The following is a 283816-nucleotide window of genomic DNA, read 5'->3' on the forward strand; positions in this document are numbered from 1 at the left end:
CGACCAATCAGCGTGCGGATCCAAACCCCACCAATCCTGGACCTGAGAGGGGTTATAAAATGAGGGTTTTGACTGGGTTGGGGTTCTTCTCCTTCTGGGGGAGGTACTATATGGGGGAGAAACCAGCGTGTTTGGGACACATCATTATCTTTGGGTTGATGCGTGGGAGTTTGGGTTTATCTCAAACTGCCTGTGCTCTGTAGTCTGTTTTGATAAACAAGAGCCTGTTTCCTTTTCAAAATCTGGCCTCGTTCAAATTCATAACAGCATGGTTTTTCACCAGCATTGAGTGGGTTCTTCCTTGTCATGGTTGGGCCTTGCCAGGGTTTCCACAGCCCTCTTTTAACACCAGTGGCTTCTTTTCCAAGCCTAAGTCTGTACACAAGTCCCAGGTGCTGGCAAGAGGGCAGTGGTCACCCCGTGTGCCACTGATGCAGCCCCCGCAGGCCCAGGGATGCTGGGGCCAGGCTCTGGGAGCAGCAGCATCCCCCTGCTGAACTCCGTCTGTATTCCATAGGAACACCATCCTACAGCCCCCCGGAATGGAACGACTTTGGCTGGTACCATGGCGAGGCAGCAACGATCTGGTCCCTGGGCATCCTGCTGCACCAGATGGTCTGCGGGGAGCACCCTTTCAGGAGGGGCCGGAACCTCAGCTGGGGCCAGCTCCCGCTGCCACAAGGGCTCTCTCAAGGTGGATCCTCTTCTCTGGGCACGGGGGGAATCCCAGTGCTGGGAGCCAGCAGCGGGCTCGTGAGCATCCCGCTCTGGCAGCTGCTGAGGAGGTGGCACATGTCCTGCTCTCCTCCAAAACAGGGAATTGATGGGAAAGTTTAGGCCCAGCCCTGAGCGCATCCAGCAAGGCCTGGGCATGGCAATAGTGGGGCAAAGCAGACAGGAGCCTTCTCTGGCTGACCGGCACTTTCTGCTTTCTCTGCCCAGAGTGCAAAGATCTGATCAGGTGGTGTTTATCCGTGAACTCCTTGGAAAGACCCACATTAGAAGACCTGTTCTGTGATCCTTGGATGCAGGATATTCCTCGGCCCTAGAAGAAGGGAGAGAGCCACAGGCACACTTTGATCCAGGGCCCTGGTAAGTTGCAGCTCCACACATGCCTTGGCAATGAGTAGCAAAGGAACCCAGACTTTTTTGTCCTGCCTATGTCACTGCCCAGGGCTCATCAGATGGGCACACGCAGCCCTTGTGCTGCAGCTGAGCTGCTCTGCCCAGCACTGGTGGCCGCCATCCAAGCTGGTTTTGCTTGTGCTGGTTCCCTGACAGCTGGGGCCCTGGGCAGAGCCCTGAGAGCCTGGTGTCCCCCCAGGGAAGGAGCAGGAGCCCCTGGAGAAGCTGTACCGGGTGGGGATGCTGCTGCTGCTGCTGCTGCTGCTGCTGCTGCTGCTGCTGCTGCTGCTGCTGCTGCTGGAGACAGCCAGGATGACATCAAGGATGATAACCTCTTCCTGGACCTGGCTACTGGCCAGCTGAAGATGCTGGACTTGGATTGGCGCACCTTCTTCAAAGCCGGGCTCCACAGGGAATTTGCAGTTGAGTCCACACACAGGGGGGATGCTCCCAGATTTGGGCATTGCACAGCCTTGCCAGGAACCAAAGGTTCCCCCTTTGCTGGGGCGGGTGCAGCTGATCCTTCAGTCGCTGCCCAGCTGCTTTTGGCAGGGCTGGGGGCATGGGCTGGGCTGGGTACAAATGGGAGTGGGCTCCCGGCCCTGCCAACAGCCCCCAGCAGCCACCGTGGCCTGGGCTGGGGCTGGGGCTGGGGCAGCCAGCCCGACACAAGCAAAGCCCCATGGTGGGAGCAGAGGTGGGACTCCAGAAGCTGTGCAGGGGCTGCTTTGCTCTGCAGGCAAGGAAGGGCTGGGCTGCTGCACTGCCCTTGTTTGCTTTGGGATCACCATGATTTTGGGGGGCAGTGCAGGGGGAAGGGAGAAAGCCTGGGCCTCCCTCACCCGTGGGTGGGATTTTCCGTACCATGTAGGAGTTGGGCCTTCCTCAAGACCCTGACAGAGATAAGAGTTTTGACCTTGTTTCCCCCTTTTGTCTGAAATCTATTTTCAATACTTTTTTGTTTGTTTTTCCAGAGGAAGCATTCTAGGTGCACTCTCGTCTGTATTGGGAAGTGCTTGGGAGCAGCTGTGGCATGGATGGGTGGTGGCCTTGGAGAAGGCTGAGGACGTGGTTTGGGAGCAGCTTTTCTTGCAGCCGTGGCTGCTGCTTGAGGTGGGTCCCTGTGTGCTTGGCAGGGTGGGATCAGAGCTTTTGGGAGATGGCAGCGAGCACAGGAGCATCCTGCTCTGGGCAGCTGCTGAGGGCTGGATGTGCCGTGGCTGGCTGCAGGCTGGGCACATGTCCTGCCCTCCTGCTCGGCTGCCAAAGGCAGCAGGGATGGGCAGCTCTGGGCACAGCTCTGGGCACAGCCAGCATGGCCTGGGCACCGCAGGCCTTGGCACAAGGGCACAGGAGCCCTCAGCTGAGGGGCACTTTCTGCTTTCTCTCCTTGCAGCCAGGCTCTGTGGCTGCTGAGGCTGCTCTGGGCTCTGCCAGGGCTCTGCTGGAGCTCAGAACCGGGCTGGAATCAGCCAAAGAAGAAATGGTGTGACCTGCAGCACAGACTTGCTTGAGCATTATGGCAGCACAGCCCAAGTTTGCAGAGTGTACACTTCCAAGGGAAAACATGACTCCCCCCAAAAAATAAACTTGTTCAGTAAGTTCTGAAATGAAATCAATCTGGGATGACCCCAAAGGACATTTTTCAGCTTGCTCAAACTGTAGCTCAGCTCTTCTCTGAACAGTTCTCTCCCCCACCTGCCTTTTACTTCCCAACTGCTCCCTCTTTTCCCCCAGTGAGTTCCCAGCCCATTGCAGTCTCCATCACCCTGTTGCCTTCCTTGGTGCCCCTCACCATGAGGAAGGCAGAGCCCCAGGCTTAGGGACTCATCTTGTGACTGGCCGAGGTGCAGCAATGTCTCAGAGGTCCAGTGGGATTTTAGTGTCATTCAGAGCCACTCTCCAGCCCTCAGCTCTCCTCACTGCTGAAGCTCCCTCTCCCTTTTCCTCGTCCTTGCAGCAGGATGAGCTCTGTGAATCCCCTTGAGCCTCCCCACTCTTCCCAGCCCACACACCCACCTCAGTTAGGCTGAAGCTGAAGCTTCTCTGTCTCCTGTGGCACACCAGCCCAGTGCCCTGGGCGGGGAGCCCCAGCCCCAGAGCACAGCACACAACAGTGCAGTCCGGGCTGCAGCAGCTGCCCTGCAGCCCTGGCTTGGCTGTTTGTGGCAAGGGAATGCTCCCTGTGTCCAGCTGTCCCTGCAGGATGGCCCCAGGGCAGAGCCCAGCCGGGCTCGCACTGCAGCCCCTGGAGCTTGGGGCAGACAGCGCTCCCAGAGCTGAGGTTCCTGGGGAGCACCCGGAGCTGTGCCTTGCACTCTGTTGCTGTGTGTCACAGTGCAGGCTGGCTCGTGCTGTGTGAATGGACCAGCCCTGCTTTGACTGCCAGGGGCCTCGCCCAGTCACATCTCTCCCAGGGCTGCAGCATTTCACGGGCCAGATTCTGACAGGGCATAGAGATCAGAGCAATGAAATTATCCAGACAGGGTTTGTCAAAGGCCCTTTAGAAGGAAGGGCGTGAGAATAAACGCTCTCTGTTTGCCACATGAACATCGGGGTGAGTGCTCTCTCTGTCTCCAACCCATTCCCCCTCCAGCCAACGTTACAGCCACCCACTCCCTCACACATCCCCCTCGTGCCTTCCCACTGCCGTGTCCTATCAGGGCTTCCCAGACCCTCATCCTTTCATGGCCCCATCCCCTCAGGGGCTGCCCCAGCCCGGCCAAGCTGCCCGGCAGCAGCGCCGCAGCCCCACAGCAGCTCCAGAGGAGCCCCATCCAGAGGCAGCCGGGAGCCCTCAGCAAGGCAGGCAGCAGCAGACGGGCAGGAGGACACAGAGGGCACTTCCTGCCTGGCCCAGGGCTTGTGGCCATCTCCAGGCACCGCTCTCACAGGGATCCCCGCAGCTCCGGGCCCTGCCCAGCCGCTCTGTCACCAGCACAAAGGCTTCAGCAGAACCACCAAAGGCCAAGGGGCTTCTGGCCATTTTCCCTGCAACACTGCACACCGGGACAGCTGGCTGAGCCCAGGCACCCTTCTCCCCCTCTTCCCCTATGCCCTGCAGAGCCTGGGTAGCAAAAGAAAGCTCCTGGGAGTCTGGGTATTAAAACACACTATATATTAATATAAGAAAGAAAAAAACAAAAGAAGAAGAGAATAATCTTAGGGAAATGGAAAGTTCCTGCTGGCTCAGGTGGCCCCAGCAGACAGAGCCTCTGCGATCAGCTCTCTGCAGAGCTGCAGCAGCGCAGCCAGCCGAGCCTGGACAGATGAGGCCGAGTCCTCCATGCCCTGCGGAGCTGATCTTGCAGCCTCTGGAAGATGGAATATGGCTCACTCTGCAGTGCCTGGAGGACATCCAATGTTGGAAGTGCCACGTCTGACACGGCACTGCTGGTGTCCTCTGTCAGGTGTTGAAGGGCTGAAAGAGAGAGGGTCAGAGCCATGGTCAGATCCCGGATCTGCGGGGAGTCGAGGAGAGCCTCCTGGCAGGGCCATGGCAGCCGGCTCTAGCCATGGGCAGGAGGGAGCGGGGAGCAAGGGGACCAGCCCGACGCTGCTGGCCACAAATGCCCCGGGTGGCCCTGAAATCTCGGTGTGCTCTGGCCACGCCGCCCCTGGTGCGCACAGGGAGCAGAGCCCTCGGCAGCCGGGGCAGGGCTTGCAGCTCCCCCGGCAGCCCCCGCTGGCCTCACTCACCGCTGCAGATGAGCCGGAGCTCTTCCTTCTTCCCCCTCAGGTGCCGCGCAGCCGTGCCTGTGAACACAGAGCCTGTCACGGCGCCAGCGGCAGAGCTCCCTGCCAGCGGCGCTGCCGGCGCTGCGGCCACACGGGCTGCTGGCCCGGCAGGGCTCAGCCCGGCCCTTGGCGCACGCTGCCGCCCCAGGGCACGGCTGCCAGAGGGCGGCAGCAGCAATGCCCAGGCCAGGCGGGGCTCCACGGCGCCGGGCCTGGCCGGCGCTGCCAGGGCAGCAGGTGGGGCTGGGGCCGGGCTGCGGCGGGGAGGGAGCCGGGGCTCGTGGCTCACCCATGAAGCTGATGGCCGCCGCTCGCAGGGACTCCTGTGGGCTCTGCAGGTAGGGCAGGGCCCGGCGCAGGTGCTCGGCCGCTCTGCTGCTGTTCTCTGCCAGCTGGAGAGAGCGGCAGGAGGGAAGGCTTGGCGCCGGCTCAGCCCCTGGGCCGGGCGCTGCCTGCGCCCAGCCCCGGCCTCCCCTGGCCCCACAGCCCTGAGGCGCGGCCAGCAGCAGCCGGCGCCGGGCTCCCGAGGGGAGAGGGCAGAGCGCCGGCTGCTGCCCGGGGAGACGCGGGGCCGGCCCGCCCCGCAGCAACGCCGGGCCCACGGGAGCCTGGAGAAGAGCCCGCACGGCCTCTGGCTGCAGCAGCGGGCAGGGGCACAGCTGCCAGCCCCACACTCGGAGCACCACCCTCAGGGGGCTTCTCCGGACTGAGGCTGGGGCTTGCAGGCCGTCCTTACCAGGCACTTGCTGAACTTCCACAGATTCTGGCTCTTCAGCAGTCTTTCAAGATCCCTCCTCTTCAGGAACTTGGCCACACAAAGCAGCGTTTCCTGAGAAGCCTGGAGAGCAGCAGAGCCGCGCAGATGGCCCCGCAGCCCAGGGCGCAGGACCCGCGTCCCTGTGCCAAGGCCTGCAGGAGGCTGCAGCCCGGCAGGCGCCAGGGCAGAAGGCAGCCGAGCCCCCTGCCAGGGGGACAGCAGCAGCCCACGAGTCCTCACCTGTGCCACAAGCCGATTGTCATCATGGCAGTGGAAGAAGAGGGGCAGCAGCAGGCTCTGGCGCAGGGGTGTCTTCAGGGTCTTTTTTTCCCTTTCCTGTGGAAGAGTCACCAATGTTCGGAAGAGCAGGATGGAGATCAGCTGAACCTGCCAATTGTTCTGGATGGAAGCAAGAAGACAAGAGCTCAGCATTGCGGCTGCACGGGGCTCAGCTTGGCGCAGGCCTGCAAATGCACAGGGCACAAAGTGTCCGGGCAACAGCCAGTGGCCGTGGCTGGGGGCAGTGAGCCTTACGTGGTCAAAGAGTGGCAGGAGCGCCTCAAGCAGCTGCAGTGTGATGGGGCCGGGCATCAGCGTGGCATTGTCCAAGATGATGAAGCTGAGTAGCATGACTGTCATGAAAACTATCTCTCCATCTGCATCCCACAGGAAGTGCACAAGACTTTCAGTCAGGCTCCACATTTTTTTGGTCTGTGCGGAAGACAAGTTGGTGAAATGCCATCCTGCTGCCGCAGGGCCCAGAGGCCAAAGGCCTGTCGCCAAGCACTGGGGCAGCTGAAGTGGGAGGCAGGAGAGCTGGGAGCAGCTGCCCCAGCGCCCAAAGCCCTGCCAAGCCCAAGCGGCTGCATTGCCCAGCTCAGCCTCAGCCCCTGCCTCCTTCTCACCATGAAGGGCTCCTCAATGAGCTCAAGAAGGGCCCTGAGCGCCAGGCGACGCCTCTCTCTGCACTCGCTCTGCAGCTGCCTTGACAAGATTTGCAGGACTCTTTTAGCACCACGTTGACTCAAGTCCAGGAACTGGAGGACCTGAAAGGCACAGGCCAGTGACAGGGGAGCCGGCCGGCAGCAGCCCGGAGCCGCACAGGGCTGGGCCCAGGCAGCAGCACAGGGCGCGGGCACCGTCCCAGGCAGCGGCGGCTGCGAGAGGGCAGAGAGCTGGCAGGCAGCTCAGCCAGGCGGCGCTGGCCATCAGGCTCACCTCCACAAGGAAGGCCAGGGCGGGCAGCTGCCAGCGTGGCTCCTGTGTGCTGAGCAGCCGCAGCAGGTAGCGAGCGATGCGGGAGCACAAGGGGATGGAGACACAGCACATCTCCCTGGCAGGAGGAAAAGGAGCCAAGGCTGTGGGCCAGGGGGACAAACCTCTGCCAGGAGTGACTCACAGAGCTCTGCTCTTTGCCCAGCATCCTGCAAGAGGCCCTGGGCTATTTGGGAGGCAGCTCTTCTGGGCACCCTCCTGTGCCAGCCTTTTCCAGTCTGCTTGGCCATCCCTCGGCGACAAGGCCCTCTGGCCCACGACTCGGGGACTCTGTGGAGCTCCCTGGGCACACATGTCAGAGGCTGTGGGGAGAAGGGGCTCTCACCTGGCCAGCAGAGCCACGGCATAGTGGTGGCTGTCAGCACATAGCAGCGTGTCCCAGCCACAATTGCTTTCCATTGCCACCACCACATCCTCGTGCTGCATTCGGCAGAGCAGGGACTTCAGGGTCTGCACTGCAAACCTGCGTGCACAGCAAAGGCCAGGTCATGCTGGGAGCACTGGCTCCTGGCCAGGGACATGGCAGGGACAGGAGGAGTGGGATGGAGCACCTGTTGGGGCTGGTGGCAAGGCCGTATTCCTCCTGGCATATCCCCTTCCAGAAGGCATGGACCTCCTCTGGCATATCCAGAGTGCTGAGGAACACTTGGGAGAGCAGATGCACAAGGACGCAGGGGAAATACACCGTCACCGTATGTGGGACGCAGGGCACCTGGAGGATCTTCCACATCACCACGGTTGCCTGCAAAGGACAAAGCCCCCCGAGAGAGCGCTCAGTGCCCAGGTGTCCGTGTGGCAGGGCCCGAGCTTGGCAGGGAGAGGCCCGGAGAGAGGCAGCAGGAGCACGGGGCCTGCTGGGCCTGGAGCTGCCCCTGGGCCAGGTTTCAGGCCAGCGCCTGCGGCAGGGAGATGCAGTGGGGGAAGGGGGATGGAGAGCTGCTGGAGAGGCGGCCTTGGGGCCAGCAAAGGCCAGTTAGAGAAACTCACAGCCAGGCCAAAGACACCCGTTTTGTCCCCATCGGTGGTGCACATGCTGTGCTTGGGCCAGCTCCCCAGCACGTGCAGCAGTATCAGCAGCGCCGGCTCTGCAGTCCTGGGCGAGCACATGATGCTCTTCCACATGGTGAAAGCAGCTCTGTGGGGTTGGGGGGTCTCAGACACAGCAGCAGGGCCTGGGCAGCAGCGGGGAGCTGAGCTGGCTGCCAGCTCTGCCTCTGCCCAATGCCACTGGCCAGCAGCAGCCAGGCAGCCCAGCCCTGTGGGGACAGGCCCCTGAGGGGCAGCGAGGGAGCATGGCAGCAGGCTCGGGGGCTGACGTGCCAGGGCTGGCAAAGGGAGCAGCCAGAGGGCCCTGGAACTCTCTGTTGCTCAGGCCAGGCTACAACCTGTCCAACCTGGGCCAGGCTGTACAGGCTGATGGGCTGGGGAGCCCTGAGCCCCTCTGGGCAGGTGGGCCCCATACCTGTCACAGGACGGGGCCACGCGCAGGAGCGTCACGACTACGTCAGCGGGCTGTGCTTCCGTCAGATCCAGCAGGCTCCTGTTCAGCCTGTGCTCAGCAAACTGATTGGCCAGGAGCCACTGGTGGATGTACCTGACCATGGCGGGCACCTGGAGAAGGCACGGGGAGACTTGGAAAGCTGCCAGAGGGAGGAATGTCCCCAGCTTCTCCAGACAAGTGCTTCCCTTGCCACCACGCTGCCATGGCCTCCAAGAGTTCCCGTGAGCAGCAGGCATGGTTTGGGAGAGCAAGCAATTCCTGGCAGGATCAAAGCCTGGCCACAGGCTGCTTACTTGCTTTGGCTTGGAAAAGCCCTCCTCTACGAGCATATCCAGCAGAGCAGCACTGGTCTTGGTTTTGAAGATGTGCGAATAGGCTCTGAGCCCAGTGCCCATGGTGCTGGTCTCTTCCGCCCGAATTTTCTTGATGAATTTGCAAACCAGCTGTAGGAGAAGGGCAAGAAGCCAGGCATGTTGCAGGCAATGCTGCAAGCGCGGTGCCAGCAGGCCCAGCCCAGGTGGGGATGGCTGCAGCTACCTGCGCTGTTCTGCGGAAGAGGCCACGGGCGGGCTCCTGCTCTTGTGTGCGCTCCAGGGCTGCACCTGGCAAAGAGCAAGCGCAGCCAGAGCTGAGGGGCTGCAGGAGAGGCCGGAGAACACGGCCCAGCCCTGCGCTGCCCAGGCAGGGAGAGCCCCGGGATGCCCCAGGGGATGGAGCACAGCCTCTGCGGGGTGTCTGCCCGGCCCCTTTTCTGTCCTGTCCATGGGCATGGCCCAGCGGATGGGATGGCATGGCATGGGATGGGATGGGATGGGATGGGATGCAAAGGCGCCAAGCTGGCTGCAGGCACCAAGCCTGTGGCCCAGCTCTGCCACTCACCCTCCTGCAGCTGCTCAAATGGCAGCACCTCTTTGGTCTCCTGTGCTGGGGCAGCTGCAGGGCCTTCTTCCTCCTCTTCCCCCCAGGGCACCTTGGGCTCTCTCAGGGCTCTCTGCTCCATCTTAGTGCCTGGATTTGTGGCTACTTGCAGGAGAGATGCCTCGGAAAAGCTCCGAGTCAGCAAGTCCTGCAGTTGTGCCTGGAAGGCACCTTCAAGACAGAAGCCTGGGCAAGGCTACAGGACAGCAAGTCCTGCACTCTGCTCTCGTGGTCTCCTGCCACAAGGACAGGAGACTCCTGTCAACGATTGTGCTCGGGCCTCGAGGGCACTGGTGGCAGGGATGGGAGATGCCTCTGGGGCACCAAGTCCCACACCCTGCCCTCGAGAGCACCTGCAGAAGAGAAGTCTCGGCAAGGCCACGCGTCACCAAGTCCTGTGGCCTGGCCTGGAGCTCAGCTGCAGGAATAAGGCCTCGCAAAGGCTGCGGGTCAGACAGGAACGAGTGCACTCTGCAGGGGCTCCTCACGGCACCGCTCTGTCCTGTTCTGCCCCGTTGCGTGCTCCCAGCAGCCGGGCAAGCTTCTATTTCCCACGTGTCACAAAGGGGCCTTGGTCACCGGGTTCCGTTCCGTGGCACGGTGACCGTGCTGCAGCGTGCCAGCCAGGGCCCTTGCACACACTGCCTTCTGCCCTGGGGCTGCCCCCAGCCCAGCCCAAGTGGCCCAGCTTGGAAGGAATCCCTGGCCCCAGGTGTCTAAGACAGCCCGCACAGGATCTTTAGCAAGGGCTCAGAGCATCAGCAAACGCTGCCCGGCTCTGCGGGCTCATTCCTATCCCCATATCTTTCACTGAGAGCATTTGAATTTCTAAATTAGAATCATTGGAAGGGAGGGGATTTCCATTTTCCATTTCAGAGAAGCCTTCTGCCTTCATTAGCAGACGCCTCTCTCTTCAAAGCAAGACAGTTGTTTATCATCTTGCCGATCTGCAGTTGCTGGGGAGCCCCGTTTTACACCAGGCACCTGGAGAACCATTCCCAGCAAGTGGGAAAATCCTAGCTGGTCCATCCACCCATAGATGAGGTCTCCAAATTTGCCCCGAATTTTGCTCCAGCTCTTAGAGGCCAAAAAGAGCAAGTCCAAGTGACTTGATGATATTTTGAGCCCAGAAAGCCCTGCAGCTGATGGCACACTTCAAAAGCAGCAGCAGGGGACACAGCTAGGCCAAAGGCCAGACCTCTGCTGGGAGCCTTTCTCCTCAAACTCCCTCCAAACAAACCTCCATGCAAGTCAGTTGGGAAAGTTTCTTCAAATGACACACTTCTGGCACACAACTCCACAGGCTTATGGGAAAGATGTTAGAGCAGCTGCTCTGCAGTCCAAGAGCCAGTACTAAGAGTCTTTGTCATCTATTTGGAGCTAAATCCCACTTTGGGGGATTTGAAGGAGTTTGGAAGGAGCTAGAGGGCGGACCTCGGAGTTTTTTAGATGATGCCATTGCTTTTTCTTCTCTTCTACATAGCCAGGAAGGGTGAGTTTGGCTCACATCTCCACTGCATGGCTCACAAGGCCGCAAGAGGTAGTTGCAAGAGCTTTGAAGGATTTCTTGGCCAAGAAGACACTGCCAACAAGGTTATTTATGTTTTGGAGCCAATGCTTCAATATTTCCTCTGATGGACTCATGCTACAGTGGAAGCTTCCTTAGCCAACCATGTTAGGACACACAAACCTACAGCACTGCATCCCAAGCTTCTTGTTTACCATTGGAACTCCTTTGATTTTTTCTAGATCTTCAGCCCTAAAACTCGAAACTTTCCCCCACTTCAACTTTCCTCCCCGTGTCTCTGCTCTAATAAACTAGAAATCGGCATGCTCGCTTCTAGCACCTAAGTTTGGAAGCCCTCTCCAAGGTCTCCAGTCAAATGCTGTGTTTAATTCTAAGCTTTGCTGACAAGACCAAAGGTCTGAGATTTCCCTGCTTTGGCTTTCCAACAACACTGATGCTGTTAGCTCCACAGTGCCCAGAATCCCTCTTGCAAGTCAACTCTGGCAGGAAGAAGGCGGCTGCCAGGGGGCTGCTTGTGGCCTCTGACAGCCCCATTCCTCAGGGCTTGCCAGCGGCCCAGCCCCTCAGGGGCTGCCCCAGCCCGGCCAAGCTGCCCGGCAGCAGCGCCGCAGCCCCACAGCAGCTCCAGAGGAGCCCCATCCAGAGGCAGCCGGGAGCCCTCAGCAATGCAGCCAGCAGCAGACGGGCAGGAGGACACAGAGGGCGCTTCCTGCCTGGCCCAGGGCTTGTGGCCATCTCCAGGCACCGCTCTCACAGGGATCCCCGCAGCTCCGGGCCCTGCCCAGCCACTCTGTCACCAGCACAAAGGCTTCAGCAGAACCACCAAAGGCCAAGGGGCTTCTGGCCATTTTCCCTGCAACACTGCACGCCGGGACAGCTGGCTGAGCCCAGGCACCCTTCTCCCCCTCTTCCCCTATGCCCTGCAGAGCCTGGGTAGCAAAAGAAAGCTGCTGGGAGTCTGGGTATTATAACACACTCTATATTCATATAAGAAAGGAAAACCAAAAAGAAGAAAAGAACAATCTTAGAGAAATGGAAAATTCCCACTGGCTCAGGTGGCCCCAGCAGACAGAGCCTCTGCGATCAGCTCTCTGCAGAGCTGCAGCAGCGCAGCCAGCCGAGCCTGGACAGATGAGGCCGAGTCCTCCATGCCCTGCGGAGCTGATCTTGCAGCCTCTGGAAGATGGAATATGGCTCACTCTGCAGTGCCTGGAGGACATCCAATGTTGGAAGTGCCACGTCTGACACGGCACTGCTGGTGTCCTCTGTCAGGTGTTGAAGGGCTGAAAGAGAGAGGGTCAGAGCCATGGTCAGATCCCGGATCTGCGGGGAGTCTAGGAGAGCCCCCTGGCAGGGCCATCCCAGCCAGCTCTAGCCATGGGCAGGAGGGAGCGGGGAGCAAGGGGACCAGCCCGACGCTGCTGGCCACAAATGCCCCGGGTGGCCCTGAAATCTCGGTGTGCTCTGGCCACGCCGCCCCTGGTGCGCACAGGGAGCAGAGCCCTCGGCAGCCGGGGCAGGGCTTGCAGCTCCCCCGGCAGCCCCCGCTGGCCTCACTCACCGCTGCAGATGAGCCGGAGCTCTTCCTTCTTCCCCCTCAGGTGCCGCGCAGCCGTGCCTGTGAACACAGAGCCTGTCACGGCGCCAGCGGCAGAGCTCCCTGCCAGCGGCGCTGCCGGCGCTGCGGCCACACGGGCTGCTGGCCCGGCAGGGCTCAGCCCGGCCCTTGGCGCACGCTGCCGCCCCAGGGCACGGCTGCCAGAGGGCGGCAGCAGCAATGCCCAGGCCAGGCGGGGCTCCACGGCGCCGGGCCTGGCCGGCGCTGCCAGGGCAGCAGGCGGGGCTGGGGCCGGGCTGCGGCGGGCCGGGCCGGGGAGGGAGCCGGGGCTCGTGGCTCACCCATGAAGCTGATGGCCGCCGCTCGCAGGGACTCCTGTGGGCTCTGCAGGTAGGGCAGGGCCCGGCGCAGGTGCTCGGCCGCTCTGCTGCTGTTCTCTGCCAGCTGGAGAGAGCGGCAGGAGGGAAGGCTTGGCGCTGGCTCAGCCCCTGGGCTGGGCGCTGCCTGCGCCCAGCCCCGGCCTCCCCTGGCCCCACAGCCCTGAGGCGCGGCCAGCAGCCGCCGGCGCCGGGCTCCCGAGGGGAGAGGGCAGAGCGCCGGCTGCTGCCCGGGGAGACGCGGGGCCGGCCCGCCCCGCAGCAACGCCGGGCCCACGGGAGCCTGGAGAAGAGCCCGCGCGGCCTCTGGCTGCAGCAGCGGGCAGGGGCACAGCTGTCAGCCCCACACTCTGAGCACCACCCTCAGGGGGCTTCTCCGGACTGAGGCTGGGGCTTGCAGGCCGTCCTTACCAGGCACTTGCTGAACTTCCACAGATTCTGGCTCTTCAGCAGTCTTTCAAGATCCCTCCTCTTCAGGAACTTGGCCACACAAAGCAGCGTTTCCTGAGAAGCCTGGAGAGCAGCAGAGCCGCGCAGATGGCCCCGCAGCCCAGGGCGCAGGACCCGCGTCCCTGTGCCAAGGCCTGCAGGAGGCTGCAGCCCGGCAGGCGCCAGGGCAGAAGGCAGCCGAGCCCCCTGCCAGGGGGACAGCAGCAGCCCACGAGTCCTCACCTGTGCCACAAGCCGATTGTCATCATGGCAGTGGAAGAAGAGGGGCAGCAGCAGGCTCTGGCGCAGGGGTGTCTTCAGGGTCTTTTTTTCCCTTTCCTGTGGAAGAGTCACCAATGTTCGGAAGAGCAGGATGGAGATCAGCTGAACCTGCCAATTGTTCTGGATGGAAGCAAGAAGACAAGACCTCAGCATTGCGGCTGCACGGGGCTCAGCTTGGCGCAGGCCTGCAAATGCACAGGGCACAAAGTGTCCGGGCAACAGCCAGTGGCCGTGGCTGGGGGCAGTGAGCCTTACGTGGTCAAAGAGTGGCAGGAGCGCCTCAAGCAGCTGCAGTGTGATGGGGCCGGGCATCAGCGTGGCATTGTCCAAGATGATGAAGCTGAGTAGCATGACTGTCATGAAAACTATCTCTCCATCTGCATCCCACAGGAAGTGCACAAGACTTTCAGTCAGGCTCCACATTTTTTTGGTCTGTGCGGAAGACAAGTTGGTGAAATGCCATCCTGCTGCTGCAGGGCCCAGAGGCCCAAGGCCTGTCGCCAAGCACTGGGGCAGCTGAAGTGGGAGGCAGGAGAGCTGGGAGCAGCTGCCCCAGCGCCCAAAGCCCTGCCAAGCCCAAGCGACTGCATTGCCCAGCTCAGCCTCAGCCCCTGCCTCCTTCTCACCATGAAGGGCTCCTCAATGAGCTCAAGAAGGGCCCTGAGCGCCAGGCGACGCCTCTCTCTGCACTGGCTCTGCAGCTGCCTTGACAAGATTTGCAGGACTCTTTTAGCACCACGTTGACTCAAGTCCAGGAACTGGAGGACCTGAAAGGCACAGGCCAGTGACAGGGGAGCCGGCCGGCAGCAGCCCGGAGCCGCACAGGGCTGGGCCCAGGCAGCAGCACAGGGCGCGGGCACCGTCCCAGGCAGCGGCGGCTGCGAGAGGGCAGAGAGCTGGCAGGCAGCTCAGGCAGGTGGCGCTGGCCATCAGGCTCACCTCCACAAGGAAGGCCAGGGCGGGCAGCTGCCAGCGTGGCTCCTGTGTGCTGAGCAGCCGCAGCAGGTAGCGAGCGATGCGGGAGCACAAGGGGATGGAGACACAGCACATCTCCCTGGCAGGAGAAAAAGGAGCCAAGGCTGTGGGCCAGGGGGACAAACCTCTGCCAGGAGTGACTCACAGAGCTCTGCTCTTTGCCCAGCATCCTGCAAGAGGCCCTGGGCTATTTGGGAGGCAGCTCTTCTGGGCACCCTCCTGTGCCAGCCTTTTCCAGTCTGCTTGGCCATCCCTCGGCGACAAGGCCCTCTGGCCCACGACTCGGGGACTCTGTGGAGCTCCCTGGGCACACATGTCAGAGGCTGTGGGGAAAAGGGGCTCTCACCTGGCCAGCAGAGCCACGGCATAGTGGTGGCTGTCAGCACATAGCAGCGTGTCCCAGCCACAATTGCTTTCCATTGCCACCACCACATCCTCGTGCTGCATTCGGCAGAGCAGGGACTTCAGGGTCTGCACTGCAAACCTGCGTGCACAGCAAAGGCCAGGTCATGCTGGGAGCACTGGCTCCTGGCCAGGGACATGGCAGGGACAGGAGGAGTGGGATGGAGCACCTGTTGGGGCTGGTGGCAAGGCCGTATTCCTCCTGGCATATCCCCTTCCAGAAGGCATGGACCTCCTCTGGCATATCCAGAGTGCTGAGGAACACTTGGGAGAGCAGATGCACAAGGAGGCGGGGGAAATACACCGTCACCGTATGTGGGACACAGGGCACCTGGAGGATCTTCCACATCACCACGGTTGCCTGCAAAGGACAAAGCCCCCCGAGAGAGCGCTCAGTGCCCAGGTGTCCGTGTGGCAGGGCCCGAGCTTGGCAGGGAGAGGCCCGGAGAGAGGCAGCAGGAGCACGGGGCCTGCTGGGCCTGGAGCTGCCCCTGGGCCAGGTTTCAGGCCAGCGCCTGCGGCAGGGAGATGCACTCGGGGAAGGGGGATGGAGAGGCGGCCTTGGGGCAAGCAAAGGCCAGTTAGAGAAACTCACAGCCAGGCCAAAGACACCTGTTTTGTCCCCATCGGTGGTGCACATGCTGTGCTTGGGCCAGCTCCCCAGCACGTGCAGCAGTATCAGCAGCGCCGGCTCTGCAGTCCTGGGCGAGCACATGATGCTCTTCCACATGGTGAAAGCAGCTCTGTGGGGTTAGAGCTCTGTCTCAGGGGGGTCTCAGACACAGCAGCAGGGCCTGGGCAGCAGCGGGGAGCTGAGCTGGCTGCCAGCTCTGCCTCTGCCCAATGCCACTGGCCAGCAGCAGCCAGGCAGCCCAGCCCTGTGGGGACAGGCCCCTGAGGGGCAGCGAGGGAGCATGGCAGCAGGCTCGGGGGCTGACGTGCCAGGGCTGGCAAAGGGAGCAGCCAGAGGGCCCTGGAACTCTCTGTTGCTCAGGCCAGGCTACAACCTGTCCAACCTGGGCCAGGCTGTACAGGCTGATGGGCTGGGGAGCCCTGAGCCCCTCTGGGCAGGTGGGCCCCATACCTGTCACAGGACGGGGCCACGCGCAGGAGCGTCACGACTACGTCAGCGGGCTGTGCTTCCGTCAGATCCAGCAGGCTCCTGTTCAGCCTGTGCTCAGCAAACTGATTGGCCAGGAGCCACTGGTGGATGTACCTGACCATGGCGGGCACCTGGAGAAGGCACGGGGAGACTTGGAAAGCTGCCAGAGGGAGGAATGGCCCCAGCTTCTCCAGACAAGTGCTCCCCTTGCCACCACGCTGCCATGGCCTCCAAGAGTTGCAGTGAGCAGCAGGCATGGCTTGGGAGAGCAAGCAATTCCTGGCAGGATCAAAGCCTGGCCACAGGCTGCTTACTTGCTTTGGCTTGGAAAAGCCCTCCTCTACGAGCATATCCAGCAGAGCAGCACTGGTCTTGGTTTTGAAGATGTGCAAATAGGCTCTGAGCCCAGTGCCCATGGTGCTGGTCTCTTCCGCCCGAATTTTCTTGATGAATTTGCAAACCAGCTGTAGGAGAAGGGCAAGAAGCCAGGCATGTTGCAGGCAATGCTGCAAGCGCGGTGCCAGCAGGCCCAGCCCAGGTGGGGATGGCTGCAGCTACCTGCGCTGTTCTGCGGAAGAGGCCACGGGCGGGCTCCTGCTCTTGTGTGCGCTCCAGGGCTGCACCTGGCAAAGAGCGAGCGCGGGCAGAGCTGAGGGGCTGTGGGAGAGGCCGGAGAACACGGCCCAGCCCTGCGCTGCCCAGGCAGGGAGAGCCCCGGGATGCCCCAGGGGATGGAGCACAGCCTCTGCGGGGTGTCTGCCCGGCCCCTTTTCTGTCCTGTCCATGGGCATGGCCCAGCGGATGGGATGGCATGGCATGGGATGGGATGGGATGGGATGGGATGGGATGGGATGGGATGGGATGGGATGCAAAGGCGCCAAGCTGGCTGCAGGCACCAAGCCTGTGGCCCAGCTCTGCCACTCACCCTCCTGCGGCAGCTCAAATGGCAGCACCTCTTTGGTCTCCTGTGCTGGGGCAGCTGCAGGGCCTTCTTCCTCCTCTTCCCCCCAGGCCACCTTGGGCACTCTCAGGGGTCTCTGCTCCATGTTAGTGCCTGGATTTGTGGCTACTTGCAGGAGAGATGCCTCGGAAAAGCTCCGAGTCAGCAAGTCCTGCAGTTGTGCCTGGAAGGCACCTTCAAGACAGAAGCCTGGGCAAGGCTACAGGACAGCAAGTCCTGCACTCTGCTCTCGAGGGCTCCTGCCACATGGACAACGATTGTGGTGGGGCCTCGAGGGCACTGGTGGCAGGGATGGGAGATGCCTCTGGGGCACCAAGTCCCACACCCTGCCCTCGAGAGCACCTGCAGAACAGAAGTCTCGGCAAGGCCACGCGTCACCAAGTCCTGTGGCCTGGCCTGGAGCTCAGCTGCAGGAATAAGGCCTCGCAAAGGCTGCGGGTCAGACAGGAACGAGTGCGCTCTGCGGGGGCTCCTCACGGCACGGCTCTGTCCTGTTCTGCCCCGTTGCGTGCTCCCAGCAGCCGGGCAAGCTTCTATTTCCCACGTGTCACAAAGGGGCCTTGGTCACCGGGTTCCGTTCCGTGGCACGGTGACCGTGCTGCAGCGTGCCAGCCAGGGCCCTTGCACACACTGCCTTCTGCCCTGGGGCTGTCCCCAGCCCAGCCCAAGTGGCCCAGCTTGGAAGGAATCCCTGGCCCCAGGTGTCTAAGACAGCCCAACAGGGTCTTTAGGACCGGCTCAGACCATCAGCAAATTCTGCCCGGCTCTGGGGGCTCAGGGCAGCAGAAGGAGCCCCAGGGCTGCCGATGCAGCTGCGCTGGGAAGGTCACAGGACCTTCCAGAGAAGCTGGCACAGCCTCCTTGGGACACGTCCCAGCTGGTGGCCATCCTAAACCTGGGTGTATGACATGGACAGGGAACGTGTGGGCCAGGGCATGAATGCTGCTCTGACCCCTGGGGCCCAGGGAGTGCTGACATCAGCAGGTGTGGCAGAGTCCCTGCCCAAGCAGAGCTGCCACCCCCTGAGCCCTGGCAGCGCTGGTGCCCATCTCCTGCCCCAGAGACCTGTGCCCCTGGGGGGCTTCTGTGCCACAGGGAGCCAAAGCCCACGTGCATTGGGGGCTGTGCTCCTTCCTGCAGGGGCTGTTGGCAGCAGCACCTGGAGCAACTGCTGGCAACACTTGGTCTCTGCCAGAAGGTCTCACTCCCTGCTGAAATTATTTTCTCATTGAAGTCATTTCCTTCAGCACAAAAACACCTTACTTAAGGCACAGAAGAATCGGGGGTTTAAGACTTCTCAATTCAGAAAAGCTTTACTTTCCATTGCTCAACTCAAGGAGTTCCAAAATGTTGCAAACTTCCCAAATTCATTGGGGTGGCCTGAGAAGGTGAAGAGTTGGAATTTTGCTTTCCATTGTTATAAATGATCAAATTGTGAGCCAAAATTATCAAAAATTTAGCAAAGATTTATTAATTTGTCTGCGAGACCGAATTCTGATGTTCGAAACCACCACAGCCAAAGAGACAGCGTCGAGCCCGAGTTTGGCGCTGGGTGAACCTGGACCTGACCCCTCGAGATTCAGAGTCTCCCCCATTCACGCACGCTGCTTCTGGCAGTGAGGTTTTATACAGTTCATTGTGCCCGAGGCAAAGATGACCAAATTTCCTTTGTAACTCTTCACACGCATCGCTGTTTCTTTCCATGTGCAGAGCTGGACAAAAGCCGGGTCCAGGTGTGCCATTGGTGTCAAGTGGCTCCGGGGAAGCCGTGTATGCAGATGTATCAGTTTGGCGCCGCTGACTGTCTTGATAGATGCAATTGGCAAGGCGATAATCGCTCTTGGGTGGCTCCTGAGGACTCGGGAAACCGGTGATCATCACCCTGGACGCTTCTATTCTTACATTAAGGCATCGATCGTTATCTTAACGTGTGTCTGGGAACTAGTTGAATCTAAATAGACAGCTGCTCCCAGCTGGGATGGTCAAACACATGCTTTTGGATTTCATAATATTTTTTACCATACATTAATAGCATGAATTATCCCTACCATATATTACAATCCCTCCCCTTTTATATCACTAATTTAATTCATGCTTCTTTTATAGCCCAAATTGCTAAATTCTTTTTATACCTACTTCTATTTGCCACCATTAAGGGTCTTTCACAAAGAGAGTAACCTCTATTCAACTATTCTGTACTGTGGAATACCCTGATACTCAGTATTGTTTACACTTGTTTTCGCTCGTTTCTTAAATTTTGCCAATACTTGGGCAGCATTGCTGGCATACTTCTTTTCTCCCAGGCTGATGATCTTAGGTGTGTTGCTTCCGGAAGCCAACTCCAGGTCCACGGGCACTATTGCTATCTGCATCCCCTGTACGACACAGTGGATCAGTCTAATAAAACAAGGAATTACACATGGCAGGAATAGGATTCCGGCTACTGAACACAGCACGAAGAACATAATTGTATTCCACCAGGCCCCATCAAACAATTTGTCCCACCATGAAGATTGCAAAATTAAATTCCATATTTGAACAGGGACATGGGCCACTTTCTTGATTTTGGCTGCCAATCCTCTAATGGTCTCCCCATAACTGTCAATCTCAATACAGCATTCTGATTCATTGAACTTTCCACACACTCCCCCTTCTTCGGCCAGCAAACAGTCTAAAGCTATTCGATTTTGGTACACAAATGCCCATACCTGGGTGTGCTGCTGACTAAGTAAATCCAGGGCCTCGGAGGTGTGATTTGATACCATTTCCACCACTGCCTGCAGCCGAATCAGCCGGCTCAGTAGGTAAATCAGAGTCCTATACCCGTAGCTTCCATCTTGAGCCCATGTGCTCGGTCCATAATAATCAATCATTCTTGCAGCCGGCCACTCTTCCTCCCCCCAGGTTTGTTTACCACTTGTTACAGGTATCATCTTTTTCAAGCTTCTCCTGTCCCTCCTCAGGGTCTCATACAGAGGAGCCCCTAGTAGGTTACTTTTCATTCGAGGGAGAGTAAAGAAGACTGGCCCGATCATGCCCAGAGTGCATGATCCCTTCCACCTCGGGGGTAACTCACTGTATGCCTTTTTCCTGCAAATTCAATGAATTCCATCTGGGGCTTTCCATCTGATATTCGTCCTCCCTGGGTCTCCCCAGTATTCTCTCAGGCCCTCCAAGGATTGGAAAGGGTTGGCTCCAGGATTTTTGACTCAGCACAGTCCTATCCTTTTGTTCCATTCGCAATTGGTCTCATTCTTCCGGCTCCAGTACCCCGTAGGGGTTCTGGTTGCCAGACCTTGCCCTTGTTGTTTGAATTTACCGTCAGGGTAGTTACACACGGAGTGTATCCCACCATCTCAGTATATTCCTTTCCTTCCCGACTGATGCAAATAGTTCCAATTACCCTCTGGTCCAAAATCTACCCCTCAGGCCTCTGTGCCAACTTTGAGACTTTTGGATTGTCCCATTTCAGAAGCTGTTCCGGAGCCAAACCTTCCCCTTTTCATGGCCATTTCTCTGCTGACTTCAGCCCCTCACAAATCCAGCAATTTGACAATCCCACTTCAGTTGCAATTTCTTGCATCAAATCAATCGATTTCTGTCCAGGGAAGGCAATTCCCCATCAGCATATTTTTTCTCAAGTAATTCATACTGTTCTTCCAGAGTTTTTAATCTCTCTTGTTCAATTCGTTTCTTCCTCAGTTCTGACTCCTTTCTCTTAAATTCCTGAGTGATCTCTCTCATTCTTCCCTCAGGATCCTCACCATCTTGATTTTTCATGAAACAGACAACCTGGTCATATTGCAGGCACACCCTATCATCATTCACCTGTGCCAAATCCAATATGATTGGTTCTCTGCTTAAGGTAAACTTGCTATCAAATTTAACAATTCTTCCCATCCAATACATTTTCCCGCTCATCGTGCATATCCCCAGCCTCGCATTGTCATAACACAATGGGTTCACATGGTGATACGCGACAAAGATCGATTCAGTTTTTCCCCCAACCCACATGGTTCGATTGCATTGGTTACAAATGGGGATTGACATTATTTCTGCACTCCGTTTCCGTATCTGATGCTTGTGCTCATCTGACTGCCCGTTCCTTGACCCTGCCTCAGAATTGATACACCAAATCTCCTTGTCCAATTTACATAATTTGACCCTTGTGCCGTTCACCCAACAGTACCTGCCAGGCTCCTTGATGCATTCTTCCGGGGCTTGGTATGCTGAGGGTTTCCCATCCCCTTGCACAAACTGGGACCACCTGAGTGCAACTTCCGCACTCATCTGCAGAGCTCTCGTTTCCGCCTCTCATCGGGACCTCAATGTGCAGCCTGCGTCCTGCACATGGCCAGGCTCAGGCCAATCAGGATTCCCACCAGGCGTACTCCTCTGCCTTTGCCTCCTCCCCCTGGGGTGCCACCAGCGGTGGGGCAGACCATCTTCACAGCAGCAGGAGTATTCTTCAGGGAACACATTTTCTGACCTAGCCGCATGCCTCCTTTTAAAGGCGCCTCACCGTGAAACCTTGACGGCATCTGAGCTGCACGGTACCTTGATTGATTTCCGGCACTCCACATCCAGAATCTCTGCCTTTGATCTAAGCTTTCCACGCACACCGTTCTGAAAAATCTGAAACCACTCCTGTGAATCTAATTCAATGATTCCTAGATTTGTGGCTAGGGTTAGGATTTGGTCAGTCAGCTCAAGCTCCTCCTCCAGACACTGAGTGCACAACCCCTTTGGCCTCTGTCCCCTTCTACAGTGTACAACAAACACCCCCTGACAGTATTCACATTTGAAATGTACAAACAGATAGCATACACAGTCAGACAGTCTACAACCTGTCCAATCACTGTTGGTCATTTACAAGGATGTTGGAGTCTGAGTTTCAAGTCGCCTGGGGAAGAAGTGACCTTCCACTCGGGCGCTTCCTCCTGATGTTTGACTTTCTTCACCCTAGATGCGTGCGTCCAGCCTTTCTCCGCCATCCGAATGGCTGTGTCTGTTGTCAGGAGCACAAGAAAGGGGCCTTCCCAGTGAGGGGAGAGGGGTACATCTTTCCACACTTTCACAAGCACTCTGTCACCCGGTTGGATTTTGTGGATAGTGAATCCCAGAGAAGCACTCTGAGATATTATCCCTTGTTTCCTGAGTTCTTGCAAATTTTTGTTGATTGTAACCAAATATGGTTGAATCTGACAGTCCTCAAGCCTGGGGTGTCCCACCGGCATCCCATGTCTATATGGCACCCCATACAGCATTTCAAACTGTGAGAGTCCCGTCTCTGAATGAGGCATCATCCTGATATTAAGCAATGCTAGAGGCAGGCATTTCAACCAAGACATCCGAGTTTCTAAAATTAATTTAGACAACTGCATTTTCCAGGTTAGATTCATCCTTTCCACTTGTCCTGAGCTCTGGGGATGCCACAGAGTGTGGTATTCCCACCGAATGCCTAGCACATCAGCCATCTACTTAATAATCTTTGATGTAAAATGTGTTCCTTGGTCTGAATCAATGCAATTCACCACCCCATATTGGGGTACAATTTCCTCTAATAATTTTCTGAACATTGTCTGAGCCATTGCCCATGGGCTAGGAAAAGCCTCCACCCAATGGGTCAATTTGTCCACGATCACAAGCACAAATTTGAATCTCCCCACTTTTGGCAATTCTGTGAAACCAACTTGAATTCTTTCAAATGGTCGGTACGCTACGGGGCGATTCTCCAGGATGGCCTGTTTTGCCCTTGTCGTTGACTTTCTGGCAGATCAGGCATCCTTGTACCTCTTGTTTGGCCAATTCGTAAATTCCCTTGCACCCGAAAAATTTCAAAAATTGCTCTGCCAGGGCCTGTGCCCCCCAGTGTGTTCGCTGGTGCAGTTTCCACAAAATCCTCCTGGTAAAACCTTTAGAAACTGGTTCTCTCCCATCAGGTAATCTCCGCTTACCTTCTTTCAATTTTCCTTCAATCTTTTCATAACATTCAATCTCCTCTTGAGAGGGCTGTGGAGGATCATCTGAGACCTCAGTCCCTTTGATCTCCGGCATATTCACCGTCATCAGTGCCACGGTCTTGGCTTCCTGGTCCACCAAATTGTTTCTTCCAGTTCGGAACTGAATTCCTGCCTGGTGTCCCTTTACATGGAGCACCGCAGTTTCCTCCGGCCCCCTTAGAGCTTCTAAGATTTGCCGGATCAATTCTCCGTGCATCAGTCCCTTCCCCCTTGTGTTGATCAGCCCCCTTTCCTCCCAGATTTTCCCAAAAGTGTGAACCACTCCAAAGGCAGACCTAGAATCTGTAAAAATTGTTCCCTTTCTCCCTTTCAGTCCCTTCAAGGCTCTCAGAACTGCATACAGTTCGCATGCCTGTGCTGACCAACTCGCACTCAGGGCACCTGCTTTAATCACTTTTCCCGTCTGTCCATCCACGACTGCGTATCCTGATTTCCTTTTCCCATCAACTACCCTGCTTGATCCATCCACAAACCACTTCTATCCTTCATGCAACTCTTCCTCTTCTAAATCCTCTCTGATCTTTGTTTGTAATTCAACCACCTCCATGCAATCGTGAACAAGCTCCTCTGAAGCTTCCCCAAACAAAAACTGTGCAGGGTTCTGTGCGGTCATTGTTCTCCATTCCAAATCCTGCGAGTGAATCAAAATGGCCTCATCCTTCAGCAATCTAGCATCAGTGAGCCATTTGTCTGCCTTCTGCTGTAGTATGTCCCGCACGTTGTGCGGTGCAAATACTGCCAACGGTGCGCCGGAGGTTGCCTTCTTGGCTTCCTCCACCAGCAATGCTGCAGCGACAATCGCCTGCACGCAGGTGGGCCAGCCCTGCTGACCGGATCCAAAAGCCTCGACAAGTAACCCACCGGTGTCCTGACCCCTGCCCAGTCCTGTGTCAGCACCCCATGTGCTGTGTGACTGCTCACGTCCACAAACAACTGAAAGGGTTTCTTCACATCAGGGAGGCTCAGCACTGGTGCTGCTGTGAGTGCTTCCTTGACTCCCCTGAATTCTTCTTCGTCTTTCTCCATCCATTTGATTCGGTCTGTGGTGAGTTTCTCGTATAGAAACTTCACCTTTTCGCTGTACCCTTCAATCCACTGCTGGCAATATCCAAACAACCCCAAAAGCTGTCTGACCTCCCTTTTTGTTTGCAGGGGTGGTAAGGCAATAATCCCTGCCACCCTCTCTGGATCCAATTTCTTTTTTCCCCTGGTTAACCAGTGTCCCAAGTACCTGACCTCGGGCTCTGTGAACTGCAACTTCAACACCTTCAACCCCTTTTCCCCTAAAAAGTTCCAAAGCTCAATGGTGCTCACCATTACAACCTCCTCCCTTGGGCCTGCAACCAACAAATCATCTACATATTGTAGCAATTTTGTCCCCTCTGTTGGTACAAAATGACTCAACACCTGCTCAAGTGCATGCCTGAATAAATTCAGGGAATCCACGAAGCCCTGAGGCAACGATGTCCACCTGAGCTGCTGCTTTCTGTTTGTCTCCAGGTCTTCCCACTGAAATGCAAAATAATCTCTGCTGCCCTCTGCTAAAGGACAGGTCCAAAAAGCATCCTTCAAGTCAATCATGCTGTACCACGTGTCCTCAGGAGAAATGTTATTCAACAAAGTGTAAGGATTTGAGACCACGGGGAACAAAGTCTTGGTGCTCTGATTCGCAGCCCTTAATTTTTGCACCAGCCTAATGCTCCCATCTGTCTTTTTCACAGCCAAAATTGGGGTGTTGTGCTGAGACATGCATGGCTCCAAGGTTCCTTTCTTTATCAATTCGTCAATCACTGGTTTCAATCCCTTTCTCCCCTCCATGGCGGTGGGATATTGTTTGACCCGTATATTGTTTGACCCGTATAGGGTCTTCTGGTCTCCCAATTTCAACACAAATCCGCTCTAGTCCAACCTCCCAGCTTCCCCTTTGACATACCACACCTTCGGGTCTATTTTCTCCTCTTCCTGAACGGTGAGTTTATACATTCTCACCCTGAGCCGGGAATTCTCCACTGCCAAGCCGATTTCTAGGGCTACCATCATGTCCCGCCCCAGTAAATTAAAATCCGCATCCCGTATAATTAATATACGTCCTGTACATCTTTTGTTTTCCGTTTCTATTTCTACATCTTTTATGATCGGAAGCTCAAAGGGTTCCCCTTTTGCCCCGATTACCATCAGTGAGTCGTCACTCAGAGAGCACCCTTGTGGCAGCTGCTGCACCGCTGTCCGTTCCGCCCCCGAGTCTACCATAAACCACATCTCCTGCCTGTGGGGTCCTACTTTTAATTTTATCAAGGGCTCCCTCGGTGTTCCGGACCCCAAACTGAGAAGCCCCTGACACCCCTGAACTTCTTGAAACATTGCCTGGTCCTTGGCTTTGCTGGGACAATTCCTTCGGATGTGTCCCTTTTGCTTGCAGTAATAGCACTCGAAATCTCTCCTCTGATCATTCAATCCTTTTCCTTGGGAAGAGTTCTGTTTCTTTGCCAGTGCCTTCTTCGCCGTGTCTCTGCCCTGCTCCTGTTTTTGTGCTTCCCTTACCACAGCTACCAATACCTTAGCTTGGATCTTCTGTTTCTCTTCGTCTCGTCTCATGTCGACTTTCTGGGCTTCCTGAAGCAGCTCCTGCAACCCCTTTTCCTGCCACCCATGTATCTTTTCTAACTTTTTCCAAATGTCCTCCCAGGATTTTCCTACAAACTGAGTTTTTAGCAAAACCGCCCGGATCGGAGAATCGAGATCCATGCCCAAATACATTCTCAAGCCCTTGCGGAGCCTCTCCAACCATTCCGTGGGAGTTTGATCTTTTCCCTGGCACTCTCTGAGTACCTTCCTCATGTTCTGTCCCTTGGGTACCGCTTCCCTGATACCCTGAATTATCATATTTCTTAAAATTATCATTTTCTGCCTCCCCTGCTCCGTCTGGGCATTCCAGGACAATTTTTGGTTTGGCCATCTCTCATCCCCGCTTTCCCTGTTGGGGTTTCTCTTTTCCCAGTCTTTGATCACGGCTAGTCTGATCATGTCCCTCTCCTCATTGTTGAACAGCGATCTCATGATCGCTTGGAGATCCTCCTAGGTGTAGGTGCTGGTCCCTAGAAATTCATCTAGCCTTTCTGCCACCCCCAAAGGATCATCCATTAATTTTCCCATCTCCTTCTTGAACGCTTGTACATCACTGGTGTCTATCGGGGCGTGTACAAAGCCAATAACTCCAGGAGCTGTCGGCACCTCCCGTAAAGGGAAGAAACGGGGCTTCTCTTCCTCATCGTCACTGTCTCCTGTGGTTGCCCTCCTCATTCGCTGCCTCGTTCAATAGGCCAAGGGAGATCTGACTTTGGGGATGGTTACCTGTTTTTCTTCAGTTTTGAGAAGGGTCAGCAGCAGCGGTTGCTCACATGGGAGCGGAGTCGCCGCCGCTTGTTAATGTGGAGGGGAAGGCGCCACAGCCTGCTCCGGTGGGAGCCTGGAGGAGTGGGGGGATCGGCCCAGGCTCTGTGCTTGTTCAGGATCCCCGAGTGCAGCAAACGGGAGAGTTCCCGGCTGGGAGAGGCCCCGCTCAGAGGGAGTCGCTGGCCCAGGAGAGCTCCAAGGGCTCCTTTTGGAGCGCTGTTTGCAGGGCCCCAAGAGAGGGGCTTCAGTCCCAGCAATGGCTCATCCTGGCCGCACTGGGCACCAACAGCTTTCTTTGGCAGGGTGAGAACAGGGATCTTGTGCCACTGAGGGAACAAAATTAGGACACTTTACAGCCTTATGGAACCAAGGAGCCATTGTGACACTGAGAGGCACCATGGAATAACAGAGACCATTGTGACACTGAGGGGCACCATGGAATCATGGAGATCATTGTGACCCTGGGGGTCCCTAGAGAACCAAGGGCCCATTGTGATTTTGTGGGGCCTCGTGAAACCAAGAGGCCTTTGTGACGCTGCAGGGCTGCATGGAACCAAAGGTCCATTGTGACACTGCAGGGCCTCATTTCATCAGTGGTCCATTGTAACACTGGGCAACCAAAGGAAACCATTGTGACACTGCAGGGCTGCATGGAACCAAAACTCCAGGGCGACACAGAGTGGCCTCCTGTCATCAATGGTCCATTGTGACACTGTGGAGCCAGAGGAGACCATTGTGACACAGCAGAGCCCCAGGGTCCAAAGGTCCATTGTGACATTGCAGGGCTCATGGAACAGAGGAGTCACGCGACATTGTGGGGCCTGGGGAACCACGGAGACCATTGTGACACTGCAAGGCCTCATGGAATCCTTGGGACCATTGTGACACTGCAGGGCCTTATGACACCTGGGGGCCACTGTGACATTGTGGGACCCCATTGAACCTGGGGGCCAGTGTGACACTGCAGGTCTTCTTGTAATCAAGGGGCCACTGTGACACTGATGGAACCCATGGAATCAAGTCACCATTATGACACTGCGGGGCCCCATGGATCCAAGGCACCGTTGTGACACTCCGGAGCCCCATAAAACCAAGGGAACACAGAACAGCTCTGGCTGGTTTGGCCTCCCATGGGCTGCCTGACTGCTCCAAGGGACCTTTGCATGTTGAGGGTCACTTCTCATCTGCTGCTGAAACACTGGGGCTCTGTGCTTTCCTTCCCAATGGAAAGAACTGTCCTTCTGCTTCAGGCAGCCATGGCCAGAATTGGGATTTCACCTCCAAATTTCCTTCAGCCCAGGGATTGTTCCCATAGGAATATTGCCAGGACAAGTCTGTCTAGCAGTGGTTTCACCTCTCATCTGTCCCCAAAACACTGGGGAGGCTCCATGCTCTCCTTCCCATGGGAAAGAACTGTCCTGCTTCTCCAGGTGCCCATGGCCGAGATTGGGCTTCCACCTCCGAAATTCCCTAAATCCAAAATCTGCTATTACAGACAAGTCTGTCTGGCCTTGGCCTACTAAGGCTCTCACCTGCCTTCCAAAACTTTGGAGCTCTGTGCTTTCCTTCCTATGGAAAAGAACTGTCCTTCTCGGGCAGGTGCCCATGGCCACAATTGGGATTGCACCTCCAACATTGCCTGTTGTGACAGACTGGAGGAGATTGTTGGCTCCAAACATTTTGTGTGTGGGGGAGGAAGGGGCAGGTCTGGCCTTGCCCTGCCCTGTAAGCCCAGCCCTGCCCTGCCCTGTGACCCCAATGCCCCCAGGGGCCTCCAGTGGGTTTACGGTTTCTACCTGAACCGCGGCACACTGAACCCCCAGCACCGCCGTCCGAGCCTGGGCACTGGGGCCCTCTTGGCTCTACTCAGTGCTGCTGCTGTACTCGGGGCACCCTAAACCCCGGTAGGGACCCGTGTCCCCCCACTCCAGGGATTGTGCGCACACCACCGCTCCTCCCCAGACGGCGTGGAGGAGGAGGAGGTCAGCTCCATTGTCCTGAAGAGCTGGGTCTTCTTTCCTCACAAGAGTCTCTGAGTAGACACCTGTTGGTTTCAGGTTCATAATCTTTATACTGCTCTTGGCCCACTCTGGTTAGGTTGATGAAGGCAAAAAGTTCTGACCAGGATTTTTGATTTTATCTTAGGTTCTCTTTGTTTAGAGGTGTTATTTTGATTCTTTATTTGCATGGTGGTTCGTTGTTCTAGGAGTTTTTGTTATGTAATCCTTTTCTGCTAAGTCTTATGGGAGTATCCTATTTGCTTATTAGGTGATATAATCATCCTCTTTATGGTCTCGAGTGGTTTGCCATTTTAGATGAGAGTGGAAGCAGCGGGGGGAATACCCAACAGTAAGGGGATTTACATAATTATAAAACCTTTAAAAAGCAATTAAAACTAACACCGGCACTTTACATAACTATAAAACATTAAACAAACAATCTATACCTATCATTGGAACTTTCTATTAACTCCTTTAACAATGTATTCTCTACAACACTCTGGGAAGTTGTGGAACCAAGGGGATCATTGTGGCACTGTTGGGGCCCATGGAACCAAGGGGCCAGTGTGCAAACAAGAGGCCATTGTGAGCCTGTGGGGTGTAACAGCCCAGAACACTGAAATGCTGCAGGTAACCAAAGGCTCCTTTACTTGAGTTTGGTGCACAGCAGGAACACCAGCCAGATATTCTCAAGAGGTCAAAAGGACACAGAATTTTACTGGCAAAGTACAAAAACACAAGAAACTTTGGAAGAGGATTTAATGCAACATCCAATTACACAGAAAACACTTATCATAGCAGTAACTTCATTAACTTAGCTCATTTAACCTAGAAATCATTGAACACGTAAACTGCTGAGGTGCCCAAAAAATGTTGCATATAAAGAGCATTAGAAGGAGAAGAAAGAGAGAGAGACAGAAAGACAGAAGCTCTATAGAAAGACACACATATGACTATCAGTTCCTAGGGTTCCAGTGTGGGTGAGACACAAACCCCAGGAGAAGGCAGAGTCCATACCAGGGGCTGACCTTGTGCTCCGTGTTTTTAAGCCCCCGGGCCTTTGTGGGCCTGCCCCCAGGTGGGATTTCTGATCGCTCAGGCAATCAGGGCTGGGTTAGCGCTGTCCCCACTGTGTGACTGATTGACAGCTCATCCCACGGTGTCTCAGGACATTGATCTCATCCAGCCTCTGACAGTGACCATGGTGACACCACGGAACCTCATGGAACCATGGGTCGGTTGTGACCAGGTGGGTCCAAGGACACCACGGTGACACTGGGGAACCTCATGGGAACAAGTGGCCATTGTGACGCTGTGGATCCCCATGGAACCAAGGGACCATGGAACAGGCTGATGCCTTCAGTTTTAGCTGTCATATCTCCAGATTCTGTACTGCATTAGTCTGTAACTCTGGACTTCAGACAGAGTGTTAGCAAGTTCTCTTCACAGTGTAGTCAGACAAAACAATCCTTTTCCAGCCCCAGAACCAGATGCTGTTGCAGCTTCAGGCCCCAAAAGTGCAAACAACAGCAAATTGAGGAGAGCAAACTGGGAGGATGGGACTGCATCACCTGAGGCTGTAATTGGACATTTAACCCCAATATTTAAATGGACCAAACCTTATAAAAGTGGGAAAACTCCTGACCAGTCATCCATTTTGAGTGTAGCCTTGGCTGGGCTCTTGTCCTGCTCAAGGTGAATCCTTTGAAGGCCTTTTAATAAATCCCTACTTTATTCCTTTAACTCTGCCCAGCCTCTGTTCCAGGGAGCCTCTCCAGGCATCAAGCTGATCAGTGCCTGGAGAGCAAAGGATTGCTCAGGAAGTCTCCCTCACCCTCGCACAGTCCCATCTGACCAGGGCAAAAATCCAGTGGAGAGGAGAACATTATCTTGGGCCTTGGAAGGTGTGTTCTGCCTTTGCTTTGCACTTCCTTTCCTTGGACATTTGTGACATCTCCTTTGAGGAACTGAGGCTCATGGAGTTGGCACCAAATCTCCCATGGGGCTCCTCAGAGTGCACAAAGCCCAAAGGAGCTGCACCTCGACCAGAATTAGCTTCAAGAATTAGTTTTGTCAGGAGTGGAATTAATGAAAAAGATTTCAATGAGCAATTACATTAAATTTTTTTCCCCCATTTTCAGGATTTTCTCTCCTTAGTTTTCTTTCCATAAGAAGCAAGATAACATTATTTTCTAATTGATATTGAAGCAGGGTGTTCCCTAAGGAAGTCTTGATTGGTAGGAAAGGTCTTCCTTGAGGTCAGGCACTGCCTCTATGAATAAAACTTTGCTTCTCACATTTCCAATACTGCTATTTCTCTGCTGGGCCTCCGGGCACCTGCATCCCTTTTCACCTTCTAGAAGGCAGTAATTTGCGTCTCAGCTGCTTTTATTTTTTGGGACAGGAATGATGTTTTCTGTGGTGGTGAAACAGCAACCAAAGGCCGACAAACTGAATCCTGACCTGAGCCGACAGAAGCCATGAGAAAGCTGACAACTCTTTGTGAGAACAGAGCTGTGCAGCAGTGAAAAACAACTTGTTTTTCCTGAGAAAGAGCTCTAGGACTGTGGAAAACAACCGACTTTCCCTGAAAAAGAGCTCTAGGACTGTGATAAACACTAGCCACCTGCATCAACTGTTTTTTCACTCTTAGATAGAAAAATGAAAACTATCTCTCACAAACAACTTTTCCTGCACTTACACACCAGGGGATTGAGTGACCAATCAATCACCTGTGGGTAAACCATCTCCAAACACATTCTCCACATGAGCCCAACACAGGAGAAGCAAATGAGATAAGCATTGTTTTCCTTTTCCTCTGAGGCTTCTCAGCTTCCCAGGAGAAAAATCGTGGGCGGAGGGATTTTTTCAGAGAATGTGAATGCCCCAGTGTTAGAGATGAGTAATGAGATGGTTGGCTCTCCCAATTAAAGGGTGAAGATGATAAGTATGTTAAGAGAAGTTGTACAGATGTAGTGTTCTGTTACTGCAATGTGTCCCCCCTGCCCAGCATTGTTATCCCGGGATGATCTTGGTAGTGCGGGCATTTGGGGAGGGGCAGATTGTTCCTAAGAGGCACGGCTTAGCAACAGCTGAGCTCCAATCCAGTTCCAAGAAAGCAGTCTGCACCAATGGACAGCGACCAAGAGTCAAGAGACAGCCTTTGGGAGGAGCTAGGGCTGCCTGTTGCAACAGCAAGGATATAAAAGGGAGAGCAGCCATTGTGTGGATGAGCCAGCCACGTGGCTACCAGCCACAAAGTGGGGGAGGCTCCCAGCACTGTCACTTTTTCCTTATTTAGTCCCTTTGTTGTAAGTTTTGTTAAGTTTTTAAAAGACATTTCAAAATTTTGAGACGTGAACAGTCATTTCTCACAGGGAGAAAAGGTTTTAAAAGAAAGGGGTTTTTTTAAATTATTTTTTTTCTTTTAAACCCAGGCCATGCCGACTTCTCTCACAGTGAACCACAGCCTTTCTCACCACCTGCACAGCCACCCCTCCACTCAACCCATTCCCCCTGGACTCTGCACAACTCCCAACACACCATTTGTCTGGGGGAAAGCACAGACTGTGTCAAGGCAGCAGAGCCCAGACCTGGCCTGACTTCCCCAGACCACTGGAAAGGAGGAAATCCAGACCCATGGACACACACACAGACACAGAGCAAAGCTTTGCTCAAAGGGTTTATTGACTATTGATTGATTATTCTTCAGGGGAAATGGCCCAGGGCTCAAAGGGTTCAGGGGGTTCCTGCAGGGATGATCATCTCCTCATGCCACTGGAGAGGAAAAAGGACACTGGTCCTTGCCAGCCTAAAAGACAAAGCCCAGAAGGTGACCCCTGGAGCCCACTGGGCCATGGCTGGGCTTTGTCCCCAGCCCTGTCCCTGCAGGCATGGCTCACCTAGGCATCCAGAGAGGCAGCCAGGCGCTTCTGCCGCAGGAGAGCCCGCAGCTCTTCAGCCACAGGGGGCTGGGGACAAAGGCAGCGTTAGAGACACACTGGGGGCACTGGGCTGCACTGGGAGGCAGGGGAGAGCAGGGGCGCCTGGGGAAGGGGCTGTGGGAGCAATGGGGTGCAGGAGCTGCTGTGCTGCTGCCCAGAAGCACTGGGCTCCTGGCCAAGAGGCACAGCTGGGGCAGGGGCTGCGTCCTGGCTCATCCAGGGGCTCCTGGGCTGACAGGGATGGGAATGCAGCAGGGCCCTGGGCAAAGGCTTCCCTGGGGAGCAGCCCTGGGGCAGGGCATTGTCTGGGCTGTCAGGAGGGGTGCACTGGGCTCTGCTGGGACAGACTGGGATGGCCTGGGCTGTGCTGGCCAGGCAAGGGGAGGCTCTGACAGCGGCAGAACTCGTGGTACCCACCAGAGGCGTCTCCAGGACCGCGATATTGTCTAAATCCAACTGCAGAGAGACCAGGAGACCTCGCTGGTCACTGGGATGTCCCCGGTGCCAGCAAGGGATGGGGGGACACCACTGCCCCCCAATGCCCTGAGGGGATGCCCTCCCATGCCAGCAGCCCACTCACCTCCCGCAGATCATCTTGGGTTCCCTCCAGGAGCGCCTGGAAAGGAGAACAAAGGCTGGGTCTGGACTGGACCTTGTGGGGCTGGGGGGGACACGGGTGCAGGGAGCAGGGCGCAGGCAGAGATATGGGAATTCAGGGCCTCCAAGGAGATCTGTTTGAGGTGGGGGGAGACCCAAAGACATTGATCTGGGGTCACTTGAGGGCCCAGGGGACAGGGCTGGGGGTGTGGAAGGAGCAGGTGTGAGGTACAGGGGAGGAGAAAGAAACTGAGGTGTAGGGACATGGGTGGGCAAGGGAGGGACTTGGTGGTGACAGGAGAATGAAGACAGGTGGGGACAAAACCAACGGGACTGGGAGATGGTGTGGGAGTGGGGGTGAGTCAGGGAATTGTACAGGGGGACCCCTCTGCAGTGGCCAGGAAGAAAAGCAAAGGATTGAGGGGGGACATGGAAGGAAAGGCCTCAGGAATGGTCAGTGGGAGGGCGTTTGGGGACCCTGAATGGGACACAGAGGAGGGACCAAAAGGGTGGGCTGGGAGGCCAGAAAGGGCAGGATGTGGGGACAGCGTTTGGCTGGTGCCTCACCTTGGCCTGTGCCGGGGGGCACAGCAGGATGGAGAAGAGCAGGGCCACGCTGAGCACAGCCACCTTCATCTTCCTCTGGCTCTGGGCAGCGCTGCCTGAGGCTGCAGCAGGTGAGGAGCACCTTTATCCCTGCCGGGACTCCTCCCTGCACCCTCCCTGCCAGCCCCCAGGCCAAAGCCCGGCTTGGCACAGCCCCCAGCCCTGGCCACAAGCCCAGCCCTGGCACGGGTCCACCCCACCCCACCTGTGGCACGGATCCAGCCCCCTTGCTCGGCATCCCTCCAGCTTCCTGCACGGGGCAGCTGCCCCTGGAAGGGCCCAGGCACCTGGGGGGCCAAGGGGGGCAGGCAGGGAGCCAAAGGCACCTGGGGACCCTGTGGGGACAGCCCCCAGTCCAACACAATCCATCCTCCAACAGCCCCCAGTGCCAGATCCCCCATCTCCTGCTGCCCCTCCCCTCCCAGAGCTTTCCCTGGGGGACACCCCAGAGCTGAGCCCGGCCCCAAACCCAACATGTGGGAGAACAAGGGGAACAAGGCACATGGGATTAGGTGGCTGATTGGCATCTCAGTCACTGCAGACACTGGGGAGCACTGGGCAATGCTGAGCACCTGCAGACAAGGCTGAGGCCTGGGGAATGCCTCAGGAGTGACAATTCCCACATCCACACAACCCAATAGCCCTTTCCCTGCAGATGCCAAACCCCACCAAGCTCCATGCCCACAGCACTGTCCCGAGGGGAATATGCCCTGCCCTGCCCCTCATCCTGTCACACCTGCAGCCACCGAGCCCTCCCAGAGCACCTGGGTCATGGCCCCGGCTCTGGGCCCAGGCCAGCACTGGCCTGAGCAGGATGTGCCCATCCCAGGCACAGGGGGAAGTGGGCACCTGTCCCCAGGCAGCCACTCGGAGCTAATTGGGGTAACAGAGGTGCCCTGTGAGGAGGAGGGGTGTTGGTGCCCTGCCAGCCTCTCTGACAAGCCCTGTTTACCCAGGCCCTGAGGCACCAGGAGCACATTCAGACATCTTGGGCTTCCAGGAAGGAAAATCCACAGTGAAGAGGTTCCTGAGAGCTGTCCATGGCTGTGATTCCTGTTTGACATTCCAGGGCATTAGTGAAGGGTTCTGCACATCTCTTTCCCCAGGGACAATGTGCATCCATCAGAGAAGTGTTATGGCCCAGCTGGGAAAACATTTCACGCCACTGCCTTGATTGTTTGCTCTGGAACTCACCCAAGGAGGCGCAGGGCCCATGGGGAAAAATTTTCCTCAGGGATTTTGCTGCTTTGTGCCCTTGGAGGAGAGACCAGAGTGTCCTCATGGGGGATTCTTGACCAGATGGACAAGAGCTGTGATGTCATTGGTTTTCTGAGGTCACCTTGGAGAGAAATTGAGGAAGTGTCTGCAGGACCCTCAACAGTGAATGAATGGATGAAGGAGATTCTCACTGTCCTGACCCACTATCCAGCAAAACCACAGCCAAGGGAAGAGGCCTGGTGGAATCAGGGGGGAAGGAGACCTTGTTGAGCCTGGTGCACACTGGGCAGTGTGGGGTGATCCCCTGCTGGTGTCCCAGCTGTCAGTGCAATACCACTGCTCTGATAAGACTGGGTCCTTAAGAAACAAAAGAAGTGTTCAAGCTCAGAGGAGGAGGGGATCTGATCGCACTTCTCTTCTCTGGCAGTTTCTCTCCCAGGGGGGACATTACATGAGAATTGGGATGCGGTAAAGGACAGGGCTGAGGGCAGCTGCTCCCTCTCTCTCTGGGCTTCGCAGGAGGACGCTGGGAGCTGCTGCCTGGGAAAAGGAATTGGTTGCTGCGGGTGGCCAGAGCAGCTTCCCCAGGCAGGCGCTGTCAGGCGCCTGCAGCACCGAAAGCGTCTCCACTTGGGGCTGCCTTGACAACTGCCCCAGCCCAGCAGACGCCTGAGCCCGGATGGTGCAATCAAAGCCTCACCAGAGGGACGAGAGGACTCCTCGCAGAGCAGATCCAGCCGGGTTTATCAAGGGAAAATCCAAGGGCCCAGCTGAAGTGAGGGTGAAGAGGGAAACAGGAGCAAGCAGGAACACAACCTCTGCTGAAGGGAACCAGAGGCAAAGAGCCAGGAGCAGGGCTGGGGCCAGGGTATATAACTGGAGGAAGGCAGGAGGGCTCGGGGTACAAATTATCCAATGGGGAAGGGAGTCAGGGCTGGAGTTAAGGTGGGGTGACACGGGACGCACCAATGGGGGAGCAGAGTGGGAGGGGTCTCTCAGGGAAAGCCAATGGAGGAACGGGGAGTACAGAACTTTCTGGAACTGGGGGATGAGCAGCAGTCAATTGACAACAGCACATTCACATTAACAAGCAAAGAACCATGGGGAATTGCACCAATCTCTCACCTTAACTTAAACAGTGGTGTTCTCCAATGACATCCCAGGTTTGTCTTCTCCATGCCTATGTCTCACATCTCCCCCTTTTTTTATTTATTAAATAAACATTTCCCAGTCTTTTGTGAATTCTTTTCTTAAAACACATCAGTGCTGCTCAAACGATAACAACTATGAGAAGGACGCACACTAAACTTTTAAGAATGGGGGCACACACACAGGGAGGCTCCAATGCATGAGAATTTTGTCCATCTTGTCCACAACTTTATTTTCAGTAAGGGTCTTCATTTGCTCTTGCATTTGTTTGATGGTGGCCTGGATCGATGTGCTTTTCCATGACAGGTTAAAACAACAAAGTCCTTTGAAATCTTCACAACCATGGCCACGGGAGAGCAGCAGGAAGTCGATGGCCGCTCTGTTCTGAAGGGTGGCATGTCTGGTGGTTTCCTCGTCCGCTAGAAGGTCTGATAAGGCAGCGGATGTAGCCTTGGTCTGCTTACTAAGCCAGCACTCCAGGTGAGAAAGCTCACCGAGGGCCTTCGAGCTGCAACCCATGGTAGAAAGATGGAAACAGTGACCCTCTTCGTCTTCCCCAATTATAAAGTTGGCCATCACAATTTTGATTGAATTGGGAGTACGATCTTTTCTGGGGCGCCAATTGAGTTTCTTGTTTCCAATTGTTAATTTGGGTCGTGTTTGGGGTGAGGGTAGTAAGCTGGCCAAGACTGCAGGGGCCCCCTTTGATCTTCGAGGGGATCCCTGCCCACACCCTGTCACCACAGATGAGAAACACTCCCTTGGGAAGCACTCTGGGAAACGGAGAGGACTTAGATAATGTTTTGGCAGTATAATTGCACCAGTCAACATCATTGTATCTCTTATCATTTGGTGATATATCTTTTCTCACTATCATCTGTGGTTCAGATTTCTCATGCCAATTTTGTTGGGGTGGCTTGTCGAAAAAGTTGACACAAGAAGTCGCTTTGAGGAGCCCGGTAGGTCTAGTTCTTGGAGCTCCTGTGGTGCATGGGGTAAGATCTTCATCCACTCGTCCCAGGTGTCGACCAGGGTGGGCTTCTTACCTGCACAGGCACATTCATTTGGTGACAGGGGGATTCCCACCAGACATGTAGACAGCAGGTCTTTTGCACCTGCCATGGCCATGCAAAAGTTATCCTGCTTGAGAGATTTCCCCAGTGTGACCCATAGGTTTTCTGTTGGTTGTGGCACGACCCATCCAACCGCTGTTTGGATGCACAGGAGCACAGTGACGGTGTCAGCAGCTGTTAAGGTATTTCGGGGTGTCCTGGGAGTGGCCATCTGGTCCTCCAGTGAGTCAGGTATCGACTGTTCGAGCACTGATAGAAACATGAATGGTCAAGTTAGTTGTCACTGTAACTTTCTTCATTTTGTCCCTATGGAAGGGAGGGCAAGGGATTGGCAATTGGGGCAGGTGGAGACAATTGCCTTGGCTTGGTCTCTGGAAATCTTAAATTGACCTACTAAAGCTGGAGCATTCTGAGGGAAGAATGCATTGCTTAGACAAGCCTGTTGAAAGACATGTGGTGCAGCGGGGGAAATGTGGGTGGCACTTGCTGCCATTGCTAACAAGTCTGCTCTCCGCTTGCCCTCAGTGATGTATCTTGGCAGCTCTGTGTGCAACCGGACGTGCAGGATGTGATAAGGTTGCTCTCTGTGGGAGATGAACCAAATTAATTCAGAGAGCAAGCTGTAGAATTTTTTATTTTGGACTTCCTTGATCAGGGCACGCTCTGCCCGCTCTGCTATCCCGGTGACATATGCAGAACCTGTGACTGAATTGAAGGGTTGTTGGAATGTTCGAAACGCCCTCACAGCTGCAGCAAGTTCTGCAGTCTGGGGGGAACCTTCAACAACCTGGATATCAGACTCCCACTTCTGAGTGTCCGGGTCCCTCCAGGTGAACACTGACTGGTGAGATTTGCCTGGACCGTCAGTGAACTCCGTGATAGCGTTTTTGAGTGGAGTTTTACTTTTATCTGATTTTGGGGCCAAATGCAGTGAATCTTTAAAAAGTCTGTGTTTAGGATAATGAATTGAAGTTTTTCCAGGATAGCTGTCTAATGGAATTTGCAGATGTTCATCTGTTTGTAATAGAGAATCCAATTGTTCCAAAGTATAAGGGAGGTAAATGCACGCCGGATCACAAGCTGCGAGGGTCTGGAGGTGATGTCGGCCTTTAATAATAAGTTTGGCTACAAGTTCTGGTGGGGTGGTAACTGTTTGATGTGGTTGGTGCAGCAGAAAAAGCCACTCAATGATGATGAGTGGGGTTTTTGAAGTGTCATCCCACTGAAAGAGCAGCACATGGAAGTTTGGGCACTTACCAAAAATACCGAGGCTGAGGGGAAGGGACCAGTCTGTCCGATGTGCCTGGCGGTGTTTGATGGCGCTGGCGACTCTCTGCAAAGCCTCCCAGGCTTCTGGCGTTAGCGAGCGTGGGGAAGCCAGGTCGCCGTCTCCTCGTAGAAGGTCGAAGAGCGGTGCCAGTTCTTCTGTGGTGAGGCCCAGGAGAGGTCGGATCCACGTGATGACGCCGCACAGCTGTTGCGTGTCTCTTAATGTCTGGGGGTGCTCGTTGATGGACAGAGGTTGAGGCACGACGGTCCTTCCTGTGATTAAAAACCCGAGGTACTTCCATGGGCTCCATAGCTGGATTTTTTCCTGAGTTATCTGAAACCCCGCGCTTTCGACAGCTGTGACAGTCTTGGAAAGTGCTGCGTCTGAGTAAGACTTGGTGGAAGCACAGATTAGTACATCGTCCATGTAATGTAGGTGTGAGACTCTGTCCAAAGTTTCTCTCATCTGCCTCACCACCGTCATTGGGGACCACTGAAGAAAAGCCCCTTGTCTGAAGTTTCTGGCCCTGTTGGAGAAAGTTACATGCCAAGGGCTCCGAGACCTGAGCACAGCTGCTGGCATTGCTAAGCTATTGTTCACAGGTGTGTTTGCTGTATGCTACACTGAACCCAATGAAAGGAAGAAGGGGGCCCCTTGCCTTTTTGCAACAATAGCCTTGGAAGTTGTCCCACCTCTCGGCCTGGCTGGACTTCTCCTGAGTTTTGGGTGGTCCCCCACAGAAGACCCCTCACTTGTCTTACAACCGCCGTGACAGACAGACTGAGATGTACAAGGCCTCTCCATCAAAGACCGAGACATGAAATCCCTATGTGAAAAGGCCCCCCCACACTCTTTCCAAGGACTGGCACTGAGACCCCTAACCTGGGGGAGGTGTGTGGGGGAGGCAAGCTAACCAAAGCAAGATGGATGTTGCAGGTGCGAGCAGGGGACCAAGAAGACAATGGCTCTCACCCACTGCAGAGAACATGGACTGTGTGTACCCTTCTCTAAATACCATTTTTTCTCCCAAAAATACAATAGACTACCTTTGATTCGGTTTCAAGTTGTACCCCTTCCCCCATCAACAAAAAGAGTATAATAAGAGTTCGGATGAACTGCAACCCTGAGATCTCCCCAGATGTGACCTGGTGAACGCCATTGGCTGGACATAAAGGACTTCGCCGTTCTACGTTTGGTAGCTCTATACCTTCCTTTCTCTTCCTCCCTCTTTTTCCCTTTTCCCCAATTCCTCCCCAATGCATTCTCTTGTGGTTATTCAATAAAGGTACATTTGTTTTGATTATCACTGCAACCCCCTGTACCGTGTCGGTGTTTTTTGCACTCTGAGATCAACCCACGAACCATCACGAAACCCGTTCGTAAGGATGGATTGTGACACTTGCATACATACTATAGAAACCTTCTATCAAACCTTAAAAATTCTCTACAAATTCATTTCCAACATTACTGGGTCTGGCACCGCCCAGATCTGGTGTTTGCTGCCACCTCCAGTGCCCAGATCTGGAAATTCCCTTGTTCCGGCAGAGCCAAGTCCAGCAATTTTCTGGTAAAAAAGCCAAAATCTGGCAATTTCCCACTGCCGACACCGGCAATGCCAAGATCTGGTGTTCGCTCCCATCGCCCGTACCCCAGTCTGGACATTTATCGGTTCTAACACAGCCCAAGTGCAGCAGTTTTTTGGAAAAAGAAGACAAAACGCAGCAATTTCCTGGTGCCACGACTGTCACCACCCAGACCTGGTGTTTGATGGCACCGCCCATGCCCAGATCTGAACATTTCCCTGTGCCACCACAGCCCAAGTCCAGCAATTTGCTGGCAAAGAAAGCCAAAACCAGGCAAATACCTGGTGCCTACACTACTCCGATCTCGTGTGTGCTGACACCGCCTGTTCCCAGATCTGGAATTTTTCAGATGCCTGCACAGCACAATTCCAGCAGTTTGCTGGCACAGAAAGGTCACATTTGGCAATTTCCTGGTGGTGGCAAATACCCCACCAAGATCTGGTGGGCGCTGGCACTGCCAGTGCCCACATCTGGATATTTCCTGGTGCCAGCACAGCCCAAATGCAGCAATTGTCTGGCAAAGAAAGCCAAAGCCCGGCACCACCCAGATCTGGTGTGTTGGGCTTGGTTTAAAAGAAGAAGGAGACCTTGGATTTAGGCCGTGGGAAAACCCTCTTTAGTTGGGGTCAGCAGGAGCTCCCGCCCATAATCCTCTTGTTCAGTTATGCAGATTGTTACTAGAAAGTTCTGAGTTCTCTTTGCTACCATTGGTTACATTTTACTGCAAAAATTGTAATATTCATAATCCTTCCTTCCTCTTGGATCCTTCCCTCAGATCCCACCTTAACCCCTCCCCATATATAAATGGATAAATATCCCTGCAGGACCCTGGACCCAGGCTTTTTTCTGCTTTGCTCTCTGTACTGTGCACGCCGTCCTGTTTGTTGTGTTTGCCTTCATTAAAGTTCTGTTTCCAGACAAGCAGATGAAAGCAGTCTCTGTCTGTAAAGTGGCCAGAGCTGGTTCTCAGGGAAACCACTGGCCAATGGTCCGGACGAGGACCAGAAGGTTTCACTGGTGTTTGCTGGCACCGCCAGTGCCCAGAGCTGGAAATTTCCCTATTCTGACACAGCCCAAGTGCAGCAATTTGCTGGCACAGAAATCCAAAACCCGGCAACTTTCTGCTACTGGCTCTGGCACCGCCCACATCTTGTGTTTGCTGCGCCAGTACCCAGATTTGGAAATTTCCCGGTGCCAGCAGAGCCCAAATCCGGCAGATTTCTGTCGCTGCCAATGACACCACCCAGATCTGGTGTTTACTGGCAGCGCCAGCGCCCAGATCTGAAAACTTCCTGGTGCCAGCACAGCCCAAGTGCAGTGATTTGCTGGCACAGAAAGCCAAAAGTTGGAAATTTCCAGGTTCTGGCTCCAGCACCATCCAGATCTGGTGTTTGCTGGCAGCGCCAGTGCCCAGATTTGGAAATTTCCCGATGCCTTCACAGCCCAGGTCCAGCAATTTGGTTTTAGCTAGCTTAGTCAGAGAAGTTCCTGGGACTGGGACTTTCCTTTTTCTTGGAACTGTTGAAACCTGCTCTGGACTGAAAACCCAGAAAAACACCTGCAGCTCACACCTGTGGCCCACTGAGGTCTGGGACGCTGCATTCCAGCACCAGAGGGACTTAGAAGAGACTGAGTGAGCCAACTACACCCCACAAAAAGGACTTTCTGAATTTGCCATCTCTTCAGCATTGTCAGAGGTTTTATTTAATATTATTCATTTTTCATTCTTGGGAATACTTTACTTGATAAATAAACTGGGGTTTTATTACTTTTCCCAAGGGAAGTCTTTTTCTGAACTAGTAGGGGGAGAGGCCACTGGAACTTGATTTCTAGACGGACCCCTTTTGGAGGTTTCCTCCCAAAATTTGCCCTAAAGCAGCACAAACAGTCACAATGGAAACTTCACCAGTGGCACAACACCCCAGCCCACCAGGAAAAGAAAGGACATGTAAAGTGCTCCAAACACTTGTCCTGCTTTGCTGCAAAAGTCCTGCTGCAGACACTGTGCAGTGTGGAAAGCCAAGAGAAGCTGCAGCTGGTGGCAAATCTTGGGACAGAAGCTTGACCTTGTTCTCCAGGAGAGATTCTTGGCAAGAGCAGAGAGGAGAAGATTCCTGGAAAACTGAAACAGCTTTCCAGAAGGGAAATGTAAATGAAAGAAACAATCCAAGATGATGTTTTCCTTTATTTATTTCTATACTCCCCTTTTCCATGTTGCACTACTTCTCCATCCCAGTAATTCCAGATGCACTGCACCTCTAAGATCAGTGGCTTAGTGATTTTTAGACACTCTAAAATACCATGAGCCACACTGAGTTTTCCTTCCCCTGTCTTTACTGGAAGGCAACACTGGAGATGTAAGTGCAGTGCTGGGCTCAGGTAGGAATCCTAGCCCAAGGGAAGGTGTCCCGCCAATGTTTGCCCCTCAGCCAGGCCAATGCAGAGCAGCAAGCGAGGGGATTGCTGTGCCAGTGTGCAGGAGTCAGGGCTCTGCACCTGGGCTCAAGGCTGCAAAGTTCCCGTGTTTGGACGGACTCAGGGGCTGTGCCCGGGGCGCGCGGGGCTCGAACGTGGGGCTCGTGGGGCGAGCGGGGAACGGACACGGGGACGAACGGCCCCGGTGCTTCAGTTGCAGCGGCGGCAGCGGCGGCAGCAGCAGCGGCGGCAGCAGCAGCGGCGGCAACAGCGACAGAAGAAGCAAAAGCAGATAATCTATAACGATCTTTCTCCTTCTCTCTTTCTTTCTCTGTCTCTCTTTCTTGGTCTTTCTCTCTTTCTTTCTCTGAGTCTCCCTTTCCCGCCGTCGGGCACCCTTCTCCCGTGGTCCCTTGCCCGGCGTCCCTCTCCTCTCCCCGCCTCCCTCTCGTGTCCCCGCCTCCCTCTCCCCCTGCCGGGCCGGGCCATGCCCCCGGCCCGCCCCCGGCCCCGGGCGGGGCTGCCCCGTGCCCGGCCCCGCCCGTCCCGCCGCGGTCTCGCCTCCGCCCGGCTCTGGCCCTACTGGCGGTGGCGCTGCTGGGCGGGCATCAGTGCCGTGTGCGGGGGCGGCATCGCCGCCCTTTGCCTCCGCCTGGCCCGAGCCCGGCCCCGGCCCCGGCCCCGGCCCCGAGGCAGGCTCCAGCCCCGAGCCCGGCCCCGGCCCCGGCCCCGGCCCCGGCCCCGGCTCCTGCCGGGGCCCGCGGAGGACACAGGCGGCGCGGCCGCTGCCGCCGCCTCCGCTGCGGCTTCCCCGGCCCGAGCTCCGCCGCTCGGCAGCGCGGCCGCCGGCCCCGAGCCTCCCGTGCCGCGTTCCAAAGAGCGAACGCCTGGGCATGGCCGGCCCGGGGCGGCTGAGGGGCGCTCGGGGGCCGTTGCTGGCCCCGGGCCGAGCGCTGACAGCCGCGTCCCGCCCGCAGGGACGGCGCCCGAGGCCCTGCAGGAGCGCTACCGCCTGGGTTCGTTGCTGGGGCGCGGAGGATTCGGCAGCGTCTTCGCGGCCACGCGGCTCTCGGACGGCGCCCCGGTGAGCGGCGGGGCCGGCGGCGGGCGCAGGAGGAGGGGACGGAGGAGGAGGAGGAGGAGGAGGATGGGGCTGGGCAGGGCGGGCGGCGAGCTAAGCCCGCTGCTGTCCTTGGCTTGCAGGTGGCCATCAAGAGGGTGCCACGGAACCGCGTCCGGCACTGGGGCGAGCTGGTGAGTGAGCGGGACCAGCGGCAGCAGCCGGGGCTGCCGGGCGGGGATGAGCCGAGGCCCGGCACGGTGGAAGCCGCCAGGACGCCTCGAGGGGGAGCGGGCGTGGGCGCAGCGCAGGGCGCAGAGCATCCCGGGCTGGCTCAGGGCTTCCCCAGGCCTGGCACGGCATCGGCCCCACTGAGGGCATCGTGCTCCTCCCGCAGCCCGACGGCAGCAGGGCCCCGCTGGAGATCGTGCTGCAGGCCAGGGTGTCCACTGGCTTCCCCGGCGTGGTGCAGCTCCTGGAGTGGTTCGAGCTCCCCAACCACATCGTCATGGTTCTGGAGCGGCCAGAGCGGTGTCAGGACCTGCATCGTGTCATTCGGGCACGGCGGTTCGTGCCCGAGGAGGTGGCGCGGGAGCTGTTCCGCCAGGTGCTGGAGGCCGTGTGGCACTGCACCAGCTGCGGGGTCCTGCACCGCGACATCAAGCCAGAGAACATCGTGCTTGACCTGGCCACTGGGCAGGCCAAACTGATTGACTTTGGCTGTGGCACCTCCCTGCAAGAGACAGCCTACACCCACTTTGCAGGTGAGCCCACGTAAGGGTGTACTCCTGGTGCCGGGATCTCATGGCTCAACATCTCCCAGCCCAAGCTGGCTGTGGCAGCGGGGATTCTCCCTTTTGCTGCCAGTCAGAGGACTGAGTCTTCAGCTGAGTTGCTTTAGAGCGGGGCTGGGTGGGGAGCCATCTTCCAGCCCTGCTGGCAGCCTTTGCCAGCCACTCTGCCCAGGACTGGGGCTGGGCTGGGGCAGCCAACCCGCCCAAAACCCCCGTGGGTGGGGGTAGCAGAGAGGGGGATGGAATCTGTGCCCCAGCCAGTTTGGTGTGCAGGCGAGAGGAAGGGCTTGCACTGCTCCACTCGCCCTGTTTGCCTTTGCTTCCTAATATTTTTGGGGCAATGCAGGCAGGGAGGATAAGGGCATGTTTTCCCCAGCACAGAGAGGGTTTTTCTTTGCTTGTCATGGTCAGGCTTAGCCAGGGCTTCCTCTGCCCTCTTCTGACACCAGTGGCTTCTTTTCCAAGCCTAAGTTTGTGCACAAGTCCCAGGTGCTGGCGAGAGGGCAGTGGTCACCCTGTGTGCCACTGATGCAGCCCCCGCAGGCCCAGGGATGCTGGGGCCAGGCTCTGGGAGCAGCAGCATCCCCCTGCTGAACTCCATCTGTATTCCATAGGAACACCATCCTACAGCCCCCCGGAATGGACCCACTTTGGCTGGTACCATGGCGAGGCAGCAACTATCTGGTCCCTGGGCATCCTGCTGCACCAGATGGTCTGCGGGGAGCACCCTTTCAGGAGGGGCCGGAACCTCAGCTGGGGCCAGCTCCCGCTGCCACAAGGGCTCTCTCAAGGTGGATCCTCTTCTCTGGGCACGGGGGGAATCCCAGTGCTGGGAGCCAGCAGCGGGCTCGTGAGCATCCCGCTCTGGCAGCTGCTGAGGAGGTGGCACATGTCCTGCTCTCCTCCAAAACAGGGAATGGATGGGAAAGTTTAGGCCCAGCCCTGAGCACATCCAGAATGGCCTGGGCATGGCAATAGTGGGGCAAAGCAGACAGGAGCCTTCTCTGGCTGACTGGCAGTTTCTGCTTTCTCTGCCCAGAGTGCAAAGATCTGATCAGGTGGTGTTTATCCGTGAACTCCTTGGAAAGACCCACATTAGAAGACCTGTTCTGTGATCCTTGGGTGCAGGATATTCCTCGGCCCTAGAAGAAGGGAGAGAGCCACAGGCACACTTTGATCCAGGGCCCTGGTAAGTTGCAGCTCCACACATGCCTTGGCAATGAGTAGCAAAGGAACCCAGACTTTTTTGTCCTGCCTATGTCACTGCCCAGGGCTCATCAGATGGGCACACGCAGCCCTTGTGCTGCAGCTGAGCTGCTCTGCCCAGCACTGGTGGCCGCCATCCAAGCTGGTTTTGCTTGTGCTGGTTCCCTGACAGCTGGGGCCCTGGGCAGAGCCCTGAGAGCCTGGTGTCCCCCCAGGGAAGGAGCAGGAGCCCCTGGAGAAGCTGTACCGGGTGGGGATGCTGCTGCTGCTGCTGCTGCTGCTGCTGCTGCTGCTGCTGCTGCTGCTGCTGCTGCTGGAGACAGCCAGGATGACATCAAGGATGATAACCTCTTCCTGGACCTGGCTACTGGCCAGCTGAAGATGCTGGACTTGGATTGGCGCACCTTCTTCAAAGCCGGGCTCCACAGGGAATTTGCAGTTGAGTCCACACACAGGGGGGATGCTCCCAGATTTGGGCATTGCACAGCCTTGCCAGGAACCAAAGGTTCCCCCTTTGCTGGGGCGGGTGCAGCTGATCCTTCAGTCGCTGCCCAGCTGCTTTTGGCAGGGCTGGGGGCATGGGCTGGGCTGGGTACAAATGGGAGTGGGCTCCCGGCCCTGCCAACAGCCCCCAGCAGCCACCGTGGCCTGGGCTGGGGCTGGGGCTGGGGCAGCCAGCCCGACACAAGCAAAGCCCCATGGTGGGAGCAGAGGTGGGACTCCAGAAGCTGTGCAGGGGCTGCTTTGCTCTGCAGGCAAGGAAGGGCTGGGCTGCTGCACTGCCCTTGTTTGCTTTGGGATCACCATGATTTTGGGGGGCAGTGCAGGGGGAAGGGAGAAAGCCTGGGCCTCCCTCACCCGTGGGTGGGATTTTCCGTACCATGTAGGAGTTGGGCCTTCCTCAAGACCCTGACAGAGATAAGAGTTTTGACCTTGTTTCCCCCTTTTGTCTGAAATCTATTTTCAATACTTTTTTGTTTGTTTTTCCAGAGGAAGCATTCTAGGTGCACTCTCGTCTGTATTGGGAAGTGCTTGGGAGCAGCTGTGGCATGGATGGGCGGTGGCCTTGGAGAAGGCTGAGGACGTGGTTTGGGAGCAGCTTTTCTTGCAGCCGTGGCTGGCGTGAGGTGGGTCCCTGTGTGCTTGGCAGGGTGGGATCAGAGCTTTTGGGAGATGGCAGCGAGCACAGGAGCATCCTGCTCTGGGCAGCTGCTGAGGGCTGGATGTGCCGTGGCTGGCTGCAGGCTGGGCACATGTCCTGCCCTCCTGCTCTGCTGCCAAAGGCAGCAGGGATGGGCAGCTCTGGGCACAGCTCTGGGCACAGCCGGCATGGCCTGGGCACCGCAGGCCTTGGCACAAGGGCACAGGAGCCCTCAGCTGACGGGCACTTTCTGCTTTCTCTCCTTGCAGCCGGGCTCTGCGGCTGCTGAGGCTGCTCTGGGCTCTGCCAGGGCTCTGCTGGGCTCAGCCCTGGGCCCAGCTGGGCTGGCTCTGCCCTCCCATTGCTCTGACAGCTTTGCATCAGACGAGCCCCTTGCGAGCACAGCGCCTGAGCTTTCTGCTTTGGCAGCTGAGTGAGACTCTGCTGCAGGCCCAGAGATTGCAGCTGGGGACACACATCCAATTGGCAAGAACCCAAACCCTCCACAGTCCCAGCTGAATGCCTGGATCTGCACAGGGTGTTTGTCTGTCCCATTCTTCCTTCTTGATTGGCTGGAATTGTGCAATTGCACTTTCTTCCTCCTCTAGAAGTGCCTGAGTGGGCCAAAGCTGGCGAGTGGGCTGTGTTCCTGAGGCAGTGAAGTCTGGAGCTGATGGATGGAGAATTGTCTTTCTGCACTGCCAAACCAGAGCAAAAAGCCCTAAGTGGCACTTTGTGTCTCTAAGAAATCCCTGACAGTTTCAAAGGGAATGTGCAGCTCCTTCCCAGGCTGAGAAGGAAGGGCATCTTCTCAAGGATTTGGGCTTTGACAGAGTTTCCATTCCCAGTCCTGCTTGGAGCGGGAAGGGCACAAAGCAATTTCCTCTTGCTTTGAGCACAATTTCAAATGGCAATGTTGGAAACAAAGCCCAAAATCTTTTAAAAGGCTGCTGGGGTCAGTAAGATGGATCCATGGCATCAGCACATTTACAATGAAAATAATTGACTTCTCTTTTTGGAAAGATCATTTACCTCTTAATGCAAAGTTTCAGAACTTTTTCACTAACACTTGGGTTTTGTTTTCATCTTTCACATTTTATATAGTTTTTTTTCTTTTGCCTTTTTTTCCTTTAAATAGAAAACATGTCCTACAAAAGGAGTGTCCTTTGCTCCTGGTTCCTGTGTGGAGCAGCTCCCTTGCTGCTGGCTGAGCTGCTCAGGCAGAGCCCGGCAGCTCCTGGCCCTGCAGGGCTGAGGCTTTTCCCCGTTGCTGGGCACAGACTGATGGAGCAGCACTGCTGAACACGGGCACACACAGAGGGCCCAGCAGCAGCTGCCTTTGGCCACCTGAGGCTCCAAGGCCCAACCTCTGAGCAGCCAGGGCTGGAAGAGACTGGCAGCATCTGATCCCTGACTCTGGGCCAGGGCTGCACAAATGACCCCACAGCAGCAGCAGCAGCAGCAGCAGCAGCAGCAGATGGAGCTGACTTTCAGCACAGCCCCTGCCCCTGTTCCCTCCCGTGTGCAGCGGTGTCACAGCAGCCTGAGGCACCTGGGAGCCCCCAGTGCCAGCAGGGACTTGAGATGGCAGCCCTGGGCTCCTGGAGGCTGTGCAAGGAACGGAGCTGGGCACTCCCTGTCCATGGGGAGCTTGCAGATGGAAAAGGCTGCTGTGCCCAGGCAGCTCCAAGGGCACAGAAAGGAGGCTCTGGAGCACTGGATCTGTGCCAGTGCCACAGTCCTGGGCAGCAGCCAGCCAGCCCTGGGGGAACAGAGGGCACAGCAAGAGGGACAGAAGCAGGCAAGGCCAGAGACTGGGAAGAGCCTGGCCCACGAGCAGGAACAGCTGCTCCATTGCACTCTTGGAGAAAGCTCTTGGCTGCTTCAAAGCGCTGAAAGGCGTGAAGGGCAGAGAGGAGGCCACAGCAAACAATGCTCCTGTTTGCACAGCCTCCCCTCTGCGTGTCCCAGAAGGAATTGGATGGACTGGATTCGTCTCTCCGAGTGCTCTCGTTCAGCATGAGCAGCTCAGCACCAGGAGCTGAAGGAGCTGAAGCCTCAGGCCACAGGAGCTGGGCAAGAGGGAACTTCTGGAGCAAAGTAATGCTGCTGAAATAGCCCCAGCTGAATGCAGCGGATATCATCATGGAATCACAGAATCCTTTCTGTTGGAAAAGCCCTCTGAGCTCACCCAGTGCAGCCCTCAGCCAGCAGTGCCAAGCCCAGCACTAAAGCACGTCCCTGAAGTGCCAAGGCCTGGACAGCAGCCCTGAGTGAGGCCTGGACAGCAGGCCCTGAGCCAATGGTGGCCTCTGGAGGAACCTTCCAAGCAAAGGTTACCTTTGTATCTGCTCCCTGCTGAGATATGCATGGTCATTAGCACTGTGATAGATGTAGCCACTCCTTAGTGAAACATGGATGGACCTTTGTGTATTTAGAAGCCAGAGAAGGCCATGAAATCTGACATCTGGCCTTGTGTGGGGCTGAAGGATCAAAGTCAGCTGCCTTGGCTCCTCCTTGAGGCCTGGCCAGGCTTTGGGAGGGAGCCAAGAGGAGGATGAAAGCAGATGTTGGCACACTAGCAGTGCTGTCAGTTTGTTCATGCAGCACTGTCAGAGCTGGGCCCTCTCCCAGCGGGCTTGGAGCCTCAGCTGGGGCTGGAGGCACCTGCAGGAATTGCCAGTGCCCAGGAGTGGCTCTGCAGCCCTTGGCTGTGACAGCTTCCCCAGCTGCTGTGTGCATCTGGGGGATGGGAAAAGCTGAGGGGAAATGCTGCTGCATCTTTCTTAATCACTGCAGGCAATCTTTGGTGGGGATGATTGGGTGCATTGCTGAGCTGCTCCTTTTGTGATTCTTTGCTGCTCTGAACTGCAGGAAATGACACTGATTCCTTCCGTTGGAGTCTGTGTCTTTGGTGCTGACTTTGGCCACTGGTCAAACCAAACTGGCCCAGTCTGGCCAGATCCCAACCAAATGTCACTTGTTCAATGTCAATGTGAGGCATCAGTGCCATCAGAAATTCCCAGATGGGAAGCCCTTCCCTGGAGTTCCCTGGCTCTGGAGGGGGCTGAGGTGGGAGCCCCGTGGGAGCAGTGGGGCAGTCGGGTAAAAGAAGCTGCAGCCCTGGATGTCTTCAAATGCATCCAAAAATTGCACCTGGAAAAGGAAAAGGACTTGTGGGTTTGGGCAGACAAAGATGAATTTGTTAAGAGTCCATTGGAAACAGCAGCTTCAGAAGGAACAATTATTGTTGGACTGCTCCCACATGGAGCAAGAGCAGAAGGTTTTAATCTTGAGCTCAGCTGCATTTGTACCAGTGAAATATCAATATAATAACTAACTATATGTATTTTTTGTAAATTAAGACCTTAATATATATATATCTGTATATTTATATATATATTATATATATATGTCTTTATCTATCTGTCTATATGTATATCAATATGTATATCTACATATGAAATAATAGTAATGTGAAATAGTGCTGACAATACTAATTTGGTAGCTTTGGCTGCTCAGGGATGTAACTCTAAATACCCTACAGAACAGGATTGGCCAGGGCCCTACTGTCAGTGGTCAACTTTGTGAGATTGTATACAATGTAAAAAGGAGGAAGGGAGGAAATTGGCTATTTCCCCAGGGTTTGGTGATACTGTGATGCAGAGGGCTTTGTCTGTTGCTGTGAAAAATACAGGGATGAAGCCTGCAGGGTTTTTCATGTCCCAGACTATGCACAAGCTGCAGGATTGGTTGAACGGGTGAAGGGGTTGTTAAAAGAGCAGTTGAAAAAATGAGGAGATGGGAACCTTTGCCCATGGAGAACCCATCTCCCAGATGTGCTCCATGCCCTGAACAATGGCCCACGGGGGAAATGGAAACCCCCTGGCTGTGCACGGCTGCCCCCAATTTGCAAATCCAACCATGGGCAGTGAGACTTGGACTGCCTGGGAAATTGTTCTGGCTGTGATGGCCCCTGGCAGGGCCAGCCCAGAGGCTGCAGGGCTGGGCCTTCATGCATTGGAATTAATGAGGATGAATTCAAAGCAAATGAGAGCTCTCAATACTGAAACAGGAATTCAGATTCCTCCAGGACACTTTGCTTTGGTGACTGCTTCCTTGGAGCTTGGCCTTGCAAAGTGTTCATGTCATGGCAGGAGGAATTGATGCAGAATATCCAGGAGAACTTACAGTAATTCTGTGAAACAATAGTGACCAGGATTGGATTATTCAACCCCATGACAGGGTAGCACAATTATTGATATTGCAATTTTAGTATTGTGAAAAAAGGAGCTCCAGCTGCAATCACCACCGTTTGTGGAGATAAAGGGTTTGGATGCAGCAGTCCTAATAATGGAGCCAGAGTGTGGGTCCGGAGGCCAAATGGCCCTCCCGAGGCAGCTGAAGGAGCAGCTCCTGGGAAAGACAACTCTGAGTCCTGAAAGCTGGGCAGGAACAATGGGAATGTGTCCCTGCAGCCAAGGATTGTGTGTGAGAACAAGTAGATCTGACAGGATATTGTTTTACACATGCTGCCAGACCAAATCTCCCTGTTTGCCCCAAGGGCCCCTTTGGCAAATGCTCTGATCCACGGGGCTCCATGGGAAGGCTGCTGTGACACTGAGGGACTTGCACAGGAATTGCATCCAGGAGCCTGGGAGCCCCTCAGGGACTGGGACCCGGCCCCTTCCAGCCAGAGGGGAAAGGGCCCCCCAAGCCCCCCCTACCCAGACAACATGGTAAAGCTGAACAGCAAAGGGCCTGGGGGCATTATTCTGGAATTAAAAAGGTGCCAGCTCCATGGACAACAGAATTCTTGTTCCTAACTCCAAGGAGATTGAGAAAAAAGAATGAAGAACGGTGTCACTGAAGTACTACTGATGTCTGTTAAGGTGTACCTTGATAGTCAGCCAGAATCTTTGTCTGCCACAAACACCTCTAGTGTTTGACCAAGGGGTTAGTCATCATAATGTAATGATGAGTTCTGATGGATTGCTGAGCTTCTTTTGTAATTCTTTGCTAATGATGATGTGCTTTGCTGAGCTTATCCTTTTGTAATGCTTTGCAGCTGTGCATGATATAAATGCCACAATTCCTTCAGTTGGTGTCTGTGTCTTTGGTAGTGACCCTGCCCACTGGTGAAACAGGGCCCCCTCTTGCCTAAGTGTTAGCTGGGAAGGCAAAAAGCCTCCCTCCAAAATTGCCCCCTTCCTCCTTGTTCCCCCCTTCATAGCCTGAGCATGATGTGCTCTGGTCTGGGCTGTGCCCGGGGTCAGCTGGGGTCACCTGTCCTGGCTGTGTCCCCTGCCAAGCTCCCCCGCAGCCCCAGCCCCTCCCCAGCGTGGCTGGACGAGGGGCAGGACAGGCCTTGGCTGTGCTGCAGCTCAGCAAGAACAAAACCATCTCTGCGTGCTCAGCGCTGTGCTCAGCACCCAGCCCAGCAGTGTCTCAGTGCCAGGGGCTGTGCCCTCAGTGCCTGCCAGGGCTTTCCATGGCAACTGCCAGGCCAGGTGCCCCAGGTGTCCCCCCCAGTGCCGGTTGCCATGGAAACAGTGCCCAGCCCTGCCCCTTTCTGTCTGGCTGACCTGGCCTTTGGCCCTGGCAGTGCCCTTGGCTGCTGGTTCCTGGTGCCTGAGCGGCCAGCGCGGCACGGGGCAGGTGGCCATGGCACAGCCCCCAGCAAGGGATCCCCTCTGGCTCTGGGCACTGACACCAGCCCTGAGCAAGGGGCCCAGGGCAGCTTTCCATGCCCACCAACCATCACAATGCTTTTGCCCAGAAAAAGGTACTTGGACATCCGTAACTCTTTGTTCTTATTGTCTCGGATTCTCCTAAATCCTAATTGTCCAAATTTTTATTACTTTAATTATATTACTGTTTTTATAACAATTTAATTGTTTTATAGCAATTTTTAAAAAGTTTAAAAACAAGTGATTGGTGTTTTTCACACAGTGCCCAACACACAACATCCCATGTACTGATAATTCTGGGGGAGCCATTTACAACACCGCGGGGTCACAGGATGTGAAATCGCCAATCACTTGTTTTTTAAATTTTTAAAAGTTTCATAGTAATAAAACGGTTAGAAAAAGAGCAATATAATTAGAGTAATAACAACTTGGATAATTTGGATTAGGACAATATGAGACAATAAAAACAAAGAGTTATGGACATCTGGGTACCTTTTCTGGGCAAACGAAGCCTGAAAAAAGACACACTTTAAGAGAGGATTAACCCTTAAAAACAATAACCTGTTGCATATTCATACACCTCATACATGATGCATAAATTCCATTCAAACCAAGGAGTCTGTTCAGTGTCAACTTCTTCCTCTGAATCCTGACGGCGTCTTCAGGGCTGAGCAGGCAGGAAGAAGTTCGTTTCCTCTGCTAGGAAAGCAATAAATTCTCTTTCTCTGAAAGATTTAGGTGTCCTGTGGCTGCTATCTTGCTGCAAGTCCTTTCTTTAAAAAAAAAAGTATCTCACATAGCATAGTTTTTATTTTAACATTATGTTATACCCTAAAACTAGATTTAACACACTACTTAAGAAAATTAATACAGCATAACTTTCTGACATAAACACATATAATAATCATTTGAATATTTGCGAAAAGCCAATCATAAAATACGCATTTTTCACACAGGAGGACTGAGCTCCCCCAGTTATTCCCTGTACAGGCGGGACCCCCCCTTCCCCTCAGACCTCTCCCGCCTTCCCCACGACGGCCAAAGTCCCGCTGTGCTGCCCCCGGCCTTCGACCACGGCGACATCGCCAACCCGCCCGGGCCCCGGGCTGCCCCGAGACCTCTCTGGCGTCCACGGGCGACGAGCAAGCCCCGCCGATGGCCCCGATGGTGCCGATGGCCCCGCCGCTGGCTCCGCCGATGGCCCCGCCGATGGTGCCGATGGCCCCGCCGATGGCCCCGCCGATGGCCCCGCCGATGGCCCCGCCGATGGCCCCGCCGATGGCCCCGCGGCCGCCGCTCTGTCCGGCCGGGCCGTGCCCGGGCCGTGCCCCGCGAGCTCCGCTAGGCGGCGCCCCCGCCCCCGCGCTGAGGGGCCGCTGCCGCTTCCCGCCCTTCGCGCCCGCCCTCAGCGGCCGCCGGCAGCTGGGGCCGCTCCGCCCGCCCTTTTATCGGAGCCATGGAGAAGGAAAACCGCTTTAAATTGTTCATGCCGCCGCACCTGAGCGCTGGGCAGGTGTCTGCGGGCAGATCCCAGGTGAGCGCTCGGCCACGGGGCCGCTGAGGACGGCCCCAAAGCCCCCCTCCCCGGCCGCCCCCTCGGGCTGTGCTGCTCTGGAGGCCGCGGCTGAGGAGGGGACGGGGGGAAAGCGCAGGGGCCCTTCCCCGGGGACACGGGGACAGTGCTGGGCCCGGGGAGTGCCCGGCAGAGCCCCGGGCTGGAGCACACACACACCTGCCCCTTGCCCCGGCACAGCCCCGGCCTGGAGCACACACACACCTGCCCCTTGCCCCGGCACAGCCCCGGCCTGGAGCACACACACACCTGCCCCTGCATGGGCCGGGACGGCTCCTGCACTGGACTCGTTTCTGTGTGTATGCCTGGAGTGGCATATGCACAGACATCTTCGGTTTGAATTTCAAAGACTTTTGTTGTTGTTTTCCATCAAAACTGAAGGGAATCATCTTCTCGAGCATCCGCTCTGTGCTGTAAGTCCGCGTTTGATGTGGGTAATTGAGCCCAGAGAGCGAGCAGGGCTCTATCGCCGGCCGGGCTCTGTGTACAAATCACAAACGGGACGGGACTGCTGAGGAACTGCCTTGAGCTGTTTTCTTTTCCAGCATCAGTCTCATTACATGGTGATGACAATGGGAAGATGTCAGCAGCTCACATCCCAGGCAGCAGACCAAGAACTTAATGTTACAACTTACTTTCAAAGTTTTTTGACCAATCACACAAAGCAAAAGCATATTGACAGTAGTTCTATCCAACCACTGTAAGCACAGGTACCTTTGGTTCAAACAATGCTTGCCTTTTTTGAATACAATACCTGCTGCTTGTTAGCCTTAAAACACAATGCACAGAGCTCCATTATTAAGCTTAGAACTTCCTAATATCTCCCTAGATAAACTTTTCTGTAACTTAGGGAGTTATTCTAGACAAGCGTTAATACACAGACCATTGTTCTATTTGCCCTTACTTTTCTACTTTTTAAATAATTTTTCTGCTGACCTATCTCATGGCTCCTGCTTGGCTCTAATCACAGTTCTGCTGCCTCTGAGGCTGCCTTTTGCAGCTTTCCCAAACCCCTCTGATTTGATGGATTCCCACAGGCCCCACTCAGATGCTCGCACTGGTGTTGGTGTCTTGGTCTCACCAGATCAGGTGTGCAGGGAAAATGTTCTGTCCCCACACTGAGTTATGGGAATTCAACAAGTTATTTTTTCATGTCGAAGATCCTTATGAAATATGTTGAGATTCAACAGGATATTCTGACAGCAGATGAGTTAGCTGTTTACAGGATGAACCTCTGTGACTTAAAAACCTTGTGAAAGGGTATTTTCATGCTGAAACTTAATCAAATATGGTCTAGAAGTGCCCTTGGAAGCAAAGCAAAAAAGAAATATCAACTACTGGTTTTCAAAAAAGTAATTTGTCTCCTTGAGTCCTTTGCCATGCACCAGGGCCCAGACAGGCAGGAGCTGCTGAGTTCCCTGCATTGAAAGCTCCCCTTTGGCCACAGTCTATAAATCAAACTGCAGGACACCAACAGTTTGATCAACCACTGGGCAGGAAGAAGTGAGTTCCAAAGCCATTACCAATACCTTGGGCTTTGAAATTTGTAGGCAGCTGTTTTATTAATGACCAATTCTATTTTCACATCATCTGTAGGGATTTTTTATAATTCTTTCTTTACAAATCTATCCATAAGGAACTAATGTTTAAATTTGTGCAGGGTTTGAACAGATGCTCAGATGATGACTTTAAGCTGCCATTTGATGTGTCGAACCGTGGCGAAATCACTGATTCAGGTACGATTGGAACATTTGCCATGCACCTTCTTCAGATTTTTATATATTGTCAAGGTTTAATTTTCATGAGTAGTCTCACAGTTTCATATCTGTAACTGTTAAATACAGTTTCACTGTTACTTTTTTTAGAAAGACATTGATCAAAATCTCTTCATGTTTCAGATACAATTTCACAGCAAGTGAAACTTTGCTCTGAAGTAGATGAAGAGGTCAGCTAAGTATCAACTCTGCACATCTAATTCCTTGGGGTCTTTTGAATTTGTTCCCAAACAGTGCCTAAAGCATTATTCAGTAGATATTTCAGGGCTAAAGGAAGTAGTTAAAAGGGAATAATGTTTTCTGTCTCCTGTTTAAAGCTGAATCACTTAGAGGAGATATTTGTGATTTAGTGAACATGCCTGGAAACAAATCTTTAAAAATTAAGGTGATTGCAATATTGCTGTTGTTCTTTCTTTGTTTCTTTGTCCATGAGCTTTAATTAGAGTAAGATTTAAACACTTAAGTATCCTTGTGGAACTGGTTCTGAATATTCTGTTGAGGGGCAGAAGGGTTGAAGTCAGAGTATTCTTTGGAAAACTGAAGTAGATTATCCCCATTGCCTTGTCTGGCTTTGTTTTATCTGTAAAACAATGAATTCAGTGGTTTCCAGCCTTGTCTGGCTTTGTTTTATCTGTAAAACAATGAATTCAGTGGTTTCCTCAAGCACTGGATTCTTTTGACAGTGTCTTTACCAGCAGATCTCTGCTTTAGCACAACTCAGTCCAGCTCATTTTTTTTGCAATAGCTTCTGTACTTTGCAGCTACAAAACACTCTTTGCTACCACAAAATAAAACCCATTTCTTGCACTCTCCCTGCTGATTTTCATATCCCTGACAACTTTTTAGACTTTTTTAATCCTAAGCTATTAAAGCACCATCAGGACTGTAACAAAACTGTGATGCAGCCAAAACAAGGATGGTGTTTGGGGGTGTTGTAAGTGAACCAAAGGGCCCTTTGGGCTCGTGTGTTGCTCTCCCTGCCTCGACCACTGGCCCAGCACTGCTTGTAGGACACTTTCAAGGTGTTCTAAGGGCACAAGGGTGGTGGTTTTCCTTCCTGCTGCGTGTGTGAGCAGAGAACTGCTGGGACACTTGGGTATTTGTAAATCCCTGGGTCCAGATGGGATCCATGCCAGGGTGAGGAGGGAGCTGGCAGATGAGCTTGCCAAGCCTCTCTCCATCATTTATCAAGAGTTGTGGCTCACTGCTGAGGTTCCAGATGATTGGACACTGGCCAGTGTGACACCCATTTACAAAAAAGGTAGGAAGGAGGATGCTGGTAATCACAGGCCAGTTAGCCTGGCCTCAGTGCCAGGTGAGCTAATGGAGCAGTTCATACTGAGTGCTATCCCACAGCACTCAGAGGATGGCCAGGCTACCAGACCCAGCCAGCGTGGCTCTACGAAGGGTAGGGCATGTCTGACCAACCTGGTCTCCTTCTGTGACCAGGTGACCGCCTGGTGCATGCAGGAAAGGCTGTGGATGTTGTGTATCTGGACTCCAGCAGGGCCTTTGGCACTGTCTCCCCCAGCACACTCCTGGAGAAGCTGCAGCCCATGGCTTGGACAGGAGCACTCTGTGCTGGGCTCAGAACTGGCTGCATGGCCGGGCCAGAGAGTGATGGTGAATGGTGCTGCATGCAGCTGGCAGCCAGGCACCAGTGCTGTCCCTCAGGGCTCTGTACTGGGACCAGTTCTGTTCAATGTTTTTATAGACGACGGGGATGAGGGCATCGAGTCCTTCATTAGTAAATTTGCAGAGGACACTAAGCTGGGAGCTTGTGATGATCTGTTGGAAGGAAGGAAGGAAGGAAGGAAGGAAGGAAGGAAGGAAGGAAGGAAGGAAGGAAGGAAGGAAGGAAGGAAGGAAGGAAGGAAGGAAGGAAGGAAGGAAGGAAGGAAGGAAGGAAGGAAGGAAGGAAGGAAGGAAGGAAGGAAGGAAGGAAGGAAGGAAGGAAGGAAGGAAGGAAGGAAGGAAGGAAGGAAGGAAGGAAGGAAGGAAGGAAGGAAGGAAGGAAGGAAGGAAGGAAGGAAGGAAGGAAGGAAGGAAGGAAGGAAGGAAGGAAGGAAGGAAGGAAGGAAGGAAGGAAGGAAGGAAGGAAGGAAGGAAGGAAGGAAGGAAGGAAGGAAGGAAGGAAGGAAGGAAGGAAGGAAGGAAGGAAGGAAGGAAGGAAGGAAGGAAGGAAGGAAGGAAGGAAGGAAGGAAGGAAGGCTCTGCAGAGAGACTTAGATCAGTTGGATGGATGGGCAGAGTGCAGCAGCATGAAGTTCAATAAGTCCAAGTGCTGAGTTCCACATTTTGGCCACAGAAATCCCCCACAACGTTCCAAGCTGGGGACAGTGTGGCTGGACAGTGTTGAGGCAGAAAGGGCCCTGGGGGTGCTGCTGACAGCCGGTTGAATATGAGCCAGCAATGTGCCCTGGTGGCCAAGAAGGCCAATGGCTCCTGGCCTGCATCAGGAATGGTGTGGGCAGCAGGAGCAGGGAGGTCATTCTGCCCCTGTGCTGGGCACTGGTGAGGCTGCACCTTGAGTGCTGGGTCCAGTTCTGGGCCCTCAGTTTAGGAAGGATGTTGAGGTGCTTGAGCACATCCAGAGGAGGGCAACAAGGCTGCTGAGGGGTTTGGAGCACAAGCCCTGTGAGGAACGTTGGAAGGAGCTGGGCTTGTTTAGCCTGGAGAAGAGGAGGCTTAGGGGTGACCTTATTGCTCTCTCCAACTGCCTGAAGGGAGGTTGTAGCCAGGTGGGGTCGGTCTCTTCCACCGGGCAGCACTGACAGAACCAGAGGACACAGTCTCAGGCTACAGCAGGGGAGGGATAGGTTGGATATTTGGAGGAAATTTTTCACCAAAAGAAGAATGAAGCACTGGAATGCTCTTCCCAGGGAGGTGGTAGAATCACCATCTCTGCATGTGTTTATAAAAAGACTGGACATGGCACTCGGTGCTATAGCTGAGGTGTTGGGGCAGAGGTTGGACTCGATGATCTGAGAGGTCTCTTCCAACCTCATTATTCTGTGACTCTGTCATTCTGTGTGTGTTCATGGCAAGATCACAGGTACTCTTGGGCAAAGTCTCTGAAGCTGCTTTTACTTAACTCAGCAGTGTCTGTCAGAAGGAGAGGACAGAAATGGTGTGAAGAACCTGCTAGAAGGAATTTTGGCTTCACTGATAATTCTAGCAAAGCTTTATTGATTTTGGTGGACTGCAGTTATCCATGTCTTTAAGCCCATCTATTTGGTGATGTCTGAAGGGGGTTTGGGATATTTCATTGTATTTGTTTCTCCTGTGTGCTCTGTAAAGCCTTTTGATACATACATAGAGGATGCACAAAGATTTGTGCATCCTGTGCATAAACTTGGGCTCCTGATCATATATCAACTTCTATCACCATCTGTAGAAAAATATTACTCTTGTGATATTTCTAAGAGATAAATACATTATCTCCAACAGTATGAATTAGATATTATGTACTATTAATTAGATAGTATTTGAGATTAAATTGTGGAACCTGTTTCAATAGAATACAGAAACAATGAATGAATTGTTCTCAAAACTCTACAAAGAGGCTGAGAAGATCAAGCAGTGGAAACTGACTGTGGAAACTGAATTAAACCAGAAAGAAAGAAAGCTCCAGGAAAATAAAAAGACTATTGAAGCACAGAATAAAGCCATTCAAGAACTGCAGGCCAGTATTGTATAGTGTACATTAAATAAACAAAGTTAAGTGCTTCCTGATTCAGTATGACACTATTATTGATACAATTAAATCTTAAAGACTGTTGCAGTTTGGTTTGTGCCTTGAGAAAATGATTATTTTGAGAAGTTGCAGGCACCTGTCCCGTGTGAGTGTTTGTCTGAAGAATATACCTGTAAGTGTCTCATTTGCTGCTAAATTATTGTCCATTAATTATTGCATCTTTCATGCAAAAGATGACTCAGCATGTAATACCAGCTAAAACAGACTTCTGTCTACTGATGCCCCAAATTACATTTTCATGAGGGATTTGAGAAGTCAAAGTGCATTTCTAATCTATTTTTCAATAACAGTGTCTTTTTGCATTTGTTCCCTATGAAATTAGTTTGAAAATGAAAAACTCCATTTGAAACTGGAAGATGAGATATGTGAAAATAAAGATCTCTTGAAAGAGTAAGTAATAGAACCAAGTATATATTCTTGTGGTGGAAAGAATCAGTTTCCATGTGGGCAGTTTTATGTAGCTGTTAAATTTTGAAGGTCATTTCCATTGTTACTCCTTAGGCACACAAAGTACTGTGCACTCCTGTGCAAACAGGATATTTTTTCCCTCCTTTAGAGCTGCTGCTTCGAGGCATCTGTGTAATGTGCTCAAGGAAACCTGCACTCGCTTCACAGAGAAGACCAGCAAACGTAAATGCTTTTTTAGCTTTTATTGATCAGAGTACATGTACTTCTAGCTTGCTCTAAATTCACAAACAGAAGAAAGAAGAAGAAATTTCTCGTGCTGTTCAGAGAAGTTCTCCAGTTGGGATCGACTGGATGTGGCTCTCAGAGTGAAAAGTGAATTTTAAGTGGCTCACAAAATTGGAAGTGAAGCCCCAGGTCTAACAGACTTTTGGTGTGTAATGCTGAATGCAGAGGGCTTTTGAAGCCAGTGAAATTGTTTGCTGAAAGGTGCCAGCCTGGGAGCTCTTTGGGTGCCCAAACAGTGACCCAGGGTTGAGGCCGTGCCCACAGCCCTGACTGGCCCTGGCAGCCGCTCCAGAGCAGGGCAGGGCTCCTCAAGGCTGCTCAGCCCATTGAAGGTTTGCAGGGCCACCCACACACTGGGAATATATTAAGACAGAAGAAGTGACCCTTCATGCCTGTTTTTAGGCAGTAGAATCCACTCTAAATTCCCAGCACTCTCTAACAAATTTCCAGAGCTGACATTTCCTGTTTTCAGCCATCACACATTTATGGGGAGAAAAGGTCTTAACCCCAAGGTACAATGAGTAACTGGAATTCTTCTCATGAAACTGAACAAGCCAGAACAGTTGGATAACTTAATGCAGTTTAAATTCTTGAGGTTTTAAAATATGTTCTTGATTGGAAGTTCTACTTTATATGCAATTTAGAATTGTTATTCTAACCATTAGAATTTTACTAACTTGATCCTGGATACTTAAGAAGTGTCGATTTCTTTTTAGCCTTAATTCTAGAAACACTTGTATATAGATGGACTGTTCTTTTTTGATAGCTGTTTCTTTTACTGTTCTCTTTTTAATTGTTTTCTTAGGAAAAAATAGTATCAATTACAAAAGTGGAAGAAGGAAAATATGGACATGGAGTGTTGCAATTTTCTAATGACAGCTCTGTGGTTATAGGTATCTGCTGATAGGAAGAAATTCAGTGCTAAACCCTAGATTACAGTTTAGAAATACTAACAGTGTTGATACATTATTATTCAACAGCATTAATGCTATATTAATTAATATGGTCACATCAACTGATCCAGAATTAAACTTTTCACAGAAAAAAGTATCTTAGGAAGGAAATTTAAAAGCTGAGCTTGCTTAATGTTTCAATGAAATGCACATTTTCCCTAAATTCTGTAACTTTTGGCACCATGTTTCATAAGGACTTATTTAATAAGAATGGAGCTGGTAATTCCTTTTTTAATTCATTATGCTGATTAAGTATAATGACTTGGACAGCTGGCATTCTTGTTCAAAAGAAAAACTTTCTCATATGTTCTTGCTTTGATAGATGAACAGGAAAAGGCAGAAACAATACAATTGTATGAGGAACTTCATAGCAACATAGAAGTAAGTGACCAGGCTTGATGAAAGGAATGTGAGTTATGTGAGCTGAGCTGAGTTCCCTGTTTATGTTGGGATACTGTTTGTATCCATCATGTGTGGGTATCATGTCATGTGTGATGCAGGAAGTTGGGTTTTCAATCCCTTTTCAAGAATGATTTTTGTGTTCCATAAAACACATTCAATGGAGAAAGTGCAGCAGTGTGTGGGATGTGGATCCCTGTGATCTGTGGGATGGGTGCTTAGTGCTGGGTCACTGCCACAACTTCTGGCTTCTTTCTGGGCTCTGTTTCACCCACCTGCTGGTTCCTCAGAATGGCTGAGGTGGGCAGCAGCCCCTGGAGAAGTTCCAGGGTTTCCAGGATTGAACTTCAGATATTAAATTTTGTTTTTAGAGAATGACAGCGGCATTTGAAGAGCTTCGTGTGCAAGCAGAGAACGACAGATTGGAAATGAGTTTCAAATGTGAGAATTCAGTTTATTGTGTTTATGCAGCTGGCTCAATTTTGTACTTCATAGCTTGTGTTCCACATGCAGGGCCAGGGCAGACAGATGTGAAGGGCTGGAATGGTGAGCAGGTCACCCTGAGACACTGGGACCCTTCTTTTATCCATGCAGCCTTTGTTCACTGCCTGGCCCCTTCTGTTGCTGTTCCACTGGGCCAAATTTGGAACTTTATTTTTCAAACTGTCACTCAACATTGAAGTTTTGTCTGTGAAGTACAGTCTAGAGATCAGTGCTTATTTCACATAGTTGGTTTATTTAAATGATAATGCACTAGTGTATAGCTACAGAAACTTTAGCTAAATGCTCTCTCTCTCTGTATGTATAGCCTGGTGTGTTCCTGTTTCATTTTCACATGCTCTTTTCTGTTTGTATTTTGATTATAAAATCAAACATTGCCTCAACAATTACTCTTGGGAAACAAAAGGTACAGCTGTACAATTCCAAGCAATCTTAAAGTGGAAGTTGTATTGAACTTGGAGTATATTTCAGCTAGAATGTTAACTGTGGATGTTACTGTATCTCAAAAGTAAAAGAAGAAGCAGAAAAAGTGGACAAGTTTGAAAAAGAATGCAAACTGGAAGTCAGTCAAAAGGAAAAGCAGGTTTGCTCATTTTACCATCTCATATGTAGAGCTTTATTTGTGACTAAAGGGGCAATGCAAGAGCCAAGAAGTGTTTCTGGGTATTAGTAAAAAAGACAAAATAACACCTGAAGCTGCATTTAAGTCAAATTCTGCTAAGTTTAGTGATCTTTCAGTACCTTTAGTCTACTGGAATTTATGGTTTGATTTTGAATTGGAGAACTTTTTTCTTTAGAGTAATGTGACTTGATCAATATTTGGCTAAGATTATATCTAGCCAAATATTTTCTATCTGTCTGTCTGTCTATCTATCTATCTCTCTATCTCTCTATCTATCTATCTAATCTAACTTGAATGACAGCAAAATGTCTGCTTATCATACCTGGGGTACAAATGAAAATTAACATCTGTCCCTTTTCCAGACTTCATGATGATATTTCTTGCATTTTTCTAGATTTCAGCTCTCACCATAGAGAGAGATGAAAAAGATGTTGTCATAAAAGACATGAAGGCTCAGCTGCAGATGTCACAAAATAAGATTGCTGACTTAATGGAAGCAAAATGTAAGAGTTCTGCCTGCTGTGTTTAAATGTAATTGTTTATAGAATTTAAATGTAATTGTTTATGATTGTTTATTTATGAGATGTAATTGTTTATAGAAGCATAGGAAACAGGGTCATGATGGTTTTATTCTGTTGCTGGTTGGCAGCAGAATTTTGGGGCCTTGAAGGCCTTATTTTTGTTTGGAACAGGAGCTGCTCATGTGGGAGCAGGACTGGCAGGGTCGTTTTTAGGGTGAGTCAAGCACTGAGAGCTTTGGAAGATTGCAAGGGGAAAATATGTTGCTTCAGTATTGCAAATTTACAGTCAGGCAGATGTCACTGAGGAAACTTACTTTTCAGAACTTGATTTTCAATATTTTTAAGCCATCTATATTCAAATTTTATCTATTATTTTATACTATATGATGTCAGTACCATTGGTCTTTGTTAAATTCTTTAAATGTATGTAATTTTCCATTTTTGGCAGTACTTTTATATACATATATATAAATATATTTATATATATTTTTAATATATTTATTTATATGTATATTTATATTTGTATTTTATATATTTATTTATATTTTTATATAATATATTTATATTTATATTTATATATACTTTTATAAATATCCTATTTTTAAAAATATTAACATCTTTTTTTGTTTAGTACATAATGAAGAAATGTTAAAGGAATTCCAGGTCAGTAAAGAACATTTGAGGGCAGAGCTGGAAGAGGCTAAAATGTCATTGCAAATGGCAGAGGTACCCCTTGCTTATAGTTTTACAGTAGAAATAGACTAGAGGAGTATTTGCATAAATAATTATGGATACTTTAGACATGAAACAGCTGTAGCTGTTTGTTGCAAAACATGTTTAGAAATGATATCATGTCTTGAAGGTTACTCAAAAGAACTTGGAAACTGAGCTCCAGACTAGAGTGAAAACATTAATTCAGGTTACTGGAGAAAAGGAAGAGCAGGAGGAAGAATGTAAAACAATGAAGGCTTTGCTTGCAGCCCTGACAGAGGAGTTGGAGACTTCTGTTGCCAATTTGAAAAGCTTGCTGCAAGAAGAGCAAAATAGGTAAATTAATGAGTTTCAATTCCAAGAGTGATCTTACAGGTTGCAGTCTATGACAAAATCAAGAACCATTGGAAATGAAGCTGAAATTTGGAGGTTTTTTCCACACAGTGGTCTAAATGCAGAGAATTGAATGTAAATTTTTTTGTTGGTGATAGTTGATACTGGTCTATAAAAAGTAAATTTTTGCCCCCTCCAACTTTCATAACTCTGTCTTTAAGAAATAGAGATTTCTGTAGGTATAGATTTGTTTACTTTTATGTCTACTGTTCTGAGGTTGTAAAAGTGTAATTTGATATGTGCTGCAGGCAGATAGATCATCTGCCTGTTGAAAGGTAAATGTTCTTAAAGTGCTTGTGCTAAGACTTTGTCTTATTGTCCTTGAAGTTTCAAATGCAGTGAGTGCTTTGTACCCTACATTTGGGGTTTTTAATTTACCATTTTCTTAGATTAAAGAAATATGAAGATGATTCAAAGCTGCTTACCTTGGAGCTCCAAAAGAAATCTGCTGAACTGGGTAAGGCTTGTAGAAAGGCAGAAAATGAGCCAGGCAGTAATAAAAATGCTTTCTGCTGTTGTCTGGAAATGGACTGTCTCTAGTAGGTGGAGAAATGATTTTACAGTACCTGTACCTATCAGGAATGCCTGAATTTATTTTGACTCAGCTGATCCCTTTTCTTTGGGGGTCATTGGTGCTGGCAGCAGCCAAAGGGCAGTGCTGTGCAGAGCTCCAATAGTGAGACCATTCCTGCATGAATTCTTCTGGAGGTAATTTTGGTTTCCAGCTAAGAGCAGCAGCACTGCAGGTGCCAGGAGTGACTTCTGCAGCAGAGATAAAACCCTCCCATTGAGGTTTCTGGGACCCTCCCCGTGCTGGAAGTGGAATGATGCTGGCAGGGGTTGTCTTTAAATATCATCAATTTGATATCCTGTGTTTTCTAGGGATGTGCTCCTTAGTCCCCAGAGTAAGAGCTCTGCCTTGCTGCTGAGAACTTGCAAAAAATACCAGCACTGTCAATGTGCACATAGAAACCATTTGGAAGTCAGTAACAACTGGTTTCCTTTCTCAGCATATCCATGTGGTACCTTCAGCAGTTCAGATTTTTTTCTGGAACAATGCAGGTGCATCAATACTTGCAGAATACTCTAGTCTTACAGTCCATGGTTATTTGAAGTTATAGTTGTGGGAAATAATAGGCTCTAAACTTTATTCAAGAAAAATATTTAGTTTCTCTTCAGATAGAGATTTGCTAATGTCTGACTCATTTTTCAAGTCTACATTTAGATTAAGTCATAAATTAGCTTTTCAGCTTCTTAACTTAATCCAACAAGTTTTGAGAACTGGGTATTGCAAAGGGGTAAATGTTTTATACTGCCTGCTAAATCTGAAAAATCATTTTTGTTCCATTAATTTTACATTCCATGTGCTGTAGAAGAGATGACTAAAGTAAAATGTGATAAAGAAGTGCACCTTGAAGAGCTGTCAGAAACTCTGGTAAATATTCATTTTATTAATCTCATGGCATTTGCTCTTCATATGAAATTCCTCTTGCTTTGTAAGTATCTTAAATGTCATAAATAAACACCATCTAGTCTACCTTAACATTTCTACTAAACTTTCTCACACACAATTTCAGTGTTCTCTTTGAAGAACTTTTTTATTGCCACTGTTTTTCTTGTCTCCTGTGCTTTTGGTTTTTCTTGTCTCCCATGGTTTTGGTTTTCCTTCTCAAGGTTTTTGTTATTTCCTTCTTTGTTCATGCCCATTCAAATGCCACTCCCTGTGGATATAAAGTTTTCCCGTTTGTTCTTCCTTACAGGCAGGTAATTAGCTCTGGCCTCTGTGAACCCTGCTGTACTGTGACACAGGCCCATTTTCTGTCACAGAAGTCTCAGCTATATGAAATACACTCTGAACAGAGGTTTCTTTTCATTATGATTTTAGATTTACAAGCCTAACAAGAATCCATATCAACTCAAGTTAAGATAGTGGGAAATCAGGTGTGCATTTCACTGTGTTTGCTTGTTGTTCTAATCTGTGCATTGAGTGTTCTGAACTGAGTTTCACTCATTTTCTAAAATGGGCAAATTGGAGGACCTTGACTGAAGAAGAGTCTTGAGGCTACTGTAGAAAATATGCAGAGAGAGAAAAATGTGGAGAGAGCAATGAAAATGCTCTCCAGATGAGAGAGGTCTGAAGTAGGGCAATAGTAACATGTTTTTAGAAATAGTGAAGTTACACATCATGACTTGGACACAAGTTTATGCATAAGAAACAGCACCCAGAGCAGTGTCCCACCCTAATTTTGCAGCCCAGGTAATTGAACTCACAGCAGGGGACAGACATGAACAGCACTGGTGTCACAGTTCACTATCTCACAGCACTTCCAGATCCCAGCAGAGACTGGAAAGATCCAACCTGGATAATCCATGCCATGGATGTTGTTGGGTTCTTCTGAAAGCCTTGTGCTCTTAGTTCATGTCTGATAACCTCCAGCAGCTGGAGTTTGCACATGGATACTCAAAACTCTTCCTTTTCATTTTGCAGAAAGAATTCCAGGATTTGAAAGCACAGCTGACAAGTACAGCTGAGAAGGAACAAGATTATTTAAAGCAGCTTGTGACTCTGAAAACAGATCTTGAACAAGAGGCGTATGACCATTTTGAAAATATAATATTTAATTAGTTTTGGTGGAGCTGCTTTAATCCACAGGGAAATGAACTAGGATTGTTTTCTAATCAAACTTTTGAACCACATATATGCCATTAATTCTAGACTTACATTTCTAAATTCCACTTTCTCTATTTGTATGTATTCTATGGCATATGTAGTTGTTCCATATCTCTTTGACTTATTTAACAAGAAGAGAAAGTTTCTGAATTCATGGTTAATCTTGCTTTGAACTACATCATCTTCACTAACCATGAGATTTATATAAAAGTTGACTCTGATTTTCTTTCCTTCTTCTGTCACCTTTTTACATCTCTCTGACTCTGCTGCAAAGCTCATATTTGTAGATAAAGGCCTGGACTTCTTTCAGCATGGAATAAGACTTGATAATGGGTATGTTTAATTTAAAAGGAGATTTCAAAATGCATCTTTTTATTCCTCTTGGCCATTTGTTTGAAATTAGGTTAAGGAATGAACAACTAACAGTGTATCTCAGTAAGCTTTCACTAGAGAAAGAACAAAGAGCACAAGAGAAAAATGCTGTGGCTGCAGAAGTCAAGAAACTGCAAGAACAACAAGAGGCAAGTTGTAAACTTCCAGGTTTCATGAAAGGACAATACTCAATTTGACAAATTACTCAGTTTTACAAATTAGATGATGAGCTACAACATGACTTGGGTCTGTAGAGTACCTGAGCTGTTTTTTGTGTTTGAGTTGGAAAGGAAGTGTATTTACACTTGTGAGCAAGGCAGCTCAGTGTGCTTTGGATGTCTTTGAATTTTTTAAGAAGTCACTTTGAATTTTATTTCTTTGCTGACACATGGGTCTTTATTTAGGATAGTAAGAAAAAAGAAGAAAATACAAAGCAGTTAGTTGAAAATCTAGAAGAGGCAAATAGCCAGCTAAGGCAAGTAAAAACAAATATTAATAACTGATATTGTGAAAGGAAGTAGACTCAAATAGTTGTGTTCAAATGCTGCTTTCTGGGATTTTTTTGATTAATGTTTTTTTCTAGATTATATAGCTAAACAGAAACTATTCAGAATTGCTGTTGGCCAAGTAGAAATTTTCTCAGATCAGAAATACCAATTGCTGCAGGAACAGTGTTTGCCATCATTTTGTATTACATAGTAGGAGCTGTCTTGTTGTGCATTAGACACCTCAGGTGAGAAGGCAATGAAAATGGAAGGTGAAGGTTATGGATTAAATGTGACAAGGCAAAACTGGGTAAGAGTTACTCTCTGTATCACCAGTTCAATAGACAGGCAGCTCCCATGTTTCACAGCTGCATTGCAATAGTCCAGGTGAGGATGTATTTTCCTTGGCTTAGCTGGAACATCTTTTCCTACTTCAAAAAAGTATGGACAGTTCACACATTGACTTACTGGGCATGTTGCTGCATTTTAAGAACATTTTCATTGAGCAGCTTATGAAGTTCCCATCAACATTAGCAGCTCTTTTTAGAAAATAAAAGAAGGGTTTCTTAGAAGTACTGAAAATAAGTTAAAGGCAAGAAGGAAATATTTACTAATGCTTGTTAATTTGGCACTTAGAAATGAACTGGAGTCTTGGAAGGAGAAAATGGCAAAGACATGTGAAGAGATGAGAAGTACCCTGGATGAAAGAGAAGAAAATGTATGTCATGTGTCATGAAAGTATCTTACAGAACCTGTAGGACAGCATTAAATGTAAAATCTGTGTTGGGATTTTTCTGCAAAGCTCTGCCTGGGGGATGTGATCTCTGCCAGAGGTTTCTTCTCTCTCAGCTGCTGCCAGCTGTGCCATTGTGTGTGCCCATGCTGAGCCCTGGTATTTCAAAAGACAAGCACAGTCACGGGGATCTTCACTCTTTGCTGCAAGTTTCATATTAAAGATTTGGTTCTTTTCAGGCAAACAGAGAACCTGCTTTTCTGATTTTTCATATACCCACACAGTGATGGATGGGCTCTGGATTAGCTTTTTATATGTAGTGTGAGTTTTAGCTTAAATAGATTCAAACATTTTTACTTTTCTTTCTGTTGGTTCAAAGCAACCTGGGGTTTTTAGCAAATTTCAGAATTTCATTGTAACAGTCAAAGATTTACAATTGTCATTTCAGGTGAAGAGTACTGAAAATGAAATTTCAAGAAAGGAAAACCATTGAAGATTCTAGAAAATAATTGGGACAATTCATTTTTTCATGGATGTAGGGAACTTCATACAAGTGTATTTTTAAATTGTGAAGATATTGGGGATTTTTCTTCTTCTTTCTTAAGTCTCTAACAACTAAGGAACTGGTTCACTGCTATTATTTAACATCTTGTGGTACTTTATGGCTAAAACTCTGATTATTCTAACATGTCAGCTGGTGTTGCAGTCCCATTGGAACAAACCAGACTGGTGCAAGTGCAGGTTTGAGAACATTTACAGGAATTGCTCACACAGGGAGTCATTTGTAGAACTTACTAATGAATGTCTAAAATATCTCTTTCAGATGAACAATTTAAAGAAGCAGGTGGAAAATAAAACCAAATGCATTGAAGAGTTGCAGCAGGAGGTGGGTAGAGATTTTCATTTCACAAATACATAAACACATTATATTTTGGGTTGCCTTTTCAGCAGGTTTGTGTCTGCTGTGATATCTTTAGATACACCTATGTAATTTAAAAATTCTCCTTTCTTATCCTAACCCTGAGCAAATTAGGGAGTCATCTCAGGAATCACTTGATTTGTTAAATGTGCCTTAATTTGAAAAGAGCAATTACAAAAATAATATCTTTAATAAACTTCATTTTTCATAACACTGCATAGTGTTATTTTTGTACTTGTAATAAGTATCTCAGTTACCACTTGTAGAAAATAATTCTGCACTAGCACAAACTGTAGTAACTTCACTGTAAAAATAAAGAACTTGTATTTTTTGTCATGACATCTTCACACCTTCTGTCAGCAGCATCTTAGTTGTAATTCCCATTCTGCACCTCATTTGTTATTCCCTGCTCTTGCTCAGGAGGAGCCTTTCTTAAGGTCATGAAGAAACAGTAATTATCACAGAAATTAGTTGAACATTCATTTGTTTGAAGAATTGTTCTGGAACCTGAGCTGCACAACAGAGAGTTATTTGCCTGATGAAAGCTGGAATTTCTTGATGCAGTTAAACCATTACATAATTCTATTTACTTATTAAGGTACAGTGCTTGTTTTGTTTTATTTCAACAGAATAAGGTGCTGAAAAAGAAACTTACTGCAGAAAGCAAGAAAAGCAATACTTATGAAGGGAAGGTAGGTTTAAATAACATCCTGTAGAAGATGAGGTGAGTGTTTTTAAGTGCCACTGTAAGTAATGATAATACTTGTTCAATACGTTCTGAGCTGCTTTGGGATCTGGGATACAGACTTTGCAGGAATGAGCTCACAGTTTCTAGAAGATGCTTCCATTTTTAATCATTGGGCACTGACTGTTGGACATTTAAGAGATGGATTCACGTTGCAATTAATGATGTGTCTAATCTGTTCCTTTTTTTTTTCCTTTTATTGATAGTGGACTGAACAGGGTTCAGCAACCTCATTGTAACAGAAAAGCATTTAAAAGACATATACATATATGTATATATATATATTACTTTTTTAAGGCTGTTCTTTAAATGTGTTCTGCAGTGGCAATCCCTCTGATGGGAATATTGTGTCCAGCTTTGGGTACTGCACTTGAAGAAAAGTGGACTTTTTTGAGGATATTCATATGATAACCTTAAAAGGAAAAACTGTAATCAAGATGCACAGCTGGGAGAAAAATGTACCATAAAAGCTGTGAAAATCTGATACAGATTTACAAGAGAGGGAATCAAATCTCCATCTGTATTTGTTTTTTTCTGAGGCATTCACAGCATTTAGGGTGACTGCTTAGGGCAGTCTTCCCCACTGGGCTGTTGCCATTCTTTCTTTGAGTATTTTCCAACTCACTTCAGGCCAAAGTTCAACTCTTTATTAAAAAAAAAAGCTGAACTTTTAAATAGGAAACACTTTATTCATATACCTGAACAGTAACAGTGTGTTTGTGCTCAAAAACAAGAGGTAAGAAAAAATCATTAACACAGTAATTCCTAAACAAATAACAGCAGCAATTCTGCATTCTCAAAAGGTGAATAAATTGCAGTTAGAGATGGAAAATATGAACAAGCAACATAAGGAAGCAGTTGACACCTATCAAAAAGACATAGAAACAAGAAAAGGAAATGAAAATAAACTTCATGAAGAGGTGAGAGGTGTTAATTTTTACTGCAATTTAATTTTTTTAATTAAAAATGTTTTTATGAAGCTTTTTTGGCCAGAGTCCTTGCTCTTCCATTTCAGACATGAATGGAATTTGTGTATGCCTGTGAGCAAAGCTTTAGTACATGAGGTGCTTAGGCTGACGTATTTGAATATGTCTTTGAAAATAAGAACTCCATTAAAACTTCTTGCTTTCAAGATATAGTTCAAAGAAATTCCACCCTTGGTATAAAGTCAGCATAGTTAAATTAGATTATAACTTCTCCCATGTTAGTATTTTTCTGCCCACACTTTTTTTTTGATGGCAATGCTAAGAAATGTTAGGGCAGAGTGCTTGAAATGGCCTTTTGGTTTGAAGTGAACTTGCCTGCCATGGCTGTACCTTTGATCTTGCCCATTTTAACAATCTGCAGAAAAGATGAGGGATTTGAAAGGGATCTGAAAAGCAAATAAAGCCCAAGTGGGACTGCAAACTTTGCACCCACAGGGGAAAGAAGAAATTAGGATTTAAAAGAAATATATGGTTATGTTGATGAATGAAATGCAATTTATTACTGACAGGTAGAAAAGATGAGGTTGCTTTGTGATGAAACAGCAATGATACAGAGAGAAACTGATGCCAGATGTCAGCACAAGATAACTGAGATGATGGCACTGATGGAAAAGCACAAGGGAAGAGATTTTCCTGCTTGCTGTGGTTTGCAGTGTGTGATACCATGTTAACAGCATGTTTATAACTTGTGATACCACGTTCATGACCTTTCCAAAGCAGAAACAGGCCTGAATCTGGGAAAAGGAAGCTGAACACATGCTGGACTTTGCATCATCTAAAATCAAATTCATTTGAAGATTTTCAAAAGATTCCTATGGGCAGATAAATTCCATTCATCTAAACTTCTGGGATTTTTAGATTTTTTTCAGTTCAGGCTTCCTTTGATACCATCTGAGTGCAATATTTTTCAGTATCAGTTTAGGCTCTTTCTCTGAGATGCCTTAGTGACTGTCAGCAGTTTAGCCTGACACATTTTAGTTTTCCTTTCTGTTCCTCTATTTTGCAATATCTTTAGCAGATACATTAATAAAGATGGCACAGCTGGCTCTTAGTGCTGAGCACATATTGCTGCACAGAAATCAAGCACTCTCTGCCAGTCCACAAAATAATACTTGAATTGAACATTTTCTGGTTTACAGTTTCTGCAGAAGCATCAATGAATCTTTTCTTTCTGAATCTTAAGAGCCTGGTTTGAAAAAAATGATGTTTTAAGACTGGATAACTCTATAATTGTAACATTTAGTCACATGTTTTGAGTTTGTTGTTGGTTTGGTTTTTTTAACCCAGAATGAATATGATAAAATGGTTGAAGAAAAAGATGCAGAGTTAAAAGTCTATAAAATGAAACAGCAAAAGCAGTTCTCATCAGCAAGAGCACTGGTAAGGAGTACTTTCCAATGTGCAGTAATTCAGTGAAGGGGCTGATGTCCTTGTGGAGTGGTTTTATGCTGGCTAAGGGCCAGGCACACACAACAAAAACATTCACTCATTTTTCTCTGCTGTAGTTGAGCAGAGGAGGGGAAAGAAAAATTCAAGTTGAGATAAGGATTAGGAGAAAAACACTTTGAGGGTAAAGCAGATTCAAACCTAAATAGCATCAAAAGTTTTATTATTAATAGGATTAAAAATGGGTAATGAGAATTAAAATAAACCTTTAAAACACCATTTTTCCCAATCCCTGCCTCTTGCCCACCAACAGCACAGAGAGACAAAAGATGTGATCTTCAGTCAGTTTGTGACTTCTAAAAATCTTTTTTCAGGTTGCTTAGAGAGTTTCTTTTTCCTGCTGTGCTCTGGGGTCTTTCCCACCAGAGACACTTCTCTGGGAACTTTTCCAGTGTGGTTTTAATTTTTACCAGTAGCAGTCCCACCCAAGCTGCTGCAGCAGATCTTATTCTGGGCACTAAAAACTCCAAATGTTTCTAAAAATGAATTGGAGTAGCAGTGTGTTTGTGTCTGCTCTTGCAGATAGTGTGTCATGCTCTGACTTCCCACTTGGAATAGGAAACTTTTGTTTTAAATATTTCGATTGTGCCCTCTCAGCCCTGTTCTCCCAAGTGTTTTAAGGTCTTACCTTGAACATTTCTGATCAAGTTCCTGTTTCTTATAGTGCTTCAGTCTTTTTAAACAAGCTAAAGCAAAGCTTCAAGTATAGTGCTGAAAAGCAAATAGAATTCTCTTGTGTACCTAATGAGTGTCCCTGTTAATTACTGTCTCACTTGGGACTGTTTTCTTTTTTCTGGGCTGTGCATAGTTAACCCTGTCCTTTATTTAATGGTTTGTAGGAAAATGAGCTGTCATGTTTGAAAAGTGAACTGGCCTCCCTTAAGGAACAACTGAAAGCAGAAATTGAAGAGAAGGTGGAGTTTTTTATTCACTGAGCAGTGGGGGTGAGAGGTGTGGCCTGGGCTTGTGCTGTGGGAGGAGTTGGATAAGAAATGAAACTGAACAGAAAAACAGGGACTTTTGAATGCTGGGGTTGTGCTAAACCTGGTCATATATTTGTGTGAACTTTGTAACACTCTGTGATTATAGATTATATATAAATTAACAAACAACAAAACAAAACTCTCCTTTATTTTAGTTAACTTTAACTAGCTAAAGCAAAAAAGTTCCCTAAACTGTAGGGGTTTTTTTCAGTGACTTTTGAATGCTGAGGTTGTGCTAAACCTGGTCCTATTTTTGTGTGAGCTTTGTAACAGTCTGTGATTATAGACTGTGCTCTGTAATTACACCAAGAAGATTTAACAACTGAATTCAAAGAAATATTTCCTTGCTGTCACATAACTCTTTTGTAGGAGAATCTTGTAAAAGAGCACTCTCACAGTATGATTCCTGAAAGTGAAAAGAAACACAAGGTAACTTCAACTTTTTAATTGCTTTTAGAATTTGGTAGTGTTCATATGTGTAGAATCAATTGAAGTGCCATGATAATTTATTTGCATTCAACAAAAGACATTGGAATGCTTTGGACTTCAAACTTTTTTAAGATAATAAAAATTTATGTTCCTGGGACTCCTAAACCTTGTTTAAATCTATACAGTGAATCTACTCATGTAAAAATAGAAAGTCTCCAAATTATATTCCTAAAATAAAAAAGATAAAAATAAAAAATATCTCCTTCAGTGCAGGAAGCCCCTTGGGCAGTGCAACACTGAAGTTTTGTAACTCCTAACAGTGAATTTTTCTTGTTGCGTTTTTCTGCCTGTATTTCTTACTTCTCTGTAGATGACTTTTTTTCCCTGGGATAAGAAGGGATTTTAAAGGGTCCTACCATTCCATGGAGATATTAGACAGCAGTTTCTGGAAGGGCTCCCACTGTGTAATTTTTCTTGCTCAGTTGTTGATTTTTTTATGTCTCTGGAATTGTTTTACTCAGTCTTAAAAGTGTCCATTTGTAAAGGCACTTTTCCTCTATGGAAGAGAACAAAGCTGATCTAGCTGTAAAAATGGTCAAAGTGTCAAAGTAGTCCTGACTGCAGAACTTACCCTCCTTCCCTGTCAGGAGTTCACTTGTGGTTTTCATATTGGAGCAATGGAATCCAGCACCACTTTGATGTTATCTGTCTGAAAAAGGACTGCACGGACCATTCAAGGCTTCTTAGTTTAACTTCTAGTGAAAAGACTATTTTAAGTAACACCAATCTTGATATAGCTATCAATCTTTCTCTGAAAGCCTTTTCCTGCAGTTTTGTTTGTTCCCATTTTCTTTGATGTTTGATATGGTCCACATGTAGTGGCTACAGTTCAGAATAACCTGAATTTCTGCAGATAAGCATGAAGAACTGAAATACAATGTGCCATGAAACTCAGCTCTTCCATAGCTTCCCCTTCATTCTCCTCATTTGGCAACAAAAATAATACAAAAAATGCTATTTCCACCCCACCCCACTTTGTTTGGGTCATTGCTTCGTGTTTGGATGGAAAGAGAAGAGTTCCACCATTTCTCTCAGGTGAATTCTTGGACACTCAGACTGTAAACTGGCTCCTGAGTTGGGCTTTAGATTCCATTCTTGCCCCATAAAATAAAATCTAAAAATAGAAACGTTTTCTTTCCCAGACATATGCTATCAAGACTCCTCCAATGGATAAAATGCACAGTGGAAGAAGCACAAACCTGCCTTCAGAGCAGAGCAGCAGGAAAAAGCAGAAAGTGCTTGTGCAGCTGGACACTCAGTCAGACAGCTCTGAGCACACTGACCTCCTGGTAAGAGTCAGAGAGCAAATCCTGTGCTGAGCACTTCTTTGTGCTCACTGCTGGCTCTGAGAATGAAAATAAACAGTTTGGGCTTCCACATTCAAGCCAATATTTATGGGTATATTTTTAATTGATTGGTTCTTTCTGGAATTGTATGTACATAATTAACATTCTTTTTATTGAACTGTTTTGCCTCATAATGACATCTTAATTTTTTTTATTTTTCATAGTTTAATATCCTTAGGGGGAAAGAAAAAGTAGTTTTTAATATAGTGTGAGTAAGTAACTTTTTCATTTATTAGAGCATAGTCTCGGAAGAAGAAATGTTTAAAAATTTGTACAAAGATTATCCACAAGCTTCACAATTACATTCCACAGCACCAAAAAAGGTATGTTAGCCTTTCCTAAGATTAAAGCAAGCAGTTAATCAGATTGTTTACTGAAACTAAAGGATGGCTTTATTTTCCTTCCTAGACCCCAGCTCCATCCAGTGTGAAATCTCCAGGCTCTGCTCTGAAACTCAAAACCATGAGGAGAATGCGCGAGGCGGGCTGGGCTGCGCTCTCCAAAATGGACAGGAAAAGGAAAATTAAAGATGTTGTAAAGTTCTTTGCTTAAAATGCAGAAATACCCAGTGCCCTGGCATTGCTTGCAGGGTTGTTTTTCTCTCAGAGTTAGTGTTTTGTTGCATTTTTCTGTCATACTCAGTGTGTTCAATACTGTGTTCATTCCTTTACACATATGAACTTTATAGATCTATAACTGCAACCTCTGCAGAGCCTTTTCCACCTTTCCTCCCTTGTGCTTCAAAATGTTGGGACAAAAATTGGCCAATTTTAAATTTTGAAATAAATAGAACTGCATAGAAAGTTGTTTCAAAGCTGTTTCTGGCATTAGAAAGTCTGGTTTTAAAGAACTTCTGTTCTTTTAAATTTACTCCATTTTTTTTAACACATAAATACATAGTGGAAGAAATGTTGCTGTTCAATGTATGTTCTTTTACCTGAAGTCCTCTTGCTTTTTCCTGCATTTTAATGGCTGTTAGATCTGTCTTTTTAGACTGTTTTGTTTTCAGTATGTTAAAATGGTTTTGAAACTTCTAAAATTGCAGTAGAATTGCTTGTATTTAAAAAGATTTCAGCTTCACAAGGAGTAAAAGATGCACGGTATAAGATCGTGAAAACAATGTTCAGAGGCCATTAAATTGTTTATCTGAAATATCAAGTATGGGACTATTTGTTATTGCTTTAAATATTTGAACACAGACAGAAATCACCCACCAGCCTTCCTAGGGACCAGCAGAAGTCCAAGGATAGATTAGAACATCTATTTCTGTATTAATCCTTGATTAATCTTGGTTTCACAACAGTGACAAACCCTACTTCAGAGCCTAGACATAACAAGAAAACTACAAGTACATGTTAAAATATAATGCAAAATCAAAAATCCCAAATGCAGGTGAAGTGGGAAGCAAAATAGATTTGTTTTCTTCTTTTTGTGTAGTCTTAGGGATAGGCCAGTAGTTTGGGTTCCTTATGTTGAGCTGTTGAGCAGCGATGTAAATGAGATTTGTTATTGTATGTAGCTAACAAATATTGTGCAGAGATCTGGAAGAATCTGCTGTGCTTTCCCCATGAGCACTTGAAAGTGAAAAATGGAAGTTTGTACTGCCCACTTCTGGACTCAAACAGTAACTAATCAACTAGAGCCTTGGTATTTCCTAGGGACATGAATCCATGGGATATCACAGAATTCTCCTGATCCTGTGAGTGTGTCCTGTGAGGTGCTGTGTAAATCACCTGAAAAAGTACAAAAATATTGCCAGCAGCACTGCAGAAAGCTTGCAGGAAATGCAAACAGCAGGGAAGGGTGAAAAATCCCATCTGCCCATTTCTGTGCCTGATTTTATTTATGGGCTGAGGGTGCCCTGCTTGTTGCCATGGCCACAGTGCACAGCTCCATCTCTCCTGTCTCCTTCTCTGGCCTCAGGCCCAGTTCCTGGGAGCACCCCATGGGGGAGAATCCAGGCAGTGAAAGAGACAAAGAGCCCCAACTCCTGGGCTCAGACTCAGACAGGTCCATGGGGGAAGGAAAAGCTGTGCAAGGAAGCAAAACCAGGAATTCATTCCCTGCTTCCCACGGGCAGGTGGGTGTTCATCCGTGCCCAGGTGAGCAGGGCTCCAGCCCAGGCAATGGTGACCTGGGGACACAAATGCCATCACTGCCAGCATCCCCCCCTTTCTGCTTCTTCCCCCTCTTTCCAGACTGATTCTTCTTCCACATGGTCTGGGAATGCCCTGGGGTCAAGTCAGGTCACTGTCCCAGCTGTGTCTCTGCCCCTTTCTGGTGCTCCCCAAGCCCTCGCTGCCAGGGCAGGATGAGGAACAGGAAAGGCCTCGGCTCTGGGCAGGAACAAAACCCTCCTGGAACCTTCCCTCTGTTTCCAGGCCAAATCCAAGCCCTGCCCCAGAGAAGCCCCTGGAAGGAAGTTCAGTCTCCCCAGCCCAAAGCAGTCCCCAGTGCCCATCCCCAGCACCAGGCACTGCCTTCCCCAGGGCGTCTCCTCTAGGAAAGGGATGGCTCAGCGAGCACCAGGCCGATGGCGATTGCAGCTCGGGAGAAAACAGGCGGGAGGGGATCCCTGCTTGGAGTTCCAGGGGTGCTTTATGGGCCAACACACCCGAGGGGTCCAGGCACCAAGAACCAAGAACAAAGCAGGGTCCAGGCTTTTATATGGGACAAGGGAGGGGGAGCTTTGGTGTTGCCATGATATTTTCTGAAACTGAGAAGCTCAGAAGCCTCACAGGAAAAGAAAAACAAGAATTATCTGCTGCTGTGGAATGCAACAGGTGCATCTTTGATTGGTCCATGTTGGTTGTTTCTAATTAATGGCCAATCACAGTCAGCTGGCTCGGACTCTCGGAGAGTCATGAGCTTTATCATTCTTTTCTATTCCCTGCTTGCCTTCTGATGAAATCCTCTCTTCAATTCTTTTAGTATAGTTTTAATATATCATTTTCTTTTAAGATAATATATATCATCAATAATAAATCAGCCTTCTGAAACATGGAGTCAAGATTCCCGTCTCTTCCCTCGTCCTGGGACCCCTGCAAACACCAGCGCACTTTGGGCCTGAGGGCCAATGGGCAGAGGGAACAAGGGTGGTGCAAAGGCGGGACAAAAGGGCAGCAACCAACTGGGATTCAGGGGAGGAGCTGCAGGCAACGGGAACCAATAGGAAGGCAGGAGTGGGGAACATTCTAGAACTGGGGAGGAGAACAAGGATGATGGAACTTGGGTCATCAACATGTAAGGGACACGATGCCACCAGGACACACACCAGGGGACAATGTCACCACACCTGTGGGGATGCTGCCACCAGGACGCCTCCAGTGACACCCAGCATGGGCCCACATGGCCCCTGTGGGTGACACTGACCCTTGCCCTGTCCCCAGGGGCGGTTGGGGTCCCCTGAGCACGGTGGCCCTGGGACACCCTGGTGGCTGTCACTCACTCCTGGGCCACTTGTCACCAGCTGAACAAGTTCCCATCCTGCCCTGGTGGGTGGTGACATTCGGCTGGGACACCACAATGGTGGCAGGGGGGACGTGGTGACAGGAACTGCATCAGGCAGCGCCATGGCTGAGATGAAGGTGCTGGTGGCACTGTGGTGGCACAGGTGGTGGCCTTGATGCTGTTCATGTCCCCATCCATGATCATGTCCTCCTATGTCACCATCCATGGCTGTGTTCCCCCATGTCCCTGTCCATGGCCACTTCCAACTCAGGTCCCCACCCAGGGCTGTGTCCCCACGTGTGCCCATCCAAGCCTTAGTTCAATGTCTTGATTTTTACCCCAATTTCAGGGCTTTCAAAGGTATGAACAGAAACCTTTGTGTTTGAAGGCAAAACCAAAAGGATTTATGTGTCCCTGCCAGAAGAGCATCCACGTGCTTGGGTGGGTGGGAAGAACCTTTTTTGGAGGGGTTTCCAACCCCACTGTCTCCATAATCATGGGTTTTGCCCCAGTCTGACCCGATTTGGTTGTAGAAGATGCCTGTGGGGCAGAGAGAATTAAAATGATGGATTTGTATTGGAGAAGACCTCCAAGGCCACCCAGTGTTACTTGATGCCACCAGGAAGACGCAAGAAGTGAGATTTTTCTGGGGTCAGAAGTCGACAAATCTGCTCGATGTCCCTATAGGACATGAAACAACACGAGCACACACACCACTGTTCTCAAGGTGAAAAAAGGGAAGTTTATTTCCTGACTCCAACATTTATAGTTTTCCAAAAGTGACAGTGGATTGGAGGGTGACAGTGCCACCTCTCCAATGACACTGGACAAACCAACAGTCCATCAAATTTCTTCTCCTCCATAAAAGAATGCAAAACAATACCTTATTTACAGGAAGTATGTGAGAAAGTTTGCTACAAGAATGTAAACATCAGAAGGCTTAGAAAAATCTTCAAAGGTCAGGGCGACAGCTCTCCACAATGGATTTCTGATGTTGGTCTGTGGATGTGTCCAGGTGCTCACGGGGAGCCAGGAGCCAGCCAGGTGTCTTCCTAACACAAATCAGCAGCACCACGGATCACCAGGGCTCTGCCCAACGGGGTCACCGGGGATCATCCAGTGCTGATCCTCCAATGAGGGATGGAGCTGTGGAGCTGGAGCAGCACACAAAGCTCTTCCCGCCCTGGGAGCACTCCCACAGCTTCCCTCAGCGCTGGATGAAGCGGTCCAGCTGGAGGAAGATTGATTGATTGTCCTTCTCGGACGTCCCGGCCGGCTGTCCAGCACCACTAGCAGTAGGGGGGCACTATCCCGATCTCCGTGGTTCGGGACAGCACCTAAGGCAAACGCTCTGTGCCGTGACAGCAGTGTTACCTTGTGGCAGGACGTGGCTTGGCTTATGGCTACAGTCAGCAGAAATGAGAGAGCGCTCTCCAGCTGTGATGAATCCAGGTTTATTGGGTCCCAGGGGAAACCGACAACCAAAGAGAGCAAGGGGGAAGTTGCAAGAGCTTATAAGGAGGGAGGGACACAGGGGAGGAGTCAGTCCTTGGACGAATAGGGTTTCAGAGGGGAGTGGGATACAAAAGATTGACTTAGGGAAAACCCCAATGGGGATAACTTGAGGGTGGGGCCCCAGCCCCTGAGCCAATCACTCGACGCTCCAGCTGAAAGTTTCTAGAGAGTTCTAGAGAGAAGGGTGGGAGCGCCGAGTGACGGACAGGGCACCGGGGAGGGATTTGAGAAAGGGTACATTAATCTCCAAGGCAACTGGGGAGGAGTTGGGATAACTGGCAGCATAAAGGAGGAAAGGGAGAACCAGGGCAGAACCATTGCATGATAGGGGGAACAGAACAGTCCAACTTATACAGACAACACAACAGCTGGATGCGTTGGTGTTGGGTCAAGGCTGACCTCTGGGAGAAGCTCTTCCCACACCAGGCACACTCATAGGGCCTCTCCCTGCTGTGGATGCGCTGGTGGGCACTCAGGTGGGCGCTCATCCTGAAGCTCTTCCCACACTCCCCACACTCGTAGGGCCGTTCCCCCGTGTGGCTCCTCTGGTGGGCAGTCACTTCATAGCTGGTCTTGAAGCTCTTCCCACACCTGGGACACTCGTAGGGCCTCTCCCTGGAGTGGATGAGCTGGTGCCTGAGGAGGCTGCACTTGTCCCTGAAACCCTTCCTGCAGTCGGGGCAGCGGAAGGGCCTCTCCTCTGTGTGAGTGCACTGGTGATGGAGGAGATTGGAGCTGATCTGAAACCTCTTGCTGCATTCATCACACTTGTAGGGCCGTTCCCCGTGTGGCTCCTCTGGTGGAAAATCAGGCTGGATCTGGCTCTGAAGCTCTTCCCACACTCAGGACATCCGTAGGGTCTCTCCCGGTGTGGACGTGCTGGTGGTGGATCAGGTTGGAGTTGTGGCTGAAGCTCTTCCCACACTGCCCACACTCATAGGGCCTCTCCCTGGTGTGGATTCCCATGTGGGAGTTCAGGCAGGAGCTCCACCTGAAGCTCTTCCCACACTGCCCACACTCATAGGGCCTCTCCCTGGTGTGGATTCCCATGTGGGAGTTCAGGCGGGAGCTCCACCTGAAGCTCTCCCCACATTCCGAGCACTTGTGGGACTTCTCCCCATCCTGAAGCTGCTCAGGGACCCCCAACTCTGACCTATGGTCACCTTCCCGGCCCAAGGTGGGTCTTTCCTCCTCGGATCCCTGTGATCTGCGTTTGCAGCCCCTCCTTGTGTGGGATCTCGGGGACTTTTCCTCCCCGTTGGATTCCTGTGCCCTGGAGCCACTCCAAACGGGCCTCAGCCACCAGGTTCTGCTGTGGGGATTTGTCCTCCCTGCTCTCCATCCTCAGCTCCTTCCCTGGGGGAGGAAGGACAAGGAGAGGATGGGATTTGCCTCCGTGCCACAGGGAAGGGGAAGGAGATCCCCCCAGTGCATCCCTGGCTGGACAGCATCAGCAGTGGGGCTGTCCTGCAGCCGGGGGCCGTGCTGGGCTGGGAGATGGAGCAGGAGAGAGGGGGAAAGGGGCACTGACTTCCTCCTCACCTGCCTGGGTGTCCTGGGGCATCTTCTTCCTCCTCGCAGCCTCCTCCTCCACCTGGCCAAGGATTGGGAATGGGAAATCCTGGTTTGGGGGGCAAAACAAGGGCTGAGCGTGTCGGGTTTGATGGTCCCGGTGCCCAAGTGCAGCTGGAGAAGTCAGCGCCCCTTTCAGCCTCGGGGGGCCCGGACCCCGCTCATCCCCAGCCTCCCCCACCCCTCCAGGCTGCCGGGGGTCCCTCTGCACCGGGATCGCCCCTCTCCGCCATGGATTTGGGGCGACTCCCCCTCCCCGCCCACCTGCGGCTTCCGGAGGGGGCGGAACCGGGGCAGCCGCGGCCCGAGCGGGGGAACCGCGTGGGGTTGGTGCTGCCGCTCCTCCTCCCGCTGCTCCTCTTCCTCCTCCTCTGGCCCTCCTCTTCCTCTTCTTCCCGCTCCTCTCTCTCTCTTTCCCTTTCCTTTTCCTCCTCCTCTGTCCCTCCTCTCCCTCCCGCTCCTCCTCCGCTCCCAGCCCGGCCCGGGCAGTGCCGGCACCCAAAAGCAGCCGCGTTCTGGCCTGGGTGGGTTCCAAAGCGGCCCCGCCACGCCCGGCACTGGGAGCGATACTGGGAGCACTGGGAACGATGGTGAGAGCAGCGGGCGGGAACTGGGAGCGCTCTCCCTGCCGGTCCCGCTCTTACTGGGAGCACTGGGAGGGAACTGGGAGCAAACAGCGCCCGGACGCGGCTGCAGCCGGCGGGGGCGGGGCCTAATCTGAGGGCGTGGTTATGCAAATCAGGGAGCATTTGTGCGCTGGGATTGGTGGGCGGGAGCAGGGCGGAATTTGCACGGTCACGTGAGGGGCGAGGGGGGCCGGAGCGATGGCGGCGGCGTCCGGGGAGAGGGGACCGGGAATGGGGACAGGGAATGGGGAGTGGGGACAGGGAATGGGAATGGGGACAGGGAATGGGAATGGGAGATGGGCAATGGGGATGCGAGATGGGCAATGGGGAATGGGAATGAGAATGGGGACCGGGATTGGGAATGGGGACCAGGAATGGGAATGGGAAATGGGGACAGGGAATGGGAATGAGGAATGGGGAATGGGGACAGGGGACAGGGAATGGGACCTGTACTGGGAATGGAGCAGGACGGGACTGAGAGTGGGGTGACACGGGAAGGGGCGGAGGAAAGGGGAGTGACAGCAGGGAGGGGGGTATCCGCTACAGGGGACACCAGGAAGCGGGACAAGGGGACACAGGGACAGTTCCAGGCCGGGAAGTCCTTGATCAGCAGCCCCAGAATCTCCAGCATCTTCCAAAGCACCCGGAGCCGCTCGGCCTCGTGTCCCCAAAGCCCTGAGCAAGCCCCAAGTCCTTCCCAGGAACTCTCAGCTCCCTCGGACCCAGCATCCCCCACACCTCTGGAACAGCCCCCCACTTCTCTAGCCCCATCTTAGTTCAACATCTTTATTTTTACCCAGGTTTTGGGTAAAAGCTTGGAAAGAATGAAGAAATGTGAAAAGAAGACCCAGGCCATGAGGAGCCAGGAGGATGTGGAGCCCCCAGCCAGGTGTCTTCCCACCAGGGATCACTGGCACCACGGATCACCGGGGCTCTGCCCACCGGGGTCACTGGGGATCATCCAGCGCGGATCCTCCCGTGGGGATGGAGCTGGAGCAGCGCACGGAGCTCTTCCCACACTGGGGGCACTGGCAGGGCTTCCCTCAGTGCTGGCTGCATTGGTGTTGGGTCAAGGCTGACCTCTGGGAGAAGCTCTTCCCACACCCGGTACACTTGTAGGGGCTGTGACATCCCAGGAGCAGGGCTGGGATGGGCTCTGGTGCCTGGGACATGCCCAGCAGCAGCGGGGCTGGGATGGGCTCTGGTGCCTGGGACATCCCCAGCAGCAGCTGGGCTGGGATGGGCTCTGGTGCCTGGGACATCCCCAGCAGCAGCTGGGCTGGGATGGGCTCTGGTGCCTGGGACATCCCCAGCAGCAGCAGGGCTGGGATGGGCTCTGGTGCCTGGGACATGCCCAGCAGCAGCGGGGCTGGGATGGGCTCTGGTGCCTGGGACATCCCCAGCAGCAGCAGGGCTGGCTGTGATGCTCTCCAGTGCCTGGGCCGTGCCCAGGGGTGCTGCTGGCTGGGGTTGGGTTGGTGCCTGTGCAGTGCCCAGGGCAGGGTCACAGCGGGGCAGCTCTCAGTGTCCCCAGCAGGCCACGCTGTCCAGGGCAGCCGTGCCAGCGCTCACTGCGCACTCGGGGCAGGCTGGGCTGGACGGGGCTCGGGGCAAAAACGCCGCCCCCGGGGCTGGGCTCTGCCCCTGCCTCTGGGGCCCAGCCCCTGCTGGCAGCGCCTTGGGCAGGGCACGGGGCTGCTGCTGGCCCAGGGGGACAGGCCTTGCCCCCTGCCAGCTGCCTGGGCCCCTCGGGTGCCTGTGCCACAGCCCTGTGCCTCCTGTCCCCGCTACTCCCCGCCACCTCCACTCCCTCCATCACAGCCCCACTCAACCTCTGCACTGTGACCTCTGGAAAGAACAAAAGAACAGGAAAGAAAGAATGAGAGAGGGAAAGGAAAGGAAAGGAAAGGAAAGGAAAGGAAAGGAAAGGAAAGGAAAGGAAAGGAAAGGAAAGGAAAGGAAAGGAAAGGAAAGGAAAGGAAAGGAAAGGAAAGGAAAGGGGAAAGGAAAAAAAGTAAAAAGAAAAGAGAAACTTGTAGCCATTTGGCCCTGCCTGGATGCCAGGCACCCACCAAAGCTGCTCTCTCACTCCCCTCCAGAGATGGACAGGAGAAAAAACAGAATGAAGGCTTCATGGCTTGAGTTAAGGACTGGGACAGATCATTCAGCAAATGCCATCATAGGCAAAACATTTTTGAAATTACAGGTATTAATTGAATTTCTTTCTATCCAGATCAGGGCAGGATAGTGAGAAGTAAAATAAAGCTTCACAAACACCTTCTGCCTGTTCCTCCCTCCTTCCCAGCTCTGCTCCTCCCCCAGTGGTGCAGGCAGACAGGCACTGGGGGCTCTGCTCCGTTCATCACCCGTTGTTTCTCTGCTGCTCGGGGAGAGGAGTCGTTCCCCTGCTGTGCCAGGGGTCCCTCCTGAGACACTTCTCCATGAACTTCTGCAGGGTGAGTTCATCTCACGGACAGCAGCTCTTCACAAACTGCTGCAGCTGCCTCACTCTCCCAGGGGCTCACAAGTCCTGCCAGGACCCTGCTCCAGCGTGGGCTCCTCTCTCCACAGCTTTGCAGGTCCCTGCTGGGTCCCTGCTCCAGCACAGGTTTCTCATGGGGTCCCAGCCCCTGTTCAGGCACCCCCTGCTCCAGCACGGGCTCCTCCAGGCGCTACAGGTGCATCTCTGCTCTCCGGGCCCTCCATGGGCTGCAGGGGCCCAGCTGCCTCCCCAGGGGCTGCCCAGGGAATCTCAGGGCAATCAGCTCCAGCCCCTGGAGCAGCTCCTGCCCCTCCTCCTGCCCTGCCCTGGGGTGTGCAGAGTTGTTCCTCTCACGTGTTCTCACCCTGCTCTTCCCTGCTCACAGTTACACCTACACCATCACCCATTTTCCTAAATCTCTTGCCCCAAAGGTGTTACCACCATTTCCAACTGGCCCAGCCTTGCCCAGCGGCCGGTGCATCCTGGAGCTGGCTGGAATTGACTCTGTGGGACACAGAGGAGCAGCTGCTTCCAGCAGCCTCTCACAGAAGGTGCTCCTCGAGCTCCCCTTACCAAAACCTGGCCATGCAAACCAAGTATAAGCATGGCAGGGTTTTTATTACCATTATTAATTCTTCTTTTTGCTATTGTCACTATTATTGCCCCTGTGATGTCATACTGCCCCTGTGATGTCACAGAGCCAACTCTATGTCACCTTGTGACGTCATACAGCAGTGCTGTGAAATCACAGAAGACTGATATCCCAAAGTCACCCTGTCATGTCACAATCTGTTTTGTGACGTCACAGCCTGCTCTATGATGTCACACAGCCACTAGGTGATGTCACAACCCACTCTCTGATGCCACAGAGCCACCCTCTGTGATGGCAGACTCTTCTCTATGGCCTCATAATATGCTCTGTGATGTCACAGCCAGTTCTGTGATGTCACCATCCCCTCAGTGATGTCACAACCCTCAAGAACTCAGTTCTAATAAAACACTGAATTTTCTTGTACTTTGAAGAGATCCCTGTCAGGGACACAACTGAGAAAGTGTCCCCAGGTTCCAGCTAGAGCAGAACACTGCAGGCAGTGATGCCAAATGGCACAAACAAGGCAAAGGTGTCTCTGGTGCTGAGCACACCTGGATGTGTTTCAGGAATGCAAAGGGCCAAGGCCTGGCCAGGCAGATCCTGTCCCTCCCTCCTTGCTCAGGGCTCTTCCCGGGATGGGCACTGGCATGTGGGGATGTGCAATGCCAGGGGCAGGAGCGTGGGGCGGCCCCTGCCAGGCTGCTGAGCAGGGACAAGGAGGCAATGAGGCCCCAGGCCTGCAAGGGTCACTTGTCCCCTCCTGGCCCCAGGCCCAGCAGCCATGGCCAAAGTGCTGCCCAAGCTGGCTCTGGCAGGGCTGTCTTGCAGCTGCTGCCCATCCCTGTGCCCTGTGCAGCCCAGGCTGTCCCACGGTGTCCCTGCCCTGCGCCTCTGTCCCTGCAGGCTGTGGGCATCCCCCGGCTGCCCCACCTGGCTGGGCCCTTCCTTTGCTGACAGCTCTGCCTGGCCACTGCATGGTGTTTGCAGGGATTGAGCAATTAGGGCAAAGCTGTATCGCACTGTCTGTAAGGGGAGGAGTTCCTTAATAAGTACAGTAGGCTATGATATAATATAGTAGAATAAAGCCATGGATCAGCCTTCTGCAATCATGGAGACAATGCTAATTATTACCTGGCTGGGAGCCTGCAACAACAGGCAAACACTGCAGTACTGATAAACAGAGGTACAGCCAGGGGAGGGAGGCAGGTGGAAAAGGCTTTGTGCTGTCCCTGCTCTGAGGGGATGCTCAGCACGGCCTGAAGGTCTGCACATAGGAGAAAACAACAATGAACACAGAACAGCCAAATGATAAACAGGCACCAACAGCAAGAAGCCCAAGTTCCCTGGGTTTCGAAGTTTGAGGATCTGGGGGATTTCACAGAAGAGCTGGCCCAGGGCATTGCCATGGCACAGGGGCAGGCAAAATGTATTGGCCATGTGCAGCAGAGCAGTGAGAAAGCCCCAGGCCCAGGCAGCTGCTGCCATGTGGGCACAAGCTCTGCTGCCCAGCAGGGTCCCGTGGTGCAGGGCTTTGCAGATGGACACGTAGCAGTCGGAGCACATGAGGGTCAGGAATGAAAGCTCTGCTGTGATAAAGAACAAAAAGAAAAAGGCCTGTGCAGCACATCCAGTGTAGGAGATGGTGCTGGTGTCCCAGAGGGAATTGTGCATGGCTCTGGGCACAGTGGTGCAGATGGAGCCCAGGTCAGTGAGGGCCAGGCTGAGCAGGAAGAAGAACATGGGCGTGTGCAGGTGGTGGCCGCAGGCTACGGCGCTGATGATGAGGCCGTTGCCCAGGAGGGCAGCCAGGGAGATGCCCAGCAAGAGGCAGAAGTGCAGGAGCTGCAGCTGCCCCGGCTCTGCCAATGCCAGCAGGAGGAAGTGGCTGATGCAGCTGCTGTTGGACATTTGCTGTGGCTGCACGTGGTCACCTGTTCATGGAGAAAAGGACAGTGAAGGGTTAGAGGAGATACCTGTAACCAAAATCAAAGCCATTTCCCACACACCCTCCTTTGTAACACACACGGACATGCTCTTGTGTTTCAGAGTTCTGATGTTTTCTTTTTAAGCTCCTTCCATGGACTTCCTGGTACTCTTGGATATCAGAAACCCTGAGCATTTCTGCTGCCCTCTGGTAGAACAGAGTGATTTCCCTGAGGCAAGATAATGAGTGGAGGCTGGGGGCAGATGATCTGTCACTTCATTCTGTTTGCAGTTCCTCTGGGCTTTCACTTTTCTCAGCTGGAGGATGTTCACACTCCCATGTTCCTCTTACAAACCCCAGGTACTGTGAGAGCAGATGGATCCAGCAGAGCCCAGCTCCACTTTTGTAGCCAAGGGCTCACGTTGCTCATTCCACCAACCCAGCAGCATTTTCAGGGTCACAACACCTCTGCCTTTGCCCATGGATCTTATCACTCAGAGATGCTCCAGGACAGGTTTGCACGCTGGGGTGAAGCTCCCAGCCTGGACTGAAATGTCAGAGGGACTTGCAAGTGTCCTCCTGCTGGCATTGGCTGAAGGGAGATGCAGCTCCTTCCCTGGCTGCCCTGACAGCATTGCCCAGAGCCGGGCCCTGGGGACAGCGTCACCCTGAGCCAGCTGTGCCCCTCCAGAGCCCCCAGGGCCGGGCAGCTGCTCCCAGCCCTGTGCTCTGCAGAGGGAACTGGGCCCGGGGCTGCAGAGCTGCCCCACGGCTCTGCTGCAGCTCTGCCTGCACAGGAGGGGCTGCACACCTTGGAGCCCCGGGCCTGAGGGCAGAGGCTTGGCTGGGGCACAGGAGGGAGGGGGCTTCTTCAGAGGGAGGGGCTGCACTGCAGGGGATCCTGTGCACATCTCTCAACTCTCCCTGCCACAGCATTGCTGGGTTCTGTTTTCTCTCCTTCCCTGATCTTCTCTCTGCTTCCTGGAGATTTTCCTCCTGCAGGGGTTTCCCTGTGCCTGATCTCTCTGTGCCAGCACTCACAGAGCCCAAAGCTCTGTGCACTCTCCTTGGCCTGACAGAACCCTGCCTGTTTGCAGGGCACTGCCTGGGGGCAGCTTCTCTGTGCAGCTTGGAGAAAGGACAGCTCAGACTGAGCCTGATGGCTCCAGCAAAGCTGCTGCTGCTGCTGTCCATGGGCACAGTGGCTGAAGGCACATTAGGGATCTCCTGTGAACCTGCTGGTCACTAGAAGGAACAGTTTGGTGATCTCAGGCACCACTTGCCAAAATTCAGAACTAATAATTCATAATCATCCTTTAATAATTATCCCCCCTCCCTGCCACTCTCCAGTAGTAGGAATCTGAAGACAAAGTCTTAGGAAATTGCCTAATTTCAATCAAAATCCTTGTCTTGGAAATATTCTGTGACTGATCAGCATGTGAGAGCTTCATGAGTATTTCAGCTCCCCTGCAGCAGAAATCCTCAGAGATGCACTCGCAGAGTCTGCAGGCATTGGGATGTTGCAGCTTTAGGAGATCAGTGCAGGAGCTGCAGCTGCATTGTCCTGCAGCCAGAGGTTGCTGTGCCAAGGGCTGGCAGTGATTGTGCCCCAGGCACTTCCCAGCCCCTTCCCAGCCCTGCCTGCTTGAAGCTCTCTGTGCCTCTGTGCTGTGCCCGGGCTGGCTGCAGGCAGTGCCCCAGCCCTGCTGGGCTGTGCACAGGAGCTGCTCCTGCCCAGAGCTGTCTCTCTGCAGCTCTGCTGCCCTTGCCAGGAGCTGCCTCTGGGCCAGGAGCCCGGCCCAGCTCAGCAGCACAGACACAGCACAAGGACTTTAGGAGCCTCTGGGCCTTTGTGCTGAGGCCCTGAACATCAGTCCCTGAGAGGGAGCTGAAGAAGCCTCTGCATAACTCCAAGTCACAATCCAACTCCAAAGTTTCTGGGACTTGTAGTGGCTCCCACTGAGGGACACGACAGAGAAAGTGTCCCCAGGCCCCAGGCAGAGCAGAGAACTGGAGGCACTGATGGCAGCTGGGGACAAAGAGAAGCCAAGGCTTGGTGCCCTGGGGCACAGCAGGGGCTGTGCCACAAGGGCTGGGAGGAGACACCTTGTGCTGAGGCCCTGGGGCCTCCTGGCCCAGCCCCAGCCAGGCTGGGCACTGCCAGCCCCTTGTGCTGCCCTCTGCATCCCCCCCTGGCCCACATCCCAGGGGCCTCAAGGATCTGCTGCAAGGAGTCCCTGGGGAGCCTTGCTCAGCAATGGCCCTGGCGGCTCCTGAATGCTCCCTGCAGGGGCTGCAGCTTTTTCAAAGGACTTGGGGTTTGGCTTTGGCCTTGCAGTCTCTGAGAGCTTTGTGCAATCATGGCCTCCAATTACCTGCTGTAATTAGTCCCTGGAGAGGCTTTGTCAGTAACACCACTCAGTGGGGCTCATGAATGCTTCAAGGTACTTCAGTTCTTTTAAGGTACTTGGTGTTTCCCCTTGGATCCAGACTCTGGGAGAGCTTTGTGCAATCATGGCCCCAATTATCTGCGTTAATGAGTCCCTGGAGAGCTTTGTACTGACACTCAGTGGGGCTCATTCATGCTCTGAGACACTCAAGGTGTTGAAGGTACTTTGGATTTTCCTTTCCACACTGAGTGTCTGAGAGGTTTTTGTGCCATCCTGGCCACCAATTCTCTCCTCCAAGGAGTCCATGAGGAACCTGTGTTGGACAGGGACCTCAGTGGGAGCCATGAATGCCTGGAGACACTTTGGGTGTTTCCTCTGACTCTGACTCCAGGCAAGGTTTGTGCAATCTCCTCCCAGGCCCTGAGGTTCAAGGGCTCAGCTCCAAATGCACAGTGAGGCTCATGAGGATCAAGCAAGTCCTGACAAACCATGGCTCTGCCTTGATTTCCCTCTGCTCCTGTGCAGTTCATTAGGAGGGTTTCCTTTGACAGTTATGGAGAAATAGTTCAAAGAGCTTCTAGGAAATATGTATTCCTATTTGAAAGGGTGGCTTTTATTGCTGTTCCCATTACACAAGAGGTGACTGCAGCATTCGGTGACTGCTATTGATGCAGGGACTGTCCTAAGGAGGTCTGGCCTGCTCAGAGAAGCTGTGCCTTGAGCTCTGAGCCAGTGTGGACAACCTTGCTCCACATTCCCCGAGCCCATGGTGTCTCTCCTCAATCACCTGGGAGCTGCTTTGCTTGGAGAAGTGGCTGCACTCAGGCAAAGAGGGATTTTCCTTCTTTGAGTTTTGAAGCCATCTAAAACTCCTGAGTTTCCCCATTGCAAGCAGACATCCTCCTCAAGTGTGTGCCAAGCCCAAGGTGGCACCAAGAGCACTCCAGCCCTGCCCTGGGCCAGCTGTGAGGGTGGGTCATCATCCCAACAGGCAGTGGGCCATTGCAAGGGGCTGTTGCCATGGACACTGCAGGGACCCCAGTGCTGGGTTTGGGTGCCATGGCAACCGCCATCAGTTCAGGTTTCCTTGGAAAGCAGCCCCAGGAGCCATTTCTGCAGCCAGGTTCCATGGCCCCTTGCCTGCAGAGCTGCTGCTGCCCTGGGCTGCCATGGACACCCTGAGGACAAAGCGGTGCCAGGGCTGTTCCAGGTACAATTGCAGTGACACTGGTTGGTGCCAGCAGGTGCCATGGCAACGGCCACGGGGACCCGTTCCTTGGTCTGGTGCCATGGCAAGCAATGCCCGGAGCCGTTGTGATGGTTGGTGGGCATGGAAAGCTGCCCTGGGCCCCTTGCTCAGGGCTGGTGTCAGTGCCCAGAGCCAGAGGGGATCCCTTGCTGGGGCTGTGCCATGGCCACCTGCCCTGTGCCGCGCTGGCCGCTCAGGCACCAGGAACCAGCAGCCAAGGGCACTGCCAGGGCCAAAGGCCAGGTCAGCCAGACAGAAAGGGGCAGGGCTGGGCACTGTTTCCATGGCAACCGGCACTGGGGGGGACACCTGGGGCACCTGGCCTGGCAGTTGCCATGGAAAGCCCTGGCAGGCACTGAGGGCACAGCCCCTGGCACTGAGACACTGCTGGGCCGGGTGCTGAGCACAGCGCTGAGCACGCAGAGATGGTTTTGTTCTTGCTGAGCTGCAGCACAGCCAAGGCCTGTCCTGCCCCTCGTCCAGCCACGCTGGGGAGGGGCTGGGGCTGCGGGGGAGCTTGGCAGGGGACACAGCCAGGACAGGTGACCCCAACTGACCCCGGGCATACCCCAGACCAGAGGACATCATGCTCAGGCTATGAAGGGGGGGAACAAGGAGCAAGGGGGCAATTTTGGAGGGAGGCTTTTTGCCTTCCCAGCTAACACTTAGGCAAGAGGGGGCCCTGTTTCACCAGTGGGCAGGGTCACTACCAAAGACACAGACACCAACTGAAGGAATTGTGGCATTTATATCATGCACAGCTGCAAAGCATTACAAAAGGAAGAGCTCAGCAAAGCACATCATCATTAGCAAAGAATTACAAAAGGATAAGCTCAGCAATCCATCAGAACTCATCATTACATTTTGATGACTAACCCCTTGGTCAAACACTAGAGGTGTTTGTGGCAGACAAAGATTCTGGCTGACTATCAAGGTACACCTTACAGACATCAGTAGTACTTCAGTGACACCGTTCTTCATTCTTTTTTCTCAATCTCCTTGGAGTTAGGAACAAGAATTCTGTTGTCCATGGAGCTGGCGCCTTTTTAATTCCAGAATAATGCCCCCAGGCCCTTTGCTGTTCAGCTTTACCATGTTGTCTGGGGCTAACAAGGCTTGGGGGGCCCTTTCCCCTCTGGCTGGAAGGGGCCGGGTCCCAGTCCCTGAGGGGCACCCAGGCTCCTGGATGCAATTCCTGTGCAAGTCCCTCAGTGTCACAGCAGCCTTCCCATGGAGCCCCGTGGATCAGAGCATTTGCCAAAGGGGCCCTTGGGGCAAACAGGGAGATTTGGTCTGGCAGCATGTGTAAAACAATATCCTGTCAGATCTACTTGTTCTCACACACAATCCTTGGCTGCAGGGACACATTCCCATTGTTCCTGCCCAGCTTTCAGGACTCAGAGTTGTCTTTCCCAGGAGCTGCTCCTTCAGCTGCCTCGGGAGGGCCATTTGGCCTCCGGACCCACACTCTGGCTCCATTATTAGGACTGCTGCATCCAAACCCTTTATCTCCACAAACGGTGGTGATTGCAGCTGGAGCTCCTTTTTTCACAATCGTTCTCAAAATTGCAAAATTGATAATTGTGCTACCCTGTCATGGGGTTGAATAATCCAATCCTGGTCACTATTGTTTAACAGAATTACTGTAATTTCTCCTGGATATTCTGCATCAATTCCTCCTGCCATGACATGAACACTTTGCAAGGCCAAGCTCCAAGGGAGCAGTTACCAAAGCAAAGTGTCCTGGAGGAATCTGAATTCCTGTTTCAGTATTGATGGCTTTCATTTGCTTTGAATTTCTCCTCATTAATTCCAATGCATGAAGGCCCAGCCCTGCAGCCTCTGGGCTGGCCCTGCCAGGGGCCATCACAGCCAGAACAATTTCCCAGGCAGTCCAAGTCTCACTGCCCATGGTTGGATTTGCAAACTGGGGGCAGCCGTGCACAGCCAGGGGGTTTCCATTTCCCCCGCGGGCCATTGTTCAGGGCATGGAGCACATCTGGGAGATGGGTTCTCCATGGGCAAAGGTTCCCATCTCCTCATTTTTCAACTGCTCTTTTAACAACCCCTTCACCCGTTCAACCAATCCTGCAGCTTGTGCATAGTCTGGTACATGAAAAACCCTGCAGGCTTCATCCCTGTATTTTTCACAGCAACAGACAAAGCCCTCTGCATCACAGTATCAGCAAACCCTGGGGAAATAGCCAATTTCCTCCCTTCCTCCTTTTTTAATTGTCTACAATCTCACAAAGTTGACCACTGACAGTAGGGTCCTGGCCAATCCTGTTCTGTAGGGTATTTAGAGTTACATTCTTGAGCAGCCAAAGCTACCAAATTAGTATTGTCAGCACTATTTCACATTATTATTATTTCATATGTAGATATACATATTGATATACATATAGACAGATAGATACAGACATATATCTATAATATATCTATAATATATATATTAAGGTCTTATTATACAATAAATACATATAGTTATGTAGTATATTGATATTTCACTGGCACAAATGCAGCTGAGCTCAAGATTAAAACCTTCTGCTCTTGCTCCATGTGGGAGCATTCCAACAATAATTGTTCCTTCTGAAGGTGCTGTTTCCATTGGACTCTTAACAAATTCATCTTTGTCTGCCCAAACCCACAAGTCCTTTTCCTTTTCCATGTGCAGATTTTGGATGCATTTGAAGACATCCAGGGCTGCAGCTTCTTTTACCCGACTGCCCCACTGCTCCCACGGGGCTCCCACCTCAGCCCACTCCAGAGCCAGGGAACTCCAGGGAAGGGCTTCCCATCTGGGAATTTCTGATGGCACTGATGCCTCACATTGACATTGAACAAGTGACATTTGGTTGGGATCTGGCCAGACTGGGCCAGTTTGGTTTGACCAGTGGCCAAAGTCAGCACCAAAGACACAGACTCCAACTGAAGGAATCAGTGTCATTTCCTGCAGTTCAGAGCAGCAAAGAATCACAAAAGGAGCAGCTCAGCAATGCACCCAATCATCCCCACCAAAGATTGCCTGCAGTGATTAAGAAAGATGCAGCAGCATTTCCCCTCAGCCTTTCCCATCCCCCAGATGCACACAGCAGCTGGGGAAGCTGTCACAGCCAAGGGCTGCAGAGCCACTCCTGGGCACTGGCAATTCCTGCAGGTGCCTCCAGCCCCAGCTGAGGCTCCAGGCCCGCTGGGAGAGGGCCCAGCTCTGACAGTGCTGCATGAACAAACTGACAGCACTGCTAGTGTGCCAACATCTGCTTTCATCCTCCCCTTGGCTCCCTCCCAAAGCCTGGCCAGGCCTCAAGGAGGAGCCAAGGCAGCTGACTTTGATCCTTCAGCCCCACACAAGGCCAGATGTCAGATTTCATGGCCTTCTCTGGCTTCTAAATACACAAAGGTCCATCCATGTTTCACTAAGGAGTGGCTACATCTATCACAGTGCTAATGACCATGCATATCTCAGCAGGGAGCAAATACAAAGATAACCTTTGCTTGGAAGGTTCCTCCAGAGGCCACCTTGGGCTCAGGGCCTGCTGTCCAGGCCTCACTCAGGGCTGCTGTCCAGGCCTTGGCACTTCAGGGACGTGCTTTAGTGCTGGGCTTGGCACTGCTGGCTGAGCGGCTGCACTGGGTGAGCTCAGAGGGCTTTTCCAACAGAAAGGATTCTGTGATTCCATGATGATATCCGCTGCATTCAGCTGGGGCTATTTCAGCAGCATTACTTTGCTCCAGAAGTTCCCTCTTGCCCAGCTCCTGTGGCCTGAGGCTTCAGCTCCTTCAGCTCCTGGTGCTGAGCTGCTCATGCTGAACGAGACCACTCGGAGAGACGAATCCAGTCCATCCAATTCCTTCTGGGACACGCAGAGGGGAGGCTGTGCAAACAGGAGCATTGTTTGCTGTGGCCTCCTCTCTGCCCTTCACGCCTTTCAGCGCTTTGAAGCAGCCAAGAGCTTTCTCCAAGAGTGCAATGGAGCAGCTGTTCCTGCTCGCGGGCCGGGCTCTTCCCAGTCTCTGCCCTTGCCTGCTTCTGTCCCTCTTGCTGTGCCCTCTGTTCCCCCAGGGCTGGCTGGCTGCTGCCCAGGACTGTGGCACTGGCACAGCTCCAGTGCTCCAGAGCCTCCTTTCTGTGCCCTTGGAGCTGCCTGGGCACAGCAGCCTTTTCCATCTGGAAGCTCCCCATGGACAGGGAGTGCCCAGCTCCGTTCCTTGCACAGCCTCCAGGAGCCCAGGGCTGCCATCTCAAGTCCCTGCTGGCACTGGGGGCTCCCAGGTGCCTCAGGCTGCTGTGACACCGCTGCACATGGGAGGGAACAGGGCCAGGGGCTGTGCTGAAAGTCAGCTCCATCTGCTGCTGCTGCTGCTGCTGCTGCTGCTGCTGCTGCTGCTGTGGGGTCATTTGTGCAGCCCTGGCCCAGAGTCAGGGATCAGATGCTGCCAGTCTCTTCCAGCCCTGGCTGCTCAGAGGTTGGGCCTTGGAGCCTCAGGTGGCCAAAGGCAGCTGCTGCTGGGCCCTCTGTGTGTGCCCGTGTTCAGCAGTGCTGCTCCATCAGTCTGTGCCCAGCAACGGGGAAAAGCCTCAGCCCTGCAGGGCCAGGAGCTGCCGGGCTCTGCCTGAGCAGCTCAGCCAGCAGCAAGGGAGCTGCTCCACACAGGAACCAGGAGCAAAGGACACTCCTTTTGTAGGACATGTTTTCTATTTAAAGGAAAAAAAGGCAAAAGAAAAAAAACTATATAAAATGTGAAAGATGAAAACAAAACCCAAGTGTTAGTGAAAAAGTTCTGAAACTTTGCATTAAGAGGTAAATGATCTTTTTTAAAGGGGAACTCAGTTATTTACATTGTAAATGTGCTGATGGCATGGATCCATCTTACTGACCTCAGCAGCCTTTGAAAAGATTCTGGGCTTTGTTTCCAACATTGCCATTTGAAATTGTGCTCAAAGCAAGAGGAAATTGCTTTGTGCCCTTCCCGCTCCAAGCAGGACTGGGAATGGAAACTCTGTCAAAGCCCAAATCCTTTAGAAGATGCCCTTCCTTCTCAGCCTGGCAAGGAGCTGCACATTCCCTTTGAAACTGTCAGGGATTTCTTAGAGACACAAAGTGCCACTTAGGGCTTTTTGCTCTGGTTTGGCAGTGCAGAAGGGCAATTCTCCATCCAACAGCTCCAGACCGCACTGCCTCAGGAACACGGCCCACTCGCCAGCTTTGGCCCACTCAGGCACTTCTAGAGGAGGAAGAAAGTGCAATTGCACAATTCCAGCCAATCAAGAAGGAAGAATGGGACAGACAAACACCCTGTGCAGATCCAGGCGTTCAGCTGGGACTGTGGAGGGTTTGGGTTCTTGCCAATTGGATGTGTGTCCCCAGCTGCAATCTCTGGGCCTGCAGCAGAGTCTCACTCAGCTGCCAAAGCAGAAAGCTCAGGCGCTGTGCTCGCAAGGGGCTCGTCTGATGCAAAGCTGTCAGAGCAATGGGAGGGCAGAGCAAGCCCAGCTGGGCCCAGGGCTGAGCCCAGCAGAGCCCTGGCAGAGCCCAGAGCAGCCTCAGCAGCCGCAGAGCCCGGCTGCAAGGAGAGAAAGCAGAAAGTGCCCCTCAGCTGAGGGCTCCTGTGCCCTTGTGCCAAGGCCTGCGGTGCCCAGGCCATGCTGGCTGTGCCCAGAGCTGTGCCCAGAGCTGCCCATCCCTGCTGCCTTTGGCAGCAGAGCAGGAGGGCAGGACATGTGCCCAGCCTGCAGCCAGCCACGGCACATCCAGCCCTCAGCAGCTGCCCAGAGCAGGATGCTCCTGTGCTCGCTGCCATCTCCCAAAAGCTCTGATCCCACCCTGCCAAGCACACAGGGACCCACCTCACGCCAGCCACGGCTGCAAGAAAAGCTGCTCCCAAACCACGTCCTCAGCCTTCTCCAAGGCCACCGCCCATCCACGCCACAGCTGCTCCCAAGCACTTCCCCATCTGCACTGGACCACCTGGAACGCTTCCTCTGGAAAAACAAACAACACATTCTTGAAAAGAGATTAGAGACAAAAAGGGAAAACAAGAAAAACGGGAAAAAATCTTATCTCTGTCAGGGCCTTGAGGAAGGCCCAACTCCTACATGGTAGGGAAAAACCCAGCCATGGCTGAGGGAAGCCCACACTTTCTCACTTCCACCCTGCAGAGCAAAGCAGCCCCTGCACAGCTTCTGGAGTCCCACCTCTGCTCCCAGCATGGGGCTTTGTTTGTGTCGGGCTGGCTGCCCCAGCCCCAGCCCCAGCCCAGGCCACGGTGGCTGCTGGGGGCTGTTGGCAGGGCCAGGAGCCCACTCCCATTTGTACCCAGCCCAGTCCATGCCCCAGCCCTGCCAAAAGCAGCTGGGCAGCGACTGAAGAATGAGTTGCATCTGCCCCAGCAGAGGGGGAACCTTTGCTTCCCAGCCAGGCTGGGCCATGCCCAAATCTGGCAGCATTTCCCTGGGTGGGGACTCACCTGCAAATTCCCTGTGGAGTTTGGCTTTGAAGAAGGTGCCAGAATCAAAGTCCATCACCTTCAGCCTCCAGTGGCCAGGCTGAGGAAGAGCTTCTCATCCTTGGTGCCATCCTGGCTGTCTCCAGCAGCAGCAGCAGCAGCAGCAGCAGCAGCAGCAGCAGCAGCAGCAGCAGCAGCAGCATCCCCACCCGGTACAGCTTCTCCAGGGGCTCCTGCTCCTTCCCTGGGGGCAGACCAGGCTCTCAGGGCTCTGCCCAGGGCCCCAGCTGTCAGGGAACCAGCACAAGCAAAACCAGCTTGGATGGCGGCCACCAGTGCTGGGCAGAGCAGCTCAGCTGCAGCACAAGGGCTGCGTGTGCCCATCCCATGACCCTGTGCAGTGACACAGGCAGCACAAAAAGGTCTGGGTTCCTTTGCTTCTCATTGCCAAGGCATGTGTGGAGCTGCAACTTACCAGGGCCCTGCATCAAAGTGTGCCTGTGGCTCTCTCCCTTCTTCTACGGCTGAGGAATATCCTGCACCCAAGGATCACAGAACAGGTCTTCTAATGTGGGTCTTTCCAAGGAGTTCACGGATAAACACCACCTGATCAGATCTTTGCACTCTGGGCAGAGAAAGAAGAAAGTGCCGGTCAGCCAGAGAAGGCTCCTGTCTGCTTTGCCCCACTATTGCCATGCCCAGGCCTTGCTGGATATGCTCAGGGCTGGGCCTAAACTTTCCCATCCATTCCCTGTTTTGGAGGAGAGCAGGACATGTGCCACCTCCTCAGCAGCTGCCAGAGCGGGATGCTCACGAGCCCGCTGCTGGCTCCCAGCACTGGGATTCCCCCCGTGCCCAGAGAAGAGGATCCACCTTGAGAGAGCCCTTGTGGCAGCGGGAGCTGGCCCCAGCTGAGGTTCCGGCCCCTCCTGAAAGGGTGCTCCCCGCAGACCATCTGGTGCAGCAGGATGCCCAGGGACCAGATCGTTGCTGCCTCGCCATGGTACCAGCCAAAGTCGTTCCATTCCGGGGGGCTGTAGGATGGTGTTCCTATGGAATACAGATGGAGTTCAGCAGGGGGATGCTGCTGCTCCCAGAGCCTGGCCCCAGCATCCCTGGGCCTGCGGGGACTGCATCAGTGGCACACAGGGTGACCACTGCCCTCTCGCCAGCACCTGGGACTTGTGCACAAACTTAGGCTTGGAAAAGAAGTCACTGGTGTCAGAAGAGGGCAGAGGAAGCCCTGGCTAAGCCTGACCCTGACAAGCAAAGGAAAAACCCTCTCTGTGCTGGGGAAAACATGCCCTTATCCTCCCTGTCTGCATTGCCCCAAAAATATTAGGAAGCCAAGGCAAACAGGGCGAGTGGAGCAGTGCAAGCCCTTCCTCTCGCCTGCACACCAAACTGGCGGGGGCACAGGTTCCGCCCCCCTCTCTGCTACCCCCACCCACGGGGGTTTTGGTCAGGCTGGCTGCCCCAGCCCAGCCCCAGTCCTGGGCAGAGTGGCTGGCAAAGGCTGCCAGCAGGGCTGGAAGATGGCTCCCCACCCAGCCCCGCTCTAAAGCAACTCAGCTGAAGACTCAGTCCCCTGACTGGCAGCAAAAGGGAGAATCCCCGCTGCCACAGCCAGCTTGGGCTGGGAGATGTTGGCCATGAGATCCCGGGACCAGGAGTACACCCTTACGTGGGCTCACCTGCAAAGTGGGTGTAGGCTGTCTCTTGCAGGTAGGTGCCACAGCCAAAGTCGATCAATTTGGCCTGCTGGGTGGCCAGGTCAAGCACGATGTTCCCTGGCTTGATGTCGCGGTGCAGGACCCCGCAGCTGGTGCAGTGCCGCACGGCCTCCAGCACCTGGCGGAACAGCTCCCGCGCCACCTCCTCGGGCAGGAACTGCCGTGCCTCAATGAAACGCTGCAGGTCCTGACACTGCTCTGGCCGCTCCATCACCATCACGATGTGGTTGGGGAGCTCGAGCCACTCCAGGAGCTGCACCACGCCGGGGAAGCCAGTGGACACCTTGGCTAGCAGCACGATCTCCAGCGGGGCCCTGCTGCCGTCGGGCTGCGGGAGGAGCACGATGCCCTCAGTGGGGCCGATGCCGTGCCAGGCCTGGGGAAGCCCTGAGCCAGCCCGGGATGCTCTGCGCCCTGCGCTGCGCCCACGCCCGCTCCCCCTCGAGGCGTCCTGGCGGCTTCTACCGTGCCGGGCCTCGGCTCATCCCCGCCCGGCAGCCCCGGCTGCTGCCGCTGGCCCCGCTCACTCACCAGCTCGCCCCAGTACCGGACGCGGTTCCGTGGCACCCTCTTGATGGCCACCTGCAAGCCAAGGACAGCAGCGGGCTCAGCTCGCCGCCCGCTCTGCCCAGCCCCATCCTCCTCCTCCTCCGCCCCCTCGTCCTGCGCCCGCCGCCGGCCCCGCCGCTCACCGGGGCGCCGTCCGAGAGCCGCGTGGCCGCGAAGACGCTGCCGAATCCTCCGCGCCCCAGCAGCGAACCCAGGCGGTAGCGCTCCTGCAGGGCCTCGTGCGCCGTCCCTGCGGGCGGGACGCGGCTGTCAGCGCTCGGGCCGGGGCCAGCAACGGCCCCCGAGCGCCCCTCAGCCGCCCCGGGCCGGCCATGCCCAGGCCTTCGCTCCTCGCAACGCGGCACGGGAGGCTCGGGGCCGGCGGCCGCGCTGCCGAGCGGCGGAGCTCGGGCCGGGGAAGCCGCAGCGGAGGCGGCGGCAGCGGCCGCGCCGCCTGTGTCCTCCGCGGGCCCCGGGAGGGGCCGGGGCCGGGGCCGGGCTCGGGGCTGGAGCCTGCCTCGGGGCCGGGGCCGGGCTCGGGCCAGGCGGAGGCAAAGGGCGGCGATGCCGCCCCCGCACACGGCACTGATGCCCGCCCAGCAGCGCCACCGCCAGTAGGGCCAGAGCCGGGCGGAGGCGAGACCGCGGCGGGACGGGCGGGGCCGGGCACGGGGCAGCCCCGCCCGGGGCCGGGGGCGGGCCGGGGACATGGCCCGGCCCGGCAGGGGGAGAGGGAGGCGGGGAGAGGAGAGGGAGGCGGGGAGAGGAGAGGGACGCCGGGCGAGGGACCCCGGGAGAAGGGTGCCCGACGGCGGGAAAGGGAGACTCAGAGACAGAAAGAGAGAAAGACCAAGAAAGAGAGACAGAAAAAGAAAGATAGAAAGAGAAAGATCGTTATCGATTATCTGGTTTTCTGCTTTTGCCGCTGTTGCCGCCGCTCCTGCTGCCGCCGCTGCCGCCGCTGCAACTGAAGCACCGGGGCCGTTCGTCCCCGTGTCCGTTCCCCGCTCGCCCCACGAGCCCCACGTTCGAGCCCCGCGCGCCCTGGGCACAGCCCCTGAGTCTGTCCAAACACGGGAACTTTGCAGCCTTGAGCCCAGGTGCAGAGCCCTGACTCCTGCACACTGGCACAGCAATCCCCTCGCTTGCTGCTCTGCATTGGCCTGGCTGAGGGGCAAACACTGGCGGGACACCTTCCCTTGGGCTAGGATTCCTACCTGAGCCCAGCACTGCACTTACATCTCCAGTGTTGCCTTCCAGTAAAAACAGGGGAAGGAAAACTCAGTGTGGCTCATGGTATTTTAGAGTGTCTAAAAATCACTAAGCCACTGATCTTAGAGGTGCAGTGCATCTGGAATTACTGCGATGGAGAAGTAGTGCCCCATGGAAAAGGGGAGTATAGAAATAAATAAAGGAAAACATCTTGGATTGTTTCTTTCATTTACATTTCCCTTCTGGAAAGCTGTTTCAGTTTTCCAGGAATCTTCTCCTGTCTGCTCTTGCCAAGAATCTCTCCTGGAGAACAAGGTCAAGCTTCTGTCCCAAGATTTGCCACCAGCTGCAGCTTCTCTTGGCTTTCCACACTGCACAGTGTCTGCAGCAGGACTTTTGCAGCAAAGCAGGACAAGTGTTTGGAGCACTTTACATGTCCTTTCTTTTCCTGGTGGGCTGGGGTGTTGTGCCACTGGTGAAGTTTCCATTGTGACTGTTTGTGCTGGTTTAGGGCAAATTTTGGGAGGAAGCCTCCAAAAGGGGTCCATCTAGAAATCAAGTTCCAGTGGCCTCTCCCCCTACTAGTTCAGAAAAAGACTTCCCTTGGGAAAAGTAATAAAACCCCAGTTTATTTATCAAGTAAAATATTCCCAAGCATGAAAAATGAATAATATTAAATAAAACCTCTGACAGTGCTGAAGGGATGGCAAATTCAGAAAATCCTTTTTGTGGTTGTATTTGGCTCACTCGGTCTCTTCTAAGTCCCTCTGGTGCTGGAATGCAGCGTCCCAGACCTCAGTGGGCCACAGGTGTGAGCTTCTGGTGTTTTTCTGGGTTTTCAGTCCAGAGCAGGTTTAAACAGTTCCAAGAAAAAGGAAAGTCCCAGTCCCAGGAACTTCTCTGCCTAAGCTAGCTAAAACCAAATTGCTGGACCTGGGCTGTGAAGGCACTGGGAAATTTCCAAATCTGGGCACTGGTGCTGCCAGCAAACACCAGATCAGGATGGTGCTGGAGCCAGAACCTGGAAATTTCCAACTTTTGGCTTTCTGTGCCAGCAAATCACTGCACTTGGGCTGTGCTGGCACCAGGAAGTTTTCAGATCTGGGTGCTGGCGCTGCCAGCAAACACCAGATCTGGGTGGTGTCGTTGGCAGCGACAGAAATCTGCCGGATTTGGGCTCTGCTGGCACCGGGAAATTTCCAAATCTGGGTACTGGCACTGCAAACACAAGATGTGGGCAGTGCCAGAGCCAGTAGCAGAAAGTGGCTGGGTTTTGGAATTCTGTGCCAGCAAATTGCTGCTCCTGGGCTGTGTCAGAATAGGGAAATTTCCAGCTCTGGGCACTGGCGGTGCCAGCAAACACCAGTGAAACCTTCTGGTCCTCGTCCGGACCATTGGCCAGTGGTTTCCCTGAGAACCAGCTCTGGCCACTTTACAGACAGAGACTGCTTTCATCTGCTTGTCTGGAAACAGAACTTTAATGCAGGCAAACACATCAAACAGGACGGCGTGCACAGTACACAGAGCAAAGCAGAAAAAAGCCTGGGCCCAGGGTCCTGCAGGGATACATTTATATATGGGGAGGGGTTAAGGTGGGATCTGAGGGAAGGATCCAAGAGGAAGGAAGGATTATGAATATTACAATTTTTGCAGTAAAATGTAACCAATGGTAGCAAAGAGAACTCAGAACTTTCTAGTAACAATCTGCATAACTGAACAAGAGGATTATGGGCGGGAGCTCCTGCTGACCCCAACTAAAGAGGGTTTTCCCACAGCCTTAAGCCAAGGTCTCCTTCTTCTTTTAAACCAACCCCAACACACCAGATCTGGGAGGTGCCGGGTTTTGGCTTTCTTTGCCAGACAATTGCTGCATTTGGGCTGTGCTGGCACAGGGAAATTGCCAGATGTGGGCACTGGCGGTGCCAGCTCACCGCAGATCTGGGTGGTGCCGGTGCTGTCACCAGAAAATTGCCGGGTTTTGTCTTTCTGTGCAAGCAAACTGCTGGACTTGGGCTGTGCTGCCACTGGGAAACTGCTGGATCTGAGCACTGGCAGTGCCAGCAAACACCAGATCTGGGTGGGGCCAGCACCAGGTATTTGCAAGGTTTTGGCTTTCTTTACCAGAAAATTACTTGACTCGGGCTGTGCCGGCACTGGGAAATTCCCACATCTGGGCACTGGTGGTGCCAGCAAACACCGGATCTTGGCATTGCCAATGACGGTAGCAGGGAATTGCCAGATTTTGGCTTTCTTTGCCAGAAAACTGCTGGACTTGGCTCTGCCAGAACGGGGAAATATCCAGATGTGAGCACTGGCAGTGGCAGCAAACACCAGGTCTGGGCGCCTGTATTGGCATCAGGAAATTGCCGGATTTTGGTTTTCTGTGCCAGCAAATTGCTGGACTTGGGCTGTGCCAGCACTGGGAAATTTCCGGATCTGGGCACTTGCGCAGCAGGCACCAGATCTGGGTGGTGTGTTGTAGTGTGTTTTCATACATTGTAATACTTTGTGATAGTTTAGGTTTTGAATCCCCATATTTTTCCCAAATGGTTCATCCCAGATGGTACCCCCCTCCCTTTCCCTGTGTAATCCTTTGCCCTTGCTGAGATCATCCCCAAATCCCCACCCTGGCTCTCTGTCAATCACTCAGCATCCCATCCCCTCCCTCTAGAAGCTTCGGTCCAGGATGTCGAGTGATGAGCCAGAGGCCAGGGGTCAGCCCCCCAAGCCTTGCCCCATACGCTGTCCTAAATGTCCATCCCCCAGGACCCATCCCTTAGGGTCACTTCTTGGTTAGTCAAATGTTCTCTACTTTGGGTTTCCACCTCCCTTTAAATGTAACCTTGGCACATCTCCTGGGCTCTGGGCAGGAGGCCCCTGAGGTGTAGGGGCTCCTTTGGGACACCTGGAATAAAACCTTGGATTAACCCCTGCTAAGAGTCGGCCCTTTCTCTTCTACCGCTGTCTCTGGTGTCTCTTGTGCTGCAAAGGCGGCCAGCCCAGGTGCCCTCAGTACCCTCGGGGCACAGAGAGTGTCTCCCCGCTGTCGGCCGTGTCGGGGCTGCCCCCGGTGTCTGCCGACTCGGGACTGGCCCAGGGTTCCTGAGAGGCTCCCAGAGAGACAGAGACAGTGGTGCTGGTGGCAGCACCGGGAAGCTGCCGGGTTTTGGCTTTCTTTGCCAGAAAATGGCTGCATTTGGGTTGTGCCAGCACTGGGAAATTGCCAGATGTGACTTTTCTGTGCCAGCAAACTGCTGGAATTGTGCTGTGCAGGCATCTGAAAAATTCCGGATCTGGGCACTGGCGGTGTCAGCACACACGAGATCGGAGTAGTGTAGGCAGCAGGTATTTGCCTGGTTTTGGCTTTCTTTGCCAGCCAATTGCTGGACTTGGGCTGTGGTGGCACAGGGAAATGTTCAGATCTGGGCATGGGTGGTGCCATCAAACACCAGGTCTGGGTGGTGACAGTCTTGGCACCAGGAAATTGCTGCGTTTCGTCTTCTTTTTCCAAAAAACTGCTGCACTTGGGCTGTGTTGGAACCAAGTATGTCCAGACTGGGGTACGGGCGGTGGCAGCAAACACCAGATCTTGGCATTGCCAGTGTCAGCAGTAGGAAATTGCCAGATTTTGGCTTTCTTTACCAGAAAATTGCTGGACTTGGCTCTGCCAGAACAAGGGAATTTCCAGATCTGGGCACTGGAGGTGGCAGCAAACACCAGATCTGGGCAGTGCCAGACCCAGTAATGTTGGAAATGAATTTGTAGAGAATTTTTAAGGTTTGATAGAAGGTTTCTATAGTATGTATGCAAGTGTCACAATCCATCCTTACGAACGGGTTTCGTGATGGTTTGTGGGTTGATCTCAGAGTGCAAAAAACACCGGCACGGTACAGGGGGCTGCAGTGATAATCAAAAGAAATGTACCTTTATTGAATAACCACAAGAAAATGCATTGGGGAGGAATTGGGGAAAAGGGAAAAAGAGGGAGGAAGAGAAAGGAAGGTATAAAGCTACCAAACATAGAAAAGGTGCAGTCCTTTGATGTCCAGCCAATGGAGTTCACCAGGTCACGTCTGGGGAGATCTCAGGGTTGCAGTTCATCCAAACTCTTATTATACTCTTTTTGTTGATGGGGGAAGGGGTAAAACATGAAACTGAATCAAAGGTAATCTATTGTATTTTTGGGGGAAAAAATGGTATTTAGAGAAGGGTACACACAGTCCATGTTCTCTGCAGTGGGTGAGAGCCATTGTCTTCTTGGTCCACTGCTCGCACCTGCAACATCCATCTTGCTTTGGTTAGCTTGCCTCCCCCACACACCTCCCCCAGGTTAGGGGTCTCAGTGCCAGTCCTTGGAAAGAGTGTGGGGGGGCCTTTTCACACAGGGATTTCATGTCTCGGTCTTTGATGGAGAGGCCTTGTACATCTCAGTCTGTCTGTCACGGCGGCTGTAAGACAAGTGAGGGGTCTTCTGTGGGGGACCACCCAAAACTCAGGAGAAGTCCAGCCAGGCCGAGAGGTGGGACAACTTCCAAGGCTATTGTTGCAAAAAGGCAAGGGGCCCCCTTCTTCCTTTCATTGGGTTCAGTGTAGCATACAGCAAACACACCTGTGAACAATAGCTTAGCAATGCCAGCAGCTGTGCTCAGGTCTCGGGGCCCATGGCATGTAACTTTCTCCACCAGGGCCAGAAACTTCAGACAAGGGGCTTTTCTTCAGTGGTCCCCAATGACGATTGTGAGGCAGATGAGAGAAACTTTGGACAGAGTCTCACACATACATTACATGGATGACGTACTAATCTGTGCTTCCACCAAGTCTTACTCAGACGCAGCACTTTCCAAGACTGTCGCAGCTGTCGAAAGCGCGGGGTTTCAGATAGCTCAGGAAAAAATCCAGCTATGGAGCCCATGGAAGTACCTCGGGTTTTTAATCACAGGAAGGACCGTCGTGCCTCAAACTCTGTCCATCAACGAGCACCCCCAGACATTAAGAGACACGCAACAGCTGTGCGGCGTCATCACGTGGATCTGACCTCTCCTGGGCCTCACCACAGAAGAACTGGCACCGCTCTTCGACCTTCTACGAGGAGACGGCGACCTGGCTTCCCCACGCTCGCTAACGCCAGAAGCCTGGGAGGCTTTGGAGAGAGTCGCCAGCGCCATCAAACACCGCCAGGCACATCGGACAGACCGGTCCCTTCCCCTCAGCCTCGGTATTTTTGGTAAGTGCCCAAACTTCCATGTGCTGCTCTTTCAGTGGGATGATACTTCAAAAACCCCACTCATCATCATTGAGTGGCTTTTTCTGCTGCACCAACCACATCAAACATTTACCACCCCACCAGAACTTGTAGCCAAACTTATTATTAAAGGCCGGCATTGCCTCCGGACTCTCGCAGCTTGTGATCCGGTGTGCATTTACCTCCCTTATACTTTGGAACCATTGGATTCTCTACTACAAACAAATGAACATCTGCAAATTTCATTCAACAGCTATCCCAGAAAAATTTCAAGTCATTATCCTGAACACAGACTTTTTAAAGATTCACTGCATTTGGCCCCAAAATCAGATAAAAGTAAAACTCCACTCAAAAACTCTATCACGGTGTTCACTGACGGTTCAGGCAAATCTCACCAGTCAGTGTTCACCTGGAGGGACCCGGACACCCAGAAGTGGGAGTCTGATATCCAGGTTGTTGAAGGTTCCCCCCAGACTGCAGAACTTGCTGCAGCTGTGAGGGCGTTTCAAACATTCCAACAACCCTTCAATTCAGTCACAGGTTCTGCATATGTCACCGGGATAGCAGAGCGGGCAGAGCGTGCCCTGATCAAGGAAGTCCAAAATAAAAAATTCTACAGCTTGCTCTCTGAATTAATTTGGTTCATCTCCCACAGAGAGCAACCTTATCACGTTCTGCACGTCCGGTTGCACACAGAGCTGCCAAGATACATCACTGAGAGGGCAAGCGGAGAGCAGACTTGTTAGCAATGGCAGCAAGTGCCACCCACATTTCCCCCGCTGCACCACATGTCTTTCAACAGGCTCGTCTAAGCCATGCATTCTTCCCTCAGAATGCTCCAGCTTTAGTAGGTCAATTTAAGATTTCCAGAGACCAAGCCAAGGCAATTATCTCCACCTGCCCCAATTGCCAATCCCTCGCCCTCGCTACCATAGGGACAAAACGAAGAAAATTACAGTGACAACTAACTTGACAACTAACTAACTTGACTAAAAACGAAGAAAATTACAGTGACAACTAACTTGACAACTAACTAACTTCATGTTTCCATCAGTGCTCAAACAGTCGATACCTGACTCACTGGAGGACCAGATGGCCACTCCCAGGACACCCCGAAATACCTTAACAGCTGCTGCCACCGTCACTGTGCTCATGTGCATCCAAACAGCGGTTGGATGGGTCGTGCCACAACCAACAGAAAACCTATGGGTCACACTGGGGAAATCTCTCAAGCAGGATAACTTTTGCATGGCCATGGCAGGTGCAAAAGACCTGCTGTCTACATGTCTGGTGGGAATCCCCCTGTCACCAAATGAATATGCCTGTGCAGGTAAGAAGCCCACCCTGGTAGACACCTGGGACGAGTGGATGAAGATCTTACCCCATGCACCACAGGACCTCCAAGAACTAGACCTACCAGGCTCCTCAAAGCGACTTCTTGTGTCAACTTTTTCTACAAGCCACCCCAACAAAATTGGCATGAGAAATCTGAACCACAGATGATAGTGAGAAAAGATATATCACCAAATGATAAGAGATACAATGATGTTGACTGGTGCAATTATACTGCCAAAACATTATCTAAGTCCTCTCCCTTTCCCAGAGTGCTTCCCAAGGGAGTGTTTCTCATCTGTGGTGACAGGGTGTGGGCAGGGATCCCCTTGAAGATCAAAGGGGGCCCCTGCAGCCTTGGCCAGCTTACTACCCTCACCCCAAACACTACCCAAATTAAAAATTGGAAACAAGAAACTCAATTGGCGCACCAGAAAAGATCGTACTCCCAATTCAATCAAAATTGCGATGGCCAAATTTATAATTCGGGCAAGATGAAGAGGGTTGCTGTTTCCATCTTTCTACCCTGGGTTGCAGCTGGGCCCTTGGATTTTCCCTTAATAAACCCGGCTGGATCTGCTCTGCGAGGAGTCCTCTCGTCCCTCTGGTGAGGCTTTGATTGCACCATCTGGGCTCAGGCGTCTGCTGGGCTGGGGCAGTTGTCAAGGCAGCCCCAAGTGGAGCCGCTTTCGGTGCTGCAGGCGCCTGACAGCGCCTGCCTGGGGAAGCTGCTCTGGCCACCCGCAGCAACCAATTCCTTTTCCCAGGCAGCAGCTCCCAGCGTCCTCCTGCGAAGCCCAGAGAGAGAGGGAGCAGCTGCCCTCAGCCCTGTCCTTTACCGCATCCCAATTCTCATGTAATGTCCCCCCTGGGAGAGAAACTGCCAGAGAAGAGAAGTGCGACCAGATCCCCCCCTCCCCTGAGCTTGAACACTTCTTTTGTTTCTTAAGGACCCAGTCTTATCAGAGCAGTGGTTTTGCACTGACAGCTGGGACACCAGCAGGAGATCACCCCACAGTGCCCAGTGTGCACCAGGCTCAACAAGGTCTCCTTCCCCCCTGATTCCACCAGGCCTCTTCCCTTGGCTGTGGTTTTGCTGGATAGTGGGTCAGGACAGTGAGGATCTCCTTCATCCATTCATTCACTGTTTAGGGTCTTGCAGACACTTCCTCAATTTCTCTCCAAGGTGACCTCAGAAAACCAATGATATCACAGCTCTTGTCCATCTGGTGAAGAATCTCCCACAGGGACACTCAGGTGTCTCCTCCAAGGCCCAAAGCATCAAAACCCCCAAGGGAAATCATCCCCCTTGGGCACTGCGCCTCCTTGGGTGAGTTCCAGAGCAAACAATCAAGGCAGTGGCCTGAAATGTTTTCCCAGCTGGGCCATAACACTTCTCTGATGGATGCACATTGTCCCTGGGGAAAGAGATGTGCAGAACCCTTCACTTATGCCCTGGAATGTCAAACAGGAATCACAGCCTTGGACAGCTCTCAGGAACCACTTCACTGTGGATTTTCCTTCCTGGAAGCCCAAGATGTCTGAATGTGCTCCTGGTGCCTCAGGGCCTGGGTAAACAGGGCTTGTCAGAGAGGCTGGCAGGGCACCAACACCCCTCCTCCTCACAGGGCACCTCTGTTACCCCAATTAGCTCCGAGTGGCTGCCTGGGGACAGGTGCCCACTTCCCCATGTGCCTGGGATGGGCACATCCTGCTCAGGGCCAGTGCTGGCCTGGGCCCAGAGCCAGGGCCATGACCCAGGTGCTCTGGGAGGGCTCTGTGGCTGCAGGTGTGACAGGATGAGGGGCAGGGCAGGGCATATTCCCCTCGGGACAGTGCTGTGGGCATGGAGCTTGGTGGGGTTTGGCATCTGCAGGGAAACGGCTATCGGGTTGTGTGGATGCGGGAATTGTCACTCCTGAGGCATTCCCCAGGCCTCAGCCTTGTCTGCAGGTGCTCAGCAGTGTCCAGTGCTGCCCAGTGTCTGCAGTGACTGAGATGCCAATCAGCCACCTGATCCCATGTCCCTTGTTCCCCTTGTTCTCCCACATGTTGCGTTTGGGGCCGGGCTCAGCTCTGGGGTGTCCCCCAGGGAAAGCTCTGGCAGGGGAGGGGCAGCAGGAGATGGGGGATCTGGCACTGGGGGCTGTTGGAGGATGGATTGTGTTGGACTGGGGGCTGTCCCCACAGGGTCCCCAGGTGCCTTTGGCTCCCTGCCTGCCCCCCTTGGCCCTCCAGGTGCCTGGGCCCTTCCAGGGGCAGCTGCCCTGTGCAGGAAGCTGGAGGGAGGCCGGGCAAGGGGGCTGGATCCATGCCACAGGTGGGGTGGGGTGGACTCTGTGCCAGGGCTGGTCTTGTGGCCAGGGCTGGGGGCTGTGCCAAGCCGGGCTTTGGCCTGGGGGCTGGCAGGGAGGGTGCAGGGAGGAGTCCCGGCAGGGATAAAGGTGCTCCTCACCTGCTGCAGCCTCAGGCAGCGCTGCCCAGAGCCAGAGGAAGATGAAGGTGGCTGTGCTCAGCGTGGCCCTGCTCTTCTCCATCCTGCTGTGCCCCCCGGCACAGGCCAAGGTGAGGCACCAGCCAAACGCTGTCCCCACATCCTGCCCTCCTTTCTGGCCTCCCATCCCACCCTTTTGGTCCCTCCTCTGTGTCCCATTCAGGGTCCCCAAACGCCCTCCCACTGACCATTCCTGAGGCCTTTCCTTCCATGTCCCCCCTCAATCCTTTGCTTTTCTTCCTGGCCACTGCAGAGGGGTCCCCCTGTACAATTCCCTGACTCACCCCCACTCCCACACCATCTCCCAGTCCCGTTGGTTTTGTCCCCACCTGTCCTCATTCTCCTGTCACCACCAAGTCCCTCCCTTGCCCACCCATGTCCCTACACCTCAGTTCCTTTCTCCTCCCCTGTACCTCACACCCTGCTCCTTCCACACCCTCAGCCCTGTCCCCTGGGCCCTCAAGTGACCCCAGATCAGTGTCTTTGGGTCTCCCCCCACCTCAAACAGATCTTCTTGAAGGCCCTGAATTCCCATCCCTCTGCCTGCGCCCTGCTCCCTGCACCCGTGTCCCCCCCAGCCCCACAAGGTCCAGTCCAGACCCAGCCTTTGTTCTCCTTTCCAGGCACTCCTGGAAGGAACCCAAGATGATCTGCGGGAGGTGAGTGGGCTGCTGGCATGGGAGGGCATCCCCTCAGGGCATTGGGGGGCAGTGGTGTCCCCCCATCCCTTGCTGGCACCGGGGACATCCCAGTGACCAGCGAGGTCTCCTGGTCTCTCTGCAGTTGGATTTAGACAATGTTGCGGTCCTGGAGACGCCTCTGGTGGGTACCACGAGTTCTGCTGCTGTCAGAGCCTCCCCTTGCCTGGCCACCACAGCCCAGGCCATCCCAGTCTGTCCCAGCAGAGCCCAGTGCACCCCTCCTGACAGCCCAGACAATGCCCTGGCCCAGGGCTGCTCCCCAGGGAAGCCTTTGCCCAGGGCCCTGCTGCATTCCCATCCCTGTCAGCCCAGGAGCCCCTGGATGAGCCAGGACGCAGCCCCTGCCCCAGCTGTGCCTCTTGGCCAGGAGCCCAGTGCTTCTGGGCAGCAGCACAGCAGCTCCTGCACCCCATTGCTCCCACAGCCCCTTCCCCAAGGCGCCCCTGCTCTCCCCTGCCTCCCAGTGCAGCCCAGTGCCCCCAGTGTGTCTCTAACGCTGCCTTTGTCCCCAGCCCCCTGTGGCTGAAGAGCTGCGGGCTCTCCTGCGGCAGAAGCGCCTGGCTGCCTCTCTGGATGCCTAGGTGAGCCGTGCCTGCAGGGACAGGGCTGGGGACAAAGCCCAGCCATGGCCCAGTGGGCTCCAGAGGTCACCTTCTGGGCTTTGTCTTTTAGGCTGGCAAGGACCAGTGTCCTTTTTCCTCTCCAGTGGCATGAGGAGATGATCCTCCCTGCAGGAACCCCCTGAACCCTTTGAGCCCTGGGCCATTTCCCCTGAAGAATAATCAATCAATAGTCAATAAACCCTTTGAGCAAAGCTTTGCTCTGTGTCTGTGTGTGTGTCCGTGGGTCTGGATTTCCTCCTTTCCAGTGGTCTGGGGAAGTCAGGCCAGGTCTGGGCTCTGCTGCCTTGACACAGTCTGTGCTTTCCCCCAGACAAATGGTGTGTTGGGAGTTGTGCAGAGTCCAGGGGGAATGGGTTGAGTGGAGGGGTGGCTGTGCAGGTGGTGAGAAAGGCTGTGGTTCACTGTGAGAGAAGTCGGCATGGCCTGGGTTTAAAAGAAAAAAAATAATTTAAAAAAACCCCTTTCTTTTAAAACCTTTTCTCCCTGTGAGAAATGACTGTTCACGTCTCAAAATTTTGAAAGATCTATTAAAAACTTAACAAAACTTACAACAAAGGGACTAAATAAGGAAAAAGTGAGTGCTGGGAGCCTCCCCCACTTTGTGGCTGGTAACCACGTGGCTGGCTCATCCACACAATGGCTGCTCTCCCTTTTATATCCTTGCTGTTGCAACAGGCAGCCCTAGCTCCTCCCAAAGGCTGTCTCTTGACTCTTGGTCGCTGTCCATTGGTGCAGACTGCTTTCTTGGAACTGGATTGGAGCTCAGCTGTTGCTAAGCCGTGCCTCTTAGGAACAATCTGCCCCTCCCCAAATGCCCGCACTACCAAGATCATCCCAGGATAACAATGCTGGGCGGGGGGACACATTGCAGTAACATAACTCTACATCTGTACAACTTCTCTTAACATACTTATCATGTTCACCCCTTAATTGGGAAGGCCAACCATCTCATTACTCATGTCTATCACTGTGGCATTCACATTCTCTGAAAAAATCCCTCCGCCCAGGATTTTTCTCCTGGGAAGCTGAGAAGCCTCAGAGGAAAAGGAAAACAATGCTTATCTCATTTGCTTCTCCTGTGTTGGGCTCATGTGCAGAATGTGTTTGGAGATTGTTTACCCACAGGTGATTGATTGGTCACTCAATCCCCTGGTGTGTAAGTGCAGCAAAAGTTGTCTGTGAGAGATAGTTTTCATTTTTCTATCTAAGAGTGAAAAAACAGTTGATGCAGGTGGCTAGCGTTTATCACAGTCCTAGAGCTCTTTTTCAGGGAATGTCGGTTGTTTTCCACTGTCCTAGAGCTCTTTCTCAGGAAAAACAAATTGTTTTTCACTGCTGCACAACTCTGTTCTCACAGAGTTTTCAGCTTTCTCATGGCTTCTGGCAGCTCAGGTCAGGATTCAGTTTGTCAGCTTTTGGCTGCTGTTTCACCACCACAGAAAACATCATTCCTGTCCCAAAAAATAAAAGCAGCTGAGACGCAGCTCACTGCCTTCTAGAAGGTGAAAAGGGATGCAGGTGCCTGGGGGCCCAGCAGAGAAATGGCAGTATTGAAAATGTGAGAAGCAAAGTTTTATTCATAGAGGCAGTGCTTGACCTCAAGGAAGACCTTTCCTACCAATCAAGACTTCCTTAGGGAACACCCTGCTTCTATATCAATTAGAAAATAATGTTATATTGCTTCTTATGAAAAGAAAACTAAGGAGAGAAAATCCTGAAAATGGGAAAAAATCATTTGAGGTAATTGCTCATTGAAATCTTTTTCATTAATTCCACTCCTGACAAAATTAATTCTTGAAGCCAATTCTGGTCAAGGTACAGCTCCTTTGGGCTTTGTGCACTCTGAGGAGCCCCATGGGAGATTTGGTGGCAACTCCATGAGCCTCAGTTCCTCAAAGGAGATGTCACAAATGTCCAAGGAAAGGAAGTGCAAAGCAAAGGCAGAACACACCTTCCAGGGCCCAAGATAATGTTCTCCTCCCCACTGGATTTTTGCCCTGGTCAGATGGGACTGTGCGAGGGTGAGGGAGACTTCCTGAGCAATCCTTTGCTCTCCAGGCACTGATCAGCTTGATGCCTGGAGAGGCTCCCTGGAACAGAGGCTGGTCAGAGTTAAAGGAATAAAGTAGGGATTTATTAAAAGGCCTTCAAAGGATTCCCCTTGAGCAGGACAAGAGCCCAGCCAAGGCTACACTCAAAATGGATGACTGGTCAGGGATTTTCCCACTTTTATAAGGTTTGGTCCATTTAAATATTGGGGTTAAATGTCCAATTCCAGCCTCAGGTGATGCAGTCCCATCTTCCCAGTTTGCTCTCCTCAATTCGCTGTTGTTTGCCCTTTTGGGGCCTGAAGCTGCAACAGCATCTGGTTCTGGGGCTGGAAAAGGATTGTTTTGTCTGACTACACTGTGAAGAGAACTTGTTAACACTCTGTATGAAGTCCAGAGTTACAGACTAATGCAGTACAGAATCTGGAGATATGACAGCTAAAACTGAAGGCATCAGCCTGTTCCATGTTCCCTTGGTTCCATGGGGACCCACAGCGTCACAATGGCCACTTGTTCCCATGAGGTTCCCCAGTGTCACCGTGGTGTCCTTGGACCCACCTGGTCACAACCGACCCATGGTTCCATGAGGTTCCGCGGTGTCACCATGGTCACTGTCAGAGGCTGGATGAGATCAATGTCCTGAGACACTGTGGGATGAGCTGTCAATCAGTCACACAGTGGGGACAGGGCTAACCCAGCCCTGATTGCCTGAGCGATCAGAAATCCCACCTGGGGGCAGGCCCACAAAGGCCCGGGGGCTTAAAAACACGGAGCACAAGGTCAGCCCCTAGTATGGACTCTGCCTTCTCCTGGGGTTTGTGTCTCACCCACACTGGAACCCTAGGAACTGATAGTCATATGAGTGTCTTTCTATAGAGCTTCTGTCTTTCTGTCTCTCTCTCTTTCTTCTCCTTCTAATGCTCTTTATATGCAACATTTTTTGGATACCTCAGCAGCTTACGTGTTCAATGATTTCTAGGGTAAATGAGCTAAGTTAATGAAGTTACTGCTATGATAAGTGTTTTCTGTGTAATGGGATGTTGCATTAAATCCTCTTCCAAAGTTTCTTGTGTTTTTGTACTTTGCCAGTAGAATTTTGTGTCCTTTTGACCTCTTGAGAATATCTGGCTGGTGTTCCTCCTGTGCACCAAACTCAAGTAAAGGAGCCTTTGGTTACCTGCAGCATTTCAGTGTTCTGGGCTGTTACACCCCACAGGCTCACAATGGCCTCTTGTTTCCACACTGGCCCCTTGGTTCCATGGGCCCCAACAGTGCCACAATGATCCCCTTGGTTCCACAACTTTCCAGAGTGTTGTAGAGAATACATTGTTAAAGGAGTTAATAGAAAATTCCAATGATAGATATAGACTGTTTGTTTAATGTTTTATAGTTATGTAAAGTGCCAGTGTAAGTTTTAATTGTTTTTTTAAAGGTCTTAAAATTATGTAAATCCCCTTACTGTTGGGTATTCCCCCCGCTGCTCCCACTCTCATCTCAAATGGCAAACCACCCAAGACCATAAAGAGGATGATTACGTCACCTAATAAGCAAATATGAAACTCCCATAAGACTTAGCAGAAAAGGATTACATAACAAAAACCTCTAGAACAACCAACCACCTTGCAAATAAAGAATCAAAATACCACCTCTAAACAAAGAGAACATAAGACAATATCAAAGACCCTGGTCAGAACTTTTTGCCTTCATCAATCTAACCAGAGCAGGCCAAGAGCAGTATAAAGATTATGAACCTGAAACCAACAGGCGTCTACTTGGAGACTGTCGTGAGGAAAGAAGACCCAGCTCTGCTGGAGGACGAGCTGACCTCCTCCTCCTCCACGCCGTCTGGGGAGGAGCGGTGGTGTGAGCACACCCCATGGGTCCCCTGCCTAGACTGTTTCCAGTAAAGCTGAAATCACTAAAGAGCTGCTCACGTGCCATTCATAACAGTCTTGGGGACTGGTCCGGGAGAAGGCCACACCCGAAGAGGACTGAGGGCCTGCGGGATAACTGGCCCTATCTGGAGCGGTTGGCAGCAGCCTAGGAGCAAAGAGTGTGGAGGAGCATGGGTAAGTAAAGGCGGTGTCAGGAGTAGGAGGCAAGCGAAAGAAGTGTGTGTGAGACGGGGCCCGGCAGCTCGGAGCCCCGAAGCAGCTGTGGGCCTCCGAGTACCGCGGTTCCGGACTGCTGCGAGGGGACCGGCCAGAAACGGAGGGAAGCAGGAGAAGCCTGAGTGAGCGAGACGCCTCCCAGGGGGATAAGGTGGGCCCCCCTCCGGGCGTGGGAGGAATAGAAATGTGAGTGGCACGCAAGGGGTCGGCCTTCCCCCTTCAGGCTTGGTAGGCGCCCTCAGGGCGTGCTGAGGGTGGCAGACGAATTGGTGAGTTGGCACGCAAACCCCGAACGGAGCTCCGGCTGCGGGGAGGATCGGGGCAGTGTGAGTCGCGCACAATCCCTGGAGTGGGGGGACACGGGTCCCTACCGGGGTTTGGGGTGCCCCAAGTACAGCAGCAGCACTGAGTAGAGCCAAGAGGGCCCCAGTGCCCAGGCTCGGACGGTGGTGCTGGGGGTTCAGTGTGCCGCGGTTCAGGTAGAAACCGTAAACCCACTGGAGGCCCCTGGGGGCATTGGGGTCACAGGGCAGGGCTGGGCTGGGCTTACAGGGCAAGGCCCGACCTGCCCCTTCCTCCCCCACACACAAAATGTTTGGAGCCAACAATCTCCTCCAGTCTGTCACAACAGGCAGTGTTGGAGGTGAAATCCCAATTGGGGCCATGGGCACCTGGCTGAGAAGGACAGTTCTTTTCCATAGGAAGGAAAGCACAGATCCCCAAGGTTTGGAAGACAGGTGAGAGCCTCAGTAGGCCGAGGCCAGCCAGACTTGTCAGTAATAGCAGATTTTGGATTTAGGGAATTTTGGAGGTGGAAACCCAATCTCGGCCATGGGCACCTGGAGAAGCAGGACAGTTCTTTCTCATCGGAAGGAGAGCATGGAGCCTCCCCCAGTGTTTTGGAGACAGATGAGAGATGACCCTTGTGAAACCACTGCCAGCCAGACTTGTCCTGGCAATATTCCTATGGGAACAATCCCTGGATATAAGGAAATTTGGAGGTGAAATCCCAATTCTGGCCATGGGTGCCTGGAGCAGATGGACAGTTCATATCTATTGGGAAGGAAAGCACCGAGCCCCAGTGTTTCAGCAGCAGATGAGAAGTGACCCTCAACATGCAAAGGTCCCTTGGACCAGTCAGGCAGGCCATGGGAGGCCAAACCAGCCAGAGCTGTTCTGTGTTCCCTTGGTTTTATGGGCCTCCAGAGTGTCACAATGGTGCCTTGGATCCATGGGGCCCCGCAGTGTCATAATGGTGACTTGATTCCATGGGTTCCAGCAGTGTCACAGTGGCCCCTTGATTACAAGAAGACCTGCAGTGTCACACTGGCCCCCAGGTTCGATGGGGTCCCACAATGTCACAGTGGCCCCCAGGTGTCATAAGGCCCCGCAGTGTCACAATGGTCCCAAGGATTCCATGAGGCCTTGCAGTGTCACAATGGTCTCCGTGGTTCCCCAGGCCCCACAATGTCGTGTGACTCCTCTGTTCCATGAGCCCTGCAATGTCACAACGGACCTTTGGACCCTGGGGCTTTGCTGTGTCACAATGGTGTCCTCTGGCTCCACAGTGTCACAATGGACCATTGATGACAGGAGGCCACTCTGTGTCGCCCTGGAGCTTTGGTTCCATGCAGCCCTGCAGTGTCACAATGGACCTTTGGTTGCATGCAGCCCTGCAGTGTCACAAAGGCCTCTTGGTTTCACGAGGCCCCACAATATCACAGTGGTCCTCTTGGTTCTCTGGGGACCCCCAGGGGCACAATGGTCTCCATGATTCCATGGTGCCATCAGTGTCAAAATGGCTCCTTGGTTCCATGACACCCCAAAGTGTCATAATGGTCTCCATGGGGCCATGAGGCCCCCTGGTGTCACAATGGACCCTTGGTTCCATGAGGCCTCTCAGTGTCACAGTGATACCTACATTCCATGGAGCCACACAGTGTCAGTACAGTCCCCTTGGTTCCATGAGGCCCAGCAATGTCACAGTGGTCTCCATGATTCCATGAGGCCCCACAGTGTCACAATCGTCCCTTGGTCTCACAGGGCCCCACAGTGTCACAATGGTCCCTTGGTCTCACAGGGCTCCTCAGTGTCACAATTGTCCCTTGGTCTCACTAGGCCCCACAGTGTCACAATGCTCCCTTGGTTCCATGGCCCTGTGCTGGTGCATTCCCCCCTGCCCTTCTCAGGCCGCCCTGCCAGCTGAGAAATGCTCCTTGGGCCTCGGCCTTGGCCAACAGCCCCTGGGCTCAGCTCCTCTGCAGCTCATCACAAACACTGTCTGCTCCAGGCACTGCTGCTGCCCAACCAGCTCCTGGTTCCTTTAGCCGCAGCCCTGGGAACTGGTTTTGTTCCCTCCGTGACACAAGATCCCTGTTCTCACCCTGCCAAAGAAAGCTGTTGGTGCCCAGTGTGGCCAGGATGAGCCATTGCTGGGACTGAAGCCCCTCTCTTGGGGCTCTGCAAACAGCGCTCCAAAAGGAGCCCTTGGAGCTCTCCTGGGCCAGTGACTCCCTCTGAGTGGGGCCTCTGCCAGCCGGGAACTCTCCCGTTTGCTGCACTCGGGGATCCTGAACAAGCACAGAGCCTGGGCCGATCCCCCCACTCCTCCAGGCTCCCACCGGAGCAGGCTGTGGTGCCTTCCCCTCCACGTGAACAAGCGGCGGCGACTCCGCTCCCATGTGAGCAACCGCTGCTGCCGACCCTTCCCAAAACTGAAGAAAAACAGGTAACCATCCCCAAAGTCAGATCTCCCTTGGCCTATTGAACGAGGCAGCGAATGAAGAGGGCAACCACGGGAGACAGTGACGATGAGGAAGAGAAGCCCTGTTTCTTCCCTTTACAGGAGGTGCCGACAGCTCCTGGAGTTATTGGCTCTGTACACGCCCCGATAGACACCAGTGATGTGCGAGCGTTCAAGAAAGAGATGGGAAAATTAATGGATGGTCCTTTGGGGGTGGCAGAAAGGCTAGATGAATTTCTAGGGACCAGCACCTACACCTAGGAGGATCTCCAAGGGATCATGAGATCGCTGTTCAACAATGAGGAGAGGGACATGATCAGACTAGCTGTGATCAAAGACTGGGAAAAGAGAAACCCCAACAGGGAAAGCGGGGATGAGAGATGGCCAAACCAAAAATTGTCCTGGAATGCCCAGACGGAGGAGGGGAGGCAGAAAATTATAATTTTCAGAAATATGATAATTAAGGGTATCAGGGAAGCGGTACCCAAGGGACAGAACATGAGGAAGGTACTCAGAGAGTGCCAGGGAAAAGATGAAACTCCCACGGAATGGTTGGAGAGGCTCCGCAAGGGCTTGAGAATGTATTTGGGCATGGATCCCGATTCTCCGATCAGGGCGGTTTTGCTAAAAACTCAGTTTGTAGCAAAATCCTGGGAGGACATTCGGAAAAAGTTAGAAAAGATACTTGGGTGGCAGGAAAAGGGGTTGCAGGAGCTGCTTCAGGAAGCCCAGAAAGTCGACATGAGACGAGACGAAGAGAAACAGAAGATCCAGGCTAAGGTATTGGTAGCTGTGGTAAGGGAAGCACAAAAACAGGATCAGGTCAGAGACACAGCGAAGAAGGCGCTGGCAAAGAAACAGAACTCTTCCCAAGGAAAAGGATCAAATGATCAGAGGAGAGATTTCGAGTGCTATTACTGCAAGCAAAAGGGACACATCTGAAGGAATTGTCCCAACAAAGCCAAGGACCAGGCAATGTTTCAAGAAGTTCAGGGGTGTCAGGGGTTTCTCTTTGGGGTCCGGAACACCGAGGGAGCCCTTGATAAAATTAAAAGTAGGACCCCACAGGCAGGAGATGTGGTTTATGGTAGACTCGGGGGCGGAACGGACAGCGGTGCAGCAGCTGCCACAAGGGTGCTCTCTGAGTGACGACTCACTGATGGTAATCGGGGCAAAAGGGGAACCCTTTGAGCTTCCGATCATAAAAGATGTAGAAATAGAAACGGAAAACAAAAGATGTACAGGACATATATTAATGATATGGGATGCGGATTTTAATTTACTGGGGCGGGACATGATGGTAGCCCTAGAAATCGGCTTGGCAGTGGAGAATTCCCAGCTCAGGGTGAGAATGTATAAACTCACTGTTCAGGAAGAGGAGAAAATAGACCCGAAGGTGTGGTATGTCGAAGGGGAAGCTGGGATGTCGTGAACGGTGGAAGAAATGCCTCACACAATATGCGTGAATAGCAAATCTCAAAGTTTATTGAAAGCTCACACATATTTATATTGGTGTTAATGAAGCTTATACATATTGCAAAAGCTGAGCTCATTATTGGCTAAAGCACACTTAGATCAACTACACTTACTTCTATGCTCTAATGATTATTTTGTTTCTATGTTTACATTCTTCTAGCTTCTCTACTTAGATTATCTTCATTTTCTAGCAAGCGATTTTCTCCCCCATCTTCTCGTTTCAGCCAAGGTCACTATGACCTTTGTCAGTGATTGGACACTGGTTGCATAATCTCCAGCTTGTTTCCCCTATCTTTATCCAACGGTATCACGTTGAAGTGGCCTTTCTCAGCTAGCCAATTATTTATAAAGCTCTCTACACTGGGAGGTTGGACATAGAGCGGATTTGTGTCGAAATTGGGAGACCAGAAGACCCTATAACGGGTCAAACAATATATGGGTCAAACAATATCCCACCGCCATGGAGGGGAGAAAGGGATTGAAACCAGTGATTGACGAGTTGATAAAGAAAGGAACCTTGGAGCCATGCATGTCTCAGCACAACAGCCCAATTTTGGCTGTGAAAAAGACAGATGGGAGCATTAGGCTGGTGCAAACATTAAGGGCTGCGAATCAGAGCACTAAGACTTTGTTCCCCATGGGCTCGAATCCTTACACTTTGTTGAATAACATTTCTCCTGAGGACCCGTGGTACAGTGTGATTGACTTGAAGGATGCTTTTTGGACCTGTCCTTTAGCAGAGGGCAGCAGAGATTATTTTGCATTTCAGTGGGAAGACCCGGAGACGAACAGAAAGCAGCAGCTCAGGTGGACATCGTTGCCTCAGGGCTTCCTGGATTCCCTGAATTTATTCAGGCATGCACTTGAGCAGGTGTTGAGTCATTTTGTACCAACACAGGGGAACAGAGGGGACAAAATTGCTACAATATGTAGACGATTTGTTGGTTACAGGCCCAAGGGAGGAGGTTGTAAGGGTGAGCACCATTGAGCTTTGGAACTTTTTAGGGGAAAAGGGGTTGAAGGTGTTGAAGTTGCAGTTCACAGAGCCCGAGGTCAGGTATCTGGACACTGGTTAACCAGGGGAAAAAAGAAATTGGATCCAGAGGGGGTGGCAGGGATTATTGCATTACCACCCCTGCAAACAAAAAGGGAAGGTCAGACAGCTTTTGGGGTTGTTGGGATATTGCCAGCAGTGGATTGAAGGGTACAGCAAAAAGGTGAAGTTTCTATACGAGAAACTCACCACAGACTGAATCAAATGGGTGGAGAAAGACAAAGAAGAATTCAGGGGAGTCAAGGAAGCACTCACAGCAGCACCAGTGCTGAGCCTCCCTGATGTGAAGAAACCCTTTCAGTTGTTTGTGGACGTGAGCAGTCACACAGCACATGGGGTGCTGACACAGGACTGGGCAGGGGTCAGGACACCGGTGGGTTACTTGTCGAGGCTTTTGGATCCGGTCAGCAGGGCTGGCCCACCTGCGTGCAGGCGATTGTCGCTGCAGCATTGCTGGGGGAGGAAGCCAAGAAGGCAACCTCCAGCGCACCGCTGGTAGTATTTGCACCGCACAACGTGCGGGACATACTACAGCAGAAGGCAGACAAATGGCTCACTGATGCTAGATTGCTGAAGGATGAGGCCATTTTGATTCACTGGCAGGATTTGGAATTGAGAACAACGACCGCACAGAACCCTGCAGAGTTTTTGTTTGGGGAAGCTTCAGAGGAGCTTGTTCACGATTGCATGGAGGTGGTTGAATTACAAACAAAGATCAGAGAGGATTTAGAAGAGGAAGAGTTGGATGAAGGAGAGAAGTGGTTTGTGGATGGATCAAGCAGGGGAGTTGATGGGAAAAGGAAATCAGGATACGCAGTTGTGGATGGACAGACGGGAAAAGTGATTAAAGCAGGTGCCCTGAGTGCGAGTTGGTCAGCACAGCCATGAGAACTGTATGCAGTTCTGAGAGCCTTGAAGGGACTGAAAGGGAGAAAGGGAACAATTTTTACAGATTCTAGGTCTGCCTTTGGAGTGGTTCACACTTTTGGGAAAATCTGGGAGGAAAGGGGGCTGATCAACACAAGGGGGAAGGGACTGCTGCACGGAGAATTGATCCGGCAAATCTTAGAAGCTCTAAGGGGGCCGGAGGAAACTGCGGTGCTCCATGTAAAGGGACACCAGGCAGGAATTCAGTTCCGAACTGGGGGAAACAATTTGGCGGACCAGGAAGCCAAGACCGTGGCACTGATGACAGTGAATACCCCGGAGATCAAAGGGACTGAGGTCCCAGATGATCCTCCACAGCCCTCTCAAGAGGAGATTGAATGGTATGAGAAGATTGGAGGAAAATTGAAAGAAGGTAAGTGGAGATTACCTGATGGGAGAGAACCAGTTTCTAAAAGGTTTTACCAGGAGGATTTGTGGAAACTGCACCAGCGAACACACTGGGGGCACAGGCCCTGGCAGAGCAATTTTTGAAATTTTTCGGGTGCAAGGGAATTTATTAATTGGCCAAACAAGAGGTACAAGGATGCCTGATTTGCCAGAAAGTCAACAAGACAAGGGCAAAACAGGCCATCCTGGAGAATCGCCCCGTAGTGTACCGACCATTTGGAAGAATTCTAGTTGGTTTCACAGAATTGCCAAAAGTGGGGAGATTCAAATTTGTGCTTGTGATCGTGGACAAATTGACCCATTGGGTGGAGGCTTTTCCTAGCCCATGGGCAAGGGCTCAGACAGTGTCCAGAAAATTACTCGAGGAAATTGTACCCCAATATGGGGTGGTGAATTGCATTGATTCAGACCAAGGAACACATTTTACATCAAAGATTATTAAGTAGATGGCTGATGTGCGAGGCATTCGGTGGGAATACCACACTCTGTGGCATCCCCAGGGCTCAGGACACGTGGAAAGAATGAATCTAACCTGGAAAGTGCAGTTGTCTAAATTAATTTTAGAAACTCGGATGTCTTGGTTGAAATGCCTGCCTCTAGCATTGCTTAATATCAGGATGATGCCTCATTCAGAGACGGGACTCTCACAGTTTGAAATGCTGTATGGGATGCCATATAGACATGGGATGCCGGTGGGACACCCCAGGCTTGAGGACTGTCAGATTCAACCATATTTGGTTACAATCAACAAAAATTTGCAAGAACTCAGGAAACAAGGGATAATTTCTCAGAGTGCTTCTCTGGGATTCACTATCCACAAAATCCAACCGGGTGACAGAGTGCTTGTGAAAGTGTGGAAAGATGTACCCCTCTCCCCTCACTGGGAAGGCCCCTTTCTTGTGCTCCTGACAACAGACACAGCCATTCGGATGGCGGAGAAAGGCTGGACGCACGCATCTAGGGTGAAGAAAGTCCAACATCAGGAGGAAGCGCCCGAGTGGAAGGTCACTTCTTCCCCAGGCGACTTGAAACTCAGACTCCAACATCCTTGTAAATGACCAACAGTGATTGGACAGGTTGTAGACCGTCTTACTGTGTATGCTATCTGTTTGTACATTTCAAATGTGAATACTGTCAGGGGGTGTTTGTTGTACACTGTAGAAGGGGACAGAGGCCAAAGGGGTTGTGCACTCAGTGTCTGGAGGAGGAGCTTGAGCTGACTGACCGAATCCTAACTCTAGCCACAAATCTAGGAATCATTGAATTAGATTCACAGGAGTGGTTTCAGATTTTTCAGAACGGCGTGCGTGGAAAGCTTAGATCAAAGGCAGAGATTCTGGATGTGGAGTGCCGGAAATCAATCAAGGTACCGTGCAGCTCAGATGCCGTCAAGGTTTCACAGTGAGGTGCCTTGAAAAGGAGGCATGCGGCTAGGTCAGAAAATGTGTTCCCTGAAGAATACTCCTGCTGCTGCGAAGATGGTCTTCCCCACCGCTGGTGGCACCCCAGGGGGAGGAGGCAAAGGCAGAGGAGTACGCCTGGTGGGAATCCTGATTGGCCTGAGCCTAGCCATGTGCAGGACGCAGGCTGCACATTGAGGTCCCAATGAGAGGCGGAAACGAGAGCTCTGCAGATGAGTGCGGAAGTTGCCCTCAGGTGGTCCCAGCTGTGCAAGGGGATGGGAAACCCTCAGCATACCAAGCCCCGGAAGAATGCATCAAGGAGCCTGGCAGGTACTGTTGGGTGAACGGCACAAGGGTCAAATTATGTAAATTGGACAAGGAGATTTGGTGTATCAATTCTGAGGCAGGGTCAAGGAACGGGCAGTCAGATGAGCACACGCATCAGATACGGAAACAGAGTGCAGAAATAATGTCAATCCCCGTTTGTAACCAATGCAATCGAACCATGTGGGTTGGGGGAAAAACTGAATCGATCTTTGTCGCGTATCACCATGTGAACCCATTGTGTTATGACAATGCGAGGCTGGGGATATGCACGATGAACGGGAAAATGTATTGGATGGGAAGAATTGTTAAATTTGATAGCAAGTTTACCTTAAGCAGAGAACCAATCATATTGGATTTGGCACAGGTGAATGATGATAGGGTGTGCCTGCAATATGACCGGGTTGTCTGTTTCATGAAAAATAAAGATGGTGAGGATCCTGAGGGAAGAATGAGAGAGATCACTCAGGAATTGAAGAGAAGGGAGTCAGAACTGAGGAAGAAACGAATTGAATGAGAGAGATTAAAAACTCTGGAAGAACAGTATGAATTACTTGAGAAAAAATATGCTGATGGGGAATTGCCTTCCCCGGACAGAAATCGATTGATTTGATGCAAGAAATTGCAAGTGAACTGGGATTGTCAAATTGCTGGATTTGTGAGGGGCTGAAGTCAGCAGAGAAATGGCCATGAAAAGGGGAAGGTTTGGCTCCGGAACAGCTTCTGAAATGGGACAGTCCAAAAGTCTCAAAGTTGGCACAGAGGCCTGAGGGGTAGATTTTGGACCAGAGGGTAATTGGAACTATTTGCATCAGTCAGGAAGGAAAGGAATATACTGAGATGGTGGGATACACTCCGTGTGTAACTACCCTGACAGTAAATTCAAACAACAAGGGCAAGGTCTGGCAACCAGAACCCCTACGGGGAACTGGAGCCAGAAGAATGAGACCAATTGCGAATGGAACAAAAGGATAGGACTGTGCTGAGTCAAAAATCCTGGAGCCAACCCTTTCCAATCCTTGGAGGGCCTGAGAGAATACTGGGGACACCCAGGGAGGATGAATATCAGATGGAAAGCCCCAGATGGAATTCATTGAATTTGTGGGAAAAAGGCATACAGTGAGTTACCCCCGAGGTGGAAGGGATCATGCACTCTGGGCATGATCGGGCCAGTCTTCTTTGCTCTCCCTCGAATGAAAAGTAACCTACTAGGGGCTCCTCTGTATGAGACCTGAGGAGGGAGAGGAGAAGCTTGAAAAAGATGATACCTGTAATAAGTGGTAAACAAACCTGGCGGGAGGAAGAGTGGCCGGCTGCAAGAATGATTGATTATTATGGACTGAGCCCGTGGGCTCAAGATGGAAGCTACGGGTATAGGACTCCGATTTACCTACTGAGCCGGCTGATTCGGCTGCAGGCAGTGGTGGAAATTGTATCAAATCACACCTCTGAGGCCCTGGATTTACTTAGTCAGCAGCACACCCAGGTATGGGCATTTGTGTACCAAAATCGAATAGCTTTAGACTGTTTGCTGGCCGAAGAAGGGGGAGTGTGTGGAAAGTTCAATGAATCAGAATGCTGTATTGAGATTGACAGTTATGGGGAGACCATAAGAGGATTGGCAGCCAAAATCAAGAAAGTGGCCCATGTCCCTGTTCAAATATGGAATTCAATTTTGCAATCTTCATGGTGGGACAAATTGTTTGATGGGGCCTGGTGGAATACAATTATGTTCTTTGTGCTGTGTTCAGTAGCTGGAATCCTATTCCTGCCATGTGTAATTCCTTGTTTTATTAGACTGATCCACTCTGTCGTACAGGGGATGCAGATAGCAATAGTGCCCGTGGACCCGGAGTTGGCTTCCGGAAGCAACACACCTAAGATCATGAGCCTGGGAGAAAAGAAGTATGCCAGCAATGCTGCCGAAGTATTGGCAAAATTTAAGAAACGAGCGAAAACAAGTGTAAACAATACTGAGTATCAGGGTATTCCAAGGGGAGTACAGAATAGTTTAATAAAGGTTACTGTCTTTGTGAAAGACCCTTAATGGTGGCAAATAGAAGTAGATATAAAAAGAATTTAGCAATTTGGGCTATAAAAGAAGCATGAATTAAATTAATGATATAAAAGGGGAGGGATTGTAATATATGGTAGGGATAATTCATGCTATTAATGTATGGTAAAAAATATTATGAAATCCAAAAGCATACCTTTGACCATGCCAGCGGGAGCAGCTGTCTATTTAGATTCAACTAGTTCCCGGACACACGTTAAGATAACGATCGATGCCTTAACGTAAGCATAGAAGCATCCAGGGCGGTGATCACCGGTTTCTGGAGTCCTCAGGAGCCACCCAAGAGCGATTATCGCCTTGCCAATTGCATCTATCAAGACAGTCAGCGGCACCAAACTGATACATCTGCATACACGGCTTCCCCAGAGCCAATTGACACCAATGGCACACCTGGACCCGGCTTTTGTCCAGCTCTGCACATGGAAAGAAACAGCAATGCGTGTGAAGAGTTACAAAGGAAATTTGGTCATCTTTGCCTCGGGCACAATAAAATGTATAAAACCTCACTGCAAGAAGCAGCGTGCGTGAATGGGGGAGACTCTGACACTCGAGGGGTCAGGTCCAGGTTCACCCAGCGCCAAACTCGGGCTCGGCGCTGTCTCTTTGGCTGTGGTGGTTTCGAACATTGGAATTCGGTCTCGCAGACAAATTAATAAATCTTTGCTAAATTTTTGATAATTTTGGCTCACGATTTGATCATTTATAACAATGGGAAGCAAAATTCCAACTGTTCACCTTCTCAGGCCATCCCAATGAATTTGGGAAGTTTGCAACTTTTTGGAACTCCTTGAGTTCAGCAATGGGAAGTAAAGCTTTTCTGAATTGAGAAGTCTTAAACCCCTGATTCTTCTGTGGCTTCAGTAAGATGTTTTTGTGCTGAAGGAAATTACTTCAATGAGAAAATAATTTCAGCAGGGAGTGAGACCTTCTGACAGAGACCAAGTGTTGCCAGCAGTTGCTCCAGGTGCTGCTGCCAACAGCCCCTGCAGGAAGGAGCACAGCCCCCAATGAACGTGGGCTTTGTCTCCCTGTGGCACAGAAGCCCCCCGGGGGCACAGGTCTCTGGGGCAGGAGATGGGCACCAGCGCTGCCAGGGCTCGGGTGTGGCAGCTCTGCTTGGGCAGGGACTCTGCCACACCTGCTGATGTCAGCACTCCCTGGGCCCCAGGGGTCAGAGCAGCATTCATGCCCTGGCCCACACGTTCCCTGTCCATGTCATACCCGCAGGTTTAGGATGGCCACCACCTGGGACGTGTCCCAAGGAGGCTGTGCCAGCTTCTCTGGAAGGTCCTGTGCCCTTCCCAGCGCGGCATCAGCAGCCCTGGGGCTCATCCTGCTCCCCTGAGGCTGCAGACCAGGGCAGCATTTGCTGATGGTGAGAGCCGGTCCTACAGACCCTGTTGGGCTGTCTTAGACACCTGGTGCCAGGCATTCCTTCCAAGCTGGGCCACTTGGGCTGGGCTGGGGGCAGCCCCAGGGCAGAAGGCAGTGTGTGCAAGGGCCCTGGCTGGCATGCTGCAGCACGCTCACCATGCCATGGAACGGAACCCGGTGACCAAGGCCCCTTTGTGACTCGTGGGAAATAGAAGCTTGCCCGGCTGCTGGGAGCACGCAACGGGGCAGAACAGGACAGAGCCGTGCCGTGAGGAGCCCCCACAGAGCGCACTCGTTCCTGTCTGACCCGCAGCCTTTGTGAGGCCTTATTCCTGCAGCTGAGCTCCAGGCCAGGCCACAGGACTTGGTGACGCGTGGCCTTGCCGAGACTTCTCTTCTGCAGGTGCTCTCGAGGGCAAAGCGTGGGACTTGGTGCCCCAAAGGCATCTCCCATCCCTGCCACCAGTGCCCTCGAGGCCTGACCACAATCGTTGACACCTTGAATCCGTGACCCCTCCACAATCCAGGAGTCTCCTGTCCTTGTGGCAGGAGCCCTCAAGACCAGAGTGCAGGACTTGCTGTCCTGTAGCCTTGCCGAGGCTTCTGTCTTAAAGGTGCCTTCCAGGCACAACTGCAGGACTTGCTGACTCGGAGCTTTTCCGAGGCATCTCTCCCGCAAGTAGCCACAAATCCAGGCACTAACATGGAGCAGAGAGCCCTGAGAGCGCCCAAGGTGGCCTGGGGGGAAGAGGAGGAAGAAGGCCCTGCAGCTGCCCCAGCACAGGAGACCAAAGAGGTGCTGCCATTTGAGCTGCCGCCGGAGGGTGAGTGGCAGAGCTGGGCCACAGGCTTGGTGCCTGCAACCAGCTTGGTGCCTTTGCATCCCATCCCATCCCATCCCATCCCATCCCATCCCATCCCATCCCATGCCATGCCATCCCCTGGGCCATGCCCATGGACAGGACAAAAAAGGGGCCTGGCAGACACCCCACAGAGGCTGTGCTCCATCCCCTGGGGCATCCCGGGGCTCTCCCTGCCTGGGCAGCGCAGGGCTGGGCTGTGTTCTCCGGCCTCTCCTGCAGCCCCTCAGCTCTGGCTGCGCTCGCTCTTTGCCAGGTGCAGCCCTGGAGCGCACACAAGAGCAGGAGCCCGCCCGTGGCCTCTTCCGCAGAACAGCGCAGGTAGCTGCAGCCGTCCCCACCTGGGCTGGGCCTGCTGGCACCGCGCTTGGAGCATTGCCTGCAACATGCCTGGCTTCTTGCCCTTCTCCTACAGCTGGTTTGCAAATTCATCAAGAAAATTCGGGCGGAAGAGACCAGCACCATGGGCACTGGGCTCAGAGCCTATTCGCACATCTTCAAAACCAAGACCAGTGCTGCTCTGCTGGATATGCTCGTAGAGGAGGGCTTTTCCAAGCCAAAGCAAGTAAGCAGCCTGTGGCCAGGCTTTGATCCTGCCAGGAATTGCTTGCTCTCCCAAGCCATGCCTGCTGCTCACTGGAACTCTTGGAGGCCATGGCAGCGTGGTAGCAAGGGGAGCACTTGTCTGGAGAAGCTGGGGACATTCCTCCCTCTGGCAGCTTTCCAAGTCTCCCTGTGCCTTCTCCAGGTGCCCGCCATGGTCAGGTACATCCACCAGTGGCTCCTGGCCAATCAGTTTGCTGAGCACAGGCTGAACAGGAGCCTGCTGGATCTGACGGAAGCACAGCCCGCTGACGTAGTCGTGACGCTCCTGCGTGTGGCCCCGTCCTGTGACAGGTATGGGGCCCACGTGCCCAGAGGGGCTCAGGGCTCCCCAGCCCATCAGCCTGTACAGCCTGGCCCAGGTTGGACAGGTTGTAGCCTGGCCTGAGCAACAGACAGTTCCAGGGCCCTCTGGCTGCTCCCTTTGCCAGCCCTGGCACATCAGCCCCCGAGCCTGCTGCCATGCTCCCTCGCTGCCCCTCAGGGGCCTGTCCCCACAGGCCTGGGCTGCCTGGCTGCTGCTGGCCAGTGGCATTGGGCAGAGGCAGAGCTGGCAGCCAGCTCAGCTCCCCACTGCTGCCCAGGCCCCGCTGCTGTGTCTGAGACCCCCCTGAGACAGAGCTCTAACCCCACAGAGCTGCTTTCACCATGTGGAAGAGCATCATGTGCTCGCCCAGGACTGCAGAGCCGGCGCTGCTGATACTGCTGCACGTGCTGGGGAGCTGGCCCAAGCACAGCACGGGCACCGCCGATGGGGACAAAACGGGCGTCTTTGGCCTGGCTGTGAGTTTCTCTAACTGGCCTTTGCTGGCCCCAAGGCCGCCTCTCCAGCAGCTCTCCATCCCCCTTCCCCCACTGCATCTCCCTGCCGCAGGCGCTGGCCTGAAACCTGGCCCAGGGGCAGCTCCAGGCCCAGCAGGCCCCGTGCTCCTGCTGCCTCTCTCCGGGCCTCTCCCTGCCAAGCTCGGGCCCTGCCACACGGACACCTGGGCACTGAGCGCTCTCTCGGGGGGCTTTGTCCTTTGCAGGCAACCGTGGTGATGTGGAAGATCCTCCAGGTGCCCTGTGTGCCACATACGGTGACGGTGCATTTCCCCCACCTCTTTGTGCATCTGCTCTCCCAAGTGTTCTTCAGCACTCTGGATATGCCAGAGGAGGTCGATGCCTTCTGGAAGGGGATATGCCAGGAGGAATACGGCCTTGCCACCAGCCCCAACAGGTGCTCCATCCCACTCCTCCTGTCCCTGCCATGTCCCTGGCCAGGAGCCAGTGCTCCCAGCATGACCTGGCCTTTGCTGTGCACGCAGGTTTGCAGTGCAGACCCTGAAGTCCCTGCTCTGCCGAATGCAGCACGAGGATGTGGTGGTGGCAATGGAAAGCCATTGTGGCTGGGACACGCTGCTATGCGCTGACAGCCACCACTATGCCGTGGCTCTGCTGGCCAGGTGAGAGCCCCTTCTCCCCACAGCCTCTGACATGTGTGCCCAGGGAGCTCCACAGAGTCCCCAAGTCGTGGGCCAGAGGGCCTTGTCACCGAGGGATGGCCAAGCAGACTGGAAAAGGCTGGCACAGGAGGGTGCCCAGAAGAGCTGCCTCCCAAATAGCCCAGGGCCTCTTGCAGGATGCTGGGCAAAGAGCAGAGCTCTGTGAGTCACTCCTGGCAGAGGTTTGTCCCCCTGGCCCACAGCCTTGGCTCCTTTTCCTCCTGCCAGGGAGATGTGCTGTGTCTCCATCCCCTTGTGCTCCCGCATCGCTCGCTACCTGCTGCGGCTGCTCAGCACACAGGAGCCATGCTGGCAGCTGCCCGCCCTGGCCTTCCTTGTGGAGGTGAGCCTGATGGCCAGCGCTGCCTGGCTGAGCTGCCTGCCAGCTCTCTGCCCTCTCGCAGCCGCAGCTGCCTGGGACGGTGCCCGTGCCCTGTGCTGCTGCCTGGGCCCAGCCCTGTGCGGCTCCGGGCTCCTGCCGGCCGGCTCCCCTGTCACTGGCCTGTGCCTTTCAGGTCCTCCAGTTCCTGGACTTGAGTCAACGTGGTGCTAAAAGAGTCCTGCAAATCTTTTCAAGGCAGCTGCAGAGCCAGTGCAGAGAGAGGCGTCGCCTGGCGCTCAGGGCCCTTCTTGAGCTCATTGAGGAGCCCTTCATGGTGAGAAGGCAGAGGCTGAGGCTGAGCTGGGCAATGCAGTCGCTTGGGCTTGGCAGGGCTTTGGGCGCTGCGGCAGCTGCTCCCAGCTCTCCTGCCTCCCACTTCAGCTGCCCCAGTGCTTGGCGACAGGCCTTTGGCCTCTGGGCCCTGCAGCAGCAGGATGGCATTTCACCAACTTGTCTTCCGCACAGACCAAAAAAATGTGGAGCCTGACTGAAAGTCTTGTGCGCTTCCTGTGGGATGCAGATGGAGAGATAGTTTTCATGACAGTCATGCTACTCAGCTTTATCATCTTGGACAATGACACGCTGATGCCCGGCCCCATCACACTGCAGCTGCTTGAGGCGCTCCTGCCACTCTTTGACCACGTAAGGCTCACTGCCCCCAGCCACGGCCACTGGCTGCTGCCCGGACACTTTGTGCCCTGTGCATTTGCAGGCCTACGCCAAGCTGAGCCCCGTGCAGCCGCAATGCTGAGCTCTTGTCTTCTTGCTTCCATCCAGAACAATTGGCAGGTTCAGCTGATCTCCATCCTGCTCTTCCGAACATTGGTGACTCTTCCACAGGAAAGGGAAAAAAAGGCCCTGAAGACACCCCTGCGCCAGAGCCTGCTGCCCCTCTTCTTCCACTGCCATGATGACAATCAGCTTGTGGCACAGGTGAGGACTTGTGGGCTGCTGCCGTCTCTACCTGGCAGGTGGCTCGGCTGCCTCCTGGCCTGGCGCCTGCCGGGCTGCAGCCTCCTGCAGGCCTTGGCACAGGGACGCAGGTCCTGCGCCCTGGGCTGCAGGGCCATCTGCGCGGCTCTGCTGCTCTCCAGGCTTCTCAGGAAACGCTGCTTTGTGTGGCCAAGTTCCTGAAGAGGAGGGATCTTGAAAGACTGCTGAAGAGCCAGAATCTGTGGAAGTTCAGCAAGTGCCTGGTAAGGACAGCCTGCAAGCCCCAGCCTCAGTCCGGAGAAGCCCCCTGAGGGTGGTGCTCAGAGTGTGGGGCTGGCAGCTGTGCCCCTGCCCGCTGCTGCAGCCAGAGGCCGCGCGGGCTCTTCTCCAGGCTCCCGTGGGCCCGGTGTTGCTGCGGGGCGGGCCGGCCCCGCGGCTCCCCGGGCAGCAGCCGGCGCTCTGCCCTCTCCCCTCGGGAGCCCGGCGCCGGCGGCTGCTGGCCGCGCCTCAGGGCTGTGGGGCCAGGGGAGGCCGGGGCTGGGCGCAGGCAGCGCCCGGCCCAGGGGCTGAGCCCGCGCCAAGCCTTCCCTCCTGCCGCTCTCTCCAGCTGGCAGAGAACAGCAGCAGAGCGGCCGAGCACCTGCGCCGGGCCCTGCCCTACCTGCAGAGCCCACAGGAGTCCCTGCGAGCAGCGGCCATCAGCTTCACGGGTGAGCCACGAGCCCGGGCTCCCTCCCTGGCCCGGCCCGCCGCAGCCCGGCCCCAGCCCTGCCTGCTGCCCTGGCAGCGCCAGCCAGGCCCGGCGCCGTGGAGCCCCGCCTGGCCTGGGCATTGCTGCTGCCGCCCTCTGGCAGCCGTGCCCTGGGGCGGCAGCGTGCGCCAAGGGCCGGGCTGAGCCCTGCCGGGCCAGCAGCCTGTGTGGCCGCAGCGCCGGCAGCGCCGCTGGCAGGGAGCTCTGCCGCTGGCGCCGTGACAGGCTCTGTGTTCACAGGCACGGCTGCGCGGCACCTGAGGGGGAAGAAGGAAGAGCTCCGGCTCATCTGCAGCGGTGAGTGAGGCCAGCGGGGGCTGCCGGGGGAGCTGCAAGCCCTGCCCCGGCTGCCGAGGGCTCTGCTCCCTGTGCGCACCAGGGGCGGCGTGGCCAGAGCACACCGAGATTTCAGGGCCACCCGGGGCATTCGTGGCCAGCAGTTTCGGGCTGCTCCCCTTGCTCCCTGCTCCCTCCTGCCCATGGCTAGAGCCGGTTGGGATGGCCCTGCCAGGGGGCTCTCCTCGACTCCCCGCAGATCTGGGATCTGACTATGGCTCTGTCCCCCTCTCTTTCAGCCCTTCAACACCTGACAGAGGACACCAGCAGTGCCGTGTCAGACGTGGCACTTCCAACATTGGATGTCCTCCAGGCACTGCAGAGTGAGCCATATTCCATCTTCCAGAGGCTGCAAGATCAGCTCCGCAGGGCATGGAGGACTCGGCCTCATACGTCCAGGCTGGGCTGGCTGCGCTGCTGCAGCTCTGCAGAGAGCTGATCCCAGAGGCTCTGTCTGCTGGGGCCACCTGAGCCAGGGGGAATTTTCCATTTCCCTAAGATTGTTCTTTTCTTCTTTTGGTTTTTTCTTTCCTATATGAATATGGAGTGTGTTATAATACCCAGACTCCCAGGAGCTTTCTTTTGCTACCCAGGTTCTGCAGGGCATAGGGGAAGAGGGGGAGAAGGGTGCCTGGGCTCAGCCAGCTGTCCCGGCGTGCAGTGTTGCAGGGAAAATGGCCAGAAGCCCCTTGGCCTTTGGTGGTTCTGCTGAAGCCTTTGTGCTGGTGACAGAGCGGCTGGGCAGGGCCCGGAGCTGCGGGGATCCCTGTGAGAGTGGTGCCTGGAGATGGCCACAAGCCCTGGGCCAGGCAGGAAGCGCCCTCTGTGTCCTCCTGCCCGTCTGCTGCTGGCTGCATTGCTGAGGGCTCCCGGCTGCCTCTGGATGGGGCTCCTCTGGAGCTGCTGTGGGGCTGCGGCGCTGCTGCCGGGCAGCTTGGCCGGGCTGGGGCAGCCCCTGAGGGGATGGAGCCATGAAGGGATGAGGGGCTGGGAAGCCCTGACAGGACACGGCAGGGGGAGGGCACGAGGGGGATGTGTGAGGGAGTGGGTGGCTGTAACTTTGGCTGGAGGGGGAGCGGGTTGGAGACAGAGAGAGCACTAACCCCGATGTTCATGTGGCAAACAGAGAGTGTTTATTCTCAAGCCCTTCCTTCTAAAGGGCCTTTGACAAACCCAGTCTGGATAATTTCATTGCTGTGATCTCTATACCCTGTCAGAATCTGGCCAGTGAAATGCTCCAGCCCTGGGAGAGATGTGACTGGGCGAGGCCCCTGGCAGTCAAAGCAGGGCTGGTCCATTCACACAGCACGAGCCAGCCTGCACTGTGACACACGGCAACAGAGTGCAAGGCACAGCTCCGGGTGCTCCCCAGGAACCTCAGCTCTGGGAGCCCTGTCTGCCCCAAGCTCCAGGGGCTGCAGTGGGAGCCCGGCTGGGCTCTGCCCTGGGGCCAACCTGCAGGGACAGCTGGACACAGGGAGCATTCCCTTGCCACAAACAGCCAAGCCAGGGCTGCAGGGCAGCTGCTGCAGCTCGGACTGCACTGTTGTGTGCTGTGCTCTGGGGCTGGGGCTCCCCGCCCAGGGCACTGGGCTGGTGTGCCACAGGAGACAGAGAAGCTTCAGCTTCAGCCTAACTGAGGTGGGTGTGTGGGCTGGGAAGAGTGGGGAGGCTCAAGGGGATTCACAGAGCTCATCCTGCTGCAAGGACGAGGAAAAGGGAGAGGAGCTCAGCAGTGAGGAGAGCTGAGGGCTGGAGAGTGCCTCTGAATGACACTAAAATCCCACTGGACCTCTGAGACATTGCTGCTCCTCAGCCAGTCACAAGATGAGTCCCTAAGCCTGGGGCTCTGCCTTCCTCATGGTGAGGGGCACCAAGGAAGGCAACAGGGTGATGGAGACTGCAATGGGCTGGGAACTCACTGGGGGAAAAGAGGGAGCAGTTGGGAAGTAAAAGGCAGGTGGGGGAGAGAACTGTTCAGAGAAGAGCTGAGCTACAGCTTGAGCAAGCTGAAAAATATCATTTGGGGTCATCCCAGATTGATTTCATTTCAGAACTTACTGAACAAGTTTATTTTTTGGGGGGTGTCATGTTTTCCCTTGGAAGTGTACACTCTGCAAACTTGGGCTGTGCTGCCAAAATGCTCAAGCAAGTCTGTGCTGAAGGTCACACCATTTCTTCTTTGGCTGATTCCGGCCCGGTGCTGATCTCCAGCAGAGCCCTGCAGAGGCCAGAGCAGCCTCAGCAGCCGCAGAGCCCAGCTGCAAGGAGAGAAAGCAGAAAGTGCCCCTCAGCTGAGGGCTCCTGTGCCCTTGTGCCAAGGCCTGCGGTGCCCAGGCCATGCTGGCTGTGCCCAGAGCTGTGCCCAGAGCTGCCCATCCCTGCTGCCTTTGGCAGCAGAGCAGGAGGGCAGGACATGTGCCCAGCCTGCAGCCAGCCACGGCACATCCAGCCCTCAGCAGCTGCCCAGAGCAGGATGCTCCTGTGCTCGCTGCCATCTCCCAAAAGCTCTGATCCCACCCTGCCAAGCCCACAGGGACCCACCTCACGCCAGCCACGGCTGCAAGAAAAGCTGCTCCCAAACCACGTCCTCAGCCTTCTCCAAGGCCACTGCCCATCCACGCCACAGCTGCTCCCAAGCACTTCCCAATCCAGACTAGAGCCCACCTAGAATGCTTCCTCTAGAAAAACAAACAAAAAATTATTGAAAATAGATTACAGACAAAAGGGGGAAACAAGGTCAAAACTCTTATCTCTGTCAGGGCTTTAGGAAGGCCCAACTCCTACATGGTAGGGAAAAACCCACCCACGGGTGAGGGAGGCCCAGGCTTTCTCCCTCCCCCCCTGCACTGCCCCCCAAAATCACGGTGATCCCAAAGCAAACAAGGGCAGTGCAGCAGCCCAGCCCTTCCTTGCCTGCAGAGCAAAGCAGCCCCTGCACAGCTTCTGGAGTCCCACCTCTGCTCCCACCATGGGGCTTTGCTTGTGTCGGGCTGGCTGCCCCAGCCCCAGCCCCAGCCCAGGCCACAGTGGCTGCTGGGGGCTGTTGGCAGGGCCAGGAGCCCACTCCCATTTCGTACCAAGCCCAGCCCATGCCCCAGCCCTGCCAAAAAGCAGCTGGGCAGCGACTGAAGGATCAGCTGCACCCGCCCCAGCAAAGGGGGAACCTTTGGTTCCTGGCAAGGCTGTGCAATGCCCAAATCTGGGAGCATCCCCCTGTGTGTGGACTCATCTGCAAATTCCCTGTGGAGTCTGGCTTTGAAGAAGGTGCCCCAATCAATGTCCAGCATCTTCAGCTGGCCAGTAGCCAGGTCCAGGAAGAGCTTCTCATCCTTGATGTCATCCTGGCTGTCTCCAGCAGCAGCAGCCCCACCTGGTACAGCTTCTCCAGGGGCTCCTTCTCCTTCCCTGGGGGGACACCAGGCTCTCAGGGCTCTGCCCAGGGCCCCAGCTGTCAGGGAACCAGCACAAGCAAAACCAGCTTGGATGGCGGCCACCAGTGCTGGGCAGAGCAGCTCAGCTGCAGCACAAGGGCTGCGTGTGCCCATCCCATGACCCCGGTGCAGTGACACAGGCAGCACAAAAAGGTCTGGGTTCCTTTGCTTCTGATTGCCACGGCATGTGTGGAGCTGCAACTTACCAGGGCCCTGGATCAAAGTGTGCCTGTGGCTCTCTCCCTTCTTCTAGGGCAGATGAATATCCTGCATCCAAGGATGACAGAGCAGCTCTTCTAATGAGGGCCTTTCCAAGTCCAGCATGGATAAACACTGCCTGATCAGATCTTGGCACTCTGGGCAGAGAAACCAGAGACCGCCGGGCAGCTGGAGAAGGGTCCTGTTGGATTTGCCCCACTATTGCCATGCCCAGGCCTTACTGGATGTGCTCAGAGCTGGGCCTAAACTTTCCCATCAATTCCCTGTTTTGGAGGAGAGCAGGACATGTGCCACCTCCTCAGCAGCTGCCAGAGCGGGATGCTCACGAGCCCGCTGCTGGCTCCCAGCACTGGGATTCCCCCCGTGCCCAGAGAAGAGGATCCACCTTGAGAGAGCCCTTGTGGCAGCGGGAGCTGGCCCCAGCTGAGGTTCCGGCCCCTCCTGAAAGGGTGCTCCCCGCAGACCATCTGGTGCAGCAGGATGCCCAGGGACCAGATCGTTGCTGCCTCGCCATGGTACCAGCCAAAGTCGTTCCATTCCGGGGGGCTGTAGGACAGTGTTCCTATGGAATACAGATGGAGTTCAGCAGGGGGATGCTGCTGCTCCCAGAGCCTGGCCCCAGCATCCCTGGGCCTGCGGGGGCTGCATCAGTGGCACACAGGGTGACCACTGCCCTCACGCCAGCACCTGGGACTTGTGTTGACTTAGGGTTGGAAAAGAAGCCACTGGTGTTAGAAGAGGGCTGTGGAAACCCTGGCAAGGCCCAACCATGACAAGGAAGAACCCACTCAATGCTGGTGAAAAACCATGCTGTTATGAATTCGAACGAGGCCAGATTTTGAGAAGGAAACAGGCCCTCGTTTATCAAAACAAACTACAGAGGACAGGGAGTTTGAGATAAACCCAAACTCCCACACAACAACCCAAAGATAATGATGTGTCCCAAACGCGCTGGGTTCTCCCCCATTTAGAACATCCCCCAGAAGGAGAAGAACCCCAACCCAATTGAAACCCTCATTTTATAACCCCTCTCAGGTCCAGGATTGGTGGGGTTTGGATCCGCACGTTGATTGGTCGTTTTCCGGTGTTCTCATTGGTCCTTATCGATATTCATTCTGGACCAATCATTTTCTCAGGGCATCGAATGATTGGTCAAGTCCCCTGTCCAATCACCTCCCGCCTCCCTTTGACTATCAGCCCCACCAAACCCTGGACCTCCCCTCCCCAGGACCCACAACAAACACCCATCAACTCACCCCAAAACAACAATTCCCAACCCAGCTCCAATTCAACACAAATTGGATGTAATAAGTAGCAATACGTTTGTTCATTAATTAAATCAATAGCTAAATAATTATACAATATAAAAGCAATAACTAAATAGCTAAAACCACTTGACTCTTAAATGTGCAGCCACACATGGTTGCTTGGCTTGCAGGAATCCTATAGTGCTTTGGGAATTCCATGGTAAAGATATACCTTATAAGGGAAAGTTCACCCAGCGGTCACAGAGGAAGGCTGTAACAACAATCCTTAAACTCACAAGAATTGCTTAGGCTTGCAGGAATCATATAGTGTTCTGAAAATTCCACTGTATAGATATGGCTTATAAGGGAAAGTTCACTCAGCGGTTAAAGAGGAAGACTTGGAGCCTTCATCCCACGACCGCCAGAAGGCAGAAAAAGACCCCCTAGCAACTGAACGAGCAAGCGCAAAAGACAGACCACGTCATCCCTGAACCCGGGAGAAGAAGGCAATAAAAGACGAACCTTGGGGATAGGAACGGCGCGAGCCTAGAGGAGCGGAGACTCCGGCCGCCCAGAGCTGAACTTTGCTTATTCTCGCTTGCAAAATAATAAAAATAATGATATGATCCTTAAATCCAGTGGACTTGTTTATCACAATTTGGTGCCGTGACTCGGATCCAGAAAATGGGGTTGGTTTGAGAATCCTGGGGGTGTGCCCCACCACCTGGTGGCCCTGGCCTTCTCACCCGACCCCTCATCTGGACTGACGAACCTAAATTCGGGAATAAGTGAGGGAAACACCGGTAACCCTGTAAACTTTGTGCACGAATATCCAAGCAACAACGCAGGACGCGTGAGTATACGAGGTGAACCGCTCAGTTGGGGTTGGGATCCCAGGGCACGGAGAATGAGACGTCCAACTGCGGACGACGTGAGAGGGACCCTCTAGTAGTGCGGTTCTCGTAGCCCGCGAGGGAGCGAGCCATGACCGAGGGGTTTTGTGTGTGTGTGTGTGTGGAGGTGCCTTGGAAGATGGGGCAGAAGAAGAGCAAGCCTTCTGATCCCATGGGGGAGGGTCCCCAGTTACCCCCAATACCTAAGGACAGTCCGTTAGGATTAATGATCAAGTCTTGGGATGACTTGCCTTCCAGAAAGGGGAAGGATAAGGCAAAAATGATAAATTATTGCATGGTAGTGTGGGGAGGTAAGAATCTGGATTCAGGAAGTATATACTGGCCCGTTTTAAGATCCTTCAAGGACTGGGTCTGTCAAGCCCTGAACATTTATGTGAATTCTAAAGAGCCAGTGAACCCGGAGGAGAGTGCATATGCTAAATTATGGTTGGTAGGAAGTAATGAGCAAACGGCTAGGTTGTTCCCCCTTAAGGGAAGTCAAGGGGAGGAAGACAAAAAGAAAAAGTCTCGACCGGAGGAATATGTTCCTATTTATCCTCCCCCGTATATACCACCAGCTCCCACTGAAACCCTCCCAGACGCACCCCCCGTATCAGCCCCTAATAGACAGCAGGTCACGGACTCCCCGGATTGCAGAAGGTGTACTCGGAGTCAGATGAGGACAGTAATTGAGGAAGGAGAGAGCAGTGGGTTGTTCCCTCTCAGGGAAATAGCATTAGGAGGACCTCAAGCTGGGATGGGTTTGTCACTGTTCCCTTGAACTCAGGAGATGTCCGTGAGTTTAAGAAAGAGATGGGAAAATTATTAGAAGACCCCATCGGAGTAGCAGAAAGAGTGGATCAGTTCCTAGGGCCAAACATATATACTAGGGTAGGGATGCAATCCATTCTAGGCATCCTATTTACAACAGAGGAGAGAGGGATGATTAGAAGGGCAGGAATGAGGATTTGGGACACCCAACATGTTCAAGATCCTGCGGCTGATGTGAAATGGCCCTTGTAAAATCCCAACTGGAACAAGCAGGACCCCAACCATCGTGGTCATATGCAGGACTTAAGAACCATCATAATCCAGGGCATACGAGAGGCTGTGCCCCGGGGACAAAATATAAGCAAGGCATTCAAAGAGTGCCATGGAAAAGATGAGACCCCCACTGAATGGTTGGAAAGATTAAGGAAGAGTTTTCAGTTATACTCAGGGGTGGACCCAGAGACGCCAATGGGGCAAGCTCTCCTTAAAACACAGTTTGTAGCCAAATCATGGGAGGGTGTTCGAAAGAAATTAGAAAAGTTAGAGGACTGGCAGGACAGAGGACTTGATGAATTGCTCAGGGAGGCTCAGAAGGTATATGTTGGACGGGAGGATGAGGCACACAAAAGACAAGTTCGGATGATGGTGGCGGCAGTCAGGGAGGGACAGCGAAACAACCCTCCACCACGAGAAAGAAGTGGCATGAGGAGAGTCCCCAGGATTTAGGAGGACCTCCAACTGGAGGGAGAGAAGGAGTAGTGTGCTACTATTGTGGTGGAAAAGGACACGTGAAGTGGGAATGTGGAAAGACGCTTGGGGATGAGAAAATGTTCAAAGAGGATTAGGGGGGTCAAGGGCTCTATCTATTGGGGACCCAAATGTCCTTGGAGCCCTTGGTAAAACTTAAGGTGGGTCCCCAGCAAACCCCCATAACCTTCCTTGTAGATACAGGGGCTGAGAGATCAACAGTTCAATCTTTGTCCCTGGGATGTAAGATTTCACCTTCCACAGTACAGGTTATTGGGGCAAAAGGAGAACCCTTCAAGGTTCCTGTAATTAAAGATGTCTTAATAGAATCAGAGAAGAAAATAGGGGTAGGATCACTGCTACTGGTTCCCGAAGCCGATTACAATTTATTAGGAAGAGATTTAATGGTGGAATTAGGGATAAATATAAATATTGAAGAAAAAGAGCTGAAAGTCAGGTTGTGCCCCTTACAGGTCACTGATGAAGAGAAAATCAAGCCAGAAGTCTGGTATACCCCTGATACAGCAGGAAGATTGAATATAGAGCCCTTCACAGTCAACATTCAAAACCCAGAAATCCCAGGAAGGATAAAACAATATCCCATGTCAGATGAGGGGCGAAGGGGACTAAAACTAGAGGTAGAATGGTTAATACAACAAGGGCTCTTGGAACCTTGCATGTCTCCCTTCAACACCCCCATCTTACCTGTAAAGAAACCAGACGGAAAATACCAATTAGTACATGATCTAAGGGAAATAAATAAGAGAACCATTGCCTGGTTCCCTGTAGTAGCAAACCCCCATACATTGCTCAGTCAATTGAAACCAGATGATCACTGGTATAGTGTTATAGATTTGAAAGACGCCTTTTGGGTGTGCCCCTTGAAAGAAGAATGTAGAGATTATTTTGCATTTGAATGGGAAGATCCCGATACCACCGAAAGCAACAACTAAGGTGGACAGTGCTCCCACAGGGATTCACAGAATCCCCGAATTTGTCTGGGCAGGCACTAGAGCAAATAATGAAATCCTATACCCCAAACCAAGGAATAACCATTGTTCAATATGTAGATGACCTTTTAATTGCTGGAAAAAGCGAGGAATCAGTTAGAGAAGAAAGCATTAAGCTTCTGAACTTTTTAAGCATCCAGGGGCTGAAGGTGTCCAAAAGTAAATTGCAATTCGTAGAAGAAGAAGTGAAGTGCCTAGGACACCGACTTAGTAAAGGAACTAAAACATCAGACCCAGGGAGGGTTAAGGGAATCCTCTCCCTTCCTCCCCCAAGAAATAAGAGACAAATCAGGCAGCTATTGGGTCTTGTAGGATACTGCAGACAATGGATTGAAAACTTTAGTGGTAAAGTAAAATTTTTGTATGAAAAACTAACTGCTGAAGGTTTGATGAAACGGACTGAGAAGGATGATGAATCATCAGAGCAATTAAAAGAGGAATTGGCTAATGCCCCGGTGCTAAGCCTCCCAGATGTTAGGAGACCCTTTTATTTGTTTGTTAACACTGAGGCAGGAGTAGCATTTGGGGTACTGGCTCAGGACTGGGCTGGCAGTTGAAAACCAGTAGCATTTATTTCTAAAATACTAGACCCCATAAGTAGAGGATGGCCAACATGTTTGCAGATTATAGTGGCAACAGCCCTCTTAGTGGAAGAAGCTCTCAAAATTACCTATGGAGGAGAACTGAAAGTCTTTACCCCCCATAACATACGGGCAGTATTGCAACAAAAGGCAGAAAAATGGATAACAGACTCAAGACTTTTGCAATACGAGGGCATTTTACTGTCATCCCCTTGGCTGATACTTGAAACCACCTCTCTGCAAAACCCCGCTGAATTCTTGTTTGGAGATCCACAGGAGAATTGAACTCATGACTGCTTACATAGCATAGAAAAACAAACAAAAATTCGGCCGGACCTTGGAGAGGAAGAACTGGAAGGGGGAGAAAGGTTATTTGTGGATGGGTCCTCTAGAGTTGTTGAGGGAAAGCGAATCTCTGGATATGCGATTGTGGGAGGTGAAAATCTGGAAATAATAGAATCTGGACCTTTGAGTCCTAGTTGGTCAGCCCAGGCCTGTGAGCTGCATGCAGTATTGTGGGCTCTAAAATTCTTGGAAGCTAAGGTTGGGACCATCTACACGGACTCCAAATATGCCTTTGGAGTGGTACATACTTTTGGGAAAATTTGGGAAGAAAGAGGGTTAATAAACTCCCGAGGAAGAGAATTAATACGTCAGGAACTAATTACTCAGGTACTACAAGCTTTAAGAGGCCCAAAGAAAATAGCAATAGTACATGTTAAAGGACATCAAAAGGGTGTCTCCCATTTGATCAGGGGAAACAACACAGCAGACAGAGAAGCAAAGGAAGCTGCTCTCAGAAAATTCCAGGATCAGGGGATAAGGAGAACGTGAGATGATGAGAAAGTTTGAGTGCTGAGCTTTACAGCCCAGGAAAAGAAGAAATTAGACAAAATGGGAATAAAAGAGAATGGGGGTATTCGAAAATTGCCAGATGATAGGGAGGTACTGCCAAAATCTATGGCCCAAGAATAGTGCAGCAGCTGCATGACCAGACTCATTGGGGAACCCAAGCCTTAGTAGATCAGTTTACTATTAAGTACAGGTGTATAGGAATTTACGACATAGCAAAACAAGTAGTTAGGAGATGTATAACATGCCAAAGAGTTAACAGACATCAAGCTCGAGAAAGGATTCCAGGAGGAAGGGAATTAGCACACTGACCTTTTTCCCATGTACAAATAGATTTCACCGAGCTACCGAAAGTAGGGAGATACAAGTACTTCTTGGTACTGGTAGATCAGCTAACCCACTTTGTAGAAGCATATCCTACATCGCGGGCTACTGCAAATGTGGTGATTTGCACACCTGCTGGAAGAAATAATCCCTAGGTATGGACTAGTAGAAATATTAGACTCTGATAGAGGTCCCCATTTTGCAAACAAAGTACTGAGAGAGGTAACCATGGCCTTAGGCACTAAATGGCAATATCACAGCCCTTGGCATCCTCAAAGCTCAGGGAGGGTGGAAAGGGCAAATGGAGAAATCAAGAAGCAACTCACCAAGCTCATGGTACAAACTAAAATGTCTTGGGTCAGATGTTTACCCATGGCATTGCTAAACATTAGAACCCAACCTAGGAAGGATGTGGGAATCTCTCCCTTTGAAATGCTTTATGGAATGCCTTACGACTTAGAACGCCCGGGGAACCATCCTTGCATCCAAGATAGTCAAATTCAGGGTTACATACAACAGTTAATGAAACGGAGGGAGGAATTAAAACGAAAAGGGCTATTGGTACAAAGACCCCCTTTGGATATAATAATGCATAAGCTTAAACCCGGAGATAGGCTCCTAATTAAGACTTGGAAAGAGACATCCCTAACACCCCACTGGGAAGGTCCCTATGTTGTCCTGTTTACCACAGAAACAGCCATCCCAACTGCTGAAAAAGGCTGGACACATGCCAGTCGAGAGAAAGGACCCATCCCTGCAGACACCCCTTGGGAGGTGACCAGTCGCCCTGGAGATCTACGGCCAACCCTTCGGAAGGCACAGGAACCTGCGCCAGCTGGGAACGTGAATGGCTGAATTAGGGGACAGAGAACTATACTGATTGAGACTCTTGGTAAGAAAACCCCTACAGGAACTGGAACAGGAGTTCAAGTGCCCTCTGCCATGGAAAACCTGGAATGAACTGACCCTTGCTCTTTCAGTAGTGGCTGAAGTGAGGCGAGAATTATTCAATTAGACCAAGTGTCTTAAATGTTGGGAATCTTCTTGTCAGGCGTGGGTAAAAATCTTTTGCGGGGGCTGTAAAGACAAATGGTGGATTCTCCAGTCACATTTGGTGGCGAGTGCATGGTGTCTTCCTTGTGATTGGGATTGGAGAAGAGCAAATCCATTAAGAGCCTTAAGAGAATTTATAAGGATCCCTGGAGAGCAGGAGATCCCTGACAGAGAAGCAGAGTCACTAGTTGAAAATCTAGAACAGAGAAGAGATTGGGCCCTGGCATGGGAATTCCAACAGCAATTGCATAGGATCACACGCCAAAACCAGACAGTCTGTCCTGGTTTAGGGCAACTTTGGAGGAGAATTTCCAAATTAGGGCCCCTCCAGTAAGCAAACCCCCATGGCCCGTCCCCCCAACCGGTTCGGGAAGGATTCCTCAGAGAGAAGTGGAAGGAACCTGTTTATTTAACAGGCACAGCACCCCCCAGCACACAAAATGAACAATACCGGATGGCAACTCTGAAAAGAGATGATAAATTCAGAAAGTCTCTCTTGGAGGTGGTCACTCTGTTCTCAGTCCCTCCGGCGCTGGGCCAGCTGCTGCAGGCCACAAGGTGCAGACTCTTGGTGTTTCCCAGGTCCCAGTCTGGAGCAGGTTCGAAATGGTCAGAAAAAAGGAAAGGAGAAATGGTCCAGGAAGAAATTTGGACTGTTTAGCTAAACTAGCTAATGAGCAAAGCAAGCAGAAGCGAAGCAAGCAAGAGTGAGAGAGAGCAAAGTGAAAAGCAAAAGCAGCAAAAGCAAAAGCTGCAGTGTCTGTGTCCCGCCAGGCTGATAAGAAAACCAAAACAAAACTTTCCCTCTTCAGAGCCAGTCTTAAAGGTAGAGAATAGAATATCCAACATTAACAGAACACATGAATGGGGATACAAGCCTCATAACGTCACCCTAGGACATTCCACCCCTTATCCCCATATCATCAACATACTACCACACATCATGCATTTATTCACACAAAATTTCCATCTGCTCCCCCCTTTCACCTTACTCACTCAAAGCTCCATCTATCACTTGCTCAGACCTTCGACACTTGCACATCTCCTTCTCCATCTTCCACTTGCCCAGACCTTCATCACTTACACATTTCCTTCTATCTCATGTCTGTATGGTTTAATGTACAGACAATGGCAGTAACATCCAACGAACAGTGATATTGCATATCATTCTCACCCCACAATCAGATCTCCCTGAGGTACACATCGTGTTGTTCCATCTCTTTGCATTATCCACCCTGTGCAACCTGGTCCCTGAGCAAAGACATCCCCATGAATGGGTTTGTCTGTACTCAAGGCAGAATTGACCCACACTGTCTTCCCTACCAAACCTCTGACACGTACCACTGGGACTTCATCTCCATCTATTACATTCAGGGACTCAGACTGGGCAGGACCTGCTCGGTTGGTGGAACCTCGGGTGTTAACTAACCAGGTGGCCTTTGCTAAATGCTGCTCCCAATTTTTGAAAGATCCTCCACCCAAAGCTTTCAGCTGGGTTTTTAGTAGTCCATTGTACCTCTCCACTTTGCCTGCAGCTGGTGCATGGTAGGGGATATGGTACACCCACTCAATGCCATGTTCCCTGGCCCAGGTGTTGATAAGGCTGTTCTTGAAATGAGTCCCATTGTCTGACTCAATCTTCTCAGGGCTACCATGCTTCCAAAGGACCTGCTTTTCAAGGCCCAGGATGGTGTTCCGGGCAGTAGCATGAGACACAGGGTAGGTTTCCAACCCTCCAGTGGAGGCTTCCACCATGGTCAGCACGTAGCGCTTGCCCTGGCGTGTCTGGGGCAGTGTGATGGAGTCAATCTGCCAGGCCTCCCCATACTTGTTCTTGGACCCCCGCCCACCATACCACAGGGGCTTCACTCGCTTGGCCTGCTTGATGGCAGCACACATCTCACAGTCATGGATAACCTGAGAAATACTGTCCATGGTTAAATCCACCCCTCGGTCTCTTGCCCACTTATAGGTGGCATCTCTGCCCTGATGGCCTGAGGCATCATGGGCCCATTGAGCTAGGAATAACTCTCCCTTGTGTTCCCAATCTAGGTCTATCTTTGACACCCCTATCTTTGCTGCCTGGTCTACCTGCTCATTGTTTTGGTGCTCCTCATTGGCTCTACTCTTGGGGACATGGGCATCTACATGGCGGACTTTCACAGGTAGCCTCCCTACCCTGGTAGCAATATCTTTCCACTCATCAGCAGCCCAAATTGGTTTTCCTCTACGCTGCCAGTTAGCCTTCTTCCACCTCTCCAGCCATCCCCACAGAGCATTGGCTACCATCCATGAATCAGTGTAGAGGTAGAGCTTTGGCCATTTCTCTCTTTCTGCAATGTCCAGGGCCAGTTGAACGGCTTTGAGTTCTGCAAGTTGACTTGATCCACCTTCTCCTTTGGTAGCTTGTGCAGCCTGTCTTGTGGGGCTCCATACGGCTGCTTTCCACTTCCGGTTCATCCCTAAGATGCGACAGGAACCATCAGCGAAAAGAGCAGAGCGCGTTTCCTCTAGGGGCAGTTGGTTATATGGAGGAGCCTCTTCAGCCCGTGTCACTGGTTCTTGTTCTTCATCTGTGACACCAAAATTCTCACCTTCGGGCCAATTTGTAATTACCTCCAAAATCCCAGGGCGATTCAGTTTACCTATACGGGCGCGCTGAGTGATAAGAGCAATCCACTTGCTCCATGTGGCACCGGTGGCATGGTGAGTGACAGGAAACTTGCCTTTGAACATCCACCCCAGCACCAGCAGTCGGGGTGCCAGGAGGAGTTGTGCTTCTGTACCAATCACCTCTGAGGCGGATTGGACTCCTTCATAGGCAGCCAAAATTTCCTTCTCTGTGGGAGTGTAGTTGGCTTCAGACCCTCTGTAGCTTCGACTCCAAAATCCCAGTGGTCGACCCCGAGTCTCCCCAGGCACCTTCTGCCAAAGGCTCCAGGACAAGCCATGGTTCCCAGCTACAGAATAGAGCATGTTCTTCACATCTGGTCCTGTCCTGACCGAGCCAAGAGCTACTGCATGAGCGATCTCCTGCTTGATCTGTGCAAAGGCTCAGGGCCCCAGTGGAAAGTGTTCTTCTTGCGGGTGACCAGGTAAAGAGGGCTCACGATCTGACTATATTCAGGAATGTGCATCCTCCAAAAGCCTATGGCACCTAGGAAAGCTTGTGTTTCTTTCTTATTGGTGGGTGGAGACATTGCTGTGATCTTGTTGATGACGTCTGTAGGAATCTGACGCCGTCCATCTTGCCACTTCACTCCCAGGAACTGAATCTCACGAGCTGGTCCCTTTACTTTGCTCTTTTTAATGGTGAAACCAGCACCCAGGAGGATTTGGATGATTCCCTTTCCTTTCTCAAACACTTCCGCAGTTGTGTTCCCCCACACAATGATGTCATCAATATATTGCAGGTGTTCTGGAGCCTCACCCCTTTCTAGTGCAGTCTGGATCAGTCCATGGCAGATGGTGGGACTGTGCTTCCATCCCTGGGGCAGTCGGTTCCAGGTATACTGCACTCCCCTCCACGTGAAAGCAAACTGAGGCCTGCATTCTGCTGCCAGAGGAATGGAGAAAAATGCATTGGCAATGTCTATAGTGGCATACCACCTCGCTGCCTTGGACTCAAGCTCGTACTGGAGCTCTAATATGTCTGGCACAGCAGCACTCAGTGGTGGAGTCACCTCATTCAATGCACGGTAGTCCACAGTCAATCTCCATTCTCCTTCAGATTTTCGCACAGGCCAAATGGGGCTGTTGAAGGGTGAGTGGGTCTTGCTGACCACCCCTTGGCTCTCCAGCTCTCAGATCATCTTATGGATGGGGATCACAGCATCTTGAGTGGTTCTATACTGTCGTCGATGCACTATGGAGGTGGCAATTGGCACCCGTTGCTCTTCTCCCATCAGGCATCCTACTGCAGATGGATTCTCAGACAGCCCAGGCAAGGTGTTCAATTGCTGGATGCCCTCTGTCTCTACAGCAGCTATCCCAAATGCCCACTTGAGTCCTTTTGGGTCTTTGAAATACCCACTTCAAAGGTAGTCTATGCCCAAAATACATGGGGCCTCTGGGCCAGTCACAATAGGATGTTTCTTCCACTCATTCCCAGTCAGGCTCACATCAGCTTCCACCAAAGTGAAATCCTGGGATCCCCCTGTCACACCAGCAATAGAAACAGACTCTGTCCCCACATGTCTCGACGGAATTAATGTACATTGAGCACCAGTATCAACCAAAGCTTTATACTCTTGTGGTTCCGATGTGCCAGGCCAACGAATCCACACAGACCAGAAAACACGATTTTCCCTGGCCTCTACCTGGCTAGAGGCAGGGCCCCTCTAAGCCTGGTTATCCTTCTTTCCCTGGGCATATGTCTTGGATGTTCCTTCAAGGGGATCAGATGTGGCATCATCAGCATCATACCTGGTGGTTCGGCTACGGGCAACTGGAGCTGCTTTCTTTCTGGTGGCTTCCTTCAATTCACACACCCGTCGTGCCAGAACAGCAGTAGGTTTTCCATCCCACCTCCTCATGTTTTCTCCACAGTCACGCAGGTAGAACCACAGCTCTGTTCATGGGGTATACCTTCTCTCACCATCTGGGAAACGTCTGCCTTGGATACCAGAACCTCTGATCTGTACTGCCGAGATTTGGAGAAGGTCTTCTTTAATCTCCTCTCTGAGCTTCTTATGATTCTCCTCTATCTTATCCTCTAAGTTCTGCAGACGTGTTTCTACCGCTGCAATTCTGGCCTGTGTTGGGCCACGCACAGCATCTGCATATGCTCGGAGCTTCCTTGCCATATCCAGCACAGTCTCTTCCCTCTCATCCCGCTTCATTATGGCTAAGGCAGAAGCATATTCGTGTGGCCCAAGTCGCACAAGTTTCCGCCACATGACAGACGTGCTTGGCACCAAGTCTGGGTTCCTAGTTGTCACATCATCTGAGAAGATAATCTCTGCCACTGCCATCTCTCTCAGGCGTTAGATCCCTTGCTCTATGGTCTTCCACTGTGTTTGTTGCATGTAAAGATCATCTGCACACAGGTATCTTTGTGCAACACTTTCCAAGACCCATGCCCAGAGGCTCTAAGGGTTTGCCCCCCTCATCATTCCTTGGTCGATGACAGGATCCTGTGACAGGGATCCCAAATGCCTCGCTTCCGTGCCATCCAGAATTGTAGCCTCACCTGCAGCATCCCAGAGACGGACTAACCAACGAATTATGGATTCATCAGGTCGTCGGGTGTAATCCTTCCGTAAGCCACGAAGGTCCTTCAGGGAAAAGGACCCAATATTTGCATCTGATCTTGCACCGGCTGCTTTGACTCCTGATTTTATGTCAGGAGGCACTGAGGTTCCTTCTCCTGCATCATCATCATCATCATCCCCTGGTCGATTGGTCTTGTCCGTGCATTTCTCACTTCTAGTACTGGTAGCAGCAGCCATTCGTTTAGCTGCTGGCTTAGGCTCGCTATCTGGTTTGGCTGCTGGCTTCGAGCCTGGGCTGTTGGCTGCAGCCTGAGTGACTGGGATAGCTGCTGATTTATCTCCTTGCCCCCTTGCCTCCGTCTGCTGTCCTACAGTCTCCAACAGAGTGTGATAAGCATATGCCAGGGCCCAGCTCACTGCAATGACTTTTCTCTCCTTAGGCTCATCCTGGTATTTCTCTTTCAGATATTTCCCCCCTCAGCTGGCATCTGAATTTGTTCATGGGGAAAATCCCAGACTATAGGGTCAGAGAATTCCTTCAAGATTTGGCCCATATCCTCCCATTTCCCACACCACTCAGGATGTTCCACGCCTGGGTCTACTCCTGAGTCAGGGGTCTCATCAGCCCATCTAGAAATCTCAGCCCTCATTCTGGAGAAGCAGCAGACTGTATAGAGGAAGGTTACCAGGTTGAATACCAGAAAGATGGTTTCTTTACCATTCATGGGAAACTGAACATCCTTCACTACTGATGCAACCGATTCATAGGAGAAGAAGGAAAGCAAAGGCTGAAAAGCCTCATTCCCTGCTGCTCCTCCTCTAACAAACTGGATGCATAACCATAGCCAGGAACCATTCATACCTGGAGCGGACCCCAACATGTTTATAAACTCCTTACAAATCATTACTACCAAGCCCAGCAGGAGAGCTATTCTGGTCACTGCCCCTCTGCTGTAAAAACTACCTATTAGGGACAATACTAGAGCTGTTTCTGGATAAGATAATAAACCTAGGGACAGACCATAGAGGTATTAAGATCTCAAAAAACCCTAGGGACCAGAAATGCATGCAAGCCTTCACCCCAATAGACATTATGAATTCAGAAAACATGGCGATTAACTGCTATATACCAAGACAGAATAATGGCAGCCAAAATGTACTCAAAGCAGGGTTTTTCCACTCTCTCTTGAGCCCCACGCGTTGTCCCCCACCAGGAAAACCATTTTGTCCTGGTTTCGGGCAAATTTGGTAGAGAATCTCCAAAAGGGGGCCCCTCCAGTAAGCAAACCCACATGGCCCCTCCCCCAAACCAGTTTGGGAAGAATTCCTCAGAGAGAAGTGGAAAGAACCTGTTTATTTAACAGGCACAGCATCCCCTAGCACACAAAATGAAAAATACCAGCTGACACCACTCTGTCACCGCTCTGAAAAAAGATGACAAATTCAGAAAGTCTCTCTTGGAGGTGGTCGCTCTGTTATCAGTCCGTCCTGTGCTGGGGTAGCTGCTGCAGGCCACAAGGTGCAAACTCTCGGTGCTCCCAGGTCCCAGTCCGCAGCAGGTTCAAGCTGGTTCAAAAAAGGAAAGGAGAAACAGTCCAGGAAGAAATTTGGACTGTTTAGCTAAACTAGCTAATGAGCAGAAGCAAGAGCAAGCAGAAGCAAGGAAGAAGCAAGAGCGAGAGAGCAAAGCGAAAAGCAAAAGCAAAAAGCAAAAGCAGCACCATGTACTGCCCTGTCTCTGTGTCCTGCCAGGCTGATAAGAAAACACAAACAAAACTTTCACTCTTCAGAGCCAGTCTTAAAGGCACAGAACATAACAGCCAGCATAAACAGAACACATGAATGGGGATACAAGCATCATAATGTCACCCTAGGACACACGGGGACAGGGGCCAGGGCCCTGGGGGTGGCACAGGGGGACAGGGACCCCCCGGCAGCCTCCCCGTGTCCCCCAGGGCCACAGCCTGGGCCAGGGCTCCTTCACCCTGCTACCAACGAGGCCTTGAGAGCCCTGAAAAAATCCCCAGCAAGGGAGCAGCAAAAACCAGATTTAATCTTAAGGGACAGCAGCACAAAGTTCCTTGGCAAGAGTCACTCTGCTCCTGACTGGACACTTCAGGCACACCAGGGAAACAAAGCAACAACAAAACCAAACAGAATCCAGGCAATCAAACCAGAAATGAACCAAGAACTGTCCCTCTATGTGTGTGTGTGACAAAAGGACAGAGAGGACAGGGATGAAAGGAATACAGCCTAAAAGCTTAACAGAGCTCAAACTTAACCTATACTGATACTTTCAACTTCACAAATTTGCAAAAGAGCAGAGTGTAACAGCATTTAACCTAACTTAAACCTATGACTTTGCAATTTAACAGAGGAATAGCGCTTTACAATATTTAACTTAGCTTATAACTTATATTGAAGGTAACAACTTAGCAACTAAGAACAACTCTTAGCAGCAGGTGATGTCACTTAGACCTTGTGATTTAACCTTCCCTACAGGCCTGACTGACTCAGCTATCCAAGGCACTCCAAGCCCTCAGAGAGCAGCATTTCTGCCACATTTCCCCAGCACAGGCACTCCTGTGTGCACACAGACACAAAGAGTCAGTGCAAGGCACCTGGGAGCAATTCCCCTGAGGGCAGGGAATGCTCACTGCTGATGCTTTGGCATCTCCCCAGCAGGCAAAGGGTTGAGCCTGGAGGAGTGGGGGGATCGGCCCAGGCTCTGTGCTTGTTCAGGATCCCCGAGTGCAGCAAACGGGAGAGTTCCCGGCTGGGAGAGGCCCCGCTCAGAGGGAGTCGCTGGCCCAGGAGAGCTCCAAGGGCTCCTTTTGGAGCGCTGTTTGCAGGGCCCCAAGAGAGGGGCTTCAGTCCCAGCAATGCTTCATCCTGGCCGCACTGGGCACCAACAGCTTTCTTTGGCAGGGTGAGAACAGGGATCTTGTGCCAAGAGGGAACAAAACCAGTTCCCAGGGCTGCTGCTAAAGGAACCAGGAGCTGCTTGGGCAGCAGCAGTGCCTGGAGCAGACAGTGTTTGTGATGAGCTGCAGAGGAGCTGAGCCCAGGGGCTGTTGGCCAAGGCCGAGGCCCAAGGAGCATTTCTCAGCTGGCAGGGCGGCCTGAGAAGGGCAGGGGGGAATGCACCAGCACAGGGCCATGGAACCAAGGGAGCATTGTGACACTGTGGGGCCCTGTGACACCAAGGGACCATTGTGACACTGTGGGGCCCTCTGAGACCAAGGAACCACTGTGACACTGCTGGGCCTCATGGAACCAAGGGAACCGTACTGACATTGTGTGGCTCCATGGAATGTAGGTATCATTCTGACACTGAGAGGCCTCATGGAACCAAGGGTCCATTGTGACACCAGGGGGCCTCATGGCACCATGGAGACCATTATGACACTTTGGGGTGTCATGGACCCAAGGGGCCATTGTGACACTGAGAGGCACCATGGAATCATGGAGACCATTGTGCCCCTGGGGGTCCCCAGAGAACCAAGAGGACCATTGTGATATTGTGTTGCCTTGTGAAACCAAGAGGCCTTTGTGACACTGCAGGGCTGCATGGAACCAAAGCTCCAGGGTGACACAGAGTGGCCTCCTGTCATCAATGGTCCATTGTGACACTGTGCAGCCAGAGGAGACCATTGTGACACAGCAAATCCCCAGGGTCCAAAGGTCCATTGTGACATTGCAGGGCTCATGGAACAGAGGAGTCACGCGACATTGTGGGGCCTGGGGAACCACGGAGACCATTGTGACACTGCAAGGCCTCATGGAATCCTTGGGACCACTGTGACACTGCGGGGCCTTATGACACCTGGGGGCCACTGTGACATTGTGGGACCCCATCGAACCTGGGGGCCAGTGTGACACTGCAGGTCTTCTTGTAATCAAGGGGCCACTGTGACACTGCTGGAACCCATGGAATCAAGTCACCATTATGACACTGCGAGCCCTCATGGATCCAAGGCACCATTGTGACACTCTGGAGCCCCATAAAACCAAGGGAACATAGAACAGCTCTGGCTGGTTTGGCCTCCCATGGCCTGCCTGACTGCTCCAAGGGACCTTTGCATGTAGAGGGTTACTTCTCATCTGCTGCAGAAAGGCTGGGGCTCTGTGCTTTCCTTCACAATGGAAAAGAACTGTCCTTCTGCTCCAGGCACCCATGGCCAGAATTGGGATTTCACCTCCAAATTTCCTTCTATCCAGGGATTGTTCCCATAGGAATATTGCCAGGACAAGTCTGGCTGGCAGTGGTTTCACAATGGTCACCTCTCATCTGTCCCCAAAACATTGGGGGAGGCTCCATGATTTCCATCCCATGGGAAAGAACTGTCCTGCTTCTCCAGGTGCCCATGGCCGAGATTGGGTTTCCACCTCCAAAATGCCCTAAATCCAAAATCTGCTATTACTGACAAGTCTGGCTGGCCTTGGCCTACTGAGGCTCTCACCTGCCTTCCAAAACATTGGAGCTCTGTGCTTTCCTTCCTATGGAAAAGAACTGTCTTTCTCAGCCAGGTGCCCATGGCCACAATTGGAATTGCATCTCCAACATTGCCTGTTGTGACAGACTGGAGGAGATTGTTGGCTCCAAACATTTTGTCTGTGGGGCAGGAAGGGGCAGGTCGGGCCTTGCCCTGCCCTGTAAGCCCAGCCCTGCCCTGCCCTGTGACCCCAATGCCCCCAGGGGCCTCCAGTGGGTTTACGGTTTCTACCTGAACCGCGGCACACTGAACCCCCAGCACCGCCGTCCGAGCCTGGGCACTGGGGCCCTCTTGGCTCTACTCAGTGCTGCTGCTGTACTCGGGGCACCCCAAACCCCGGTAGGGACCCGTGTCCCCCCACTCCAGGGATTGTGCGCGACTCACACTGCCCCGATCCTCCCCGCAGCCGGAGCTCCGTTCGGGGTTTGCGTGCCAACTCACCAATTCGTCTGCCACCCTCAGCACGCCCTGAGGGCGCCTACCAAGCCTGAAGGGGGAAGGCCGACCCCTTGCGTGCCACTCACATTTCTATTCCTCCCATGCCCGGAGGGGGGCCCACCTTATCCCCCTGGGAGGCGTCTCACTCACTCAGGCTTCTCCTGCTTCCCTCCGTTTCTGGCCGGTCCCCTCGCAGGAGTCCGGAACCGCGGTACTCGGAGGCCCACAGCTGCTTCGGGGCTCCGAGCTGCCGGGCCCCGTCTCACACACACTTCTTTCGCTTGCCTCCTACTCCTGACACCGCCTTTACTTACCCATGCTCCTCCACACTCTTTGCTCCTAGGCTGCTGCCGACCGCTCCAGATAGGGCCAGATATCCCGCAGGCCCTCAGTCCTCTTCAGGTGTGGCCTGTCTCGGACCAGTCCCCCAGACTGTTATGAATGGCACGTGAGCAGCTCTTTAGTGATTTCAGCTTTACTGGAAACAGTCTAGGCAGGGGACCCATGGGGTGTGCGCACACCACCGCTCCTCCCCAGACGGCGTGGAGGAGGAGGAGGTCAGCTCCGTCCTCCAGCAGAGCTGGGTCTGCTTTCCTCACAAGAGTCTCTGAGTAGACACCTGTTGGTTTCAGGTTCATAATCTTTATACTGCTCGTGGCCCGCTCTGGTTAGGGTGATGAAGGCTAAAAGTTGTGACCAGGGTCTTTGATATTGTCTTATATTCCCTCTGTTTAGAAGTGTTATTTTGATTCTTTATTTGCATGGTGGTTGGTTGTTCTAGGGGTTTTTGTTATGTAATCCCTTTCTGCTAAGTCTTATGGGAGTTTCATATTTTCTTATACCCAACAGTAAGGGGATTTACATAATCATAAAACCTTTAAAAAAAAATTAAACTAACACCGACACTTTACTTAACTATAAAACATTAAACAAACCATCTATATCTATCATTGGAACTTTCTATTAACTCCATTAACAATGTATTCTCTACAACACTGTGGGAAGTTGTGGAACCAAGGGGATCATTGTGGCACTGTTGGGGCCCATGGAACCAAGGGGCCAGTGTGGAAACAAGAGGCCATTGTGAGCCTGTGGGGTGTAACAGCCCAGAACACTGAAATGCTGCAGGTAACCAAAGGCTCCTTTACTCGAGTTTGGTGCACAGCAGGAACACCAGCCAGATATTCTCAAGAGGTCAAAAGGACACAAAATGTTACTGGCAAAGTACAAAAACACAAGAAACTTTGGAAGAGGATTTAATGCAACATCCAATTACATAGAAGACACTTATCATAGCAGTAACTTCATTAACTTAGCTCATTCAACCTCAAAATCATTGAACACGTAAACTGCTGAGGTGCCTAAAAATGTTGCATATAAAGAGCATTAGAAGGAGAAGAAAGAGAGACAGAAAGACAGAAGCTCTATAGAAAGACACACATATGACTATCAGTTCCTAGGGTTCCAGTGTGGGTGAGACACAAACCCCAGGAGAAGGCAGAGTCCATACCAGGGGCTGACCTTGTGCTCCGTGTTTTTAAGCCCCCGGGCCTTTGTGGGCCTGCCCCCAGGTGGGATTTCTGATGGCTCAGGCAATTCGGGCTGGGTTAGCACTGTCCCCACTGTGTGACTGATTGACAGCTCATCCCACGGTGTCTCAGGACATTGATCTCATCCAGCCTCTGACAGTGACCATGGTGACACCGCGGAACCTCATGGAACCATGGGTCGGTTGTGACCAGGTGGGTCCAAGGACACCACGGTGACACTGGGGAACCTCATGGGAACAAGTGGCCATTGTGACGCTGTGGATCCCCATGGAACCAAGGGAACATGGAACAGGCTGATGCCTTCAGTTTTAGCTGTCATATCTCCAGATTCTGTACTGCATTAGTCTGTAACTCTGGACTTCAGACAGAGTGTTAGCAAGTTCTCTTCACACTGTAGTCAGACAAAACAATCCTTTTCCAGCCCCAGAACCAGATGCTGTTGCAGCTTCAGACCCCAAAAGGGCAAACAACAGCAAATTGAGGAGAGCAAACTGGGAGGATGGGACTGCATCACCTGAGGCTGGAATTGGACATTTAACCCCAATATTTAAATGGACCAAACCTTATAAAAGTGTGAAAACCCCTGACCAGTCATCCATTTTGAGTGTAGCCTTGGCTGGGCTCTTGTCCTGCTCAAGGTGAATCCTTTGAAGGCGTTGTAATAAATCCCTACTTTATTCCTTTAACTCTGCCCAGCCTCTGTTCCAGGGAGCCTCTCCAGGCATCAAGCTGATCAGTGCCTGGAGAGCAAAGGATTGCTCAGGAAGTCTCCCTCACCCTCGCACACTCCCATCTGACCAGGGCAAAAATCCAGTGGGGAGGAGAACATTATCTTGGGCCTTGGAAGGTGTGTTCTGCCTTTGCTTTGCACTTCCTTTCCTTGGACATTTGTGACATCCACTTTGAGGAACTGAGGCTCATGGAGTTGGCACAAAATCTCCCATGGGGCTCCTCAGAGTGCACAAAGCCCAAAGGAGCTGCACCTCGACTAGAATTAGCTTCAAGAATTAATTTTGTCAGGAGTGAAATTAATGAAAAAGATTTCAATGAGCAATTACCTCAAATGATTTTTTCCCATTTTCAAGATTTTCTCTCCTTAGTTTTCTTTTCATAGGAAGTAATATAACATTTTTTTCTAATTGATATAGAAGCAGGGTGTTCCCTAAGGAAGTCTTGATTGGTAGGAAAGGTCTTCCTTGAGGTCAGGCACTGCTTCTATGGATAAAACTTTGCTTCTCACATTTTCAATACTGCCATTTCTCTCCTGGGCCTCTGGGCACCTGCATCCCTTTTCACCTTCTAGAATGCAATGAGCTGCGTCTCAGCTGCTTTTATTTTTTGGGACAGGAATGATGTTTTCTGTGGTGGTGAAACAGCAGCCAAAGGCTGACAAACTGAATCCTGACCTGAGCTGACAGAAGCCATGAGAAAGCTGACAACACTTTGTGAGAACAGAGATGTGCAGCAGTGAAAAACAACTTGTTTTTCCTGAGAAAGAGCTCTAGGACTGTGGGAAACAACCGACTTTCCCTGAAAAAGAGCTCTAGGACTGTGATAAACGCTAGCCACCCGCATAAACTGTTTTTCCACTCTTTGATAGAAAAATGAAAACTATCTCTCACAAACAACTTTTCCTGCACTTACACACCAGGGGTTTGAGTGACCAATCAATCACCTGTGGGTAAACAATCTCCAAAAACATTCTGCACATGAGCCCAACACAGGAGAAGCAAATGAGATAAGCATTGTTTTCCTTTTTCTCTGAGGCTTCTCAGCTTCCCAGGAGAAAAATCGTGGGCGGAGGGATTTTTTCAGAGAATGTGAATGCCCCAGTGATAGAGATGAGTAATGAGATGGTTGGCTCTCCCAATTAGAGGGTGAACATGGTAAGTATGTTAAGAGAAGTTGTACAGATGTAGAGTTCTGTTACTGCAATGTGTCCCCCCCGCCCAGCATTGTTATCCCGGGATGATCTTGGTAGTGCGGGCATTTGGGGAGGGGCAGATTGTTCCTAAGAGGCTCAGCTTAGCAACAGCTGAGCTCCAATCCAGTTCCAAGAAAGCAGTCTGCACCAATGGACAGCGACCAAGAGTCAAGAGACAGCCTTTGGGAGGAGCTAGGGCTGCCTGTTGCAACAGCAAGGATATAAAAGGGAGAGCAGCCATTGTGTGGATGAGCCAGCCCCGTGGTTACCAGCCACAAAGTGGGGGAGGCTCCCAGCACTGTCACTTTTTCCTTATTTAGTCCTTTTGTTGTAAGTTTTGTTAAGTTTTTAATAGACCTTTGAAAATTTTGAGAAGTGAGCACTCATTTCTGACAGGGAGAAAAAGTTTTAAAAGAAAGTTGTTCTGAATTTATTTTTTTTCTTTTAAACCCAGGCCATTCCTTCCATGCTCACAGTGAACCACAGCCTTTCTCACCACCTGCACAGCCACCCCCCACTGAACCCACTCCCCCTGGACTCTGCACAACTCCCAACACACCATTTGTCTGGGGGAAAGCACAGACTGTGTCAAGGCAGCAGAGCCCAGACCTGGCCTGACTTCCCCGGACCACTGGAAAGGAGGAAATCCAGACCCACGGACACACACACGGACACAGAGCAAAGCTTTGCTCAAAGGGTTTATTGACTATTGATTGATTATTCTTCAGGGGAAATGGCCCAGGGCTCAAAGGGTTCAGGGGGTTCCTGCAGGGATGATCATCTCCTCATGCCACTGGAGAGGAAAAAGGACACTGGTCCTTGCCAGCCTAAAAGACAAAGCCCAGAAGGTGACCTCTGGAGCCCACTGGGCCATGGCTGGGCTTTGTCCCCAGCCCTGTCCCTGCAGGCACGGCTCACCTAGGCATCCAGAGAGGCAGCCAGGCGCTTCTGCCGCAGGAGAGCCCGCAGCTCTTCAGCCACAGGGGGCTGGGGACAAAGGCAGCGTTAGAGACACACTGGGCTGCAGGGGGCTGCAGCGTTAGAGACACACTGGAGGCAGGGGAGAGCAGGGGGGCCTTGGGGAAGGGGCTGTGGGAGCAATGGGGTGCAGGAGCTGCTGTGCTGCTGCCCAGAAGCACTGGGCTCCTGGCCAAGAGGCACAGCTGGGGCAGGGGCTGCGTTCTGGCTCATCCAGGAGCTCCTGGGCTGACAGGGATGGGAATGCAGCAGGGCCCTGGGCAAAGGCTTCCCTGGGGAGCAGCCCTGGGCCAGGGCATTGTCTGGGCTGTCAGGAGGGGTGCACTGGGCTCTGCTGGGACAGACTGGGATGGCCTGGGCTGTGCTGGCCAGGCAAGGGGAGGCTCTGACAGCGGCAGAACTCGTGGTACCCACCAGAGGCGTCTCCAGGACCGCGACATTGTCTAAATCCAACTGCAGAGAGACCAGGAGACCTCGCTGGTCACTGGGATGTCCCCGGTGCCAGCAAGGGATGGGGGGACACCACTGCCCCCCAATGCTCTGAGGGGATGCCCTCCCATGCCAGCAGCCCACTCACCTCCCGCAGATCATCTTGGGTTCCCTCCAGGAGTGCCTGGAAAGGAGAACAAAGGCTGGGTCTGGACTGGACCTTGTGGGGCTGGGGGGGACACGGGTGCAGGGAGCAGGGCGCAGGCAGAGGGATGGGAATTCAGGGCCTCCAAGAGATCTGTTTGAGGTGGGGGGACACCCAGAGACACTGATCTGGGGTCACTTGAGGGCCCAGGGGACAGGGCTGGGGGTGTGGAAGGAGCATGGTGTGAGGTACAGGGGAGGAGAAAGGAACTGAGGTGTAGGGACATGGGTGGGCAAGGGAGGGACTTGGTGGTGACAGGAGAATGAGGACAGGTGGGGACAAAACCAACGGGACTGGGAGATGGTGTGGGAGTGGGGGTGAGTCAGGGAATTGTACAGGGGGACCCCTCTGCAGTGGCCAGGAAGAAAAGCAAAGGATTGAGGGGGGACATGGAAGGAAAGGCCTCAGGAATGGTCAGTGGGAGGGCGTTTGGGGACCCTGAATGGGACACAGAGGTGGCACCAAAAGGGTGGGATGGGAGGCCAGAAAGGAGGGCAGGATGTGGGGACAGCGTTTGGCTGGTGCCTCACCTTGGCCTGTGCCGGGGGGCACAGCAGGATGGAGAAGAGCAGGGCCACGCTGAGCACAGCCACCTTCATCTTCCTCTGGCTCTGGGCAGCGCTGCCTGAGGCTGCAGCAGGTGAGGAGCACCTTTATCCCTGCCGGGACTCCTCCCTGCACCCTCCCTGCCAGCCCCCAGGCCAAAGCCCGGCTTGGCACAGCCCCCAGCCCTGGCCACAAGACCAGCCCTGGCACAGAGTCCACCCCACCCCACCTGTGGCACGGATCCAGCCCCCTTGCCCGGCATCCCTCCAGCTTCCTGCACGGGGCAGCTGCCCCTGGAAAGGCCCAGGCACCTGGGGGGCCAAGGAGGGCAGGCAGGGAGCCAAAGGCACCTGGGGACCCTGTGGGGACAGCCCCCAGTCCAACACAATCCATCCTCCAACAGCCCCCAGTGCCAGATCCCCCATCTCCTGCTGCCCCTCCCCTCCCAGAGCTTTCCCTGGGGGACACCCCAGAGCTGAGCCCGGCCCCAAACCCAACATGTGGGAGAACAAGGGGAACAAGGGACATGGGATCAGGTGGCTGATTGGCATCTCAGCCACTGCAGACACTGGGGAGCACTGGGCAATGCTGAGCACCTGCAGACAAGGCTGAGGCCTGGGGAATGCCTCACGAGTGACAATTCCCACATCCACACAACCCGATATCCCTTTCCCTGCAGATGCCAAACCCCACCAAGCTCCATGCCCACAGCACTGTCCCGAGGGGAATATGCCCTGCCCTGCCCCTCATCCTGTCACACCTGCAGCCACGCAGCCCTCCCAGAGCACCTGGGTCATGGCCCTGGCTCTGGGCCCAGGCCAGCACTGGCCCTGAGCAGGATGTGCCCATCCCAGGCACATGGGGAAGTGGGCACCTGTCCCCAGGCAGCCACTCGGAGCTAATTGGGGGAACAGAGGTGCCCTGTGAGGAGGAGGGGTGTTGGTGCCCTGCCAGCCTCTCTGACAAGCCCTGTTTACCCAGGCCCTGAGGCACCAGGAGCACATTCAGACATCTTGGGCTTCCAGGAAGGAAAATCCACACTGAAGTGGTTCCTGAGAGCTGTCCAAGGCTGGGATTCCTGTTTGACATTCCAGGGCATTAGTGAAGGGTTCTGCAGATCTCTTTCCCCAGGGACAATGTGCATCCATCAGAGAAGTGTTATGGCCCAGCTGGGAAAACATTTCAGGCCACTGCCTTGATTGTTTGCTCTGGAACTCACCCAAGGAGGCGCAGGGCCCAAGGGGGAAGATTTTCCTTGGGGATTTTGCTGCTGGAGGAGAGACCAGAGTGTCCTCGTGGGAGATTCTTGACCAGATGGACAAGAGCTGTGATGTCATTGGTTTTCTGAGGTCACCTTGGAGAGAAATTGAGGCAGTGTCTGCAGGACACTTTGTCAATTCTTTTCTTAAAACACATCAGTGGTGCTGAAATGATAACAACTATGAGAAGGACCCACAATAAACTTTTAAGAATGGGGGCCACCCACACAGGAGCATTTCACTGCATGAGAGTTCTGTCCATCATGTCCACAACTTTATTTTCAGTAAGAGTCTTCATTTGCTCTTGCATTTGTTTGATGGTGGCCTGGATCGATGTGCTTTTCCATGACAGGTTAAAACAACAAAGTCCTTTGAAATCTTCACAACCATGGCCATAGGAGAGCAGCAGGAAGTCGATGGCCGCTCTGTTCTGAAGGGTTGTGGGAACCCAGCACATCACTCCGGATGTCCAGAGTTACCAAGAGAACACTTGGGGGGGGCTTGGAAATCCTGGAATGTTGCCAGGAGCGTCTGGTGGCTTGATTTTAATCCTTCTAAGGATGTGACACCTGTGTGAGGACGTGAGAGTCACTTGGGAGTGAGTGGTGCAAGAAAGATATATTTGTGAAATATAGATTTTAGGGTTTTTGGTACAGGGGGGTTATGGAGACAAGATGGAGGGATCAGGGCGTGTCTTGTCCTTCTTTCTTCTTCTTGTCATCCATTTTCTCTGGTGATGTTGGCACTTGGGGATTGGTTCATGGTAAAGGTGCACTTGCTAATATGGGTGAAAGGTATTGGGAAATAAAGGTAAATATGATATACGTAGTTTTTAGTATAAAAAGACACGACCACCCCGTGGGTGGTCAGAGTGCCCTTGGCTGCCTTGCAGGTCAGACCTCTGTTGGGCAGAAAGAAAATTCTGTAGATAAGAAATAATAAACAATCTGAAGACTGAGAAACTGAAGAGTCCAGACTCGTCCTTTGAAGCGCGGGCCGCCCCAGAACCACCCTACCCGTGTCCGGGCAGAGACAGACAGCCGAACCGGACAAAGGGTGGCATGTCTGGTGGTTTCCTCGTCCGCCAGAAGGTCTGATAAGGCAGCGGATGTAGCCTTGGTCTGCTTACTAAGCCAGCACTCCAGGTGAGAAAGCTCACCGAGGGCCTTCGCAGCTGCAACCCATGGTAGAAAGATGGAAACAGCGACCCTCTTCGTCTTCCCCAATTATAAATTTGGCCATCACAATTTTGATTGAATTGGGAGTACGATCTTTTCTGGCGCCAATTGAGTTTCTTGTTTCCAATTTTTAATTTGGGTAGTGTTTGGGGTGAGGGTAGTAAGCTGGCCAAGGCTGCAGGGGCCCCCTTTGATCTTCAAGGGGATCCCTGCCCACTCCCTGTCACCACAGATGAGAAACACTCCCTTGGGAAGCACTCTGGGAAAGGGAGAGGACTTAGATAATGTTTTGGCAGTATAATTGCACCAGTCAACATCATTGTATCTCTTATCATTTGGTGATATATCTTTTCTCACTATCATCTGTGGTTCAGATTTCTCATGCCAATTTTGTTGGGGTGGCTTGTCGAAAAAGTTGACACAAGAAGTCGCTTTGAGGAGCCCGGTAGGTCTCGTTCTTGGAGGTCCTGTGGTGCATGGGGTAAGATCTTCATCCACTCGTCCCAGGTGTCTACCAGGGTGGGCTTCTTACCTGCACAGGCATATTCATTTGGTGACAGGGGGATTCCCACCAGACATGTAGACAGCGGGTCTTTTGCACCTCCCATGGCCATGCAAAAGTTATCCTGCTTGAGAGATTTCCCCAGTGTGACCCATAGGTTTTCTGTTGGTTGTGGCACGACCCATCCAACCGCTGTTTGGATGCACAGGAGCACAGTGACGGTGGCAGCAGCTGTTAAGGTATTTCGGGGTGTCCTGGGAGTGGCCATCTGGTCCTCCAGTGACTCAGTTATCGACTGTTCGAGCACTGATAGAAACATGAATGGTCAAGTTAGTTGTCACTGTAATTTTCTTTGTTTTGTCCCTATGGTAGGGAGGGCGAGGGATTGGCAATTGGGGCAGGTGGAGACAATTGCCTTGGCTTGGTCTCTGGAAATCTTAAATTGACCTACTAAAGCAGGAGCATTCTGAGGGAAGAATGCATGGCTTAGACGAGCCTGTTGAAAGACATGTGGTGCAGCGGGGGAAATGTGGGTGGCACTTGCTGCCATTGCTAACAAGTCTGCTCTCCGCTTGCCCTCAGTGATGTATCTTGGCAACTCTGTGTGCGACCGGATGTGCAGGATGTGATAAGGTTGCTCTCTGTGGGAGATGAACCAAATTAATTCAGAGAGCAAGCTGTAGAATTTTTTATTTTGGACTTCCTTGAGCAGGGCACGCTCTGCCCGCTCTGCTATCCCGGTGACATATGCAGAACCTGTGACTGAATTGAAGGGTTGTTGGAATGTTCGAAATGCCCTCACAGCTGCAGCAAGTTCTGCAGTCTGGGGGGAACCTTCAACAACACTTGCTTACATACTATAGAAACCTTCTATCAAACCTTAAAAATTCTCTACAAATTCATTTCCAACATTACTGGGTCTGGCACTGCCCAGATCTGGTGTTTGCTGCCACCTCCAGCACCCAGATCTGGAAATTCCCTTGTTCCGGCAGAGCCAAGTCCAGCAATTTTCTGGTAAAGAAAGCCAAAATCTGGCAATTTCCCACTGCTGACACCAGCAATGCCAACATCTGGTGTTTGCTGCCACCGCCCGTACCCCAGTCTGGACATTTATCGGTTCTAACACAGCCCAAGTGCAGCAGTTTTTTGGAAAAAGAAGACAAAACGCAGCAATTTCCTGGTGCCAAGACTGTCACCACCCAGACCTGGTGTTTGATGGCACCGCCCATGCCCAGATCTGAACATTTCCCTGTGCCACCACAGCCCAAGTCCAGCAATTGGCTGGCAAAGAAAGACAAAAGCAGGCAAATACCTGGTGCCTACACTACTCCGATCTCGTGTGTGCTGACACCGCCAGTGCCCCGATCCGGAATTTTTCAGATGCCTGCACAGCACAATTCCAGCAGTTTGCTGGCACAGAAAGGTCACATTTGGCAATTTTCCAGTGCCAGCACATTCCCCGCCAAGATCTGGTGTGCGCTGGCACTGCCAGTGCCCACATCTGGCAATTTCCCAGTGCTGGCACAACCCAAATGCAGCCATTTTCTGGCAAAGAAAGCCAAAACCCGGCAGCTTCCTGGTGCTGCCACCAGCACCACTGTCTCTGTCTCTCTGGGAGCCTCTCAGGAACCCTGGGCCAGTCCCGAGTCGGCAGACACCGGGGGCAGCCCCGACACGGCCGACAGCGGGGAGACACTCTCTGTGCCCCGAGGGTACTGAGGGCACCTGGGCTGGCCGCCTTTGCAGCACAAGAGACACCAGAGACAGCGGTAGAAGAGAAAGGGCCGACTCTTAGCAGGGGTTAATCCAAGGTTTTATTCCAGGTGTCCCAAAGGAGCCCCTACACCTCAGGGGCCTCCTGCCCAGAGCCCAGGAGATGTGCCAAGGTTACATTTAAAGGGAGGTGGAAACCCAAAGTAGAGAACATTTGACTAACCAAGAAGTGACCCTAAGGGATGGGTCCTGGGGGATGGACATTTAGGACAGCGTATGGGGCAAGGCTTGAGGGGCTGACCCCTGGCCTCTGGCTGATCACTCGACATCCTGGACCGAAGCTTCTAGAGGGAGGGGATGGGATGCTGAGTGATTGACAGAGAGCCAGGGTGGGGATTTGGGGATGATCTCAGCAAGGGCAAAGGATTACACAGGGAAAGGGAGGGGGGTACCATCTGGGATGAACCATTTAGGAAAAATACGGGGATTCAAAACCTAAACAATCACAAAGTATTACAATGTATGAAAACACACTACAACACACCACCCAGATCTGGTGCCTGCTGCACAAGTGCCCAGATCCGGAAATTTCCCAGTGCTGGCACAGCCAGAGTCCAGCAATTTGCTGGCACAGAAAACCAAAATCCGGCAATTTCCTGATGCCAATACAGGTGCCCAGACCTGGTGTTTGCTGCCACTGCCAGTGCTCACATCTGGATATTTCCCCGTTCTGGCAGAGCCAAGTCCAGCAGTTTTCTGGCAAAGAAAGCCAAAATCTGGCAATTCCCTGCTACCGTCATTGGCAATGCCAAGATCCGGTGTTTGCTGGAACCACCAGTGCCCAGATGCGGGAATTTCCCGGTGCTGGCACAGCCCGAGTCGAGTAATTTTCTGGTAAAGAAAGCAAAAAAACCTTGCAAATACCTGGTGCTGGCCCCACCCAGATCTGGTGTTTGCTGGCACTGCCAGTGCTCAGATCCAGCAGTCTCCCAGTGGCAGCACAGCCCAAGTCCAGCAGTTTGCTGGCACAGAAAGACAAAACCTGGCAATTTTCGGGTGATAGCACCAGCAGCCCCCAGATCTGCGGTGAGCTGGCACCGCCAGTGCCCACATCTGGCAATTTCCCAGTGCTGGCACAACCCAAATGCAGCAATTTTCTGGCAAAGAAAGCCAAAACCAGGCTCCACCCAGATCTGGTGTGTTGGGGTTGGTTTAAAAGAAGAAGGAGACCTTGGCTTAAAGCCGTGGGAAAACCCTCTTTAGTTGGGGTCAGCAGGAGCTCCCGCCCATAATCCTCTTGTTCAATTATGCAGATTGTTACTAGAAAGTTCTGAGTTCTCTTTGCTACCATTGGTTACATTTTACTGCAAAAATTGTAATATTCATAATCCTTCCTTCCTCTTGGATCCTTCCCTCAGATCCCACCTTAACCCCTCCCCATATATAAATGGATAAATATCCCTGCTAGACCCTAGACCCAGGCTTTTTTCTGCATTGCTCTGTGTACTGTGCACGCCGTCCTGTTTGTTGTGTTTGCCTGCATTAAAGTTCTGTTTCCAGACAAGCAGATGAAAGCAGTCTCTGTCTGTAAAGTGGCCAGAGCTGGTTCTCAGGGAAACCACTGGCCAATGGTCCGGACGAGGACCAGAAGGTTTCACTGGTGTTTGCTGGCACCGCCAGTGCCCAGATCTGGAAATTTCCCTATTCTGACACAGCCCAAGTGCAGCAATTTGCTGGCACAGAAATCCAAAACCTGGCAACTTTCTGCTACTGGCTCTGGCACCGCCCACATCTTGTGTTGGCTGTGCCAGTACCCAGATTTGGAAATTTCCCGGTGCCAGCAGAGCCCAAATCCAGCAGATTTCTGTTGCTGCCAACGACACCACCCAGATCTGGTGTTTGCTGGCAGCGCCAGCGCCCAGATCTGAAAACTTCCTGGTGCCAGCACAGCCCAAGTGCAGTGATTTGCTGGCACAGAAAGCCAAAAGTGTGAAATTTCCAGGTTCTGGCTCCAGCACCATCCAGATCTGGTGTTTGCTGGCAGCGCCAGTGCCCAGATTTGGAAATTTCCCGGTGCCTTCACAGCCCAGATCCAGCAATTTGGTTTTAGCTAGCTTAGGCAGAGAAGTTCCTGGGACTGGGACTTTCCTTTTTCTTGGAACTGTTTAAACCTGCTCTGGACTGAAAACCCAGAAAAACACCAGAAGCTCACACCTGTGGCCCACTGAGGTCTGGGACGCTGCATTCCAGCACCAGAGGGACTTAGAAGAGACCGAGTGAGCCAACTACAACCCACAAAAAGGAGTCTCTGAATTTGCCAACTCTTCAGCACTGTCAGAGGTTTCATTTAATATTATTCATTTTTCATGCTTGCGAATACTTTACTTGTTAAATAACCTGGTTTCTCAACTTTTCTTCAGGGAAGTTTTTTCCGGAACTAGTAGGGGGAGGAGCCGCTTGAAGTTGCTTTCTAGACGGACCCCTTTTGGAGGTTTCCTCCCAAAATTTGCCCTAAAGCAGCACAAACAGTCACAATGGAAACTTCACCAGTGGCACAACACCCCAGCGCTCCAGGAAAAGAAAGGACATGTAAAGTTCTCCAAACAGTTGTCCTGCTTTGCTGCAAAAGTCCTGCTGCAGACACTGTGCAGTGTGGAAAGCCAAGAGAAGCTGCAGCTGGTGGCAAATCTTGGGACAGAAGCTTGACCTTGTTCTCCAGGAGAGATTCTTGGCACGAGCAGACAGGAAAAGATTCCTGGAAAACTGGAACAGCTTTCCAGAAGTGAAATGAAAATGAAAGAAACAATCCAAGATGTTTTCCTCTATTTATTTCTATGCTCCCCTTTTCCATGGGGCACTACTTCTCCATCCCAGTAATTCCAGATGCACTGCACCTCTAAGATCAGTGGCTTAGTGATTTTTAGACACTCTAAAATACCATGAGCCACACACAGATTTCCTTCCCCTGTTTTTACTGGAAGGCAACACTGGAGATGTAAGTGCAGTGCTGGGCTCAGGTAGGAATCCTAGCCCAAGGGAAGGTGTCCCGACAGTGTTTGCCCCTCAGCCAGGCCAATGCAGAGCAGCAAGCGAGGGGATTGCTGTGCCAGTGTGCAGGAGTCAGGGCTCTGCACCTGGGCTCAAGGCTGCAAAGTTGCCGTGTTTGGACAGACTCAGGGGCTGTGCCCGGGGCGCGCGGGGCTCGAACGTGGGGCTCGTGGGGCGAGCGGGGAACGGACACGGGGACGAACGGCCCCGGTGCTTCAGTTGCAGCGGCGGCAGCGGCGGCAGCAGCAGCGGCGGCAGCAGCGGCAGAAGAAACAAAAGCAGATAACTCTATAACGATCTTCCTCTTTCTCTCTTTCTTGGTCTTTCTCTCTTTCTGTCTCTGCGTCTCCCTTTCCCGCCGTCGGGCACCCTTCTCCCGGGGTCCCTTGCCCGGCGTCCCTCTCCTCTCCCCGTCTCCCTCTCCCCCTGCCGGGCCGGGCCATGTCCCCGGCCCGCCCCCGGCCCCGGGCGGGGCTGCCCCGTGCCCGGCCCCGCCCGTCCCGCCGCGGTCTCGCCTCCGCCCGGCTCTGGCCGTACTGGCGGTGGCGTTGCTGGGCGGGCGTCAGTGCCGTGTGCGGGGGCGGCATCGCCGCCCTTCGCCTCCGCCTGGCCCGAGCCCGGCCCCGGCCCCGGCCCCGAGGCAGGCTCCAGCCCCGAGCCCGGCCCCGGCCCCGGCTCCTCCCGGGGCCCGCGGAGGACACAGGCGGCGCGGCCGCTGCTGCCGCCTCCGCTGCGGCTTCCCCGGCCCGAGCTCCGCCGCTCGGCAGCGCGGCCGCCGGCCCCGAGCCTCCCGTGCCGCGTTGCGAGGAGCGAAGGCCTGGGCATGGCCGGCCCGGGGCGGCTGAGGGGCGCTCGGGGGCCGTTGCTGGCCCCGGGCCGAGCGCTGACAGCCGCGTCCCGCCCGCAGGGACGGCGCGCGAGGCCCTGCAGGAGCGCTACCGCCTGGGTTCGCTGCTGGGGCGCGGAGGATTCGGCAGCGTCTTCGCGGCCACGCGGCTCTCGGACGGCGCCCCGGTGAGCGGCGGGGCCGGCGGCGGGCGCAGGAGGAGGGAACCAGAGGAGGAGGAGGAGGAGGAGGATGGGGCTGGGCAGGGCGGGCGGCGAGCTGAGCCCGCTGCTGTCCTTGGCTTGCAGGTGGCCATCAAGAGCGTGCCACGGAACCGCGTCCGGCACTGGGGCGAGCTGGTGAGTGAGCGGGGCCAGCGGCAGCAGCCGGGGCTGCCGGGCGGGGATGAGCCGAGGCCCGGCACGGTAGAAGCCGCCAGGACGCCTCGAGGGGGAGTGGGCGTGGGCGCAGCGCAGGGCGCAGAGCATCCCGGGCTGGCTCAGGGCTTCCCCAGGCCTGGCACGGCATCGGCCCCACTGAGGGCATCGTGCTCCTCCCGCAGCCCGACGGCAGCAGGGCCACGCTGGAGATCGTGCTGCAGGCCAAGGTGTCCACTGGCTTCCCTGGCGTGGTGCAGCTCCTGGAGTGGTTCGAGCTGCCCAACCACATCGTGATGGTGATGGAGCGGCCAGAGCGGTGTCAGGACCTGCAGCGTTTCATTGAGGCACGGCGGTTCCTGCCCGAGGAGGTGGCGCGGGAGCTGTTCCGCCAGGTGCTGGAGGCCGTGTGGCACTGCACCAGCTGCGGGGTCCTGCACCGCGACATCAAACCTCAGAACATCGTGCTTGACCTGGCCACCCAGCAGGCCAAACTGATTGACTTTGGCTGTGGCACCTACCTGCAAGACACAGCCTACACCCACTTTGCAGGTGAGCCCACGTAAGGGTGTACTCCTGGTCCCGGGATCTCATGGCCCAACATCTCCCAGCCCAAGCTGGCTGTGGCAGCGGGGATTCTCCCTTTTGCTGCCAGTCAGGGGACTGAGTCTTCAGCTGAGTTGCTTTAGAGTGGGGCTGGGTGGGGAGCCATCTTCCAGCCCTGCTGGCAGCCTTTGCCAGCCACTGCCCAGGACTGGGGCTGGGCTGGGGCAGCCAGCCCGACCAAAACCCCCGTGGGTGCGGGTAGCAGAGAGCGGGGAGGAACCTGTGCCCCAGCCAGTTTGGTGTGCAGGCGAGAGGAAGGGCTTGGACTGCTCCACTCGCCCTGTTTGCCTTGGCTTCCTAATATTTTTGGGGCAATGCAGGCAGGGAGGATAAGGGCATGTTTTCCCCAGCACAGAGAGGGTTTTTCCTTTGCTTGTCATGGTCAGGCTTAGCTGGGGCTTCCTCTGCCCTCTTCTGACACCAGTGGCTTCTTTTCCACGCCTAAGTTTGTGCACAAGTCCCAGGAGCTGGCGAGAGGGCAGTGGTCACCCTGTGTGCCACTGATGCAGCACCCGCAGGCCCAGGGATGCTGGGGCCAGGCTCTGGGAGCAGCAGCATCCCCCTGCTGAACTCCATCTGTATTCCATAGGAACACCATCCTACAGCCCCCCGGAATGGACCGACTTTGGCTGGTACCATGGCGAGGCAGCAACGATCTGGTCCCTGGGCATCCTGCTGCACCAGATGGTCTGCGGGGAGCACCCTTTCAGGAGGGGCCGGAGCCTCAGCTGGGGCCAGCTCCCGCTGCCACAAGGGCTCTCTCAAGGTGGATCCTCTTCTCTGGGCACGGGGGGAATCCCAGTGCTGGGAGCCAGCAGCGGGCTCGTGAGCATCCCGCTCTGGCAGCTGCTGAGGAGGTGGCACATGTCCTGCTCTCCTCCAAAACAGGGAATGGATGGGAAAGTTTAGGCCCAGCCCTGAGCACATCCAGAATGGCCTGGGCATGGGAATAGTGGGGCAAAGCAGACAGGAGCCTTCTCTGGCTGACCGGCACTTTCTGCTTTCTCTGCCCAGAGTGCAAAGATCTGATCAGGTGGTGTTTATCCGTGAACTCCTTGGAAAGACCCACATTAGAAGACCTGTTCTCTGATCCTTGGGTGCAGGATATTCCTCGGCCGTAGAAGAAGGGAGAGAGCCACAGGCACACTTTGATCCAGGGCCCTGGTAAGTTGCAGCTCCACACATGCCTTGGCAATCAGAAGCAAAGGAACCCAGACCTTTTTGTGCTGCCTGTGTCACTGCACGGGGGTCATGGGATGGGCACACGCAGCCCTTGTGCTGCAGCTGAGCTGCTCTGCCCAGCACTGGTGGCCGCCATCCAAGCTGGTTTTGCTTGTGCTGGTTCCCTGACAGCTGGGGCCCTGGGCAGAGCCCTGAGAGCCTGGTCTGCCCCCAGGGAAGGAGCAGGAGCCCCTGGAGAAGCTGTACCGGGTGGGGATGCTGCTGCTGCTGCTGCTGCTGCTGCTGCTGCTGGAGACAGCCAGGATGGCACCAAGGATGAGAAGCTCTTCCTCAGCCTGGCCACTGGAGGCTGAAGGTGATGGACTTTGATTCTGGCACCTTCTTCAAAGCCAAACTCCACAGGGAATTTGCAGGTGAGTCCCCACGCGGGGAAATGCTGCCAGATTTGGGCATGGCCCAGCCTGGCTGGGAAGCAAAGGTTCCCCCTTTGCTGGGGCAGATGCAACTCATTCTTCAGTCGCTGCCCAGCTGTTTTTGGCAGGGCTGGGGCATGGGCTGGGCTGGGTACAAATGGGAGTGGGCTCCTGGCCCTGCCAACAGCCCCCAGCACCCACCATGGCCTGGGCTGGGGCTGGGGCTGGGGCAGCCAGCCCGACACAAGCAAAGCCCCATGCTGGGAGCAGAGGTGGGACTCCAGAAGCTGTGCAGGGGCTGCTTTGCTCTGCAGGCAAGGAAGGGCTGGGCTGCTGCACTGCCCTTGTTTGCTTTGGGATCACCGTGATTTTGGGGGGCAGTGCAGGGTGGAAGTGAGAAAGTGTGGGCTTCCCTCAGCCATGGCTGGGTTTTTCCCTAACATGTGGGAGTTGGGCCTTCCTCAAGGCCCTGACAGAGATAAGAGTTCTTCCTGTTTTTCTTGTTTTCCCTTTTTGTCTCTAATCTCTTTTCAAGAATGTGTTGTTTGTTTTTCCAGAGGAAGCGTTCCAGGTGGTCCAGTGTGGATTGGGAAGTGCTTGGGAGCAGCTGTAGCGTGGATGGGCAGTGGCCTTGGAGAAGGCTGAGGCCATGGTTTGGGAGCAGCTTTTCTTGCAGCCGTGGCTGGCGTGAGGTGGGTCCCTGTGTGCTTGGCAGGGTGGGATCAGAGCTTTTGGGAGATGGCAGCGAGCACAGGAGCATCCTGCTCTGGGCAGCTGCTGAGGGCTGGATGTGCCGTGGCTGGCTGCAGGCTGGGCACATGTCCTGCCCTCCTGCTCTGCTGCCAAAGGCAGCAGGGATGGGCAGCTCTGGGCACAGCTCTGGGCACAGCCAGCATGGCCTGGGCACCGCAGGCCTTGGCACAAGGGCACGGGAGCCCTCAGCTGAGGGGCACTTTCTGCTTTCTCTCCTTGCAGCCGGGCTCTGCGGCTGCTGAGGCTGCTCTGGGCTCTGCCAGGGCTCTGCTGGGCTCAGCCCTGGGCCCAGCTGGGCTGGCTCTGCCCTCACATTGCTCTGACAGCTTTGCATCAGACGAGCCCCTTGCGAGCACAGCGCCTGAGCTTTCTGCTTTGGCAGCTGAGTGAGACTCTGCTGCAGGCCCAGAGATTGCAGCTGGGGACACACATCCAATTGGCAAGAAGCCAAACTCTCCACAGTCCCAGCTGAACGCCTGGATCTGCACAGAGTGTTTGTCTGTCCCATTCTTCCTTCTTGTTTGGCTGGAATTGTGCAATTGCACTTTCTTCCTCCTCTAGAAGTGCCTGAGTGGGCCAAAGCTGGCGAGTGGGCCGTGTTCCTGAGGCAGTGCAGTCTGGAGCTGATGGATGGAGAATTGCCCTTCTGCACTGCCAAACCAGAGCAAAAAGCCCTAAGTGGGACTTGGTGTCTCTAAGAAATCCCTGACAGTTTCAAAGGGAATGTGCAGCTCCTTCCCAGGCTGAGAAGGAAGGGCATTTTCTAAAGGATTTGGGCTTTGACAGAGTTTCCATTCCCAGTCCTGCTTGGAGCGGGAAGGGCACAAAGCAATTTCCTCTTGCTTTGAGCACAATTTCAAATGGCAATGTTGGAAACAAAGCCCAGAATCTTTTCAAAGGCTGCTGAGATCAGTAAGATCCACGCCATCAGCACATTTACAATGTAAATAACTGAGTTCCCCTTTAAAAAAGATCATTTACCTCTTAATGCAAAGTTTCAGAACTTTTTCACTAACACTTGGGTTTTGTTTTCATCTTTAACATTTTATATAGTTTTTTTTCTTTTTCCTTTTTTTCCTTTAAATAGAAAACATGTCCTACAGAAGGAATGTCCTTTGCTCCTGGTTCCTGTGTGGAGCAGCTCCCTTGCTGCTGGCTGAGCTGCTCAGGCAGAGCCCGGCAGCTCCTGGCCCTGCAGGGCTGAGGCTTTTCCCCGTTGCTGGGCACAGACTGATGGAGCAGCACTGCTGAACACGGGCACACACAGAGGGCCCAGCAGCAGCTGCCTTTGGCCACCTGAGGCTCCAAGGCCCAACCTCTGAGCAGCCAGGGCTGGAAGAGACTGGCAGCATCTGATCCCTGACTCTGGGCCAGGGCTGCACAAATGGCCCCGCAGCAGCAGCAGCAGCAGCAGCAGATGGAGCTGACTTTCAGCACAGCCCCTGCCCCTGTTCCCTCCCGTGTGCAGCGGTGTCACAGCAGCCTGAGGCACCTGGGAGCCCCCAGTGCCAGCAGGGATTTGAGATGGCAGCCCTGGGCTCCTGGAGGCTGTGCAAGGAACGGAGCTGGGCACTCCCTGTCCATGGGGAGCTTGCAGATGGAAAAGGCTGCTGTGCCCAGGCAGCTCCAAGGGCACAGAAAGGAGGCTCTGGAGCACTGGATCAGTGCCAGTGCCACAGTCCTGGGCAGCAGCCAGCCAGCCCTGGGGGAACAGAGGGCACAGCAAGAGGGACAGAAGCAGGCAAGGGCAGAGACTGGGAAGAGCCAGGCCCGCGAGCAGGAACAGCTGCTCCATTGCACTCTTGGAGAAAGCTCTTGGCTGCTTCAAAGCGCTGAAAGGCGTGAAGGGCAGAGAGGAGGCCACAGCAAACAATGCTCCTGTTTGCACAGCCTCCCCTCTGCGTGTCCCAGAAGGAATTGGATGGACTGGATTCGTCTCTCCGAGTGGTCTCGTTCAGCATGAGCAGCTCAGCACCAGCAGCTGAAGGAGCTGAAGCCTCAGGCCACAGGAGCTGGGCAAGAGGGAACTTCTGGAGCAAAGTAATGCTGCTAAAATAGCCCCAGCTGAATGCAGCGGATATCATCATGGAATCACAGAATCCTTTCTGTTGGAAAAGCCCTCTGAGCTCACCCAGTGCAGCTGCTCAGCCAGCAGTGCCAAGCCCAGCACTAAAGCACGTCCCTGAAGTGCCAAGGCCTGCACAGCAGCCCTGAGTGAGGCCTGGACAGCAGGCCCTGAGCCAAAGGTGGCCTCTGGAGGAACCTTCCAAGCAAAGGTTATCTTTGTATCTGCTCCCTGCTGAGATCTGCATGGTCATTAGCACTGTGATAGATGTAGCCACTCCTTAGTGAAACATGGATGGACCTTTGTGTATTTAGAAGCCAGAGAAGGCCATGAAATCTGACATCTGGCCTTGTGTGGGGCTGAAGGATCAAAGTCAGCTGCCTTGGCTCCTCCTTGAGGCCTGGCCAGGCTTTGGGAGGGAGCCAAGAGGAGGATGAAAGCAGATGTTGGCACACTAGCAGTGCTGTCAGTTTGTTCATGCAGCACTGCCAGAGCTGGGCCCTCTCCCAGCGGGCTTGGAGCCTCAGCTGGGGCTGGAGGCACCTGCAGGAATTGCCAGTGCCCAGGAGTGGCTCTGCAGCCCTTGGCTGTGACAGCTTCCCCAGCTGCTGTGTGCATCTGGGGGATGGGAAAGGCTGAGGGGAAATGCTGCTGCATCTTTCTGAATCACTGCAGGCAATCTTTGGTGGGGATGATTGGCTGCATTGCTGAGCTGCTCCTTTTGTGATTCTTTGCTGCTCTGAACTGCAGGAAATGACACTGATTCCTTCAGCTGGAGTCTGTGTCTTTGGTGCTGAATTTGGCCACTGGTCAAACCAAACTGGCCCAGTCTGGCCAGATCCCAACCAAATGTCACTTGTTCAATGTCAATGTGAGGAATCAGTGCCATCAGAAATTCCCAGATGGGAAGCCCTTCCCTGGAGTTCCCTGGCTCTGGAGTGGGCTGAGGTGGGAGCCCCGTGGGAGCAGTGGGGCAGTCGGGTAAAAGAAGCTGCAGCCCTGGATGTCTTCAAATGCATCCAAAAACTGCACATGGAAAAGGAAAAGGACTTGTGGGTTTGGGCAGACAAAGATGAATTTGTTAAGAGTCCATTGGAAACAGCAGCTTCAGAAGGAACAATTATTGTTGGAATGCTCCCACATGGAGCAAGAGAAGAAGGTTTTAATCTTGAGCTCAGCTGCATTTGTACCAGTGAAATATCAATATACTAAATAACTATATGTATTTATTGTATAATAAGACCTTAATATATGTATATATGTATTTGTATATTTATATATATATATATTATATATATATGTCTGTATCTATCTGTCTATATGTATATCAATATGTATATCTACATATGAAATAATAGTAATGTGAAATAGTGCTGACAATACTAATTTGGTAGCTTTGGCTGCTCAGGGATGTAACACTAAATACCCTACAGAACAGGATTGGCCAGGACCCTACTGTCAGTGGTCAACTATGTGAGATTGTATACAATGAAAAAAGGAGGAAGGGAGGAAATTGGCTATTTTCCCAGGGTTTGCTGATACTGTGATGCAGAGGGCTTTGTCTGTTGCTGTGAAAAATACAGGGATGAAGCTTGCAGGGTTTTTCATGTACCAGACTATGCACAAGCTGCAGGATTGGTTGAACGGGTGAAGGGGTTGTTAAAAGAGCAGTTGAAAAAATGAGGAGATGGGAACCTTTGCCCATGGAGAACCCATCTCCCAGATGTGCTCCATGCCCTTAACAATGGCCCGCGGGGGAAATGGAAACCCCCTGGCTGTGCACGGCTGCCCCCAGTTTGCAAATCCAACCATGGGCAGTGAGACTTGGACTGCCTGGGAAATTGTTCTGGCTGTGATGGCCCCTGGCAGGGCCAGCCCAGAGGCTGCAGGGCTGGGCCTTCATGCATTGGAATTAATGAGGATGAATTCAAAGCAAATGAGAGCTCTCAATACTGAAACAGGAATTCAGATTCCTCCAGGACACTTTGCTTTGGTAACTGCTCCCTTGGAGCATGGCCTTGCAAAGTGTTCATGTCATGGCAGGAGGAATTGATGCAGAATATCCAGGAGAAATTACAGTAATTCTGTTAAACAATAGTGACCAGGATTGGATTATTCAACCCCATGACAGGGTAGCACAATTATTGATATTGAAATTTTGAGAACGATTGTGAAAAAAGGAGCTCCAGCTCCAATCAGCACCGTTTGTGGAGATAAAGGGTTTGGATGCAGCCGTCCTAATAATGGAGCCAGAGTGTGGGTCCCGAGGCCAAATGGCCCTCCCGAGGCAGCTGAAGGAGCAGCTCCTGGGAAAGACAACTCTGAGTCCTGAAAGCTGGGCAGGAACAATGGGAATGTGTCCCTGCAGCCAAGGATTGTGTGTGAGAACAAGTAGATGTGACAGGATATTGTTTTACACATGCTGCCAGACCAAATCTCCCTGTTTGCCCCAAGGGCCCCTTTGGCAAATGCTCTGATCCACGGGGCTCCATGGGAAGGCTGCTGTGACACTGAGGGACTTGCACAGGAATTGCATCCAGGAGCCTGGGAGCCCCTCAGGGACTGGGACCCGGCCCCTTCCAGCCAGAGGGGAAAGGGCCCCCCAAGCCTTGTTAGCCCCAGACAACATGGTAAAGCTGAACAGCAAAGGGCCTGGGGGCATTATTCTGGAATTCAAAAGGTGCCAGCTCCATGGACAACAGAATTCTTGTTCCTAACTCCAAGGAGATTGAGAAAAAAGAATGAAGAACGGTGTCACTGAAGTACTACTGATGTCTGTAAGGTGTACCTTGATAGTCAGCCAGAATCTTTGTCTGCCACAAACACCTCTAGTGTTTGACCAAGGGGTTAGTCATCAAAATGTAATGATGAGTTCTGAAGGATTGCTGAGCTTATCCTTTTGTAATTCTTTGCTAATGATGATGTGCTTTGCTGAGCTTATCCTTTTGTAATGCTTTGCAGCTGTGCATGATATAAATGCCACAATTCCTTCAGTTGGTGTCTGTGTCTTTGGTAGTGACCCTGCCCACTGGTGAAACTGGGCCCCCTCTTGCCTAAGTGTTAGCTGGGAAGGCAAAAAGCCTCCCTCCAAAATTGCCCCCTTGCTCCTTGTTCCCCCCTTCATAGCCTGAGCATGATGTGCTCTGCTCTGGGCTGTGCCCGGGGTCAGCTGGGGTCACCTGTCCTGGCTGTGTCCCCTGCCAAGCTCCCCCGCAGCCCCAGCCCCTCCCCAGCGTGGCTGGACGAGGGGCAGGACAGGCCTTGGCTGTGCTGCAGCTCAGCAAGAACAAAACCATCTCTGCGTGCTCAGCGCTGTGCTCAGCACCCGGCCCAGCAGTGTCTCAGTGCCAGGGGCTGTGCCCTCAGTGCCTGCCAGGGCTTTCCATGGCAACTGCCAGGCCAGGTGCCCCAGGTGTCCCCCCCAGTGCCGGTTGCCATGGAAACAGTGCCCAGCCCTGCCCCTTTCTGTCTGGCTGACCTGGCCTTTGGCCCTGGCAGTGCCCTTGGCTGCTGGTTCCTGGTGCCTGAGCGGCCAGCGCGGCACAGGGCAGGTGGCCATGGCACAGCCCCCAGCAAGGGATCCCCTCTGGCTCTGGGCACTGACACCAGCCCTGAGCAAGGGGCCCAGGCCAGCTTTCCATGCCCACCAACCATCACAATGCTTTTGCCCAGAAAAAGGTACTTGGACATCTGTAACTCTTTGTTCTTATTGTCTCATATTCTCCTAAATCCTAATTGTCCAAGTTTTTATTACTTTAATTATATTACTGTTTTATAACAATTTAATTACTATTAAAAGTTTAAAAGTTTAAAAACAAGTGATTGGTGTTTTTCACACAGTGCCCAAGACACAACATCCCATGTACTGATGTTTCTGGGGGAGCCATTTACAACACCGCGGGGTCACAGGATGTGAAAAACGCCAATCACTTGTTTTTTAAATTTTTTAAAGTTTCATAGTAATAAAATAGTTAGAAAAAGAGCAATATAATTAGAGTAATAATAACTTGGATAATTTGGATTAGGACAATATGAGGCAATACCAAGAAAAAGTTACGGACATCTGGGTACCTTTTTCTGGGCAAAATAAGCCTGAAAAAAGACACACTTTAAGAGACGATTAACCCTTAAAAACAATAACCTGATGCATATTCATACACTTCATACATGATGCATAAATTCCATTCAAACCAAGGAGTCTGTTCAGTGTCAACTTCTTCCTCTGAATCCTGACAGCATCTTCAGGGCTGAGCAGGCAGGAAGAAGTTCGATTCCTCTGATAGGAAAGCAATAAATTCTCTTTCTCTGAAAGATTTAGGTGTTCTGTGGCTGCTATCTTGCTGCAAGTCCTTTCTTTAAAAAAAAAGTATCTCACATAGCATAGTTTTTATTTTAACATTATGTTATACCCTAAAACTAGATTTAACACACTACTTAAGAAAATTAATACAGCATAACTTTCTGACATAAACACATATAATATTCATTTGAATATTTGCGAAAAGCCAATCATAAAATACACATTTTTCACACAGGAGGACTGGGCTCCCCCATTTATTCCTTGTACAGGCGGGACCTCCCCTTCCCCTCAGACCTCTCCCGCCTTCCCCGCGACGGCCAAAGTCCCGCTGTGCTGCCCCCGGCCGGCGACCACGGCGACATCGCCAACCCGCCCGGGCCCCTGGGCTGCCCCGAGACCTCTCTGGCGTCCACGGGCGACGAGCAAGCCCCGCCGATGGCCCCGCCGATGGCCCCGCCGATGGCCCCGCCGATGGCCCCGCCGATGGCCCCGCCGATGGCCCCGCGGCCGCCGCTCTCTCCGGCCGGGCCGTGCCCGGGCCGTGCCCCGCGAGCTCCGCTAGGCGGCGCCCCCGCCCCCGCGCTGAGGGGCCGCTGCCGCTTCCCGCCCTTCGCGCCCGCCCTCAGCGGCCGCCGGGAGGTGGGGCCGCTCCGCCCGCCCTTTTATCGGAGCCATGGAGAAGGAAAACCGCTTTAAATTGTTCATGCCGCTGCGCCTGAGCGCTGGGCAGGTGTCTGCGGGCAGATCCCAGGTGAGCGCTCGGCCGCGGGGCCGCTGAGGGCGGCCCCAAAGCCCCCCTCCCCGGCCGTCCCCTCGGGCTGTGCTGCTCTGGAGGCCGCGGCTGAGGAGGGGACGGGGGGAAAGCGCTGGGGCCCTTCCCCAGGGACACGGGGACAGTGCTGGGCCCGGGGAGTGCCCGGCAGAGCCCCGGGCTGGAGCACACACACACCTGCCCCTTGCCCCGGCAGAGCCCCGGCCTGGAGCACACACACACCTGCCCCTTGCCCCGGCAGAGCCCCGGCCTGGAGCACACACACACCTACCCCTGCATGGGCCGGGACGGCTCCTGCCTACTCATTTCTGGTATATGCACAGACATCTTCGGTTTGAATTTCAAAGACTTCTGTTGTTTTCCATCAAAACTGAAGGGAATCATCTTCTCGAGCATCTGCTCTGTGCTGTAAGTCCGCGTTTGATGTGGGTGATTCAGCCCAGAGAGCGAGCAGGGCTCTATTGCCGGCCGGGGTCTGTGTACAAATCACAAACGGGACGGGACTGCTGAGGAACTGCCTTGAGCTGTTTTCTTTCCCAGCATCAGTCTCATTACATGGTGATGACAATGGGAAGATGCCAGCAGCTCACATCCCAGGCAGCAGACCAAGAACTTAATGTTACAACTTACTTTCAAAGTTTTTTGACCAATCACACAAAGCAAAAGCATATTGACAGTAGTTCTATCCAACCACTGTAAGCACAGGTACCTTTGGTTCAAACAGTGCTTGCCTTTTTTGAATACAATACCTGCTACTTGTAAGCCTTAAAACACAATGCACAGAGCTCCATTATTAAGCTTAGAACTTCCTAATATCTCGCTAGATAAACTTCTCTGTAACTTAGGGAGTTATTCTAGACAAGCATTAATACATAGACCATTGTTCTATTTGTCCTTTTCTACTTTTTAAATAATTTTTCTGCTGACCTATCTCATGGCTCCTGCTTGGCTCTAATCACAGTTCTGCTGTCTCTGAGGCTGCCTTTTGCAGCTTTCCCAAACCCCTCTGATTTGATGGATTCCCACAGGCCCCACTCAGATGCTCGCACTGGTGTTGGTGTCTTGGTCTCACCAGATCAGGTGTGCAGTGAAAATGTTCTGTCCCCACACTGAGTTATGGGAATTCAACAAGTTATTTTTTCATGTCAAAGCTCCTTATGAAATATGTTGAGATTCAACAGGATATTCTGACAGCAGATGAGTTAGCTGTTTACAGGATGAACCTCTGTGACTTAAAAACCTTGTAAAAGGGTATTTTCATGCTAAAACATAATCAGATATAGTTTAGAAGTGCCCTTGGAAGCAAAGCAAGAAAGAAATATCAACTACTGGTCTTCAAAAAAGTAATTTGTCTCCTTGAGTCCTTTGCCATGCACCAGGGCCCAGCCAGGCAGGAGCTGCTGAGTTCCCTGCATTGAAAGCTCCCCTTTGGCCACAGTATATAAATCAAACTGCAGGACACCAGCAGTTTGATCAACCACTGGGCAGGAAGAAGTGAGTTCCAAAGCCATTACCAATACCTTGGGCTTTGAAATTTGTAGGCAGCTGTTTTATTAATGACCAATTCTATTTTCACATCATCTGTAGGGATTTTTTATGGATTTTATAATTCTTTCTTTACAAATCTGCCCATAAGGAACTAATGTTTAAATTTGTGCAGGGTTTGAACAGATGCTCAGATGATGACTTTAAGCTGCCATTTGATGTGTTGAACCGTGGCGAAATCACTGATTCAGGTACGATTGGAACATTTGCCATGCACCTTCTTTAGATTTTTATATCTTGTCAAGGTTTAATTTTCATGAGTAGTCTCACAGTTTCATATCTGTAACTGTTAAATACAGTTTCACTGTTACTTTTTTTTTAGAAAGACATTGATCAAAATCTCTTCATGTTTCAGATACAATTTCACAGCAAGTGAAACTTTGCTCTGAAGTAGATGAAGAGGTCAGCTAAGTATCAACTCTGCACATCTAATTCCTTGGGGTCTTTTGAATTTGTTCCCAAACAGTGCCTAAAGCATTATTGAGTAGATATTCAGGGCTAAAGGAAGTAGTTAAAAGGGAATAATGTTTTTTGTCTCCTGTTTAAAGCTGAATCACTAAGAGGAGATATTTGTGATTTAGTGAACATGCCTGGAAACAAATCTTTAAAAATTAAGGTGATTGCAGTATTGCTGTTGTTCTTTCTTTGTTTGAAGTGCCTGTGAAGTCCATGAGCTTTAATTAGAGTAAGATTTAAACACTTAAGTATCCTTGTGGAACTGGTTCTGAATATTCTGTTGAGGGGCAGAAGGGTTGAAGTCAGAGTATTCTTTGGAAAACTGAAGTAGATTATCCCCATTGCCTTCTCTGGCTTTATCTGTAAAACAATTAATTGAGTGGTTTCCAGCCTTGTCTGGCTTTGTTTTATCTGTAAAACAATGAATTCAGTGGTTTCCTCAAGCACTGGATTCTTTTGACAGTGTCTTTACCAGCAGATCTCTGCTTTAGCACAACTCAGTCCAGCTCAATTTTTTTGCAATAGCTTCTGTACTTTGCAGCTACAAAACACTCTTTGCTACCACAAAATAAAACCCATTTCTTGCACTCTCCCTGCTGATTTTCATATCCCTGACAACTTTTTAGACTTTTTTAATCCTAAGCTATTAAAGTACCATCAGGACTGGAACAAAACTGTGATGCAGCCAAAACAAGGATGGTGTTTGGGGATGTTGTAAGTGAACCAAAGGGCCCTTTGGGCTCGTGTGTTGCTCTCCCTGCCTCGACCACTGGCCCAGCACTGCTTGTAGGACACTTTCAAGGTGTTCTAAGGGCACAAGGGTGGTGGTTTTCCTTCCTGCTGCGTGTGTGAGCAGAGAACTGCTGGGACACTTGGGTATTTGTAAATCCCTGGGTCCAGATGGGATCCATGCCAGGGTGAGGAGGGAGCTGGCAGATGAGCTTGCCAAGCCTCTCTCCATCATTTATCAAGAGTTGTGGCTCACTGCTGAGGTTCCAGATGATTGGACACTGGCCAGTGTGACACCCATTTACAAAAAAGGTAGGAAGGAGGATGCTGGTAATCACAGGCCAGTTAGCCTGGCCTCAGTGCCAGGTGAGATAATGGAGCAGTTCATACTGAGTGCTATCCCACAGCACTCACAGGATGGCCAGGCTATCAGACCCAGCCAGCGTGGCTCTACGAAGGGTGGGCCATGTCTGACCAACCTGGTCTCCTTCTGTGACCAGGTGACCGCCTGGTGCATGCAGGAAAGGCTGTGGATGTTGTGTATCTGGACTCCAGCAGGGCCTTTGGCACTGTCTCCCCCAGCACACTCCTGGAGAAGCTGCAGCCCATGGCTTGGACAGGAGCACTCTGTGCTGGGCTCAGAACTGGCTGCATGGCCGGGCCAGAGAGTGATGGTGAATGGTGCTGCATGCAGCTGGCAGCCAGGCACCAGTGCTGTCCCTCAGGGCTCTGTACTGGGACCAGTTCTGTTCAATGTTTTTATAGACGACGGGGATGAGGGCATCGAGTCCTTCATTAGTAAATTTGCAGAGGACACTAAGCTGGGAGCTTGTGATGATCTGTTGGAAGGAAGGAAGGAAGGAAGGAAGGAAGGAAGGAAGGAAGGAAGGAAGGAAGGAAGGAAGGAAGGAAGGAAGGAAGGAAGGAAGGAAGGAAGGAAGGAAGGAAGGAAGGAAGGAAGGAAGGAAGGAAGGAAGGAAGGAAGGAAGGAAGGAAGGAAGGAAGGAAGGAAGGAAGGAAGGAAGGAAGGAAGGAAGGAAGGAAGGAAGGAAGGAAGGAAGGAAGGAAGGAAGGAAGGAAGGAAGGAAGGAAGGAAGGAAGGAAGGAAGGAAGGAAGGAAGGAAGGAAGGAAGGAAGGAAGGAAGGAAGGAAGGAAGGAAGGAAGGAAGGAAGGAAGGAAGGAAGGAAGGAAGGAAGGAAGGAAGGAAGGAAGGAAGGAAGGAAGGAAGGAAGGAAGGAAGGAAGGAAGGAAGGAAGGAAGGAAGGAAGGAAGGAAGGAAGGAAGGAAGGAAGGAAGGAAGGAAGGAAGGAAGGAAGGAAGGAAGGAAGGAAGGAAGGAAGGAAGGAAGGAAGGAAGGAAGGAAGGAAGGAAGGAAGGAAGGAAGGAAGGAAGGAAGGAAGGAAGGCTCTGCAGAGAGACTTAGATCAGTTGGATGGATGGGCAGAGTGCAGCAGCATGAAGTTCAATAAGTCCAAGTGCTGAGTTCCACATTTTGGCCACAAAACTCCTCCACAACGTTCCAAGCTGGGGACAGGGTGGCTGGACAGTGTTGAGGCAGAAAGGGCCCTGGGGGTGCTGCTGACAGCCGGTTGAATATGAGCCAGCAATGTGCCCTGGTGGCCAAGAAGGCCAATGGCTCCTGGCCTGCATCAGGAATGGTGTGGGCAGCAGGAGCAGGGAGGTCATTCTGCCCCTGTGCTGGGCACTGGTGAGGCTGCACCTTGAGTGCTGTGTCCAGTTCTGGGCCCTCAGTTTAGGAAGGATGTTGAGGTGCTTGAGCACATCCAGAGGAGGGCAACAAGGCTGCTGAGGGGTTTGGAGCACAAGCCCTGTGAGGAACGTTGGAAGGAGCTGGGCTTGTTTAGCCTGGAGAAGAGGAGGCTTAGGGGTGACCTTATTGCTCTCTCCAACTGCCTGAAGGGAGGTTGTAGCCAGGTGGGGTCGGTCTCTTCCACCGGGCAGCACTGACAGAACCAGAGGACACAGTCTCAGGCTACAGCAGGGAAGGGACAGGTTGGATATTTGGAGGAAATTTTTCACCAAAAGAAGAATGAAGCACTGGAATGCTCTTCCCAGGGAGGTGGTAGAATCACCATCTCTGCATGTGTTTATAAAAAGACTGGACATGGCACTCGGTGCTATAGCTGAGGTGTTGGGGCAGAGGTTGGACTCGATGATCTGAGAGGTCTCTTCCAACCTCATTATTCTGTGACTCTGTGATTCTGTGTGTGTTCATGGCAAGATCACAGGTACTCTTGGGCAAAGTCTCTGAAGCTGCTTTTACTTAACTCAGCAGTGTCTGTCAGAAGGAGAGGACAGAAATGGTGTGAAGAACCTGCTAGAAGGAATTTTGGCTTCACTGATAATTCTGACAAAACTTTATTGATTTTGGTGGACTGCAGTTATCCATGTCTTTAAGCCCATCTATTTGGTGATGTCTGAAGGGGGTTTGGGATATTTCATTGTATTTGTTTCTCCTGTGTGCTCTGTAAAGCCTTTTGATACATACATAGAGGATGCACAAAGATTTGTGCATCCTGTGCATAAACTTGGGCTCCTGATCATATATCAACTTCTATCACCATCTGTAGAAAAATATTACTCTTGTGATGTTTCTAAGAGATAAATACATTATCTACAACAGTATGAATTAGATATTATGTACTATTAATTAGATAGTATTTGAGATTAAATTGTGGAACCTGTTTCAATAGAATACAGAAGCAATGAATGAATTGTTCTCAAAACTCTACAAAGAGGCTGAGAAGATCAAGCAGTGGAAACTGACTGTGGAAACTGAATTAAACCAGAAAGAAAGAAAGCTCCAGGAAAATAAAAAGACTATTGAAGCACAGAATAAAGCCATTCAAGAACTGCAGGCCAGTATTGTATAGTGTACATTCAATAAACAAAGTTAAGCGCTTCCTGATTCAGTATGACACTATTATTGATACAATTAAATCGTAAAGACTGTTGCAGTTTGGTTTGTGCCTTGAGAAAATGATTATTTTGAGAAGTTGCAGGCACCTGTCCCGTGTGAGTGTTTGTCTGAAGAATATACCTGTAAGTGTCTCATTTGCTGCTAAATTATTGTTCATTAATTATTGCATCTTTCATGCAAAAGATGACTCAGCATGTAATACCAGATAAAACAGACTTCTGTCTACTGATGCCCCAAATTACTTTTTCATGAGGGATTTGAGAAGTCAAAGTGCATTTCTAATCTATTTTTCAATAACAGTGTCTTTTTGCATTTGTTCCCTATGAAATTAGTTTGAAAATGAAAAACTCCATTTGAAACTGGAAGATGAGATATGTGAAAATAAAGATCTCTTGAAAGAGTAAGTAATAGAACCAAGTATATATTCTTGTGGTGAAATAATCAGTTTCCATGTGGGCAGTTTTATGTAGCTGTGAAATTTTGAAGATCATTTCCATTGTTACTCCTTAGGTACACAAAGTACTGTGCACTCCTGTGCAAACAGGATATTTTTTCCCTCCTTTAGAGCTGCTGCTTCGAGGCATCTGTGTAATGTGCTCAAGGAAACCTGCACTCGCTTCACAGAGAAGACCAGCAAACGTAAATGCTTTTTTAGCTTTTATTGATCAGAGTAAATGTACTTCTAGCTTGCTCTAAATTCACAAACAGAAGAAAGAAGAAGAAATTTCTCGTGCTATTCAGAGAAGTTCTCCAGTTGGGATCGACTGGATGTGGCTCTCAGAGTGAAAAGTGAATTTTAAGTGGCTCACAAAATTGGAAGTGAAGCCCCAGGCCTAACAGACTTTTGGTTTGTAATGCTGAATGCAGAGGGCTTTTGAAGCCAGTGAAATTGTTTGCTGAAAGGTGCCAGCCTGGGAGCTCTTTGGGTGCCCAAACAGTGACCCAGGGTTGAGGCCGTGCCCACAGCCCTGACTGGCCCTGGCAGCTGCTCCAGAGCAGGGCAGGGCTCCTCAAGGCTGCTCAGCCCATTGAAGGTTTGCAGGGCCACCCACACACTGGGAATATATTAAGACATAAGAAGTGACCCTTCATGCCTGTTTTTAGGCAGTAGAATCTACTCTAAATTCCCAGCACTCTCTAACAAATTTCCAGAGCTGACATTTCCTGTTTTCAGCCATCACACATTTATGGGGAGAAAAGGTCTTAACCCCAAGGTATAATGAGTAACTGGAATTCTTCTCATGAAACTGAACAAGCCAAGACAGTTGGATAACTTAATGACGTTTAAATTCTTGAGGTTTTAAAATATGTTCTTGATTGGAAATTCTACTTTATATGCAATTTAGAATTGTTATTCTAATCATTCGAATTTTACTAACTTGATCCTGGATACTTAAGAAGTGTCTATTTCTTTTTAGCCTTAATTCTACAAACACTTGTATATAGATGGACTGTTCTTTTTTGATAGCTGTTTCTTTTACTGTTCTCTTTTTAATTGTTTTCTTGGGGAAAAATAGTATCAATTACAAAAGTGAAAGAAGGAAAATATGGACATGGAGTGTTGCAATTTTCTAATGACAGCTCTGTGGTTATAGGTATCTGCTGATAGGAAGAAATTCAGTGCTAAACCCTAGATTACAGTTTAGAAAGTGTTGATACATTATTATTCAACAGCATTAATACTATAATAATTAATATGGTCACATCAACTGATCCAGAATTACATTTTTCACAGAAAAAAATATCTTAGGAAGGAAATTTAAAAGCTGAGCTTGCTTAATGTTTCAATGAACTACACATTTTCCCTAAATTCTGTAACTTTTGGCACCACATTTCATAAGGACTTATTTAATAAGAATGGAGCTGGTAATTCCTTTTTTAATTCATTATGCTGATTAAGTATAATGACTTGGACAGCTGGCATTCTTGTTCAAAAGAAAAATTTTCTCATGTGTTCTTGCTTTGATAGATGAACAGGAAAAGGCAGAAACAATACAATTGTATGAGGAACTTCATAGCAACATAGAAGTAAGTGGCCAGGCTTGATGAAAGGAATGTGAGTTGTGTGAGCTGAGCTGAGTTCCATGTTTATGTTGGGATACTGTTTGTATCCATCATGTGTGGGTATCATGTCATGTGTGATGCAGGAAGTTGGGCTTTCAATCCCTTTTCAAGAATGATTTTTGTGTTCCATAAAACACATTCAATGGAGAAAGTGCAGCAGTGTGCGGGATGTGGATCCCTGTGATCTGTGCTGGGTGCTTAGTGCTGAATCACTGCCACAACTTCTGGCTTCTTTCTGGGCTCTGTTTCACCCACCTGCTGGTTCCTCAGAATGGCTGAGGTGGGCAGCAGCCCCTGGAGAAGTTCCAGGGTTTCCAGTATTGAACTTCAGATATTAAATTTTGTTTTTAGAGAATGACAGCGGCATTTGAAGAGCTTCGTGTGCAAGCAGAGAACGACAGATCGGAAATGAGTTTCAAATGTGAGAATTCAGTTTATTGTGTTTATGCAGCTGGCTCAATTTTGTACTTCATAGCTTGTGTTCCACATGCAGGGTCAGGGCAGACAGATGTGAAGGGCTGGAATGGTGAGCAGGTCACCCTGAGACACTGGGACCCTTCTTTTATTCATGCAGCCTTTGTTCACTGCCTGCCCCTTCTGTTGCTGTTCCACTGGGCCAAATTTGGAACTTTATTTTTCAAACTGTCGCTCAACATTGAAGTTTTGTCTGTGAAGTACAGTCTAGAGATCAATACCTATTTCACATAGTTGGTTTATTTAAATGATAATGCACTAGTGTATAGCTACAGAAACTTGAGCTAAATGCTCTCTCTCTGTATGTATAGCCTGGTATGTTCCTGTTTCATTTTCACATGCTCTTTTCTGTTTGTATTTTGATTATAAAACCAAACATTGCCTCAACAATTACTCTTGGGAAACAAAAGGTACAGCTGTACAATTCCAAGCAATCTTAAAGTGGAAGTTGTATTGAACTTGGAGTATGTTTCAGCTAGAATGTTAACTGTGGATGTTACTGTATCTCAAAAGTAAAAGAAGAAGCAGAAAAAGTGGACAAGTTTGAAAAAGAATGCAAACTGGAAGTCAGTCAAAAGGAAAAGCAGGTTTGCTCATTTTACCATCTTACCATCTCATATGTAGAGCTTTGTTTGTGACTAAAGGGGCAATGCAAGAGCCAAGAAGTGTTTCTGGGTATTAGTAAAAAAGACAAAATAACACCTGAAGCTGCATTTAAGTCAAATTCTGCTAAGTTTAGTGATCTTTCAGTACCTTTAGTCTACTGGAATTTATGGTTTGATTTAGAATTGGAGAACTTTTTTCTTTAGAGTAATGTGACTTGATCGATATTTGGCTAAGATTATATCTAGCCAAATATTTTCTGTCTGTCTGTCTGTCTGTCTATCTATCTCTCTATCTCTCTATCTATCTATCTAATCTAACTTGAAAGACAGCAAAATGTCTGCTTATCATACCTGGGGTACAAATGAAAATTAGCATCTGTCCCTTTTCCAGACTTCATGATGATATTTCTTGCATTTTTCTAGATTTCAGCTCTCGCCATAGAGAGAGATGAAAAAGATGTTGTCATAAAAGACATGAAGGCTCAGCTGCAGACGTCACAAAATAAGATTGCTGACTTAATGGAAGCAAAATGTAAGAGTTCTGCCTGCTGTGTTTAAATGTAATTGTTTATAGAATTTAAATGTAATTGTTTATGATTGTTTATTTATGATATGTAATTGTTTATAGAAGCATAGGAAACAGGGTCATGATGGTTTTATTCTGTGGCTGGTTGGCAGCAGAATTTTGGGGCCTTGAAGGCCTTATTTTTGTTTGGAGCAGGAGCTGCTCATGTGGGAGCAGGACTGGCAGGGTCGTTTTTAGGGCGAGTCAAGCACTGAGAGCTTTGGAAGATTGCAAGGGGAAAATATGTTGCTTCAGTTTTGCAAATTTACAGTCAGGCAGATGTCACTGAGGAAACTTACTTTTCAGAACTTGATTTTCAATATGTTTAAGCCATCTATATTCAAATTTTATCTATTATTTTATAGTATATGATGTCAGTACCATTGGTCTTTGTTAAATTCTTTAAATGTATGTAATTTTCCATTTTTAGCAGTACTTTTTAGTAAATATCCTGTTTTTAAAAATATTAACATCTTTTTTTGTTTAGTACATCATGAAGAAATGTTAAAGGAATCCCAGGTCAGTAAAGAACATTTGAGGGCAGAGCTGGAAGAGGCTAAAATGTCATTGCAAAAGGCAGAGGTACCCCTTGCTTATAGTTTTGCAGTAGAAATAGACTAGAGGAGTATTTGCATAAATAATTATGGATACTTTAGACATGAAACAGCTGTAGCTGTTTGTTGCAAAACATGTTTAGAAATGATATCATGTCTTGAAGGTTACTCAAAAGAACTTGGAAACTGAGCTCCAGACTAGAGTGAAAACGTTAATTCAGGTTACTGGAGAAAAGGAAGAGCAGGAGGAAGAATGTAAAAAAATGAAGGCTTTGCTTGCAGCCCTGACAGAGGAGTTGGAGACTTCTGTTGCCAATTTGAAAAGCTTGCTGCAAGAAGAGCAAAATAGGTAAAGTAATGAGTTTCAATTCCAAGAGTGATCTTACAGGTTGCAGTCTATGACAAAATCAAGAACAATTGGAAATGAAGCTGAAATTTGGAGGTTTTTTCCACACAGTGGTCTAAATGCAGAGAACTTAATGTAAATTTTTTTGTTGGTGATAGTTGATACTGGTCTATAAAAAGTAAATTTTTGCCCCCTCCAACTTTCATAACTCTGTCTTTAAGAAATAGAGATTTCTGTAGGTATATATTTGTTTACTTTTATGTCTTCTGTTCTGAGGTTGTAAAAGTGTAATTTGGTATGTGCTGCAGGCAGATAGATCATCTGCCTGTTGAAAGGTAAATGTTCTTAAAGTGCTTGTGCTAAGACTTTGTCTTATTGTCCTTGAAGTTTCAAATGCAGTGAGTGCTTTGTACCCTACATTTGGGGTTTTTAATTTACCATTTTCTTAGATTAAAGAAATATGAAGAGGATTCAAAGCTGCTTACCTTGGAGCTCCAAAAGAAATCTGCTGAACTGGGTAAGGCTTGTAGAAAGGCAGAAAATGAGCCAGGCAGTAATAAAAATGTTTTCTGCTGTTGTCTGGAAATGGACTGTCTCTAGTAGGTGGAGAAATGATTTTACAGTACCTGTACCTATCAGGAATGCCTGAATTTATTTTGACTCAGCTGATCCCTTTTCTTTGGGGGTCATTGGTACTGGCAGCAGCCAAAGGGCAGTGCTGTGCAGAGCTCCAATAGTGAGACCATTCCTGCATGAATTCTTCTGGAGGTAATTTTGGTTTCCAGCTAAGAGCAGCAGCACTGCAGGTGCCAGGAGTGACTTCTGTAGCAGAGATAAAACCCTCCCATTGAGGTTTCTGGGACCCTCCCCGTGCTGGAAGTGGAATGATGCTGGCAGGGGCTGTCTTTAAATATCATCAATTTGATATCCTGTGCTTTCTAGGGATGTGCTCCTTAGTCCCCAGAGTAAGAGCTCTGCCTTGCTGTTGAGAACTTGCAAAAAATACCAGCACTGTCAATGTGCACATAGAAACCATTGGGAAGTCAGTAACAACTGGTTTCCTTTCTCAGCATATCCATGTGGTACCTTCAGCAGTTCAGATTTTTTTCTGGAACAATGCAGGTGCATCAATACTTGCAGAATACTCTAGTCTAACAGTCCATGGTTATTTGAAGTTATAATTGTGGGAAATAATAGGCTCTAAACTTTATTTAAGATAAATATTTAGTTTCTCTTCAGATAGAGATTTGCTAATGTCTGAATCATTTTTCAAGTCTACATTTAGATTAAGTCATAAATTAGCTTTTCAGCTTCTTAACTTAATCCAACAAGTTTTGAGAACTGGGTATTGCAAAGGGGTAAATGTTTTATACTGCCTGCTAAATATGAAAAATCATTTTTGTTCCATTGATTTTACATTCCATGTGCTGTAGAAGAGATGACTAAAGTAAAATGTGATAAAGAAGTGCACCTTGAAGAGCTGTCAGAAATTCTGGTAAATATTCATTTTATTAATCTCATGGCATTTGCTCTTCGTATGAAATTCCTCTTGCTTTGTAAGTATCTTAAATGTCATAAATAAACACCATCCAGTCTACCTTAACATTTCTACTAAACTTTCTCACGCACAATTTCAGTGTTTTCTTTAAAGAACTTTTTTATTGCCACTGTTTTTCTTGTCTCCTGTGCTTTTAGTTTTTCTTGTCTCCCATGTTTTTGGTTTTCCTTCTCAAGGTTTTTGGTTATTTCCTTCTTTGTTCATGCCCATTCAAATGCCACTCCCTGTGGATATAAAGTTTTCCCATTTGTTCTTCCTTACAGGAAGGTAATTAGCTCTGGCCTCTGTGAACCCTGCTGTACTGTGACACAGGCCCATTTTCTGTCACAGAAGTCTCAGCTATATGAAATACACTCTGAACAGAGGTTTCTTTTCATTATGATTTTATATTTACAAGCCTAACAAGAATCCATATCAACTCAAGTTAAGATAGTGGGAAATCAGGTGTGCATTTCACTGTGTTTGCTTGTTGTTCTAATCTGTGCATTGAGTGTTCTGAACTGAGTTTCACTCATTTTCTAAAATGGGCAAATTGGAGGACCTTTACTGAAGAAGAGTCTTGAGGCTACTGTAGAAAATATGCAGAGAGAGAAAAATGTGGAGAGAGCAATGATGTTACACATCATGACTTGTACACAAGTTTATGCATAAGAAACAGCACCCAGAGCAGTGTCCCACCCTAATTTTGCAGCCCAGGTAATTAAACTCACAACAGGGGACAGACATGAACAGCACTGGTGTCACAGTTCACTATCTCACAGCACTTCCAGATCCCAGCAGAGATTGGAAAGATCCAACCTGGATAATCCATGACATGGATGTTGTTGGGTTCTTCTGAAAGCCTTGTGCTCTTAGTTCATGTCTGATAACCTCCAGCAGTTGGAGTTTGCACATGGATACTCAAAACTCTTCCTTTTCATTTTGCAGAAAGAATTCCAGGATTTGAAAGCACAGCTGACAAGTACAGCTGAGAAGGAACAAGATTATTTAAAGCAGCTTGTGACTCTGAAAACAGATCTTGAACAAGAGGCGTATGACCATTTTGAAAATATAATATTTAATTAGTTTTGGTGGAGTTGCTTTAATCCACAGTGAAATGAACTACGATTGTTTTCTAATCAAACTTTTGAACCACATATATGCCATTGATTCTAGACTTACATTTCTAAATTCCACTTTCTCTATTTGTATGTATTCTATGGCATATGTAGTTGTTCCATATCTCTTTGACTTACTTAACAAGAAGAGAAAGTTTCTGAATTCATGGTTAATCTTGCTTTGAACTACATCATCTTCACTAACCATTAGATTTATATAAAAGTTGACTCTGATTTTCTTTCCTTCTTCTGTCACCTTTTTACATCTCTCTGACTCTGCTGCAAAGCTTATATTTGTAGATAAAGGCCTGGACTTCTTTCAGCATGGAATAAGACTTGATAATGGGTATGTTTAATTTAAAAGGAGATTTCAAAAGGCATCTTCTTATTCCTCTTGGCCATTTGTTTGAAATTAGGTTAAGGAATGAACAACTAACAGTGGATCTCAGTAAGCTTTCACTAGAGAAAGAACAAACAGCACAAGAGAAAAATGCTGTGGCTGCAGAACTCAAGAAACTGCAAGAACAACAAGAGGCAAGTTGTAAACTTCCAGGTTTCATGAAAGGGCAATACTCAATTTGACAAATTACTCAGTTTTACAAATTAGATGATGAGCTGCAACATGACTTGGGTCTGTAGAGTACCTGAGCTGTTTTTTGTGTTTGAGTTGGAAAGGAAGTGTATTTACACTTGTGAGCAAGGCAGGTCAGTGTGCTTTGGATGTCTTTGAATTTTTTAAGAAGTCACTTTGAATTTTATTTCTTTGCTGACACATGGGTCTTTATTTAGGATAGTAAGAAAAAAGAAGAAAATACAAAGCAGTTAGTTGAAAATCTAGAAGAGGCAAATAGCCAGCTAAGGCAAGTAAAAACAAATATTAAGAACTGATATTGTGAAAGGAAGTAGACTCAAATAGTTGTGTTCAAATGCTGCTTTCTGGGATTTTTTGATTAATGTTTTTTCTAGATTATATAGCTAAACAGAAACTATTCAGAATTGCTGTTGGCCAAGTAGAAATTTTCTCAGATTAGAAATACCAATTGCTGCAGGAACAGTGTTTGCCATCATTTTGTATTACATAGTAGGAGCTGTCTTGTTGTGCATTAGACACCTCAGGTGAGAAGGCAATGAAAATGGAAGGTGAAGGTTATGGATTAAATGTGACAAGGCAAAACTGGGTAAGAGTTACTCTCTGTATCACCAGTTCAATAGACAGGCAGCTCCCATGTTTCACAGCTGCATTGCAATAGTCCAGGTGAGGATGTATTTTCCTTGGCTTAGCTGGAACATCTTTTCCTACTTCAAAAAAGTATGGACAGTTCACACATTGACTTACTGGGCATGTTGCTGCATTTTAAGAACATTTTCATTGAGCAGCTTATGAAGTTCCCATCAACATTAGCAGCTCTTTTTAGAAAATAAAAGAAGGGTTTCTTAGAAGTACTGAAAATAAGTTAAAGGCAAGAAGGAAATATTTACTAATGCTTGTTAATTTGGCACTTAGAAATGAACTGGAGTCTTTGAAGGAGAAAATGGCAAAGACAGGTGAAGAGATGAGAAGTACACTGGATGAAAGAGAAGAAAATGTATGTCCTGTGTCATGAAAGTATCTTACAGAACCTGTAGGACAGCATTAATGTAAAATCTGTGTTTTTCTGCAAAGCTCTGCCTGGGGGATGTGATCTCTGCCAGAGGTTTCTTCTCTCTCAGCTGCTGCCAGCTGTGCCATTGTGTGTGCCCATGCTGAGCCCTGGTATTTCAAAAGACAAGCACAATCACGGGGATCTTCACTCTTTGCTGCAAGTTTCATATTAAAGATTTGGTTCTTTTCAGGCAAACAGAGAACCTGCTTTTCTGATTTTTCATATACCCACATAGTGATGGATGGGCTCTGGATTAGCTTTTTATATGTAGTGTGAGTTTTAGCTTAAATAGATTCAAACATTTTTACTTTCTTTCTATTGGTTCAAAGCAACCTGGGGCTTTTAGCAAATTTCAGAATTTCATTGTAACAGTCAAAGATTTACAATTGTCATTTCAGGTAAAGAGTACTGAAAATGAAATTTCAAGAAAGGAAAACCAAAATTCTAGAAAATAATTGGGACAATTAATTTTTTCATGGATGTAGGGAACTTCCTACAAGTGTATTTTTAAATTGTGAAGATATTGGGGTATTTTTCTTCTTCTTTCTTAATTCCATAACCACTAAGGAACTGGTTCAGTGCTATTAATTAACATCTTGTGGTACTTTATGGCTAAAACTCTGATTATTCTAACATGTCAGCTGGTGTTGCAGTCCCATTGGAACAAACCAGACTGGTGCAAGTGCAGGTTTGAGAACATTTACAGGAATTGCTCACACAGGGAGTCATTTGTAGAACTTACTAATGAATGTCTGAAATCTCTCTTTCAGATGAACAATTTAAAGAAGCAGGTGGAAAATAAAACCAAATGCATTGAAGAGTTGCAGCAGGAGGTGGGTAGAGATTTTCATTTCACAAATACATAAACACATTATATTTTGGGCTGCCTTTTCAGCAGGTTTGTGTCTGCTGTGATATCTTTAGATACACCTATGTAATTTAAAAATTCTCCTTTCTTATCCTAACCCTGAGCAAATTAGGGAGTCATCTCAGGAATCACTTGATTTGTTAAATGTGCCTTAATTTGAAAAGAGCAATTACAAAAATAATATCTTTAATAAACTTCATTTTTCATAACACTGCATAGTGTTATTTTTGTACTTGTAATAAGTATCTCAGTTACCACTAGTAGAAAATAATTCTGCACTGGCACAAACTGTAGTAACTTCACTGTAAAAATAAAGAACTTGTATTTTTTGTCATGACATCTTCACACCTTCTGTCAGCAGCATCTTAGTTTTAATTCCCATTCTGCACCTCATTTGTTATTCCCTGCTCTTGCTCAGGAGGAGCCTTTCTTAAGTTCATGAAGAAACAGTAATTATCACAGAAATTAGTTGAACATTCATTTGTTTGAAGAATTGTTCTGGAACCTGAGCTGCACAACAGAGAGTTATTTGCCTGATGAAAGCTGGAATTTCTTGATGCAGTTAAACCATTACATAATTCTATTTACTTATTAAGGTACAGTGCTTGTTTTGTTTTATTTCACCAGAATAAGGTGCTGAAAAAGAAACTTACTGCAGAAAGCAAGAAAAGCAATACTTATGAAGGGAAGGTAGGTTTAAATAACATCATGTAGAAGATGAGGTGAGTGTTTTTAAGTGCCACTGTAAGTAATGATAATACTTGTTCAATAGGTTCTGAGCTGCTTTGGGATCTGGGATACAGACTTTGCAGGAATGAGCTCACAGTTTTTAGAAGATGCTTCCATTTTTAATCATTGGGCACTGACTGTTGGACATTTAAGAGATGGATTCATGTTGCAATTAATGATGTTTCTAATCTGTTCCTTTTTTTTTTCTTTTGTTGATAGTGGACTGAACAGGGTTCAGCAACCTCATTGTAACAGAAAAGCATTTAAAAGACATATACATATATGTATATATATATATATTACTTTTTTAAGGCTGTTCTTTAAATGTGTTCTGCAGTGGCAATCCCTCTGATGGGAATATTGTGTCCAGCTTTGGGTACTGCACTTGAAGAAAAGTGGACTTTTTTGAGGATATTCATATGATAGCCTTAAAAGGAAAAACTGTAATCAAGATGCACAGCTGGGAGAAAAATGTACCATAAAAGCTGGTAAAATCTGATACAGATTTACAAGAGAGGGAATCAAATCTCCATCTGTATTTGTTTTTTTCTGAGGCATTCACAGCATTTAGGGTGACTGCTTAGGGCAGTCTTCCCCACTGGGCTGTTGCCATTCTTTCTTTGAGTATTTTCCAACTCACTTCAGGCCAAAGTTCAACTCTTTATTAAAAAAAAAGCTGAACTTTTAAATAGGAAACACTTTAATCATATACCTGAACAGTAACAGTGTGTTTGTGCTCAAAAACAAGAGGTAAGAAAAAATCATTAACACAGTAATTCCTAAACAAATAACAGCAGCAATTCTGCATTCTCAAAAGGTGAATAAATTGCAGTTAGAGATGGAAAATATGAACAAGCAACATAAGGAAGCAGTTGACATCTATCAAAAAGACATAGAAACAAGAAAAGGAAATGAAAATAAACTTTGTGAAGAGGTGAGAGGTGTTAATTTTTACTGCAATTTAATTTTTTTAATTTAAAATGTTTTTATGAAGCTTTATTGGCCAGAGTCCTTGCTCTTCCATTTCAGACATAAATGGAATTTGTGTATGCCTGTGAGCAAAGCTTTAGTACATGAGGTGCTTAGGCTGACGTATTTGAATGTGTCTTTGAAAATAAGAACTCCATTAAAACTTCTTGCTTTCAAGATATAGTTCAAAGAAATTCCACCCTTGGTATAAAGTCAGCATAGTTAAATTAGATTATAACTTCTCCCATGTTAGTATTTTTCTGCCCACACTTTTTTTTTGATGGCAATGCTAAGAAATGTTAGGGCAGAGTGCTTGAAATGGCCTTTTGGTTTGAAGTGAACTTGCCTGCCATGGCTGTACCTTTGATCCTGCCCATTTTAACAATCTGCAGAAAAGATGAGGGATTTGAAAGGGATCTGAAAAGCAAATAAAGCCCAAGTGGGACTGCAAACTTTGCACCCACAGGGGAAAGAAGAAATTAAGATTAAAAAGAAATATATGGTTATGTTGATGAATGAAATGCAATTTATTACTGACAGGTAGAAAAGATGAGGTTGCTTTGTGATGAAACAGCAATGATACAGAGAGAAACTGATGCCAGATGTCAGCACAAGCTAACTGAGATGATGGCACTGATGGAAAAGCACAAGGGAAGAGATTTTCCTGCTTGCTGTGGTTTGCAGTGTGTGATACCATGTTAACAGCATGTTTATAACTTGTGATACCACGTTCATGACCTTTCCAAAGCAGAAACAGGCCTGAATCTGGGAAAAGGAAGCTGAACACATGCTGGACTTTGCATCATCTAAAATCAAATTCATTTGAAGATTTTCAAAAGATTCCTATGGGCAGATAAATTCCATTCATCTAAACTTCTGGGATTTTTAGATTTTTTTTCAATTCAGGCTTCCTTTGATACCATCTGAGTGCAATATTTTTCAGTATCAGTTTGGCTCTTTCTCTGAGATGCCTTAGTGACTGTCAGCAGTTTAGCCTGACACATTTTAGTTTTCCTTTCTGTTCCTCTATTTTGCAATATCTTTAGCAGATACATTAATAAAGATGGCACAGCTGGCTCTTAGTGCTGAGCACATATTGCTGCACAGAAATCAAGCACTCTCTGCCAGTCCACAAAATAATACTTGAATTGAGCATTTTCTGTTTAACAGTTTCTGCAGAAGCATCAATGAATCTTTTCTTTCTGAATCTTAAGAGCCTGGTTTGAATGATGTTTAAAATGATGTTTTAAGACTGGATAACTCTATAATTGTAACATTTAGTCACATGTTTTGAGTTTGTTGTTGGTTTGGTTTTTTTAACCCAGAATGAATATGATAAAATGGTTGAAGAAAAAGATGCAGAGTTAAAAGTCTATAAAATGAAACAGCAAAAGCAGTTCTCATCAGCAAGAGCACTGGTAAGGAGTACTTTCCAATGTGCAGTAATTCAGTGAAGGGGCTGATGTCCTTGTGTAGTGGTTTTATGCTGGCTAAGGGCCAGGCACACACAACAAAAACATTCACTCATTTTTCTCTGCTGTAGTTGAGCAGAGGAGGGGAAAGAAAAATTCAAGTTGAGATAAGGATTAGGAGAAAAACACTTTGAGGGTAAAGCAGATTCAAACTTAAATAGCATCAAATATTTTATTATTAATAGAATTAAAAATGGGTAATGAGAATTAAAATAAACCTTTAAAACACCTTCTTTCCCAATCCCTGCCTCTTGCCCCCCGACAGCACAGAGAGACAAAAGATGTGATCTTCAGTCAGTTTGTGACTTCTAAAAATCTTTTTTCAGGTTGCTTAGAGAGTTTCTTTTTCCTGCTGTGCTCTGGGGTCTTTCCCACCAGAGACACTTCTCTGGGAACTTTTCCAGTGTGGTTTTAATTTTTGCCAGTAGCAGTCCCACCCAAGCTGCTGCAGCAGATCTTATTCTGGGCACTAAAAACTCCAAATGTTTCTAGAAATGAATTGGAGTGGCAGTGTGTTTGTGTCTGCTCTTGCAGATAGTGTGTCATGCTCTGACTTCCCACTTGGAATAGGAAACTTTTGTTTTAAATATTTCGATTGTGCCCTCTCAGCCCTGTTCTCCCAAGTGTTTTAAGGTCTTACCTTGAACATTTCTGATCAAGTTCCTGTTTCTTATAGTGCTTCAGTCTTTTTAAACAAGCTAAAGCAAAGCTTCAAGTATAGGGCTGAAAAGCAAATAGAATTCTCTTGTGTATCTAATGAGTGTCCCTGTTAATTACTGTCTCACTTGGGACTGTTTTCTTTTTTCTGGGCTGTGCATAGTTAACCCTGTCCTTTATTTAATGGTTTGTAGGAAAATGAGCTGTCATGTTTGAAAAGTGAACTGGCCTCCCTTAAGGAACAACTGAAAGCAGAAATTGAAGAGAAGGTGGAGTTTTTTATTCACTGAGCAGTGGGGGTGAGAGGTGTGGCCTGGGCTTGTGCTGTGGGAGGAGTTGGATAAGAAATGAAACTGAACAGAAAAACAGGGACTTTTGAATGCTGGGGTTGTGCTAAACCTGGTCATATATTTGTGTGAACTTTGTAACAGTCTGTGATTATAGATTATATATAAATTAACAACAAAACAAAACTCTCCTTTATTTTAGTTAACTTTAACTAGCTAAAGCAAAAAAGTTCCCTAAACTGTAGGGGTTTTTCAGTGACTTTTGAATGCTGAGGTTGTGCTAAACCTGGTCACATTTTTGTGTGAGCTTTGTAACAGTCTGTGATTATAGACTGTGCTCTGTAATTACACCAAGAAGATTTTTAACAACTGAATTCAAAGAAATATTTCCTTGCTGTCACATAACTCTTTTGTAGGAGAATCTTGTAAAAGAGCACTCTCACAGTATGATTCCTGAAAGTGAAAAGAAACACAAGGTAACTTCAACTTTTTAATTGCTTTTAGAATTTGGTAGTGTTTATATGTGTAGAATCAATTGAAGTGCCATGATAATTTATTTGCATTCAACAAAAGACATTGGAATGCTTTGGACTTCAAACTTTTTAAATTATAGAAAATAAAAATTTATGTTCCTGGGACTCCTAAACCTTGTTTAGATCTATACAGTGAATCTACTCATGTAAAAATAGAAAGTCTCCAAATTATATTCCTAAAATTAAAAAGATAAAAATAAAAAATACCTCCTTCAGTGCAGGAAGTCCCTTGGGCAGTCCAACACTGAAGTTTTGTAGCTCCTAACAGTGAATTTTTCTTGTTGCATTTTTCTGCCTGTATTTCTTACTTCTCTGTAGATGATTTTTTTTCCCTGGGATAAGAAGGGATTTTAAAGGGTCCTACCATTCCATGGAGATATTAGACAGCAGTTTCTGGAAGGGCTCCCACTGTGTAATTTTTCTTGCTCAGTTGTTGATTTTTTTATGTCTCTGGAATTGTTTTACTCAGTCTTAAACGTGTCCATTTGAAAAGGCACTTTTCCTCTATGGAAGAAAACAAAGCTGATCTAGCTGTAAAAATGGTCAAAGTGTCAAAGTAGTCCTGACTGCAGAACTTACCCTTCTTCCCTGTCAGGAGTTCACTTGTGGTTTTCATATTGGAGCAATGGAATCCAGCACCACTTTGATGTTATCTGTCTGAAAAAGGACTGCTCTGGACCATTCAATGCTTCTCAGTTTAACTTCTAGTGAAAAGACTATTTTAAGTAACACCAATCTTGATATAGCTATCAATCTTTCTCTGAAAGCCTTTTCCTGCAGTTTTGTTTGTTCCCATTTTCTTTGATGTTTGATATGGTCCACATGTAGTGGCTACAGTTCAGAATAACCTGAATTTCTGCAGATAAGCATGAAGAACTGAAATACAATGTGCCATGAAACTCAGCTCTTCCATAGCTTCCCCTTCATTCTCCTCATTTGGCAACAAAAATAATATAAAAAATGCTATTTCCACCCCACCCCACTTTGTTTGGGTCATTGCTTCGTGTTTGGATGGAAAGAGTTCCACCATTTCTCTCAGGTGAATTCTTGGACACTCAGACTGTAAACTGGCTCCTGAGTTTGGCTTTAGATTCCATTCTTGCCCCATAAAATAAAATCTAAAAATAGAAACGTTTTCTTTCCCAGACATATGCTATCAAGACTCCTCCAATGGATAAAATGCACAGTGGAAGAAGCACAAACCTGCCTTCAGAGCAGAGCAGCAGGAAAAAGCAGAAAGTGCTTGTGCAGCTGGACACTCAGTCAGACAGCTCTGAGCACACTGACCTCCTGGTAAGAGTCAGAGAGCAAATCCTGTGCTGAGCACTTCTTTGTGCTCACTGCTGGGTCTGAGAATGAAAATAAACAGTTTGGGCTTCCACATTCAAGCCAATATTTATGTGTATATTTTTAATTGATTGGTTCTTTCTGGAATTGTATGTACATAATTAACATTCTTTTTATTGAACTGTTTTGCCTCATAATGACATCTTAATTTTTTTTATTTTTCATAGTTTAATATCTTTAGGGGGAAAGAAAAAGTAGTTTTTAATATAGTGTGAGTAAGTAACTTTTTCATTTATTAGAGCATAGTCTCGGAAGAAGAAATGTTTAAAAATTTGTACAAAGATTATCCACAAGCTTCACAATTACATTCCACAGCACCAAAAAAGGTATGTTAGCCTTTCCTAAGATTAAAGCAAGCAGTTAATCAGATTGTTTACAGAAACTAAAGGATGGCTTTATTTTCCTTCCTGGACCCCAGCTCCATCCAGTGTGAAATCTCCAGGCTCTGCTCTGAAACTCAAAACCATGAGGAGAATGCGCGAGGCGGGCTGGGCTGCGCTCTCCAAAATGGACAGGAAAAGGAAAATTAAAGATGTTGTAAAGTTCTTTGCTTAAAATGCAGAAATACCCAGTGCCCTGGCATTGCTTGCAGGGTTGTTTTTCTCTCAGAGTTAGTGCTTTGTTGCATTTTTCTGTCATACTCAGTGTGTTCAATACTGTGTTCATTCCTTTACAGATATGAACTTTATAGATCTATAACTGCAACCCCTGCAGAGCATTTTCCACCTTTCCTCCCTTGGGCTTCAAAATGTTGGGACAAAAATTGGCCAATTTTAAATTTTGAAATAAATAGAACTGCATAGAAAGTTGTTTCAAAGCTGTTTCTGGCATTAGAAATTCTGGTTTTAAAGAACTTCTTTAAATTTACTCCATTTTTCTTAACACATAAATACATAGTGGAAGAAATGTTGCTGTTCAATGTATGTTCTTTTACCTGAAGTCCTCTTGCTTTTTCCTGCATTTTAATGGCTGTTAGACCTGTCTTTTTAGACTGTTTTGTTTTCAGTATGTTAAAATGGTTTTGAAACTTCTAAAATTGCAGTAGAATTGCTTGTATTTAAAAAGATTTCAGCTTCACAAGGAGTAAAAGATGCACGGTATAAGATCGTGAAAACAATGTTCAGATGCCATTAAATTGTTTATCTGAAATATCAAGTATGGGACTATTTGTTATTGCTTTAAATATTTGAACACAGACAGAAATCACCCACCAGCCTTCCTAGGGACCAGCAGAAGTCCAAGGATAGATTAGAACATCTATTTCTGAATTAATCCTTGATTAATCTTGGTTTCACAACAGCAACAAACCCTACTTCAGAGCCTAGACATAACAAGAAAACTACAAGTACATGTTAAAATATAATGCAAAATCAAAAATCCCAAATGCAGGTGCACTGGGAAGCAAAATAGATTTGTTTTCTTCTTTTTGTGTAGTCTTAGGGATAGGCCAGTAGTTTGGGTTCCTTATGTTGAGCTGTTGAGCAGCGATGTAAATGAGATTTGTTATTGTATGTAGCTAACAAATATTGTGCAAAGATCTGGAAGAATCTGCTGTGCTTTCCCCATGAGCACTTGGAAGTGAAAAATGGAAGTTTGTACTGCCCACTTCTGGACTCAAACAGTAACTAATCAACTAGAGCCTTGGTATTTCCTAGGGACATGAATCCATGGGATATCACATAATTCTCCTGATCCCGTGAGTGTGTCCTGTGAGGTGCTGTGTAAATCACCTGAAAAAGTACAAAAATATTGCCAGCAACACTGCAGAAAGCTTGCAGGAAATGCAAACAGCAGGGAAGGGTGTAAAATCCCATCTGCCCGTTTCTGTGCCCGATTTTATTTATGGACTGAGGGTGCCCTGCTTGTTGCCATGGCCACAGTGCACAGCTCCATCTCTCCTGTCTCCTTCTCTGGCCTCAGGCCCAGTTCCTTGGAGCACCCCATGGGGGAGAATCCAGGCAGTGAAAGAGACAAAGAGCCCAAACTCCTGGGCTCAGACTCAGACAGGTCCATGGGGGAAGGAAAAGCTGTGCAAGGAAGCAAAACCAGGAATTCATTCCCTGCTTCCCACGGGCAGGTGGGTGTTCATCCGTGCCCAGGTGAGCAGGGCTCCACCCCAGGCAATGGTGACCTGGGGACACAAATGCCATCACTGCCAGCATCCCCCCCTTTCTGCTTCTTCCCCCTCTTTCCAGACTGATTCTTCTTCCACATGGTCTGGGAATGCCCTGGGGTCAAGTCAGGTCACTGTCCCAGCTGCGTCTCTGCCCCTTTCTGGTGCTCCCCAAGCCCTCGCTGCCAGGGCAGGATGAGGAACAGGAAAGGCCTTGGCTCTGGGCAGGAACAAAACCCTCCTGGAACCTTCCCTCTGTTTCCAGGCCAAATCCAAGCCCTGCCCCAGAGAAGCCCCTGGAAGGAAGTTCAGTCTCCCCAGCCCAAAGCAGTCCCCAGTGCCCATCCCCAGCACCAAGCACTGCCTTCCCCAGGGCGTCTCCTCTAGGAAAGGGATGGCTCAGCGAGCACCAGGCCGATGGCGATTGCAGCTCGGGGGGAAAACAGGCGGGAGGGGATCCCTGCTTGGAGTTCCAGGGGTGCTTTATGGGCCAACACACCTGAGGGGTCCAGGCACCAAGAACCAAGAACAAAGCAGGGTCCAGGCTTTTATATGGGACAAGGGAGGGGGAGCTTTGGTGTCACCATGATATTTTCTGAAACTGAGAAGCTGAGAAGCCTCACAGCAAAAGAAAAACAAGAATTATCTGCTGCTGTGGAATGCAACAGGTGCATCTTTGATTGGTCCATGTTAGTTGTTTCTAATTAATGGCCAATCACAGTCAGCTGGCCCGGACTCTCTGAGAGTCATGAGCTTTTGTTATCATTCTTTTCTATTCCCTGCTTGCCTTCTGATGAAATCCTCTCTTCAATTCTTTTAGTATAGTTTTAATATATCATTTTCTTTTAAGATAATATATATCATCAATAATAAATCAGCCTTCTGAAACATGGAGTCAAGATTCTCGTCTCTTCCCTCGTCCTGGGAACCCTGCAAACACCACCGCACTTTGGGCCTGAGGGCCAATGGGCAGAGGGAACAAGGGTGGTGCAAAGGCGGGACAAAAGGGCAGCAACCAACTGGGATTCAGGGGAGGAGCTGCAGGCAACGGGAACCAATAGGAAGGCAGGAGTGGGGAACATTCTAGAAATGGGGAGGAGAACAAGGATGATGTAACTTGGGTCATCAACATGTAAGGGACACGATGCCACCAGGACACACACCAGGGGACAATGTCACCACACCTGTGGGGATGCTGCCACCAGGACGCCTCCAGTGACACCCAGCATGGGCCCACATGGCCCCTGTGGGTGACACTGACCCTTGCCCTGTCCCCAGGGGCGGTTGGGGTCCCCTGAGCGCGGTGGCCCTGGGACACCCTGGTGGCTGTCACTCACTCCTGGGCCACTTGTCACCAGCTGAACAAGTTCCCATCCTGCCCTGGTGGGTGGTGACATTCGGCTGGGACACCACAATGGTGGCAGGGGGGACGTGGTGACAGGAACTGCATCAGGCAGCGCTATGGCTGAGATGAAGGTGCTGGTGGCACTGTGGTGGCACAGGTGGTGGCCTTGATGCTGTCCCAGTTCATGTCCCCATCCATGATCATGTCCTCCCATGTCACCATCCATGGCTGTGTCCCCCCATGTCCCTGTCCATGGCCACTTCCAACTCAGGTCCCCACCCAGGGCTGTGTCCCCACGTGTTCCTATCCAAGCCTTAGTTCAATGTCTTGATTTTTACCCCAATTTCAGGGCTTTCAAAAGTATGAACAGAAACCTTTGTGTTTGAAGGCAAAACCAAAAGGATTTATGTGTCCCTGCCAGAAGAGCATCCACGTGCTTGGGTGGGTGAGAAGAACCTTTTTTGGAGGGGTTTCCACCCCACTGTCTCCAAAATCATGGGTTTTGCCCCAGTCTGACCCGATTTGGTTGTAGAAGATGCCTGTGGGGCAGAGAGAATTAAAATGATGGATTGGTATTGGAGAAGACCTCCAAGGCCACCCAGCGTTACTTGATGCCACCAGGAAGACGCAAGAAGTGAGATTTTTATGGGGTCAGAAGTCGACAAATCTGCTCCATGTCGCTATAGGACATGAAACAACACGAGCGCACACACCACTGTTCTCAAGGTGAGAAAAGGGAAGTTTATTTCCTGACTCCAACATTTATAGTTTTCCAAAAGTGACAGTGGATTGGAGGGTGACAGTGCCACCTCTCCAATGACACTGGACAAACCAACAGTCCATCAAATTTCTTCTCCTCCATAAAAGAATGCAAAACAATACCTTATTTACAGGAAGTATGTGAGAAAGTTTGCTACAAGAATGTAAACATCAGAAGGCCTAGAAAAATCTTCAAAAGTCAGGGCGACAGCTCTCCACAATGGATTTCTGATGTTGGTCTGTGGGTGTGTCCAGGTGCTCACGGGGAGCCAGGAGCCAGCCAGGTGTCTTCCTAACACAAATCAGCAGCACCACGGATCACCAGGGCTCTGCCCAACGGGGTCACTGGGGATCATCCAGTGCTGATCCTCCAATGAGGGATGGAGCTGTGGAGCTGGAGCAGCACACAAAGCTCTTCCCGCCCTGGGAGCACTCCCACAGCTTCCCTCAGCGCTGGATGAAGCGGTCCAGCTGGAGGAAGATTGATTGATTGTCCTTCTCGGACGTCCCGGCCGGCTGTCCAGCACCACTAGCAGTAGGGGGGCACTATCCCGATCTCTGTGGTTCGGGACAGCACCTAAGGCAAACGCTCTGTGCCGTGACAGCAGTGTTACCTTGTGGCAGGACGTGGCTTGGCTTATGGCTACAGTCAGCAGAAATGAGAGAGCGCTCTCCAGCTGTGGTGAATCCAGGTTTATTGGGTCCCAGGGGAAACCGACAACCAAAGAGAGCAAGGGGGAAGTTGCAAGAGCTTATAAGGAGGGAGGGACACAGGGGAGGAGTCAGTCCTTGGACGAATAGGGTTTCAGAGGGGAGTGGGATACAAAAGATTGACTTAGGGAAAACCCCAATGGGGATAACTTGAGGGTGGGGCCCTGGCCCCTGAGCCAATCACTCGACGCTCTAGCTGAAAGTTTCTAGAGAGTTCTAGAGAGAAGGGTGGGAGCGCCGAGTGACGGACAGGGCACCGGGGAGGGATTTGAGAAAGGGTACATTAATCTCCAAGGCAACTGGGGAGGAGTTGGGATAACTGGCAGCATAAAGGAGGAAAGGGAGAACCAGGGCAGAACCATTGCATGATAGGGGGAACAGAACAGTCCAACTTATACAGACAACACAACAGCTGGATGCATTGGTGTTGGGTCAAGGCTGACCTCTGGGAGAAGCTCTTCCCACACCAGGCACACTCATAGGGCCTCTCCCCGCTGTGGATGCGCTGGTGGGCACTCAGGTGGGCGCTCGTCCTGAAGCTCTTCCCACACTCCCCACACTCGTAGGGCCGTTCCCCCGTGTGGCTCCTCTGGTGGGCAGTCACTTCATAGCTGGTCTTGAAGCTCTTCCCACACCTGGGACACTCGTAGGGCCTCTCCCCGGAGTGGATGAGCTGGTGCCTGAGGAGACTGCACTTGTCCCTGAAGCCCTTCCCGCAGTCGGGGCATCGGAAGGGCCTCTCCTCTGTGTGAGTGCGCTGGTGATGGAGGAGCTTGGAGCTGATCTGAAACCTCTTGCTGCATTCATCACACTTGTAGGGCCGTTCCCCGTGTGGCTCCTCTGGTGGAAAATCAGGCTGGATCTGGCTCTGAAGCTCTTCCCACACTCAGGACATCCGTAGGGCCTCTCCCGGTGTGTACGCGCTGGTGGCGGATCAGGTTGGAGTTGTGGCTGAAGCTCTTCCCACACTGCCCACACTCATAGGGCCTCTCCCTGGTGTGGATTCCCATGTGGGAGTTCAGGCAGGAGCTCCACCTGAAGCTCTCCCCACATTCCGAGCACTTGTGGGACTTCTCCCCATCCTGAAGCTGCTCAGGGACCCCCAACTCTGACCTGTGGTCACCTTCCCGACCCAAGGTGGGTCTTTCCTCCTCGGATCCCCGTGATCTGCATTTGCAGCCCCTCCTTGTGTGGGATCTCGGGGACTTTTCCTCCCCGTTGGATTCCTGTGCCCTGGAGCCACTCCAAACGGCCTCAGCCACCAGGTTCTGCTGTGGGGATTTGTCCTCCCTGCTCTCCATCCTCAGCTCCTTCCCTGGGGGAGGAAGGACAAGGAGAGGATGGGATTTGCCTCCGTGCCACAGGGAAGGGGAAGGAGATCCCCCCAGTGCATCCCTGGCTGGACAGCATCAGCAGTGGGGCTGTCCTGCAGCCGGGGGCCGTGCTGGGCTGGGAGATGGAGCAGGAGAGAGGGGGAAAGGGGCACTGACTTCCTCCTCACCTGCCTGGGTGTCCTGGGGCATCTTCTTCCTCCTCGCAGCCTCCTCCGCCACCTGGCCAAGGTTTGGGAATGGGAAATCCTGGTTTGGGTGGCAAAACAAGGGCTGAGCGTGTCGGGTTTGATGGTCCCGGTGCCCAAGTGCAGCTGGAGAAGTCAGCGCCCCTTTCAGCCTCGGGGGCCCGGACCCCGCTCATCCCCAGCCTCCCCCACCCCTCCAGGCTGCCAGGGGTCCCTCTGCACCGGGATCGCCCCTCTCCGCCATGGATTTGGGGCGACTCCCCCTCCCCGCTCACCTGCGGCTTCCGGAGGGGGCGGAACCGGGGCAGCCGCGGCCCGAGCGGGGGAACCGCGTGGGGTTGGTGCTGCCGCTCCTCCTCCCGCTGCTCCTCTTCCTCCTCCTCTGGCCCTCCTCTTCCTCTTCTTCCCGCTCCTCTCTCTCTCTTTCCCTTTCCTTTTCCTCCTCCTCTGTCCCTCCTCTCCCTCCCGCTCCTCCTCCGCTCCCAGCCCGGCCCGGGCAGTGCCGGCACCCAAAAGCAGCCGCGTTCTGGCCTGGGGGGGTTCCAAAGCGGCCCCGCCACGCCCGGCACTGGGAGCGATACTGGGAGCACTGGGAACGATGGTGAGAGCAGCGGGCGGGAACTGGGAGCGCTCTCCCTGCCGGTCCCGCTCTTACTGGGAGTACTGGGAGGGAACTGGGAGCAAACAGCGCCCGGACGCGGCTGCAGCCGGCGGGGGCGGAGCCGAAGCAGAGGGCGTGGTTATGCAAATCAGGGAGCATTTGTGCGCTGGGATTGGTGGGCGGGAGGAGGGCGGGATTTGCACGGTCACGTGAGGGCCGAGGGGGGCCGGAGCGATGGCGGCGGCGTCCGGGGAGAGGGGACCGGGAATGGGGACAGGGAATGGGAATGGGAGATGGGCAATGGGGATGCGAGATGGGCAATGGGGAATGGGAATGAGAATGGGGACCGGGATTGGGAATGGGGACCGGGAATGGGAATGGGAAATGGGGACAGGGAATGGGAATGAGGAATGGGGAATGGGGACAGGGAATGGGGCCCGTACTGGGAATGGAGCAGGACGGGACTGAGAGTGGGGTGACACGGGAAGGGGCGGAGGAAAGGGGAGTGACAGCAGGGAGGGGGGTATCCGCTACAGGGGACACCAGGAAGCGGGACAAGGGGACACAGGGACAGTTCCAGGCCGGGAAGTCCTTGATCAGCAGCCCCAGAATCTCCACCAGCATCTTCCAAAGCACCTGGAGCCGCTCGGCCTCGTGTCCCCAAAGCCCTGAGCAAGCCCCAAGTCCTTCCCAGGAACTCTCAGCTCCCTCGGACCCAGCATCCCCCACATCTCTGGAACAGCCCCCCACTTCTCTAGCCCCATCTTAGTTCAACATCTTTATTTTTACCCAGGTTTTGGGTAAAAGCTTGGAAAGAATGAAGAAATGTGAAAAGAAGACCCAGGCCATGAGGAGCCAGGAGGATGTGGAGCCCCCAGCCAGGTGTCTTCCCACCAGGGATCACCGGCACCACGGATCACCGGGGCTCTGCCCACCGGGGTCACTGGGGATCATCCAGCGCGGATCCTCCCGTGGGGATGGAGCTGGAGCAGCGCACGGAGCTCTTCCCACACTGGGGGCACTGGCAGGGCTTCCCTCAGTGCTGGCTGTGTTGGTGTTGGGTCAAGGCTGACCTCTGGGAGAAGCTCTTCCCACACCCGGTACACTTGTAGGGGCTGTGACATCCCAGGAACAGGGCTGGGATGAGCTCTGGTGCCTGGGACATCCCCAGCAGCAGCGGGGCTGGGATGGGCTCTGGTGCCTGGGACATCCCCAGCAGCAGCGGGGCTGGGATGGGCTCTGGTGCCTGGGACATCCCCAGCAGCAGCGGGGCTGGGATGGGCTCTGGTGCCTGGGACATCCCCAGCAGCAGCGGGGCTGGGATGGGCTCTGGTGCCTGGGACATCCCCAGCAGCAGCAGGGCTGGCTGTGATGCTCTCCAGTGCCTGGGCCATGCCCAGGGGTGCTGCTGGCTGGGGTTGGGTTGGTGCCTGTGCAGTGCCCCGGGCAGGGTCACAGCGGGGCAGCTCTCAGTGTCCCCAGCAGGCCACGCTGTCCAGGGCAGCCGTGCCAGCGCTCACTGCGCACTCGGGGCAGGCTGGGCTGGACGGGGCTCGGGGCACAAACGCCGCCCCCGGGGCTGGGCTCTGCCCCTGCCTCTGGGGCCCAGCCCCTGCTGGCAGCGCCTTGGGCAGGGCACGGGGCTGCTGCTGGCCCAGGGGGACAGGCCTTGCCCCCTGCCAGCTGCCCGGGCCCCTCGGGTGCCTGTGCCACAGCCCTGTGCCTCCTGTCCCCGCTACTCCCCGCCACCTCCACTCCCTCCATCACAGCCCCACTCAACCTCTGCACTGTGACCTCTGGAAAGAACAAAAGAACAGGAAAGAAAGAATGAGAGAGGGAAAGGAAAGGAAAGGAAAGGAAAGGAAAGGAAAGGAAAGGAAAGGAAAGGAAAGGAAAGGAAAGGAAAGGAAAGGAAAGGAAAGGAAAGGAAAGGAAAGGAAAGGAAAGGAAAGGGGAAAGGAAAAAAAGTAAAAAGAAAAGAGAAACTTGTAGCCATTTGGCCCTGCCTGGATGCCAGGCACCCACCAAAGCTGCTCTCTCACTCCCCTCCAGAGATGGACAGGAGAAAAAACAGAATGAAGGCTTCATGGCTTGAGTTAAGGACTGGGACAGATCATTCAGCAAATGCCATCATAGGCAAAACATTTTTGAAATTACAGGTATTAATTGAATTTCTTTCTATCCAGATCAGGGCAGGATAGTGAGAAGTAAAATAAAGCTTCACAAACACCTTCTGCCTGTTCCTCCCTCCTTCCCAGCTCTGCTCCTCCCCCAGTGGTGCAGGCAGACAGGCACTGGGGGCTCTGCTCCGTTCATCACCCGTTGTTTCTCTGCTGCTCGGGGAGAGGAGTCGTTCCCCTGCTGTGCCAGGGGTCCCTCCTGAGACACTTCTCCATGAACTTCTGCAGGGTGAGTTCATCTCACGGACAGCAGCTCTTCACAAACTGCTGCAGCTGCCTCACTCTCCCAGGGGCTCACAAGTCCTGCCAGGACCCTGCTCCAGCGTGGGCTCCTCTCTCCACGGCTTTGCAGGTCCCTGCCGGGTCCCTGCTCCAGCACAGGTTTCTCATGGGGTCCCAGCCCCTGCTCAGGCACCCCCTGCTCCAGCACGGGCTCCTCCAGGCGCTACAGGTGCATCTCTGCTCTCCGGGCCCTCCATGGGCTGCAGGGGCCCAGCTGCCTCCCAGGGGCTGCCCAGGGAATCTCAGGGCAATCAGCTCCAGCCCCTGGAGCAGCTCCTGCCCCTCCTCCTGCCCTGCCCTGGGGTGTGCAGAGTTGCTCCTCTCACGTGTTCTCACCCTGCTCTTCCCTGCTCACAGTTACACCTACACCATCACCCATTTTCCTAAATCTCTTGCCCCAAAGGTGTTACCACCATTTCCAACTGGCCCAGCCTTGGCCAGCGGCTGGTGCATCCTGGAGCTGGCTGGAATTGACTCTGTGGGACACAGAGGAGCAGCTGCTTCCAGCAGCCTCTCACAGAAGGTGCTCCTTGAGCTCCCCCTTACCAAAACCTGGCCATGCAAACCAAGTATAAGCATGGCAAGGTTTTTATTACCCTTATTAATTCTTCTTTTTGCTATTGTCACTATTATTGCCCCTGTGATGTCACACTGCCCCTGTGATGTCACAGAGCCAACTCTATGTCACCTTGTGACGTCATACAGCAGTGCTGTGAAATCACAGAAGACTGATATCCCAAAGTCATCCTGTCATGTCACAATCTGTTTTGTGACGTCACAGCCTGCTCTATGATGTCACACAGCCACCAGGTGATGTCACAACCCACTCTCTGATGCCACAGAGCCACCCTCTGTGATGGCAGACTCTGCTCTATGGCCTCATAATATGCTCTGTGATGTCACAGCCAGTTCTGTGATGTCACCATCCCCTCAGTGATGTCACAACCCTCAAGAACTCAGTTCTAATAAAACACTGAAGTTTCTTGTACTTTGAAGAGATCCCTGTCAGGGACACAACTGAGAAAGTGTCCCCAGGTTCCAGCTAGAGCAGAACACTGCAGGCAGTGATGCCAGGTGGCACAAACAAGGCAAAGGTGTCTCTGGTGCTGAGCACATCTGGATGTGTTTCAGGAATGCAAAGGGCCAAGGCCTGGCCAGGCAGATCCTGTCCCTCCCTCCTTGCTCAGGGCTCTTCCCGGGATGGGCACTGGCATGTGGGGATGTGCAATGCCAGGGGCAGGAGCGTGGGGCGGCCCCTGCCAGGCTACTGAGCAGGGACAAGGAGGCAATGAGGCCCCAGGCCTGCAAGGGTCACTTGTCCCCTCCTGGCCCCAGGCCCAGCAGCCATGGCCAAAGTGCTGCCCAAGCTGGCTCTGGCAGGGCTGTCTTGCAGCTGCTGCCCATCCCTGTGCCCTGTGCAGCCCAGGCTGTCCCACGGTGTCCCTGCCCTGCGCCTCTGTCCCTGCAGGCTGTCGGCATCCCCCGGCTGCCCCACCTGGCTGGGCCCTTCCTTTGCTGACAGCTCTGCCTGGCCACTGCATGGTGTTTGCAGGGATTGAGCAATTAGGGCAAAGCTGTATCGCACTGTCTGTAAGGGGAGGAGTTCCTTAATAAGTACAGTAGGATATGATATAATACAGTAGAATAAAGCCATGGATCAGCCTTCTGCAATCATGGAGACAATGCTAATTATTACCTGGCTGGGAGCCTGCAACAACAGGCAAACACTGCAGTACTGATAAACAGAGGTAGAGCCAGGGGAGGGAGGCAGGTGGAAAAGGCTTTGTGCTGTCCCTGCTCTGAGGGGATGCTCAGCACGGCCTGAAGGTCTGCACATAGGAGAAAACAACAATGAACACAGAACAGCCAAATGATAAACAGGCACCAACAGCAAGAAGCCCAAGGTCCCTGGGGTTGGAAGTTTGAGGATCTGGGGGATTTCACAGAAGAACTGGCCCAGGGCATTGCCATGGCAGAGGGGCAGGGAAAATGTATTGGCCATGTACAGCAGAGCAGTGAGAAAGCCCCAGGCCCAGGCAGCTGCTGCCATGTGGGCACAAGCTCTGCTGCCCAGCAGGGTCCCGTGGTGCAGGGCTTTGCAGATGGACACGTAGCAGTCGGAGCACGTGAGGGTCAGGAATGAAAGCTCTGCTGTGATAAAGAACAAAAAGAAAAAGACCTGTGCAGCACATCCAGTGTAGGAGATGGTGCTGGTGTCCCAGAGGGAATTGTGCATGGCTCTGGGCACAGTGGTGCAGATGGAGCCCAGGTCAGTGAGGGCCAGGCTGAGCAGGAAGAAGAACATGGGCGTGTGCAGGGGGTGGCCGCAGGCTACGGCGCTGATGATGAGGCCGTTGCCCAGGAGGGCAGCCAGGGAGATGCCCAGCAAGAGGCAGAAGTGCAGGAGCTGCAGCTGCCCCGGCTCTGCCAATGCCAGCAGGAGGAAGTGGCGGATGCAGCTGCTGTTGGACATTTGCTGTGGCTGCACGTGGGCACCTGTTCATGGAGAAAAGGACAGTGAAGGGTTAGAGGAGATACCTGTAACCAAAATCAAAGCCAATTCCCACACACCCTCCTTTGTAATACACAGGGACATGCTCTTGTGTTTCAGAGTTCTGATGTTTTCCTTTTAAGCTCCTTTCATGGACTTCCTGGTACTCTTGGATATCAGAAACCCTGAGCATTTCTGCTGCCCTCTGGTAGAACAGAGTGATTTCCCTGAGGCAAGATAATGAGTGGAGGCTGGGGGCAGATGATCTGTCACTTCATTCTGTTTGCAGTTCCTCTGGGCTTTCACTTTTCTCAGCTGGAGGATGTTCACACTCCCATGTTTCTCTTACAAACGCCCAGGTACCGTGAGAGCAGATGGATCCAGCAGAGCCCAGCTCCACTTCTGTAGCCAAGGACTCACGTTGCTCATTCCACCAACCCAGCAGCATTTTCAGTGTCACAACACCTCTGCCTTTGCCCATGGATCTTATCACTCAGAGATGCTCCAGGACAGGTTTGCACGCTGGGGTGAAGCTCCCAGCCTGGACTGAAATGTCAGAGGGACTTGCAAGTGTCCTTCTGCTGGCATTGGCTGAAGGGAGATGCAGCTCCTTCCCTGGCTGCCCTGACAGCATTGCCCAGAGCCGGGCCCTGGGGACAGCGTCACCCTGAGCCAGCTGTGCCCCCTCCAGAGCCCCCAGGGCCGGGCAGCTGCTCCCAGCCCTGTGCTCTGCAGAGGGAACTGGGCCCGGGGCTGCAGAGCTGCCCCACGGCTCTGCTGCAGCTCTGCCTGCACAGGAGGGGCTGCACACCTTGGAGCCCCGGGCCTGAGGGCAGAGGCTTGGCTGGGGCACAGGAGGGAGGGGGCTTGTTCAGAGGGAGGGGCTGCACTGCAGGGGATCCTGTGCACATCTCTCAACTCTCCCTGCCACAGCATTGCTGGGTTCTGTTTTCTCTCCTTCCCTGATCCTCTCTCTGCTTCCTGGAGATTTTCCTCCTGCAGGGGTTTCCCTGTGCCTGATCTCTCTGTGCCAGCACTCACAGAGCCCAAAGCTCTGTGCACTCTCCTTGGCCTGACAGAACCCTGCCTGTTTGCAGGGCACTGCCTGGGGGCAGCTTCTCTTTGCAGCTTGCAGAAAGGACAGCTCAGACTGAGCCTGATGGCTCCAGCAAAGCTGCTGCTGCTGCTGTCCATGGGCAGAATGGCTGAAGGCACATTAGGGATCTCCTGTGAGCCTGCTGGTCACTAAAAGGAACAGTTTGGTGGTCTCAGGCACCACTTGCCAAAATTCATAACTAATAATTCATAATCATCCTTTAATAATTATCCTCCCTCCCTGCCACTCTCCAGTAATAGGAATCTGAAGACAAAGTCTTAGGAAATTGCCTCATTTTAATCAAAATCCTTGTCTTGCAAATATTCTGTGACTGATCACCATGTGAGAGCTTCATGAGCACTTCAGCTCCCCTGCAGCAGAAATCCTCAGAGATGCACTGCCAGAGTCTGCAGGCATTGGGATGTTGCAGCTTTAGGAGATCAGTGCAGGAGCTGCAGCTGCATTGTCCTGCAGCCAGAGGTTGCTGTGCCAAGGGCTGGCAGTGATTGTGCCCCAGGCACTTCCCAGCCCCTTCCCAGCCCTGCCTGCTTGAAGCTCTCTGTGCCTCTGTGCTGTGCCCGGGCTGGCTGCAGGCAGTGCCCCAGCCCTGCTGGGCTGTGCACAGGAGCTGCTCCTGCCCAGAGCTGTCTCTCTGCAGCTCTGCTGCCCTTGCCAGGAGCTGCCTCTGGGCCAGGAGCCCGGCCCAGCTCAGCAGCACAGACACAGCAATAGGACTTTAGGACCCTCTGGGGCTTTGTGCTGAGGCCCTGAACATCAGGCCTTGAGAGGGAGCTGAAGAAGCCTCTGCAGAACTCCAAGTCACAATCCAACTCCAAAGTTTCTGGGACTTGTAGTGGCTCCCACTGAGGGACACGACAGAGAAAGTGTCCCCAGGCCCCAGGCAGAGCAGAGAACTGGAGGCACTGATGGCAGCTGGGGACAAAGAGAAGCCAAGGCTTGGTGCCCTGGGGCACAGCAGGGTCTGTGCCAGCAAGGGCTGGGAGGAGACACCTTGTGCTGAGGCCCTGGGGCCTCCTGGCCCAGCCCCAGCCAGGCTGGGCACTGCCAGCCCCTTGTGCTGCCCTCTGCATCCCCCCCTAGCCCACATCCCAGTGGCCTCAAGGATCTGCTGCAAGGAGTCCCTGGGGAGCCTTGCTCAGCAATGGCCCTGGCGGCTCCTGAATGCTCCCTGCAGGGGCTGCAGCTTTTTCAAAGGACTTGGGGTTTGCCTTTGGCCTTGCAGTCTCTGAGAGCTTTGTGCAATCATGGCCTCCAATTACCTGCTGTAATTAGTCCCTGCAGAGGCTCTGTCAGTAACACCACTCAGTGGGGCTCATGAATGCTTCAAGGTACTTCAGTTCTTTTAAGGTACTTGGTGTTTCCCTTTGGATCCAGACTCTGGGAGAGCTTTGTGCAATCATGGCCCCAATTATCTGCGTTAGTGAGTCCCTGGAGAGCTTTGTACTGACACTCAGTGGGGCTCATTCATGCTCTGAGACACTCAAGGTGTTGAAGGTACTTTGGATTTTCCTTTCCACACTGAGTGTCTGAGAGGTTTTTGTGCTGTCCTGGCCACCAATTCTCTCCTCCAAGGAGTCCATGAGGAGCCTGTGTTGGACAGGGACCTCAGTGTGGCCATGAATGCCTGGAGACACTTTGGGTGTTTCCTCTGACTCTGACTCCTGGCAAGGTTTGTGCAATCTCCTCCCAGGCCCTGAGGTTCAAGGGCTCAGCTCCAAATGCACAGTGAGGCTCATGAGGATCAAGCAAGTCCTGACAAACCATGGCTCTGCCTTGATTTCCCTCTGCTCCAGTGCAGTTCATTAGGAGGGTTATGGAGAAATAGTTATGGAGAAATAGCTCAAAGAGCTTCTAGGAAATATGTATTCCTATTTTAAAGGGTGTCTTTTATTGCTTTTCTTATTACACAAGAGGTGACTGCAGCATTCGGTGACTGCTATTGATGCAGGGACTGTCCTAAGGAGGTCTGGCCTGCTCAGAGAAGCTGTGCCTTGAGCTCTGAGCCAGTGTGGACAACCTTGCTCCACATTCCCCAAGCCCATGGTGTCTCTCCTCACTCACCTGGGAGCTGCTTTGCTTGGAGAAGTGGCTGCACTCAGGCAAAGAGGGATTTTCCTTCTTTGAGTTTTGAAGCCATCTAAAACTCCTGAGTTTCCCCATTGCAAACAGACATCCTCCTCAAGTGTGTGCCAAGCCCAAGGTGGCACCAAGAGCACTCCAGCCCTGCCCTGGGCCAGCTGTGAGGGTGGATCATCATCCCAACAGGCAGTGGGCCATTGCAACGGGCTGCTGCCATGGACACTGCAGGGACCCCAGGGCTGGGTTTGGGTGCCATGGCAACCACCATCAGTTCAGGTTTCCTTGGAAAGCAGCCCCAGGAGCCATTTCTGCAGCCAGGTTCCATGGCCCCTTGCCTGCAGAGCTGCTGCTGCCCTGGGCTGCCATGGCAACCCTGAGGCCAAAGCGGTGCCAGGGCTGTTCCAGGCACAATTGCAGTGACACTGGTTGGTGCCAGCAGGTGCCATGGCAACGGCCACGGGGACCCGTTCCTTGGTTTGGTGCCATGGCAAGCAATGCCCGGAGCCGTTGTGATGGTTGGTGGGCATGGAAAGCTGGCCTGGGCCCCTTGCTCAGGGCTGGTGTCACTGCCCAGAGCCAGAGGGGATCCCTTGCTGGGGGCTGTGCCATGGCCACCTGCCCTGTGCCGCGCTGGCCGCTCAGGCACCAGGAACCAGCAGCCAAGGGCACTGCCAGGGCCAAAGGCCAGGTCAGCCAGACAGAAAGGGGCAGGGCTGGGCACTGTTTCCATGGCAACCGGCACTGGGGGGGACACCTGGGGCACCTGGCCTGGCAGTTGCCATGGAAAGCCCTGGCAGGCACTGAGGGCACAGCCCCTGGCACTGAGACACTGCTGGGCCGGGTGCTGAGCACAGCGCTGAGCACGCAGAGATGGTTTTGTTCTTGCTGAGCTGCAGCACAGCCAAGGCCTGTCCTGCCCCTCGTCCAGCCACGCTGGGGAGGGGCTGGGGCTGCGGGGGAGCTTGGCAGGGGACACAGCCAGGACAGGTGACCCCAGCTGACCCCGGGCACAGCCCAGACCAGAGCACATCATGCTCAGGCTATGAAGGGGGGAACAAGGAGCAAGGGGGCAATTTTGGAGGGAGGCTTTTTGCCTTCCCAGCTAACACTTAGGCAAGAGGGGGCCCTGTTTCAACAGTGGGCAGGGTCACTACCAAAGACACAGACACCAACTGAAGGAATTGTGGCATTTATATCATGCACAGCTGCAAAGCATTACAAAAGGATAAGCTCAGCAAAGCACATCATCATTAGCAAAGAATTACAAAAGGATAAGCTCAGCAATCCATCAGAACTCATCATTACATTTTGATGACTAACCCCTTGGTCAAACACTAGTGGTGTTTGTGGCAGACAAAGATTCTGGCTGACTATCAAGGTACACCTTACAGACATCAGTAGTACTTCAGTGACACCGTTCTTCATTCTTTTTTCTCAATCTCCTTGGAGTTAGGAACAAGAATTCTGTTGTCCATGGAGCTGGCACCTTTTGAATTCCAGAATAATGTCCCCAGGCCCTTTGCTGTTCAGCTTTACCATGTTGTCTGGGGCTAACAAGGCTTGGGGGGGCCCTTTCCCCTCTGGCTGGAAGGGGCCGGGTCCCAGTCCCTGAGGGGCTCCCAGGCTCCTGGATGCAATTCCTGTGCAAGTCCCTCAGTGTCACAGCAGCCTTCCCATGGAGCCCCGTGGATCAGAGCATTTGCCAAAGGGGCCCTTGGGGCAAACAGGGAGATTTGGTCTGGCAGCATGTGTAAAACAATATCCTGTCACATCTACTTGTTCTCACACACAATCCTTGGCTGCAGGGACACATTCCCATTGTTCCTGCCCAGGTTTCAGGACTCCGAGTTGTCTATCCCAGGAGCTGCTCCTTCAGCTGCCTCGGGAGGGCCATTTGGCCTCCGGACCCACACTCTGGCTCCATTATTAGGACTGCTGCATCCAAACCCTTTATCTCCACAAACGGTGGTGATTGGAGCTGGAGCTCCTTTTTTCACAATCGTTCTCAAAATTGCAATATCAATAATTGTGCTACCCTGTCATGGGGTTGAATAATCCAATCCTGGTCACTATTGTTTCACAGAATTACTGTAATTTCTCCTGGATATTCTGAATCAATTCCTCTTGCCATGACATGAACACTTTGCAAGGCCAAGCTCCAAGGGAGCAGTTACCAAAGCAAAGTGTCCTGGAGGAATCTGAATTCCTGTTTCAGTACTGATGGCTCTCATTTGCTTTGAATTCATCCTCATTAATTCCAATGCATGAAGGCCCAGCCCTGCAGCCTCTGGGCTGGCCCTGCCAGGGGCCATCACAGCCAGAACAATTTCCCAGGCAGTCCAAGTCTCACTGCCCATGGTTGGATTTGCAAACTGGGGGCAGCCGTGCACAGCCAGGGGGTTTCCATTTCCCCCGTGGGCCATTGTTCAGGGCATGGAGCACATCTGGGAGATGGGTTCTCCATGGGCAAAGGTTCCCATCTCCTCATTTTATCAACTGCTCTTTTAACAACCCCTTCACCCGTTCAACCAATCCTGCAGCTTGTGCATAGTCTGGGACATGAAAAACCCTGCAGGCTTCATCCCTGTATTTTTCACAGCAACAGACAAAGCACTCTGCATCACAGTATCACCAAACCCTGGGAAAATAGCCAATTTCATCCCTTCCTCCTTTTTTAATTGTCTACAATCTCACAAAGTTGACCACTGACATGAGGGTCCTGGCCAATCCTGTTCTGTAGGGTATTTAGAGTTACATTCTTGAGCAGCCAAAGCTACCAAATTAGTATTGTCAGCACTATTTCACATTATTATTATTTTATATGTAGATATACATATTGATATACATATAGACAGATAAATACAGACATATATCTATAATATATCTATAATATATATATATTAAGGTCTTATTATACAATAAATACATATAGTTATGTAGTATATTGATATTTCACTGGCACAAATGCAGCTGAGCTCAAGATTAAAACCTTCTGCTCTTGCTCCATGTGGGAGCATTCCAACAATAATTGTTCCTTCTGAAGGTGCTGTTTCCATTGGACTCTTAACAAATTCATCTTTGTCTGCCCAAACCCACAAGTCCTTTTCCTTTTCCATGTGCAGTTTTTGGATGCATTTGAAGACATCCAGGGCTGCAGCTTCTTTTACCCGACTGCCCCACTGCTCCCACGGGGCTCCCACCTCAGCCCCCTCCAGAGCCAGGGAACTCCAGGGAAGGGCTTCCCATCTGGGAATTTCTGATGGCACTGATGCCTCACATTGACACTGAACAAGTGACATTTGGTTGGGATCTGGCCAGACTGGGCCAGTTTGGTTTGACCAGTGGCCAAAGTCAGCACCAAAGACACAGACTCCAACTGGAGGAATCAGTGTCATTTCCTGCAGTTCAGAGCAGCAAAGAATCACAAAAGGAGCAGCTCAGCAATGCACCCAATCATCCCCACCAAAGATTGCCTGCAGTGGTTAAGAAAGATGCAGCAGCATTTACCCTCAGCCTTTCCCATCCCCCAGATGCACACAGCAGCTGGGGAAGCTGTCACAGCCAAGGGCTGCAGAGCCACTCCTGGGCACTGGCAATTCCTGCAGGTGCCTCCAGCCCCAGCTGAGGCTCCAAGCCCGCTGGGAGAGGGCCCAGCTCTGACAGTGCTGCATGAACAAACTGACAGCACTGCTAGTGTGCCAACATCTGCTTTCATCCTCCTCTTGGCTCCCTCCCAAAGCCTGGCCAGGCCTCAAGGAGGAGCCAAGGCAGCTGACTTTGATCCTTCAGCCCCACACAAGGCCAGATGTCAGATTTCATGGCCTTCTCTGGCTTCTAAATACACAAAGGTCCATCCATGTTTCACTAAGGAGTGGCTACATCTATCACAGTGCTAATGACCATGCATATCTCAGCAGGGAGCAGATACAAAGATAACCTTTGCTTGGAAGGTTCCTCCAGAGGCCACCTTTGGCTCAGGGCCTGCTGTCCAGGCCTCACTCAGGGCTGCTGTGCAGGCCTTGGCACTTCAGGGACGTGCTTTAGTGCTGGGCTTGGCACTGCTGGCTGAGCGGCTGCACTGGGTGAGCTCAGAGGGCTTTTCCAACAGAAAGGATTCTGTGATTCCATGATGATATCCGCTGCATTCAGCTGGGGCTATTTTAGCAGCATTACTTTGCTCCAAAAGTTCCCTCTTGCCCAGCTCCTGTGGCCTGAGGCTTCAGCTCCTTCAGCTGCTGGTGCTGAGCTGCTCATGCTGAACGAGACCACTCGGAGAGACGAATCCAGTCCATCCAATTCCTTCTGGGACACGCAGAGGGGAGGCTGTGCAAACAGGAGCATTGTTTGCTGTGGCCTCCTCTCTGCCCTTCACGCCTTTCAGCGCTTTGAAGCAGCCAAGAGCTTTCTCCAAGAGTGCAATGGAGCAGCTGTTCCTGCTCGTGGGCCTGGCTCTTCCCAGTCTCTGCCCTTGCCTGCTTCTGCCCCTCTTGCTGTGCCCTCTGTTCCCCCAGGGCTGGCTGGCTGCTGCCCAGGACTGTGGCACTGGCACAGATCCAGTGCTCCAGAGCCTCCTTTCTGTGCCCTTGGAGCTGCCTGGGCACAGCAGCCTTTTCCATCTGCAAGCTCCCCATGGACAGGGAGTGCCCAGCTCCATTCCTTGCACAGCCTCCAGGAGCCCAGGGCTGCCATCTCAAATCCCTGCTGGCACTGGGGGCTCCCAGGTGCCTCAGGCTGCTGTGACACCGCTGCACATGGGAGGGAACAGGGGCAGGGGCTGTGCTGAAAGTCAGCTCCATCTGCTGCTGCTGCTGCTGCTGCGGGGCCATTTGTGCAGCCCTGGCCCAGAGTCAGGGATCAGATGCTGCCAGTCTCTTCCAGCCCTGGCTGCTCAGAGGTTGGGCCTTGGAGCCTCAGGTGGCCAAAGGCAGCTGCTGCTGGGCCCTCTGTGTGTGCCCGTGTTCAGCAGTGCTGCTCCATCAGTCTGTGCCCAGCAACGGGGAAAAGCCTCAGCCCTGCAGGGCCAGGAGCTGCCGGGCTCTGCCTGAGCAGCTCAGCCAGCAGGAAGAGAGCTGCTCCACACAGGAACCAGGAGAAAAGGACATTCCTTTTGTAGGACATGTTTTCTATTTAAAGGAAAAAAAGGAAAAAGAAAAAAAACTATATAAAATGTGAAAGATGAAAACAAAACCCAAGTGTTAGTGAAAAACTTCTGAAACTTTGCATTTAGAGGTAAATGATCTTTTTTAAAGGGGAACTCAGTTATTTACATTGTAAATGTGCTGATGGCATGGATCCATCTTACTGACCTCAGCAGCCTTTGAAAAGATTCTGGGCTTTGTTTCCAACATTGCCATTTGAAATTGTGCTCAAAGCAAGAGGAAATTGCTTTGTGCCCTTCCCGCTCCAAGCAGGACTGGGAATGGAAACTCTGTCAAAGCCCAAATCCTTTAGAAGATGCCCTTCCTTCTCAGCCTGGCAAGGAGCTGCACATTCCCTTTGAAACTGTCAGGGATTTCTTAGAGACACCAAGTGCCACTTAGGGCTTTTTGCTCTGGTTTGGCAGTGCAGAAGGGCAATTCTCCATCCATCAGCTCCAGACTGCACTGCCTCAGGAACACGGCCCACTCGCCAGCTTTGGCCCACTCAGGCACTTCTAGAGGAGGAAGAAAGTGCAATTGCACAATTCCAGCCAATCAAGAAGGAAGAATGGGACAGACAAACACCCTGTGCAGATCCAGGCGTTCAGCTGGGACTGTGGAGGGTTTGGGTTCTTGCCAATTGGATGTGTGTCCCCAGCTGCAATCTCTGGGCCTGCAGCAGAGTCTCACTCAGCTGCCAAAGCAGAAAGCTCAGGCGCTGTGCTCGCAAGGGGCTCGTCTGATGCAAAGCTGTCAGAGCAATGGGAGGGCAGAGCCAGCCCAGCTGGGCCCAGGGCTGAGCCCAGCAGAGCCCTGGCAGAGCCCAGAGCAGCCTCAGCAGCCGCAGAGCCCGGCTGCAAGGAGAGAAAACAGAAAGTGCCCCTCAGCTGAGGGCTCCTGTGCCCTTGTGCCAAGGCCTGCGGTGCCCAGGCCATGCTGGCTGTGCCCAGAGCTGTGCCCAGAGCTGCCCATCCCTGCTGCCTTTGGCAGCAGAGCAGGAGGGCAGGACATGTGCCCAGCCTGCAGCCAGCCATGGCACATCCAGCCCTCAGCAGCTGCCCAGAGCAGGATGCTCCTGTGCTCGCTGCCATCTCCCAAAAGCTCTGATCCCACCCTGCCAAGCACACAGGGACCCACCTCACGCCAGCCACGGCTGCAAGAAAAGCTGCTCCCAAACCATGGCCTCAGCCTTCTCCAAGGTCACCGCCCATCCACGCCACAGCTGCTTCCAAACACTTCCCCATCTGCAATGGACCACCTGGAACGCTTCCTGTGGAAAAACAAACAACACATTCTTGAAAAGAGATTAGAGACAAAAAGGGAAAACAAGAAAAACGGGAAAAAATCTTATCTCTGTCAGGGCCTTGAGGAAGGTCCAACTCCTACATGGTAGGGAAAAACCCAGCCATGGCTGAGGGAAGCCCACACTTTCTCACTTCCACCCTGCAGAGCAAAGCAGCCCCTGCACAGCTTCTGGAGTCCCACCTCTGCTCCCAGCATGGGGCTTTGTTTGTGTCGGGCTGGCTGCCCCAGCCCCAGCCCCAGCCCAGGCCACGGTGGCTGCTGGGGGCTGTTGGCAGGGCCAGGAGCCCACTCCCATTTCGTACCCAGCCCAGTCCATGCCCCAGCCCTGCCAAAAGCAGCTGGGCAGTGACTGAAGAATGAGTTGCATCTGCCCCAGCAGAGGGGGAACCTTTGCTTCCCAGCCAGGCTGGGCCATGCCCAAATCGGGCAGCATTTCCCCGGGTGGGGACTCACCTGCAAATTCCCTGTGGAGTCTGGCTTTGAAGAAGGTGCCAGAATCAAAGTCCATCACCTTCAGCCTCCAGTGGCCAGGCTGAGGAAGAGCTTCTCATCCTTGGTGCCATCCTGGCTGTCTCCAGCAGCAGCAGCAGCAGCAGCAGCATCCCCACCCGGTACAGCTTCTCCAGGGGCTCCTTCTCCTTCCCTGGGGGGACACCAGGCTCTCAGGGCTCTGCCCAGGGCCCCAGCTGTCAGGGAACCAGCACAAGCAAAACCAGCTTGGATGGTGGCCACCAGTGCTGGGCAGAGCAGCTCAGCTGCAGCACAAGGGCTGCGTGTGCCCATCCCATGACCCCCGGTGCAGTGACACAGGCAGCACAAAAAGGTCTGGGTTCCTTTGCTTCTGATTGCCACGGCATGTGTGGAGCTGCAACTTACCAGGGCCCTGGATCAAAGTGTGCCTGTGGCTCTCTCCCTTCTTCTAGGGCAGAGGAATATCCTGCACCCAAGGATCAGAGAACAGGTCTTCTAATGTGGGTCTTTCCAAGGAGTTCACGGATAAACACCACCTGATCAGATCTTTGCACTCTGGGCAGAGAAAGCAGAAACTGCCAGTCAGCCAGAGAAGGCTCCTGTCTGCTTTGCCCCACTATTGCCATGCCCAGGCCTTGCTGGATGTGCTCAGGGTTGGGCCTAAACTTTCCCATCCATTCCCTGTTTTGGAGGAGAGCAGGACATGTGCCACCTCCTCAGCAGCTGCCAGAGCGGGATGCTCACGAGCCCGCTGCTGGCTCCCAGCACTGGGATTCCCCCCGTGCCCAGAGAAGAGGATCCACCTTGAGAGAGCCCTTGTGGCAGCGGGAGCTGGCCCCAGCTGAGGTTCCGGCCCCTCCTGAAAGGGTGCTCCCCGCAGACCATCTGGTGCAGCAGGATGCCCAGGGACCAGATCGTTGCTGCCTCGCCATGGTACCAGCCAAAGTGGGTCCATTCCGGGGGGCTGTAGGATGGTGTTCCTATGGAATACAGATGGAGTTCAGCAGGGGGATGCTGCTGCTCCCACAGCCTGGCCCCAGCATCCCTGGGCCTGCGGGGGCTGCATCAGTGGCACACAGGGTGACCACTGCCCTCTCGCCAGCACCTGGGACTTGTGCACAAACTTAGGCTTGGAAAAGAAGTCACTGGTGTCAGAAGAGGGCAGAGGAAGCCCTGGCTAAGGCTGACCATGACATGCAAAGGAAAAACCCTCTCTGTGCTGGGGAAAACATGCCCTTATCCTCCCTGTCTGCATTGCCCCAAAAATATTAGGAAGCCAAGGCAAACAGGGCGAGTGGAGCAGTCCAAGCCCTTCCTCTCGCCTGCACACCAAACTGGTTGGGGCACAGGTTCCACCCCCCTCTCTGCTACCCCCACCCATGGGGGTTTTTGGGCGGGCTGGCTGCCCCAGCCCAGCCCCAGTCCTGGGCAGAGTGGCTGGCAAAGGCTGCCAGCAGGGATGGAAGATGGCTCCCCACCCAGCCCCGCTCTAAAGCAACTCAGCTGAAGACTCAGTCCCCTGACTGGCAGCAAAAGGGAGAATCCCCGCTGACACAGCCAGCTTGGGCTGGGAGATGTTGGGCCATGAGATCCCGGGACCAGGAGTACACCCTTACATGGGCTCACCTGCAAAGTGGGTGTAGGCTGTGTCCTGCAGGTAGGTGCCACAGCCAAAGTCAATCAGTTTGGCCTGCCCGGTGGCCAGGTCAAGCACGATATTCTCGGGTTTTATGTCGCGGTGCAGGACCCCGCAGCTGGTGCAGTGCCACACGGCCTCCAGCACCTGGCGGAACAGCTCCCGCGCCACCTCCTCGGGCACGAACCGCCGTGCCCGAATGACACGATGCAGGTCCTGACACTGCTCTGGCCGCTCCATCACCATCACGATGTGGTTGGGCAGCTCGAACCACTCCAGGAGCTGCACCACGCCGGGGAAGCCAGTGGACACCTTGTCCAGCAGCACGATCTCCAGCGGGGCCCTGCTGCCGTCGGGCTGCGGGAGGAGCACGATGCCCTCAGTGGGGCCGATGCCGTGCCAGGCCTGGGCAAGCCCTGAGCCAGCCCGGGACGCTCTGCGCCCTGCGCTGCGCCCACGCCCGCTCCCCCTCGAGGCGTCCTGGCGGCTTCCACCGTGCCGGGCCTCGGCTCATCCCTGCCCGGCAGCCCCGGCTGCTGCCCCTGGCCCCGCTCACTCACCAGCTCGCCCCAGTGCCGGACGCGGTTCCGTGGCACGCTCTTGATGGCCACCTGCAAGCCAAGGACAGCAGCGGGCTCAGCTCGCCGCCCGCCCTGCCCAGCCCCATCCTCCTCCTCCTCCTCCTCCTCCTCCTCCTCCTCCTCCTCCTCCGTCCCCTCCTCCTGCGCCCGCCGCCGGCCCCGCCGCTCACCGGGGCGCCGTCCGAGAGCCGCGTGGCCGCGAAGACGCTGCCGAATCCTCCGCGCCCCAGCAGCGAACCCAGGCGGTAGCGCTCCTGCAGGGCCTCGCGCGCCGTCCCTGCGGGCGGGACGCGGCTGTCAGCGCTCGGCCCGGGGCCAGCAACGGCCCCCGAGCGCCCCTCAGCCGCCCCGGGCCGGCCATGCCCAGGCCTTCGCTCCTCGCAACGCGGCACGGGAGGCTCGGGGCCGGCGGCCGCGCTGCCGAGCGGCGGAGCTCGGGCCGGGGAAGCCGCAGCGGAGGCGGCGGCAGCGGCCGCGCCGCCTGTGTCCTCCGCGGGCCCCGGGAGGGGCCGGGGCCGGGGCCGGGCTCGGGGCTGGAGCCTGCCTCGGGGCCGGGGCCGGGCTCGGGCCAGGCGGAGGCAAAGGGCGGCGATGCCGCCCCCGCACACGGCACTGATGCCCGCCCAGTAGCGCCACCGCCAGTAGGGCAAGAGCCGGGCGGAGGCGAGACCGCGGCGGGACGGGCGGGGCCGGGTACGGGGCAGCCCCGCCCGGGGCCGGGGGCGGGCCGGAGGCATGGCCCGGCCCGGCAGGGGGAGAGGGAGGCGGGGACACGAGAGGGAGGCGGGGAGAGGAGAGGGACGCCGGGCGAGGGACCCCGGGAGAAGGGTGTCCGACGGCGGGAAAGGGAGACTCAGAGACAGAAAGAGAGAAAGACCAAGAAAGAGAGACAGAAAAAGAAAGATAGAAAGAGAAAGATCGTTATAGATTATCTGGTTTTCTGCTTTTGCCGCTGTTGCCGCCGCTGCTGCTGCCGCCGCTGCCGCCGCTGCAACTGAAGCACCGGGGCCGTTCGTCCCCGTGTCCGTTCCCCGCTCGCCCCACGAGCCCCACGTTCGAGCCCCGCGCGCCCCGGGCACAGCCCCTGAGTCTGTCCAAACACGGCAACTTTGCAGCCTTGAGCCCAGGTGCCGAGCCCTGACTCCTGCACACTGGCACAGCAATCCCCTCGCTTGCTGCTCTGCATTGGCCTGGCTGAGGGGCAAACACTGTCGGGACACCTTCCCTTGGGCTAGGATTCCTACCTGAGCCCAGCACTGCACTTACATCTCCAGTGTTGCCTTCCAGTAAAACCAGGGGAAGGAAAACTCTGTGTGCCTCATGGTATTTTAGAGTGTCTAAAAATCCCTAAGTCACCGATCTTAGAGGTGCAGTGCATCTGGAATTACTGGGATGGAGAAGTAGTGCCACATGGAAAAGGGGAGCATAGAAATAAATAGAGGAAAACATCTTGGATTGTTTCTTTCATTTTCATTTCCCTTCTGGAAAGCTGTTCCAGTTTTCCAGGAATCTTCTCCTGTCTGCTCTTGCCAAGAATCTCTCCTGGAGAACAAGGTCAAGCTTCTGTCCCAAGATTTGCCGCCAGCTGCAGCTTCTCTTGGCTTTCCACACTGCACAGTGTCTGCAGCAGGAGTTTTGCAGCAAAGCAGGACAAATGTTTGGAGAACTTTACGTGTCCTTTCTTTTCCTGGAGCGCTGGGGTGTTGTGCCACTGATAAAGTTTCCATTGTGATTGTTTGTGCTGCTTTAGGGCAAATTTTGGGAGGAAACCTCCAAAAGGGTCCGTCTAGAAAGCAACTTCAAGCGGCTCCTCCCCCTACTAGTTCCGGAAAAAACTTCCCTGGAGAAAAGTGGAGAAAACCAGTTTATTTAACAAGTAAAGTATTCCCAAGCATGAAAAATAAATAATATTAAATGAAACCTCTCACAGTGCTGAAGAGATGGCAAATTCAGAAAGTCCTTTTTGTGGGTTGTAGTTGGCTCACTCGGTCTCTTCTAAGTCCCTCTGGTGCTGGAATGCAGCGGCCCAGACCTCGGTGGGCCACAGGTGTGAGCTGCCGGTGTTTTTCTGGGTTTTCAGTCCAGAGCAGGTTTAAACAGTTCCAAGAAAAAGGAAAGTCCCAGTCCCAGGAAGTTCTCTGCCTAAGCTAGATAAAACCAAATTGCTGGACCTGGGCTGTGAAGGCATCGGGAAATTTCCAAATCTGGGCACTGGTGGTCCCAGCAAACACCAGATCTGGATGGTGCTGGAGCCAGAACCTGGAAATTTCCAACTTTTGGCTTTCTGTGCCAGCAAATCACTGCACTTGGGCTGTGCTGGCACCAGGAAGTTTTCAGATCTGGGCGCTGGCGCTGCCAGCAAACACCAGATCTGGGTGGTGTCATTGGCAGCAACAGAAATCTGCCGGATTTGGGCTCTGCTGGCACCGGGAAATTTCCAAATCTGGGTACTGGCACAGCCAACACAAGATGTGGGTGGTGCCAGAGCCAGTAGCAGAAAGTTGCCGGGTTTTGGATTTCTGTGCCAGCAAATTGCTGCCCTTGGGCTGTGTCAGAATAGGGAAATTTCCAGATCTGGGCACTGGTGGTGCCAGCAAACACCAGTGAAACCTTTTGGTTCTCGTCCAGACCATTGGCCAGTGGTTTCCCTGAGAACCAGCTCTGGCCACTTTACAGAGAGAGACTGCTTTCATCTGCTTGTCTGGAAACAGAACTTTAATGAAGGCAAACACAACAAACAGGACGGCGTGCACAGTACACAGAGCAAAGCAGAAAAAAGTCTGGGTCCAGGGTCTAGCAGGGATATTTATCCATTTATATATGGGTAGGGGTTAAGGTGGGATCTGAGGGAAGGATCCAAGAGGAAGGAAGGATGATGAATATTACAATTTTTGCAGTAAAATGTAACCAATGGTAGCAAAGAGAACTCAGAACTTTCTAGTAACAATCTGCATAACTGAACAAGAGGATTATGGGCGGGAGCTCCTGCTGACCCCAACTAAAGAGGGTTTTCCCATGGCCTTAAGCCAAGGTCTCCTTCTTCTTATAAACCAACCCCAACACACCAGATCTGGGAGCTGCCGGGTTTGGGCTTTCTTTGCCAGAAAATTGCTGCATTTGGGTTGTGCCAGCACTGGGAAATTGCCAGATGTGGGCACTGGCAGTGCCAGCGCACACCAGATCTTGGCGGGGAATGTGCTGGCACTGGAAAATTGCCAAATGTGACCTTTCTGTGCCAGCAAACTGCTGGAATTGTGCTGTGCAGGCATCTGAAAAATTCCAGATCTGGGCACTGGCGGTGTCAGCACACCCGAGATCGGAGTAGTGTAGGCACCAGGTATTTGCCTGGTTTTGGCTTTCTTTGCCAGCAAATTGCTGTACTTGGGCTGTGGTGGCACAGGGAAATGTTCAGATCTGGGCATGGGTGGTGCCATCAAACACCAGGTCTGGGTGGTGACAGTCTTGGCACCAGGAAATTGCTGCGTTTTGTCTTCTTTTTCCAAAAACTGCTGCACTTGGGCTGTGTTGGAACCGAGTATGTCCAGATTGGGGTACGGGCGGTGGCAGCAAACACCATGTCTTGGCATTGCCAGTGTCAGCAGTGGGAAATTGCCAGATTTTGGCTTTCTTTACCAGAAAATTGCTGGACTTGGCTCTGCCGGAACAAGGGAATTTCCAGATCTGGGCACTGGAGGTGGCAGCAAACACCAGATCTGGACAGTGCCAGACCCAGTAATGTTGGAAATGAATTTGTAGAGAATTTTTAAGGTTTGATAGAAGGTTTCTATAGTATGTATGCAAGTGTCACGATCCATCCTTACGAACGGGTTTCGTGGTGGTTTGTGGGTTGATCTCAGAGTGCAAAAAACACCAACACGGTACAGGGGGCTGCAGTGATAATCAAAACAAATGTACCTGTATGGAATAACCACAACAAAATGCATTGGGGACGAACTGGGGAAAAGGGAAAAAGAGGAAGGAAGAGAAAGGAAGGTATAGAGCTACCAAACGTAGAAAGGGCGATGTCCTTTGATGTCCAGCCAATGGAGTTCACCAGGTCACGTCTGGGGAGATCTCAGGGTTGCAGTTCATCTGAACTCTTATTATACTCTTTTTGTTGATGGGGGAAGGGGTAAAACTTGAAACCGAATCAAAGGTGGTCTATTGTATTTTTGGGAGAAAAAATGGTATTTAGAGAAGGGTACACACAGTCCATGTTCTCTGCAGTCGGTGAGAGCCATCGTCTTCTTGGTCCACTGCTCGCACCTGCAACATCCATCTTGCTTTGGTTAGTTTGCCTCCCCCACACACCTCCCCCAGGTTAGGGGTCTCAGTCCCAGTCCTTGGAAAGAGTGTGGGGGGGCCTTTTCACATAGGGATTTCATGTCTCAGTCATGGATGGAGAGGCCTTGTACATCTCAGTCTGTCTGTCACGGCCATTGTAAGACAAGTGAGGGGTCTTCTGTGGGGGACCACCCAAAACTCAGGAGAAGTCCAGCCAGGCCGAGAGGTGGGACAACTTCCAAGGCTATTGTTGCAAAAAGGCAAGGGGCCCCTTTCTTCCTTTCATTGGGTTCAGTGTAGCATACAGCAAACACACCTGTGAACAATAGCTTAGCAATGCCAGGAGCTGTGCTCAGGTCTTGGAGCCCTTGGCATGTAACTTTCTCCACCAGGGCCAGAAACTTCAGACAAGGGGCTTTTCTTCAGTGGTCCCCAATGACGGTGGTGAGGCAGATGAGAGAAACTTTGGACAGAGTCTCACACCTACATTACATGGACGACGTACTAATCTGTGCTTCCACCAAGTCTTACTCAGACGCAGCACTTTCCAAGACTGTCGTGGCTGTCGAAAGCGTGGGGTTTCAGATAGCTCAGGAAAAAATCCAGCTATGGAGCCCATGGAAGTACCTCGGGTTTTTAATCACAGGAAGGACCGTCATGCCTCAAACTCTGTCCATCAACGAGCACCCCCAGACATTAAGAGACACGCAACAGCTGTGCGGCGTCATCACGTGGATCCAACCTCTCCTGGGCCCCACCACAGAAGAACTGGCACCGCTCTTCGACCTTCTACGAGGAGACGGCGACCTGGCTTCCCCACGCTCGCTAACGCCAGAAGCCTGGGAGGCTTTGGAGAGAGTCGCCAGCGCCATCAAACACCGCCAGGCACATCAGACAGACCGGTCCCTTCCCCTCAGCCTCAGTATTTCTGGTAAGTGCCCAAACTTCCATGTGCTGCTCTTTCAGTGGGATGATACTTCAAAAACCCCACTCATCATCATCATCGAGTGGCTTTTTCTGCTGCACCAACCACATCAAACAGTTACCACCCCACCAGAACTTGTAGCCAAACTTATTATTAAAGGCCAACATCGCCTCCGGACCCTCGCAGCTTGCGATCCAGCGTGCATTTACCACCCTTATACTTTAGAACAATTAGATTCTCTATTACAAACAGATGAACATCTGCAAATTCCATTAGACAGCTATCCTGGAAAAACTTCAATTCATTATCCTAAACACAGACTTTTTAAAGATTCACTGCATTTGGCCCCAAAATCAGATAAAAGTGAAACTCCACTCAAAAACGCTATCACGCAGTTTACTGACGGTTCAGGCAAATCTCACCAGTCAGTGTTCACCTGGAGGGACCCGGACACTCAGAAGTGGGAGTCTGATATCCAGGTTGTTGAAGGTTCCCCCCAGACTGCAGAACTTGCTGCAGCTGTGAGGGCGTTTCGAACATTCCAACAACCCTTCAATTCAGTCACAGATTCTGCATATGCCACTGGGATAGCAGAGCGGGCAGAGCGTGCCCTGCTCAAGGAAGTCCAAAATAAAAAATTCTACAGCTTGCTCTCTGAATTAATTTGGTTCATCTCCCATAGAGAGCAACCTTATCACATCCTGCATGTCCGGTCGCACACAGAGCTGCCAAAATGCATCACTGAGGGCAGCCGGAGAGCAGACTTGTTAGCAATGGCAGCAAGTGCCACCCACATTTCCCTTGCTGCACCACATGTCTTTCAACAGGCTCATCTAAGCCATGCATTCTTCCCTCAGAATGCTCCAGCTTTAGTAGGTCAATTTAAGATTTCCAGAGACCAAGCCAAGGCAATTGTCTCCACCTGCCCCAATGTCCAATCCCTCGTCCTCCCTACCATAGGGACAAAACGAAGAAAATTACAGTGACAACTAACTTGACCATTCATGTTTCTATCAGTGCTCAAACAGTCGATAACTGAGTCACTGGAGGACCAGATAGCCACTCCCAGGACACCTCGAAATACCTTAACAGCTGCTGCCACCGTCACTGTGCTCCTGTGCATCCAAACAGCGGTTGGATGGGTCGTGCCACAACCAACAGAAAACCTATGGGTCACACTGGGGAAATCTCTCAAGCAGGATAACTTTTGCATGGCCATGGGAGGTGCAAAAGACCCGCTGTCTACATGTCTGGTGGGAATCCCCCTGTCGCCAAATGAATATGCCTGTGTAGGTAAGAAGCCCACCCTGGTAGTAACATGGGACGAGTGGATGAAGATTTTACCACATGCACCACAGGAGCTCCAAGAACTAGACCTACCAGGCTCCTCAAAGCGACTTCTTGTGTCAACTTTCTCTATGAGCCACCCCAACAAAATTGGCATGAGAAATCTGAACCACAGATGATAGTGAGAAAAGATATATCACCAAATGGTAATAGATACAATGATGTTGACTGGTGCAATTATACTGCCAAAACATTATCTAAGTCCTCTCCCTTTCCCAGAGTGCTTCCCAAGGGAGTGTTTCTCATCTGTGGTGACAGGGTGTGGGCAGGGATCCCCTCGAAGATCAAAGGGGGCCCCTGCAGTCTTGGCCAGCTTACTACCCTCACCCCAAACACTACCCAAATTAAAAATTGGAAACAAGAAACTCAATTGGTGTGCCGGAAAAGATCGTACTCCCAATTCAATCAAAATTGTGATGGCCAAATTTATAATTGGGGCAAGATGAAGAGGGTCACTGTTTCCATCTTTCTACCATGGGTTGCAGCTGTGAAGGCCCTCGGTGAGCTTTCTCACCTGGAGTGCTGGCTTAGTAAGCAGACCAAGGCTACATCCGCTGCCTTATCAGACCTTCTAGCGGACGAGGAAAGCACCAGACATGCCACCCTTCAGAACAGAGCGGCCATTGACTTCCTGCTGCTCTCCCGTGGCCATGGTTGTGAAGATTTCAAAGGACTTTGTTGTTTTAACCTGTCATGGAAAAGCACATCGATCCAGGCCACCATCAAAGAAATGCCAGAGCAAATGAAGACTCTTCTTACTGAAAATAAAGTTGTGGACATGATGGACAAAACGCTCATGCAGTGGAGTGCTCCTGTGTGGGTGCCCCCATTCTTAAAAGTTTATTGTGGGTCCTTCTCATAGTTGCTATCATTTCAGCAGCACTGATGTGTTTTAAGAAAAGAATTGACAAAACACTGAGAAATGTTTATTTAATAAATAAAAAAGGGGGAGATGTGAGACACAGGCATGGAGAAGACAAACCTGGGATGTCATTGGAGGACACCACTGTTTAAGTTAAGGTGAGAGACTGGTGCAATTCCCCATGGTTCTTTGCTTGTTAATGTGAATGTGCTGTTGTCAATCGACTGCTGCTCGTCCCCCAGTTCCAGAAAGTTCTGTACTCCCCGTTCCTCCATTGGCTTTCCCTGAGAGACCCCTCCCAATCTGCTCCCCCGTTGGTGCGTCCCGTGTCACCCCACCTTAACTCCAGCCCTGACTCCCTTCCCCATTGGATAATTTGTACCCTGAGCCCTCCTGCCTTCCTCCAGTTATATACCCTGGCTCCAGCCCTGCTCCTGGCTCTTTGCCTCTGGTTCCCTTCAGCAGAGGTTGTGTTCCTGCTTGCTCCTGTTTCCCTCTTCAGCCTCACTGCAGCTGGGCCCTTGGATTTTCCCTTACTAAACCCGGCTGGATCTGCTCTGCGAGGAGTCCTCTCGTCCCTCTGGTGAGGCTTTGATTGCACCATCCGGGCTCAGGCGTCTGCTGGGCTGGGGCAGTTGTCAAGGCAGCCCCAAGTGGAGACGCTTTCGGTGCTGCAGGCGCCTGACAGCGCCTGCCTGGGGAAGCTGCTCTGGCCACCCGCAGCAACCAATTCCTTTTCCCAGGCAGCTGCTCCCAGCGTCCTCCTGCGAAGCCCAGAGAGAGAGGGAGCAGCTGCCCTCAGCCCTGTCCTTTACCGCATCCCAATTCTCATGTAATGTCCCCCCTGGGAGAGAAACTGCCAGAGAAGAGAAGTGCGAGCAGATCCCCTCCTCCCCTGAGCTTGAGCACTTCTTTTGTTTCTTAAGGACCCAGTCTTATCAGAGCAGTGGTATTGCACTGACAGCTGGGACACCAGCAGGGGGTCACCCCACAGTGCCCAGTGTGCACCAGGCTCAACAAGGTCTCCTTCCCCCCTGATTCCACCAGGCCTCTTCCCTTGGCTGTGGTTTTGCTGGATAGTGGGTCAGGACAATGAGAATCTCCTTCATCCATTCATTCACTGTTTAGGGTCCTGCAGACACTTCCTCAATTTCTCTCCAAGGTGACCTCAGAAAAGCAATGACATCACAGCTCTTATCCATCTGGTCAAGAATCTCACACGGGGACACTCTGGTGTCTCCTCCAAGGGCACAAAGCAGCAAAACCCCCGAGGGAAATCATCCCCCATGGGCCCTGCGCCTCCTTGGGTGAGTTCCAGAGCAAACAATCAAGGCAGTGGCCTGAAATGTTTTCCCAGCTGGGCCATAACACTTCTCTGATGGATGCACATTGTCCCTGGGGAAAGAGATGTGCAGAACCCTTCACTAACGCCCTGGAATATCAAAGAGGAATCACAGCCATGGACAGCTCTCAGGAACCACTTCAGTGTGGATTTTCCTTCCTGGAAGCCCAAGATGTCTGAATGTGCTCCTGGTGCCTCAGGGCCTGGGTAAACAGGGCTTGTCAGAGAGGCTGGCAGGGCACCAACACCCCTCCTCCTCACAGGGCACCTCTGTTCCCCCAATTAGCTCCGAGTGGCTGCCTGGGGACAGGTGCCCACTTCCCCATGTGCCTGGGATGGGCACATCCTGCTCAGGGCCAGTGCTGGCCTGGGCCCAGAGCCAGGGCCATGACCCAGGTGCTCTGGGAGGGCTGCGTGGCTGCAGGTGTGACAGGATGAGGGGCAGGGCAGGGCATATTCCCCTCGGACAGGGCTGTGGGCATGGAGCTTGGTGGGGTTTGGCATCTGCAGAGAAAGGGATATCGGGTTGTGTGGATGTGGGAATTGTCACTCGTGAGGCATTCCCCAGGCCTCAGCCTTGTCTGCAGGTGCTCAGCATTGCCCAGTGCTCCCCAGTGTCTGCAGTGACTGAGATGCCCATCAGCCACCTGATCCCATGTCCCTTGTTCCCCTTGTTCTCCCACATGTTGGGTTTGGGGCCGGGCTCAGCTCTGGGGTGTCCCCCAGGGAAAGCTCTGGGAGGGGAGGGGCAGCAGGAGATGGGGGATCTGGCACTGGGGGCTGTTGGAGGATGGATTGTGTTGGACTGGGGGCTGTCCCCACAGGGTCCCCAGGTGCCTTTGGCTCCCTGCCTGCCCCCCTTGGCCCCCCAGGTGCCTGGGCCCTTCCAGGGGCAGCTGCCCCGTGCAGGAAGCTGGAGGGATGCCGGGCAAGGGGGCTGGATCCGTGCCACAGGTGGGGTGGGGTGGACTCTGTGCCAGGGCTGGGCTTGTGGCCAGGGCTGGGGGCTGTGCCAAGCCGGGCTTTGGCCTGGGGGCTGGCAGGGAGGGTGCAGGGAGGAGTCCCGGCAGGGATAAAGGTGCTCCTCACCTGCTGCAGCCTCAGGCAGCGCTGCCCAGAGCCAGAGGAAGATGAAGGTGGCTGTGCTCAGCGTGGCCCTGCTCTTCTCCATCCTGCTGTGCCCCCCGGCACAGGCCAAGGTGAGGCACCAGCCAAACGCTGTCGCCACATCCTGCCCTTTGTTGTCTCCCATCCCACCCTTTTGGTGCCTCCTCTGTGTCCCATTCAGGGTCCCCAAATGCCTCCCCACTGACCATTCCTGAGGCCTTTCCTGTCCCCTCTCAATCCTTTGCCTTTCTTCCTGGCCACTGCAGAGGGTTTCTCCATAGAATTCCCTGACTCACTCCCCATACTCCAATGATCTCCCAGTCCCGTTGGTTTTGTCCCCACCTGTCCTCATTCTTCTGTCCCTGCCAAGTCCCTCCCTTGCCCACCCATGTCCCTACACCTCAATTCCTTTCTCCTCCCCTGTACCTCACACCCTTCTCCTTCCACACCCCCAGCCCTGTCCCCTGGGCCCTCAAGTGACCCCAGATCAGTGTCTTTGGGTCTCCCCCCACCTCAAACAGATCTCCTTGGAGGCCCTGAATTCCCATCCCTCTGCCTGTGCCCTGCTCCCTGCACCAGTGTCCCCCCCAGCCCCACAAGGTCCAGTCCAGACCCAGCCTTTGTTCTCCTTTCCAGGCGCTCCTGGAAGGAACCCAAGATGATCTCCAGGAGGTGAGTGAGATGCTGCCATGGGAGGGCATCCCCTCAGGGCATTGGGGGGCAGTGGTGTCCCCCCATCCCTTGCTGGCACCGGGGACATCCCAGTGACCAGCGAGGTCTCCTGGTCTCTCTGCAGTTGGATTTAGACAATGTCGCGGTCCTGGAAACGCCTCTGGTGGGTACCACGAGTTCTGCCGCTGTCAGACCCTCCCCTTGCCTGGCCAGCACAGCCCAGGCCATCCCAGTCTGTCCCAGCAGAGCCCAGTGCACCCCTCCTGACAGCCCAGACAATGCCCTGCCCCAGGGCTGCTCCCCAGGGAAGCCTTTGCCCAGGGCCCTGCTGCATTCCCATCCCTGTCAGCCCAGGAGCCCCTGGATGAGCCAGGACGCAGCCCCTGCCCCAGCTGTGCCTCTTGGCCAGGAGCCCAGTGCTTCTGGGCAGCAGCACAGCAGCTCCTGCACCCCATTGCTCCCACAGCCCCTTCCCCAAGCCCCCCTGCTCTCCCCTGCCTCCCAGTGCAGCCCAGTGCCCCCAGTGTGTCTCTAACGCTGCCTTTGTCCCCAGCCCCCTGTGGCTGAAGAGCTGCGGGCTCTCCTGCGGCAGAAGCGCCTGGCTGCCTCTCTGGATGCCTAGGTGAGCCGTGCCTGCAGGGACAGGGCTGGGGACAAAGCCCAGCCATGGCCCAGTGGGCTCCAGGGGTCACCTTCTGGGCTTTGTCTTTTAGGCTGGCAAGGACCAGTGTCCTTTTTCCTCTCCAGTGGCATGAGGAGATGATCATCCCTGCAGGAACCCCCTGAACCCTTTGAGCCCTGGGCCATTTCCCCTGAAGAATAATCAATCAAGAATCAATAAACCCTTTGAGCAAAGCTTTGCTCTGTGTCTGTGTGTGTGTCCGTGGGTCTGGATTTCCTCCTTTCCAGTGGTCCAGGGAAGTCAGGCCAGGTCTGGGCTCTGCTGCCTTGACACAGTCTGTGCTTTCCCCCAGACAAATGGTGTGTTGGGAGTTGTGCAGAGTCCAGGGGGAGTGGGTTGAGTGGGGGGTGGCTGTGCAGGTGGTGAGAAAGGCTGTGGTTCACTGTGAGCGTGGTAGGAATGGCCTGGGCTTAAAAGACAAAAAATAAATTCAAAAAAAGCTTTCTTTTAAAACTTTTTTTCCCTGTGAGAAATGAGTGCTCACTTCTCAAAATTTTGAAAGGTCTATTAAAAAAGTTAACAAAACTTACAACCAAAGGACTAAATAAGGAAAAAGTGACAGTGCTGGGAGCCTCCCCCACTTTGTGGCTGGTAACCACGGGGCTGGCTCATCCACACAATGGCTGCTCTCCCTTTTATATCCTTGCTGTTGCAACAGGCAGCCCTAGCTCCTCCCAAAGGCTGTCTCTTGACTCTTGGTCACTGTCCATTGGTGCAGACTGCTTTCTTGGAACTGGATTGGAGCTCAGCTGTTGCTAAGCCGTGCCTCTTAGGAACAATCTGCCCCTCCCCAAATGCCTGCACTACCAAGATCATCCCGGGATAACAATGCTGGGCGGGGGGGACACATTGCGGCAACATAACTCTACATCTGTACAACTTCTCTTAACATACTTATCATGTTCACCCTTTAATTGGGAGAGCCAACCATCTCATTACTCATCTCTAACACTGTGGCATTCACATTCGCTGAAAAAATCCCTACGCCCAGGATTTTTCTCCTGGGAAGCTGAGAAGCCTCAGAGGAAAAGGAAAACAATTCTTATCTCATTTGCTTCTCCTGCGTTGGGCTCATGTGCAGAATGTGTTTGGAGATTGTTTACCCAGAGGTGATTGATTGGTCACTCAAACCCCTGGTGTGTAAGTGCAGCAAAAGTTGTTTGTGAGAGATAGTTTTCATTTTTCTATCTAAGAGTGAAAAAACAGTTTATGCGGGTGGCTAGTGTTTATCACAGTCCTAGAGCTCTTTTTCAGGAAAAACAAGTTGTTTTTCACTGCTCCACAACTCTGTTCTCACAAAGAGTTGTCAGCTTTCTCATGGCTTCTGTCAGCTCGGGTCAGGATTCAGTTTGTTGGCCTTTGGCTGCTGTTTCACCACCACAGAAAACATCATTAACTTCCCAAAAAGTAAAAGCAGCTGAGACGCAGCTCACTGCCTTCTAGAAGGTGAAAAGGGATGCAGGTGCCTGGGGGCCCAGGAGAGAAATGGCAGTATTGGAAATGTGAGAAGCAAAGTTTTATCCATAGAGGCAGTGCCTGACCTCAAGGAAGACCTTTCCTACAAATCAAGACTTCCTTAGGGAACACCCTGCTTCAATATCAATTAGAAAATAATGTTATATTGCTTCTTATGAAAAGAAAACTAAGGAGAGAAAATCTTGAAAATGGGGGAAAAAAAATCATTTAAAGTAATTGCTCATTGAAATATTTTTCATTAATTCCACTCCTGACAAAACTAATTCTTGAAAATAATTCTTGTCGAGGTGCAGCTCCTTTGGGCTTTGTTCACTCTGAGAAGCCCCATGGGAGATTTGGTGCCAACTCCATGAGCCTCAGTTCCTCAAAGTGGACGTCACAAATGTCCAAGGAAAGGAAGTGCAAAGCAAAGGCAGAACACACCTTCCAGGGCCCAAGATAATGTTCTCCTCCCCACTGGATTTTTGCCCTGGTCAGATGGGACTGTGCGAGGGTGAGGGAGACTTCCTGAGCAATCCTTTGCTCTCCAGGCACTGATCAGCTTGATGCCTGGAGAGGCTCCCTGGAACAGAGGCTGGGCAGAGTTAAAGGAATAAAGTAGGGATTTATTACAAGGCCTTCAAAGGATTCACCTTGAGCAGGACAAGAGCCCAGCCAAGGCTAGACTCAAAATGGATGACTGGTCAGGAGTTTTCCCACTTTTATAAGGTTTGGTCCATTTAAATATTGGGGTTAAATGTCCAATTACAGCCTCAGGTGATGCAGTCCCATCCTCCCAGTTTGCTCTTCTCAATTTGCTGTTGTTTGCACTTTTGGGGCCTGAAGCTGCAACAGCATCTGGTTCTGGGGCTGGAAAAGGACTGTTTTGTCAGACTACAGTGTGAAGAGAACTTGCTAACACTCTGTATGAAGTCCGGAGTTACAGACTAATGCAGTACAGAATCTGGAGATATGACAGCTAAAACTGAAGGCATCAGCCTGTTCCATGTTCCCTTGGTTCCATTGGGACCCACAGCGTCACAATGGCCACTTGTTCCCATGAGGTTCCCCAGTGTCATCGTGGTGTCCTTGGACCCACCTGGTCACAACCGACCCATGGTTCCATGAGGTTCCGCGGTGTCACCATGGTCACTGTCAGAGGCTGGATGAGATCAATGTCCTGAGACACTGTGGGATGAGCTGTCAATCAGTCACACAGTGGGGACAGTGCTAACCCAGCCCTGATTGCCTGAGCGATCAGAAATCCCACCTGGGGGGAGGCCCACAAAGGCCCGGGGGCTTAAAAACACGGAGCACAAGGTCAGCCCCTGGTATGGACTCTGCCTTCTCCTGGGGTTTGTGTCTCACCCACACTGGAACCCTAGGAACTGATAATCATATGAGTGTCTTTCTATAGAGCTTCTGTCTTTCTCTCTTTCTCTCTTTCTTCTCCTTCTAATGCTCTTTATATGCACCATTTTTTGGGCACCTCAGCAGCTTACGTGTTCAATGATTTCTAGGTTAAATGAGCTAAGTTAATGAAGTTACTGCTATGATAAGTGTTTTCTGTGTAATTGGATGTTGCATGAAATCCTCTTCCAAAGTTTCTTGTGTTTTTGTACTTTGCCAGTAACATTTTGTGTCATTTTGACCTCTTGAGAATATCTGGCTGGTGTTCCTGCTGTGCACCAAACTCGAGTAAAGGAGCCTTTGGTTACCTGCAGCATTTCAGTGTTCTGGGCTGTTACACCCCACAGGCTCACAATGGCCTCTTGTTTCCACACTGGCCCCTTGGTTCCATGGGCCCCAACAGTGCCACAATGATCCCCTTGGTTCCACAACTTCCCAGAGTGTTGTAGAGAATACATTGTTAAAGGAGTTAATAGAAAGTTCCAATGATAGGTATAGATTGTTTGTTTAATGTTTTATAGTTATGTAAAGTGCCAGTGCTAGTTTTAATTGTTTTTTTAAAGGTTTTATAATTATGTAAATCCCCTTACTGTTGGGTATTCCCCCCGCTGCTTCCACTCTCATCTAAAATGGCAAACCACCCGAGACCATAAAGAGGATGATTACGGCACCTAATAAACAAATATGAAACTCCCATAAGACTAAGCAGAAAAGGATTACATAACAAAAACCCCTAGAACAACCAACCACCATGCAAATAAAGAATCAAAATACCACCTCTAAACAAAGAGAACATAAGACAATATCAAAGATCCTGGTCAGAATTTTTGCCTTCATCAACCTAACGAGAGTGGGCCAAGAGCAGTATAAAGATTATGAACCTGAAATCAACAGGCGTCTACTCAGAGACTCTTGTGAGGAAAGCAGACCCAGCTCTGCTGGAGGACGGAGCTGACCTCCTCCTCCTCAACGCTGTCTCGGGAGGAGCGGTGGTGTGCGCACACCCCATGGGTCCCCTGCCTAGACTGTTTCCAGTAAAGCTGAAATCACTAAAGAGCTGCTCATGTGCCATTCATAACAGTCTGGGGGACTGGTCCAGGACAGGCCACATCCGAAGAGGACTGAGGGCCTGCGGGATAACTGGCCCTATCTGGAGCGGTCGGCAGCAGCCTAGGAGCAAAGAGTGTGGAGGAGCATGGGTAAGTAAAGGCGGTGTCAGGAGTAGGAGGCAAGCGAAAGAAGTGTGTGTGAGACGGGGCCTGGCAGCTCGGAGCCCCGAAGCAGCTGTGGGCCTCCGAGTACCGCGGTTCCGGACTCCTGCCAGGGGACCGGCCAGAAACGGAGGGAAGCAGGAGAAGTCTGAGTGAGTGAGACGCCTCCCAGGGGGATAAGGTGGGCCCCCCTCCGGGCGTGGGAGGAATAGAAATGTGAGTGGCACACAAGGGGTCGGCCTTCCCCCTTCAGGCTTGGTAGGCGCCCTCAGGGCGTGCTGAGGGTGGCAGACGAATTGGTGAGTTGGCACGCAAACCCCGAACGGAGCTCCAGGTGCGTGGAGGATCGAGGCAGTGTGAGTCGCACACAATCCCTGGAGTGGGGGGACACGGGTCCCTACCGGGGTTTGGGGTGCCCCGAGTACAGCAGCAGCACTGAGTAGAGCCAAGAGGGCCCCAGCGCCCAGGCTCGGACGGCGGTGCTGGGGGTTCAGTGTGCCGCGGTTCAGGTAGAAACCGTAAACCCACTGGAGGCCCCTGGGGGCATTGGGGTCACAGGGCAGGGCAGGGCTGGGCTTACAGGGCAGGGCAAGGCCGGACCTGCCCCTTCCTCCCCCACACACAAAATGTTTGGAGCCAACAATCTCCTCCAGTCTGTCACAACAGGCAATGTTGGAGGTGCAATCCCAATTGTGGCCATGGGCACCTGGCTGAGAAAGACAGTTCTTTTCCATAGAAAGGAAAGCACAGAGCTCCAAAGTTTTGGAAGGCAGGTGAGAGCCTCAGTAGGCCAAGGCCAGACAGACTTGTCAGTAATAGCAGATTGTGGATTTAGGGTATTTTGGAGGTGGAAACCCAATATCGGCCATGGGCACCTGGAGAAGCAGGACAGTTCTTTCCCATGGGAAGGAGAGCATGGAACCTCCCTCAGTGTTTTGGGGATAGATGAGAGGTGAAACCACTTCTAGACAGACTTGTCCTGGCAATATTCTTATGGGAAGAATCCCTGGATAGAAAGAAATTTGGAGGTGAAATCCCAATTCTGGCCATGGCTGCCTGAAGCAGAAGGACAGTTCTTTCCATTGGGAAGGAAAGCATAGAGCCCCAGTGTTTCAGCAGCAGATGAGAAGTGACCCTCAACATGCAAAGGTCCCTTGGAGCAGTCAGGCAGCCCATGGGAGGCCAAACCAGCCAGACCTGTTCTATGTTCCCTTGGTTTTATGGGGCTCCGTAGTGTCACAATGGTGCCTTGGATCCATGGGGCCCCGCAGTGTCATAATGGTGACTTGATTCCATGGGTTCCAGCAGTGTCACAGTGGCCCCTTGATTACAAGAAGACCTGCAGTGTCACACTGGCCCCTTGGTTCGATTAGGTCCCACAGTGTCATAGTGGCCCCCAGCTGTCATAAGGCCCCACAGTGTCACAATGGTCCCAAGGATTCCATGAGGCCTTGCAGTGTCACAATGGTCTCCGTGGTTCCCCAGGCCCCACAATGTCGCGTGACTCCTCTGTTCCATGAGCCCTGCAATGTCACAATGGACCTTTGGACCCTGGGGCTTTGCTGTGTCACAATGGTCTCCTCTGGCTGCACAGTGTCACAATGGACCATTGATGACCGGAGGCCACTCTGTGTCACCCTGGAGCTTTGGTTCCATGCAGCCCTGCAGTGTCACAATGGTCTCCTTTGGTTGCCCTGTGTCACAATGGACCAGTGATGACATGAGGCCCTGCAGTGTCACAATGGACCTTTGGTTGCATGCAGCCCTGCAGTGTCACAAAGGTCTCCTTTGGTTGCTCAGTGTCACAATGGACCAGTGATGACATGAGGCCCTGCAGTGTCACAATGGACCTTTGGTTCCATGCAGCCCTGCAGTGTCACAAAGGCCTCTTGGTTTCACGAGGCCCCAAAAAATCACAATGGTCCTCTTGGTTCTCTGGGGACTCCCAGGGGCACAATGGTCTCCATGATTCCATGGTGCCCCTCAGGGTCACAATGGCTCCTTGGTTCCATAAGGCTCTAAAGTGTCTTAATTGTCTTTGCATGGTTCCATGAGGCCTTGCAATGTCACAATGAACCTTTGGTTCCATGGGGTCTTGCAGTGTCACAAGGGCCCCTTGGTTCCATGATACCCCAAAGTGTCATAATGGTCTCCATGGGGCCATGAGGCCCCCTGGTGTCACAATGGACCCTTGGTTTGATGAGGCCTCTCACTGTCACAATGATCCCTACATTCCATGGAGCCACACAGTGTCAGTACAGTCCCCTTGGTTCCATGAGGCCCAGCAATGTCACAGTGGTCGCTTGGTCTCAAAGGGCCCCACAGTGTCACAATGGTCCCTTGGTCTCACAGGGCTCCACAGTTTCACAATGGTCCCTTGGTCTCACAGGGCCCCATAGTGTCACAATGGTCCCTTGGTTCCATGGCCCTGTGCTGGTGCATTCCCCCCTGCCCTTCTCAGGCCGCCCTGCCAGCTGAGAAATGCTCCTTGGGCCTCGGCCTTGGCCAACAGCCCCTGGGCTCAGCTCCTCTGCAGCTCATCACAAACACTGTCTGCTCCAGGCACTGCTGCTGCCCAACCAGCTCCTGGTTCCTTTAGCAGCAGCCCTGGGAACTGGTTTTGTTCCCTCAGTGGCACAAGATCCCTGTTCTCACCCTGCCAAAGAAAGCTGTTGGTGCCCAGTGCGGCCAGGATGAAGCATTGCTGGGACTGAAGCCCCTCTCTTGGGGCCCTGCAAACAGCGCTCCAAAAGGAGCCCTTGGAGCTCTCCTGGGCCAGCGACTCCCTCTGAGCGGGGCCTCTCTGAGCCGGGAACTCTCCCATTTGCTGCACTCGGGGATCCTGAACAAGCACAGAGCCTGGGCCGATCCCCCCACTCCTCCAGGCTCCCACCGGAGCAGGCTGTGGCGCCTTCCCCTCCACATGAACAAGCGGCGGCGACTCCGCTCCCATGTGATGAACTGCTGCTGCCAACCCTTCCCAAAACTGAAGAAAAACAGGTAACCATCCCCAAAGTCAGATCTCCCTTGGCCTATTGAACGAGGCAGTGAATGAGGAGGGCAACCACGGGAGACAGTGAGGATGAGGAAGAGAAGCCCCATTTCTTCCCTTTACGGAAGGTGCCGACGGCTCCTGGAGTTATTGGCTTTGTACATGCCCCAATAGACACCAGTGATGTGTGAGCGTTCAAGAACGAGATGGGAAAATTAATGGATGATCCTTTGGGGGTGGCAGAAAGGCTAGATGAATTTCTAGGGACCAGCACCTACACCTAGGAGGATCTCCAAGCGATCATGAGATCGCTGTTCAACAATGAGGAGAGGGACATGATCAGACTAGCCGTGATCAAAGACTGGGAAAAGAGAAACCCCAACAGGGAAAGCGGGGATGAGAGATGGCCAAACCAAAAATTGTCCTGGAATGCCCAGACGGAGGAGGGGAGGCGGAAAATGATAATTTTCAGAAATATGATAATTCAGGGTATCAGGGAAGCGGTACCCAAGGGACAGAACATGAGGAAGGTACTCAGAGAGTGCCAGGGAAAAGATGAAACTCCCACGGAATGGTTGGAGAGGCTCCACAAGGGCTTGAGAATGTATTTGGTCATGGATCCCAATTCTCCCATCAGGGCAGTTTTGCTAAAACTCAGTTTGTAGCAAAATCCTGGGAGGACATTCGGAAAAAGTTAGAAAAGATACATGGGTGGCAGGAAAAGGGGTTGCCGGAGCTGCTTCAGGAAGCCCAGAAAGTCTACATGAGATGAGGCGAAGAGAAACAGAAGATCCAAGCTAAGGTATTGGTAGCTGTGGTAAGGGAAGCACAAAAACAGGAGCAGGTCAGAGACACGGCGAAGAAGGCGCTGGCAAAGAAACAGAACTCTTCCCAAGGAAAAGGATCGAATGATCAGAGGAGAGATTTCGAGTGCTATTACTGCAAGCAAAAGGGACACATCCGAAGGAATTGTCCCAACAAAGCCAAGGACCAGGCAATGTTTCAAGAAGTTTAGGGGTGTCAGGGGCTTTTCAGTTTGGGGTCCGAGACACCGAGGGAGCCCTTGATAAAATTAAAAGTAGGACCCCACAGGCAGGAGATGTGGTTTATGGTAGACTCGGGGGCGGAACAGACAGCAGTGCAGCAGCTGCCACAAGGGTGCTCTCTGAGTGACGACTCACTGATGGTAATCGGGGCAAAAGGGGAACCCTTTGAGGTTCCGATCATAAAAGATGTAGAAATAGAAACGGAAAACAAAAGACGTACAGGACATATATTAATGATACGGGATGCGGATTTTAATTTACTGTGGCGGGACATGATGGTAGCCCTAGAAATCGGCTTGGCAGTGGAGAATTCCCGGCTCAGGGTGAGAATGTATAAACTCACCGTTCAGGAAGAGGAGAAAATAGACCCGAAGGTGTGGTATGTTGAAGGGGAAGCTGGGAGGTTGGACATAGAGCAGATTTGTGTCAAAATTGGGAGACCAGAAGACCCTATGCGGGTCAAACAATATACGGGTCAAACAATATCCCACCGCCATGGAGGGGAGAAAGGGATTGAAACCAGTGATTGACGAATTGATAAAGAAAGGAACGTTGGAGCCATGCATGTCTCAGCACAACACCCCAATTTTGGCTGTGGGAAAGACAGATGGGAGCATTAGGCTGGTGCAAAAATTAAGGCCTGTGAATCAGAGCACTAAGACTTTGTTCCCCATGGTCTCAAATCCTTACACTTTGTTGAATAATATTTCTCCTGAGGACACGTAGTACAGCATGTTGGACTTGAAGGATGCTTTTTGGACGTGTCCTTTAGCAGAGGGCAGCAGAGATTATTTTGCATTTCAGTGGGAAGACCCGGAGACGAACAGAAAGCAGCAGTTCAGGTGGACATCGTTGCCTCAGGGCTTTGTGGATTCCCTGAATTTATTCAGGCATGCACTTGAGCAGGTGTTGAGTCATTTTGTACCAACAGAGGGGACAAAATTGCTACAATATGTAGTCGATTTGTTGGTTGCAGGTCCAAGGGAGGAGGTTGTAAGGGTGAGCACCATTGAGCTTTTGAACTTTTTAGGGGAAAAGGGGTTGAAGGTGTCGAAGTCAAAGTTGCAGTTCACAGAGCCCGAGGTCAGGTACTTGGGACATTGGTTAACCAGGGGAAAAAAGAAATTGGATCCAGAGAGGGTGGCAGGGATTATTGCCTTACCACCCTTGCAAACAAAAAGGGAGGTTTTTGTAGTGCGTTTTTATATTTTGTAATACTTTGAAGTAGTTTGTTTTGTATTCCCATATTTTTCCCAAATGGTTTATCCCAGACTGTACCCCCCTCCTTCTACCTGTGTTATCCCTCTCCCGGGATGAGATCATCCCCAAAACCCCCACCCTGGCTCTCTGTCAATCACTCAGCATCCCATCCCCCCTATCCAGAAGTTTCGGTCAGCCCCCCAAGCCCTGCCCCATACGCTGTTCCGTGTGTCTATCCCCCCAGCACCCATCCCCCAGAGATACCTATTGGTTAGTAAAATGTTATCTACTTTTGGTTTCCACCTCCCTTTAAATGTAACCTTGGGACAGCCCCCGCCCCCCCCCCCCCCCCCCCCCCCCGGGGCTCTCGGCAGGAGGCCCCCTGAGGTGCAGGAGCTCCTTCGGGACTCCTAAATAAAACCTTGGATTAACCCCTGCTGGGAGTCGGCCCCTTCTCTTCTACCGATGTCTCTGCTGTCTCTGCTGCAGTGAAGGCAACCAGCCTAAGTGCCCTCAGCACCCTCGGGGCACAGAGAGTGTCTCCCCGCTGTCGGCCGTGTTGGGGCTGCTCCCCCCAGTGTCTGCCGACTCGGTACTGGCCCAGGGGCTTGAGAGGCTTGCAGAGAGACTGAGACAGCTTGGCGCCCAGACGTGCGGCTCTGAGAACACCCCCAGAGCTCACGGAAGGGGCTCGGACATTCTTTCAGACTGTTCGTTAAGCCTTTGGCCGGCAAGCTACCTCAGAAGAACACACTCCGTTTTAGTGAGTTGCTCTCCTGTGGAGGAAACTGGTAGCTTTTGAAGTACCCTCAAAAGTCAGTTTCAGGTAGAAGGCACCATCCCAGGATCTTCCGTTTTCCTGTCCTGCAGCTGGATTGGTAAGTTTTACCTTTCTCTTGTTTCTCCCCTCTTTGGGAGGGGGGTGTTTCCCTGCCTTTGTTTTCAGGCCCGCCACGGAGAGCCAAGGTTTTTTTTTCTCTATTTTTGGCAGGCTGGCAGCCGCAGGCTTTTTTTCCTCCCCCCCCCCCGCCACCTGGGTTGGTGAAATTTGAGATACAAAATTTAAAATCATAGCCACAATGGGTGCTAGGCTTTCTGTATCTCACAAAGGTGTCTACTATCATCTTTTGAACATTCTTAAGAGTGAAAAAATCCGATTTTCAAAAACAGATGTTAAACAATTTGTTAGGTGGCTGTTCCTTCATCTTCCCGATGTATCAACTGAAAATATTAGTGATTTGGCTTTTTGGGACAAAATTGGTAATGAGTTATTGAGAGCAGGGAAGTCAGGCGACATCTCTCCGACAAAGTTTGCTTTTTTAGCCATGCAGATAAGAAATGTTGTAAAATCTAATTCAAAGATGCAGGAACAGCCATCCGGGAACAGTTTCAACACCTCTGTTGCCCAGAAACCCGATCTACCCCCCTCCAAGTTATGTTCTCCCTCTCCTAACCCTCTTTCCTCACCCCCAGCCCCGGCCCGAGACATTCTGAAGAAAGCTATACTCCCTAGTTTCCCTCAGAAGCCCTCTGTCTCCAACCCGGACAGTTCTAGACAAACTCCCCGGGACCCCACCCTCCCCCCTGCTTCCCCAAGTTATGATACCCTGTCCCACAACTTTAGTGCCCGCCTTTGTACCCCTGATCCGCTTCAGGTAATTTCCCCGGTCCATAATGGAGGATGCCACATGGCCGTGCCTGTTTCTTCTTCTTCCCAAAATCCTTTTCGCTCTCCCAACAACCCATTCTGCTCGGAACACCCCGCCCCCGAAACCCGCCCTCCCTGCACCCTCCCCCCGCCCCCTCCTCCCACACCGGCCCCGGCCCCCCCTCCTGCTCTGGCCCCGCCCCCCCTGTCCCCTCAGAGCTCTGCCCGCCCACCGCGGCCTCCCTCCGCCCCCCCCACGGCCCACCCTCCGGCTCCCAAGTCAGTGTAACCAGAGATGCTGAGCTCGGCAGCCAGAAGCCGGAAACATCACTGCTTCTTTCTGCAGCCCCTGTGTCATATATTTCAGATTTAAACAGGGGAAGCCAGCCACACTATACCCCCCTTTCTGTTGATTCTGTCAAAGAACTTGCCAAAGCCCAAAAGGATTTTGGGAGATCAAGTGAATATTTTAGAGGACTCCTTAAAGCTACACTGTTTGCGAATATTTTAACCCCCGCTGATATCAAACACCTTTTTTCCTGCCTGTTATCCTCCTCTGAATATCTCTTGTGGGATGCAGCATGGCAAAAAGGATTGAGAGAAATTTTACCAACTCTGTGGGCTGATAGAGCTACTGTCCATGATGTTTATGGTAAATTGATATCTCTCGACCATCTCTGTGGACAGGGGGACTGGGAGGATGGAGCAAATCAGGCAGAGGGCATTCCCAGAAAGGTTTTCAAAGAATGTGCTAGAGCAGCTGAGAAAGCTTTCTTTGGGCTCCGTCCTGGTGTTCCGCTTGAAAATTATTTGAAAATAACACAATCTTCATCTGAGTCCTTTTTGAGTTTTGTGGAAAGGTTGAGAAAAGCTGTTGAATTGCAAGTTCAGAACGAAGGAGCCAGGATGGAAATCCTCACCGAGATTGCTAAAGAAAATGCCAATGAGAAGTGTAAAGCTGCCATCCTGAGCCTGCCTCTCGATCCAACGCCAACACTGCAAATGATGCTAGAAGTGTGTGAGAGGAAGGTTACCATCACTCTTGCTGACCAGGACGAGAGACCAAAACCACAGAGAAGGATTGCAGCGGTGGACACCCCTGATCCACCATTCACCAGCCAGCTTCAGCACGTCACGATGCCACAAGAGAGAATCTCCAACTCTAATCGACCTTGCCATCTTTGTGGGAAGTTAGGGCATTGGATGCCTGACTGCCCTCTGAAAAAGCAGTTTTTAGATTTTAAATACAATAAGCTTAAAAACCAGAATTCCCCAAAGGACTACCCCTCAAAAAACTGAGTAAAGAGCGCTCCTTTCCCCAGCGCTATGACAAAAATAGGGTGGGCTCAATTCAAGTACAGGGGAGGGACAAGAAATCTAGTGCAAAAGATGTATTTGTGCCAAGTGAGGCACTGGCATTGAACAAAACAGAACATTCATTTGATTGGGACAATCCCAGACCAATTCTAACTACCGATTCTCCCCACAACCCTTACAGGCTGGCGCTGACAGAGCCTCTCCATCTCAGAGACACTAACTGGCATTTCATATCTGTTAACCCTGAACAGCCAGGTACTTGGACACAGCTTTGCCAGAAACGTCACAGTAAGTATGTCGTCCTTGGGGACACAAAACACACACCCCAAGAAATTAATATTCCTCCGGGTCTCATATCATCAGACCCAAAACAATTTGTCATTTGGCTCCATTGTACTCACCCACCCGTGTACTTGCCCAAGGGCCAAATAATAGCCCAAGCCATCCCAGTGCCTGAGCCTCCATGGGACCAGGAGCAAGCAGACACCCTCAGAGGTAAACTCCGTCCCAATGTCTGCTGGACTCAGGTATTGGGAAAAGAAAAACCCAAGCTATCATGTGGGTTGCACCGTGGTGGTGAGTACAAATCTATACAAGGACTTTTAGATACCGGAGCAGATGTTACGATCATTCCATCTAAAGAGTGGCCATCACACTGGGAATTGCAAAACGTAGCAGGACACGTGCAAGGTGTAGGGGGAATTCAATTGGCAAGACAGTCAAAAAATGTTGTTCAAATTGAGGGACCCAATGGCAAAGTAGCTTCCATTCGCCCGTTTGTTTTAGACTACACAGAGCCCCTCTGGGGCAGAGATTTAATGGTTCAATGGGGAACCACAATTGACATCCCAGAAAACCCGCAGGTTTTTCGGGGAGCGGTCGCTGAAGTGCGCCATGCCCAAAAATTGATTTGGAAAACTGATACTCCAATAAGGGTAGTTCAGTGGCCGCTCAACAAAACCAAATTAAAGGCGCTTGAAGAGCTTGTACAAGAGCAGTTAAAGAAAGGTCACATTGTGGAGACCACGTCGCCGTGGAATTCGCCTGTCTTTGTCATTAAAAAACCAAACAAAGACAAGTGGCGGCTTCTCCATGATCTCCGTCAAATCAACAACGTTATTGAGGACATGGGCTCTCTACAACCAGGGATGCCCTCACCAAGCATGCTTCCACAAAATTGGTCTTTAGCTGTAATTGACATCAAAGATTGTTTTTTTCAAATTCCCCTACATCCTGATGATGCCCCGCGTTTTGCCTTTTCGGTTCCCACCATTAACCTGGAGGCCCCAATGAAGAGATACCACTGGAAAGTTCTCCCACAAGGTCTCAAGGTGAGCCCTGTGATTTGCCAGCGGTATGTCTCTTCCTTGTTGTTTCCAGTCCGTGAAGCTGCAGGAGATTCCATCATCCTGCACTACATGGATGACATCCTGGTGTGTGCCCCAACTGACGACATGCTTACTCACACACTTGACCTGACAATCAATGCATTGGTTGCTGCAGGGTTCGAGCTCCAAGAAGAAAAGATTCAAAAGATGCCACCTTGGAAGTACCTGGGCCTCGAAATTGGAAAGCGGACCATTGTGCCGCAAAAATTAACTATCAAACATGACATCAAAACCTTAGCGGATCTCCATCAACTTTGTGGATCCTTAAATTGGGTGAGACCTTGGCTAGGCATTTCCATCGAAGACCTAGCCCCCCTTTTCAATTTGTTAAAAGGGGGAGATGACGTTAGTGCTCCTAGGACCCTCACCCAGGAAGTGAGAACCGCACTGGAGAAAGTTCAGGAAATCATGTCTACTAGACAGGCCCACAGGTGCCAGCAGGGTCTCCCCTTCAAATTTATCATTTTAGGCAAGTTGCCACACCTCCATGGGATGATTTTTCAGTGGGAAACTGTCCAGGCAAGGAAAGGTGACCAGGTCAAGAAAGATCCCCTCTTAATTATAGAGTGGGTCTTTCTCAGTCACATCAGGTCAAAAAGGATGACAATGCCACAGGAGCTGATGGCAGAATTGATCCGGAAAGCAAGGATTCGGATCAGAGAATTGGCAGGGTGTGACTTTGACTGCATTTACATTTCCTTAAACCTGAAATCAGGCCATTTGTCTCAAGCAATGCTAGAGCAATTTTATCAAGAGAATGAAGCCTTGCAATTAGCGCTAGATAGCTACACAGGCCAAATTTCGATTCACCGACCGGCCCACAAAATTTTCAATTCAGATGTTCAGTTTTCATTATCACTGACAAGTATTCAGAGCAGGACACCTCTAAAAGCACTGACAGTTTTTACTGATGTGTCTGGTGCGTCTCACAAGTCAGTGGTAACTTGGAAAGATCCCCAAACTCAACAGTGGGAAGCAGATATTGCCAAGGTGGAAGGATCACCCCAAATTGCTGAGTTGGCCGCTGTAGTCAGAGCTTTTGAGAAGTTTCCCGAGCCTTTAAATGTAGTTACTGATTCAGCTTATGTTGCAGGTGTAGTGTCTAGGGCAGAGAATGTTGTGTTGCAAGAAGTTTCCAACATTCCTTTATATGAATTACTTTCCAAGTTAGTAAGAATTATCTCTTGCCGAGAACAACCCTTTTATGTGATGCATGTTAGGTCACACACAGACCTGCCGGGGTTCATTGCAGAAGGCAACCGTAGGGCTGATGCCCTTGCGGCTACAGCCAAGATGGCCCCGCTCCCAGAGGTATTCCAACAAGCAAAGATCAGTCATCAATTTTTTCATCAGAATGCACCTGCCTTAGTTCGGCAATTCCACCTGAAGCACAAACAAGCCCAAGCCATCGTAGCCACGTGCCCTTCTTGTCAAAATCAGTCACTACCTACCTTAAGTACAGGAGCAAACCCTAGGGGCTTGCAGACCTGCGAAGTGTGGCAGACAGATGTAACCCACATCCCATCACTTGGCAAATTTAAATGTGTCCACGTCTCCGTGGATACCTTTTCTGGTGCCATCTATGCTTCTGCCCACACAAGGGAGAAAGCCAGTGAAGTAAAGAAGCATTTCATGCAAGCCTTCTCCACATTAGGAATCCCTAAGGTCATCAAAACAGACAATGGCCCAGCGTACAAGTCCAAAGACCTTCGGAGCTTCCTGCAGCAATGGGGAATAGAACACAAAACAGGCATCCCCTATTCCCCGACAGGCCAAGCTGTGGTGGAGAGAGCCCATCAGAACCTAAAAAAGGTTCTTCACCGACAACGGGAAGTTATGAAGATGGAGACCCCTCAAATCCAGCTGTCCAAAGCGCTGTTCACACTGAATTTTTTGAACTGTACCTATGAAAACCTTAACCCACCTATTATAAGACATTTTAACGAGAACAGTCAGCACAAACTAAAAGTCCGTCCACCAGTCCTCATAAAAGACCCTGAAACTTGGAAAATAGAGGGGCCCCATGAGCTCGTAGTCTGGGGTAGGGGATATGCGTGCGTATCCACTCCCTCAGGCTTGAGATGGATCCCCTCCAGGTGGGTGAGACCGTACATTCCTAAGTGTTGCCTTCTTGTGAAGGCCATGGTGACCTGGTTTCAGGGTCCAACACTTCGATCTCCTTTGTGGGATCCCTTGTGGCCAATAACGGACGCTGACACCAATGTGGTGGACGGTTAAAGGCCTTTATTGAGGGGTCTTAAGGGTATTTATGGACTAAGGGGTCTCTCTACGTCAGACAGGGGTTTGGCTATACTTTCTAGGGTTAGTATGGAGTGGAAAGTTACTGGCATGCATAGGTTAGGGGGGCTACACGTCTGGCTACATTCCAAGGGTGATCCTTATCTATGGGGAGGGGGGTAGAAGGATTCCTGTAACTTTCCGTTACAGCCCGAAATCTTCCGAGCGCCTGTCCCTGGCCTACCACACCTAAGGTGTCAAAGGACAAAGCTACAACACAGGTAGCCAGTGCCTGCTGGAGGAGGAAGCGCCGTCAGACTCTTTAAAGTTAAATTGTTGTCACCTGAACCTTATTCCTAACATTTTTTATTTTCAGTTTTAGTGTTTTCCTTTGATCTGAACTCAGCCCTGGTGTCATCAGAATGAGCCCCATCCTTCCGTTGCTTCTGTTGACAGCCGTCCATCCAAGTCAGATGTGGATCGTTCCGCAGCCTCAGGCAAATGTGTGGACCACCCTCGCCAGAGTCCTCAACCAAGACCACATTTGTTTGTCAGCCTCTTCTGTGTCTGACCCGATGTCCACTTGCCTTGTGGGGATCCCATCTAAATATGATGAATTTCCGCCAACGTTAGCTGCTCCCCTTCTTCCAGTATATAATCCGTTATCCCCTTGGTCAAAATTAATTGATAGACAAGCAGTATCAGAAAAAGAACCCCAAGAATTTGAACTCCTTGGTTCTGCAAAAGCATTTTATTGTGTTCAGTTTACATTTACACCAAAAGATCAAGTAGAATTGTACCATGAAGTTAAACAGTTTAAAGTGAATTATACAGCAAAAATTTGGTGTAAGAAAATTTCCCAAGTAGGAATGCCTTCTACCCCTGATAATAAGCCCCGTGCCCTTCCTAAGGGGTTTTTCCTCATTTGTGGTGACAGGGCATGGGCAGGCATCCCCTCTCGTCCAATCGGAGGTCCATGCACCATTGGAAAGCTGAGCCTGTTTACACCCAACAAAACCCAAATCATGGTTTGGCGAACCAAAACCAGCGCCCGCGATTCGGCCCGCAAAAAGAGAGATTTAAGGAATCTGGACCCAAATTGCGATTCTGAAATTGTACATTGGTCCAAACCAAAAGGGCTTGCGATCACCGTGTTTTTGCCATGGGTGTCTGCAGCTAAAGCTCTAGGTGAATTATCACATCTAGAGTGTTGGGTTGCTAAACAGGCCAATATTACATCAGCTGCACTTTCAGACCTCCTGGCAGACGATGAAACAACAAGGCAAGCCACCCTACAAAATCGTGCTGCAATTGATTTTCTTCTCTTGCTACATAATCATCGTTGTGAGGAGTTTGAAGGTCTCTGTTGCCTGAATCTGTCATCCAAGGCTGAAAATGTCCACAAAATCATCGGAAAGATGCAACAAATGGTCCAAGACATCAAGCAAGAAACAGCGGACTGGATGGACGGACTTTTTCAAGGATGGGGACTCTCGGGCTGGGTCAGATCCACATTGAAATCTGTATTTTTAGTTTTGCTTGTTCTTCTTATTTTGATCAGTTTTGGGATCATCAAGAGCATTGTGACCAAACTGATATCGAAAGCTATTTCCCCTTTAGAGATCAATCAGGTGACTGTTCCCACCTCTTCTGAGGAAGAGACAGAAACCTCTGCAGAATTTACAAAACAGCCTTGGTTTGCTGATGCTTGATATCACTCCGAGCTGAAATTTAATGTTTAGGTGCCTCTTCCTTTTTTTATTTAAATGAAAAGAGGGAGATGTTGTAGTGCGTTTTTATATTTTGTAATACTTTGAAGTAGTTTGTTTTGTATTCCCATATTTTTCCCAAATGGTTTATCCCAGACTGTACCCCCCTCCTTCTACCTGTGTTATCCCTCTCCCGGGATGAGATCATCCCCAAAACCCCCACCCTGGCTCTCTGTCAATCACTCAGCATCCCATCCCCCCATCCAGAAGTTTTGGTCCAAGTCATCGAGTGATTAGCCAGAGGCTAGGGGTCAGCCCCCCAAGCCCTGCCCCATACGCTGTTCCGTGTGTCTATCCCCCCAGCACCCATCCCCCAGAGATACCTATTGGTTAGTAAAATGTTATCTACTTTTGGTTTCCACCTCCCTTTAAATGTAACCTTGGGACAGCCCCCGAGGCTCTCGGCAGGAGGCTCCCTGAGGTGCAGGAGCTCCTTCGGGACTCCTAAATAAAACCTTGGATTAACCCCTGCTGGGAGTCGGCCCCTTCTCTTCTACCGATGTCTCTGCTGTCTCTGCTGCAGTGAAGGCAACCAGCCTAAGTGCCCTCAGCACCCTCGGGGCACAGAGAGTGTCTCCCCGCTGTCGGCCGTGTTGGGGCTGCTCCCCCCAGTGTCTGCCGACTCGGTACTGGCCCAGGGGCTTGAGAGGCTTGCAGAGAGACTGAGACAGGAGGTCAGACAGCTTTTGGGGTTGTTGGGATATTGCCAGCAGTGGATTGAAGGGTACAGCGAAAAGGTGAAGTTTCTATATGAGAAACTCACCACAGACCGAATCAAATGGATGGAGAAAGACAAAGAAGAATTCAGGGGAGTCAAGGAAGCACTCACAGCAGCACCAGTGCTGAGCCTCCCTGATGTGAAGAAACCCTTTCAGTTGTTTGTGGATGTGAGCAGTCACACAGCACATGGGGTGCTGACACAGGACTGGGCAGGGGTCAGGACACCGGTGGGTTACTTGTCGAGGCTTTTGGATCCGGTCAGCAGGGCTGGCCCACCTGCGTGCAGGCGATTGTCGCTGCAGCATTGCTGGTGGAGGAAGCCAAGAAGGCAACCTCCGGCGCACCGTTGGCAGTATTTGCACCGCACAACGTGCGGGACATACTACAGCAGAAGGCAGACAAATGGCTCACTGATGCTAGACTGCTGAAGGATGAGGCCATTTTGATTCACTGGCAGGATTTGGAATTGAGAACAACAACTGCACAGAACCCTGCAGAGTTTTTGTTTGGGGAAGCTTCAGAGGAGCTTGTTCACGATTGCATGGAGGTGGTTGAATTACAAACAAAGATCAGAGAGGATTTAGAAGAGGAAGAGTTGGATGAAGGAGAGAAGTGGTTTGTGGATGGATCAAGCAGGGTAGTTGATGGGAAAAGGAAATCAGGATACGCAGTCGTGGATGGACAGACGGGAAAAGTGATTAAAGCAGGTGCCCTGGGTGCGAGTTGGTCAGCACAGGCATGCGAACTGTATGCAGTTCTGAGAGCCTTGAAGGGACTGAAAGGGAGAAAGGGAACAATTTTTACAGATTCTAGGTATGCCTTTGGAGTGGTTCACACTTTTGGGAAAATCTGGGAGGAAAGGGGGCTGATCAACACAAGGGGGAAGGGACTGATGCATGGAGAATTGATCCGGCAAATCTTAGAAGCTCCAAGGGGGCCGGAGGAAACTGCGGTGGTCCATGTAAAGGGACACCAGGCAGGAATTCAGTTCCGAACCAGGGGAAACAATTTGGCGGACCAGGAAGCCAAGACCGTGGCACTGATCACAGTGAATATCCCGGAGATCAGAGGGACTGAGGTCCCAGATGATCCTCCAGAGCCCTCTCAAGAGGAGATTGAATGTTATGAAAAGATTGGAGGAAAATTGAAAGAAGGTAAGTGGAGATTACCTGATGGGAGAGAACCAGTTTCTAAAGGTTTTACCAGGAGGATTTTGTGGAAACTGCACCAGTGAACACACTGGGGGGCACAGGCCCTGGCAGAGCAATTTTTGAAATTTTTTGGGTGCAAGGGAATTTACGAATTGGCCAAACAAGAGGTACAAGGATGCCTGATCTGCCAGAAAGTCAACAAGACAAGGGCAAAACAGGCCAGCCTGGAGAATCGCCCCGTAGCGTACCAACCATTTGAAAGAATTCAAGTTGTTTTCACAGAATTGCCAGAAGTGGGGAGATTCAAATTTGTGCTTGTGATTGTGGACAAATTGACCCATTGGGTGGAGGCTTTTCCTAGCCCATGGGCAACGGCTCAGACAGTGTCCAGAAAATTACTAGAGGAAATTGTACCCCAATATGGGGTGGTGAATTGCATTGATTCAGACCAAGGAACACATTTTACATCAAAGATTATTAAGCAGATGGCTGATGTGCTAGACATTCGGTGGGAATACCACACTCTGTGGCATCCCCAGAGCTCAGGACAAGTGGAAAGGATGAATCCGACTTGGAAAGTGCAGTTGTCTAAATTAATTTTAGAAACTCGGATGTCTTGGTTGAAATGCCTGCCTCTAGCATTGCTTAATATCAGGATGATGCCTCATTCAGAGACGGGACTCTCACAGTTTGAAATGCTGTATGGGATGCCATATAGACATGGGATGCTGGTGGGACACCCCAGGTTTGAGGACTGTCAGATTCAACCATATTTGGTTACAATCAACAAAAATTTGCAAGAACTCAGGAAACAAGGGATAATATCTCAGAGTGCTTCTCTGGGATTCACTATCCACAAAATCCAACCGGGTTACAGAGTGCTTGTGAAAGTGTGGAAAGATGTACCCCTCTCCCCTCACTGGGAAGGCCCCTTTCTTGTGCTCCTGACAACAGACACAGCCATTTGGATGGCGGAGAAAGGCTGGACGCACGCATCTAGGGTGAAGAAAGTCGAACATCAGGAGGAAGCGCCCGAGTGGAAGGTCACTTCTTCCCCAGGTGACTTGAAACTCAGACTCCAACATCCTTGTAAATGACCAACAGTGATCGGACAGGTTGTAGACTGTCTGACTGTGTATGCTATCCGTTTGTACATTTCAAATGTGAATACTGTCAGGGGGTGTTTGTTGTACACTGTAGAAGGGGACAGAGGCCAAAGGGGTTGTGCACTCAGTGTCTGGAGGAGGAGCTTGAGCTGCCTGACCGAATCCTAACCCTAGCCACAAATCTAGGAATGATTGAATTAGATTCACAGGAGTGGTTTCAGATTTTTCAGAATGGTGTGCGTGGAAAGCTTAGATCAAAGGCAGAGATTCTGGATGTGGAGTGCCGGAAATCAATCAAGGTACCGTGCAGCTCAGATGCCGTCAAGGTTTCACGGTGAGGCGCCTTTAAAAGGAGGTATGCGGCTAGGTCAGAAAATGTGTTCCCTGAAGAATACTCCTGCTGCTGTGAAGATGGTCTGCCCCACCGCTGGTGGCACCCCAGGGGGAGGAGGCAAAGGCAGAGGAGTACGCCTGGTGGGAATCCTGATTGGCCTGAGCCTGGCCATGTGCAGGACGCAGTCTGCACATTGAGGTCCCAATGAGAGGCGGAAACGAGAGCTCTGCAGATGAATGCGGAAGTTGCACTCAGGTGGTCCCAGTTGTGCAAGGGGATGGGAAACCCTCAGCATACCAAGCCCCGGAAGAATGCATCAAGGAGCCTGGCAGGTACTGTTGGGTGAACGGCACAAGGGTCAAATTATGTAAATTGGACAAGGAGATTTGGTGTATCAATTCTGAGGCAGGGTCAAGGAACGGGCAGTCAGATGAGCACAAGCATCAGATACGGAAACAGAGTGCAGAAATAATGTCAATCCCTGTTTGTAACCAATGCAATCGAACCATGTGGGTTGGGGGAAAAACTGAATCGATCTTTGTCGCGTATCACCATGTGAACCCATTGTGTTATGACAATGCGAGGCTGGGGAAATGCACGATGAGCGGGAAAATGTATTGGATGGGAAGAATTGTTAAATTTGATAGCAAGTTTACCTTAAGCAGAGAACCAATCATATTGGATTTGGCACAGGTGAATGATGATAGGGTGTGCCTGCAATATGACCGGGTTGTCTGTTTCATGAAAAATAAAGATGGTGAGGATCCTGAGGGAAGAATGAGAGAGATCACTCAGGAATTGAAGAGAAGGGAGTCAGAACTGAGGAAGAAACAAATTGAACGAGAGAGATTAAAAACTCTGGAAGAACAGTATGAATTACTTGAGAAAAAATATGCTGATGGGGAATTGCCTTCCCCAGACAGAAATCGATTGATTTGATGCAAGAAATTGCAAGTGAACTGGGATTGTCAAATTGCTGGATTTGTGAGGGGCTGAAGTCAGCAGAGAAATGGCCATGAAAAGGGGAAGGTTTGGCTCCGGAACAGCTTCTGAAATGGGACAATCCAAAAGTCTCAAAGTTGGCACAGAGGCCTGAGGGGTAGATTTTGGACCAGAGGGTAATTGGAACTATTTGCATCAGTCGGGAAGGAAAGGAATATACTGAGATGGTGGGATACACTCCGTGTGTAACTACCCTGATGGTAGATTCAAACAACAAGGGCAAGGTCTGGCCACCAGAATCCCTACGGGGTACTGGAGCCAGAAGAATGAGACCAATTGCGAATGGAACAAAAGGATAGGACTGTGCTGAGTCAAAAATCCTGGAGCCAACCCTTTCCAATCCTTGGAGGGCCTGAGAGAATACTGGGGAGACCCAGGGAGGACAAATATCAGATGGAAAGCCCCAGATGGAATTGATTGAATTTGTGGGAAAAAGGCAGACAGTGAGTTACCCCTGAGGTGGAAGGGATCATGCACTCTGGGCATGATCCGGCCAGTCTTCTTTACTCTCCCTCGAATGAAAAGTAACCTACTAGGGGCTCCTCTGTATGAGACCCTGAGGAGGGAGAGGAGAAGCTTGAAAAAGATGATACCTGTAATAAGTGGTAAACAAACCTGGGGGGAGGAAGAGTGGCCGGCTGCAAGAATAATTGATTATTATGGACCGAGCACGTGGGCTCAAGATGGAAGCTACGGGTATAGGACTCTGATTTACCTACTGAGCCGGATGATTCGGCTGCAGGCAGTGGTGGAAATTGTATCAAATCACACCTCTGAGGCCCTGGATTTACTTAGTCATCAGCACGCCCAGGTATGGGCATTTGTGTACCAAAATCAAATAGCTTTAGACTATTTGCTGGCCGAAGAAGGGGAAGTGTGTGGAAAGTTCAATGAATCAGAATGCTGTATTGAGATTGACAGATATGGGGAGACCATGAGAGGATTGGCAGACAAAATCAAGAAAGTGGCCCATGTCCCTGTTCAAATATGGAATTCAATTTTGCAATCTTCATGGTGGGACAAATTGTTTGATGGGGCCTGGTGGAATAAAATTATGTTCTTCATGCTGTGTTCAGTAGCCGGAATCCTATTCCTGCCATGTGTAATTCCTTGTTTTATTAGACTGATCCACTCTGTCATACAGGGGATGCAGATAGCAATAGTGCCCGTGGACCCGGAGTTGGCTTCCGGAAGCAACACACCTAAGATCATGAGCCTGGGAGAAAAGAAGTATGCCAGCAATACTGCCGAAGTATTGGCAAAATTTAAGAAACGAGCAAAAACGAGTGTAAACAATACTGAGTATCAGGGTATTCCCCAAGGGGAGTACAGAATAGTTGAATAAAGGTTACTCTCTTTGTGAAAGACCCTTAATGGTGGCAAATAGAAGTAGATATAAAAAGAATTTAGCAATTTGGGCTATAAAAGAAGCATGAATTAAATTAGTGATATAAAAGGGGAGGGATTGTAATATATGGTAGGGATAATTCATGCTATTAATGTATGGTAAAAAATATTATGAAATCCAAAAGCATGTCTTTGACCATCCCAGCCGGGAGCAGCTGTCTATTTAGATTCAACTAGTTCCTGGACACACGTTAAGATAACGATCGATGCCTTAACGTAAGGATAGAAGCGTCCAGGGCGATGATCACTGGTTTCCTGAGTCCTCAGGAGCCACCCAAGAGCGATTATCGCCTTGCCAATTGCATCTCTCAAGACAGTCAGCGGCACCAAACTGATACATCTGCATACACGGCTTCCCCGGAGCCGATTGACACCAATGGCACACCTGGACCCGGCTTTTGTCCAGCTCTGCACATGGAAAGAAACAGCGATGCGTGTGAAGAGTTACAAAGGAAATTTGGTCATCTTTGCCTCGGGCACAATGAACTGTATAAAACCTCGCTGCAAGAAGCAGCGTGCGTGAATGGGGGAGACTGACACTCAAAGGGTCAGGTCCAGGTTCACCCAGTGCCAAACTTGGGCTCGACGCTGTCTCTTTGGCTCTGGTGGTTTCGAACATCGGAATTCGGTCTCGCAGACAAATTAATAAATCTTTGCTAAATTTTTGATAATTTTGGCTCACGATTTGATCATTTATAACAATGGGAAGCAAAATTCCAACTCTCCACCTTCTCAGGCCATCCCAATGAATTTGGGAAGTTTGCAACTTTTTGGAATTCCTTGAGTTGAGCAATGGAAAGTAAAGCTTTTCTGAGTTGAGGAATCTTAAACCCCCAATTCTTCTGTGCCTTCAGTAAGATGTTTTTCTGCTGAAGGAAATGACTTCAATGAGAAAATAATTTCAGCAGGGAGTGAGACCTTCTGGCAGAGACCAAGTGTTGCCAGCAGTTGCTCCAGGTGCTGCTGCCAATAGCCCCTGCAGGAAGGAGCACAGCCCCCAATGCACGTGGGCTTTGGCTCCCTGTGGCACAGAAGCCCCCCGGGGGCACAGGTCTCTGGGGCAGGAGATAGGCACCAGCACTGCCAGGGCTCGGGGGGTGGCAGCTCTGCTTGGGCAGGGACTCTGCCACACCTGCTGATGTCAGCGCCCCCTGGGCCCCAGGCATCAGAGCAGCATTCATGCCCTGGCCCACACGTTCCCTGTCCATGTCACACCTGTGGGTTTCGGATGGCCACCAGCTGGGACGTGTCCCAAGGAGGCCGGGCCAGCTTCTCTGGAAGGTCCTCTGCCCTTCCCAGCACGGCATCAGCAGCCCTGGGGCTCATCCTTCTGCCCTGAGCCCGCAGACAAGGGCAGCATTTGCTGATGGTTTGAGCCGGTCCTAAAGACCCTGTTGGGCTGTCTTAGACACCTGCTGCCAGGGATTCCTTCCAAGCTGGGCCACTTGGGCTGGGCTGGGGGCAGCCCCAGGGCAGAAGGCAGTGTGTGCAAGGGCCCTGGCTGGCACGCTGCAGCACGCTCACCGTGCCATGGAACGGAACCCGGTGACCAAGGCCCCTTTGTGACACGTGGGAAATAGAAGCTTGCCCGGCTGCTGGGAGCACGCAACGGGGCAGAACAGGACAGAGCCGTGCCGTGAGGAGCCCCCGCACAGCGCACTCGTTCCTGTCTGACCCGCAGCCTTTGCGAGGCCTTATTCCTGCAGCTGAGCTCCAGGCCAGGCCACAGGACTCGGTGACGCGTGGCCTTGCCGAGACTTCTCTTCTGCAGGTGCTCTCGAGGGCAGGGCGTGGGACTTGGTGCCCCAGAGGCATCACCCATCCCTGCCACCAGTGCCCTCGAGGCCCGAGCACAATCATTGACAGGAGTCTCCTGTCCTTGTGGCAGGAGGCGTCAAGACCAGAGTGCAGGACTTGCTGTCCTGTAGCCTTGCCCAGGCTTCTGTCTTGAAGGTGCCTTCCAGGCACAACTGCAGGACTTGCTGACTCGGAGATTTTCTGAGGCATCTTTCCCGCAAGTAGCCACAAATCCAGGCACTAACATGGAGCAGAGACCCCTGAGAGCGCCCAAGGTGGCCTGGGGGGAAGAGGAGGAAGAAGGCCCTGCAGCTGCCCCAGCACAGGAGACCAAAGAGGTGCTGCCATTTGAGCTGCCGCAGGAGGGTGAGTGGCAGAGCTGGGCCACAGGCTTGGTGCCTGCAGCCAGCTTGGCGCCTTTGCATCCCATCCCATCCCATCCCATCCCATCCCATCCCATCCCATCCCATCCCATCCCATCCCATCCCCTGGGCCATGCCCATGGACAGGACAAAAAAGGGGCCGGGCAGACACCCCACAGAGGCTGTGCTCCATCCCCTGGGGCATCCCGGGGCTCTCCCTGCCTGGGCAGCGCAGGGCTGGGCCGTGTTCTCCGGCCTCTCCCGCAGCCCCTCAGCTCTGGCTGCGCTCGCTCTTTGCCAGGTGCAGCCCTGGAGCGCACACAAGAGCAGGAGCCCGCCCGTGGCCTCTTCCGCAGAACAGCGCAGGTAGCTGCAGCCATCCCCACCTGGGCTGGGCCTGCTGGCACCGCGCTTGCAGCATTGCCTGCAACATGCCTGGCTTCTTGCCCTTCTCCTACAGCTGGTTTGCAAATTCATCAAGAAAATTCGGGCGGAAGAGACCAGCACCATGGGCACTGGGCTCAGAACCTATTTGCACATCTTCAAAACCAAGACCAGTGCTGCTCTGCTGGATATGCTCATAGAGGAGGGCTTTTCCAAGCCAAAGCAAGTAAGCAGCCTGTGGCCAGGCTTTGATCCTGCCAGGAATTGCTTGCTCTCCCAAGCCATGCCTGCTGCTCACTGGAACTCTTGGAGACCATGGCAGCGTGGTGGCAAGGGAAGCACTTGTCTGGAGAAGCTGGGGACATTCCTCCCTCTGGCAGCTTTCCAAGTCTCCCTGTGCCTTCTCCAGGTGCCCGCCATGGTCAGGTACATCCACCAGTGGCTCCTGGCCAATCAGTTTGCTGAGCACAGGCTGAACAGGAGCCTGCTGGATCTGACGGAAGCACAGCCCGCTGACGTAGTCGTGACGCTCCTGCGTGTGGCCCCGTCCTGTGACAGGTATGGGGCCCACGTGCCCAGAGGGGCTCAGGGCTCCCCAGCCCATCAGCCTGTACAGCCTGGCCCAGGTTGGACAAGTTGTAGCCTGGCGTGAGCAACAGACAGTTCCAGGGCCCTCTGGCTGCTCCCTTTGCCAGCCCTGGCACGTCAGCCCCTGAGCCTGCTGCCATGCTCCCTTGCTGCCCCTCAGGGGCCTGTCCCCACAGGCCTGGGCTGCCTGGCTGCTGCTGGCCAGTGGCATTGGGCAGAGGCAGAGCTGGCAGCCAGCTCAGCTCCCCACTGCTGCCCAGGCCCCGCTGCTGTGTCTGAGACCCCCCTGAGACAGAGATCTAACCCCACAGAGCTGCTTTCACCATGTGGAAGAGCATCATGTGCTCGCCCAGGACTGCAGAGCCGGCGCTGCTGATACTCCTGCACGTGCTGGGGAGCTGGCCCAAGCACAGCACGTGCACCGCCGATGGGGACAAAACGGGTGTCTTTGGCCTGGCTGTGAGTTTCTCTAACTGGCCTTTGCTGGCCCCAAGGCCACCTCTCCAGCAGCTCTCCATCCCCCTTCCCCCACTGCATCTCCCTGCCGCAGGCGCTGGCCTGAAACCTGGCCCAGGGGCAGCTCCAGGCTCAGCAGGCCCCGTGCTCTCGCTGCGTCTCTCCGGGCCTCTCCCTGCCAAGCTCGGGCCCTGCCACACGGACACCTGGGCACTGAGCGCTCTCTCGGGGGGCTTTGTCCTTTGCAGGCAACCGTGGTGATGTGGAAGATCCTCCAGGTGCCCTGTGTCCCACATACGGTAACAGTGTATTTCCCCCGCCTCTTTGTGCATCTGCTCTCCCAAGTGTTCTTCAGCACTCTGGATATGCCAGAGGAGGTCGATGCCTTCTGGAAGGGGGTATGCAGGAGGAATACGGCCTTGCCACCAGCCCCAACAGGTGCTCCATCCCACTCCTCCTGTCCCTGCCATGTCCCTGGCCAGGAGCCAGTGCTCCCAGCATGACCTGGCCTTTGCTGTGCACGCAGGTTTGCAGGGCAGACCCTGAAGTCCCTGCTCTGCCGAATGCAGCACGAGGATGTGGTGGTGGCAATGGAAAGCAACTGTGGCTGGGACATGCTGCTATGTGCTGACACCCACCACTATGCCGTGGCTCTGCTGGCCAGGTGAGAGCCCCTTCTCCCCACAGCCTCTGACATGTGTGCCCAGGGAGCTCCACAGAGTCCCCAAGTCGTGGGCCAGAGGGCCTTGTCACCGAGGGATGGCCAAGCAGACTGGAAAAGGCTGGCACAGGAGGGTGCCCAGAAGAGCTGCCTCCCAAATAGCTCAGGGCCTCTTGCAGGATGCTGGGCAAAGAGCAGAGCTCTGTGAGTCAGTCCTGGCAGAGGTTTGTCCCCCTGGCCCACAGCCTTGGCTCCTTTTTCTCCTGCCAGGGAGATGTGCTGTGTCTCCATCCCCTTGTGCTCCCGCATCGCTCGCTACCTGCTGCGGCTGCTCAGCACACAGGAGCCACGCTGGCAGCTGCCCGCCCTGGCCTTCCTTGTGGAGGTGAGCCTGATGGCCAGCGCCGCCTGGCTGAGCTGCCTGCCAGCTCTCTGCCCTCTCGCAGCCGCCGCTGCCTGGGACAGTGCCCGCTCCCTGTGCTGCTGCCTGGGCCCAGCCCTGTGTGGCTCCGGGCTCCTGCCGGCCGGCTCCCCTGTCACTGGCCTGTGCCTTTCAGGTCCTCCAGTTCCTGGACTTGAGTCAACGTGGTGCTAAAAGAGTCCTGCAAATCTTGTCAAGGCAGCTGCAGAGCCAGTGCAGAGAGAGGCGTCGCCTGGCGCTCAGGGCCCTTCTTGAGCTCATTGAGGAGCCTTTCATGGTGAGAAGGGGGCAGCGGCTGAGGGTGAGCTGGGCAATGCAGTCGCTTGGGCTTGGCAGGGCTTTGGGCGCTGGGGCAGCTGCCCCCAGCTCTCCTGCCTCCCAGTTCAGCTGCCCCAGTGCTTGGCGACAGGCCTTTGGCCTCTGGGCCCTGCGGTGGCAGCAGGATGGCATTTCACAAACTTGTCTTCCGCACAGACCAAAAAAATGTGGAGCCTGACTGAAAGGCTTGTGCAGTTCCTGTGGGATGCAGATGGAGAGATAGTTTTCATGACAGTCATGCTACTCAGCTTTATCATCTTGGACAATGACACGCTGATGCTCGGCCCCATCACACTGCAGCTGCTTGAGGCGCTCCTACCACTCTTTGACCACGTAAGGCTCACTGCCCCCAGCCACGGCCACTGGCTGCTGCCCGGACACTTTGTGCCCTGTGCATTTGCAGGCCTGCGCCAAGCTGAGCCCCGTGCAGCCGCAATGCTGAGCTCTTGTCTTCTTGCTTCCATCCAGAACAATTGGCAGGTTCAGCTGATCTCCATCCTGCTCTTCCGAACATTGGTGACTCTTCCACAGGAAAGGGAAAAAAAGGCCCTGAAGACAACTCTGCGCCAGAGCCTGCTGCCTCTCTTCTTCCACTGCCATGATGACAATCGGCTTGTGGCACAGGTGAGAACTCGTGGGCTGCTGCTGTCCCCCTGGCAGGGGGCTCGGCTGCCTCCTGCCCTGGCGCCTGCCGGGCTGCAGCCTCCTGCAGGCCTTGGCACAGGGACGCGGGTCCTGCGCCCTGGGCTGCAGGGCCATCTCCGCGGTTCTGCTGCTCTCCAGGCTTCTCAGGAAACGCTGCTTTGTGTGGCCAAGTTCCTGAAGAGGAGGGATCTTGAAAGACTGCTGAAGAGCCAGAATCTGTGGAAGTTCAGCAAGTGCCTGGTAAGGACGGCCTGCAAGCCCCAGCCTCAGTCCGGAGAAGCCCCCTGAGGGCGGTGCTCAGAGTGTGGGGCTGGCAGCTGTGCCCCTGCCCGCTGCTGCAGCCAGAGGCCGCGCGGGCTCTTCTCCAGGCTCCCGTGGGCCCGGTGTTGCTGCGGGGAGGGCCGGCCCCGCGGCTCCCCGGGCAGCAGCCGGCGCTCTGCCCTCTCCCCTCGGGAGCCCGGCGCCGGCGGCTGCTGGCCGCGCCTCAGGGCTGTGCGGCCAGGGGAGGCCGGGGCTGGGTGCAGGCAGCGCCCGGCCCAGGGGCTGAGCCAGCGCCAAGCCTTCCCTCCTGCCGCTCTCTCCAGCTGGCAGAGAACAGCAGCAGAGCGGCCAAGCACCTGCGCCGGGCCCTGCCCTACCTGCAGAGCCCACAGGAGTCCCTGCGAGCGGCGGCCATCAGCTTCATGGGTGAGCCACGATCCCGGGCTCCCTCCCCTCCCCAGCCCGCCGCAGCCCGGCCCCAGCCCCGCCTGCTGCCCTGGCAGCGCCAGCCAGGCCCGGCGCCGTGGAGCCCCGCCTGGCCTGGACATTGCTGCTGCCGCCCTCTGGCAGCCGTGCCCTGGAGCGGCAGCGTGCGCCAAGGGCCGGGCTGAGCCCTGCCGGGCCAGCAGCCCGTGTGGCCACAGCGCCGGCAGCGCCCCTGGCAGGGAGCTCTGCCGCTGGCGCCGTGACAGGCTCTGTGTTCACAGGCACGGCTGCGTGGCACCTGAGGGGGAAGAAGGAAGAGCTCCGTCTCATCTGCAGCGGTGAGTGAGGCCAGCGGGGGCTGCCGGGGGAGCTGCAAGCCCTGCCCCGGCTGCCGAGGGCTCTGCTCCCTGTGCGCACCAGGGGCGGCATGGCCAGAGCACACCGAGATTTCAGGGCCACCCGGGAGATTCTTGGCCAGCAGCGTCGGGCTGGTCCCCTTGCTCCCTGCTCCCTCCTGCCCATGGCTAGAGCCGGCTGGGATGGCTCTGCCAGGGGGCTCTCCTTGACTCCCCGCAGATCCGGCTCCGACCACGGCTCTGTCCCTCTCTTTCAGCCCTTCAACACCTGACAGAGGACACCAGCAGTGCCGTGTCAGACGTGGCACTTCCAACATTGGATGTCCTCCAGGCACTGCAGAGTGAGCCATATTCCATCTTCCAGAGGCTGCAAGATCAGCTCCACAGGGCATGGAGGACTCGGCCTCATATGCCCAGGCTCGGCTGGCTGCGCTGCTGCAGCTCTGCAGAGAGCTGATCCCAGAGGCTCTGTCTGCTGGGGCCACCTGAGCCAGGGGGAATTTTCCATTTCCCTAAGATTATTCTTTTCTTCTTTTGGTTTTTTCTTTCCTATATGAATATAGAGTTTGTTATAATACCCAGACTCCCAGGAGTTTTCTTTTGCTACCCAGGCTCTGCAGGGCATAGGGGAAGAGGGGGAGAAGAGTGCCTGGGCTCAGCCAGCTGCCCAGGCGTGCAGTGTTGTAGGGAAAATGGCCAGAAGCCCCTTGGCCTTTGGTGGTTCTGCTGAAGCCTTTGTGCTGGTGACAGAGCGGCTGGGCAGGGCCCGGAGCTGCGGGGATCCCTGTGAGAGTGGTGCCTGGAGATGGCCACAAGCCCTGGGCCAGGCAGGAAGCGCCCTCTGTGTCCTCCTGCCCGTCTGCTGCTGGCTGCCTTGCTGAGGGCTCCCGGGTGCCTCTGGATGGGGCTCCTCTGGAGCTGCTGTGGGGCTGCGGCGCTGCTGCCGGGCAGCTTGGCCGGGCTGGGGCAGCCCCTGAGGGGATGGGGCCATGAAGGGATGAGGGGCTGGGAAGCCCTGACAGGACACGGCAGTGGGAAATCACGAGGGGGATGTGTGAGGGAGTGGGTGGCTGTAACGTTGGCTGGAGGGGGAATGGGTTGGAGACAGAGAGAGCACTCACCCCGATGTTCATGTGGCAAACAGAGAGTGTTTATTCTCAAGCCCTTCTTTCTAAAGGGCCTTTGACAAACCCTGTCTGGATAATTTCATTGCTCTGATCTCTATGCCCTGTCAGAATCTGGCCCGTGAAATGCTGCAGCCCTGGGAGAGATGTGACTGGGCGAGGCCCCTGGCAGTCAAAGCAGGGCTGGTCCATTCACACAGCACGAGCCAGCCTGCACTGTGACACACGGCAACAGAGTGCAAGGCACAGCTCCGGGTGCTCCCCAGGAACCTCAGCTCTGGGAGTGCTGTCTGCCCCAAGCTCCAGGGGCTGCAGTGCGAGCCCAGCTGGGCTCTGCCCTGGGGCCAACCTGCAGGGACAGCTGGACACAGGGAGCATTCCCTTGCCACAAACAGCCAAGCCAGGGCTGCAGGGCAGCTGCTGCAGCCCGGACTGCACTGTTGTGTGCTATGCTCTGGGGCTGGGGCTCCCTGCCCAGGGCACTGGGCTGGTGTGCCACAGGAGACAGAGAAGCTTCAGCTTCAGCCTAACTGAGGTGGGTGTGTGGGCTGGGAAGAGTGGGGAGGCTCAAGGGGATTCACAGAGCTCATCCTGCTGCAAGGACGAGGAAAAGGGAGAGGGAGCTCAGCAGTGAGGAGAGCTGAGGGCTGGAGAGTGGCTCTGAATGACACTAAAATCCCACTGGACCTCTGAGACATTGCTGCACCTCGGCCAGTCACAAGATGAGTCCCTAAGCCTGGGGCTCTGCCTTCCTCATGGTGAGGGGCACCAAGGAAGGCAACAGGGTGATGGAGACTGCAATGGGCTGGGAACTCACTGGGGGAAAAGAGGGAGCAGTTGGGAAGTAAAAGGCAGGTGGGGGAGAGAACTGTTCAGAGAAGAGCTGAGCTACAGCTTGAGCAAGCTGAAAAATGTCATTTGGGGTCATCCCAGATTGATTTCATTTCAGAAGTTACTGAACAAGTTTATTTTTTGGGGGGTGTCATGTTTTCCCTTGGAAGTGTACACTCTGCAAACTTGGGCTGTGCTGCCAAAATGCTCAAGCAAGTCTGTGCTGAAGGTCACACCATTTCTTCTTTGGCTGATTCCGGCCCGGTGCTGATCTCCAGCAGAGCCCTGGCAGAGCCCAGAGCAGCCTCAGCAGCCGCAGAGCCCGGCTGCAAGGAGAGAAAGCTTCTGGAGTCCCACCTCTGCTCCCACCATGGAGCTTTGTTTGTGTCGGGCTGGCTGCCCCAGCCCCAGCCCCAGCCCAGGCCACGGTGGCTGCTGGGGGCTGTTGGCAGGGCCAGGAGCCCACTCCCATTTGTACTCAGCCCAGCCCATGCCCCAGCCCTGCCAAAAGCAGCTGGGCAGCGACTGAAGGATCAGCTGCACCCGCCCCAGCAAAGGGGGAACCTTTGGTTCCTGGCCAGGCTGTGCAATGCCCAAATCTGGGAGCATCCCCCTGTGTGTGGACTCATCTGCAAATTCCCTGTGGAGCCTGGCTTTGAAGAAGGTGCCAGAATCAAAGTCCAGCATCTTCAGCTGGCCAGTAGCCAGGTCCAGGAAGAGGTTGTCATCCTTGATGTCATCCTGGCTGTCTCCAGCAGCAGCAGCCCCACCTGGTACAGCTTCTCCAGGGGCTCCTTCTCCTTCCCTGGGGGGACACCAGGCTCTCAGTGTCTGCCCAGGGCCCCAGCTGTCAGGAGACCAGGACAAGCAAAGCCAGCTCAGAGGGCAGCCACCAGTGCTGGGCAGAGCAGCTCAGCTGCAGCACAAGGGCTGCGTGTTCCCATCTGATGAGCCCTGGGCAGTGACATAGGCAGCACAAAAAGGTCTGGGTTCCTTTGCTACTCATTGCCAAGGCATGTGTGGAGCTGCAACTTACCAGGGCCCTGGATCAAAGTGTGCCTGTGGCTCTCTCCCTTCTTCTAGGGCAGAGGAATATCCTGCACCCAAGGATGACAGAACAGGTCTTCTAATGAGGGCCTTTTCAAGTCCAGCATGGATAAACACTGCCTGATCAGATCTTGGCACTCTGGGCAGAGAAACCAGAGACCGCCGGGCAGCTGGAGAAGGGTCCTGTTGGATTTGCCCCACTATTGCCATGCCCAGGCCTTACTGGATGTGCTCAGAGCTGGGCCTAAACTTTCCCATCAATTCCCTGTTTTGGAGGAGAGCAGGAGAGCAGGACATGTGCCACCTCCTCAGCAGCTGCCAGAGCGGGATGCTCACGAGCCCGCTGCTGGCTCCCAGCACTGGGATTCCCCCCGTGCCCAGAGAAGAGGATCCACCTTGAGAGAGCCCTTGTGGCAGCGGGAGCTGGCCCCAGCTGAGGTTCCGGCCCCTCCTGAAAGGGTGCTCCCCGCAGACCATCTGGTGCAGCAGGATGCCCAGGGACCAGATCGTTGCTGCCTCGCCATGGTACCAGCCAAAGTCGTTCCATTCCGGGGGGCTGTAGGACAGTGTTCCTATGGAATACAGATGGAGTTCAGCGGGGGATGCTGCTGCTCCCAGAGCCTGGCCCCAGCATCCCTGGGTGTGCGGGGGCTGCCCCAGTGGCACACGGGGTGACCACTGCCCTCTCGCCAGCACCTGGGACTTGTGTACAGACTTAGGGTTGGAAAAGAAGCCACTGGTGTTAGAAGAGGGCTGTGGAAACCCTGGCAAGGCTCAACCATGACAAGGAAGAACCCACTCAGTGCTGGTGAAAAACCATGCTATTATCAATTCGAACGAGGCCAGATTATGAGAAGGAAAAAAGCTCTTGTTAATCAAAACAAACTACAGAGGACAGGGAGTTTGAGATAAGCCCAAACTCCCACACAACAACCCAAAGATAATGATGTGTCCCAAACACGCTGGGTTCTCCCCCATATAGTACATCCCCCAGAAGGAGAAGAACCCCAACCCAATCAAAACCCTCATTTTATAACCCCTCTCAGGTCCAGGATTGGTGGGGTTTGGATCCGCACGTTGATTGGTCGTTTTCCGGTGTTCTCATTGGTCCTTATCGATATTCATTCTGGACCAATCATTTTCTCAGGGCATTGAATGATTGGTCAAGTCCCCTGTCCAATCACCTCCCGCCCCCCTTTGACTATCACCCCCACCAAACCCTGGACCTCCCCTCCCCAGGACCCACAACAAACACCATCAACTCACCCCAAAACAACAATTCCCAACCCAGCCCCAATTCAACACAAATTGAATGTAATAAGTAGCAATACGTTTGTTCATTAATTAAATCAATAGCTAAATAATTATACAATATAAAAGCAATAACTAAATAGCTAAAACCACTTGACTCTTAAATGTGCAGCCACACATGGTTGCTTGGCTTGCAGGAATCGTATAGTGCTTTGGGAATTCCATGGTAAAGATATACCTTATAAGGGAAAGTTCACCCAGTGGTCACAGAGGAAGGCTGTAACAACAATCCTTAAAATCGCAAGAATTGCTTAGGCTTGCAGGAATCGTATAGTGTTCTGAAAATTCCACTGTATAGATATGCCTTATATGGGAAAGTTCACTCAGTGGTTAAAGAGGAAGACTTGGAGCCTTCATCCCACGACCACCAGAAGGCAGAAAAAGACCCCCTAGCAAGTGAACGAGCAAGCGCAAAAGACAGACCACGTCATCCCTGAACCCGGGAGAAGAAGGCAATAAAAGGCGAACCTTGGGGATAGGAACGGAGCGAGCCTAGAGGAGCGGAGACTCCCGGCCGCCCAGCGCTGAACCTTGCTTATTCTTGCTTGCATAATAATAAAAATAATTATATGATCCTTAAATCCAGTGGACTCATTTATCACAATTTGGTGCCATGACTCGGATCCAGAAAATGGGGTTGGTTCGAGAATCCTGGGGGTGTGCCCCACCACCTGGTGGCCCTGGCCTTCTCACCCGACCCCTCATCTGGACTGACAAACCTAACTTCGGGAATAAGCAAGGAAAACACCGGTAACCCTGTAAACTTTGTGCACGAAGATCCAAGCGACGACGCAGGACGCGTGAGTATATGAGGTGAACCGCTCGGTTGGGGTTGGGATCCCAGGGCACGGAGAATGAGACGTCCAACTGCGGACGACGTGAGAGGGACCCTCTAGTAGTGCGGTTCTCGTAGCCCGCGAGGGAGCGAGCCACGACCGAGGGGTTTTGTGTGTGTGTGTGTGTGTGTGTGTGTGTGGAGGTGCCTTGGAAGATGGGGCAGAAGAAGAGCAAGCCTTCTGATCCCATGGGGGAGGGTCCCCAGTTACCCCCAATACCTAAGGACAGTCCATTAGGATTAATGATCAAGTATTGGGATGACTTTCCTTCCAGAAAGGGGAAGGATAAGGCAAAAATGATAAATTAGTGCATGGTAGTGTGGGGAGGTAAGAATCTGGATTCAGGAAGTATATACTGGCCCGTTTTCGGATCCTTCAAGGATTGGGTCTGTCAAGCCCTGAACATTTATGTGAATTCTAAAGAGCCAGTGAACCCGGAGGAGAGTGCATATGCCTAATTATGGTTGGTAGGAAGTAATGAGCAAACGGCTAGGTTGTTCCCCCTTAAGGGAAGTCAAGGGGAGGAAGACAAAAAGAAAAAGTCTCGACCGGAGGAATATGTTCCTATTTATCCTCCCCTGTATAAAGCACCAGATCCCCCTGAACCCCTCCCAAACGCACCCCCGGTATCGGCCCCTAATAGACAGCAGGTCACGGACTCCCCGGATTGCAGAAGGTGTACTCGGAGTCAGATGAGGACAGTAATTGAGGAAGGAGAGAGCAGTGGGTTGTTCCCTCTCAGGGAAATAGCGTTAGGAGGACCTCAAGCTGGGATGGGGTTTGTCACTGTTCCCTTGAACTCGGGAGATGTCCGCGAGTTTAAGAAAGAGATGGGAAAATTATTAGAAGACCCCGTAGGAGTAGCAGAAAGAGTGGATCAGTTCCTAGGGCCAAACAGATATACTTGGGTAGAGATGCAATCCATTCTAGGCACCCTATTTACAACAGAGGAGACAGGGATGATTAGAAGGGCAGGAATGAGGATTTGGGACACCCAACATGTTCAAGATCCTGCGGCTGATGTGAAATGGCCCTTGCAAAATCCCAGCTGGAACAATCAGGACCCCAACCATCGTGGTCATATGTAGGACTTAAGAACCATCATAATCCAGGGCATACGAGAGGCTGTGCCCCGGGGACAAAACATAAGCAAGGCATTCAGAGTGCCAAGGAAAAGATGAGACCCCCACTGAATGGTTGGAAAGATTAAGAGGAAGAGTTTTCAGTTATACTCAGGGGTGGACCCAGAGACGCGAATGGCAGACTTTAATAATAAGTTTGGCTACAAGTTCTGGTGGGGTGGTAACTGTTTGATGTGGTTGGTGTGGCAGAAAAAGCCACTCGATGATGATGAGTGGGGTTTTTGAAGTATCATCCCACTGAAAGAGCAGCACATGGAAGTTTGGGCACTTACCAAAAATACCGAGGCTGAGGGGAAGGGACCGGTCTGCCCGATGTGCCTGGCGGTGTTTGATGGCGCTGGCGACTCTCTGCAAAGCCTCCCAGGCTTCTGGCGTTAGCGAGCGTGGGGAACCCAGGTCGCCATCTCCTCGTAGAAGGTCGAAGAGCGGTGCCAGTTCTTCTGTGGTGAGGCCCAGGAGAGGTCGGATCCACGTGATGACGCCGCACAGCTGTTGCGTGTCTCTTAATGTCTGGGGGTGCTCGTTGATGGACAGAGTTTGAGGCACGATGGTCCTTCCTGTGATTAAAACCCCAAAGTACTTCCATGGGCTCCATAGCTGGATTTTTTCCTGAGCTATCTGAAACCCCACGCTTTCGACAGCCGCGACAGTCTTGGAAAGTGCTGCGTCTGAGTAAGACTTGGTGGAAGCACAGATTAGTACGTCGTCCATGTAATGTAGGTGTGAGACTCTGTCTGAAGTTTCTCTCATCTGCCCCACGATCATCAATGGGGACCACTGAAGAAAAGCCCCTTGTCTGAAGTTTCTGGCCCTGTTGGAGAAAGTTACATGCCAAGGGCCCCGAGACCTGAGCACAGCTCCTGGCATTGCCAAGCTATTGTTCACAGGTGTGTTTGCTGTATGCTACACTGAACCCAATGAAAGGAAGAAAGGGGCCCTGTCGCAGACATCTTTCATGAAAAATCCTTTCTTAGGATTTTTCCTTGTGAGAAGCTGCAGTTTCCAGCAACCAAAGTAAACAATGGTTATCTGCTGCTGTGGAATGCAACAGGTGATTGGTCTCCTGTGGGTGTTTGGATTTCTTGACCACTCATGGCAGAGCTGGCTCTTGCTCTGTCTGAGACACAGATCTTTGTTATTCATTCCTTTTCTATTCTTAGCTTAGCTAGCTGCTGAAGAAACTTTTCCTTTCTATTGCTTTTTAGTATAGTCTAATGTAACATATATCATAAAAGAATAAATCAAGCCTTCTGATCATGGAGTCAACATTCTTGTCTCTTCTTCACCCTGAAAACCCTTGTGATCACAGTCACAATTGGTGACCCCCGACTGAGGAGGACACTCATCACTTGGTGAGACCACCAGAGGAGCATTGCTGCACTGGGTAATCCCTGTATGTGTGGCATTGATGGTTGCTTCACAAGTGACCACAGAAGTGGATTCTAGCCAGGAGCTGAAGAACTGAAGATCCGAATTTGGACAGAGTTCACAGCAAGGCTGACCACGAAGAGAACCTTCTGAAAAGCCTCCAGGAAGATGTTCAGAAAGCTCAGCAGCACCGTGCAGATAGCCAGAGAGTCCTGGACACTGTCACAAGGTACTGTTGGGTTTTGCCCTCCTGAAGATGAGGCCATTCGCAGTTTGTGGCTGCTCATCTGGAGGACTTCTCCCCTAGAGGATGAGGTTCCATTCTCCCCTTCAGAGGAGAAACTTATTGCCCTCTGGCAAAAATGGGGTGAAGAGGATGGAATTCTCCTGTTGGAGACAGATTTCTATGAGTTCTTTCGATGGGCAAAGCTCTTTGGGTTTTTTACGAATGTGCTATATGCCCTTGATGTGTTTGTCTGGGAGTGTATGGACTCCATTTTCCAATTCTTTTTGGGCCGTGGGTTCGGATGCCCCTCAATTTATTCAACCTTTTTGTTGCTCTTTCTAGTCTTGAAACGGAGAGCAGCTGTTTTTCCCTGGATTGCTAACTGCAAGGGCAAAGCCCCGTTCCCCCCGATTCCGGGGGAGGACCCTTTGGAGGGGGACGCCCTGCTGCTTTCCAGCCCCCCTGAACCGCAGTGGGGGGGCGAAGTTTCGCCCGCAGCCAAAGTTTTTTTTACTGTGTCTTCGGAGCATGCTCAGACGGAGCCGGTTTCTCCCCCATCCCGTTGCTCTCAGGGGGGATGGGAGTGGGCGGCACCGCCCCGGCCAGCGCCACGGGCACCGCCCCGGCCAGTGCCGCCAGCGCCGCCCCAACCCGCCCCGCGGGTGCGGGCACTTCCCCGCGCGGCCCCTCCCGCGGCCGCCCCTCCGGAGGAGCCTGTGTGCGCTCCGGCCGCGGTTCCGCCGGCTTCCCTGCCTGCATCTGAGGTCTCAGAGACACCGCTTCCCGCGGCAGCGCCGATGTTGCTGGGCAACAGCGATCCACCGCTCCCCCCGGCCGTCCCGCCGCCTTCTGCGACTGTGGTTCCGCGGCCGATGTCAGAGCCCGGCGCAGAAGATGCTGCCGACCCCGTGCCGCCCCCGCCGCCCCCGCCGCCTCCCCAGGCGGCCCCGCTGCCCTCCCCGGCAGTTCTGCCGCCTGTGGGGACTTCGTCCCCGGTGTCTGCGTCAGAGGCTGCCCTGGAGCCGGCGGCAGCTGCAGCGGCGCCTCCTGCATCTAGCGTGACTTCCTCCCCGAGTTTTTCGGGTTGTCCCGGGGCTGCCCCTACAGCGGGAGCTGGGACAGAGGAAGAGAGCGTCAGCCTGTCCTTCCGTGGAGGAGGCATGGCCCGACAGCTGGCTGTGGGCGCAGCCCGGCTGCGTGTTTTCAAGATCAGCATTTTTGGCGGGTTGGGGGGTGTTTGGTCCGGGGTTTCCCCCTGGGGGATGCGAATCTCTCTGCCGCCCCTCGCGCGCCCCAGCGGCGAGGGGGAGGTGGGTCCCGAAAGTTCTGCCCCTGGTCCCCAGCCCAGAGGGGGTGGAGGTGGTGCCGTGAGGCAGATGGGAGGAACACCTGGTGCATTTGCATCGCAGAGGCAGAGGGCACAGCAGGAAGCGAGCATCGCTTGTCTGCTGTGGGGAAAGGACATCCCCAGACCCGAGACGAAGTTTCTCGGGACAGCTTCTGTCTTCCCATTGCCGGCATGCCTCGGTGATTTTGGGGAAAGGAAGCGTTTGGTCACCCCTTCTGCCATTGTACTGGCAGCAGGGTGCGGGTCTGTGCCAATGCAGAGCCTGCCTCGGGGGCTGGGCCTGGGCTGTCTGCCTTGGTTGCTTGGGCCAGGGCCACCTCCCAGCCTCCTGTTGGGTTTGGGGGCTTTGCTTCCCCCTTCTGGTCCTGGGCCACCTTTCTGTGGGCCAGGTCTGGGGTTCCTGATCCTTCCACATGGGCCAGGGCCCCCAAGGGACTCTCTCTGGCTCCTCTGCTGCTGCTGCTCTTTCTGACAAAAAAAAAAAAAAAAAAAAAAAAAAAAAAAAAAAAAAAAAAAAAAAAAAAAAATTAATTGAATAAAAAAGGGTGAAAGAGCTGGCAGCAGCTCAGAGGCATTGAGGAGCCAGGGATTGGCTTCAGCCCAAGTTGTTCAATAAAGGGCTGTGGCAAGACATTTCAGAAATTTTCTCAAAATTCTTTGAAGACCGTCAATGGACTTTTGATAACTATTGATGGACTTTTTCTGTAGCAAGCCTGTTTCAGGACCAAAAGAAACTTTCAGATATGGCAAAGAGGAACATCTTCAAGCCATGGACTTTTCCTGAAACTCAGCTGCTTGGACTTGAATTTTCTTTGCATTGTTTTTGCATTTTCTTATATTGTAAAATCGTTTTAGTGATATGATAGACTTTTATGTCCTACAGGTGAAGAAATTCCCAGTTCATTCCACAGGAGCACTTGAGTGGAGTTTGATTGGCAACAGATAACCTGTCAAGTGTTTGTCTTTTTCTTCGGCATGAGTACAGCAGAGAAAATTACAAACACTTTTTCCTTTTAATTTAATTAAATAAAAAAAGGTGACATGTCGCAGACATCTTTCATGAAAAATCCTTTCTTAGGATTTTTCCTTGTGAGAAGCTGCAGTTTCCAGCAACCAAAGTAAACAATGGTTATCTGCTGCTGTGGAATGCAACAGGTGATTGGTCTCCTGTGGGTGTTTGGATTTCTTGACCACTCATGGCAGAGCTGGCTCTTGCTCTGTCTGAGACACAGATCTTTGTTATTCATTCCTTTTCTATTCTTAGCTTAGCTAGCTGCTGAAGAAACTTTTCCTTTCTATTGCTTTTTAGTATAGTCTAATGTAACATATATCATAAAAGAATAAATCAAGCCTTCTGATCATGGAGTCAACATTCTTGTCTCTTCTTCACCCTGAAAACCCTTGTGATCACAGTCACAGGGCCCCTTGCCTTTTTGCAACAATAGCCTTGGAAGTTGTCCCACCTCTCGGCCTGGCTGGACTTCTCCTGAGTTTTGGGTGGTCCCCCACAGAAGACCCCTCACTTGTCTTACAACGGCCGTGACAGACAGACTGAGATGTACAAGGCCTCTCCATCAAAGACCGAGACATGAAATCCCTGTGTGAAAAGGCCCCCCCACACTCTTTCCAAGGACTGGCACTGAGACCCCTAACCTGGGGGAGGTGTGTGGGGGAGGCAAACTAACCAAAGCAAGATGGATGTTTCAGGTGCGAGCAGTGGACCAAGAAGACAATGGCTCTCACCGACTGCAGAGAACATGGACTGTGTGTACCCTTCTCTAAATACCATTTTTTCCCCCAAAAATACAATAGACTACCTTTGATTCGATTTCAAGTTTTACCCCTTCCCCCATCAACAAAAAGAGTATAATAAGAGTTCAGATGAACTGCAACCCTGAGATCTCCCCAGACGTGACCTGGTGAACGCCATTGGCTGGACATCAAAGGACTTCGCCCTTTCTACGTTTGGTAGCTCTATACCTTCCTTTCTCTTCCTCCCTCTTTTTCCCTTTTCCCCAATTCCTCCCCAATGCATTTTGTTGTGGTTATTCCATACAGGTACATTTGTTTTGATTATCACTGCAGCCCCCTGTACCGTGTCGGTGTTTTTTGCACTCTGAGATCAACCCACAAACCACCACGAAACCCGTTCATAAGGACGGATTGTGACACTTGCATACATACTATAGAAACCTTCTATCAAACCTTAAAAATTCTCTACAAATTCATTTCCAACATTACTGGGTCTGGCACTGTCCAGATCTGGTGGTTGCTGCCACCTCCAGTGCCCAGATCTGGAAATTCCCTTGTTCCGGCAGAGCCAAGTCCAGCAATTTTCTGGTAAAGAAAGCCAAAATCTGGCAATTTCCCACTGCTGACACTGGCAATGCCAAGACATGGTGTTTGCTGCCACCGCCCGTACCCCAATCTGGACATACTCGGTTCCAACACAGCCCAAGTGCAGCAGTTTTTTGGAAAAAGGAGACAAAACACAGCAATTTCCTGGTGCCAAGACTGTCACCACCCAGACCTGGTGTTTGATGGCACCACCCATGCCCAGATCTGAACATTTCCCTGTGCCACCACAGCCCAAGTACAGCAATTTGCTGGCAAAGAAAGCCAAAACCAGGCAAATACCTGGTGCCTACACTACTCTGATCTCGGGTGTGCTGACACTGCCAGTGCCCAGATCCGGAATTTTTCAGATGCCTGCACAGCACAATTCCAGCAGTTTGCTGGCACAGAAAGGTCACATTTGGCAATTTTCCAGTGCCAGCACATTCCCCGCCAAGATCTGGTGTGCGCTGGCACTGCCAGTACCCTCATCTGGCAATTTCCCAGTGCTGGCACAACCCAAATGCAGCCATTTTCTGGCAAAGAAAGCCAAAACCCGGCAGCTTCCCGGTGCTGCCACCAGCACCACTGTCTCTGTCTCTCTGGGAGCCTCTCAGGAACCCTGGGCCAGTCCCGAGTCGGCAGACACCGGGGGCAGCCCCGACACGGCCGACAGCGGGGAGACACTCTCTGTGCCCCGAGGGTACTGAGGGCACCTGGGCTGGCCGCCTTTGCAGCACAAGAGACACCAGAGACAGCGGTAGAAGATAAAGGGCCGACTCTTAGCAGGGGTTAATCCAAGGTTTTATTCCAGGTGTCCCAAAGGAGCCCCTACACCTCAGGGGCCTCCTGCCGAGAGCCCGGGAGATGTGCCAAGGTTACATTTAAAGGCAGGTGGAAACCCAAAGTAGATAACATTTGACTAACCAAGAAGTGACCCTAAGGGATGGGTACTGGGGGATGGACATTTAGGACAGCGTATGGGGCAAGGCTTGGGGGGCTGACCCCTGGCCTCTGGCTCATCACTCGACATCCTGGACCGAAGCTTCTAGAGGGAGGGGATGGGATGCTGAGTGATTGACAGAGAGCCAGGGTGGGGATTTGGGGATGATCTCAGCAAGGGCAAAGGATTACACAGGGAAAGGGAGGGGGGTACCATCTGGGATGAACAATTTGGGAAAAATACGGGGATACAAAACCAAAACTATTACAAAGTATTACAATGTATGAAAACACACTACAACACACCACCCAGATCTGGTGCCTGCTGCACAAGTGCCCAGATCCGGAAATTTCCCAGTGCTGGCACAGCCCAAGTCCAGCAATTTGCTGGCACCGAAAACCAAAATCCGGCAATTTTCTGATGCCAATACAGGCGCCCAGACCTGGTGTTTGCTTCCACTGCCAGTGCTCACATCTGGATATTTCCCCGTTCTGGCAGAGCCAAGTCCAGCAGTTTTCTGGCAAAGAAAGCCAAAATCTGGCAATTCCCTGCTACCGTCATTGGCAATGCCAAGATCCGGTGTTTGCTGGCACCACCAGTGCCCAGATGCGGGAATTTCCCAGTGCCGGCACAGCCCGAGTTGAGTAATTTTCTGGTAAAGAAAGCCAAAACCTTGCAAATACCTGGTGCAGGCCCCACCCAGATCTGGTGTTTGCTGGCACTGCCAGTGCTCAGATCCAGCAGTTTCCCAGTGGTAGCACAGCCCAAGTCCAGCAGTTTGCTGGCACAGAAAGACAAAACCCGGCAATGTTCTGGTGACAGCACCGGCACCACCCAGATCTGGTGTGTTGGGCTTGGTTTAAAAGAAGAAGGAGACCTTGGCTTAAGGCCGTGGGAAAACCCTCTTTAGTTGGGGTCAGCAGGAGCTCCTGCCCATAATCCTCTTGTTCAGTTATGCAGATTGTTACTAGAAAGTTCTGAGTTCTCTTTGCTACCATTGGTTACATTTTACTGCAAAAATTGTAATATTCATAATCCTTCCTTCCTCTTGGATCCTTCCCTCAGATCCCACCTTAACCCCTACCCATATATAAATGGATAAATATCCCTGCTAGACCCTGGACCCAGACTTTTTTCTGCTTTGCTCTGTGTACTGTGCACGCCGTCCTGTTTGTTGTGTTTGCCTTCATTAAAGTTCTGTTTCCAGACAAGCAGATGAAAGCAGTCTCTCTCTGTAAAGTGGCCAGAGCTGGTTCTCAGGGAAACCACTGGCCAATGGTCCGGACGAGGACCAAAAGGTTTCACTGGTGTTTGCTGGCACCACCAGTGCCCAGATCTGGAAATTTCCCTATTTTGACACAGCCCGAGTGCAGCAATTTGCTGGCACAGAAATCCAAAACCTGGACACTTTCTGCTACTGGGTCTGGCACCGCCCACATCTTGTGTTTGCTGTGCCCGTACCCAGATTTGGAAAATCCCTGGAGCCAGCACAGCTCAAGTTGAGTGATTTGCTGGCACAGAAAGCCAAAAGTGTGAAATTTCCAGGTTCTGGCTCCAGCACCATCCAGATCTGGTGTTTGCTGGGACTGACAGTGCCCAGATTTGGAAATATCCTGGTGCCTTCACAGCCCTGGTCTAGCAATTTGGTTTTATCTAGCTTAGGCAGAGAAGTTCCTGGGACTGTGACTTTCCTTTTTCTTGCTCTGGACTGAAAACCCAGAAAAACACTGGCAGCTCACACCTGTGGCCCACCGAGGTCTGGGACGCTGCATTCCAGCACCAGAGGGACTTAGAAGAGACCAAGTGAGCCAACTACAACCCACAAAAAGGACTTTCTGAATTTGCCATCTCTTCAGCACTGTCAGAGGTTTTATTTAATATTATTCATTTTTCATGCTTGGGAATACTTTACTTGATAAATAAACTGGGGTTTTTTTCACTTTTCTCCAGGGAAGTTTTTTCTGGAACTAGTAGGAGGAGAGGCCACTTGAACTTGTTTTCTAGACTGACCCCTTTTTGAGGTTTCCTCCCAAAATTTGCCATAAACTAGCACAAACAGTCACAATGGAAACTTCACCAGTGGCATAATTTCCTGGTGGCAAATCTTGTGACAGAAGCTTGACCTTGTTCTCCAGGAGAGATTCTTGAGAACAGCAGACAGGAGAAGATTCCCGGAAAACTGAAACAGCTTTCCAGAAGTGAAATGAAAATGAAAGAAACAATCCAAGATGTTTTCCTCTATTTATTTCTATGCTCCCCTTTTCCATGTTGCACTACTTCTCCATTCCAATAATTCCAGATGCACTGCACCTCTAAGATCGGTGACTTAGGGATTTTTAGACACTCTAAAATACCATGAGCCACACTGAGTTTTCCTTCCCCTGTTTTTACTGGAAGGCAACACTGGAGATGTAAGTGCAGTGTTGGGCTCAGGTAGGAATCCTAGCCCAAGGGAAGGTGTCCCGAGAGTGTTTGCCCCTCAGCCAGGCCAATGCAGAGCAGCAAGCGAGGGGATTGCTGTGCCAGTGTGCAGGAGTCAGGGCTCTGCAACTGGGCTCAAGGCTGCAAAGTTCCCGTGTTTGGACGGACTCAGGGGCTGTGCCCGGGGCGCGCGGGGCTCGAACGTGGGGCTCGTGGGGCGAGCGGGGAACGGACACGGGGACGAACGGCCCCGGTGCTTCAGTTGCAGCGGCGGCAGCGGCAGAAGCAGCAAGAGCAGATAATCTAGAACGATCTTTCTCTTTCTCTCTTTCTTGGTCTTTCTCTCTTTCCGTCTCTGTGTCTCCCTTTCCCGCTGTCGGGCACCCTTCTCCCGGGGTCCCTTGCCCGGCGTCCCTCTCCTCTCCCCGCCTCCCTCTCGTGTCCCCGCCTCCCTCTCCCCCTGCCGGGCCGGGCCATGCCCCCGGCCCGGGGCGGGGCTGCCCCGTGCCCGGCCCCGCCCGTCCCGCCGCGGTCTCGCCTCCGCCCGGCTCTGGCCGTACTGGCGGTGGCGCTGCTGGGCGGGCATCAGTGCCGGGTGCGGGGGCGGCATCGCCGCCCTTTGCCTCCGCCTGGCCCGAGCCCGGCCCCGGCCCCGAGGCAGGCTCCAGTCCCGGCCCGGCCCCGGCCCCAACTCCTTCCGGGGCCCGCGGAGGACACAGGCGGCGCGGCCGCTGCCGCCGCCTCCGCTGCGGCTTCCCCGGCCCGAGCTCCGCCGCTCGGCAGCGCGGCCGCCGGCCCCGAGCCTCCCGTGCCGCGCTGCGAGGAGCGAAGGCCTGGGCATGGCCGGCCCGGGGCGGCTGAGGGGCGCTCGGGGGCCGTTGCTGGCCCCGGGCCGAGCGCTGACAGCCGCGTCCCGCCCGCAGGGACGGCGCGCGAGGCCCTGCAGGAGCGCTACCGCCTGGGTTCGCTGCTGGCGCGCGGAGGATTCGGCAGCGTCTTCGCGGCCACGCGGCTCTCGGACGGCGCCCCGGTGAGCGGCGGGGCCGGCGGCGGGCGCAGGAGGAGGGGGCGGAGGAGGAGGAGGAGGAGGATGGGGCTGGGCAGGGCGGGCGGCGAGCTGAGCCCGCTGCTGTCCTTGGCTTGCAGGTGGCCATCAAGAGGGTGCCACGGAACCGCGTCCGGCACTGGGGCGAGCTGGTGAGTGAGCGGGGCCAGGGGCAGCAGCCGGGGCTGCCGGGCGGGGATGAGCCGAGGCCCGGCACGGTGGAAGCCGCCAGGACGCCTCCAGGGGGAGCGGGCGTGGGCGCAGCGCAGGGCGCAGAGCATCCCGGGCTGGCTCAGGGCTTGCCCAGGCCTGGCACGGCATCGGCCCCACTGAGGGCATCGTGCTCCTCCCGCAGCCCGACGGCAGCAGGGCCCCGCTGGAGATCGTGCTGCAGGCCAAGGTGTCCACTGGCTTCCCCGGCGTGGTGCAGCTCCTGGAGTGGCTTGAGCTGCCCAACCACATCGTGATGGTTCTGGAGCGGCCAGAGCAGTGTCAGGACCTGCATCGTGTCATTCGGGCACAGCGGTTCGTGCCCGAGGAGGTGGCGCGGGAGCTGTTCCGCCAGGTGCTGGAGGCCGTGCGGCACTGCACCAGCTGCGGGGTCCTGCACCGCGACATCAAACCCGAGAACATCGTGCTTGACCTGGCCACTGGGCAGGCCAAACTGATTGACTTTGGCTGTGGCACCTACCTGCAAGTCACAGCCTACACTCAATTTGCAGGTGAGCCTACACAGGGCTGTGCTCCCACTGCTGGCATCTCATGGCCCAACAACTCCCAGCCCAAGCTGGCTGTGGCAGCGGGGATTCTCCCTTTTGCTGCCAGTCAGGGGACTGAGTCTTCAGCTGAGTTGCTTTAGAGCGGGGCTGGGTGGGGAGCCATCTTCCATCCCTGCTGGCAGCCTTTGCCAGCCACTCTGCCCAGGACTGGGGCTGGGCTGGGGCAGCCAGCCCGACCAAAACCCCCGTGAGTGGGGGTAGCAGAGAGGGGGGTGGAACCTGTGCCCCAGCCAGTTTGGTGTGCAGGCGAGAGGAAGGGCTTGGACTGCTCCACTCGCCCTGTTTGCCTTTGCTTCCTAATATATTTGGGGCAATGCAGGCAGGGAGCATAAGGGCATGTTTTCCCCAGCACAGAGAGGGTTTTTCCTTTGCTTGTCATGGTCAGCCTTAGCCAGGGCTTCCTCTGCCCTCTTCTGACACCAGTGGCTTCTTTTCCAAGCCTTAGTTTGTGCACAAGTCCCAGGTGCTGGCGAGAGGGCAGTGGTCACCCCGTGTGCCACTGGGGCAGCCCCCGCAGGCCCAGGGATGCTGGGGCCAGGCTCTGGGAGCAGCAGCATCCCCCTGCTGAACTCCATCTGTATTCCATAGGAACACTGTCCTACAGCCCCCCGGAATGGAACGACTTTGGCTGGTATCATGGCGAGGCAGCAACGATCTGGTCCCTGGGCATCCTGCTGCACCAGATGGTCTGCGGGGAGCACCCTTTCAGGAGGGGCCGGAACCTCAGCTGGGGCCAGCTCCCGCTGCCACAAGGGCTCTCTCAAGGTGGATCCTCTTCTCTGGGCACGGGGGGAATCCCAGTGCTGGGAGCCAGCAGCGGGCTCATGAGCATCCCGCTCTGGCAGCTGCTGAGGAGGTGGCACATGTCCTGCTCTCCTCCAAAACAGGGAATTGATGGGAAAGTTTAGGCCCAGCCCTGAGCACATCCAGCAAGGCCTGGGCATGGCAATAGTGGGGCAAATCCAACAGGACCCTTCTCCAGCTGCCCGGCGGTCTCTGGTTTCTCTGCCCAGAGTGCCAAGATCTGATCAGGCAGTGTTTATCCATGCTGGACTTGAAAAGGCCCTCATTAGAAGACCTGTTCTGTGATCCTTGGGTGCAGGATATTCCTCGGCCGTAGAAGAAGGGAGAGAGCCACAGGCACACTTTGATCCAGGGCCCTGGTAAGTTGCAGCTCCACACATGCCTTGGCAATCAGAAGCAAAGGAACCCAGACCTTTTTGTGCTGCCTGTGTCACTGCACCGGGGTCATGGGATGGGCACACGCAGCCCTTGTGCTGCAGCTGAGCTGCTCTGCCCAGCACTGGTGGCCGCCATCCAAGCTGGTTTTACTTGTGCTGGTTCCCTGACAGCTGGGGCCCTGGGCAGAGCCCTGAGAGCCTGGGCTCCCCCCAGGGAAGGAGCAGGCATCCCTGGAGAAGCTGTACTGGGTGGGGATGCTGCTGCTGCTGCTGCTGCTGCTGGAGACAGCCAGGATGGCACCAAGGATGAGAAGCTCTTCCTCAGCCTGGC

The 283816-nt window shown here is 52.0% G+C and overlaps 2 protein-coding genes, 1 long non-coding RNA gene and 1 pseudogene across 3 annotated transcripts; 3 read left to right on the forward strand and 1 right to left on the reverse strand.

The window, feature by feature from the left end:
* The first annotated feature begins 53546 nt into the window (after nucleotides 1-53546).
* On the forward strand, nucleotides 53547-76115 carry LOC143696422 (synaptonemal complex protein 1-like; annotated as a pseudogene).
* A 3974-nt stretch (nucleotides 76116-80089) lies between these two features.
* On the reverse strand, nucleotides 80090-205912 carry LOC143696423 (uncharacterized). Its single transcript, XM_077192553.1, has 4 exons — nucleotides 205895-205912; nucleotides 205303-205727; nucleotides 80978-81197; nucleotides 80090-80826 (listed from the first exon to the last, which is right to left on the reverse strand). Exons 1-4 carry the CDS (start codon nucleotides 205910-205912, stop codon nucleotides 80368-80370), a joined length of 1122 nt encoding a protein of 373 aa, XP_077048668.1. The 3' UTR covers nucleotides 80090-80367.
* Nucleotides 118940-199027, forward strand: LOC129133326 (synaptonemal complex protein 1-like). Its single transcript, XM_077192520.1, has 31 exons — nucleotides 118940-118978; nucleotides 121896-122028; nucleotides 123305-123429; nucleotides 125208-125276; nucleotides 125610-125775; nucleotides 178012-178169; nucleotides 180152-180227; nucleotides 180392-180438; nucleotides 183937-184101; nucleotides 184496-184563; nucleotides 184729-184802; nucleotides 186133-186191; nucleotides 186579-186648; nucleotides 187215-187288; nucleotides 187730-187838; nucleotides 188359-188453; nucleotides 188590-188774; nucleotides 189221-189288; nucleotides 190205-190266; nucleotides 191185-191360; nucleotides 191843-191960; nucleotides 192216-192286; nucleotides 192931-193012; nucleotides 193468-193509; nucleotides 193822-193902; nucleotides 194565-194627; nucleotides 195484-195600; nucleotides 196176-196284; nucleotides 196959-197053; nucleotides 197959-198033; nucleotides 198468-199027. Exons 1-31 carry the CDS (start codon nucleotides 118940-118942, stop codon nucleotides 198543-198545), a joined length of 2949 nt encoding a protein of 982 aa, XP_077048635.1. The 3' UTR covers nucleotides 198546-199027.
* A 3060-nt stretch (nucleotides 205913-208972) lies between the features above and the next one.
* LOC143696374 (uncharacterized) lies at nucleotides 208973-209962 on the forward strand. Its single transcript, XR_013185820.1, has 3 exons — nucleotides 208973-209138; nucleotides 209238-209610; nucleotides 209845-209962. It is a non-coding gene; the product is annotated as an uncharacterized LOC143696374 (long non-coding RNA).
* The last annotated feature ends 73854 nt before the right edge of the window (nucleotides 209963-283816 follow it).

Source organism: Agelaius phoeniceus, chromosome 34, assembly GCF_051311805.1.
Source record: "Agelaius phoeniceus isolate bAgePho1 chromosome 34, bAgePho1.hap1, whole genome shotgun sequence".
Lineage (NCBI taxonomy): Eukaryota > Metazoa > Chordata > Aves > Passeriformes > Icteridae > Agelaius > Agelaius phoeniceus.

Bases quoted from the DNA above. Each gene is read 5' to 3' on its own strand.
- LOC129133326 (XM_077192520.1), top strand. From the start codon at position 118,940: ATGAGACGAGACGAAGAGAAACAGAAGATCCAGGCTAAG. The intron at 187,839-188,358 runs GTAAGAGTTCTG...TTTTTTGTTTAG, and splicing joins TGACTTAATGGAAGCAAAAT to TACATCATGAAGAAATGTTA. The intron at 195,601-196,175 runs GTGAGAGGTGTT...TATTACTGACAG, and splicing joins AAAATAAACTTTGTGAAGAG to GTAGAAAAGATGAGGTTGCT.
- LOC143696423 (XM_077192553.1), bottom strand. The intron at 81,198-205,302 runs GTCAGCCTTGAC...CTTCAGGTGGAG, and splicing joins GGGAAGAGCTTCTCCCAGAG to CTCCCGCCTGAACTCCCACA. The intron at 80,827-80,977 runs GTCCTGAGTGTG...ACTCACACAGAG, and splicing joins CCGGGAGAGACCCTACGGAT to GAGAGGCCCTTCCGCTGCCC.